This window comes from Carassius carassius, chromosome 23, assembly GCF_963082965.1.
Source record: "Carassius carassius chromosome 23, fCarCar2.1, whole genome shotgun sequence".
Classification (NCBI taxonomy): domain Eukaryota; kingdom Metazoa; phylum Chordata; class Actinopteri; order Cypriniformes; family Cyprinidae; genus Carassius; species Carassius carassius.
The window spans coordinates 16,436,255-16,724,612 of record NC_081777.1 but is presented as its reverse complement, the minus strand read 5'-3'; the positions used below and the strand labels follow the sequence as shown (position 1 = coordinate 16,724,612).

Here is a 288,358-nt window from a genome sequence, read left to right as displayed (position 1 = left end):
TCCAATGGATGGCAAAGTTCCAAGCTTATGTTAAATGATTCAGTGCTTTCAAACATAAAACATGGGGCCGGCATTAATAAAATAAAGCATCGTCTAAATAGCTAAGATGGACTGCATTAAAACTGCAGGAGCACATTGTTGTGCGTTATAGAGCGGAGAAAATCAAGCTGGATGTGGTACAAAGATGGATGTTGATGGTTGATCTGCCTGCAGTTATACTCTTGATCAGCAGGGGGAGCTCGAATGACAGTAAAATGTCTGTATGAGAGCCACATGATGCTGCACAGCAGTGTCATTAAATAGAGACGTAGCAGCATTTGCAATACATTAAATGATCTGCTTCCAACTATGTTTCTTTCAGTCTGGACAGATGAGAGTAGGTTAGATTTTACTGCTGTAATTTTGCCGTCATCCACCTATAGGCTTAATTGAGTGCAACCCTTAATGAGGAGAGCAGAGACTGCTGGCTTAAATGAGTCCATGTTTGTGTTTGTAAAGGAACACTCCTTTAACACTTTCTGTGAAGCTGCACTTCTTGGTTTAAAGGAGTGTGAGTCTGTAATTGCTTTGAAATTTTGTGAGAATTGCTAAGCTGTTTCATCATGCCGACAGGTATTTGGAGAGCTGAAGGCTTTGTAGGGATATAATTAACATGATTTAGGAGAGAAGAACATTTTAAAAACACATTTGGGGAAGCAGCCAGGGGACAATGCTATTGCTCAGTGGTTGCTCCTTCACAGCTAAAGAGATTTAATGGAGTCCTTATTTCTGTTTCATGAAATTTAATTCTCTCTCTATTTTTCAACTTGAGATCAGCTTGAATTTGATGTTGTTGATAGTCTTATATTACTCGGCTTTCTGGAATACTAGATTCAGACTGTTCAATAGTTCTATTCAATTGTGAGATATTTTCTAATATTCACCGTTGTACATTATTCCACTAATATAGTCCACTAAATAAGTGAATAAAAGCCAGTGAGTGAATTCAGACACTGAATGCACCAGAAGTAGTTCGGCGATAAGACCAAAATCTTATATCACGATATGAGTAATTTTATTTTATGTAGTATATATATACACACAGTATCACAGTATCCATTTTCTCAATGGACTATACTATAGAAATGAAACTTAGATATATTTTAGAGTAGTCAATGTGCTGCTTGTATAGCAGTATAGATTTACTATCCTCTGAAAATGACTTAACATATAGCAATTTTTGTCAATATAGCTGGCAACGAAAGTGAATAAACCCTAAGTGAACATGTCAAAACTGTGTCCAAAGTGTCAATATTTTGTGTGAGCACCATTATTATCTTGCACTGCCTTAATCCTCCTGCATGGAATTTACCAGAGCTGCACAGGTTGTTGCTGGGATCCTCTTCCACTGCTGTTCGGCCCAGTTTCTGAAGGAAGGGAATCATGTTCTGCTTCAGAATGGTTGGAATCCATGTTTTCCTCAATGAAGCGCAGCTCCCCAGCACCAACCACTCATGCAGCCACAGCCATCTGACCCAAACAAGTTTATCTTAGTCTCATCAGACCACAGGACATGGTTCAGGACATGGTTGGACAGGATGTCTTCAGCAAACTGTTTGCAGTCTTTCTTAGGAGCCAGCTTCAAAAGAGGCTTCCTTCTGGGACGACGGCCATGCAAACTGACTTGTTGCAGTGTGTGGCCTATGGTCTGAGCACTGACAAGCTAACCTTCCACTTCTGCAACCTCTGCAACCTCTAAAGCAATGCTGGCAGCACTCATGCATCTTTTCTTGAAGCCAGCTTCTGGACCTGATGCACAGCATGAGGACTCAACTTCTTTAATAAACCCTTGCAAGGTCTGTTCCATCTTGGAAAACCTCTGTATGACCCACTGTACTGTAACTCAGTTTAAGTGTGTTATCGATCTTCCTATAGCCTAGGCTATCTTTGTGGTGAACAACAATTCTAATTCTCAAATACTCTAATAGAGATAGAGAGTTATTTTAAAACTAATAGAGAGTTTTTTGCGATGAGGTGCCATGTTGAGCATCCAGTGGTCCGTATGAGAGAATTGTACTCAAAGCACCAAATCTTATCTGCTCTAATACAAGATACACAAATTTGTATGGTCCTGTCAAGCAGATAAAAAACATGAACATGATGAATAGGACATGCGGCTTTGTTGTCACTTAGGGTGTACTCACTTTTGTTGCCAGCTTTATTGACAGTAATTCCTGTATATTAAGATATTTTCAGAGGATAGTAAATCTATACTGCTAAACAAGCAGCACATATACTACTCTAAAATATATCTAAGTTTAATTTCTATAGTATTGTCCCTTGAAAAAATATACTAAAATGGTTGCTGAAATGTGAGGGGTGTACTCACTTTTGTGAGATACTATCTATCTATCAAGGTCTAATGATACCAATATTATTTTTTTTATAATAGATTATCGTGAAGATACAGCACAATCTTTGTATTTACAGTAACAAATTGTCACCTAAAAAATGGTGCTTACCAGCCTTAGCTACAGCACATGCTGTCACTATGTCCTCCATATCCAAAGACCTTCGTATGTTCCGTTAAATTGATATTGGAGCCAGTGCTGACAGGCTCTCTTGGTTCATTAGCCACGTTTCCACTGTCGGGCAAAAAGCGGATGTGCTAGTGCGTGCCAGGGCCAGTCGCGTTTCCACTATCACTTCCGGGGCTTGATCGTGCCTGGTCGGGGCTTCCTCGGGGCCAACAGCCAGAGTTTTTTGGCCCGACGAAAACCTTGTGCCAAAGTGTGCCAGCTGGGGCTAGAGGAGGGGTTATGAAAAAGGGGGAGTTTACCTTACCATAGTAAACATGGTAAACTGTGACCGCTTGAAGAAATCAGACATCAGCTTCTTATTCTCTATCACAATCGTGTATTTATTTAGTAACTTATATTATCTGTCATAAGTCTCAACTCGAGAGTTTAGCTCCACGTAGATGTCATAAAAATATAATAATGGTTTTTGTTCGGGAACTTTAATAAAAATATATAAATTATAATTCTTTCGAAATATATAAGCTACTGTGGCTACAAATAAACAGAAACAGACTCGACTAAATAAGCAGGCTATTTTCATAATGCTTAAGCATTAAAAATAAATAAATAAAATAGAAATACATTTATTTCTGTGTGACTAATTTTGAGTCCTTTACTTATAGTAAAACATTGATGCATTTGAATTAAAATATTTAACAAGGCATGCAAACAAACAGCCGCTTTTATCATGTTCGTTTTGTGATCACACTAGTTCCAGAGACTTATTTCTTATTAGTTTTCTTATAACTTCTCTTTGTTGGTGAAATGGAGGGATTGTATGACGTTGTTTCTGAGAGACATGTACAGGGCGGGTTTTAGTGAAGTGCAGCGGAGCTTCAGGCTCGACTGTGGAAACCCTGCACTATTTTGGCCTCGGTGCTACTGGCCCGAGGCTATTAGCCTCGTCCGGCCCGTTTTAAGCATTGGCTCGCTCTGGCCCGACAGTAGAAAAGTGGCTTTTGTTGACCTGAGGTATGTTTTTATCAGCTCTACTAGTTTTATTACTTGAAAACTAATTATGTTAACCCAACTAATTTAATGTAGAAGAGCTAAATAAATTATGTCAACTAAGTAAATGTAATGATATTTATTTATATTGATTCGTAGGCTCCCCACTGACAGCAAGACACAATACCCATGGATGCAACTAATCATGGGAGACAAAGACGAGCACTCCCCTCTATTTTTTTACACTCACGTCTCTAAACCAAAGAGCAGTTTCTCATTAATAATGACATTTCCGATTGTTCAGATGGTCAGCTGTCAGGGGCCCCCTCAAAACGATAAAATCAATAAAAAGGAAATTGAGTAAGACAGTGGATTAGTAATCTGGCCCCTTGAAAATATGCTGGCCCTCGTCACTATCAAAGTTGCCCACCCCTTTCTAGAGCAAGAGTGGGCAAGTTCAGTCCTAGGGTGCCGCTATCCTGCAGAGTTTAGCTCCAACACTGAAAAAAACCCCTCAACTGCCTAGTATTCATGAAGACATTGATTAGCTTGTTGTTCAAGTGTGTTTGATTAGGGTTGGTGCTAAACTCTGCAGGACAGCATCTCTCTAGAACTGAACCTGTTCTAGAGAGATGTGGGTCACATTTCATGAGCACTTGGTGTCCTGTGATCTTACAATGTCCAGTGTGTGTGTAAGTACGTTAAGTCCACGAGACTGCAAGATCTCATTCTTCATTTTTGCTTTCAGAAGGGTTCCTCTTGATTATCTCCCCAGGTGTTGTTTGCTATCTTGTTAACACAGTCTATATATACCCTTGTGTTTCCTTTGTCAGTTGTTGACGTTCCTGCCCTGTGTGTACCCTGGTTCCTGTTTTCTATTTGTTTTGTTCATTGAATACTCTGTTTCCACCTTTGCTACACAATTTACATTGATTTTTCCAGTCATTAGCAGCCACTGTTTTATGTAGGCTTATATTATGTCTCAGAAAAAGTGAAGATATAGTTAATATTAAACACAGACCTTATTTCAGCCACTTAACAATAAACCCACAGACCTGGAAGACCCATGAAATTATAGTAATTATATTACTATGTCTATGTGGTAAACTGATTGTTGTGTATTGGCATATATGGTTCCATGTTTTTGTTAATTATCCTTAACTATATATAAATCTTTATGATTTGTTTATTTTTCAGACAACATACCAGAGCACCACTGTTTTTTAGCAAGTTTTTAACAGCACAAACAGGAGCAGTAAGGGCCTGTGTCAGTGTTTGGAAACTCCCGTCGGCAGAGGTGGAAAGAGTACAAAAATATTCTACTCAAGTAAAAGTACCATTACATTAATGAAATTTTACTTAAGTACAAGTAAAAGTACCAGTCTAAAAATCTACTCAAGTAAAAGTAAAAAGTAGCTCATTTAAACTTTACTCAGAGTAAAAATTACTTAGTTACATTTTAACAGTGGGAGGGAGTCAAAATGGGACAGGCCAAGGGTGTCAAACTCAGTTCCTGGAGGGCCACAGTCCTGCACAGTTCAGATTTAACCCTAATTAAACACACCTGATCCAGCTAATCTAATCATTTATGTTTATTTGAAAACTACATGATATGTGTGCTGGAGCAGGGTTAGAACTAAACTCTGCAGGGCTATGGCCCTCCAGGAACTGAGTTTGACACCCCTGGGATAGGTCTATTACTCTCAAACTAGTTGTTTTTAATTAAAGGAATCGGTTATTTAGAATAATAAAACATTTGGGCTGTTACCAGGCAAATCAGTATCAACAAACTCATCTTTTAATGCAGAGGAAATGCAGAAGATTCATTGGAAGTGGCATTTAGATGTATTACACTGTTTAGTGCAGGACAAGAATGCATTTAACCTGCAGTTACAAATGCATGAATAATGTTTTGATATACAAGACATAAAATGTTGAATACTCATTTGAAATGATAAGAAATTAATTATTTAAAAAAATCAAAAGATACTTTAAATGTGAAATTAAAATGGCCAGTATGTGTCAGCAAGTCACTGTTAATAAGTGAGTCATTGCGATTGAACCGAATCATTTAAACGATTGATTCATTCAGGAACGAAACACTGTCACGTTGCTCAGAGACGCAAAGCTGTGCTTTGGTGGCTGTGTTTGGAATTATTTTCTGTTGTAGAAATAGAGCTAAAAAGGCAATATGGCGTCTAAAACGCAAGTCTCTTAATTAACTTGTTTACTGAACTGTTATATATATATGTATGTATGTATATATTCATGATGATTTTTGGAGGAAACGATGGCATTCTTTGTGTGATTTTGATTTAATATATGAAATTATATAAATATGTGAATTTTCTGCCCCTATATCTTCAATTTTGTGATCATTCTAAATGCATATTAGGAGACTGAATCACACAGTGAAAGAACGCACTATAAATGCGCGCGCACATCATTAAAACAAAAATAGCACACTCCTCACCACGGTCTTTTTGGCTAATTTGTGCAAAGCCTCTTGCTAAAATGTCAAAGCTTCATTTTAACCACCAATGCAACGATGCAATTACTTAGCTTACCTCTACATTCTTGCGAAGGGTTGATGTCTTGTCGAGATTTTATAAGCTGCTAGTTTGGTCTTCCTAGGCAAGTACAGCTTACACTGCATAATAGAGCATACATATGGCCAGGGGTTCACTTCATTTCCTTCGAGTTCAACTTCAGAATATGACGGGGTTTCGTTTTCAGCGGTGTCTGCACCACTAACGCCTGTTTTGTCCGTCTGCATCTTTCTTGTGATTTTAGCGCCAGTTTGCCCTCCTGCCCATTATGCCGTAGTTTCCAGGGAGCGATTTATTTATTTATTTTTATTTATTTTTTTTACTCAGTAATTAATGTGTTTTAAAATGTAGCGAAGTACAATACTTCAAACAAAATATACTTAAGTAAAAGTAAAATTACAGATTAAAAAAATTACTTTAAAAAGTATTAGTACACAAAAAAGCTACTCAATTACAGTAACGCGAGTAAATGTAATTCGTTACTTTCCACCTCTGCCCGTCGGCCTAATGATCAGAAAGAGTGTGTTTTTGCCCTAGATTTAATCTCACATGCAGGCAATAAACCAAAGAGCAGTTTCTGAGAGAGACAAGCTCTTTGAACATGACAGTGGAAAATCCCAGCAAATATGTCCAACCTACTGCATGCTCTTCCTCATGCCTGGGTCTGACAGCTCCATCATGTCGGCAAATAAAATGACACAAACAGCAATAAGGCCATCATAAATCACACCAGCAGGAACAAGCTGTATATGATCCCAATCTAATGACCACTATTTACATGACATTCCACACTAAAACAGCTGCAATATGAGCAATATTTAGTGCGGAGTGTCATGTAAACAGTCAGGGTGCATCTAACGATGCATTGCAAATGCAAAACTGTGAGTGGTAAAATTGACTGCACACTCCGTGGTACAGCATGGTGATAACAGCCATGTGAAAGGTATAGGGGAAGATAGGGGAAGATGGTTTCTCTTAAGAACAATGTGCATTTACTTTTATTGGAACATATTTAGAATAGGAACATATTAACGTAAATTGTTTAAATTGTAACATATTAGCCTCTTTCACACAGTAATACCAGTAAATTGCCGTAAAATTACCGGAACGAATTTACCAGTAAATTCAAAAATGCGCTGTTCACACAGTCAACGACATTCTGTCTTTTTTCCGGAAAAGCACCATTCACACATCCATTCCAAAATACCAGTAAATTCTGTAACGTCATTAACCTCTAAACAGCTGCGCTCGTATTTTTAAACATGGAGGGTAATACATGGTCAGTATTTCTGTTGATGGTTTCATTTTTGTTTCAAACTTTAGTATTCTTGCAACTGCTTTTGTTACAGAGACATCGTAATAGACGACTGGTTTGAATAATTATAGCCTAACCAATGGCCGACAAAACAGAATCATATTAAAAGATATTTATCTGAAAGGTAAATCTATTCAGTGAATTAAATTCAGGCATATGTATATTTACATGTTTAATTGCCCATATTTCAATTGAAGATCTTGAAGGTATGACATAATAGAGACACTGTGAATTCAGATTGGATAATTTCACTCAATAACCCTATAAAGGTGTTAATGAAAAGGGAAAATGTCTGACATGTTCATCTAATTCATGGAATTACTAAATAATAACCACATTAATTTCAATAAATATTTAATTAAAAATTAATTACATTAATAAATAATTCTGTACTGTACTAATTATGAGCGGGAAATCTTACCCCAAAAGTTTAATTTTATAAAAAAAAATAAATAAAATAAAATGGAATTATAAAGAAAAACAAACAAATGAAAAAAAAAAAAAAAAAAAAAAAAAAAAAAATATATATATATATATATATATATATGTATATATAATTTTTACTCCAAATAATTCAATGCTACGCTGTCCACAAATCCCTCATTAACATATATTCACAAAAAACATTTATATTCAACATAACAGTGTCATAGATCACAATTTCCAGAGACACAAAAGCACAAAGTAAATCAGTTAACTAAAGTTGCCAGCCATGGACAGCATTTTTAATGTTTTTCAACTAAATTTGATGGCCCTAAGAATATTTTCTGCTATGAATATATGAACATATTATGTATCAACATAAAGAACCTAGCCTCTGCTTTAAACACAAACAAACAAACAAACAAACAACAAAAAAACACATTTTATTCTATATTCATGTGTTCATGTTTTATCACCACTTTAATACAGAGAGGTTTAATCAGAAAAGCAACATTGGTACATTATACATTAGTTTAGACTCTTAGCATCTTAATATAGATGAATTAAACCATAATATACTGTACATTTATTTTTTAAATGTAGTTCAAAGTACATAATTACTAAGTTTTATGGTAAGTACACACAATAAATAGTGACACAGAAAAGATGATATTTACCTTATATTTTTGGGATCTTGTGAGTGAGGTAGTGAGGTGACCCAATATATCAGCAATGTGCTCACGTGCTAATTTCTGTTTCCATAGAAACTAGACTTGTTTTTCTTTGATAAATTGTGATAATAAAAGCCTTTTTTCATTGTTGAGGTAAGGGCTCAAAAAGTGTGGGACAGGCACATTTAGTAAAAACTATCAGTAAATAATACAAACTATTTAAGATGCTGTAAATTAATATGCATATTAAACAATGTAATTTAAAATAATGTCAAATTGTAACCCAATTAGCTTATTTTACGTATCTCAACATTGTGAGTTGTGGGACATGAACAAAAAAGTTGTTTGGACCTATAAATGCTTCATAATTTTATATTAAACCACATTAATCATTAATAATATTTTTGTCAAGGTGTGTAATGACACTATGAATATATTTATAAAGCATCATATGGTAAATTTGAACGTAAATCTTAAAAAAATTTTTTTACTGCTAGGACTGCAGTTGCAGAATCACACACACACACACACACACATATATATATGTGTGTGTGTGTGTGCGTGTGTGTGTATAGGCTATATATTATGATTCATGTGTCCAAACCTGTGAAGGGAAACCATTGTTAAGATAAATCACAGCCTTGGCTTCAGTGAAAAAAGCTGGAGATTGCCATGCTTTCATAAGTGTTAGCCAATCTACACTTCAGCTGTGAAATCCGTTCCAAAGTCAGATGTCATGGAATTATCTGAAGGCAAGAAGTGGAACAGGGCTGTCTCAGGCCTTGCCCTTGGACCGTCATGGTCCAGCCATCTGTACGCACCCTCAAGCCGCTATCAGCACTGCCCGCTGGCCTCCTGAAAGCTTCTCCTTCTTTAGTTAGCAGGGGATATCAGGGGTGGGGATGAATATGGCTGGTGACAACTATGTCAGAGCAGTAGAATATGAAACCCCACAGAGAAATGATTAATATTCATGTGAGAGCATATGGCTGTCCTTGGAAGTAGCACAAAAGTTCAAAGTTCTGCCACCCTTCAACACAGAGTTTGCTCAAGCATGATATACGCAGTGAAACAAACGGACCGGTCCTCTGTGGTTGCATATCATTAGATCACGATTCATATTGAAATTCACAGAGTGTCAGCATCGAGAAGGCTGTTTAGGATCTTTCAGCAACTGCGCCCGTTCAGAATAAACAAACTGATTGTACATTCACATCCAATCTGCATTTGCATTTCAGAACTGACAGTATCTAAAATTCGCATATGGCAGACTGAGAAGAAGAAGAAAAAAAATCTTGATGTTTAAATCTTGTACCAAACATCTTTAAAATCACAATATGCTTCATTTGAAGGGTGCACACTTCAAAACAGATTTATATTCAATTAATTACACTTTTCTGGGCCTTGTTGATTAGAAAATAGAAAATAAAATACAGGCATGATGTTTGGAAATGGGAATATCTGTACATAGTTCATAAGCTGTTTAGTATTTCTAATAGCAGGGAGGAAGTACAAATCAACTGTAGAAACAAAAGCCATCTTTATTGTAGTATGACACCTCGCAGATTTCTTTTGGGCCATTGTTGAGCTGCCACCATGTCAGTATCCAAACCAATTAATATATCCGACATTCATAATAGTCACACATTTTTTCAGCATGGTCCTGCTGAGAACTATTCCTAGAGAAAGAAAGGATAAGGATAGAAAAAAAATGAAATAAATAAAACTCTGACTAGCTCTTACTCTCGGTAGGAGATCTGGGGGTTATTTTTCCAGTCCCATAGACTGGCTCAAATCCAGCAGGCCTGTTATCTATTCAAGTCTATTCGTGAATAAGAAATAATGCCATTGGAAATTTGCATGCTTACTCAACCTGAGTTGACATCTCTGGACAAGATGATCATAGAAGTGTGGGTTTAGAATTGCTTCATATTTTATAATTAATAGATCATAATCAGCAATTCACAAATATAATTAAATTCACAATTAAGATGATAAACTATGTTAAGAGTTTCTCAAAAATGAATAAACTTGCTAAAAATAAATAAAATGAGAATATATATTTATTTTGATTTGAAAATAGAAAAACACTATTAGCCCCATACTTAAATGATGTTTACATGAGCAACACTGAATGAATGCTACCCTACTGTTAAATTAACATCATAAGCATCACTATTTGAAAAATCCCTTTAAATGTTAAACTTCATTGTGAATTGGGGACAAAAAATTCTGTTGGCTTACCCTTTAATATTAGAGGGACTGCAGCCAAAGCAAGACCAGAATCTGATAGAAGAATATCACGTCTGCAAGCAAACACCCAAAACACCTTTGCAACTGCAGAGCAACATGTTACAACAACTCAGAACACCTTTGTATTGTCAAGGTGAGTTCTACATTGGCAAGCACCATGTTTTCTTTAGAAAATGTAAAAATCTAGTGGACATAAAAAAGGTCTGAGAAGCTGTTATGAAGTTCTGCCCTCCCTGTAATCGAATTATGATTTTTATATTAAACTTTTGGCTTTAATTAAATTAAAAGACTTCTAAGGAAGATGACAGAAAAGGTAATACAATGCAGAAAAAGTGCTTCAGCACACAATTTTATTTTGAACATCAAGAAGCAAAACAGTATTAAAAAAATATATATATATGAATCTCTGATGGATTTTCTAATCAAGTTTAATACCATAGGCTAGACCTGTAATTTACATGTGCTGCTTCTGTTGTGCTTAATCATGTTTCACATTATATATCATGAAATGTATAGGTTGCAATGTGACCCTGAGGTAAATAAATATAGTACTGTATAGTGTCTAAAAATGAGGAAAAATGAAATTTGTGTAAATATGTTGTGAGGTTAAAGGTATAAGTACATCCAGTACGGAGATGTTGCATGAGGGAAATTTAGTTTTTAAGAAGAATGCTGTTTTTATAAAATGTTGCAAATAAAACATTTGCAGATTATTGAAGAAAACAAATATTAGTTCTGTCATTCTACTTCAAATTTCACATTTAATTCAACACGTTACTTGCAGATTCATATTCTTTGAACTATGTATTTATTTGTGATTTTTATTTATTTTTATTTTTTTCTAAGTTAAAATAGTTTCTATACCATTTTTTTTAGTGTGGGTGTAAATTTACACTATTCTAGTTTTTTGCCAACACTTTATTTTAAGGACCAATTCTCACTATTAACTAGTGGCTTATTAGTGTGCATATTACTAGTATATTGGATAACACTGAAATATTGGAAACAGCATATTACATATATTAGTCGTAATAAAGCATATAATAATGCCTTATTCTGCATGATTATATTTTAGATCTCTTACCCCATACCTAAACTCATCAACTAACCTATTAACTGTTAAAAAGCAGCAAATTAGGGGTTTGTTCAGGGAAAACTCCTAGTTAATAGTGAAAAATGTTCCCTATTATAAAGTGTTTTTTAGTAGGCATGTAGACATTAACAGTGGTTGACCTTTTAAAGCAGATTTAGTTTACAAATAAGTGATAGTCATGTCCTGAATATGAATAGTCGGTAAGGGCCGCTTATGGCCAAATGGGTGCCCTAAGCAGGATTGTATTGTTGTGCCCCCCTTCCTCAAATATGATGATGAAAAAAACACCTACTATAGGGGTGAAAAAATAACTTTAATCAAATAAAAAACTAAATGAATAAATTGTATTATTTTCAAATTACAATTGTAACTCTCGACATTTACCTATGGCTATAACTTTATTATGACTCTAATTTATTTTATAGTCTCAAGCATTAAGAAATCATGCAAAAGGAAATTAAGCAGTTTTACTATGATAAAACCATGGTTTATTTTTGTAAGGGTTGTGATATGCATGTTTTTTGTTGAAGAAATTATAAAGGCTGTGTCATCTATAGCAAAAAGGTGGCCAAAAATGAAAGATTAAGTGACTATTTGAATTAAATGTTTGGTCAGTAGCCTAAACAAGGATTTGATTCTCCTGTAAGTGTAACAGCAGCAATTACATGGCATCTGGCTCCCTTTGTAGGCATTTGTAATAACGTACATAAATTGTTTATTTTTTATTTGCCTACATTATGTATTTTAACAGTTTTATTATTAACCAATCATTATTGCCTCATTGTTTTTTTATATAATGCATTTTAAGTCATTTTAAAGGCTATTGATGGCTTAGCTCTTTTTTATAGCAACAAAAACATAAAAAAAATATTACAGTATATTAATACTTTGTAAATTATAATTTGAAGTAACAAAACCATGGTTAATTTGCAGTTACCATGGCAACAAGAACATAATTTTCAAAGTTTTTGTTAAAGCCATGGGTAATTTTCGTAAAAACAAAAATAATAAAAAAAAAAACGTTCATAGGAATGTGCCTGAAAGTGATAAATGGGCCTATTTTTTACCTAAGTGATTTATAATTTAATTTAATATATATTAAAAATGTATAAGGTGTGCATTGTAGCTGACACCTAAATGAACACATAACACATTCTCCTCAAATGCTATTGAGTTTAAAATTTGCGTTTGAGCCCATGTGGAAAATTAGCATAATTTACATATGATTTACAGTTTATTTTAATAAATATCCAACATTCAATTCAATTGTGCTTTATAGCTGTCACCTAGATGAACAATTACAGTTGGTTTTATGAATGCAAGTCATTCTCCTCAAATGCTACTGACTTTAGAAAAGTGTATACCAATATCGCATGTAACTTTAGAGACGGTCCCTAAATTTGAGACTCTGGAACATCTAACGTCAAGCCAACTTTAAATTTTTTTATTGTTTTACTTTCTTTAGTTTTCTTTTCTCTGCGCCGGATTGCTGATGTCCTTTACCCGGACATATATGTTCATCCATCAATTATGAACATTCAGCCGAAAACATGAGGTGCAAGCGGTCGCGAGCGCGGATGGGAGAATGGCGGAAGTTTTTTTTTTTTTTGAGCAACTGGGATGGTGCCCCCTCTGGAAGTTGGTGCCCTACGCAGACTGCGTACTCTGCGTGTAGGGAGCGACGGCACTGTAGTCGGTACTACAATTCATTTAGAATTTTGGTTCAAGCATGAAAACATGACACTCACTCAAAAATGATTTGCAAATCCGTTCAACAGATTGAATGAAAAGGAGAAGTTTGTGTACAAATCAGACATCGCTATTGTGTCTCAAAGAGCTTGTCAATTTCTTAAGATTCGGGTTTATGGACAAACAAATGTGGAAAGCCCCTGCTTTAAAGTTCTCCTGTGAACAGATTTGAGGCTTTCAAACAGAATCGAAGAGAATTTCGGTACTGGACAGCTGTGAATCCATTAGCACACGAGATGTAGTTGCTCTGCTAAAGTCTAGTCTCAGAGAAGTGCATGCTGCTTTCACACTCTCTTATTTAATGTATGGAAAGTCATGCACAGTATACCAGCGCTTCAATAAATGACTGACACTCACATAATACATGTGGTGGTGGTGTTACCAGGTCATTTCAATATAATGAGCTGTTGTACGCAGCACAGGCTTGTTGTCCAAACACTTTCGGTGCTCATTATAGTTCATCACTTTTATCGTTTGGGGGCCAGAGAATGTCTCAGACCTTGCTATATAACACTCGTCTGTTGTTAACTCATGGGGAAGATCTGAGGATGGGAATACATGTGATGAAAACACATAAAAATCCCCGGTGGGCAATCCTCATATCGAAGCACTTTGCAGTATGCCCTGCTTGAAAACAACATTAGTGGGAAAGCATCATTATGCTCTGACAGCTCAAACCTAACAGAGACAAAACTGACAATTTATCTGAAGCAACTGTCAGTTGTCAGTATTTTATTTCAAAATAGAAATATGCAATACTTGACCTTGAAATTGAAACAGTACTGTTTTCTATCATTGAGCCAGCTTTCGTCTGTGGCTTAGCAGATATGTAAAGCAAATGTGGCTTAGAAAGAGAAATATTATGAAGATTCACCTGGATTTAGGCCTAAATTGTTCCTAATGTTTGCATTTATATTTGTACATTCGGCAGATGCTGGTACTGCATTTGAAGTGCTCACCCAAAAAGGAACACTTTCAGCATTTATTTACCTTCATGTCGCTCCAAACCTGTATGAATTTCTTTCTCATGTGAAAATAAAAGATATTTTGAAAGAACATTTTCTACTATACATTGAATAATATGGACCAAAAAACAAAACAACAACAACAACAACAACAACAACAGTAAAACACTAAACATCTTCTTTCTTCTTTCGTGTAAATAAGAATAAGAAATAATAAGAAAGTCATAGGTTTGCAAAAACCTGAGGGTGAGTAACTGATGTGAAATATTATTACTTTTGGTGAACTTTCCCTCAAAGGCAAGGATTCGAAAACAATTTTTTTAGTCAGCTTTTGACCTAAAACCTCCTGAGATTTCTAGATTTATTTCAGTCATTTATTTTCAGGTTCTTGGTTTTGGTTCTTTGTTTTGATTTATTTCTGTTCTGTCTCCCAGTCATGACTTGATCAGCTACTGTCAGGGGCGTCGGACTGGGGGTAAAACCAGGACCCCAAAGGAAGAGAGGGCCCTTGAAAAGTCTGGAATATATTTTATTTTTTATTTGGGGGCCCATCAGGACTGCCTATGCATAGGGCCCGGTATCTTGTGCAACGCCCCTGGCTACTGTTTCCATTAACCTGATCTGTTAATATCTCATTATAGTTCTTGTTATTTAAGCTTGGTGTTTCTTGGAGTTCTTTGCTCGGGTTTATTGTTTGTGATTTCTCCTTTGTTACCTGGTGTTTTCTGAGTTGGATTATTGAATTAAAATCCCTTGTCTGTGTGCATTGTTTACCTTAACCAAGAATGAAATTTATATAATATTTCAACAACACATTTGCATGTTTACATTCTCAGGTGTTGTTTAAGGGTCACATGACATATATGTAAACATACAATATTAATCTAAATAAAACCCAAGCAGGAAGGTTTTGTGTGTGTGTGTGTCTTTATTGCACAAACTGTAAACATTCATAGTACAGCATGAAATGGATTTAATAACTGGTAAACCCCCTTTGGCAGCAATTACCTCCTGCAGAACAGGCATTCACAGTGGGCAGGAAGAGTTTTGCATCCTTTTTACAAAAGCAATATTCAGCAATATTCTTGGGATGTCTGGTGTGAAACACTCTTTTGAGCTCATGCCAAAGCATCAGGACTGTGACTGGACCTCTCTGAATGATTCTGATTCACTTCTGTGCTTTGGGTTGTTGTCCTGTTGCATCACCGTTCTGCCGAGCTTCAGTTGGCAGACAGATGGCCTTGCATTCTCTCTGGAACATCGTCTCTCTGGGTCGGTGTGAAAGCCAATTGATTTTGTCAGTTTGATAGCGATGTCAAACTGTTCCCAAAGCACAAATGTGTGACATTACGCTGCTGTGGAAAGATTATTACCCGTCACAAGTTTGTTAAGCAGTTAAGTGTTGATTAAGCATAGTGTGTTTGTTGTTAAGACTGATTTATGTAGAAATTCTGGTGAATCCAATGAGTTTTCCTACAAATATATCCATATACCCACCATATGTGAAGTCATTCGAAAGATAAATACAGTACATCTGTTTGTTAAAATCACTGTAAATGTGCCGTTCAGTATGCTCACTTTATATTTGCTGTGAGCAGTATCTACACTGACCTTTTCAAAGTCCATAAAATCATGCAAACAATTTCTGAACACACACATGTGGATGTGAATAACAATTTGCTTCTCACAGACGGTCTCTTCTGCTGCTGTCTGGCCTCTACAAATTAAAAGCTCTAGATGGTTTAAGGTCTTCATTAATGAGCAATGATTGCACACTCGGCTGCTCTGAAATATTTCCTAAATTTTCTAATTTCATATTTTTCTCCCGAAAGGTTACCGCTGACATGTTGACAGTTTAACTGATGTGGCTGTCATTCGTTCCTGAATTATATGACCTTTAACTGCATACACAGCAAAACACTGCATTTCTCTTTTGAATCAAATGAAAATGTTGTCTGAGGTAATCTACTCAATGGGTCCTTACAGAAAACTACCAAAATGGTCCAAAATGTAGCACTAAAACAGGTTTGCAGAAACAACATAAATTCCAGTCGTTTGCCTGAAATACATGATATTTACCAAAAACATAAGAACCAAAAAACCTCAACTAGGCAAACTTAAGTCAATGTACTAATGTAGATCTAATCATATATTAGAGGTGTCACATAAGTAGTTCTTGTTTTCTTCAGAATCAAACTTCTAGGGCCCTATATTAATGATCTAAGCACATTGTCTAAAGCACAGGTGCACTCAGGGCATGTCTGAATCCCCTTTTGGTAGTTTAATGACGGGAAAACAGTCGGCGCACCTGGGTTCATGGTCTAAATGGGTTGTCCCTATTCTCTTAATGAGTAATGGTTGTTTTTTTGGGCGTAACGTGCAATAAGCCAATCAGAGTCTCATCTCCCATTCCCTTTAAGAGCCAGTTGTGCTCGTGCCATGACGGATTTGCTATTTACACAGCAGAATTGTCAAGCGCAAATACAGAGCGTGTCTCCGAGATGAAACGGAGCTGCTCATGCGCCAGCAAATAGGGAGCCTAATTCTGATACATGTGATGACTATCCATTATGACATGTAGGCATATATATATATAGCCTACACAATATTTTTTTTTACATTGTAATCCTTTAATTTTTTGTATTTGGCATGTTTGTTTGCTACTGTGCATCCCTGTGTGTGTAATAAGCAGAGTGTATGTGCACTGTGGACCCGCCTATACTAAAGCGCTCTTTAAAAAACAAAGAAAAAACATTGCGGCAGACTTTAGACTTTGAGTTGGTCTATGGTGCAGTCTATTTTCAGTTCCTCAAAATACCACACCTCGGTTTCAGTCCGGCACAACCCTGAGTGCACAAATGGGTGTAAATGCATTTGCTATTTAAACAACATGGCGCAGGACAGGAAAATGAGAACTGCGTCGGTATGAAACTAGCAAAAACATTTGTGCCGCGCCTTGGTCCGCATTGTCCCGGGTGTATGATAGGGCCCCTACACTGGATATCAAGTGAAAATAAATAAATAAATTAATTAATAATTTCTGTTTTGAATTAATTGGTAAATTAATTATTTAATAATAATAATAACAGCCACTTGTTGCCATCTACTGTTTAAACTACAGTATGTCACCTGTCCAATCAAATTTGATAACCTGAACTAATTGTAGAATAACATTGATGCTGACTTCAAGTAAATTCAGAAACGGCCTACTTCCCATTTCTGAAGTTGTAATTACGAATTTGTCTCGTTCAAGAGCTTTGATGTTGGAAAGATTTGAAATCATGGTGGATGGTGGATGGAATTCATGAGTTCATTCTTGCCTGTTTCTTGGGCAAATCGTATTAAAGCCCAAAGGCCTAGAAAATGTTTAGTCAATATCCAACAGGTTTTGAATAAAATGTAGAATCCAAATTTACTGCGCTATCAAGATATTGAGAGCTGGCTGACAATATTTTGGTCAAATATGTTCTATTTCCGCTGTGTTCAATACAAGCAGGGCAGGTGATGAAAAAAAACTTTACAGTACTACGGCTATGTGTCTCTCCTTCACCATGTTTCAAATTTATGGCCTGTCCAACTCAGAAACTGGGTATCAAAATTATCTCTGACTGTTTTCCAGTTGTAAAAATGACTCTAAATTCTTTACTAGGAAACTCTTATTTATGATAATTCTGAAAGCATTTGAAGGCAGCCTTTGGCTATACATTGTTTTGCTTCAGGAACCAGATTTTATATTGAATATCAAGTGTAGGATATACAAAATACTAAAAACTGGGTTATGATAAAAAACAAAAACAAAAACACCTGTAAAAATAACTGTTATTGTTGTATTTTAAATATATTACATGTGAAATAACAACAATAAAATGAATACTCTGATGTAGATCTCTTTTCTTTTTCTGAAAGCAAAAGGAAAATATTCTCTATTCCTGTCCTGCCAAACAATGGTCATTAATGCATTCAGTCATTAGTGCAATCAGCACAATGAAGCATTCAGAAGGGTGTTCAATGTGTTATCTACTTGCAAATAAATAGTAATCACCCATCCTGAATATTACTATAAAACAGAAAGCACTAAAATCAAGTTCAATCAATCTTTCATAACGTTCAAAAGCTCTTGGCACCCTCATCTAAAGAGAAGCTCTTTTTGCTCTGATGCGGTCGGCCCACAGGCCAGCGGGGCAGATGACAGCGAGAGTGATACGTGCCATCTGCATTGTCCTGCTAACATCTGCATCTCCTTCTTCTGTTTATGAGTTTCTCACAGATGGACATCCATTATGTACGCAGATGAAAGGAAGGGGACAGTGAGGCATGCACAACGGCAGACGGTGCATCTGCATGCCGCATCGCAGAGGGAACAGTGAATGTCAAAACAATTATAAGATCCCATCAACAGAACAATGAACAAATCATGACTGTTTTTTTTTACATCTCTTTAACTGAAGAAATGAAATTTTGGTTTGACACACCATATTTGTTATCTGTTAGATCTCTAATTTACTGACAATTGATGTTAGAATGGCAACATATTGTCATTATGCTCTTTACAAACCCACAAAAGGTGCACACAGGTACAGTCAGTTGACATATAAATGTCTCTCTGCACAGACCAAAATGAGTTGCACGTTTGTAGACTTTGATCAGGGGTCTCACTGAAATACGTCAAGCAGACATCAAAAAGAATCCGTACCTCTTGCTGTGGCAGAGTGGAGATGCAAGCACCATGACTAAACCCCTCAGCAACTTCACAGGGATATGAGCCAGTCAGACTAAACCATCACACCTTCAAGAAGAGTGATGCTATTTATCAAAAGTACAATCAATGCACGGTGCTAGGTAGTAACTGATTACATGTAATCTGGAATATGTTATGTAATTATTATACTACATTTTAAAATACTATTGATCAGATTACAGTTACTTTATCGATTACATAATTACATATTATTCACTCTTCTGTTTCATCGTTTATATTTTCCTTTCTAAATTTAGCCTACTGCTTTTATACATTCAGAAAGTGTTCCAGTTTTGTGGATGTTCACACAAAGACAAGCATAGTCAGGTAATTATAATGACACTAAAAACGGAGAGGCCACGTGGCATTTGTACACAGGATTTACAAAAGTGTATGAAGACTGTTGTAATTGCAGTATTTGCAGCTTAGAAAGGTTTTAACACAATGTCTGCATTGGATGCCACTGTCACTGCATCAGGAAAAAGCTTGTTTGTTTGCTTGTTTGTATTTGACCTCTGCTCAGGCCCACACACAATATCACAATAAACACATTCTTTAAACAGAGAAAATTCATATTTAAGCGATTAATGCATATAGTACACAAAATGTATTAATTTGGTTATCTTATAACATAATTGCATTTATAAATGAATACAAAACACAATTCCAAAACAGGTGACCAAACCTTGAATAGATCTTATTAATTTTTCAGAAACAACAATCATTGGTATAGCAGAAGCCTTTTTCAATATTTATGTTTTTGCTTTAGAGGTAGTTTTGTTTATTTGAGTGTAGCAAGTTGTACGGATAAATCATATAAGACAGTATGTACGCTTATGTCATTGTGATTCTTTTGCTCAGCTGTATATGCGTTCTTAAAATCTAATTTTGGCAGTGATGTGCAACAAGTTTAATTAAGCAAAACGCCTAAGGCCAAGCTCATTTAGTTAGATTTTGCAACAAAAATCTCACACACAATTGTCTTCAAGAGTGGAAAGATAAAGTCTAAAAGAGATTTCACTAAGACCACCAGATTTCACTTAATATGCTTAGGCTACATAATACACATTTTTATCTCTCTGTGGAATATGGTTGGTCTTTTCATGAAATGCATCTCTTGAATTATAAAAGTTTTTGGTATTCTTAGAAGAGAGAAAACACAATTTGAATACAATTTCTCCCTCTCTTGACAAAAAAGAGTCTATTATACTTTTTTGTCTTTTAAACTGGATTTTAAGACAAATATTTCCTCACAAAATTGAGAGGACAAAACAGCATTTTACAGTCTAGATTGATTATAATGATGAAAATTTTGTTTTTACACATTTAATTTTATTGACAACATTAGTTTTAATAGTAAGAAAGAAAAAAAAATCTGCATATTTTTAATAGATAGACAGACAGACAGACAGTAGATAGATAGATAGATAGATAGATAGATAGATAGTTTTTGACAAAGTGCTTGAAATTTAACTTTTCTTCTTCTCCATTATTGTTAGGCGAATGGTAATGAAAAAGATATTAAATGGTGATTTTGAATGGGATGTAATAAGATGTGACAGGTTAATAGGTGGTAATGAGATTTTAATTCTTTTTATAAATAGTCAAGAGTGCATTGGTGAAGAAATTATTTCCTAATTGTGTTCACAAATGATTTGACTTAATATAGTAACCAGTCTTATGACATAATGCAAGCATATGGCCAGCGTGGGCAAAATGGATCTAAAGCTATTCTGCTTCCTATTCATCACAGAAGATGAAACCTCAGCGTTCATATTAAAAACACAACACATGAGCTGCTCCACTATATTCAGCTAAGTAGCTTCTTACCAAAGAAACAAAAAGGAAGGAAAGCTGTTTATTTAATGTGGAGAGCACATCAAGTGTGAAATACTTAGGGCATGTGAAGATAATAGTTTGCTCTGTTAGTTCTATGAGGCCTTTTTTACTCATGATTGAGATGTTTGTGTACATTTAATCTAAAGCTAAAGTGTAGGCCATTTGGCTTTCACAGGGAGTGGATCATTCACAATCTATCAAAATATGAATATCACTTTTGAGGTCTGTTAAATTACACCCTCTACTGTGTGACCATAACATAATTTTTCTCCACTGTTCCAGCTAATCGATGTTCCTTCCAACAATAATTTGATACAATTTGGCTCAAGGGCAACAGTAAAAACATATTACACTGATTAGGTTCAACCAGAGATGTCAGGCGCTGTTCATTTAGATTCATTATTTATCCTAATTGAAAACCTTCAGAGCAGAGACACTGCTAGACACATAGTATTTGGTGTCTGAGTTCAAAGTGCTGGAGGAGGCCTGGTTTCTGTTGTTGAGATTAAGAGTTTCTAAAGGGTCAAGGTTTGCCTGGAGGCGCTGTTACTACACCATCTGGCTGCAAAAGAACATCTTTATCTTTTGGAGGCCATAGTTGTGAATTGTGATGAAATACAACTTTTTTTGCATATAGAAAAAATAGAATAGGAAAAAGAGGCACTTTTAGAAAAATAAGTGGACTTTAATAAAAATACTCTCTTCAAAGAAGTTTCTCACTCTCGCTAATTAAACAAATCATGAATTAATTAATTTACTTACAATGTCAGACACTGCTAATATATTACAGCATAGTTAAAAGGTCTTATATGGTAACTGCTAATCATGTATGTTTAATAGGATTCGGTGGTGGAAATCATTGTGGAAATAACATTTTTAATATTTCTGAAGATGACTGATTTCAGTCTTACAAATGTTAATTTCTAACACAAAATGATACATAATAAAAGTGATATTTACCATAATTTTACACATCTCACTTCTCATCTCAAGCTCTTCATAGGTGCTGTTGCGTCCTTGGTAAACAAGTTCAACTGTGCTACTAAAAAGGCAAACTTATTTGGTGGCTCATGAAAGGAGAAATTAAAACTCTGATATAGTAAAAAAAAAAAAAAAAAAAAAAAAAAAAAAAAAAAACCCTTCTATGATCACCAAGGATGCATTTACTTGATCAAAATACACTAAAACAGTAATATTTTAAAATATGAATAAATGTTAATATTACATATCATTTATTTGTCTATATTTTAAAATGTATTTTATTCCTATGTGGCATGGTCATGTCTTGTTTAGTTTCCAGAGGTGGAAAGTAACGAATTACATTTACTCGCGTTACTGTAATTGAGTAGCTTTTTTGTGTACTAATACTTTTTAAAGTAATTTTTTAAATTTGTAATTTTACTTTTACTTAAGTATATTTTGATTGAAGTATTGTACTTCGCTACATTTTAAAACACATTAATTACTGAGTAAAAAAAAAAAAATCGCTCCCTGGAATCTACGGCAGTAAATAATGGGCAGGAGGGCAAACTGGCGCTAAAATCACAAGAAAGATGCAGACGGTCAAAACAGGCGTTAGTGGTGCAGACACCGCTGAAAACGAAACCCCGTCATATTCTGAAGTTGAACTCAAAGGAAATGAAGTGAACCCCTGGCCATATGTATGCTCTATTATGCAGTGTAAGCTGTACTTGCCTAGGAAGACCAAACTAGCAGCTTATAAAATCTCGACAAGACATCAACCCTTCGCAAGAAGAGGTAAGCTAAATAATTGCATCGTTGCATTGGTGGTTAAAATGAAGCTTTGACATTTTAGCAAGAGGTTTTGCACAAATTAGCCAAAAAGACAGTGGTGAGGAGTGTGCTATTTTTGTTTTAATGATGTGCGCGCGCATTTATAGTGCGTTCTTTCACTGTGTGATTCAGTCTCCTAAAATCCATTTAGAATGATCACAAAATTGAAGATATAGGGGCAGAAAATTCACATATTTATATAATTTCATATATTAAATCAAAATCACACAAAGAATGCCATCTTTTCCTCCAAAAATCATCATGAATATATACATACATATATATAACAGTTCAGTAAACAAGTTAATTAAGAGACTTGCGTTTTAGACATTATATTGCCTTTTTTAGCTCTATTTCTACAACAGAAAATAATTCCAAACACAGCCACCAAAGCACAGTTTTGCGTCTCTGAGCAACGTGACAGTGTTTCGTTCCTGAATGAATCAACCGTTTAAATGATTCGGTTCAATCGCAATGACTCACTTATTAACAGTGACTTGCTGACACATACTGGCCATTTTAATTTCACATTTAAAGTAGGCTATCTTTTGATTTTTTTAAATAATTAATTTCTTATCATTTCAAATGAGTATTCAACATTTTATGTCTTGTATATCAAAACATTATTCATGCATTTGTAACTGCAGGTTAAATGCATTCTTGTCCAGCACTACACAGTGTGATACATCTAAATGCCACTTCCAATGAATCTTCTGCATTTCCTCTGCATTAAAAGATGAGTTTGTTGATACTGATTTCCCTGGCAACAGCCCAAATGTATTATTATTCTAAATAACTGATTCCTTTAATTAAAAACAACTACAACCCGAATTCCGGAAAAGTTGGGACGTTTTTTAAATTTTAATAAAATGAAAACGAAAAGACTTTCAAATCACATGAGCCAATATTTTATTCACAATAGAACATAGATAACATAGCAAATGTTTAAACTGAGAAAGTTTACAATTTTATGCACAAAATGAGCTCATTTCAATTTTGATTTCTGCTACAGGTCTCAAAATAGTTGGGACGGGGCATGTTTACCATGGTGTAGCATCTCCTTTTCTTTTCAAAACAGTTTGAAGACGTCTGGGCATTGAGGCTATGAGTTGCTGGAGTTTTGCTGTTGGAATTTGGTCCCATTCTTGCCTTATATAGATTTCCAGCTGCTGAAGAGTTCGTGGTCGTCTTTGACGTATTTTTCGTTTAATGATGCGCCAAATGTTCTCTATAGGTGAAAGATCTGGACTGCAGGCAGGCCAGGTTAGCACCCGGACTCTTCTACGACGAAGCCATGCTGTTGTTATAGCTGCAGTATGTGGTTTTGCATTGTCCTGCTGAAATAAACAAGGCCTTCCCTGAAATAGACGTTGTTTGGAGGGAAGCATATGTTGCTCTAAAACCTTTATATACCTTTCAGCATTCACAGAGCCTTCCAAAACATGCAAGCTGCCCATACCGTATGCACTTATGCACCCCCATACCATCAGAGATGCTGGCTTTTGAACTGAACGCTGATAACATGCTGGAAGGTCTCCCTCCTCTTTAGCCCGGAGGACACGGCGTCCGTGATTTCCAACAAGAATGTCAAATTTGGACTCGTCTGACCATAAAACACTATTCCACTTTGAAATAGTCCATTTTAAATGAGCCTTGGCCCACAGGACACGACGGCGCTTCTGGACCATGTTCACATATGGCTTCCTTTTTGCATGATAGAGCTTTAGTTGGCATCTGCTGATGGCACGGCGGATTGTGTTTACCGACAGTGGTTTCTGAAAGTATTCCTGGGCCCATTTAGTAATGTCATTGACACAATCATGCCGATGAGTGATGCAGTGTCGTCTGAGAGCCCGAAGACCACGGGCATCCAATAAAGGTCTCCGGCCTTGTCCCTTACGCACAGAGATTTCTCCAGTTTCTCTGAATCTTTTGATGATGTTATGCACTGTAGATGATGAGATTTGCAAAGCCTTTGCAATTTGACGTTGAGGAACATTGTTTTTAAAGTTTTCCACAATTTTTTTACGCAGTCTTTCACAGATTGGAGAGCCTCTGCCCATCTTTACTTCTGAGAGACTCTGCTTCTCTAAGACAAAGCTTTTATAGCTAATCATGTTACAGACCTGATATCAATTAACTTAATTAATCACTAGATGTTCTCTCAGCTGAATCTTTTCAAAACTGCTTGCTTTTTTAGCTATTTGTTGCCCCCGTGCCAACTTTTTTGAGACCTGTAGCAGGCATTAAATTTTAAATGAGCTAATTAAGTGGATAAAAGTGAAAATAAAATTTCTCCGTTTAAACATTTGCTACGTTATCTATGTTCTATTGTGAATAAAATATTGGCTCATGTGATTTGAAATTCCTTTAGTTTTTATTTTATTAAAATTTAAAAAACGTCCCAACTTTTCCGGAATTCGGGTTGTAGTTTGAGATTAATAGACCTATCCCAGGGGTGTCAAACTCAGTTCCTGGAGTGCCGTAGCCCTGCAGAGTTTAGTTCTAACCCTGCACCAGCACACATATCATGTAGTTTTCAAATAAACCTAAATGATTAGATTAGCTGGATCAGGTGTGTTTAATTAGGGTTATATCTAAACTGTGCAGGACTGTGGCCCTCCAGGAACTGAGTTTGACAACCTTGGCCTGTCCCATTTTTGACTCCCTCCCACTGTTAAAATGTAACTACGTAATTTTTACTCTGAGTAAATTTTAAATGAGCTACTTTTTACTTTTACTTGAGTAGATTTTTAGACTGGTACTTTTACTTGTACTTAAGTAAAATTTCATTAATGTAATGGTACTTTTACTTGAGTAGAATATTTTTGTACTCTTTCCACCTCTGTTAGTTTCTTAGTTCTTTGATGAATAGCATTTATATGAAATAGATTAGATTTATTTATTTATTTATATTTTTTTTTACGTAAAAGTCTTCACTATCACATTTAATCAATTTAATCAATGTCTCCAAAAATATTAAGAAAATAAGACCTTACTGACCTCACATTTGGACTAATAGTTGAAAACATGTGCACACATTAAATACATGGTTTATGTTATTTTATTGTTTTTTTAGATTATCATAGTTTTTTTAATCAGAATTTTCTTTATATGTAACACTGATAATCTGGATCTGGGTCAAAGGTAAGACAAAACAAACAAACAAACAAACAAAAAAACAAACAAACAAAAAAACATTTATACAATGTACCTGGTATAGTTATGGTAAAAAGTTTTTAAAACTGTTGCCCTGTGACCTTCACAGCAAAGATTTTTAAGGTTTTAATTGACATGGGTTCCAAATCCTTACCATTGAGATGAACGTGAATGTGCTTTCTCTAGGTATTACTGACCTCCTAGGATTTTGCGCTGTCGTGTGTTTCACAGGATACCTCCATATCCCCCACCCCCCACTGCCTTTTCCACACACAATCTTCTCCTTTTCCTCTTACTCTGAAACACAATCCCACTGCAATGTCTGCCTCAGCTCAGGTCAATGTCACCCCAAACCTGCACACTCAGTGCTCCAGCCCACACGGCTTAGCACAATGACGTTGCACTTTCTATTCTGGGCTGTTACCATGAGCTCCTCATCTGTCTCCAATACAGAGGGCATGGGACACACACAGTCACACAAACACACAATTCATTTCCTGAATGTAAATAGAAGCGACAACTTTGCCCCAAGCTTGTACAAATGTACAAACCATTATATCCTGAGCAGAAGATGAACTCAGCCAGTTCCACCTGTGATGTCCTTGAGGATACTGTTACTATTATCACACATTAACTATTAAAAAAACACAATGCATTTTAATTCAAGTGTTTGTTTGCTCACATAACATAACCTTGAGTAGGGACACTCAAGGTTATGTTATGTGAGCAAACAAACACTTGACTTAAAATGCATTGTGTTTGTTTTTTTTAATAGTTAATGTGTAGCCTATGGCTACATTCCGGTGTTGTGTGCTGGACATAGTCTTCTATTTGCATTTTTTTTAAAGTCTGGTGAACAACAAAGTTCCATTTGATGTTTAAACTCTTATTGGTGTTTTATGCAAAAAAATAAAATAAAATAAAAAATTTCAGTCAATATTTCTGCATTTGACATTGTTAAATTAATAAGTGGGAAGAAGCGATTATATGTAATTGAACCATTCATTCTATTGACGCTTTTATTCATTAAAGGATGAAGTCGTGTAGGGTGGGAGTCATCGGGTCAAATTCTGCACCAGTTGCTGGTGAACGTGTGCGACCTCGGGTAGAATAAAGAAGTGTTGGTGTCCCCCATGTACATTCGGGTTGTTTCATACAACTGTCATGGTCTGCATGTGGGCCAGAGTGTTGGGGACAAAGCCCGCCGTATGGTTGTGGACAGTCTGTTGGATAACCGTGATATTTTATGCTTGCAAGTGACATTTTTAGAAATGCAAGATTTGGATAAATTGAATTCACTTGATGATAACTTTCATGGTGCTGGTGAATCCACAGTAGATCTTGGTATGAATTTAATCAAAGGTAGGATATCTGGGGGTGTAGCCATACTTTGAAAAAAAGTTAGATTGACTGGTTAAGGTAATTCGATGTTAATTGGTCTATTGCAATACAGATTACTTATCAAGATAAAATTTGTATTCTTCTAAATGTGTATACACCTTTTGAATGCCATCATAATGAAGATGAGTGTGATGAGGGGGGCGGGGCCGAGAGCCGTGGGAACAGGAGCGAGTCCCACGGAGGAGATGGAAGGATATAAAACAGGAGCGACGACAGTGACGGAGGAGAGAGGACCGGCCTCGTTCCTGTTCCCACGGCTCTCGGCCCCGCCCCACTCGTCACAATGAGTATTTAAATAGACTAGCTTTTATCGTTTTACTATTTCTAGTGTGTATTTCAATGTCATTGGGGGAGCCTGTCCTCCAACAAAAAACAACCATATAGGTCGTTTGTGCAAGCACCTTATTATGACCTATATTTACGTTTTAAAGTTAAGCGCCCTCTAGCGGGCGTAAAAATAATGACAGTATCGCGTTGCGTCTGTCGTCATGAAATGACGTATAGCGCAATAATCTACCAACTGAGCTACACGAAACGCAAATCAGAGTGCAAATAAAAGAGTACAAAACATTAATATGAAAACGACCTTTTACCAATAGGGGCGCAATTGTAGTATACGCTCTGATGGGTCGTATTTCAGGGATTTGGACAAACGACCTATACGGGCGTATTGGTTGGAGGACAGGTTGCATTGGGGATATGAATGTGGAAATTTCAGATAGAAATTCATTATTTTACAGTCATACTGAGCTGCGTTTCCCAAAAGCTTCGTAAGCCTAAGAAGTTCGTAAAAACGATTGTACGTGTGATTTTATTATTGTGGTCTGTTTCCCAAAATCATTGTAAACTTAAGTTTTTGAGTGCTCTGGAGTAAACGTAAAGCCTTAAGTGCATTGTAAGAAGACAGATTTATACGGTCACCTGCAGGACAATCAGCAGATTACACCTTTAAATTTATTCAAGTGCTTTATTCATATTATTATAGTTAAATTTGTATTTATATTTGAAATGATTAAAAAAGGGCAGATTTTTTACATTATATTATATTATATTATATTATATTATATTATATTATATTATATTATATTATATTATATTATATTATATTATATTATATTATATTATATTATATTATATTATATTCAAGCTTTCTGGAATGCAGTATTAGGTTAACATTTCAATAAACGAGCCATTCTATAAGGTGACATTTCAGCACTTGACAGGTGGATAGCGACTCCTAAGTAGCACTTAAAGCACAGCTACGTGCGACTGTGTCAGGTGCAATAAAGAACGTTTGTAAAATTACTTGTAGAAAACACTCTTAAGCGCTAAGATCAATCATGATCTGGTAACCCGTCCCTGTTGAGTTTTGCCAAGATAATAATCTAATTTTGTCATGTAAAGTGTGTTTGCCTGTTGATAGCTATACCTATGTTAGTGAGGCTTGGAACACAACATCATGGTTGGACCATTGTATTAGTACAGCAGATGCACATGCCTCGCTGAGGGGTATGAGTATCTTATATGATACAGTAACAACTGATCACATACCTGTGTCTATGGTGATAAATTTTAAGTATCTTGTAGCGATGTATAATAATGAAAATAATATCAATGCAGTAAAAAATGGATTGATCACCACTTACAAAGGAGGACACTCTCGGTTACTGATGCCCTGCGACTGGCAAGATCAGCTTCAAAATCCTCAGTACTCATCTTACTGGACCTGTCTGCTGCTTTTGACACCATTAATCACCAGATTCACCTGTCCACCCTCAGAAAGATGGGCATCTCTGGAACCGCACTCCTGTGGGTTAAGTCCTACCTCTCTGATAGATCCTTCAGTGTGTCTTGGAGGGGTTTCTAAGTCACAACAACTTGCTACTGGGGTTCCTCAAGGCTCAGTACTTGGACCACTTCTCTTCTCCATCTACATGACGTCATTAGGATCTGTCATACAGAAGCATGGCTTTTCTTATCACTGCTACGCTGATGACACCCAACTCTACTTCTCATTACAACCAGATGACCCGGCGGTAGCTGCTCGCATTTCAGCCTGTCTGAATGATAATCCTAGCTGGATGAACGACCATCACCTTCAGCTTAACTTTACGAAGACAGAACTCCTGGTGATTCCAGCTAACCCATCTTATACAGCTGGGTTCATCAACCATTACTCCTTCCAGGACAGCCAGAAACCTAGGAGTTGTGATGGATCATCAGTTAAGCTTCACAGACCACATTGCTACAATGACCCGGTCCTGCAGATTTGCCTCATACAACATTAGGAAGATTAGACCCTTCCTGTCAGAGCAAGCCACCTAACTTCTTGTCCAAGCTCTTGTTCTCTCCAGACTGGACTATTGTAATGCTCTCCTCAAAATCACTCTCACGGTCCTTCTCCTGGACTGCGCCCAGCTGGTGGAATGACCTCCCAATCTCAATTCGTACAGAATTCATACTCATCTTCAAGAAACATCTAAAGACTCATCTTTTTCGACAGCACTTAACCAACTAATACTAGCACTTTTCCTTCTTTTCTTGTCTTTACATTTCATTAAAAAAAATAAAAATAAAAAATAAAACCTGGCTATGCGCTCTGTACTAGACTAACTGAGATTTGTCATGGCACTTGTATACTGTTGTTGTTCTCTTGTTGACTTGACTGCTTCTATTGTTCTCATTTGTAAGTCGCTTTGGATAAAAACGTCTGCTAAATGATTAAATGTAAATGTAATGATGTGTAGAAACTGTTCCTGTGTCTGGTCGTTCTGGTGTCCAGAGCTCTGTAGCGTCGACCAGATGGCAACAGTTCAAAGAGGGTCCAGAGTGATTTTGATAGCCCTTTTGCTCACTCTGGATAAGTACAGTTCTTGGAGAGTGGGGAGGGTTGTACCAATGATTCGCTTAGCAGTATGGACTAACCTCTGTAGTCTTCTGAGGTAAGATTTGGTAGCTGAGCAGAACCAGACAGTTATAGAAGTGCAGAGGACGGATTCAATGATTGCGGAGTAGAACTGTTTCAGCAGCTCCTGTGGCAGGTTGAACTTCCTCAGCTGGCGAAGGAAGTACAACCTCTGATGCTCCTTTTGGTGGTGCCCAGGAACCTGAATGACTTCACTGTCATTACAGTGGTGTTCATAATGGTGAGTGCGTGGAGAGAAGGGGGGTTTCTCCTGAAGTCCACGATCATCTTCACAGTTTTGAGCGTGTTGTGCTCCAGGATGTTAAGACTGCACCAGATGGCCAGCTCCTTAACCTCCTGTCTGTAAGCAGTCTCGTCACTCTCCTGAATGAGGCCGATGAGTGTGGTGTCATCTGCAAACTTCAGGAGCTTTACAGAGGTGTCTTTACATGTCCAGTTGTTTGTGTAGGGTGACAAGAGCAGTGGGGAGAGAACAAAGCCCTGAGGAGCTCCAGTGCTGATTGTACGAGTGCTGGATGTGTATTTTCCCAGCCTCACTAGCTGCTGCCTGTCTGTCAGGAAGCTGTTGCTGCACTGATAGATGGAGGTGAACATGGAGAGCTGAGTTAGTTTGGGCAGGAGGAGGTTTGGAATGATCGTGTTAAGGCCAAGCTGAAGTCTAGAAAAAGGATCCTCGCATAAGTCCCAGGTCTGTCTAGATGTTGCGGAACATAATGCAGTCCAATGTTTACTGCATCGTCCACAGACCTGTTTGCTCTGTAGGAAAACTGAAGAGGATCCAGCAAGGGTCCAGTAATGTCCTTCAGGTGGGCCAGCACCAGTTTTTCAAAAGACTTCATGACCACAGACATTAGAACCAGAGGCCTTTAGTCATTTAATCCTGTAATTTTGGGTTTCTTTGGGACGGGGATGATGTTGGACCATTTGAAGCGTGAAGGGACTTCGCACAGCTCCAATGATCTGCGAAAGATCTGTGTGAAGATGGGGGCCAGTGGGTCAGCACAGGATTTCAAACAGGCTGGTGTAACACTGTCTGGGTCTGGTGCTTTTTTCTTTTCTGCTTCCTGAAGACCTGGCGCACCTCATCTTCACTGATTTAAGGTGCAGGTGTGGGGGAGGGGGGCAGGTGTTCAGGGCGGGTGTGGGGTGTCTCCTTCAGACCTTTTCACACTGATTCTAAGTCGCTGGATGAGAACTGAGTCCTTAGTTTTTCAGAATAATTCCTCTTTGCCTTCTCATTTTCCAGTGTGTATTTAGCCTGTTTATACAAGACTTTGTACTCCTTCATTTTAGCATCTTCTTTGGCCTGACGGAGCTGTTTGAGTTTTGCAGTGAACCATGATTTGTCATTGTTGTAAGTTCCTGGTAGGAATGCACATATATTCACAGAAACTGATTCAATTATGGGTTATAGCAGGCAGACCCAAGTAAGGACCTGAGCTTGAGTAAGAAGTCTACAAATGAAAGATATAAGTATTTGTGACGAGTGGGGCGGGGCGGAAAGCCGTGGGAATGGAGCAAGGCCGGTGGAGTGATTGGGAAATGAGCGACACCTGCTCCACTCACCAGTCTCGAGTCCCACGGAGGAGATCGGAAGGATACAAAAGAGGAGCGACGAAAGTGAAGGATGAGAGAGGACCAGGCCTGGGTTTTATTTTGTGTTTGGTTTTTGTTTGTGCCCGACAGTCGTCTGCGAGGGGCTGTCGAGCAGTTTTGTGTTTATTTTATTATTAAAGTTTCATTTTGAATGTCCATCGGTTCCCGCCTCCTTCTTCCCGTGATTATGAAGTTTTTATAGTGTTACAGTATGCTATTCATTTTATCTGTAAAAATAAGAAAACCTTAAGCACTGATTCTATGGCTATGAAGCTGTTAAACCATAATAACATTGATTTTTAATAGATGCAGAGTATCTCTTCCTTGTACCTTAGATGGAGTTTCTGGGGCAGAGAATATTGCGGAATTATGGAGACAGCATTAATGTAGCCTTTTTAATTGTATCCAAAATAAATTATATAATGTGTATGATATTCAAGTTAATGATCCAATATTGATTATGTCACGTGAGGTGGATCATGCTAAAAGTAAATTGCCTCAAAATAAAGCTAGTGGCCCAGATAATATTTCCGCTGAACATCTTAAATATGGAAGTAAGAGGACAGCAGTGCTGGTCTTAAACAGCTTTTAACTATGTGTTTTGATTATGGTCTTGAACATGATATTTTATATAATCCTGATAAGAGTATGGTTATTATTTGCAGAACTAAAGGAGGATAAAAGAATAAAATTTCCAGTTTTCAAGTTCTCTAATAAGAGTTTTACTGTGTGTGTGAAAGTAAAATACCTTAAACATTTTTATCACTGAACGCATGACAGGTGATGAGGATATTGCAAGACAACGCCATATGATGCATATGCAGGCGAATATACTTTTACAACGTTTAGTTTCTGTTCAGATGAGGTGAAGGTGCCACTTTTTAAAGCATACTGTACAACACTTTATACGGCTCATTTGTGGTTCAACTGTAGAACATCTAGTTTACAGAAGCTGCAAGTATCTTATAATAATGCAATGAGAATTTTTCTAAAGAGACTTAGAAGTAATAGTGCAAGTGAAATGTTTTTGAGTGCAAGAGTAATCACTTTTAAAGCACTGTTACGAATCTTATGTATAGAGTTCTGCCGACTAAATGCTTCTAAAAATTATTATTGTGGGTCTATCAAATATAAGGGTTAGTACTACACAGTATCAGCCAAAGCTGTGGAGACATTGGTATTGTTGAATTAATTTTATAGCTCTTTATTGTGTGTGTGTGGTAGATGCTTTGGGTTGTATATGTTTTTTTTTATGTTATATTTATATGTATATTATTTTATTTTTTATTTGGACCTTGAGTCTGTAATAAAAGATTGATTGATTGATTGATTGATTGAAAGGGATAGTTAAGCCCATACTCACCCTCATGTTGTTTCAAATTCGTAAGATCTTCGTTCATCTACAGAACACCAATTAAGATCAGTGTTGGGTATAGTTACTTTGGAAAGTAGTAAGTTAGGTTACAACGTTACCATCAATTAAAAGTAATCAGTTATGATACAGCGTTACCTATTCATAAAAGTAACGCGTTAGAGTACTCATGCGTTACCAAAAATTAAAAGCCGTTTGCAGCGGCTCACACATGACAGACACAGCCCCCGGCCCCTTTAAATGCACCTAGAAGTCGTGACTCCCGACAATGAATAACGTCAGTCATCCGACTAAATTAACACTGCAGGATAACAATAACAGGAAAGACAGTCAGAAATAGGCTATTCCACATGGCGTTTTATTTATTTATTATCACAGAACATATTATTAATCAAAATTCGCACCTACCCAGCCCGGGTAGCCTAGGCTAGGCTACTGTATATTATGAGCACCACAAGATAACTCCTGATTTTTCTTTTACTTTAAATAATGCAGTTATCAAAGTACAAGTATGCTTACTTGTAAACACAACCTTAAACAGGCTTGCAGATTTAAATCCATTTAGAAATGATGAACAACCAGCCAGCCAACGATCTAACAGAAATTAACAGCTGCCTGTCAAACAAAAATGATAACAAACCGAATTAAATCCTTCACCGCCACACAGGCAAATGACAAATCGCTTAGTAGCCGAACTAATTATTATTAAAGTGTCACTCACAGTCACAAGCCTAAATTCGCTTTAACACAGTCCATAAACCAAACGCTGTCCTCTCTGCCATCTTGCCGGGAGTTCGAGAAAAAAAAACCCACACACACACAGGGTCAGGCGCAGGGCACAGACGTATCACAGCCATTGACTTTACGATCACAGAGCTTCGGCTCCGCTGATACATCCGCAGGTGGCACAGTAGACCTATACTGTCTGACAAAAAGCAGGCTGCAGTCGGGATTTTCCTTGCCTTAAAATAACGGATTACTTTTTTTAAAAAGTAACGAAGTTACTGATTACTTACACACGAAACTAACGCGTTAAGTTACACATTTCAGGAAAAAAAGTAATTAAAGTACTCTCTTACTTTGTAACGCATTACCCACAACACTGATTAAGATATATATATATATATATCTTTTTTTATCAAATCTGAGCTCCAAGCTCTCTGACCCTCCCATAGACAGTAAGGATAGTACCAAGATCAAGGTCCATGACATCAGTAGCATGGACATCAGTTTTGTGGTTGGTGTCCAGAATGTTACACTCTATATAAAATGGACAGTTCCCGAGGAGTTACCATGTAAGAACACTGGTATTACAGTGGTGCACCAACTGCAACTCTAGATCCAACTCCTCACACTTTACATATCCCTAAACCTACCCATCTCTACCTCCTGGATCATACTTCACCCCTAAACCTACCCATCTCCACCCCTGGACCAAATGGTTCCAATTACTCTTATACATATTGTTGTTACAAAATGTAGTTAAATATGTCCTGTTACACATTTATACTTACACAAACCACCTTGAGGGTTGTTATATATGTGTAGTTACAGAAATATTACAGCAGAAGATACTATGTACCAAAGTGTACTTAAACTGTGGTTACATACTACATACACATTTAGTTACTAAGTACACAGGTATTAGGGACACTTAATATGAAGTGGGACCGAATTGTTAAATAAAATATTTGTTTTCTTTGCACAAAAAAACTATTCTTGTATAGCTTCATAAAATTACAGTTGAACACCTGATTTTTTTGCACTAATTGGACTATTTTACTGATGTCCTTGCTAAGTTTCTGGACCTTGATCGTAGTAGTAACCTTGATGTCTATGCAGGGTCTGAGAGCTCTTGGATTTTATCAAACATATCTTAATTTTGTCACAGTGTCTGGGTTGTGTTCCCTGGGTTTCCACTAGGTGTCCTCCTTTCTCACGGTGTCTGTCACCTTACCACTTCCTGTTCCCTTATTTGGTCACCTTCCTCCTGAGTAATTGATTGTTCCCCACCTGTCTCCTGTTCCCCATTATCCTTCTGTGTATTTATACCCGGTCTGTCTGAGTCTTTGTCACGGAGTCCTTGTCTTATGTGTGATACATTCCATAGTCTGCTCTTGCCGTGTGTTCTTGTTTTGTTTAATGTTTTTGGATTTTCTGGTTTTGACCCTGCCTGGACTGTTTATGCTTTTTGGATTGCCCTCAATAAACCTTTTTACCTGCACTTGGATCTCTTCCGTGTTCCTTCTATCACCGTACGTGACAAATTTGTATTCTGAAGATCAACAGAGGTCTTACAGGTTTGGAACAAAAAGAGGGTGAGTAATTAATGACAGAATTTTCATTTTTTGGGTGAACTAACCCTAAGGAAAGGAACAAAACAGGTGACCGTTTAAGTGAGTTATTGAATCATTCACTTAATCAATTTGTTTAATATGACGCAATTTACATTTTTCCTTTCTCTTTGGAGTGTTACAAGCTCTTGGTGCATAAAGAAGATCTTTAAAGTTGCAAAGACTCAAATCCAAAGAGATATTCTTTATAAAAGTTAAGAGTCAACCATGCCTACCTAAAGCGGGTTATTCCCACCCCCCCACATCTCTTCGTCATGATGTGGGAAGATTTGCATAACACCACCCAAACATTCATGTGAAGAAAGAAGGAGTAACTTTGATTCTTGCTGTTGCCCCTGCCGCCATGTTGTGGAGATTCTGTGTGTCAAGGCTACCTTGATTTGCCTTCAAATAGAGGACACAACCCTTAACATACTGTGATGCCGTTTCCCGGCACAACCAGACAAAAACAATTAAACTCATTATAAACCAGGCATTTGTTGCATCCAGTTGCATATCACGTTGCGTAAACATAAAACCATGTCTGCATTTGTGAACGGAGAAATTACAAAACAACAAGCGCTACTCTACACTGCTCAAAACTCAAGTTTGAATCATCAGTGGCAAAAATGTACTTACAGGTTGTGAGTCAGAAGCCCAGATTGTCCTTGCAAAGTTGGAATTGCCCCAATTTATAAAAACAGACATCGGAATTGTAGGCTACTCTCCCAAGAAATAGTCCCCATCCTTTGTAAAATTCGCTGCACACATCTGAATATTTGGGTTGAACTGTTCTGGAACAGTGTTGTAAATACAACTTAACCACACGCTTGAGGTATTCGGCCAATCACAATACATTGGATAGCTGGCCAATCAGCGAACACATCGCTTTTCAGAACAATAATCTTTGTAAAAATCGACAAAAGTGTTGTGCAATATAATATGAACTCAATAAGTACACTGCTGTTATTTTTTGATGTATGTACATAGTAATTATGGTCAGGTTGTCTACATGATGGTGCAGCAAATTTAACTGAACTAAATGGATAACTTTTTACTACTTTTTCACATTCACTGTATTTTGCCTATTGTATAATAGGAAATTTTGGGTACAGTCTCAGTTTCTCAAACCATGCTCTCAAAATATTTAAATATAAAAAGGAACGAAAAAAAAAATAAACTGCTATCAATAGTTTTATAATTCTCCATTGTAATCAGCCAATCACAGTGACCTAGATGCACTACCAGGCAAAAAAGAGACCGTTGTCTGTATATGCTAGTATAATTATTGGACAGCTGAAAGTGCTTTACACAATTTTTTTATCTCATATTTTGTAATACTGATTTGTTTTATTTTTGTACTATCAGATATTTTCTCATCCTAAAGCTTTTAAATGTTCTTGCTATAGTCCTGTTATGAGCTTAGGGACACTAGACAAGACAATTCCTTTAAAACCAGACTAAGCATAAATGATCACTCCTCATATGTAATACCCAATAGAGGCAGCTTGAGTCAGAGCTGTGATATTTGGAATTAGGGGACCATTGAGTCACCCATAGCTGGGGAATTACATATTTCCAATCTCTGGAACTATTCAGAGTGCTGTTAATAAGTTGAGACATTATTTAAATTAGAGAATGTGTGTCTATGCATGTGATGGAGCAAGCAAAATAAGAAAACTTTAACAATCTTGTAGACGTTGTATAATTTAAATTTTCATGCAAATAACTTCCTGCTATTCAACTCTATCAGCACAGATTTCAAATATATTCTAGCACAGTGGGTGCAATTATCTGAGATGAATGGTGAATAAAAAAAAATTCCAGCTAGAATTCATTAAGTAAATGTCAATCATTTAGCTGACACAACTGAGCTGTGGACTTGTGGCACATTTTGTCACCACATGACAACGTGGAATAAATGTCACTGATGTGTGCTGCTTATTGCATTGTTCTGTATTATTATTATGTCTTTTATGTGATCATATTATGTGATCATAACGGGCAATCACATCACTCTAATATCATCACTGAAATTCTCTCTCAGTGGGAGGTTGTTTATCAAGCACGATCATTACTATGACTTTGCAAATATGCAGGACTAATCTATCATGTTTTGTTTTCTATTTTCAGTTGTTAAGTGAGTTTAATTTGTATAATTCTCTATTTGAGAATTATATATATATTTTTTACTATTTCTTATTTATATATACTTTTTCCTCCTCTGCTGTTCCAGCTGTAAGACTATCAGGATGGGCTTGATAGGCAGATGGAATTCTGTTTTGCATATATACTAGCAACATCATCATGGTTTTTGTGATGAGAGGGGTGGGGCCGAGAGCCATGGGAATGGAGAATGTATGACACCTGTGGCACTCACCAGTCTCGAGTCCCACTGAGGAGCTCCGGAAGGATAAAAGGTGGAGTGACGACAGTGTTGGAGGAGAGAGGACCAGGCCTGGACTTTATTTTGTGTTTTGGTTCTGTTTGTTCTTTTGATTCTGTTTGGTCCCTCTCCCTCCAACACTGTCTTTACTCCACCTTTTATCCTGCTTAAGCTCCTCCTTGGGACTCGAGACTGATGAATGGCGCAGGTGTCATGCATTAGCATTTACTTCACCGGCCTCGCTCCCTTCCCAAGGCTCTCGGCCCCGCCCCTCTCATCACAGTTTTTTTTACCAGTCTTTAAAAGAATGATTTTCTGTTGTGTGACTACAGGATCTGTCTTACAGTACAGTTGATATAAACCATTTCTTATACTGCAGTTTATTTTAAAGCTGTTTCTCAAGTCTTATTTATCAAAGCAAATTCCTCAAGTGTTCATTATGGACCTTGGTTAGGATATTTAGTGCTATGTGGGTCACAAATTTAGCAATTTCCTGTTTCACAATTTTCTTGTGACTTTGCGATACGCTAATTTATGGGCTTCAGTTGCCACTCAAGACGTCAAGGCCTGTTGTGTAATATTCCATCTGGTAGTAATTAGCATTACATTGTGCAACAGTCCAGCTTAGCTTGCACAATTAAATGGTGGAAAAACGGATCAGTGGACTTCCATTGTTTCATTAAGCAATCTTTCTAATGCACTTTTAATTAATGTCAATAAGCAAAAAATCCTCTAAATGACCAAGTTATCACTAATGTATTTATTACCATAATGCATCCACTAAACAAAGAACTGAAAATAAATCACTCATGGGAATCAATCACACAGAGATATTCTTTTAATTTACTCTAATTTTAAATTGCTTATCAAAAATTATTTTTTTCTTACAGTATAGGTTTGCAAAAATGTCTAAATTCATTTGCATAACAATTTTGATTAATTTAAACAGGTCAAGCACACACACGCATACATTTCTCACACTGAAATAGTAACATTATACTTTATAAGACTTTATAAAAGCACAAAAGGAGTGCTGCATGAGATTTTGTACCTGCAATCCACTGTAGAAAGGATAACTTGCAAATGTCCTGTTTGTCAGTGATGAAGCACTGACATTTTATTTTAATATACATTTTAATTATATAAATACAGCAAAGCCTATTTATATAAATATATCCATAACAGTACCCACCCCCCCCCCCCAACCCAAAAAAATCCCTGGCACTGATGAAAGGCTAGAAAATGCCCTGGTTAATTCAGTCATTTAAAATCTTTTAACATGTCAAAAATCACAATCAATCAAATCAAAATATAAACCGAATACATCTTAACATTTACTTGATTTTCCCTCAGAATATTTTCTTATCCTTGTATCCTAGTCAGTATGTATGGTACAAAGTAACATTGTACGTGTGCCCTGTAAGTGATGTCTGGTTGATGTCACCAAAAAAATCACCATTTTCATCATTATCCTCTTTATCTTCCAGCAGTCATCCTGTTACTTCCCAGACCCTTGCTCTACCCTGTAACTCTGCTGATATAACGCCTTGTTAATGTGTCATTCCAGTACACTGCTGTTATCAGACGTTGGTGCCCAGGAGCTCGAGACAAGAGATGCATGTATAAATCCATCTGAGCAAGGATCCATGTCTGCGGTCATGTTGTTAATGAGCTTTTTGGCTGGACCACCTGGCCCAGGGGAATTCGAGGTCTGTTTTTAGTGAAGCTGAAGGCCAGTGTAGGGAATGAATACATCTACTTGCCTGCATGGTAAATATGGCCATCTATTCTCCTTTACCAACATTGTTTCCCTCAAGACATATTTCACCTTTTCCAGGCCTAATCTATTACCTTAGACACAATAACAGAAGTCTTTCCATTCAAGCTATTTCAAATGGTGAAGCTACATTTATCCACCATCACCTCCCAGCTTAGCCGATAAGCCTCTAATGGCCGCTGGGGTGAATGCAATCACATGAGAGCACCTGCCGCCTCCTGAACATTACCAATCATCTGCTCTTTGTTTACTGGGGCAGATAAGGCTTGAGAACAGTTGGGTACGTGAAGCCCAATTAGGTGTTCACTGCTTCAAACTGGGAGAGACACGTTTCATAATTATTTAGGTTTCAGCAAGGTGGCATAGCAATGCTGGGTAATGAGGCCTATCCATAGAAGACAACAATGCAAGTAAATGACAACGATGTCAACAAGAGGAAATTACAGAACTTGAAGTGAACTCTATATTAGGCAGCAGATTTTCAAGTTCTTTCAATATTATACACTTACATTTTAATGTATGGTGTTATGCGTTTTTTATCAAACCTGTATTTCAACCCAGGCTTATTGGGAAAATGTGCCTGTGGCCACATGTCTGGGTGAGCGTGATTTCACCAAGTACAACATGTTCCTGGATCAATATCCTTGTTGATCCTGGAACAACAATCCAATCAACCAATCAGAATTCAGATATAACCTTTCAGGAAATATCTGTTTTAGGCTTAAAATCAGGGTTAGGTGCTTCTACACTCTTGTTAATCAGCTATAATTTTCCACTGATTTTAGGAATAAATTATGGGTAGGGTTAGGGATTGGGTTAAATCTGTATTTTTAATAATAATGTTGATCCAGGATCAACAAAAGATGTTGATCCAGGAACATGTCATACTTGGCAAAATCACGGCGATCACATATCTGCATGTTTTGTGACACTTTCAAACGGAATTGTTCAGTGAGTTGCACTTAAAATACATTTAGTTTTTGAAACATATGAACAGTTTTACAAAGCTGTAGGTGAAAGCATGTTTTCAAATGAGCTAATGTTTAAAGTATTTCCATGAAATTAAATTTACAACCATGGCATTGCTGGTGCCATGCTCTGCTATTTTAGTGATCAGAATGAAATGTTATAGTGTGGCTAGCTTTTTTCTTTTCTTCTTAAAGAAGAAAATCATAAAAAAAAAAAAAAATTCAACCACTATCTGGGGCTAGTTGTATATATATATACTCTTTATCTAGTTTTATCTAGTCATCATTATATTAATACTATATATTTTGTTTTGCATATTTTTTTCATTGTTCACATTTTTGTTGAAAATCCTGTAATAGGCTGTTTAATGACATGATCCACTGTGACATCCATACAATGTGTCAAAACATTTTATGTTTTTGTACAGTATGTAATCTTTCTCAAAAAGTAGAGCTTGTTGCAGGTCATGGGTTAATTAGTCATGAATCCTGTCCGTGGCCTTCCTTCTGATTGCAACCAGTGGTCGCCTCTTCCATTATATTGACTCCCACACTACACAGACTGTTTTGTGTGACTCCAGACTACATTCTCCATGTTCCATTGCAAAGATTAGACTCAACTGCAGCCAATCACACACACCATATAACACCCACTCAGACTCTTCTCAGAACTATTGTTTAGCAATTATCGCTTTCCTAGTGATGGCTACTTTAGGGAGACAATTCCCTGTCTTCGTTTCAAGTTCTTAGCCCTAGTTTAGTTGCATCTGGGTTTTGCCTAATAGCCTATTTCCTGATCACATGCCTGTCTTGGATATCCTTTTGTCTTGCCATTCCGGACTCTGTTTGCCCCTCGTCTGGACTATAGTCTGTCTGTTTGATTACCCATTTGTCTCAGCCTTTGGATTACATTCACTGTCGATTGACCCATGCCCGTTTACCAGATTACTCTTTGTCTTGTCCTCAGCATACTTGTTTGCCATTGTCAGACCCATGCCTGTTTTTGAACACATCTTTTAATAAAAGTTTTGCATATGGATCTGCACATCTCACTCAGTCACTCCGTAACAATTAGGAAAATTAATTTGATCAAATGTGTACCTTGATAGCGAATGTCACTTTGAATAAACGTGTCTGCCAAATGCATAAATGAAAATAACCTTTTTACTTTTGCTGCGTCATGATTTGCTTTGTATTTTTATTCAAACTGGGCTAGTAATGGCATTGTGACAGCTCACCTCAAATTATGAATTTACGCCATATAACTTTGTATATTATATACCCTTTAAAAGTGAAAACGCTTTCTTAATACAATAGTAATAATAATAAATAAACTATAAAATAAAGACTGATTAGTGATTTAATACATTTAATAATATTTTAGAAGTCCTGTAATGCAAAAAGCAGCATCCAAAATGTTGATGCCATGAAAAATATCTGGTTTCACCAAAATTGGCTGATCATGCAGTGTTTTTTTTTTTTAATCACCATAATCCTAACACAAACATACAAAAAGACAGAAAGGATTTTTGGACCCAGGAATGAAAACATGCTCTAGGACAAAAAAAAAAAAAAAAAGGGGAAACCTCCACAGGCAGCACTCTGTCAACAGTAGGTCCATTTAAGTTGTAAAGAGATGGAAAGCAGCTTGTTAACCTTTATGGATATGAAGTTATATTCCCTTTTACTTGAGGCAGGGTGATAGTTACATCTCATAATCCTAACCTGTTATCAGGAAATTAGGTATGTACGGTAGTAGTATACATATTGTTGTGAAAAAGGTGAGATAAAGCCTTCCTTTTTTCTTTTTGCTTCTTTGTGCGTTGGCCAACTGTCTATTTGCCATCTCTAAATGTCATGCAGAACACAAGGAAAGATATTCAGTATCACCTGCTGCAGATACACATGACAGAATTGATCAATACAAGCCGAAACAGGGCTGGTGTTAGAGCTCAGCACGCTGCCTTTGACAAATGAGCCGAGCTCTGGCAAGCACATGCTGAGCTCAAATACTCAATCTTCCTACTTTTCGATGCCGATTACAGACGAAAGTGACGTTCTTTGAAATGAAGAGAGACAAAAGATGAATGGAATTCTTTTTTTAGGGCCTGGACTTTTTTGTCACCAAAAAGAGATTAAATAAACAAGAAGGCAGATTATTTTTTTTACAAAGCAACATCTGGACCGAGGTGGTTCTCCTCCGCCGGCTGACGCTCTTTTATCTGTATGATGCAGACACGTTTAATGTATTCAAATGCTATAGGCAATACATGTAATGGATTATTCTGGAAAAAGGAAAATGACAAGCACCTCTTCTGTCATTGTTTAAATATTTTTCTACCCTAGATGCTGCATTGCCACTTGTTTATCTGAAGATGGGGCTTGAAGGTTCATCATTGTGAGTGCAATGATATGGAAGCCTAATTTCCCCATCCGCAGCAATCTGCCATGCCACTTTGTAGCGCTGACATGTCAATCCGTCACACAGAGCGGAACATTATCATCCCTGTCATTCAGCACGACTGACAGCCTGTCCCTAATCAAAATAACTTAACAAGACCGACAACTGTGCACACCTTGCATTATACTGTAGCTTTAGTTGTAAACACTGAAATCTGGAAAGATACTAATGTAGGGGAATTAAATCTATTGACCGACAAATCTCAAGAGATGGTTGGTTTTTGCAGTTTGTCTTTTCTTTATCCATCATTAACACTGAATGACTGTTATTTAGGTGCTTTTTAAACATCACGTTTTGTCCCTTTGAGGGTCAGCTGTGAGATTGATCATACAATAAGCGCATGACTGGGAGCGCTGGTCAGAATTCATTCATCACCTCTCTGGTCAAGAGTGAATACAGCATGAATACAGTGCTAATTACTGGAGTTAATTACTATTATTATCACTTTTTGTTTAGAGAGGCATTGTGGGAATGAAGATCTACCTGTTAAGGGGTTTGATGGCAGATAGCATCATTTAACTTTTATTTGCGTGTCATGACATTTGCAGTTGACAATATGTGACCCTGGACCACGAAACCAGTCATAAGTAGCACGTTATATTGATTAGTAATATGCATTGCTAAGAACTTTATTTAGACAACTTAATGTAGAAAATCTATACTTCAACTTGCCATTGTGTGCCAATAAAATTGTGGCTTTTATGCTAAACATTTGACATTTTTAGGGTCTGCTAAAATAATAAAAGTGATGGAATGCATAGGCGCCGATACCGTGGGTGCTCCGGGGCTCGAGCAACCACGGAAAATACTGAGCACCCACGTGTGCCAGTGCCAGACTGCCAGTAGGCTACATTTATTTAAAATTAAACATTGCAGTTGGCGCTAAGAAGCGTCTGCCACACTGTGATTGGTTATGTTGTTGTCAGTGACAGTGACATAACCAGTCGCATGCATGTTCCATATCCTATCCACCAATCACAGCGTTTCTGAAAACGTCCCATCCCCCACTATACAGTGCCGTGCGAGTATGTATTCATTTACTGCTTTCCGTAATCACTAATCATTAATCAGACTAAAATGGACAGATTTGTTATAAAAAAACTGCACTGAAGATTTCGGTTTATTTTCTACATTTTGCTTTGGTTAGATTAGGTTTAGATTAAGGATTGTTTTCTTATATTTTGTTCTTTCCTTTGGCGCCGCTTTCGTTCTTTTCCCATTTTATTGTTTGTTTGTTTACATTTTCACCTTGTACATAGCGCACATTATTATTGTTATTTTACTGGATCTAGTGGCTTTGGCTTTTTGTGAATAAACGTCCAGTATTTTTTCTCTTTCAAAGTTTTGTCTGTCATGTTCTTCCACCTCATTTCATACCCAGCAGTACGTTAATATGTAAATGTTACGGTACATTCCCTAGACTCCTTAAAGTTCGTAACAGGGTTTAAATGGGAACATTTTTCTGCTCAAGTATAGGCCTATATACGGTTTAAAAGAGGAAAAACTAATGGACACAAAAGTAGCCTACTTTTGGACAGAATACGAGTTCTTTGTTAAATACATAAAATAAAAAAAAAATTTTTTAGCCTATATGAATAATGGATTCGAAACCTCAAAGAAAAGCCATGCCACTATCAAAAGAAACCTCGAAACATAAATGAGGTAGACATTCCCAGAAACTCATTATTTTAGTCGCAACAATCGGTTAATGGAAACGCTGTCCTTTCGCAATAGTTTTTTAATCAATATTTACAAAACATTAATTTCCCAAGAAGCTGAACGCATTAGCGGTTACGTGTCAGTTAAACTTTTCATCTCCAATCCTGTTTGTATTTTTGAGAAGTGACGCTGTTGTGTTTGTTTGTATGGACGCTGTCCATTAGCCTAAGGTTCTGAAATGCAATATTGTTTTGAATAGCCTAGTCTATTTTTTTTATTTTTTAAATGGCGTGCGCCCTTGAGCACCCACGGAGAAAACATAAATCGGCGCCTATGATGGAATGTAAATGTTGTGAGGGAACGCTACAGAGTTTTGGGAGTATACAGTATACAAATTTATATAAATTTGCAGAGCAGAAATGTCCTTTAAATAAGAAACATCTAATTTATGTAATTATTACAAATAATACTGCTTCAGTTGCTTTAGATAAAGGTGTACCCTATAAAGGGTGTAAAATCATAATCTGATTTTAATTGTAGAGGATGCAAATCTCACTAAGAAAGATCAAGACAGATACTTTTTTAATATGAGTAAAATACTGTCGAAACATCACCAGCACTACATTTATAGCACATTGAAGAGATTTATACCAGTGAGCTTAAAGTACTTAATATGTCCCATCATCACTGTAGTCATAAATAATGGAGGAAAATGCCAGGAAGCTTGTTTGACATGGCACGTCAGTGACAAGTTCAGAAGGTGTCATGGTTGTGTTTGCAAAACGGGGTATGTGGCAGAATATCTTGCAGGAGCTGAAAAAGATTCATAAAGCAGATTATCCTTTCATGCTACAGGACTGTGATGAATCCCATCCTAAATATAAAGAGTAATATAAAAAGTGACTTTGAATTGCACTTTATCCAAAAATAGACATTTTCTTAGTGTTGTATGCTTTAAAAGTATTATTATGTTTGATGTAGCAAGACGCTGTCAGACGCTGAATATTTAAAGTACATGATTTGTCCTTTTTAAGTTTAGTGTGTGTAAAGAGGTGAGGCATTGCACTAGTTTCAAATTTGAAAATGATTAAATTTGAGAAAAAGCAGAGTTTCAAAAATAGCAGTTTATCTATTTTAGCCTTTAATTTGCGAAACACTGTGTACTGTAGAAGGACGCAACGAGACTCTTGATCATTCAAGAGCCTTTCAACCCTTGCTTCAGTTGTTTTTACTATACTTTATGTAAAGAGTTTAATGTTAAGATTGCAAAGTACTTTTTGTTGGTGATATAAAACGACCAAGCAAAGGCCAAACAAGTATGTCTGTAATCCACATTCAATAAGTAGGAATCATTGCAATTATTTACCAATCCTTGCCTTTCAACAAATCAGATAAATGGACAAATGGGCAAATTAGTCTCTGATGTGTCTGGCTGGTAATTACTGAGAAATAGTATCAATATCTTGGATAGTCGAGACAAATACAAAGATGAGGAAGTTTAAGGATTTTAAGGTGTTGAGACTGTATAAGAAAGAAGAGAAGAAAAAAAAACTATTTGGAAACATTTTGTCAAGAGAAGGCAATTGGCTTAATTATGTTCAATGTACACAGATTTCTTCACTGTGACCAGTTTTTTGCATGCAGTATCATATAATTATGAAAGATGATAACCTAACTTGAAGTTTAATACTTAGCTCAAATCTCCAAGGTAAGCCTGAATATGCTTATGTTCAGCAGGCTTTTATTTGCTTTAAGACTAGTTCTTTCACACTAGAAGGCAAGGGGTTATTTAGAAAGTGATTAGTAGAATTATTTAAAGGTTTAGATACAGGTAAGAGGTCATGTTTCAAGACAGGTTGTGTTTGACTAAATTTAGTTATTGCATTGCATATTGCATATGTTGTATAGGTTTAGAGTACTATGTTTAGAGAGTAAATTAATTTGTATGAGAGAGATTGATTTTAGTCGAATTCTCACCATTCTGAAAAGTAAAAAAAAAAACATTTTGCTGTTGTTTATTAGTATATTTTATACTTTGACTGGCATTTTATGCTGTGTATCTACTGTCCAGATATAATTCTCAAAATAAATGTGTTTCTTTCACTGTCACAGCTACATAGTAGAGGTCAAGGATATTAGGTGTCAGAAGGTTTAGCTGAATCAGTGAAAAAGACATTTTCACTCCTGGTGCGACTTTTCCTTCTTGGTTCCCAAATATTCCCAAACTAATTACTGGAGAGCAGTCTGCAGTGATCCCCCCACACTATCTGCTGTGACAAAGCTTTAGGTTAATCAAGGCTTTTCAAACTAATTATGGGAATTGTCTAGAGGAAAATGTGATTAAACTTGCTTCACATTTCCTATCTGCAATTGCGAGACAAACAAAGTATGACAACGTAAGAGCATTGTCCAGGTGGAATGTAAACTTATAGGCGATGGAAACTTTTGACTTCTATCAGGTCTTTAATGAATGAATAAGTAATAGGGCCATATTTAGTACCGTATTTTGGCATTAAACACTACCGTCAGGAGTTGTAGTGAACAATTAGCAATAAAAAGGCATGGACGTTATTGCATATGCATTTGTATCAGTTTTCTTTCATAGGTAAAATTTATGGGAGGAGAGCATTTAAATAACTTGTGCAATGGTATTTGCACCATTATTTAACACACAAAAAAAGCATGTCTTAACCCTTTGTGCTTGACATGGCTGTGTTTGTGTTCTTTAACTTGCTCATTGTCAGTATCATGTAGAACTTTCCACACCCATCAGCGCTTTTATTGCATTTTCATACTAATCTGGACCTTAATCAGTTAGACAAATGTCTATTAATGACATTAATGAAGTTTATGTTACATTAACATGACTATGCATTTATCAATCATTCATATAATAAACTGGGATTGACAGTTTATCTGCAGGTCACATGATTTCCTTGCATAGTGCTTGTGCACACTGTGTGTACATTGCAGACTGAATAATTAATATACTGTAAAATAAAATAAAAAAATAAAATGCAAAATTAAGTCCAAATGTATATTTCGGAAAATGGATAAGCACAGTATGGTACTATGTAATAAATGCAAATGAGTTTCTAAGCGCATTACACAGGAATAAATATGTCACTGATTAAATGAGGGATATTTTAAGGTCATATCCAGAAGGCATAATTTTCACAGAACAAGATTAACTTATAATGAGTACCGTAGGCATGCAAATGGAAGAAAATCCTATTGAATGCCTTGAATAACACAAGGTGTGAAGAGGATGAATGCATGCCTCTGTGTATCTTGGAATCTAATCAAAACACATCTCGGGACCACAAAAATGTATGTGTAGTGTGTAGTTCTATTTTGTAATTGTTAGTTTTGTTGGGCTTGATTTTGGTTGATGAATTACTGCTTTCCTAAGTGAGATTGAGTGCAGGTATGAAAATGTAATTAATTTGTGCCTAATGATTAAAGTGTCACAATTTATTAGTGCTGATTTATTAAAATACTCAACATTTTGCAGTGTTTATATTTGCACCACTTGGCATCTCTACAGTTAATTCAGGGAAAATTATCTAGAAGTTGTTTTCTTTTATAATTGGCAAGCTCAATTTTATTCAGAATTATTATTATTATTATTATAATTGCATGTATTGAGAACATGCAAGCTGATTCTCAAAACTTAGCTTATAAAGAAATTAACATATCAATGAATTTTAAAATATTGATTGATTCAACGATGCTTGATTTCCACTGTGGCCAGTCCTCAGATCACACAGGCTTTGTATTTGGACCAAACAATCTTTCTTCAGACCTCATTGTTTCCCCCACAATTACCATCGGAATTCTGCTACACATCTCTGAACAGGGAGCAACGAATTAAGTGCTCATTTGGAACAATCTAATGTGCTGACTAGCCAGCTAAACTCATTACTTGCCAAGCACAGTTTTTCAATGGATCAGGAAGCCTCTGACTCTGGCCAAGATGAGAGGAGGGCAGAATTCTTCATTACTCCATTATGGCAATATATGAGATGCTATGCAGAAACAAAGGCTTTACATAATTTCTTTTACAAAATACCAAATAGTATTACTACCAAATGGCACCATCTTTGTGTTATCCTAGATCTTGTATCTTTCTGTTAGTAAAAATATATTCTGTTAAAAATTATTTGATCAGAAACTAAAATTTAACCAAATCATTAAAATGAAAAAATAAATAAAATGTAACTGTTGTTTGGCTTCAGAAGGCTCAGAAAATACTGTAGTTCATGAGTCATATGAGCAATTTTATGATTCTGGTGTTTTTACATTTATCAGACACTTTTATCCAAAGCGACATACAGTGCATTCAGGCTATACATTTATTTATTTTTTAATCAGTATGTATTTGTGTTCCCTGGAAATTGAACCCACAACCTTTTGCGCTGCTGACGCAATGCTCTACCACTAAGCCGCTTGGCAGCTGTAGAAACAAACTGCATGAAGATTCTTCTTTTTTTGTGTTTCATGGAATAAATAACCACACATGAACATGGCATGATGATAAGTAAATCAGGTGAAACATTTCTAGGCAAATTGGCTAATTATGCATAATTGTGTATTTTCTCATATGTGCACTGTACAAAAACAATGCTTTAGACAGAAAGCTCACAATGGATGCTCATCATGGATAAATAAATGATGTCATGGATGATAAACATAGCAAGGACACACTGTATACAGTATGTAGTGAATAGCTTAATAAATGTTTGAAGGAGAAAGTTACAGTCAATCACAAATTGAAGCAGTTTATATTCTTACGTCACAATAAAAATATAAGTAATGTATCTTTTTTACATCTCTCATAATATTCTGTAATTTCTCCTTCACAAATCTGATACGACATTTCACTGAAGGATTATCATGAATACAAACTGATTACCAGCAGAACATGAGAAAAATGAATTGATCTATAAAAGTAATATTTGAGCTCCATGCTGAGATGTTGTTGTGTGAGAGTATGAATGACTTGTAGGCTACTATTCTCATGTTGACATAGAGAGAAACAGTGTGGCAGAGTGACTTATTGCCTCAGGCTCGTCTCAAATGAAAATGTTTTCCACACAGGCAGCGAGGCGACTTCATATCAACCAAGGCTTTGCCTCAAATTCAAGATTTGTGATTGTGTTAAGACATGCTCTTAATACTGAGCCTTGTAATAACTGTAAACATATGTGAATACTCTGCAAATCATTTAGTACATAAAATGCTTTAAAAGACTGTCAATATTTTCATTGGTTGTATTTTCTAGATGGCAGAGGCTCTAGATTCCAGCTAAATAATTTGAACGATATTCCAACACATAACCTTGAGGAAAGATGAAACTACATTTTTTCTTTCTTTCTTTTGCCAGAACATTAGTATGTTTTGGTTAGTGGGGTGCACCTGACAGCCAATCAGCTTTTCTTCAATGATTCATTTCATGGACATCATGAGTAAGTGGCACCTTACTTATGTCACCTTTTTCCAACCCAGGGTCTTTTCCCAACCCTGTTCCTGGAGGCACACTGACTGCACAGTGGATGTCTCCCTGATCTGACCCTTTTATTTCATGTCTTGGAATCTCTACTAACAAGCTGATGCATTGAACTAGATGTGTATGATTTGGAAAACTTTGAAAATGTATGTGCTTCCAGGAACAGTTTGAGAAACTGCTTCAGAAATAGTTGTCCTAATAATTGTCTTAATAACTGAATAACTGAATTCTACAGTAAAGTCTCTCAATTTATTGCAGTTTTGACTTTTTTTTTAATGCTAATCTTCAAGTGAGCTGAATGATCATTTTGCAGCTTTGTACTTAGTTTTGAAACTGAACTTGAAAAAAGTACCACAGCAATTAAAAAGGGTATCTTAATCCTAGTACTTGGATGCAACTGTTTCTGCATGAATATCAAAACAGTTGGACACTAGACATTCATACGTTAGGAATTTTAATTCCTACTTTAGGCCAGATACTATCCCTTAAGAAATTTAAACAGTTGTGTCTCCATTGTGCCGGTCATGAGTCTTTTGAAATGATTTATAACCCACTCGGTTAACACCCTTAAACATTTTTGAAATACCATTCAATACAGAAGAGTTAAGCAGTTAAGGCATTTGTTAATCAGGTAATTGATTTAGTTTAAGCAGTTATCTCTGATATTGTCAAACTGAAATGTTTGGTGTATGGTGGTAGGAAGTGTACTGACTAATAGTGATGCTTGATTGTTCAACCAATCGTTCTGTTAAAGTTTTCAGAGGATTATATAGAAGTTTGAAAAGTGAGATAATATTGGGTACTATGTATGTGCATGTAGGTTTTAAAGGCTGTACAAATAGCATTTATTTCAGTATTTTATCAATAATACTGTTATTATGGGAAAAAGTAATTTATGGCATGCATATGATTTACCATTTCTAAAGATAGACATCAGGGCTAGTTGGCAGAGGTGGAGCTCTAGAACTCAGGTCAAGAAAACAGCTCGACGACTAAGCTCTGGCACTAGAAAACCTAGTAAGGTCTTTTTGAGATTGGGTTTTTTACAGTCCAAGAGCTCTCTCGCTCAGGTTATCCGGATCTTAGGGTGGTCTTGGGCGCTGACTTGGTTTATATCAGTAGCTAGCTATGTTTCCATCCAAAGAGTCAAATTTATTTTGTGTGCAAAACTGGAATATCACATAAAATGTTTGTGAATAAAGCACCGTTTCCATCCAATGAGTGAAAGAGAACAAAATTGTCACTTCATGATAAACAAGCACTATTTATTGCTAAAGTAGGAATAACCTCTAAATATAATCATTTTTATATATGATAAAAAACTTGTCTTAGAGCGATCAGACAAAACACAATAAACGTTGTCATTGCTTTCTGAGGTGAATGACTGCTGTTTGGGAACGCAGCTGTTTAAGACAATTGCTGTTTAAGACAATTACTGTATACAGAAATAGGCCTACTTTGATGACAGACCTTGCTCAGGCATTCCAGAATGATCAAAACAACATTTCAGATGTTGTGCAATGAGACTGGTCCATGGGTTAGTTAAGTTATTCCTTCCCTTCCTTTTTTTAATGCACATTTTTTTAATTATGCACATTTAATGTTTCCATCCAGAATTTTTTATATGCAATATTCCAAAATGCTACTGACTACTGCAAATATCAGTGAAAATGTTTGTATGATTTCTGCATCATTCAACATTCCATTCATTACCTATTTAGTTATATTCATACCATTTAGTCTTTAGCGATTCCATTCCTCTAGTTATAAGACATAAGGCTATACAATAATTTTCTTGGTGATGATTTTTTCTTCTGTAATTCACAAGGTCTTTGCACATCCCTCCTGACTCAAAATATCTATTGACCTATTTTCCTGTGATAAAGATTTCATCTTTTGATAAGCCAGCATTAGACCAGAGGTTTGGATTGATGACATCCATGTCACTATCAGACAGATAATCCCTGCACACCCCGGGTGCAAATTACTTTGGGGTTTGGGGGGTTGTATATCAGGTTGTATATGCTGTGGAAGTCTACTTTTGTAAATATTGTTGTTCCTTTTAGGATCTCAAGGGAGGAAGGAAACACAGGGCCAACTGTCATGGAATTCTGTTGTAGAACTCTTTCAAGTTCAAGGAATAGAATATGTTCAACATGCCTAGGGCCCATCTAAAGTCACAGATCAGTATGATGTGTAATAAGTCCTTTTCCCACTGGCTGACCCTGAGCAGATGGAGAGGACAGAGGCGCAAGGTATGGTAGAGAGCTGGAGCCTGCACTAGAGAAGCCCAGAGATGAATCTGTCTGCCAGTTTTGAGTTAATGACTGCCTCTACATTAAAGGAGAGAGTATTGGTGGTTATCGACAAGACTGTGCTGAGAAAAGAGTGAGTTCTAGGACTATAGGTGACTGAAATCTCCAGCAAGCATCAAGGTCTAAGGGTACAGTTTGGGAGCAGGTGATGTGGTGTGCTGCTGTACATTCATACAAAGGTTCTGGATGTGTTGTTGATATACAGATTGGCTGATATGAGAATAATCTTCTTGCCTGAGTTCTTCTATAGGTCCAGCTGAATAGGATAGCAGGAAGGGTACAAAGCACAGAGTCTGGGGGGACTCACAGTTGCACTAGAGGTAACGATGGAGCTGTTGCACCAATTATTCAAGGGTATCGTCAGTACTCCGTATAGATTAGCCTTTGCTGGGCCCATGTCATTGGTTAAGTCTTCTTTTAACGGATGCAAACCGCATGGAAGGATAATGCTAGGACCCAACTGTGGAGGTGTTATTGCTAGATGTTTACTGGAACACAGGCTGCAAAGTACAGTACTGCAGAAGATGAGGGAAAACCAATACTTCAATGGATACAAGGAAACAATGGAAGATGCAAATTAGCAGAGGAGCACATGGGTAAAGTGCAAGGTGAGTAATGCACACAAAAAAAACTCTCCTAGAAAACACTGAGTAGGGCACAATTTGTGAAGAAAAATGAGAAAGCATCACATTCTCACTAGTCCATGGTTAAACATGACACTGAGCTTGTGACTCATTTATATCTAGTCCATAATAAGCAGAAATGGGTTGCAGGTGTGTCTGATTAGGAGGCAGGCATGAAGAGTTGAATGAGATGGAGAGTCCAGTGGAGCTCTGACAGAATGTTTCTAGAATGGCTCACCATGGTACTTTCCCTCCATTGCATACACAGGAGTGCAATGCAGATCTGTTCCTAGGGATAGAAATTTAGTCTGTTGTGTAAGTCTGCAAAACCAAAAATATTTTTTGACTCCCTTTTTTTCATAACAATGGATCCCATTTTGTGGTGCTTCAAAAGTGAGGGCTTTCAGGACACCCACACAGGACACATACTTGAATTCTCTCACCAGTCAAGTTTAAGAGCTGCACTAGAACTTTGAAAGATAATATATAACTTATAAACAGTTTTAGTATGTTTTACCAGACCTGGAATAGATAAACTTTACTTCAAGAGTGTCCTGATTAAACAGCAGATTCTATAGTTTCATACTTACAGTAGATGGAGGTTTTATTTATTTTTTATTTTTTTAATAAGCCAGTACTGTTTACAATGACATTTAGTCAGTTAGGGCCATTAACTAAAAAGGTTAAATTAGGGCAAGAGTGCAATTCCAAAACAGCGCAAATATGGCACAAATATGAAATTTACAAGTGTAAACATTAGTAAATCAAGTTAAGCTCATTTACATTTTTACTAAAACACTGTAGGAATATTTGCTCTTTGCTCTTTTTCCATCAGGACAGAAAAGAGCTTGTCTAAATAGAAGAAGACATTAAAATGGTGGTTTACAGATATTGAATTAAGTGTGTGTGTGTGTTTTGGCAGTAAACTGACCAATTTGCTATTATTTTCCAAAGACACAATATAACAAGTTAACTGGAGTTTAAAGGACATCAACACTCCAGAACAACACAGATCAGACTTAAGGTTGGAGGATGTCGGTATTGCAATCAGATTTAGAGCAGCAGACTGCAGCAGGATAGATGTTAGCATTCCAATCAGACTCAGAGCAGACTGGACCATGAAGGTCATTAACATCGACCCCAAGCTGGCCAGTGGGGAGGACTTCTGGTTCATTGGTACAAGGATCCTGATGATTCAGTATCTCGTCAGTTAGAATGCCATGCTGAATGATATCAAACGAATGATTCTAGTTTTATATAAATAATAGACTTTCAGTCAATGAACCAGTGTTGATGCCAAATTTTTTTAAAGGATTGGACTTTGGTGAAGTCGGGTGGATCCTCAGTGCCTATTCTCCAACTAAAGTAAATCATTTTACAATTACATTATACAATTACAATTAAACAACATAAATAGACATGCATAGATCTTGAGATAAATCTCATAGATTGGCATTGCATTGTGCTTTGCTAAAGCTATAGGGCATCTAGGATCCGATCATGTTACAATGATTATGTGGTGTTTTACAATGCTTTTCGAAAACATCAGAAAGCTACAAACTGGATTTTAGGTATGTTGGATGAAATTGGCTTGGGAAAATGAGGAAAGAGCAGTCGTGGGCTGTTTTATAGCGGGAGCATATTGGGATTGGATTGATCACAAAAAATTGTGCATGTGTGGACAGAATAGTAATCACTGAGTGCTTGCTGGAGAAGAGGTGACAGTGAAAAAGTGAACAAAATTAAGTGACTAGATGATTAAAAATACTTAATTAATTGGGAAAGACACTTGGTGGCTGTGACAGTTTGCATGCCTGAATGGCTTCATGGCTTTATCAAATCTAGCTAGTGTTCATGAATCATGAGCTTTTTTCACCAGTTAGGATCCTCTCAATGTTTGCACTTAATCAAGTCAGTACTGATGGGTGCTCTCTCTTCTGTTTATCTCCCTTTTAAATCAACCTTTGATCACTCAGATTGTCAGCTTTTGCATTTACCGTTTGCCATAGAATAAAATTGTGCAACTGAAGATCAGCACTCATTCAGGAGGATCTTGTTATACTTTTTTTTATCTTCACATTTTCAAATGTGCAAGCAGTTATTGTTCATGTATCACTCTTACAAATAAAGGTGCTTAAAAGGTTCTTATAAAATGGATAGTTCCAGTCCTTGATTCTGATTGGTTGAGCCACGTTCGAAGCTGTTGTAAATTACACTACAAAGATACACATTTGTTTACTTCTATGTGTTGCTCGGCAACCACTTTGTTGAAACCACAACTGTTTCCGAGGAACTACATTGTTTGTTGAAAGCATACTGTTTTTATTTAATTCATTACACTTTATTTGCTCTGTTTATTCTGTGAAACCTTACTATGTATGTGGAATAAGCATTTTATAAAAGCAATAAGCCCCGTAAAGCTGTGGTTTACAGTGAATTTATAACCCTTTTATTTTCTTAGCTGTTATAAATTCACTGTAAACCACGACTTCTTGGGGCTTATTGCTTTATTCACAACGATGCCATAGAAGAACCATTTTTGATTTCACAAAGAACCATTCAGTCAAAGGTTCTTTAAAGAACCATCTCTTTCTTACCTTTTTATAATCTAAAGAACCTTATTTCACCTTAAATAACCTTTTGTGAAAGGTTCTTCAGATGTTAGAGGTTCTTTATTAAACCATTTAGACAAAAAGGTTTGTTATAATTGAATTGGAGTGTTATAAATGTAAGTGTGATAATTGTATTGTATTATTATTTTCCACATTGTCTCAAGTGTCTTGTCTCAATTTTACTTGCACCCAGACCCCTCATATTATTTTTTTAAATATAACTTTTATTTTTATTTAAATTATTTTTAAGTTTTACAAGAATCCTTACATAAAACAACAACAACAACAAAACATGTTAAATAATTTGATTTAGAAATACTACATCAAAGTTTTTGGTCCTCAGAAGGTAAAAACTGTTATATGACAGCAGGTTTAGTATACATTTTCATTTCACCTACTTACCTTCTATTAATTCTAACAGTGAAATCAACATTTTCCTCAGGTATTTCAGATTGAAGATGTCAGTTTTTCCTTTGAGGCAGGATTGAACCAGTGTATATGTAATTTATGTTCTTTCAGATATCTCCCATTTCTCACTTTCATTCAGAAACATCAAAATCAAATGTTCAATCTTAATCTCCGGAGCAACCTGTAAATGAAGAGAGAGATAGGAAACCAAAAATATGAAAGGTACATTTATTTTTACCACAGTACAAATTAAAATGGATAAGAAATCTTGCTGAAAAAGCTTTCCATCATATACATCAGAAACTCTTTCACAGTGTCTGATTTTGTAATGTTAGTTTTACGATTGCAGAGATGTTCACACTTTTGAATATATTATCTTTTCAACACAGTAACACAGGAGAGGCTATAGGGCTGGTTATCAAATATGGCTGGATATCAAAATCCTCCTAAATTTAAATTTAGTTTTTGTTTTACTTTATATTATTTTTGCTGTTTCATGAATTTTTGTTTATATAAACTGCTATAAATTTTGAAAGTATATCAAATATAGTGTGACAATAATATAAAAAAGCTGTGTGTTAAATGAAAAATGTTGTATGTATACTGTATATTTTTTCTTGGCCATTGCCTGCAGAAATGTTAAATGGCTTTTTTTGCAAGATTTTAAACAATGGGTATGTATAGAAATTGATTTTCAAAAATAAACCACCCTAGGAAATATTTAATGGAGTCAAAAGTGTAACAACAAACCCCATTGTTCTCTGTAAAGAAAATTGAACAATAGTTTCCTTTCTCTCCCTTCTCAGTTGTGGGGCAGTTTGGTGTATTAAATAAGGTCATTTTGCATTAACTGCATCAATGTCTTGACAGCAAGGGACAAAAGTCTTTTGAAAGTCAACAGTGAATAAAAGGATGACAAAGGGTGGGAATGAACTGTCAAAGGAGTGAATTACCATTCATTTTTATCATATGTTAATAAAAATAGAGTATACAGTTATGTGAGTGAAACAATAGTAATAATACTTACAGGAGAAGAGGTGGACTCTATCTTCCCTAACTGTGAAAAAAAAAATCAACATTAAGTGACTAGATGATTAAAAATACTTCATTACTTAAGCAAGTCACTTGGTGACAATGACAGTTTGCATGAATGGCTGGACAGCTTTATCAAATCTAGCTGGTTTTCATGAATCCTGAGCATTTTTCACCAGGCAGGATCCTCTCAGTGTTTGCACTTTATCATGTGAATACTGATGGGTGCTCCCTCTTATGTTTGGCAAATAGTCAACATTCCTCCCTTTTAAATCAACCTCTGTCTATCAGTCTAAATGGCTGGCTAACAGACCTTTGAATGTGGAAATTGAAGAGGGTTGTGTTTTGATTGAACATGTCCATTCGCAATGACAAATAAATGCATCCAAGGACTTATTACTTTTGTTCCCCAGTAAATAATATGTTTTCTGTTGAAAAAGGAGAAGACTAAATATTGAGATTAAAGCCTTGAAATATAAACTGCTTATTCCTCTGCAAACAGGTTAATGTTTTGTGATGCTGTGAAATGGGTGGAGTTTTAGTATTGTGCTGTCGGATAGTTTCAGTTCAATAGTTATTAATATGAGTCAAATACATATATACATACATGCAAACATACATATATACATATATATTTCCGAAATGCACAGCCTTTGAAAAAGCCGGATGTACATCTGAAAAAGCCAGATGGAGTTGTGCCCAAATACACTAAATAATCATTAAAAAAAGGATCATAACCAGCTTTGCCAGCCCCACTCACCACCTTGTGTGCTTTTTTTTTTTGGATTGTTTTTTTTTTTATCTAAACCATACAATGTTGAAAATTTCATTATAATTTTTGTGCAGAAAGTGAGACTCACAGAAATAATAGAACTTATGCCGTTCTAGGAAATACCTATAGACAAAGGCAAGAAATCTAGCTGTCGCTGTTGCTAAATAAAATGCAGATATAAGTCAATACAATAAACAAGTGTGACAATATATGATTTATTTGTGTTTATCAAGCCATCCTGTTTTTTTTATAAGAATAACATATATTTATAATGGAATGTTAATTTACATAGCCTTCTATCACTGTATAGAGTACTATAAAATAGCATAATTTGTGCCTCATTCTCTGATATGTAACCACATCAGAACACAAAAGGAAGTTATTTCAATCTCTCGACTGATGTAATTCAGTGAATCTGGACTAAAAACATTATTAAGTGTTCTCTTAGTTTGACAACAGGTTTCAAAAAAGGTTCACTCTCGTATCACGTAAACTATATAGCATTTTTTTTTTCATACCACATGCAACATATATCGCACTCTACAGCCCTGCATGTTGTCATAATATTGGCATTAAAAGGTGAGCAAGTAAATTTCTCTGTCCCGATGAAGAAACAAACTCATCTTGGATGGCCTGATAAAGAATATATATTAAGCAAATGTTCATTTTTGGTGCACTGTTCCTTTAAGGGTGAATTTAATAATGCCCATTAAATGTCAATATGAAAAGGCTAATTCACATTCACCGTTTAAAAACAGAATACATCCACTGAAATTATAATGGTGCAGTGATTATATTATAATTACAAAGCGATGTATGGATGATGTAAACAAGTGCGCGAATGAAGCCCAATGAATATGGACAGCTGCCACTCATAGTACACCATCAAAAGATGTCTAAGGTAGGGCAAAAAATACTATTTCTAGACCTCAATTGGAAAAATCTCCAGTGATTTGCTCTGGTGTGTTGACCAGAATGCCTATGTGTGATATCACCCCTTGTGACTAAGATAACAGAGGTTTGAGTCAGTTCTTCACTTGAAACTGACAAATTGCTGAAGAATACTCCTTTAGAGCAGGGAAAGAGTGTTTCACTGAACAAACAGCATTCATGGATAAATGAACCTCAATGAATGTTCCTATCTTGTTCTCACATCTAATTATTGGATGGGCACAAAACCTTTCAGTAGATGTATCAAAACAGTGAGTCAAATGGGGCTTTAAATGACTTCATTATTTAGAGAGAACTGTCAGTCTGCAGGCCATATATGTAAACAGCCATCACATACAGTCCTCAGGGTTATCATGAGGGATTAATTGATATTGATAATTCTCTCTCATTCAGTCATTCAAGCGTTCACTGACCTTAGCTTAGAAGATTTATTCACTTCACATGCCTGTGAACTATAACTATAACCGAAAGTAAACCGAACATAAAAACAAAGAACCACAACACAATTAATAACACAGTATAACTGTGAATGTGAAAATGCGTGAAAAAATAAATTCATTAATGATATGCTTTAATTCCTGAAACAAGAAATCCACATAATCTATAAGGATTAACTTTACATAGCCTGGACTAGAAGTTGAAAATGACTGGGATAAACCCTCAATCTATGTATTGATGTCAATTACTCAAGCAAGCACTTACCGTAGCAAACCAGGCTAAATTTACTCATCAGTCTTGGAAAGAGATTGGACTGCAGTATTGACAGATGATCTATGTCTAATGCTATAAATGATCTAGTTGGACTCCCCGAGCTTGTTTGGTTTGGTGCAGCATTGATAGAAGGCCTTAGATAGCCACTTCACCATCCACTGGGAGAATGTGCAGTAAGAGTATTTTTTTATTTATTTATTTTTATTCTGGGCCTGGTTAAATCAGATAAAATATATTTCTCAAGATACTGCAGACCTGAGGCTAAACTAACACAAAGAAACACTTTGCTATCCATTATCAAACAAATTCAACTGTTCTCTAGCATTAGTGTAGGTCAAAGTGGTGTATGTTTTGCTAGCTTTTGCAAATCATGAGAGTAGTTATACTTTCCAACATACTGCTAATGCGATAAAACAAGGTTGTAGAAGGATTATATGTACTGTTGCTTACAAGAATTATGGGTAACACTTTAGAATCCTGTTCCATCATTAATGAATAACTAACAAATGGGTAATGAAATATTAGCATTCTAGTAACTATTGTAAACTAACAGAAACTCTTATTACGAAATTAGTAATAACACAGTAATAGCAGGCAGTTCACTATTAACTACAATTTTTGGTAGCACTTTATTTTACAGTCCTGTTCCTCATGTACATACTATGTACTTATTATAGTAATTACAATAACTATGTAATAACTAGGGGCTAACCTTGAACCTACCCCTAAACCTAACCCTTCCCCATGTAGTTACCTTGTATTTCCAGAACTTTCTTAGCTAAATACACTGTAAGTAGGCTACACTATAAGTACATGTTAGTACACGTACTGTAAAATAAAGTGCAACCCAATTTTTTTCAAACTTTGAAGAGCACTAATAAGAACTTCTATATAAATTTTCATAATTAAAAATGAATACATAATGTATAAGTAATTATTAATGAAGACCATAGTAAATCCTTAGTAATAAAAAACAACTGAAATCTCATGAGTTTTTGTAAGGTTTGGGATAGTACTTCCTTCTGATTGATTTAGTAATATTTTTCTAGTTGGTTACCATGATATGAATGCTTTAAAATCAGTTTCAAATGATCTGTAATTATTTTGGAATGATGTATATTAACACTTGACTACAAAATTGACCTAATTTGCTATCAAAGATTCTTGTAACACTCAAAAACATTATGTTGTAATTTTTTAAAATTGACTGAGTATGTTTACTCAGTTTGAAATGTTAAGTTATACTAAGTGACAAATTAGATATATGAGCTGACTAATTGAATAATGTAAAATACAAGGCAGCATAAACACTTTTAAAGTGTTATTGAACAAGTTTAATTTTGGGATTTAGCTCAATGCAGTCACGAATTACGTATTACGATCAAAATATTTGTTTTATTTATTTAAAATGAGTAAATATACTCATTACTCATTATCATGCAGTTTGATGTATGATGGAAAAGTCTGGATCTGAACCAGTGTAAAGCAGTGTAAAAAAAATTAAATTAAAAAGTTAGTCAAATAAATCATAAAGAATGTGTAAAAGAATGTGACCTTCATAACAAAAAAGAAACATTGAAATCTTCTGGTTTTAATAAAAATCAACCCCATGACGTAAACATGCCTGTAGCTGAAGAAACATCTATTCATTTTACTTATTACTTTTGAAAATTCATTCCCCAATACTGAAGACAGCTCACTTCGACTACAACGTTTGTTTTTTAATATTGCTTTTTCAATAAGGGAGACATGCTCATGTCATCTGTTGTCTCCCTTCACAGATAATCTTCTTTCCTTTTAATAAAGCAGAGACTGAAGTCAATTAAATAGCATTAAATAAATACTGTGCACTAAAGAGCATGTAATTATGAGGCCTATTAGTAACATTCAAACAAACATGATCAGTGCTGTGTGCTTTCGATTTGACATTCCCTGTACGTACAAAAAACCCATTGTAATTGTACACACACAAACACACACACAAAGATACAAATCTTAGCAATGATGCACATAGTTCAAGTGTGCAATTTCAATCAAGATTGCCTACAGACATGAAATGCAACAGGTAACACCATCCATTTGATACCTTGTTACTTCAACTGCACCATGCACTTTGCGTATATTTGCTCTTCTGTTTTATAAAAGTGATGTTTTGTTGTGCTTAACTGTAGCCCTTGTCTAGTAATATCTAATAAAAAAAGCATTTTTTTTAAAAGATCAAGTTTTTTTATTTCTTATTTTTTATTTTAATTGTCTGTCCTTTCTTAAAAATAGAGACCAGATTTCACCAAGATAGAGAATAAATATTTCATAATAATATATAAAACAATATTGTTTCACTGTCTATCTAGTTTCAATAAACATTTTTACAACCATTGTTCATTTGCCTGAGCTGATTCACTGCTGGCCCTGCTGTGTAAAGTTAATAATTTACTAATGAAGCTGAATAATTCCCTTGCCTGCCATTTGTTTAGCCTTTTGCTAGCATTTTACCATGAGGATCACATCTATTATGCATTGCAGGTGCATGCATTATACATAGTCTAATAGGGCACTGAAAACTATAATAAGCCCAACACCTGCAGAGTTCTAATCTGAAGGCAAAACACTGAGTATTCTTTTGGTCGTGTAGTTTTGGAACTAAGCAGCCAGGGTCCAATTTACAAAAAGCCATAAATACATCTTGAATTACTCATGCATGTATTACTCATTTTGAAAATAAGCAGCACATAAACTCTCAGTTCATCACTTTAATTACTGTATACTAATATTCACATGGCTTGTTTACAGTCGTTCATAAAATTGTAAGGCAAACTGAATAACTGACAGTTTTGTTATTAATACACAGATGTAATTGTATTAACCGTAATTGGACATATAAAACATAATATCTCATAATATAACATGAGGTCATACTACTTGATTTTGGCAGATTTTTTCTGTATTCTCATTTATTTGCAACAAGAAACAGCAGGAGTCGTAAAAAATTGGCCACAGTTTCCATGGACCAGATTTAGATTGGATTCAAGAGGTTTCTTCTCAAAGTCAGGAGATTACTGATTGGGCTCAACAGATCAGCTGTTACAGAAATAAACTAACATAATTTGAAAAAGGATGGACAAATGATGAACATTTGATTTGCCCTGATTCCAATAGTTTGAAAAAATTGTATCAGTGGTTTTGTGAAGGAAGCAGTACAAAGCTCCAGCTGTAAAATGTTATGCCATAACAAATTATTGCCATAAATTCTGAGGGTTCATGTCAAATAGCAGTCTCATTACGCATACCACAATGAAAAATCATGACCAGTAATGATCCAATGTTGGCCTTGCTTCAAAAACGGCAGTGCAGATTACATCTAATTTATGATATTAGAGGCATTACGCAAATCATTGATGGATGCACTTATTCATTCTGATCATGTTGACTGTGGGTTTAGTGTCACATTAATATCACTGTCACTGAGAATCACATTGTGTTATGCAGAAGGCAAGCAATCTTTATCACAACACCAATAATAATTGTAATCGCTGTGGTTAATAATTTCATATAGCTAGCTGTCACATTCAGTTTTGGTTTCAGTTTCTTTTTCATGGAATTTTAGTTTTGCATTGTTCCCGTGTTTCCTTTTTCCATGGTTATCATGGTTATCACCAGAGTTAAGTCATTCATATCATGTTTCTTTAGGTTTTGGTTCCCCTTTTGTTAATTAAACTTTACTTGGGCTCTCAACTTTGGCTTACATGCAGTAAATTAACCTTACAATGTTACATGGTTGTTTATTAGTTCTTATTCTGCATGACCATAACAAAAGAGAAACAAAAAGATGGCGAATAATATCTACTACTGTTATAAAGACTATCACTGTGGAATATAATTATACCCTACATTTACTATTTATCAAGAACAATAACTAACATTGAAAACAACATAAAAAGAAATGAAGTTAGGAAAAGTGTTTCCTAGTAGTCACATTAAAGAATGCTTTCATGTGCGCTGCAGTGCTGTTGTTAGTCTCTGTACAGCAAGGGTTTCTAAAGTGCATACAGCATACACTCTTAAAATTAAAGTTTCTGTATTGGGATTGATGGCTTAACAAGCCATGATGCCTTTGAATTGCACAAAATGTTCTTCACGCTAAGAAAAAAAAATGGTTCTCTTATGAAAAGTTGAATGAAAGGTTCTTTAGGGAACCCAAACTGGTTCTACTATGGCATTGCAGTGCCTCCTTTTAAAACATTTCTTTTTTAAGAGAGTACAGCCCAATTTTCTTCAGGGTCAAACCCCTTAAATCCCAGAGCAACATTTTTATTGAGTATGAGGTGTAAACCTCTCTCTTCACTTCTCCTATTGAAGTCAAAATGAATGTTTTAGTCATAATTTTATGCATCTAACCCTGTGTGAACATTTCCATGGTACATAAATCAGCCGTTTTAGCGTATATGTTTGTTTAATGACCTGTGAAGGTGAGGGGAATGCTGATGAGCCATTGTGACCTGAAGGGCAAAGATGGCAGTGGCAGGTGGCTAGGGCTTTGTTGATGACTCAAATAAAGTTATTCAAGCTTTACAAATCTGTTTCAGTCGCTCTTCCTTTGTAGAGTTATAGCTGCAGAGCTTGGAATGCTTCATAGTATAAATCAATAGAAAGCTGGCTCAATCAATAAGCTATTTGGGATTAAATTCTGTCAGTGTCCTCTCTCTGAAGCTGGACTGGCACAGGTTCAATGAGACGGCCAAGAAATGCGTCCTTTCACTAATATTAAATGCTGCAAAGTGTGTTAGCAAATGTACAGTATTTGCGAGAGAGTGTTTGTTCTGTTTTTTTTTTTTGGCTTGCTGATTGGTGTCTTTCATCGATGTCTAAAATGGATGATGTCTTGGCATGTGGTTTAAGTTTTCCAATATCAGTGTATAAATATCTATTTCTAAAGATCTTTAAAAATCTAAGTTAAACCCTGAAAAAAAAAAAAAAAAGAAAAAAAAAGAATCAGACCTAAAACGTGATGGTTTTCACTAGTTGATCTAGCTGGACTTTAAACTGGTTTATTTTTATTATTTATTTTATTTACTATTTTTACAGTTAACAGGACTTGGTAGTGATACAGATTTTGCGGTTCAATTTTAATTCATAAGCTTTCGAGGTTGATTCTGTTCAAAAATGTGATCTTAGCATTAGCATTACATTTTAGCATTAATCAGTTTTGTTTACATATACTTAAGTATTAAAAGTATTTCCTGATTCTATAATTCAGTTTAGGTTGAAATCAGTAATTAATCAAATCAGCTTTTAGACATAATGTGAGTCTTCATGAGCCAAAAATAATAAAAATAACATCTGAAAATGTAGTCAGAAGCAGTAGTTTGACATAATTGTTCACTGGTAGCTAGTTGGTCATATGCAACAGTTCGACAAAACAACAAAGGCAGGATGTTGCTCTGTTTCTTGTTGCATTTTTACAGTTCTTAACCTTAAGGTATTAGCATGTTATAATCAGGATTTGAAAAATTTCTTAACTAATAGATACTTTGACAGTGAAGTCTTATATAGACAGACAAAACAATAATAATAAAAATACTTAAATTTAGAGAATAAACCAACAGTCTTGTCTACAGGTAACTTCTTAATATTATTTGAGTACTCAGACAGCTAAGTTATGTCGACAAAAACAGAGCTTGGCTAGGATCCAACACGTTTGTATTTGAGCTGAATTCTAAAGCCTTTCGGTAAACATATTTGTATTGCTACCTGAAAGAGCATGCTAAAGTGTTATGATAAACACTCTTTAGAATCTATTGGCAAACGCACAGCCTCATTAGCGTCCGATTCATGAGACAAAAGGCTGTATGCACCACGGTTGTCTCTAGAGTTCAGTGGTATAAACACATTACTTTCATTTCTGAATGTATTTCTTACTGTTTGCTTCTGGCATGAAACACCCTTGTTGTTTGTTTTGCACTTGGTGAAAGCAAAAATCCCACATTTTCTCAGTGGAGCCTGTGCTATGATACTTATAAACATATGTGAGAATACATTTAAAAGGGTTTAAATTATATATATATATATATATATATATATATATATATATATATATATATATATATATATATATATATATATATATATATATATGCGTTATATATTTTTAGGGTTTTCATTTTATTTTATTTTATTTTTTGATTTGTTTTGCTCAGCTGTGAAATCAAGTGAATTTGCTACCATTTTGTTTGCTCATCTTTTCATCTGTGCATTGAAGTGCATTGCTAAAAAGATCACAAAAAAGACAACAAATTCAGTTTCTATATAGCACTTAATTTACCACTTAGTCAAGACTGCACAATAGAAAATTGGATCTCTATTGAATTTCACTTCTGATGTAATAGGCCTAAACACAAATCACGGAGTTACAAACCCTCTTAGCACCACATTCAGGCAAAGGTTGGCCCCATTCATTAGATAAAGGTTGCCATAATAAATGAGCATATAATTAGAACTCACAGGCAATCTTTAATGGTGAAAGATCTCTCAATGATATTGACCCCCCATTAAAATAGCTATAACGCTGGCTTTTGCTTGTGATAAAGAGGCATTTTTAGTCACTGTACTTTAATTGCAAAGCAACACATCTCTGCAATAATGTGCCTGCAGTTTCTTTTAAGATTTTTCCATTTTTTTCAAGCCATCTGAGACAAATTACAGAGACCCTTTAGGTGACTTCAAGAGATAGAATCAGCACAATCAATTTCCTCCTGTGCTTACCAAGTAAACACACAGACACACACATACACTGTTTGACTGACAAAAATACTCCTGTAATATGCAAGCAATTTTCTAACTGTTATGATCCTGGTATTCTTCTCTTACTCTCTTTCTCCCTCTTCTGGTCACACTCATTTCTTTCCACGCACACACATCCTCACTCATTATCCCATTCATCCTCAGCTGCTTCCCATCATCTCATCTCTACTCTCTCCCCACACCTGTTTCCTACCTTCTCTGATTAGACTCTCTATTTCTAGGCTTTCCTTTCCTCTGTTCTTTGTCAGATTATTACCGAATGGTACGTACCTGTTACCAGTGTTCTAACCTCTGTCTTGTCGTGTCGTGTCCCGTCTGATAAGTGTACCTGACTAACTGTATTGTTACCTCGCCTCTGCTCTGTCCATCCTCCAGCTACGTGAGTGGTCCACGGTTTGGCGTTCCCGTGCTCAGAGCGAACCCAGCCTCTCTCTCTCTACCTCCAGGGGTTTTCCCGTTGCCAGTCCTGGCCGTGTATTTTCTGTTGCATTACTGCTGAGAGACTTTCTGTTCCCTTTGGTCTGAGACTACCTTCCGTTGGATTTAATACCGAGAAACTTTCTGTTGGATTATCCCGCCTAAGCAGCCACCTGTGTTTTTCCCTGAACTGTGTCTCTTCATTAAAACATTGTCAATTTGCCTTCTGCTTTTGGGTCCTCTCTCTTTAACTGTGACAGAATAATCTGACCAAGAATTGACCCAGGAAAGGAGAGTCCTCTTCAATCTGCGCTTGAACTCCAGGGAGCTATGCTGGGCCGTCATGAGGAGGAGCTGACCGCCGCTCACAATGCCATGGATTCCTTTGCCGCTCGCATGACTGAGATCTCGTAACAGCTTCTCCACTTTCGTCTCGAGTCTTCCCCTTCAAGAGGTCAGGATGTTCCAGAGCCCAGAGTCAAAAACCCGCCGTGTTATTCCGGTGAACCCAAGGAGTGTCGATCATTTCTGACCAAGTGCGAGGCTGTCTTCTCATTACAGTCATCCACGTATGCCAGTGACTGCTCCCGTATCGCCTTCGTCATCTCCCTGCTGTCTGGCCGTGCACGAGAGTGAGGAACAGTGGTGTGGAACTCAGAGGCCGACTGTCTTACTCGTTATACCTTCTTCAAGGAGGAGATGCTGCGGGTCTTTGACCATTCTGCATATGGGGCGGAGGCTTCCCGGCTTCTGTCTACGCTTCGTCAAGGGAGGAGGACAGCAGCAGATTTTTTGGTTGAATTTCATACCTTGTCTGCTTCCTGTGATTGGAATGAGTCAGCTCTGGTAGCCCGTTTTCTCAAAGGGCTTCATGCCGATATTAAAGATGAGATCCTTGCCCGCGAGGTTCCCACTCGTCTGGATCCTCTGATTGACATGGCCATTCGAGTGGAGAGGCGCTTTGAAGTGCACTGCCGCAGCCGCAACATGGAAGGATCTCTTACCTCCTCTTCTACACTCTCTCCTACGCTGTTCCCCATCGCAGATTCCAAGCCCATGCAGTTGGGAGGACTACGAATCTCCACGGCAGAGAGTCAACGCCGCATCATGGCTCGCCTCTGCATGTACTGCGGATCTGCATCTCACCTAGTCTCCACCTGCCCGGTAAAAGCCAAAGCTCACCAGTAGAGAGAGGGTTACTGGTGAGCGCCTCTACCCTAGACCCTCCGTCACGCGCACGCACTACTTTCTCCGCCCTCCTCCGCTGGCCGGGTAATTCCACCTCTTGCACAGCTTTGATTGATTCAGGAGCCGAGGGAAACTTTGTGGATGAGACCTGGGCTCGCGAACAGGGGATTCCCCTCATTGAACGCAAGGACTCCACCCCTGTCCACGCCCTCGATGGTAGTATCCTCTCTAGAGTGCGCTTTGCCACAGCTCCGGTGAGTCTCACCATCTCTGGCAATCATCAAGAGACAATTTCTTTTTATGTTTTTCATTCTCCATATAGCCCTGTGGTTTTAGGACATCCCTGTTTAGTTGAACATAACCCACAGATTAATTGGTCTAGAGGCTTTCATGGAGTTTGTCGTGTCATGCTAAGTGTTTGATGTCTGCTGTTCCCCCTGTCTCTTCTATCTCTGTTTTTCAGGAGGGGCCAGGTGATTTGTATGGGGTTCCGGAGGAGTACCATGATCTGCGAGCGGTCTTTAGTCATTCCAGGGCCACTTCTCTCCCTCCCCATCGACCCTATAACCGTAGTATCGACCTTCTTCTGGGTACCACTCCCCCCCGTGGGAGACTTTACTCTCTCTCTGCCCCCGAGCACGAAGCCCTAGAGAAGTATCTATCTGATTCGCTTAACGCAGGTACCATCGTTTATTCCTCCTCCCCTGCCGGTGCGGGTTTTTTTTTTGTTAAGAAGAAAGATGGTTCATTACGCCCCTGTATAGATTATCGAGGGTTGAATGACATCACGGTCAAGAACCGTTATCCCTGGCCGCTCATGTCATCCGCCTTCGAGATCCTGCGGGGGGCCAAGATCTTTTCGAAATTGGATCTTTGTAATGCTTACCATCTTGTCCGCATAAAGGGGGACGAGTGGAAGACGGCGTTTAACCCTCTGGAGTCGATTAACGCGGATACACGTTAAGAGTCATTTTCTCCTGATAACCCTGAAAAGAACTTAAATTACACTTTCAGTTTTAATCGTACAGATAAGAGCAATACATCAATCGAATCTGTAAAGGGTCTACTTTTTTTGAAAGTGAAAGTGAAGTGACATTCAGCCAAGTATGGTGACCCATACTCAGAATTTGTGCTCTGCATTTAACCCATCCGAAGTGCACACACACAGAGCAGTAAACACACACACACACTGTGAGCACACACCCGGAGCAGTGGGCAGCCATTTATGCTGCGGCGCCCGGGGAGCAGTTGGGGGTTCGATGCCTTGCTCAAGGGCACCTAAGTCGTGGTATTGAAGGTGGAGAGAGAACTGTACATGCACTCCCCCCACCCACAATTCCTGCCGGCCCAGGACTCGAACTCACAACCTTTCGATTGGGAGTCCGACTCTCTAACCATTAGGCCACGACTTCCCTTGGATACAGACATAATAACAACAAAACTTTGTGCACTTATAAAATAAAGATAACAAACAAGGTGTGCTGTTTGCAGCCTTTGTCTGCGCTGATCTTCATTTACAAACACGTCATTAAAATGAACTGTAACTCAGTGAATACTCAACGAAGAGACATGAGAGAGATATCTATAGAAAGCTTGACATGTCTATTTTTAAACTAAACAAGTGCTGCCGAAAACAGATATTCTGTGTTAAAGCAATCCATATGAAAACAACGCGATGTCCGTTTTTCAAGTCTCCCTTCATTATATCTAATGTGACCACTCCCCCACACTGAACGCGCTATTCAGATTCAAACTGAAGCGCGCGGCTTGCATACGCCCACACAGAAGAAAAAGCAGCGAGACTGTTCTTCAAGTTTTTATTTTACTGTTTGCTTCGCGATGAGAGGAATAAGACAGAATTCACCCCAAAAAGATGTGATGTGGTTGAGGATTTGAGAAATGTTTTCCTCAGAAAAAAAAAATGAAGCACGTTATTCAGCAGAGATCATAAACATGAGTAAGTCTCTTTTTATTTATTTATATACTTGTACTAGTTTTCACATAACGTGTAAACATTTTACCACTTAGACTTTTTCCAGACTTTTTCCAAACTATAATTCCTGACTAAATGTATAATCAAGTGAAACATTATGAAGTTTCAATAACAATATACAAAATATACCATTCAAAAGCTTGATGTAAATAATATAAATGTAACAAATAAATGTAACTGTAACAAATGTAACAAAAAATGGTGTTCTTTTAATTTATCCCCCCTAAAAAACCTGAAAAAATATTCTCAGCTCTTTTCAACATTAATAATAATAGTAATAGTAATAATAATAATAATAATAATAATAATAATAATAATAATAATAATAATGATAATAATAATAACAATAAATTTTTTTTGTAGAAAATAAGATTGTTAAAAGGATTTCTGAAGGATTGTGTGACTGGAGTAATGATGCAAAAAATTAGTTTGAAAGTCAGCTTTGATTGTTCCTGATAAACTGTTTAACTGCTCCCCCAAGTGGATATTAAATTATGTTGTGGAATAATTAAACATATTCTAAATAAACTACAAACATAAAATTATATAGATTTATTTTGTCTACACATTCTTTTTTGTAACTCCTTCCTCTCAGTGGCACAGATGACTGAATGGCTCATTATGCAGCTCATTATGCAGGCCTTTGTCTTCTCAGGTGTAAATCACAATGATATTCATGATAGTTGACGCTTACTCGCATATGACTTTTACCAACAAAAAGTGTTTTAGAAAATTTAAATCAATATATTGTTTTCTGTAAGTGAGTAAACAAGATGATTTTCACATAATTTAGAAAGAAAAATTCTAGGCTACAAGCTCCAGTTCTCAAAAATCCCGGGAACCAGTGTTCTTTATGTGTTTTTTTGCCTTATTCAAGTGTTTTAACATTTTTAGTTTTTCACTAACCACGCATAACATTTTTTTCTCAAAAACACAATCATGTACGTACAATAATTTCACATATTATTACAGCCCAGTTTGTGCTGATTACAGTGAGATTAGACTTTACCCATTTAGATATTTATAAGAAACTGAAAAAAGCACAAATGTCAGGGCATGACAAAACTTCTCCAGGCCCCAAAAATACCCTTAGACTCCAGAGGGTTAACACACCCTTGGGGCACTTTGAATATCGCGTCCTTCCTTTCGGTTTAGTCAACGCTCCTGCCGTGTTCCAGGCGTTAATTAACAATGTTCTCAGAGACATGTTGAACATTTTCGTTTTTGTCTATCTTGACGATATTTAAATTTTCTCCCCCTCTCTCCAAGTATATACTCAGCACGTTCGTCAGGTTCTCCAACGTCTTCTCGAAAATCGACTGTTTGTCAAGGCCGAAAAATCTATCTTTCATGCTCAATCCGTCTCCTTTCTGGGCTCTGTAATTTCCACGGAGGGTATTAGCATGGATCTCTCCAACGTCCGTGCGGTCACCGAATGGCCAGTTCCTGATTCGCGCGTCATGCTTCAGCATTTTTTGGGCTTTGCGAATTTTTTTCGTCGGTTTATCCGTAACTTTAGCCTGATCGCCGCTCCGCTTTCAGCTCTCACGTCTGCCAAGGTCCGTTTTTTTTGGACTAGGGAGGCCCAAGCAGCTTTCGATCATCTCAAATGTCTTTTTACTTCCGCGCCTATCTTAAAGACTCCCGATGTTTCCAGATAATTCATTGTAGAGGTAGATGCATCGGAGGTGGGCGTGGGAGCCGTCCTCTCCCAACGCTCATCTTCTGATGAGAAGATTCACCCCTGCGCTTATTTTTCACATCGCCTTTCTCCCGCCGAACGCAATTATGATGTCGGTAATCGCGAGTTATTGGCGATTCGCCTAGCCCTAGGAGAGTGGCGTCACTGGCTTGAAGGCACCCCGGTTCCGTTCATTGTCTGGACAGATCATAGAAATTTAGAATACATTCGTTCCGCTAAAAGACTCAACGCTCGTCAGGCTCATTGGGCTCTTTTCTTTACACGTTTTGATTTTTCCATCTCCTACCGTCCCAGTTCTAAGAACCTCAAGCCAGATGCGCTTTCGCGGAAGTTCGCTTCTCCAGAGGTTGTTCCCACAGGAGAGGAGATCCTTCCTCAGAGTATGGTGGTGGGCGCAGCTGTCTGGGGAATAGAACGGTTAGTCAAACGTTCCCTGGCCCACTCCGTTATTCCTTGTCTTTGTCCAAAGGGCCTTTTGTTCGTTCCCCCTTCCGCTCATCTCGCTGTCCTTCAATCGGGTCACTCCTCCAAATTGTTTGCCCATCCCGGTGTTAGGGGCACCATCACCGCTATCTGCCAAAGATTCTGGTGGCCCTCTCGTGAGCGCGACATACTCCGTTTCATCGCTTCGTGTTCTGTCTGCGCCCAGACTAAGTCAGGTAATTCGCCCCCAGCGGGGTTGCTGCGCCCCCTTCCGGTACCGTCTCGCCCGTGGTCGCCCATCGCCCTGGATTTTATCACGGGGCTCCCTCCCTCTGAGGGGAACACCGTGATACTCACAGTCGTGGACTGTTTTTTTTAAAGCCGCCCGCTTTATTCCCTTACCTAATGACTTGCTAGACGTACTTGGAGAAGGGTCAGATCCGCCTTTTGCAAGACTCGTACCCGTACTCGGCGGGCCGCTAATAGACGTCGTGTCAAAAGCCCCCACTATTCAGTTGGACAGAGGGTTTGGCTATCCACCCTTAATCTTCCTCTTCAATCCTTGTCTCCCAAATTCATTGGGCCGTTCCGTGTCCTTAAGATTCTTAGCCCTGTCTCAGTCAAACTCAAGTTGTCTACCAATCTCCGACACATTCACCCTGTCTTTCACATATCATGTATTAAACCCGTTGTCCGAGCCCCCCCTCGTTCTGTCACCCCTCCCATCTGTGTTGAGGGTGCTCCCACCTATAGGGTTCGTAGGCTTCTTGATGTTTCTTGATGTTCGCCTTTGGGGTCGTGGTCATCAGTTCCTGGTAGATTGGGAGGGATACGGTCCTGAGGAGAGAAGTTGGATTCCATCCCGGGACGTCCTGGACCGCTCGCTGATTGATGACTTCTACCGCTCCCGTCAGTCCTCCTCCGTTGCGCCAGGAGGTGCTCCTTGAGGGGAGGGTACTGTCATGATCCTGGTATTCTTCTCTTACTCTCTTACTCCCTCTTCTGGTCACACTCATTTCTTTCCACGCACACACATCCTCACTCATTATCCCATTCATCCTCAGCTGCTTCCCATCATCTCATCTCTTCTCTCGCCCCACACCTGTTTCCTACCTTCTCAGATTAGACTCTCTATTTCTAGGCTTTCCTTTCCTCTGTTCTTTGTCAGATTATTACCGAATGGTACGTACCTGTTACCAGTGTTCTAACCTCTGTCTTGTCGTGTCGTGTCCGGTCTGATAATTGTACCTGACTAACTGTATTGTTACCTCGCCTCTGCTCTGTCCATCCTCCAGCTACGTGAGTGGTCCACGGTTTGGCGTTCCCGTGCTCAGAGCGAACCCAGCCTCTCTCTCCACCTCCAGGGGTTTTCCCATTGCCGGTCCTGGCCGTGTATTTTCTGTTGCATTACTGCTGAGAGACTTTCGGTTCCCTTTGGTCTGAGACTACCTTCCGTTGGATTTAATACTGAGAAACTTTCTGTTGGATTATCCCGCCTAAGCAGCCACCTGTGTTTTTCCCTGAACTGTGTCTCTCAATTAAAACATTGTCAATTTGCCTTCTGCTTTTGGGCCCTCTCTCTTTAACTGTGACACTAACTATATACTCTTAATTTCATTTACAATCAGCAATATTAAAACCATCAAAGTAGGTCACAGTGGAGCTCTTCACAGTGTCAAGTTTTCTTTTTCACTCTTTAACAGGTTAAGCAGTGCTAAATGGAGGTGGTTAGAGGAGATATGAATACATACATGTTTTATCAAGAAAACAATATGAAATTATGTTAATAAATTATGTCTTTGTAAATGTACCACCTCTCAAATGCCTTATAGTTTATGCTGTTTTTTTCAGAGCATTTCATTTTGAATATCTATATAAAGCAACCAATGTTGGAGACTCATGACTCATGGAGCCCGAACCTACTGTATCTATCTTTACAGCAGAAAATGCCATCTTTTATTCAAAGAGATGCAGAGGACACTTGCTTTCCCCATGTCATTCTCGAGAAACAAACTGGGGTCATTTCTGCAGCTCATCCTACATTATGGGCTCTCTGGAGGTCAGTCGGGAGGCTATAAGAGAGACGCAGGCTTTTATGTGCAGATTTTTCCTGACTTCAGCTTTTATTACAGAGGCTGATGCACTAAGGCTGTCTCGCTTTCATTGTTTCAGTGTGCTTTATGAGCATTTGAGACAATAATTCAATAAACAGAACAGTGCAAAAATAATAACGATTTTTGAAGTAATTATGTACATATGTATTAAAAGAAACAGAACAATAATAAAGAGGACAAGGCAGGTTTTGCTTTTTTTCTGCACATTCACACTTCCCAGTCAATAGAGGTTGTACTATAGACGGTGGTCTCCATGGCAACCAACCCCAATTTTATGACAAGCATGAAAGGCATAATAAAGACTATACATTTTTGTGTAAAGGCTGTCACAATTTGCTTTTTCTTTTTGCAATTGAGATGTGTGGCTTTACGCACGTGGCATTACTTTGACACCTGAATGCCATAGGCAAAACAAAGATTGCAAAAATCTCATTCTGCAGCTAAAGTTATGTGCTAAAGCTATAGCTCTGTGGCTCAAATGAGAAACTGAAGCCAGCAAAGCATGGGAACTTTCGATTATTCTCATGAAATAAATTGCAAATACACAAACACCATGAAAATCACTTGTATTAAATCAGCAGTAAATAAAATATGTTGCAAAGGCGTCTTCTGGCATATCTTCTAGCATATCTTCTCATGTTTAACTAGGCCACTGTTATCAGATAAACATCTTGAACGATAATGACATCTTGGATCTGAAATTGCCTCCCATGAAGTGTAGCCAATTAAACTGAGTGAATATGACTAGTTGAATGTTTTTGGAAAAAAGTGACTTTTATGCAATACATAGAGTGCTTCTGAACATTGCTGTCAGGAAGCCTGTATATTTAAATATGTAGAAAGTAAAGTTGAGGGAAAAATAATGGCCTGTTTAAGAATATTTATTAATCTGTAAAAATGAATTTAGAAGTAATAGGCTATTTTCTGTACTGTTTTAACCACCCCATCAGAACGCTCTGTTTGAATAGGCATGGCGGATTGTAGACTCAGAAATAAATACCCACTGCTTGTGTAAGTTTGACAGTGTACATCCCTCATAGATGGATGCTGCTGTGATTTAGGTTAAAAACGCATAAATACTCATATCAAACAATCTTTTAAACAGACAAAGCAATAGTGATCATACAATAAAAACAGTTTCTCACACTTAAGTTTAAGTTTTTCTGTGTTTAATTTTGCCTTGTTTGAAAATGAATCCACGGTAAAATGAAGGGAACAAAGAACCAAATTCTTATTGACATGAACCTGAACTTCTTTAAAAATAGTTAATCCACTCTTTCCAGAAGGAAGGCAATACAAACACTGTTTTTCCACAGCTTGGCACTGCACAGCATCTTTTTGTAGTTGGATCAGCTTTATTATTTGATTTCTGCATAGTCAACGTGCATTTGCCTCTCTTTTTATATACATTACATGCATGAATCGGTGGGTGTGGCTAAACAGGCAGCGATGTAGAAGCAGTTGTTGATCTTCATCTGCGGAGGTGGTGTTTAGAAGCACTATTACAACATAGGGTCAGCACATTCCACAATGTGAAACTTACAGGATGTTTTATAGTACAACAACATCTTATATGTAAAAAGTTCAAAGCAATTTTGGTTTCTCTGTTCATGACCCCTTTAATTGTATTGATTTTTTTCACCCTAAAAATTTACATTAATTTGAAAAACCCCATTTTAGAAATAATCTGTATCGGTATTGTTTAAATTGTAACAAAAACTATGAGTATTGTATCTACTTAAAGTTGAAATATTCTAATTATTATTGCACTGCAGGCCAACTCTAACCCCACCCCTAAATACCCAAATAAAGCCGAATAATGTGCTTCTTGTGGTAACATTTAAATTAACTGATTTGAATAGTAATAATACAAACATCTAATATTGTAGAATCAATCTGACAGCATTAAATAACATCAAATGCAATTTTAAGGGTCTTATTATCTATGTTGTTACCCGTTTGAATGGTACAGCATAGAACTGCAAAGAAAATCATTCATAAATAAGGGATATGCTTAAAATATCATATTTCATGGAAATCAACACTCAACAGGGTCCTTTTGGCTTGCCTCTGCAGTAATAATTTTAACAAAGAACAAATCAGAAAACTTTTCTAGTCCAAAAGTATAGGCTATTCAGTATTTGTACTAATCACTGATGTAAATAATCTGCATACAGTTCCAATATGTTAATATATTAATATACCCAGGCAGACAATGAAATTTGAAATTCACAACATTCAGAAAAAGAGCAAGACAGTTTCAGTATGAAAGCCTAGTCACTGTACCTGTCAAACTAGCTTTGCTGTAGTATAACAGCATAAGAATTTAACGCAGCTTCAATTCTCTGGTGTGTCTTTTTGGGAATGCAGTACTTACTGTGTTGTTATTCAGGCGTACAGCAGAGAGGACCTCCTTCCATTAGCTGGCAAGGCCTGCATCTCAAATTCTATTAGAGTTACTGAGAGAAAAGGGCTGCTTCAACCACAGTGCTTCATATATTCTACTCCTCCCAAGGCTCTGTGTCCTACATATGCATATCTGTATATAAGTTCAGTTGTATTACCATAGAGCCCCCCACCTGGTATTGCTGGTGCATTCAATACGTTTTACTGCTTAACAATTCATGAGACCGACATTTTCAATGGTATATAACAGAGCAGTGTTAGAATTGAGCTGTATTCAATTCATATCCATTTTATAGTAGATTTTGTTTTTGTCATTATTTTTGCCTAAACATAACAGAGCAATTAAAATGCCCCTGCGAGTGAGGTGCACAAAGTAGGTTAATGCGATTCTGTTTGTGGATTACAATATACCATCTATATGAGCAAATATTGTTGCTTACCAGCAAATAAAAGTCTCCGTGGGAATGTACACTCTAAAATGCACATTCAACAAATGTGAACCTGGACTTTATAGTAAAGCACTGGCTTCCAAGCTCTGAATTTCTATAATTTGAGTGCCCATTATTGTAAATCGATTGCACTGCACAGCATCTTGTTGTAGTTGGATCAGCTTTATTATTTGATTTCTGCATAGTCAACCTGCATTTGCCTCTCTTTTTATATACATTACATGCGTGAATCGGTGGGTGTGGCTAAACAGGCAGCGATGTAGAAGCAGTTGTTGATCTTCATCTGCCGAGGTGGTGTTTAGAAGCACAATTACAACATAGGGTTAGCTCTGAATTTCTATAATTTTAGTGCCCATTATTGTAAATTGATTGCACTGCACAGCATCTTGTTGTAGTTGGATCAGCTTTATTATTTGATTTCTGCATAGTCAACCTGCAGTAGATTGTAAATCTACTTTCATGCCTGTCAAAGGAGTGCAGCAATAACCCAGAATTGATCTCACTGAGATGAAGTCTATTCATCTGCTCAAGTCACTGCCACTCAAGTTGTCTCACTCCTAAGTTTTCCAAAAAAGAAAAAAAGAAATAAAATGAATATGTATATATTGTATAATTTTCTCTCTCTCTCTTTCTCTCTGTGTATCTGAATTGTATTAACAAAAAGATAGACAAGTAATTAGAAATAAATTCCATAAGATAAATACAGTATAATGTAAGTGATAAAGATGGATGTTGTTATGGCAGAATTACAGTATCTATGTAAAGTTAACCTGTTTCTCTTAAACTAATAAGGTGAAAACCCTTATTACAAATAAATGAAAGATCACTTGTTATTAGTCAGCTATATAACATCTAATGCAAAATAAAAAAAAAAAAAATCACTTATTTTCCCAGTCAAAATCCAGATTCATGAGAACTTCATTAATAAATTTGTTAATGTAATAAAATAAAAATATAAAAAAGGCCAAACAAAGTAGTTTCACTTTCACAGTGAAATACACAGCGTCTATACGACATGGGGGCTGTGGCGGCAACAACACTACTACACATGTAGGGGCATGTTAGAACGAGACGTTAAAGGGGGGTGTGGATGAGATTTGGATTTGAGACTTTAGTCTTTGCAACTTTACAGATCTTCTTTATGCACCAAGAGCTTGTAACACTCCAAAGAGAAAGGAAAAATTTAAAATCGCATCATATGACCCCTTTAACTCTTTAGTTGAAGCTCCTTTGGCAGAAGCCTCAAGACTATTTGGGTATGATAAGTACCCCTGGATTAGGAGATTTTCTGCCATTCGTATTTGCAGATCATCTCAAATTCTGTTAGACTGGATGGGGACTGCAGACAGACAGCCATTGTCAGATCTTTCCAGAGATGTTTGATTGGATTAAAGTCAGAGCTCTGGCTGAGCCACTCAAAGACAGTCACAGAGATGTCCCTACTGTTTGCCCCCTTGCATCATCTTGGCTGTGTGCTTAGTGATTGTCCTTTTGGAAGGTGCTGCTATACCCTAACCAGTTCCCCAGTCCCTGCCAAAAACACCCCAACTGCATCATGCTACCACCATATTGCTTCACTGTTCAGATGGTATTGTGCTGATGAGCGGTGCCTGGTTTCCTCCATTAACTCTTTCTTTCTTTCATGGGGACTTTCAGTGTAACAGATATATGCCTCAACACAATCCTGTTTCTGAGCTCTGCAAGAAGTTATTTTGATCTCACTGTTTGATTTTTGCTTTGATGCATGTTATCACAAACCTTTTTTTTGTTGTCATTATGGAGTATGGAATGTTGGTGGATGTGAAAAAAATAAATAATTTAAAGCATTTTAGCACAAATCTACAACATTACAAAATGTGATAAAATACTTTCTATAGGGCAATCACATGCATTTTGGAGAAGGGATGGATAAATAGATAGATAAATGGATGTAATTTTCTCACCTTCATATTTTCCAAATCCCTTTGATTTTCCTCTGTGTATACAAAAGGCAACATGTTGAGTAATTACTTGCCACTCTTGGCATATATTGATAATGAATAGGAATATGGAAGCTGATTAAAAATTAACAATATAAAAATATCAGCATCATAAATGTGGCTTATAGGATTCAAAATATTCAACGCTATCTCACGACCATTTCGTACGTATTTTACGAGGTGGCTTATCACTTATAAAGTGAAAGAAAACCTTAAAGGTTTGGAACGACAAGAAGTAAATGATGATGGGATTTTCATTGTTAACTGAACTATTCCAATTCCAATGGGATTAAACAGTGAGGACATTGTGTGAAAATGTCTCCTGACAACATTCTTCAGGGGATTACTTGCCATGGCAACAAATGGCTGCATATACCACGGGGATATCCCTTCAGCAAGATACATCCGAATTGGTATCATTACGGGAGTTTCCTAACTTGGTGGAATTAGAAGTTTACCCTCAGTGGAACTAGTAGATGCTTCCAAAAATCAGTGGTGTATACAGGAGTTTCCTAGTACGGATACACCTCTTTTCATGCAGTGGCTGCTTATGACTGAAATATCCTTTTCATGGCATTTCTCTGTACTCACCCGAAATATTTTGCAGTCTTTAACTGTAATCTCATAGGACGTGAGAGGACTGTTTCAATATTTCATCCAGCAAGTAACCATGGTGTCTAAAAAGTGATTTTCTAGACACATAGGACACGGTGGAGTCACATATCACATAGACAATGAATAGAGGCAGAAGTTGAGACTTGTGATCAAGGGAATACAATAGCAGACAGATGCTCTCACTGCAAAGTTGCCACTTAATCAATATTCGCTGCTTAGAAAACAACAGCAAACACTGAATGCTGAGCTGCGTTGTGTAGTCGGTCACTAGAGAGTTGGTTGGATATGTAAAAGCAGTCAGTCCGATAGTAGCAGCAGGTCAAGCAGGAACACTGGCAAATATCCCACTGAAAACAGCTCTTAAGCCGACCTGACATTCAATCCTGTTTGGTTATTAGGCTGCTTGGGTTCTGTGCTAGCTCTGCTCTACTGAAATGTCACACGTTGGAGAGGCTTTAAGTTCATCCTCAGAGTGCTCATTTAAGGACTTTGCTTTCCATTAAAGCCCCAATGAGACTGAACCACACTGCTTCTGACCATCTTCAGAAAGAGTGCTGAAAGGTTCTTGAAAGAGTCTGATGTTGTGATCGCACCATGGCTGCTCACAGTCCCTTGTGGTCTTGGGTGCAAGGGTTTGTGATTGAGAGCAGTGCAATAGTGTAATAATGGAGTCTACTATTATCATCGAGCCTAATATGGTTTAAGCGACAGAGCTAAGAGCTTTTTTCTGTTTCTTTTGAGTGAGGGTCTCCATCTCCCTCACAGCATGTCAGACAGCCAGATCCATCTGCCTGCCTGGCATTCTGCTCTGAAAGGACGGAGCCCTTTTTTTTCTCTGGCTCTTTGATTGATGGGATTGTTTGGAGTCGAATTTGTATACTTTGGCTGAGATGTATGATGTGAACAAAGTAGTTTACAGTGGGATATACCTCATTTCTGACATGATAGAGAGAACACAGATGACATTAAGTTGCCAATTTAATTATTTCAGTGTATTTGTGCAAATTATTATAATAAATTTTGCTATTAATATTATATACCATTCTGTGTCATAAATTTTAAACATTTATTACAAACTGGCATCACACAGCAATGGTTTAGTGGTAGTTTCTGTTTTAGTGGTAGTTTATTATCATCACCAAATGGAACTGAATTTTTTTTTTTCAAACTGATTTTCTAAACACAACACTACATACTTGTATATACATCTGTGAGGAGAAGATATTTGAACATCCCAAGAAAATATCAATAGATTTTAATGGCAGTTTGTTCTGTAGCTACGGTGGCTAATCTGTTTGAATTTGTACAGTATACAGTCTGCTTACACATCACTGATTATTAGTTTTAGGGGTGGACCTTTTTTTTTTTTAAATGATCACCTCATAAAAGTTTTTATAATAAATAAATAAATAAAAAATTAATATTTTCTGGGTTACATGAGACTGGGTTGGAAAATACACATAATACAGGCCAGGGCCGGATTGGGACTCATTTTCAGCCCTGGAGTTTCATGCCTTAGACCGGCCCACTTTAGTTCACAACTGACTATATTAAAATAATGTAATTAAAACCTCAGAATATAATTCCCTACAGCCTTGTACTTCATTGTATTTTTAAAAACATCATCATTTCCAATTCAGTGCAAAAACAATAGCCTAAGTTTTGCTTCACAGTGAAGATTTATTAGAACAGTAAATAACAGGATAGTGTAAGAATCTCTTTTCTTTAAGATTTAGTATTCATAAATATCCAAACATTGAAATAAAGAAAAAAAATCTAATAAAAACAAATATATAAAACAAAATAAATTGTGAAGATTAAAATAAAATGTATTGCACTTTCTAACGACAGTATCATCTCAGTTTCATTAATGTGTTGCTGAATCATCAGGTATCTATTAATTATCTCAGGGCATTTTTCATTGAGCAGGGCTCTTCATTACTATTAGTTCTTCTGAATGAAAATCCTACCTGCCCATTCTGGTGTGTTGGGCTCTGGAGCTTGGTAATGTTACTGGGCCTTGCTCTTCACTGTTAGCAGCAAACTGGACTAGAGGCGGCTGCTGTTGAAGAGCTACAAGAAAAAGTTTGATACATGAGCGGTGGTTTGCAAACAACGTTGTTTTGCAATGTTTCTTCTTATTTATTCTGGACTTTTCAGCGCCGCATTTGCGCTTTCTGTTATCCATTTTTATCTCACTTTCCTTTTTTTGAGCAACTTGCAAGGTGACGTGTTGAGGGCGGGGCCAGGGAGTCAACAGATAATCACGTCATCATTATCTTGCAGGCTGCACTCTGCGAGAAAATATTAAATAAAAAATAGTGGGACAGTGCTAAAATAATAAATTAAAAGAGTGGGGCTGCGGTAAAATAATAATAATAATAATAATAATAATATATATATAGTTTTGTTAAGTCTTTACAAACAGCTTCAGGAGAGACATTAATAATAGGGTGTTCATTATAAGGTCATATTTAGTGGCATTCAGGTAAAACTGAACCAATCAGAATTCTCTGCACTTGAGACCTCAATCATTCTTGCTCAGATGTCATTGTTGAGCACACAACAGCCACATTCAGGGCAGTAAATAGTGAAATTTCCATTATGGGGTCATAAATGGCATCTTCTTTCCGTTTTTATCTGTCTTCCTCAATTCATTTGGCACTTCACAGACAAGCCTTTTGTATCTTGCCCACAGTTTTGGTTTATGGATTGCTGTTGATAGACACAAACTGCATCAAACCCTCATATTGTCACCACACAAATAAAAATAATTTTCATTTCTTTTGTTTTGTATTAATCTGGAGCTTGATTTCTTTAATTAGAAAACCCATTTCATCTTTACGCTCGTGTTGGCACATTTATGTTTTTTTTCTTTAAAATCTGCTACAATATGCCAAATTTGTTGATCTGTTTGTAATGCATCCTAGATACTGGCAATGAATAAACAAATTCCCTTGTAACTGAAAAATCTGTCAAAGCAAGCAAATATATTTTTGATCAAATTCTCAAATTCTTCCTCCCCCCACTAATCAAAGCACTTGCCTATCCTCCCTTTCTTTTGAGCTATTTGCATTGTACCATTACAGACAGCCTGCACAGATAAATGTCAATATTCCTTCTCCTGAGAACTGCTGGCTCTGAAGAGGAGAGTCATTTAATAAGAGCAGTTACGAAGGCCTTTGAATAAAAGTGAAAGAATTGTGGTTTTCTTTACTAACGCATTGCACCTTGTGATTAACCCATTCTTGGCTCTGAATCAATATATCCATAAAAAGGATCTTGTGGCCTGGCAGAAAAATTTACATCACAAAATCAGTGAAACTATAGGCGTCTATTTTTAAGTGTGCTTTTAAATACAATATTAATACACTGTTTAATTTAAAATGCATAAATACTGTGTATACATACATGTATGTACATACATGTACATACAGATTATTTTCAGGAAAAGTTTGTGAATAAGGTATAAGTTACCTGCCTATATAGACCAATCTCGAATCTCCCTTTTCTGTCCAAGATACTAGAAAAGGTGGTATCCACACAATTATATTCCTTCTTAGAGAAAAATGGTATATGTGAGGATTTCCAGTCAGGATTTAGACCGTATCATAGTACTGAGACTGCTCTTCTTAGAGTTACAAATGATCTGCTCTTATCATCTGATCGTGGGTGTATCTCTCTATTAGTTTTATTGGATCTTAGTGCTGCGTTTGACACAATTGACCACAACATTCTTTTGCATAGACTTGAATACTTTGTTGGCATCAGTGGAAGTGCATTAGCATGGTTTAAATCGTACTTATATGACCGCCATCAGTTCGTAGCAGTGAATGAAGATGTATCCTATCGATCACAAGTGCAGTATGGAGTACCTCAAGGCTCAGTACTAGGGCCGCTACTCTTCACGCTTTATTTGTTACCCTTGGGAGATATCATCAGGAAACATGGTGTTAGCTTTCACTGTTATGCTGATGATACTCAGCTCTATATTTCTTCGCAGCCTGGTGAAACACACCAATTTGAAAAACTAATGGATTGCATAGTCGATATAAAAAACTGGATGACGAGTAATTTCTTACTGCTAAATTCTGAAAAAACAGAGGTGTTAATTATAGGACCTAAAAACTCTGCTTGTAATAACCTAGAACACTGTCTAAGACTTGATGGTTGCTCTGTCAATTCTTCGTCATCAGTTAGGAACCTAGGTGTGCTACTTGATCGCAATCTTTCCTTAGAAAGCCACGTTTCTAGCATTTGTAAAACTGCATTTTTCCATCTCAAAAATATATCTAAATTACGGCCTATGCTCTCAATGTCAAATGCAGAAATGTTAATCCATGCATTTATGACCTCAAGGTTAGATTATTGTAATGCTTTATTGGGTGGTTGTTCTGCACGCTTAGTAAACAAACTACAGCTAGTCCAAAATGCAGCAGCAAGAGTTCTTACTAGAACCAGGAAGTATGACCATATTAGCCCGGTCCTGTCAACACTGCACTGGCTCCCTATCAAGCATCGCATAGATTTTAAAATATTGCTTATTACTTATAAAGCCCTGAATGGTTTAGCACCTCAGTATTTGAATGAGCTCCTTTTACATTATAATCCTCTACGTCCGCTACGTTCTCAAAACTCAGGCAATTTGATAATACCTAGAATATCAAAATCAACTGCAGCCGGCAGATCCTTTTCCTATTTGGCGCCCAAACTCTGGAATAACCTACCTAATATTGTTCGGGAGGCAGACACACTCTTGCAGTTTAAATCTAGATTAAAGACCCATCTCTTTAACCTGGCATACACATAACATACTAATATGCTTTTATTATCCAAATCCGTTAAAGGATTTTTAGGCTGCATTAATTAGGTAAACCGGAACCGGAAACACTTCCCATAACAACCTATGTACTTGCTACATCATTAGAAGAATGGCATCTACGCTAAAATTTGTCTGTTTCTCTCTTGTTCCGAGGTCACCGTGGCCACCAGATCCAGTCTGTGTCCAGATCAGAGGGTCACTGCAGTCACCCGGATCCAGTACGTATCCAGACCAGATGCTGGATCAGCACCTAGAAAGGACCTCTACATCCCTGAAAGACAGCGGAGACCAGGACAACTAGAGCACCAGATACAGATCCCCTGTAAAGACCTTGTCTCAGAGGAGCACCAGGACAAGACCACAGGAAACAGATGATTCTTCTGCACAATCTGACTTTGCTGCAGCCTGGAATTGAACTACTGGTTTCGTCTGGTCAGAGGAGAACTGGCCCCCAACTGAGCCTGGTTTCTCCCAAGGTTTTTTTCTCCATTCTGTCACCGATGGAGTTTCGGTTCCTTGCCGCTGTCGCCTCTGGCTTGCTTAGTTGGGGACACTTCATCTACAGCGATATCGTTGACTTGATTGCAAATAAATGCACAGACACCATTTAACTGAACAGAGATGACATAACTGAATCCAATGATGAACTGCCTTTAACTATCATTTTTGCATTATTGACACTGTTTTCCTAATGAATGTTGTTCAGTTGCTTTGACGCAATGTATTTTGTTTAAAGCGCTATATAAATAAAGGTGACATTGACATTGACATTGCCTATAGAATAAAGATTCATTTGTTAGCTTCCTACAATGTTTCAGTTCATGGATCCAAATGTGTTTTTGATGTCTGACTCCAATTTGCATTTCTAACCATACAAACAACAACAATGAATAATGTGCTCACCGGGCATGAGAGAATAATTAGATGTTCAAAATGGAAGATAAAACGGGTCAAATGAGGGAAATGTGTAGCTTGAGTTTGTATTTATCATGTGGAAATTCAACGGCTCGCTCAAACATCTGGTATAACATCAAGGTTTTAGTTATAATGTGTAGCTGATTATTACATAAAAATTAAATACGAATTTTAAAAATCCTATATTCTTGCTCATATAAGAAGAATGAACTCTGAAACCTGTTGTTTGTACTCACTACTCACCAAATGAGTTAAAAATGTTTAGAATAAAGCTCCTGTGTTCTTTTCCTCAGATGTAATAAATGTAAACACGCTGATGAAGATGTGCGAGGGAGTTGTGACCTTATGTCAAGCCGTCTTTCTGAAATAAATGGGGGCCTGTTTATTTGTGGAACCCATGGGTAACATACAAGCAGACAAAGCAAGAGCTTCTTAGTAAGAGAAAACAACACAAAATCTAATCTATTGTGCTGTAATGCACCTCCAGACTCACTATTAAGCTCATCAACCACATTTCAGAATCTCATTATGCCCCCAATTTGCCTTCTTGCTGTGCCCTCTGGGAATGATATTCAGCTTTAAAAGCAGCTTAAACAGAAAACTGGCAATAACACAGGTTTGCCAACACACATGTATTGCCATTGGCTTTAAAGAATGTGGACTACCTGATGGTTCTGAGCACATATGTGCAGAATCCTTGTCAATCTTAAGGCCTCACATCTTTCAACAGTTTTTATTAAGTTTTTATTTTATTTTTTTGCACCAAGCTTTTACTTTGTTTATTAGTAGCACTTGTTTGTGTTCATTAAGTAAACACTTTTCCTAGAAGATAAAATTCTTATTATATTAATGGTGTGCTTACCATCTCTTGATCACGCCAGTCACATATGTGAAGCTAAAGCACTTTTTGTAAGTTGATCTGGATAGGAGCCATAGCTGATTGTAGGCCCTATTTGTGAGGGCTTCATGTGTTTCATCTCAGCTCCCATAAATATTAGCCTTCTTAAAATACAAAATTTTGTTAACTCTCTCCATGATTTCCAATGCCAGTATTCCACTGTATCAAAAACTGAAAAATGAAAAAGCCCCCCTAAGCATGATGAGAGTGTATATTTAGTGCCTTAAATGTAAAAATGTTGTTTAAACATTCAAATGGTAATAAGATGGAGTTTTGTGCAATTTTAACTTAACTGTTATACTGCTTAAGCACTACACTATAATCCTAAAAAAAAAACAAAAAAAAACAAATACCATGGAAACAGGAATTGCAGGGAATTTATGGGTAACAATTACCAATTTTCTCTATAAATATCTAATAGACTTGACTATTTTGAAAAATACTTTAAAAAGCTGTTTAGTGAGTTTTTTTTCCTCCCAGGCAATTCAAAGAAAAGATGATGAAAGGTCTGTGGAATCACATATCTAGTAAAGCAGCAGACTTTAGAATAAAACAAAAGTAAAGTCAATTAAATGATTGTGATTACTCACACTAATCCAATGGTATACTCTATGAATTATGATTCACAGAGTAACTTTTCAGGAACTTTTGAGGAACATTGTTTTTAAAGTTTTCCACAATTTTTTACGCAGTCTTTCACAGATTGGAGAGCCTCTGTCCATCTTTACTTCTGAGAGACTCTGCTTCTCTAAGAAAAAGCTTTTACAGCTAATCATGTTACAGACCTGATATCAATTAACTTAATTAATCACTAGATGTTCTCCCAGCTGAATCTTTTCAAAACTGCTTGCTTTTTTAGCCATTTGTTGCCCCCGTGCCAACTTTTTTGAGACCTGTAGCAGGCATTAAATTTTAAATGAGCTAATTAAGTGGATAAAATTGTAAAATTTCTCAGTTTAAACATTTGCTACGTTATCTATGTTCTATTGTGAATAAAATATTGGCTCATGTGATTTGAAATTCCTTTAGTTTTCATTTTATTAAAATTTAAAAAACGTCCCAACTTTTCCGAAATTCGTGTTGTAGTTATGTCATAGTTATTTTCTAGTAGGTAATTAATATAATATATTACAGAATATATTAGTAATTGATTAACTAACTGTTACTTAACACAATCATAAAATTGTATTATATACTGATTAGTTAACACATCTTCCTCAGTAGTTAACAGTAGTGTTCTCTTACGAGAGCTCTCTCGTACTGCATCTTAGCTAAGACGCTACGGGAAAAGTCTCTTTTCACGAAATACTGAAGCAAAAAATTATCCTTAATTTTGTATTTTTGTAAAGCGCATTTGCAGCAGTACACAGCCATAGGCGAGACGCCTCGTTCGCTCATTGGCTTGTTCTGCGGCAACTGCACAGCCTATCGAGCGCAGGCTGATGCAACATCAGACCAATAAGGGCGCCCTTCTTGCCACTTCCCGCCGAAACGGGTGTGGCCCAACCTATAAAAGGAGCTCGAAAAGGCTGACTCACCTGATTTTTCATCTCTTCAGCGAAGCTCACGCATCGCTGGATCACGGAGGAAGCAAGCGCCGTCTGAGAAAGCATATCAGCAGGACGAGCCATTCTGAAGCTGCTGGCATCGCCGCCTTCCACTACCGTTCCTGCTGCGCTATCCCGCGCCTATATCCTTTCAATTCTGTTATATCCAGCTGTTCTTTATGTGTGTGTGTGTTCGCCCTGCGACACACACTCGTAAAAGAGCTCGCGTCTTTTTTAAGATGCCTTCCTGCGGCTCGTCAGAGCCCCACTCAGCGAGGGAGACCGGTACGTCATCTGTGTCTCCTGCCTGGGTGAAGATCACGCAGCGCTCGCGCTCGCTGACGGCGGATGCCCCCCTGCGAGCTGTTGCCATGGTGACTCTGAGGACTCGCCTGGCCTTTTTCTCTGAGCCTGCATTCTCCGCTGCGCTGAGGCGCCGTAAAAGCATCGCTTCCAGCGGATTCCGGAACCGTCTTCAGCTCAACCGAGCTCGCCGGTTCGCCCTGCTTCACTGGCCCCCCCCTGCATCGCTTCTCGGTGGGCAGCGCCCGCTGTTTGCCGACGCGTCGTCCGAGGAAGTCGATCTCAGGGCCGTGTCGGGGGAAGAGGACACGCGTTCTCTGCTAGCTTCGGGCAGTGAGGGCTGGGCGAGCTCCGAGGATCTCGCGCCTTCTGCTCAGAAGCCCAGCAGACGAGCTGACATCGAGAAGGAGCCGGGGCGAATGCACCAGCACCAGCACCAGCACCAGCGGCCCCCCTCTCGTTCCCGGCTGGATGGTATTCTCCTTTCGGATGAGCGTACTTCTCAAAGCCCGCCTCATTTCTTCCTGAGCTTCACGAAGAGGTGGCGAAGGCTTGGAACGCTCCATATTCAGCGCGAACTCGTTCGTCTGTCTCACTAGCATTCTCCACACTGATGATGCTAAAAAAAACAGGAACTACCAGTCACTTCCGCCGGTGGAACAGGCGATAGTGACGCACCTTTGTCCGCCCTCTGCTGGACGGCGGCAAAAGCGGTGTTGCCATCTAAAGCCTGCTGTGTGACGCTGCGGCTGCACTACTCGCGATGGCTGCTTCATCGAAGCGCAGGTGTACGAGTTCCGCTGTGGCCGAGCTCTCACCCAAGTGCGCCGCTGTTTCAGTTCCAGGAATTGTGACTGTCTCAGCGTTTTCTGCAACGCGCAAGCCTGCACAGTTGCCCGCTTGCCTGCACACAAAAGCCGTTATCACAACAGCTTCAGCAACGCAGCTCGAGACCCCCGTTCTCGCTCTACCGGCCGTCGCCTCGCTCCGCGGGGACCGCGGCAGAGGATTACGGTGAGGCCGGGAGCCCCGAAGCCATCCTAGGAGAGCCATCTATGCATGCTGCATGACGCTGCGTCTGCACTACACATGATGGCTGCTTCATCGAAGCGCCGGTGTACGAGTTCCGCTGTGGCCGGGCTCTCACCTAAGAGTTGTTTCAGTTCCAGAGATTGTGACTGTTTCAGCGTCTTTTGCAATGCGCAAGCCTGTACGGTTGCCCGCTTGCCTGCACACAAAAACCGTTATCACGGCTACCCAGATATTTCCCGAAAAAGGTGTAATTTCTGGTGCCCCGGCCACGGCCGATGGTGCTATAAATATAGTGACGATGCCCACTGCTCAGTGCCCATCTCCACATATAAGCACAGCCCTTCACACAGGGCTCGCGCCCATAAAAGCGACTCAAGTCGATCACGCGCACTACATAGTAGACGTACCCACTCCTCAGTGCCCACAATCACTATGTCACACGCGTCATGTGGTTTCTGTAAAAACGAAACCCTTGCACGTTCGTCCGGCCACGGCCGATGGTGCTATAAATGTAGTGACGATGCCCACTCCTCAGTGCCCATCTCCACATGTAAGCACAGCCCTGCACACAGGGCCTGCACCCATAAAAGCGACTCAAGTCGATCACGCACACTGCATAGTAAGCGTGCCCACCCCTCAGTGCCCACAATTACTATGTCACACGCGTCATGGGGTTTCTGTAAAAACAAAACTCGTGCACGCTCGTCCGGCCACGGCCGATGGTGCTATAAATGCAGTGACGATGCCCACTCCTCAGTGCCCATCTCCACATGTAAGCACAGCCCTGCACACAGGGCTCGCGCACATAAGATCGACACAGATCGGTTGAGCTCGCCGCATAGTAAACGTGCCCACTCCCCAGTGCCCACATACACTATGTCACATACGGCGCGTGGCTTCTGTAAAAACAAGGCCCGTGCACATACGCTCTGCACAGACAGACAGTGAGTTGAAAGTGGTAAATGTGCACATATGCAGCCCACAGTTACTCGCAGACATATCGAGTCCCACGGGACCTGCTCAGCCTTCCCACAGTCGGTTAAGCGCCGGGATCAGCGCACTCCACACCTCAAATACGCAGCACACCCGAGCGCCACTGTTGCCCAGTCAACAGAGCGCGCTTCGCATCCAGCCCTTAGCCATTCATGCAGATGCATGGTCAGCACTTCCAGGGGTTTCGGATTGGGTGCTAGGCATTATAAAGAGAGGCTACTCGCTACAGTTTTTTCGACGCCCTCCGCGCTTTTCAGCGCGCGTCGAAACTACGGTCAAACTTCGGGCCGAAATATCAAAACTGTTGAGCAAAGGGGCTGTAGAGCCTGTGTCTCAAGCTCAAAGCGAGGGGGGGCTGTACAGCAGATACTTTCTGGTGCCCAAGAGAGACGGGGGTCTCAGGCCCATACTGGATCTAAGACAGCTGAACAAGGCATTGATGAAACGCAGTTTCAAATGCTTACGACCAGGAAACTCCTCGCGCAGATTCGCAGAGGGGACTGGTTCATGTCAATAGAACTGAGGGACGCGTATTTTTAAATACAGATAGCGTCAAACCACAGGCGATATTTGAGATTCGCCTTCGAGGGCCAGGCATACCAGTTTACAGTCCTCCGTGGCTCCTCGTACGTTTACGAGGTGCATGGATGCAGCGCTCGCTCCTCTCAGACTCAGAGGCATGCGAGTGCTGGATTATTTGGACGACTGGCTGGCTCTGGCCCGATCACGAGCGGAGTTTGTGGACCACAGGGCCGTTTTACTCGATCACCTCGAGAAGCTCGGCCTCAGTGTCAATTGGGCGAAGAGTTCACTGAACCCCAGTCAGACGATTCTGTTTCTGGGTATAGTTCTGAACTCGTGTTCCATGATGGCGCGGCTGTCACCACAGCGCGTGATGGGCATTCAGCGCGCAGCGAGTTCTTTTCAAACACTGTCAGAAGATGCTGGGCCTCATGGCCTCAGCATCTCCGGCTCTGCAGCTGGGCCTGCTCCGCATGCGTCCCCTGCAGTTCTGGCTGAAGACGCGGGTGCCGCGCAGAGCGTGGGCGTCTGGCCGGCGGCATCTCAAGGTCAATTCAGAGCTGTGTCACAGCTCTGGCACCTTGGACAGCGAACGGCTGGTACCGATCAGGTGTAAGCCTGGGGACTTCCCCGAATGTGAAGATGGTGTCGACGGACGCCTCCACTTCGGGATGGGGAGCGCTGCTCGAGGGCAGACCATCCTTTGGCCTATGGTCAGAACGGGAAAAGCTCCATCATATCAACTGTCTGGAAATGCTGGCAGTGGAGAACGTGCTGATGCGCTTTTGTCCCCAAATCAAGGATCACCACGTCTTAGTCCGTTCGGGCAACATGTCTGTGGTGTCCTACATAAATCACCAGTCCTGAAACCTGTACAGGCTAGCGGAACGCCTCCTGGTTTGGGCTCAGCGCAACGTGCATTCGCTGAGGGCAGTGCATGTGCCTGGCCTACAGAATCTGGGTCCAGACAGGCTGTCCAGAGGCAATGTTCCTACGGGCGAATGGTCTCTACACCCTCAAACAGTCCGGCTGTTGTGGGAGATATTTGGCAGGGCGGAGGTGTACCTCTTCGCGTCCCACGAAAACGCTCACTGCCCTGCATTCTTTTCCAAGAACGAAAGCGCGCTGTCACGGGAATGGCCGTGCTGCCAGCTTTATGCTTTCCCTCCCGTCTCCCTCCTTCCGCAGGTGATAGAATGGGTGAGAGAAACGAGATGTTCAATACTGCTTGTAGCACCTCTTTGGATGAACCAACCATGGTTCCCAGATTTGATGCAGTTAGCAGATATCGCCCCGTGGCCGGTACCGTTGAGGGGGGACCTCCTCTCGCAGGCCAGGGGCTCGATTTGGCACCCTCAACCGGAGTTGTGGTCCCTCCATGTGTGGGCGCTCAACGGTTACCCGCTGATCTCGCAGTGGGAGTGCTAAATACCATCACTCAGGCTAGAGCTCCGTCAACACGACGTCTGTATGCCTCGAAGTGGTCGGTGTTCTCCAGCTGGTGCACAGCTCGAGGTTATTCACCCCTTAGTTGTGAGGTGATGGAGGTCCTCTCCTTCCTACAGGAGCTGTTGGATAAGGGCAGAGCCCCATCCACGCTCACAGTTTATGTGGCGGCCATCGCTGCGTTTTCTGAAATGGCGCTCGGTCAGTCAATAGGAAGGAATGATTTAGTCATCCGGTTCCTCAGAGGAGCTAGGAGGCTGAATCCTCCCAGACCTCCGTCAGTCCCTATGTGGGACCTCGCGGCGGTTTTTGGAGGCCTTGAAGGGTCTCCCTTTTGAGCCTATCCAATCGGTTAGCCTTCAGCATCTGTCGTTCAAGACAGTATTCTTGTTGGCTCTCGCTTCGGTGAAGCGTGTGGGTGATTTGCACGCACTCTCGGTGAGCAGTCGTGCTTGGAGTTTGGGCCCAATGACTCAAGGGTCATACTCAAACCTAGGCACGGTTATGTGCCGAAATCCCTCAACACACCGTTTCGGGCTCAGGTTATTGCCCTGTCTGCCCTGCCGGTCTCAGGAGAGGATAGATACTCGAGTCTTTGCCCTGTCAGGGTTTTAAGAGCTTATGTGTCTCGCTCTGCTGCCTTTCGGCAGACGGAGCAGCTGTTTGTCTCGTTCGGTGGACGTTCCAAGGGAATGGCTGTTTCGAGACAGACTCTATCCAGATGGATAGTTGACGCCATAGCGTTAGCTTACGCTTCCAGGGGCCTTCAGTGCCCGTTGGGCGTCAGAGCACACTCCACAAGAGGCGTCGCCTCGTCGTGGGCGTGGTCTACTGGGATCTCCTTGCAGGATATATGTATGGTGGCAGGTTGGGCCTCGCCGTCTACATTTATCAGGTTCTATAACCTGGAGGTTCCCGCCTTGCAAGCAAGGCTGCTGTCGGTATAGTCGAATCAGGGCCCTGAGGGGAATTCTGAGTTCACAAGCGCTATGCGCTGCCGACTGTTATATGGGCAGTATTGCGTAAGACCCGCATTGCCACATTGGTCAGGCCTTGCGTCGGCTGTGTGAGGTCATATTGCCGCATCTACGGATGCTGCTAGATATGGGATGGAGGGCTTTCCCCCTTTCTGTCCTGGACTCTCTGTGAGTCCCTCAGGTGACTGTGCACTGTAAATCCTGGGCGTTGCTTCAGGTTTATTGGTGTGATCCCTGCGCGCACGGCGTTTTACTTTGGGTTCCCGTAGCGTCTTAGCTTAGACGCAGTACGAGAGAGCTCTCGTAAGAGAATGTACTCGGTTATTAAACTTAACCTCGGTTCTCTCTAGAAGAGCGAACGAGTACTGCGTTCTCTGCCGTGCGTACGATTCACTCTGCTTCGCTTCGGCGATGAAATAAATCAGGTGAGTCAGCCTTTTCGAGCTCCTTTTATAGATTGGGCCACACCCGTTTCGGCGGGAAGTGGCAAGAAGGGCGCTTCGCGCCCTTATTGGTCTGATGTTGCATCAGCCTGCGCTCGATAGGCTGTGCAGTTGCCGCAGAACAAGCCAATGAGTGAACGAGCCGTCTTGCCTATGGCTGTGTACTGCTGCAAATGCGCTTTATAAAAATACAAAATTAAAGATAATTTTTTGCTTCAGTATTTCGTGAAAAGAGACTTTTCCCGTAGCGTCTTAGCTAAGACGCAGTACTCGTTCGCTCTTCTAGAGAGAACCAAGGTTACGTTTAGTAACCGAGTACGTTAGTTAGTTATTCAATAATTCCTTATTAGTTATGCAGTAAGTAAGAAACAGTATTCTAAAGTGTTGACAACATGAAAATAAATCTGATCTTTTCACACACTACAGTGAGTCATTCCTAAACTTATCATGGTAATATTGAAATCCAACACAAAGCATAAGCTTTGTTATTTTGCAGTCATCTTAAAGGGGTCCTATTATGCAAATTTGTTTGGGGGTGTAAAAGAACAGGCTCTCATTTGTTCGAACACATTATTACAACACCTTTCTCCCCAGTCTGGTATGAACAGCTTGAATTGTTACTCTATTAAATCAAGACCCACCTTCTGAAATATGAAATGTGCTGTGATCGGTTAGCTGGGCCAGTGTGTGTTGTGATTGGCACCACTTGGCGCCTGGTCAGGAAATGTATAGCTACCTGCTGCGAGCGTCAAAGTAAATATTGCATCGAAATCAAATTAATTTGAGCGCGATTTAAACCTGGATGATGGTAACAACTATAAGTTTGTCTGCCTTGGGAAAGCTAGCATGTCTCCGACATAGTGATAACACTGGTTGCCTTCTCTAGTGCAGCTCAACCAGGTCTCGTCCCATTCATCAATATTTGTGATATCACAAATCCCGGAAAAATATGCTTTGTAGTCCAAATTAGTTATTTGTTTTAGTTTTCACATTTCTTTTTATAACCTGTTAAAATGGCTGAAAATAAAACACTAGAATGTATTTTTTTTTTTATCATTTGCACAATTATGCATCTGCATGCTGTATGTTTAGGATGAAAAAAATTGTGCTGCTACTTCTTATGATACAATGTCACTTTCAAATAGCATCTAAAAAAAAAATATTTCCAGCATATCACTTCTGCATTTCACTATATATTAGGCCAGTTTCTGAAAGAGAGTGATTTACATACTATGCAATGTCATAACTGGGGTCATTTACAGTACCTCACTGTTTGAATATGTAGTCTGACTTCAAACTGAACACAGTGTTCATTTGTTTTTCTCACCACTCACCCCAGATGTTTAACCATATGTGCAACGTCGCTAAAGTACAGCTAAAACCTTTGGATTTCACAGTATTAAACATTTGTCATCCCAATCTGCAACTCTGCTGCAAGAGATTAAAGCTAACGGACAAGCCACCATCTGTCTGCAAAGATCTGAAAAAAATAACAGATTCTAACCTTTTTCAAACAGAGATTAAACATAGATTTCAAAAAACCGTCAGATTATGTGGGATTGTATTTTTTGTCAATGAACATATTCAGTATATATTTGGTACCTGTATAGGACGGTTCCAATAAAATGTATGACCTAACTATCTACAATATCTGTGGTTATCAGGCTTAATTAAACCAAGATTTATCAATATTATCTTTATAATGATTCATTTAGTTTATAAAGTGTGTAGATGCATGTGACATTATGTCTTTATTTGTGTTGAAAGAAGATGAAAGGATGACCAAATCTTTCCAAATAAACAGATAAAGCTTCCATTACTGACTTACGTTAATACATGCAAAATCATACTCTTCATATAAAGATCAGAGACAGTACACACATATGGTTGAATGTATTCCATTTGCTCTTATTAGTTACAAAATCGAGAGAAGTTAAAGCTGACATGAAGGTTAAACAATATAATGTTCTTGTCTCACTGCTGCAGACAAGGATGTAGTCGCAATCTTAATTTCTTCAGAAAACCGATACCAGTGAATGTTAATGTGTTGATTAAATATTAATTGAGAGGCACCATCTGCCTTTCCTCCAGATTAAACAAAGTGTTGTTATAAAACAGGTCTTGAAAACTCCCTGGATGCGAGGCATAAAAGGCGATGGAGTTGTTTTGTCATATTAACTTCCCCAGTTTTAAGATATAAAAGCTAGACATCTCTTTTCACCGTCATGCAACATTGAATATTTTGTTTTATGAAAGATGACTGGCAACACAAAGATGATTGACAGAATACAAACAATTGGTTTTGTTTACTGTTAAGTAGTCTGTGCCGACCAATATGCTTTGATAAATGTGTGAATTCAGTTCTAATAAAACATATCTCAAATCAAGGTAGCTTTTAAATAACCAAGAATGTGTCATGATAGTGTTAAAATAAGTCTTTGTAGTAGATCTGTGTAGATTCTTCTTGGATGCCAACTTTAAAATAATCCATATACTACAGTGCAGCTGTAAGAAATCTTTGAGCTTACCTGATGACTTGAAGCAAACAGAGGTCAGAGACATAAAGCAGATCTTATGCTTTATGAAAGGCTGGCTCGTGGATCAACCTCAGTGAGTTGCATAAAGAAAGGATGTATATGATATTTAGAATCCATTGTCTTTTCTCTCCTTTAAGCCCCTGATACTTTGCCATATCTGCTTAATCAGGAGGTTTTGGTCCAGAATGTTTCAATTGTTGCTCTGTTCCCCTGCATATTCTTCATGCATTTCTGTTGTGTAAGCAAATCTATCAAACTTTGTTTACAAGCTTTGTTTGTTTGTTAAAAATCCTACTACCAGATAAGTTATAAAAAGTAAGCACAACATCCCTTTACCCTCTGGGCAGGTTACTTGTAAATTGTAGTCCATTAATGATTCCATATTACATTACATATTTTAGGTGATTTTAGGTGACTTTCTGGATGTACTGTACATAAGTGTTAGGCAATTTAAGAAAGGAACATTTAAAAAATATTAAAAGAGAAATTAGAAAGAATCAATAAATTATGAATAATTTATTGGTATTGTGTGAATAATATGTAAACATGCAATAAATAAATAAAAAAGTGATCTTATTACAAGTATTTTAAAATGTTACAATCTTATTACAAGTACGTAATTTTGGGAATCTGATTACATAATCCAGACTCCATGAAAACTATACTCAGCTCTGCATATCAACCATGAAGATGGTTAATCTCCACATACTGTACAAAACAATGAGGATGTAGCTCAGCATTAGAAGAGATGCTGTTTTATGGTGAGATATTTTCCCCTCTATCTATTATGCCCCTCAAGAGATAGCATAAAGGACGTGAGGACAGAGTTTACTGGCCCAGAGGACTGGAGGTCAATGGCTCATATGTACCTGCATGCCCTCGCATTACAGTGAAAGATATTTTCATATGCACTAACCCTTTAAAGCTAAAAAGAAATTGAAATCTATGAAATTTATCATAATTTATTTTCATACCACCAATGTAAAATAAATCTTCATATCTGTCTGCAGTATGCATGACATTTTACATTACTTGATCATGTTGCTACTGGTGCATCAGAATTTGATCATATCCAATATTTTGCTTTATAGTGAGAGCAGGTTTTGCAATACTTTTTATATGAATCTGTGTCCTGTGCTTCTCTCCAGGCAAACAAGTTCTCAAGCCATAAACATTATTTCTGCGTCAAAAGATGAGCAGATTCTTTTGTCCTTTAGAAGTGAAGCAAAGGCAAACTTTCTAGTGTCTTTATGACCACTACCTCACCCTCAGCCCATCTGCCTGAATGTTTCTCCACTGACCAGAGTGTTCTGGAGTTGCATCACCCCATATGTGCATGAAAACCTACCTTTCACAGTTCAGTTGGCTGCAGTATAAAACTTCTGTTTCAGCTAGCATGCTTCTGCAATACTAAATGGATGCTTGATCAATTATACTGATGCTGAGAATGCTGATTATCCTCAAAGATCAGTGAAGGATGCTAAATTATCCTATAATTCATGGCCCACATTAAACTGGCTCTTAGGTCCCTCTGTGTAATACAAGTATGGTATGTAGCACCAGTATTATGCTGCAAAGGAGCATATATGGCATAGAATCAATATAAGACGTACATTTCAATTTGGGCATATATCTTTTTTGTCATTCGAATGAAAACAAACTATACACTATATACTGTGTATATGTAACCGGTATGAATAATTCATTGACTTAATTTAATTTGCTTTCCTTAATTTCCTATATTGTATTATTATTATTATTATTATTATTATTATTAATTTATATGCTGTTTATACTGTTATAAATTCTATGTGTTTCATAATAAGAATAGATTAATGAACTTCACAAAATTTGTTCCTCTGTCGTCTGTTGAACCACTACTTATTTCCTCTTATTACAGATTGAGCAAAATAAAGTGCTGAATCTCATAAACATGTGGTCGTGTGGTCTCTGTATGTGTGAGGGTGACCGGTCCAGACATGCTACAGTACATAAAATTGGTGCCGTGACCTGGGTGTACCAAATCTGTAGCAGCCAATTGCTGGGGTTCAACGCAAGAATCACAATGCTTCTTTAATCATCAGATAAAGAAACTTCATTGTTGATGTTTTGGTGGCGGTGTCTGTACATGGAACTGAACTAAGTAACTGAACTTTCACTTCACATTACGTACAAGTTGGACTTTACACTTTGCGCATATTTGACTGTTTTCCATTTTTTTGTTTTCTTCATTTCTGCATTTAGAAGTGTAAAATAACAGGTAAATTAACATAAGTACTTTTTTGTGTGTGTTTTTCATCAACCATCTAGCATTTTTGATATGTCAGAAGGAGGGTGGAACAAAGAATTTGTAAAGCCATACATTGCCAAACAATCTTCCACTCCTGCCAATGTTGGTGGTGACAATTTTACGCAGCAGCTGCGTGACGTCTTTGTGAGCTTGGAAACCAGATTGGTGATTCAATTGTTTTATGGTTGTAAACAAATCAGAATTCTGCATTACCTGATTCTTCTCCATCATTGCAATTTAATTTATTAAATAAAAAATGTAAATATTATTACATTATATAAAATTATATATAAAATAATTATTGCATTGTTATTTAATTATTAGTTCACTATTTTGACTGGCAGTCTTAGTCAAATTATATTTCTTAAGTTAATCTCGAATTTGAATATATATCTGAATTAAAATATGTATATTGTAAACTGTAACAATGTACCAGTTAACACTGGGTTATTGTAGATAACATACACTTTAATTGCATTATAAAAAACTTGTGTGTTAGAAAATGTCCTCCATAGAGGAAACTAACAACATGATGCTGGTCATATTTATTCGTTGTCCATGTGAAAATGCAAAGGCGGCATTTTCAAACTGATCCACTCTGGAACCTGGTTTAAAAAAATATGGTTTTCACTCTCCCAAAATGCCAGATTCGTGTGGACAAAAAGCCTATACGATACAAAATGTATGCGTATACAGTGATATGCGTCTCCATGTGGACGGGGCCTGAGAGAAGAAGACTGAACGAGTTCAGTGTGCTCTTTGGAGCTCTTTGTTTTGGCTGTATGGCGCTTCAGTGGAGGTGGTTTACCACGTAGAGTGGTTTGCACATATAGACTGTTCTACCCCTTGTTTGTGTTGCAGGCCGCCATCTCCCCTGTGTGCTTCAGCACGCTAAAAGAGCTTTCCCCCTAAAAGAGCATTCATGTCTTTTAAAGACAACTTTATGTCTGGCAAACTAAACATTATGTCTTTGTAAAGGCGACGTTGCGTCTTGCTATAGACAACGTATCACCCATGTGTTTCTGAATGTGGTCGTTACCTGGCATCGGGTGATGGTCACAATCGCTGCCTCACATGTCTGGGCATAAAGCATGTTGAGGTGGCGTTCGTGGATGAGTCATGTTCTCATTGTAGGATAATGACAATCGCGAAGTTGCGGGCCAAGCTCTCTTACCTCGAAAGGGGTGGAGCTCAGTTGCCTCTGCCTCGATCTGGTTCTTGTCCTGGCTGCAGGCAGGCGTGGACTACTTCAAATAATAAATGTAATTTTTTTATTATTTTTTTTTCAAAGTAACGACCAAGCGGCCAGCGGCAGACAGTGATACTACTGTTTGTTTGATCAATTTAGCAATTTTCATCATGATGATAAAATCTATAGATATAAAACAGTTCAAGCATATAAAAATGTTTAAACCTAGATAAATGTGTGCTACATCCAATAGTTTGTGCAGGACATGGAGGTGCAAGGCGAAATCACTTTCAAATCATTTTTGCTCATAAAGGTATGAGTAATCATTCGTAACTGCAAAGGGTCTACTTTTATTTGTGTGCAGTCACAATATCAAAAAAAATGTTGTGCTTTTATAAAATAAAGAAAACAAACATGATGTGCTTTCTGCAGTCTCGAAACTCAATGACTACATCCCTCAAAGACATGATAAATATATCTATAGAAAGCTTTAAAATACTAATTAATTAAATAAAACAATTGGAAAACAAAAATTATTCAGTTACATTCACAATCCGTAAAGATGCACTTCTCTCTAAAGGCGTGTCTAATGAGGAGATGATGAGTCAGGATCGGCAACTTCATCCTTGCGACAGTGACTCCGAAAACACTAGTTTTTTAGTAAATAATTTATATATTGTATAATATTTCCCCCGTAATATTTATGGTAATTAATTTTTCTGGTGCTTTGTGGCAAGCTTAAGCTTATTGCATCCATTTGAACGCAGAACTATTCAGCTGCTCTGACGCACGCTTCTGCTACTGCTGGACACTAAACACCGCTGAGCCATACTTGACATCCGCGATAGCACGTGTTTCGTGTTGTTTCCACCAGCGTGGCATTTTTTTCATCACTAATTGACGAATGTCTAAAATAGAAAAATAAAGAGAAGCCTAAAACAGGCCCTAGCCCTGGGCTGAAATGCAGGTCTCTACTCTGCAACCAGTTGAGCTGCCAATGAAATGTGCCAAGCCCTCTACAAGGAGCATACCAGCAGTATCTTTGGCGCTCCAACGACCGGATGTCGATCGCTGCATCGGAGGTTGAGCCAGAGCTTTCTGGAGAGGAAGATTCGGGTGTGCTGCTGGTCTCTGGGCAGAAGCAATGCCTGAGTCAGAACCAGAAATTATGGCTATGATTTCCTAGGCCATAGAGAGGGTAGGGCTCAAGTGGAGCCCTCGAGGTTGGATGACTGGTTTCTCGAGGTAGTTTGCACTGGTTCTCAGCGCCCTGGTTCTCAGGATTCTGGCAGTAAGGTGCATGGGAAGCTTACCAGATTGTGGACGGCAACTGTAGGTATTGTCTGCTTTGTCCAGCGATGCTTATGCGGTCTGTAAAGAAGCTGCCTCCACCTTGGGCTATAGTGTTACTGCAGGTTCTTCAGGATAACAGCAATGAGGTACTTGCACAAGGGTGGTCACAATCCAGAAGTTCTAAAGGAGCTTTGAACTGCAGCTGATCTCATATTCCGAGCAATGAAGGTCACCATGAGTTTTCTGGGTCATGTGATGTCCACATTTGTGGTCCAGGAGTGTCACCTCTGGCTGTTTCTGGTCGACATGAGGGATGAAAGTGACGTGAAAGTGACTTGACATACAGCCAAGTATGGTGTCCCATACTCAGAATTTGTGCTCTGCATTTAACACATCCAAAGTCCACACACACAGCAGTGAACACACACCCGGAGCAGTGGGCAGCCATTTATATTGTGGCGCCTGGGCAGCAGTTGGGGTTTCAGTGCCTTGCTCAAGGGCACCTAAGTCATGGGATTGCCGGCCCAAGACTTAAACCCACAACCTTAGGGTTGGGAGTCAAGCTATCTAACCACTACCACGACTTCCCCTCAATGCCAAGTTCGGTTTCTCAAGGTCCCTGTGTCTCAGACCTGCATCTTCGGCGATGCAGTCAAGAACATGGCCCAGCAGTTCTCGGCTGCACAGGAGCAGACTGAGGCTATCCAACATGTCTGCTGCCTTCTGCCAGCTGCAGCACCCCAGCCTGCTTGCTGCTGAGGGTGGGTCGCACTGAAACAGTTTCAGAGGCTCCTGGAACATATGGCAGCTGCAACAATAGTCACGCTGCTGGGGCTGTTTCATATGGGACTGCTTCAACACTGGCTCCATGGTCAAGTCCCGAAGCTGTCTCCTTCTACCCTTAAAGTCTATGTCGCTGCGATTGCTGCTAACCAAAAGCGTGTGGAAGGTAAGTTGGTAGGTGTTTTCTTAGGGGCGCAAGAAGGTTAAATCGTCCCTGGCCCCCATCTACACCCTCTTAAGCACTAGAGAGAGGTTCCATTTGAGCCTTTGCAGTCAGTTGAGCTAAAGTTTATATCACTGAATACTCTGCTCCTGCTTGCAGTGGCCTCCATCGAGAGGGTAAGGGACCTGCAAGCATTTTTAGTCAACCAATCATGCCTAAGGTTTGGGCTTACTAACTCCCAGGTAATTCTGAGGATCCCAGTACTCCCTTCAGGGATCAGGTGGTGAGTCTACAAGTGCTGCCCCCTGAGAACGAAGACCCAGCCCTAGCTTTGCTTGTCCTGTCAGAGCCTTGAGATGTTACGTAGACCAGACACAAAGCTTCAGGACCTCAGATTAGCTCCTGGTCTGTTACAGAGGCCGGCGGAGGGGATGCCTTCTCTAAGCAGAGGAAGGCCCACTGGATAGTAGATGCCATCACCCTGGCTTATCAGGCACAGGGTGTGTCCAAGAGTGACCGACTGAAAGGGAATGTCTCGGTTAGGTATGTGACCCTCATTACCTGGAGGAGGGAACAGAGATGTCATTTCCAGTAGCCACAGCTGCTGTATCACCACTGAGCGGCCAGGACACCGGCTCGGCTCCTCAGCGAAAACCGGAGTTGCTTTGCTCCTGCAGCCTAGTTATACCTGCGCTGCGATCAGCAGCAGCTGGATGCATGCAAATAAGCATTGGCTCATTTGTTTTACACTCAAAATGTATTGGTCTCGCCAAGAGAGATCCGAATACGGGATGTTCTTATATGCCTGAATAAAAGTTAGAAATCCATGTTTTAGCTCATTGTAACCCTTTTACTTGGTCTGGCGCAGGAAGCTTCTTCAGTAACCATCTCCCTTCATCACATCACATTTCAAAACAAGCAGAATGAACCAGGACAAACAAAGCCATTGCATTTGTACTCCAAATCATTTCTTGTTTGCGGTCGCATAGGACTCTTCATTTATCTGGGCTCTGAGTAATCTCTTCTTCTGTTTTATTTTGCTGCTGCCCTTTGCCCCTCTCCAGCAAGCGCTCTGTATTCAGCAGAGCTGCTTGTCTCCTGGATCATACACTTTGATCTGCAGGAGAGAAAGCAAAAGAGCCTGCTCGCTGAGGGCAAAGTCACACTAACACATTATTTTTCTCAGTGGCGATAAGGAGGCTTTATGCCATTTTGCCCAAAATGCTTTCATTAGCATCACTATTTCCCCCAGCTCCTGTATTCATTTGGCCGCTAGCATCCACTGCCAAGTCTTTATCTTCTCAGGGCATGTGGGAAAAGCTAACTTGTGTGGGGGGATAAAATGCTGCTATATTAGTCCCATTAGCCCTCATTTGACAATTCAAACTTGGTTGCATGCCAAGTTCAGTACTTTCATACTCAGAATAGTGAATGAAACTTGATGTAGAAACATTAACCTATGAATTCATGTTAAAACTGAAAAGAATCAGGTCTTTTTTCACCTCTGCTATGAGCAGAGGGGAATATTTGAATCTGATGTGAGTAATATTACAACAAGATTTACAATTATCAAACCAAACAAAGTGACCTTGCAAGGCTAATCCCATATTTGTGGCTGAAATTACATTGGAGGTAAAGGCAGAGATAGGTTATTCAAAATTAAAAACCGAAGCCCTGTTTGTTTAGAAACCACCATAAGCCTGGCGCAAAAGGTTAAATGGCTGCTTGCTTTTGATTAGCTGAGTAAGATGACCTAAATACAGTGTTGTCTGCAGTCTTATCAGAGACAGGGCAGCTGAAACACTAATAGGCACTTTCCATAAAAATGGCCAAATTAAGGCTTGAAACTCTTAAAAATAAGTAATGATAAGTAATGACAAATGTCATTTTATTAACCCTGTTTCAGCTCTTTACAAGGGTGGGTAAAATTAGTTTATTGCCTTTTTTAAAGGTTCTTTGTGAATTATTGCAAAAGCTATTTTATTTTTATTTATTGTATTTGAAACCATTTTTGGCAACCAATGTGTCAGTTTAATGGTTTATGATATATATATATATATATATATATATATATATATATATATATATATATATATATATATATATATATATATATAAAAGCAAGAGGGTTCGTCATACTCAGCCATTCAGGGATGTTACCATCCATTTTTTTTGAGAGCAAGTGTTTTATGAATCTCGTGTTATATCTGAAGAAAAAAAAAACCATATTTGCAGAATGTGTTAATTAGGGCTGCCCCCTAATGGTTGACTTACCATAAGCTGAAGAGGCTTAGTCGATAAAAAATTTTTATTAGTCGTTTCGTTCTTCAACCTCAAATGATAAGCCCATTGCCATAGTTTCGAATTTTGAATGCTCGATAGAAAATTGTAACATATATTATTTATCATACTTACATGTTGGGATTCAGTGGAGCCAGCTAGTCCAAATAAGCAGAGCCATCTTTCAAGAGCAAGCATTTTGTGAATCCCACGTTGAGCTCCCTGAGATTAGAGTCAGTAAAATGATGGGAACACAAAAAAGACTGGGACTGTACTGCTGTGGTACAGTGAGAGAGAGAGAAAAAATTCACCCTGCTCCTTTGGAAGTGAAAACAAAACTAATTTAATTTCACAGCGTAGGGCACAGCGACTTCTCGACATGATGTTAACCACACAAGCAAGCTACAGTGAGGTCAGGTCAAGTTGTTTGTGGCCAGCCAACATAAATTAAAGGCAGACATTATGCAAATGTGTTACCCCATGACATGTAGCAAACATGGAAGTGGAATTCAAATTACTGATGAGTCGATTTTTTCTTTTCGGAGACAGTAACTTTATTTATCTTGCACTTTTGGGTTTGCAGATCGTTTACGTTCACATACAGCTACATAACACACTCAATTAAAAAGGCAATATTCGGAATAGGGGCACTTAGATTTTTTTGAAGATCAAATCAATTGTAAAATTATTTTAAAGAGTTAGCTCACCTGAGAATGAAAATTCGTCAATCTTCTACTCACCCTCGAAGTATCTTAGGTGTATGTGACTTTCAGAATAATCCAATCAAAGTTATATTAAATATTGTCCTTGCTCTTCCAAGCCTTTCAATGGGAGCTAGTGGATGTTTGTTGTCAACTGTTCAGAAGACCTGAAATAAAGTGCATGCATCTGTAATAAAACGTCCCTCACACGGCTCCGGGGGGTGATTAAGGCCCCCTGTTGCGAATCCATGCATTTTTGTAAGATAATTATCCAGATTTCAAACGTATTAAACACTGTGGTGAACTGAAAGACGTGCAGGTGGATGTTGTCAGCGCTGCGTGGTTAGTGACGAGAGTGGAGAGAGAAAAAAAACTAAACGCTGGTCACGAATTAGAAAGCATAAAATGAGGATTTGTAAAGAAAAACAGAGAATTTCAAAATAAGCCAAGAGGAGACTGTTTTTCTTTTACTAAAGTAATGAAACTTTGTTTCCTTTGCTCTTGCATTTCCCAGAGGCACGCATGTGTGCAACGCATACGTCTTCCATCTTCCACCCGCAAATCTTTCCGTTTCCAGTCAGTAGAAGTGAGGGAAAAAAGTGTTTATTACGTTTGAAATCTGGATATTTATCTTACAAAAAGGCATGATTCGCTACAGGGGGCTTTTATTCAGCCCCCGGAGCCATGTGAGGTATGTTTTATTACAGATGTGTGCACTTAATTTCATGTCTTCTGAACAGTTGACAACAAACACCCGCTTACCCCCATTGAAAATAACTTCGATTGGAATATTCTGAAAGAGAAAAGTCACTTACACTGTACACCTAGGATGCTTCGAGGGTGAGTAGAAGATGGATGAATTTTAATTCTTGGGTGAACTAACCCTTAAATATATATATATATATATATATATATATATATATATATATATATATATATATATATATATATATATATATATATATATATATATTTGCATTTTCCATTATCCTTTTGAATGGGTCTGAATTTAGTTTTTTCTTTGATGCCACAATATTTGTAAATGGGGGAATCACACATTTCTACAATTCATAAAATCTTTTTCACTTTATACAGTGGTTGCATAAGCTTCATCGTATTCAAAATGCCTCGAAATAAGTAATGAATAAATGCTTATTTGATTTTTCTTTTTGCAAGACACTCATGAAAGCACAGTACTGTAAATATAGCCTGCCATCATGTTTGAGCGTACAGTGCAGTTATCTCAGTCTTAATTTATATTGGGAGCAGAGCTGAAGGCTCACCAAAGTATGACAGTTGGAAAGCCTATGTGAGTGACATTGTATAGCTTAAGGACATCAACTCATTAGGCTATTGAAGACAGTTGAAAGAGAGGACTATGGTGCAGACCGACCTATTTTTGTGTTTCAGCACTTGAAGTATGAGCCTGCAGTTAGCCGCATCAGCAGATCTGTCACATTCACTGAGAAAGCACTCTGTCACTAGACAGATCCATGACATTTTCACACGCTAATGAGCCATCAAATCCACAGCTGATAAGTAAGCGTGTGGAAAAGGTGTTTCTGAAGAAATCCCATAGAAGACGATGTAAAATTGAAAAGAAGTTCTCAATGCAGTGATCATGTGTGGGTTGCAATTTGAGATGTTTTGTTTACAGTTTTGTTTATATCACATAAACAATTTAAAAGGATAGTTCACATGAAAAACGTCTCAGGTTACGAATGTAACCATGGTTCCCTGAGAGGGAACGAGACACTGCGTCCTCTGAGGGGACACTATGGGGAACACCTCGTCGTGACCCGTGTCTGAAGCATACTTTGAAAAACGCCAACGTGTTGGCCGGCGACAGCCTCTGACGTCACTACCAGCGCGACTATAAATACGCGCCCGTAGGACCCGTCACTATCTTCTTCGTGAAGCTTGCGTCCGAAGCATGGCAGGGAACTAGAGGACGCAGTGTCTCGTTCCCTCTCAGGGAACCATGGTTACATTCGTAACCTGAGATGTTCCCTTTCAAGGGAACTTCGAACTGCGTCCTCTGAGGGGACACTATGGGGAACAGTATACCCACGCCGCCATGCTGAGGGGAGTGCAGACCAGAATCATGGCAAACACTAAGTACCAACTCTACCGCTTTTCTCTTCACCGGGAGTCGCCCCTGGGACGGTCTGACGGCTGCCTTATGATATTATCCCTTACGGCCAAAGGCCTAAGCTACATACCCAACTTATCCTGTAGGGCCCTGGCCCGAAAATTGAGTCATTTTCTCCTGATAACCCCGAAAAGAACTTAAATTACACTTTCAGTTTTAATCGTACAGATAAGAGCAATACATCAATCGAATCTGTGAAGGGTCTACATTTTTTTGGATACAGACATAACAACAACAAAACTTTGTGCACTTATAAAATAAAGATAACAAACAAGGTGTGCTGTCTGCAGCCTTTGTCTGCGCTGATCTTTATTTACAAACACGTCATTAAAATGAACTGTTTTAAAAGTTCTGTTTTAAAATTCACTCAGTGAATACTCAACGAAAATACATGAGAGAGATATCTATAGAAAGCTTGACATGTCTACTTTTAAACTAAACAAGTGCCGCCGAAAACCGATATTCTGTGATAAAGTAATCCATATGAAAACCATGCGATGTCTGTTTTTCATGTCTCCCTTCATTATATCTAATGTGACCACGCCCCCGCGCTGAACGCGCTATTCAGATTCAAACTGAAGCGCGCGGCTTGAATACGCCCATAACAGAGGAAAAAGCAGCCAGACTGTTCTTTATTTTACTGTTTGCTTCGCGATGAGAGGAATAAGACATAATTCACCCCAAAAAGATGTCATGTGGTTGAGGATTTGAGAAATGGATTTCCTCAGAAAAAAGAATGAAGCACTTTATTCAGCAGAGATCATAAACATGAGTAAGTCTCTTTTTATTTATTTATATACGTGTACTAGTTTTCACATAACGTGTAAACATTTTACTAGTTAGACTGTTTCCAAAGACTTTTTCCAAACTAAAATTCCTGACTAAATATATAATCAAGTGAAACATTATGAAGTTTCAATAACAATATACAATACTATACCATTCAAAAGCTTGATGTAAATAATATAAATGTAACAAATAAATAACTGTAGGCTAACAAATGTAAAAACAATGCTGTTCTTTCATTTTATTCCCCCTAAAAAACCTAAAAAAAAAACTCAGCTCTTTTCAACATTAATAATAATAATAATAATAATGATAATAATAACAACAATAAATGTTTTTTTGTAGAAAATAAGATTGTTAAAAGGATTTCTGAAGGATTGTGTGACTGGAGTATTGATGCCAAAAAATTTGTTTGAAAGTCAGCTTTGATTGTTCCTGATAAACTGTTTATCTGCTCCCCCAAGTGGATATTAAAGTATGTTGTGGGATAATTAAATATATTCTAAATAAACTACAAACATAAAATTATATAGATTTATTTTGTTCTCACATTCTTTCTTGTAACTCCTTCCTCTCAGTGGCACAGATGATTGAATGGCTCATTATGCAGCTCATTATGCGGCCCTTTGTCTTCTCAGGTGTAAATCACAATGATATTCATGATAGTTGACGCCTACTCGCATATGACTTTTACCAACAAAAAGTGTCTTAGAAAATGTAAATCAATATATTGTTTTCTGTAAGTGAGTAAACAAGATGATTTTCACATAATTTAGAAAAAAAAATTCTAGGCTACAAGCTCCAGTTCTCAAAAGTCCCGGGAACCAATGTTCTCTATGTGTTTTTTTTTGCCTTTTTCAAGTGTTTTAACATTTTTAGTTTTTCACTAACCACGCATAAATTTTTTTTTCTCAAAAACACAATCATGTACATACATGCATTTTACATATTATTATAAGCCAGTTTGTGCTGTTTACAGTGAGATTAGACTTTACCCATTCAGATATTTATAAGAAACTGAAAAAAGTACAAATGTCAGGGCATGACAAAACTTCTCCAGGCCCCAAAAATACCCTTAGACTCCAGAGGGTTAAAGGGATACGGCTAAGAGCCTGGCACTTTCCTCTACCAAGTCTTTGCCTGTCACACAGGGGCTACTGCTAGCTTTCGCAAAACCTGCCGAAAGGGCTGTCCCCACAGCACTCTAGTAGCGGCGCCCTGTTCTAGATAGGTATCCGAGGATACCTAGGTGGAGTGGTGCCCAAGATGAATGGGGCTTAAACCAACTCAAGAAAGGGCACGAAGCAGCAGCGCGAAGCCCTTACCATCTAGGGATTTTAGAAAGAACGCAGAGACTAGCGTGCGAACTTACCACAATGTGGATTTCAGAAAGTGCGCAAAGACTCCCGTGCACACTTACCATAACATGGATTTACAAATACTGTTCTAAGGAGGGGTTCTCGTGGAACTCTGTCAGAGCAGCTAGTAGAATAATGGCTGGGAGCAGAGCAATTGGAGGCCTCAGCCCCTGCCTCAGCAGGATGCCTGCTCTCACAGAGCGTCTCAAACAGTATGTGGTACTGGAGTGCTCTGAAGAACCGGGAATCAGTCTCCCAAGAGAGGAAGACTCCGAGCTCCGAGCAGCATCATAGGTGACCCTTTCAGAAAAGGGGAGCGCTGCTGAACTACCCGAGAATTGCCCACACAGCCCCCCCAAGTTGAGGGGGCTTGGGGTGTACAATAAGTACACACCGGTTGGATGAAGCCCAAGGAACACCGGGGCGAATCATCCCAAGAAAGGGAACGAAGCGGAGCGCGTAACCCTTACCATACAGTATTTTAGAAAGTGCGCAGAGTCTTGCGTGCACACTTACCACTTTACGTGGATTTCAGAAAGTGCGCAGAGACTTGCGTGCACACTTACCACTTTACGTGGATTTCAGACAGTGCACAAAGCGTTAATGTGCACACTGACCACCATGTGGATTTGAGAAAGTACACAGGCAAGTGTGTGTACTGAAAGGTTACCTGACAACCACAGTATGTGGGAGCTCACATTCAGAGAGGCCTGTGAAGCCTGCTACCTGATAACCACAATATGTGGGAGTTCACCTACAGAGAGGCCTAGAGAGGCCTACTATCTGTTACCAGATAACCACTTCAGTGGAAACTGAAAGCAATATGGAACTCGACTCCAGGGAGGCCTGGTGAGGCCTACTACCTGACAACCACAAATAGCGGGAGCTCGTTTTTTAGGAAGCGCACAGTATGTGGGAGCTAAATCTCCAGGGAGGCCTGGTGAGGCCTACTACCTGGCAACCACAGTATGTGGGAGCTCGTCTTCAGAGAGACCTGATGAAGCCTACTATCTGAAAACCACAATGTGCTATTTAGTGGAACGCACAATATGTGGGAGCTAAATCTCCAGGGAGGCCTGGTGAGGCCTACTACCTGGCAACCACAGTATGTGGGAGCTCGTCTTCATAGAGACCTGATGAAGCCTACTATCTGAAAACCACAATGTGCTATTCAGTAGAAACGCATAGTATGTGGGAGCTAAATCTCCAGGGAGGCCTGGTGAGGCCTACTACCTGGCAACCACAGTATGTGGGAGCTCGTCTTCAGAGAGATCTGGTGAAGCCTACTACCTGAAAAAGCCACAATATGCTATTCCGTGGAAACGCATAGCCTGTGGGAGCTAAATCTCCAGGGAGGCCTGGTGAGGCCTACTACCTGGCAACCACAGTATGTGGGAGCTCGTCTTCAGAGAGACCTGGTGAAGCCTACTATTTGAAAAAGCCACAACATGCTATTCCGTGGAAACGCATAGTATGTGGGAGCTAAATCTCCAGGGAGGCCTGGTGAGGCCTACTACCTGGCGACCACCGAACGTGGGAGCTCACCTTCAGAGAGACCTGGTGAAGCCTACTATCTTAAAACCACAATATGCTATATAGAGGAGACGCACAGTATGTGGGAGCTAAATCTCCAGGGAGGCCTGGTGAGGCCTACTACCTGGCGACCACCGAACGTGGGAGCTCACCTTCAGAGAGACCTGGTGAAGCCTACTATCTGAAAACCACAATATGCTATAGAGAGGAGACGCACAGTATGTGGGAGCTAAATCTCCAGGGAGGCCTGGTGAGGCCTACTACCTGGCAACCACAGTAAGTGGGAGCTCATCTTCAGAGAGACCTGATGAAGCCTACTATCTGAAAAAACCACAATATGCTCGCCCGTGGAAACGCATAGTATGTGGGAGCTAAATCTCCAGGGAGGCCTGGTGAGGCCTACTACCTGGCAACCACAGAACGTGGGAGCTCACCTTCAGAGAGACCTGGTGAAGCCTACTATCTGAAAGGACCACAATATGCTATTTAGTGGAGACGCACAGTATGTGGGAGCCAAATCTCCAGGGAGGCCTGGTGAGGCCTACTATCTGGCAACCACCGTATGTGGGAGCTCACCATCAGGGAGGCCTGATGAAGCCTACCACCTGATAACCACAATATGTGGGAGTCCACCCAGCCCCTCATGTTGAGGGAAGCGATGCTTGAGGTGCATAACAAATACACACTGGTTGGATGAAGCCCAAGGAACACGGGGGGCGAATCATCCCAAGAAAGGGAACGAGGGAGCGCGTAACCCTTACCATACAGGATTTTAGAAAGTGCGCAGAGTCTTGCGTGCACACTTACCACTTTACGTGGATTTCAGACAGTGCGCAAAGCGTTAACGTGCACACTGACCACTATGTGGCTTTGAGAAAGTACACAGGCAAGCGTGTGTACAGAGAGGTTCCCAAGCATCGCAGAGGCGCTGGATCGCACGGGAGCGGTGAGCTCCAACCCTCTTTTCTAGGCGAGGGGAGCATCACCTGAGGCAGTAAATAGAGAGCTTCTTGCCGTAACCACCACCTCCCCGGATGCGCCAAGCGGCCAGGCGGCCCCTCAGGGTGACCTGGCCGGACATCTATGGAATTCCCTGCAGTGCTGTGCCAATTCCTTGGCCACCTAGCTACTGTAAAGGAAACTCACAGAGATTGTTAGTAGACATATAACCACCAGCAGACCGTCCACCTAACCTCGATCAGGTGGAAAGCTGGTGGCTACAGGGGAATTAGGCAGGGGAGGACAAAAAACAGAGGTTAAAAACAGAGGTTAAAAACATCCGGAGCTACTAGGTCATCCTACCGCTCTGACCCGGGCGAGGACGCTGCCTCGTCCGAATCACGTCCCTTAGACCCTGCTTACCGCTCCGTGACCCGCGGTTCCTCTTGCCCCTGCCCTTAGGCGGGGGAGGAGCGCGAGCCGCAACACTAGCCTTCTGCGCCCCTCTACGACCCTCAGATCGAGATGGGCCAGGACCCTTGAGTTGCTCGGGCTCGGACCTGGACCTTCGTGGAATGAAGGATTTAAAGGCCGCTGAGCGCACCCTTGCCTCCCTGAACTTCCCGACCACCATCTCGACGGAGGTACCAAAAAGCTCAGAAGGCGAGACCGGAGCATCGAGAAGAAACCCCCTTTCTTCCTTCCCGACGTCAGCCAGGTTCACCCACAGATGTCTCTCCGTCACCACCATGGCGCCATAGACCTCCCCATGGCGGAGGCGGCCTGCTTGGTAGCTCGGAGAGAGAGGTCTGTGGTGCGGCGCAGCTCGGCTACCTGGTCAGGTGAAAGGCCCTCACCTGTATCCAGGTCCTTCAGCAGGTCAGCCTGGTAGGCCTGGAGCACCGCCATCGTGTGCAGTGAAGCCACAGCCTGACCAGCTGCCGCGTATGACCTGCCATTTAAGCGGGATGTATCTTGGAGGGGCTTAGATGGCAAAGCGGGAGATTTAAGAGAGGACGTTTGCCCCACAGAGAGATAGCAAGCCTCTCTTCTAAAGGGGGCATCCTCTCATAGCCGTTCTCATGCAAGCCCTCGATATTAGCATAGCTCGTATGCTGAAACCGGTGGATGCGAGAGGAAAACGGCCTCTTCCATTCCTTTTCGACTTCTGCATGTAAGTCAGACAAGAATGGAAGGCTCACCTGGGCTGGAGGGCTATGGTCAGACAAGTACCGCTCAGCAAGGCGACCTCGTGGCGCCACCTTACTGGCACGCTTCCATGGCAAATCTAATTTTGCCGTGGCGCGATCCATAACCTCTAACAGCTCCTCATACGCGGGACAGGAGGATTGAGAAGGCTCAGCCTCAGCTTCTTCACCACTCTCAGACATCTCCTGCTCTTCCTGGGTAGAACCCAGCAGAGCACTAACTTCAGTGTCAGAATGGGTTAATGATACCACAACTGCCTCCCGAAGTTCGCTCTCGTTCGCCGCCGGAGAGTGTGAAAGGGAAGGTCCCTCTCTACACTCCTCAGCGAGATCCATTTGTGATCCCCACGAGCTCATTCTCCTCCTTGCCTCGGCAACGGCGGGACCTGAGCCGCGGGATCCAGATGGCTGTCCCTCTTTCCTCGAAAAGAGAGACAAACGAGAGTGGAGCTTTCTCAGAGAGAAACGCTCGCAGTGCACGCAGACCGCCCCCTCAAGGACATCGCGCGCGTGCTCTTCGTCCAAACAAGAGACGCAAAGAGTGTGTGTGTCATCGGGTGTCAGATAACGCTGACACGGATGCACACACTGTCTAAACGCCTTGCTAGTGGAAGCCATGATGAAAACAGTAATAGATCGCTCTTACCGTTTTGGTCGTTTCTCAGATGCACGCTTCAAACAAAACAGTCAACTGAAGACGAAGAAGATAGTGACGGGTCCTACGGGCGCGTATTTATAGTCGCGCTGGTAGTGACGTCAGAGGCTGTCGCCGGTCAACACGTTGGCGTTTTTCAAAGTATGCTTCAGACACGGGTCACGACGAGGTGTTCCCCATAGTGTCCCCTCAGAGGACGCAGTTCGAAGTTCCCTTGAAAGGGAACATATGGCATCCAAAACCTTCCTGTAGCTTACAGTAAAGTATGGACATCGGAGCCGTCGAAGACGCAGTGGATTACATTTGTTTCTGAATGGAATATGTCACCGATCTATCTAAATACGTCTATATTCGTGCGAATCATTCGGGGTTTAGCTTCACCAACAGAAAAAAGTTAGTATATCTCTCTTTAAGGTCTTTAAATGAATCTTTGCCAATCACCTTGCCTAATAATGTGCTAATTAGCAAGTTTCACTATAAGTGCAGCTAAAGTAAACAGTCTCTCTGAGAGCAGCTCTGAAGAGAGGGGCAGAGCCAGCAGAGCTCATTAACATTTAAAGGAAAATGCTACAAAAGGGCTTGCTCTGAGAAAAGCTGTTTTTGACAGGGTAAAAAAAAAATGTTTTTTACACTACCATTGAGAAATTTTAAGCAAACGATGTTATTGATTTTTTTATTTTCAGATGCCCTAAAGAATCATATCAACTTGTGGAAAATCTGTTGACCCCTTTAAAGTAGATAATTACTAGTAAATCTTGTGATTCTTTCACTGTACAATGCTATTTTTGTATTAGTCAGAGTTAATAGTTTTACAGCACTGCAACAGTAATTTTACATGATTTTATGATAAAAACACAATATTACAATACGTCAGGCAAACATCTGCGGACAGGTGTTTTATATATTTGCATTAAAATGTTTTGTGCATTTTTGTGAAATGCGATTGTGTGAATTTACAGTGTGATTAATAGGCATAGTTCAACCAAAAATATCAATTCTAAACACAATTTAGGCCGGTGGAGTGATTGGAGATGAACGACACCTGTTCGACCCACTGGTCTTGAGTCCCACGGAGGAGATGGAAGGATATAAAACAGGAGCGACGACAGTGAAGGACGAGAGAGGACCAGGCCTGGACTTTATTTTGTGTTTGCTTTTTATTTGTGCGCAACAGTCGTCCGCGAGGGGCTGTTGTGCTGTTTTGTCTTTATTTTGATCATTAAAATATCATTTGATTGTCCGCCGGTTCCCGCCTCCTTCTTCCCGATGATTAGGAAGGTTATATTCGTTACAATTTCAAATGCATATTTCTGTCCCTCAATTGAAAGTCCACACTTCAAAAAGTAATCTAGTGGTTTTCTGAAGATACATTGTGACGCTTTATGTCTTAAGCACATCAAAGATGGTAAACATGGAATTATGCAATGGTCCACATCCATAATACATATTGTTGCATTTTTGTAGTATATTGTAGCACAATATATTGTTACACCACTAGTGATCTACTAACTGCTTTTGGCAGTTTGATGGGACTTTTTTTAATGTACTTAACATAAACCCTTACATTTTCTGTTTATTTTGACAGATCTTATTTTCATTTTATTTTGAGATATTAACATACTAGATGCTTGACATTTGATATCAAGTGATATTCACTTGAAATGTTTCTATTTTGATTTTTATCTCTTGATATGTTTTGTTGATGCCTTTTTTAATGACAGAAATTGGGAAAATATAAATTGTGAACCTTAGCACCTGAAGGTTAAGATTTTATATGTGTACTATTTTGCATACAGTTTTTAAGATAAATGTTTTGAAGAAACATATTAATGAAGTTTGACAATGTTCAGCTACACCTTGATAAATGTAACTGAAAAAAATAGCATTCTGAATGTTCTTATATGTCCATAAATAATTGTAATAAATAATCATAAGGGGTCATATGATGTGGCTAAAAATATCATAATTTTGTGTATTTGGTGTAATGAAATGTGTTTATGTGGTTTAAGGTAAAAAAAAAAAAAAAAAAAAGGTTAAAAAAAAAAAAACTTTTTACAAAGCTCATCGGTCTGAAAAGCAAGGTGTGCTCTGATTGGCCAGCTATCCAGTGTGTTGTAATTGGACGAATGCCTCAAGTGATGGAATTATTACGCCCATCACCATACTGTGATGATGCGTGTCACGGTACGACAATACAAAAACAATAAAACCCCATTACAAACGAGGCATTTGTTGCATCCAGTGGGGACATAAATACGTATTATAATGACTTCCACTGTCTTATTAAGCATTGTGTTGTGTGTCACGCTGCATAAACATAATACCATGTCTGCATTTGTGATCGGAGAAACGACAAACAACAAGTGCTACTATACACTGCTCAAAACTTGAGTTTGAATCATCAGTGGCAAATCCTCAGACGGAGAGGAGTCGGGTGGTGGAGGGATGCTGAAAGACTAGAGAGAATGAAGGTAAGGCTGCTATGATTATTTATAGTGGTTCACTCTCGTGGTGGTTGGATAGATGATGTGATTACTGATGGTGAATTGGCTGCGTTAATTTTCTCGTAGTTTCTTTCGCGCGTGGTTCTCTCTCCAGGTGGTTGGATGGATGGTGCAGTTATTGATAGTGAATTGGCCACATTGAGATAATCAATGTGAGTGCTCCTCCTGAAATTTGTTAATAAAACATCACGTTGTAGGCTACTCTCAAAAGAAACAGTCCTCATCCTCCATAAAATGTATTGCACACATTTGGTTTGAACTGTTCCAGAACAGTTTTGTAAATACAACTTATCCACTGATTTCAAGTTGTGTCCACTTTTGGAAGGCAAAACAAAGTAGCTTCACTTTCACAATGAAACAAAGCGTGGCACAACATGGTGGCCGTGACAACAGCGAGAATTAAAGGTATGCATTCTTTCTTTGCATGAACATTTGGGCGGCGTTATGCAAATCTTCCCACATCGTGATGTAGACGTGGGGGCGTGTTAGAACGAGCCATTTTAGGAGGGCATGGTTGACTCTTAACTTTGATAAAGAATATCTCTTTGGATTTGAGACTTTAGTCTTTGCAACTTTACAGATCTTCTTTATGCACAAAGAGATTGTAACACTCCAAAGAGAAAGGAAAACTTGAAATCTCATTATTTGACCCCTGTAATGTAGTACTGATAACAAACTTAAGTTACATAGTTCAGCTCTTGGAATAAACATGACATTTCAAATAGGATGAAGATAAGGTAGGATAATTCAACAAGATGTGTAGATGCAAACAAATTATTATTATTATTTTTATTTTATTTGTTTCACGTTTATACCACTCAAGATAGCAATAAAAGTTTGTTGGTCTCACTAATGTCATGTTGTCTCAACTTGGATTAATGTTTTACGGCTCTTTTATTTTTATTTTTTGGTATAGACAAAAAAAAAAAAAAAAAAAAGATTAAAGTTGAAATACAAAGTTGTTCAGACATGATTTTTGTCACCCCAAACATTAATACAGGGTTTAAAGAACTTGTGCATACAATGCGCTCTTTACCTAACACAACATCATAAGGCAGCCAGGTTACAAATTATTTTATGCTGAATCAACTCATTTGTTTTTACTGTATACATTTAATTTATTTTCAGGGAAAACAGGCTCAAAAATGACTTATCTTGAATTCTAGAATGCTGTCTAGAATGGAAATTTCATCAGGCTCATTTTAAATTCAAATTGGCTCTAAACATTCATGTTCAAAATTATTCAACCTCCTCTGTGCAGAATCTTTTATTCTTTAAAATCATCAATAAACGCTGTCTGTAAGTGTTTAGAAGCTTCTGTCACCTTTCTACTACAGTCTTGGCCCATTCGTCGCCTGAAAAAGCTTCCAGATCACTGATAATCTTTGGTTTTCACATTGCCACTGCTTTCTTCAAATTCAACCAGATATTTTCAATGAGAATTAAGCCTGGAGACTGAACAGGTCACATTCTATGACAGATCCCTGAACCAAGCAGAAGTAGATTTGGATAGGTACTTTGGGATGACTGTCCTGCAGGAAAGTCCATTGATCATCAGCTTCAGTCTTTGCACCAAAGGCATCATATTTCTTGTCAAAATGGCCTGATACTTCAAAGAATCCATGATGTCCTTCAGACAGTCATGATTTCTACTTCCTGCTACAGTTAAGCAAACATATAACAGGACTGATCCACATCCACATTTGACAATGGAGATGGTGTTCTTTTGCTTATGAGTTTTACCTTATACATACTGCTGATCCATGGGTCCAAAAAGTTACAGTTTGGTCACATCACTCCATAAAAAATTCCTCCAAAGCTCCACAGGTCTACACAAATTAATTTGATCAAGTTCAAGTCTGCCTTTTGTTTTTCCTGAACAAGAGTGGTATTCATCAAGATGTCTCAACATAAAGGCCATACTTGTCTAGTGTTTTTCTTACACACTGCATTGAAATGGTTTTCCTCCTTTCATCGGGTCATCTTGCAAGTCTTTGGCTGTACATTGCAGGTTTTTCTCAGTTGCTCTGATTAAACATTTTATGATATTGTGCTTTTTCTTCAACACCCTCAAAGGTTTTCTGGTACAACACATTTTAAGCTAATGAAAAAGGTTGAGAACTGTGTCTCTAGGAACTTTCAATGTCTCAGAAATCTTCATATAGCCTCAGCCTTTCTAAAATAATACTGTGACGTTACGATGGAGGACAGGAGGCAAATGCAAGTATAGAATGTTTATTAAAGATGAGGAATGATGAGGAGATGCTGGTGGGTGACGCAGGAACCTCGACGGCAGCACAGACAGGTGAGTACGAAGCAGTAGAACTGGAGGACGAACAGACATGAACCACGGAGGACCTCAAACAACGATCTGACAAACAAGAGACGAAAGACAGGACTTAGGCGGATTAATAGGAGAATGAAAGGCGGGATGAATTCTCCTGTACGCTGGAGGAAGTTTGAGGCGGACTGCCACCGGACTAGTGATCTTGGTGACAGTGAACAGGCCAATAAATTTGGGAGCCAACATATTAGAGAGGGAACGGAGAAGAATGTTCTTAGTAGAAAGCTACACTTTTTGACCTACGGCGTATACGGGAGGCCTAGACCGGTGGCGATCGGCTTTAGCCTTGGTGCGCGCCCCCACTTGGAGTAGAGTCTCGCGGGCTCTAGTCCAAGTGTGGTGACACCTCTGGATGAAGGCGTGAACGGAGGGTAATAAAATCTAGTGCGATGTGGGACCAGGGTCTCGAAGGAACCGGCAGCGGTTGAAGTAACCCATCAGGGGGTCGATTGGAAGTCTTACCAGTGGCAAAAACCGAGCAAGCCAAAACTGTGAATGTCGTGAACCATAAGTGGCCACCAGAATCACTACTTGACTAAGAATTTAGTACGGTTAACTCCTGGATGACAAGCCACATTAGAGCAATGCCCCCACTGGATGACGTTGGACCGTAATCCCTCCGGCACAAATAACCGATTCGGTGGGCACCCGGGCGGAGGCGTTACCCCTTCTAAGGCTGTCTTGACCTTCGATTCGATCTCCCATGTGAGTGTGGAGACCACTAATGTCTCAGGAAAAATGCACTCGGGAGTGGACGGGCGTTCGGAACGGTCAAAAATACGTGACAAGGAATCAGGTTTAATATTTTTGGAACCCGGGCGATACGAGAGAGTAAAGTCAAAACGTCTGAAAAAAAGTGCCCACCGAGCCTGCCTGGAGTTCAACCTTTTGGCAGTACTAATATATTATAAATTCTTGTGGTCAGTCCATACTATAAAAGGAACCCCCGACCCTTCTAACCAGTGGCACCATTCCTCCAATGCCATCTTGACTGCCAAAAATTCTCGGTTACCAATATCATAATTTCGTCCGGCAGGGAATAATCGATAAGAGAAAAGCCTCGGCTGTGTCTGACCACCTGAACATAGTTTTGGGGGAGGTCAAGGTGGTCAGAGGTGCGGCTAGTTGGCTGAAGTTGCGAATAAAACGTCGGTAGAAGTTGGCGAACCCCAGAGACCTCTGTAGGGCCTTATGGGAATCTGGACTTTGCCACTCTACCACAGCCTTAACTTTCTCGGGATCCATGCGTATTCCCTCAGTCGACACGATATACCCAAGATACAGAACCGACTGTGCATGAAACTCCCATTTCTCCGCCTTGACAAAAAGCCCATTCTCTAGCAATCTCTGAAGCACTCGCCGAACGTGCTGCACGTGTTCCTGGAGAGAAGAGGAAAAAATCTATATGTCATCCAGGTAGACATATATGAATTGATCAATCATATCTCACAGCACGTCGTTGACGAATGCCTGGAAGACCACTGGGGAGTTGGAGAGCCCAAAGGGCATGACCAAGTATTCAAAGTGCCCCCTGGGGGTGTTAAAAGCGGTCTTCCATTCATCCCCCTCCCTGATGCGGACCAAATGATAAGCATTACGTAAGTCCAATTTTGTGAAAATCGACGCTCCCTGCAACCTCTCGAAGGCTGAAGACATTAACGGCAAAGGATAAGTATTCTTTACCGTGATGTTGTTCAGTCCCCGGTAATCAATGCAAGGTCTCAGCGATCCGTCTTTCTTCCCCACAAAAAAAGAACCCCGCCCCCGCAGGAGAAGAGGAAGGGCGGATGAACTTCGAAGCTAGAGAATCAGAAATATATTTCTCCATAGCCTCCCTTTCAGGAACAGAAAGTGAATATAATTTGCCTTTAGGTGGAGACTTACCTGACAGTAAATCTATGGCACAGTCATAGGGACGATGCGGAGGAAGAAAAGCAGCACGAGACTTACTGAACACTTCCTTCAGGTGGAGGTACTCTGCGGGCACAAAACAAATCCACTGCCTCCCCCTGAAACACAGACATAGAAACAGACGGACAGGGAGACACTAGACAAGACTCATGACACTTGTTATTCCAAGCCAGAATAGAATTGGATTGCCAGTCTATCTTGGGGTTGTGTAGGAGGAGCCAGGGGTGACCGAGGACTATGGGTGCTAGGGGAGAGTCAAGGATGTGGAAGGAGATGGTTTCAGAGTGGTTGCCTGATGTGATGAGGGTGATGTCTTCAGTAATCCTAGGTTGACCGAACAGGAACAAGACACGAAGCAGTAGAACTGGAGGACAAACAGACATGAACCACGCAGAACCTCAAATAACGATCTGACAAACAAGAGACGAAAGACAGGGCATTAAGTAGGCTGGTGGAATGAGCTGCTGATCAGCGGCAACACCCACATGAAACAATCAACATGACGTAACATGAGACGAGCAGGAGACGGTGCATTCATGAACCGTGACGAATACAATATTTATTCACTTTAGCTTTTGTGAGATCTCTGTTGACATTTTTGCTACTCAACTTCAACACATGCATGGGCTAACTAGGTATGTGTAACAGCTGAAGCTAATTCTGTTTTTAATACAGTTTCTAAAGGCTTAATTGTGTTTTGTTTTATTCCCCACCATGCAAATAAGTGGTTTAAAAACAGCAATGTTGAATAGGGGTTGAATAATTATGGCATAGCAGTATTATTAAAAATCTCATAATTCAAAAATATCACATAATATATTGACAATATCACTTTTAATATGCCAGTGCACTGTTATAGACGCCATTTTTATTTTATCCTGGATCTTCAGAAAAGCTTGTATTTGTAAAGTACTGCAGTCTCTGAGGAGTTGAGTAATTTTGATTGCAACTGTGTATATATATATATATATATATATATATATATATATATATATATATATATATATATATGTGTGTGTGTGTGTGTGTGTGTGTGTGTGTCCCTCCCCAAACATCCTGTTTTTATCAGTAAAATTCCAACACATGACTGAAAAATGCGGTTATATGTGGTCTCTAAAGGTAAAGATGAGAGCACCCATAGGGTTTAGCTGGCAGGGCTTGGTATGGGCTGGGAAATTGTTTGCTGAGGGGGAAAATGACGGTCAGTTTCCCGCTGTCAAGCTGTCGGGAAGGAGAGCAGCAAAAACACACCCAGGCCAGAACTCATGATGGCACCAGCAGAGAGAACAGAATGGAGAGAGAAACACAGATACACAGAGCAAAAGAGAGAGATGAAGAGAGGTGGGACGCAGACTAAAAATATTGATGAAACACATCGTCACTGTGGTAATAGCTGGCTCATTGGAGATTTTCTCATAGGGTGTGTATTACAGTTTTTTGGGTGTATGCTATACTTAAATGTGAATTGATAATTTTGTGAGTGTAATAGCCAATTGGGTGGCTACATGTTGGCATTCTCTTACATCTGCATTGCCTAACATAAGCTTCCATGAAGAAATCCATATTGACTGACACACAAGGCCTCTTGTTCATTTCCACTTTAATGACCAGTGGGACTATTGCTGCAATGCATCAGGAGCTGTGCGGTTTACAGGTCTGAATGAGGTTAAAAGCCAAAAAAGAAGCTAATGGAAATAAAAAAATAAGTATGATTGGTGTCCAAGCTGCTGACCTAATGAAGTCTAGTCTCAGTCGGGCCTCTGACATGATTGATTGAAGTAATTTCCCTCCTTTAGGAGTGGATGTGGAGAAACAAGTGTCCTGGAGCAAAATTCATGAGCCACCGTAGTGAAATCTGACAGCACGTCATTTCTTCAGATGGCCGATTCTTCAACCCACTGGTGAAACAAAAGTGAATGTGACGTGATATATCCCCTAAAGTAAGTCTTTCATAAATACCCATTAGAGGAAAAAAAATAGTCATATGCTTTTTCTCACAGGCGTTATTTTACAGAGTAAATGAAATACTTAAGTCAAAATTTACCAACCTTTCTCCCAAATTCTCACCTATGATCATCACCTCTGATTGCAGAAAATAAAAAGATAACATCTCTATATAACATCTAAGAATATATGTTTTCTTCTGCATTCTGTCTTTTCATAAAAAAAATAAAAACAATAATAAATAAAATAAAAATTTGGGACACATGAGGAAAGCAGTAATTTTCCAGAATGTTCCTGCTGTCATTCAGATTTGCAATGCTTTCCAATATCTTTTTTGTACAGCTTTGTCTTTCTGGACAAGTCATTTCAAAAAGCTTGCCAATTTAGCAAACCTGTCATTCATTTTCGAAATTAGATAATGTCTCAGCTGGCCAGTCTGAACTTTAGCCTTTTGTTTGTATGTAATAAATAAATAAATAAATATAAAAACTGTGATTTAGTGCATTGACAAGTGTAGAGTGAAGGAATATTAAATATTTAATATCGACTGAGAACTGTAACACATCACAACGGAATGCAAAAATTCGCAGCGAAATATACAATTATTATTTTTGATTTATTTATTTTTTACAAAATGTTGGTCAGTCAAAGTGTGTTAACGTGTTAATAAATGTAGAATTTTAAAATAAAGTTTCATCATTTAATATGCCTTACACAGTCTTTCTGTACTCGGGGGTTAGTTAGGCAACAAACAGTGCATGCATATTTCACTCCAAATCATAAATCACCCAATGAACTGGCTACATGACCATGACTTCTGCCTTTCCATATGCTTACCTTCTGCTTTGAAGCAAATTATATTTTGTCTAAATAAAATATTTTATGTATGCCATGTACATTCATCGTCATATGGCTTAGGTGTTTTGTGTAGATGAAGTCTGAATATGAATCATAATTATCAAGTAAAAAAACATATAGGGCAGAAAGAATAATCAGCCAGCCAGAAATGTACATTGATTGGTCTGGAACATATTCCTATTCAAAGGTCAATTTTAAAGATCTTTTCTCAGAGAAAGTATAGCACCATGATATTGTCAAGATCCATCTATTTTATGGTTAAATACCTCCATTTTTCGTATGCTGTCCACAGGTTTTTTTACAGTGCCAAACTTAGGAACATTCATCAGAGATGTGTATATATATATATATATATATATATATATATATATATATATATATATATATATATATATATATATATATATATATATTAGTGCTGTCAAACGATTAATCATGATGTAACAACTATTTAAACAATAATTTATTTATTTTGAAATTTATTTTATTTTAATTAATTTATTATTTTGTATGTGATTAATCACAATTAATTGTTTGACAGCACTATGTATAAGTGCATCTCAATAAATTATAATGTCGTGGAAAATATCATTTATTTCCATAATTCAACTCAAATTGTGAAACTCGTGTATTAAATTAAGTCAATGCACACAGACTGAAGTTTAAGTCTTTAGTTCTTTTAATTGATGATTTTGGCTCACATTTAAGAAAAACCCACCAATTCTCAACAAATTAGAATACTTCATAAGACCAATAAAAAAATAAAAAAATAAAATAAAATAAATACATTTTTAGTGAATTGTTGGCCTTCTGGAAAGTATGTTCATTTATTGTACATGTACTCAATACTTGGTAGGGTCTGTTGCTTTAATTACTGCCTCAATTCGGCATGGCATGGAGGTGATCAGTTTGTGGCACTGCTGAGGTGGTATGCAAGCCCAGGTTTCTTTGACAGTGGCCTTCAGCTCATCTACATTTTTTGGTCTCTTGTTTCTCATTTTCCTCTTGACAATACCCCATAGATTCTCTATGGGCTTCAGGTCTGGTGAGTTTGCTGGTCAACACCAGGGTAATTTAACCAACTTTTGGTGCTTTTGCCAGTGTGGGCAGGTGCCAAATCCTGCTGGAAAATGAAATCAGCATCTTCTAAAAGCTGGTCAGCAGAAGGAAGCATGAAGTGTTCCAAAATTTCTTGGTAAACTGGTGCAGTGACTGGTTTTCAAAAAACACAATGGACCAACACCAGCAGATGACATTGCACCCCAAATCATCACAGACTGTGGAAACTTAACACTGGACTTCAAGCAACTTGGACTATAAGCTTCTTGACCCTTCCTCCAGACTCTAGGACCCTGGTTTCCAAATGAAATACAAAACTTGCTCTCATCTGAAAAGAGGACTTTGGACCATTGGTCAACATTTGATTTGACCATTGATGCCTTGACCCCAGCCTCAGATCATTCCTTGTGAAGTTCATTCAAATTCTTGAATCGATTTTGCTTGACAATCTTCATAAGGCTGTGCATCTCTCGGTTGGTTGTGCATCTTTTTCTTCCACAATTTTTTCTTCCACTCAACTTTCTGTTAACATTCTTGGATACAGCATTCTGTGAACAGCCAGCTTCTTTGGCAATGAATGTTTGTGGCTCCTTGTGAAGGGTGTCAATGATTGTCTCGTGGACAACTGTCAGATCAGCAGTCTTCTCCATAATTGTGAAGCCTAGTGAACCAAACTGAGAAACCATTTTGAAGGCTCAGTAAACCTTTGCAGGTGTTTTGAGTTGATTGGCATGTCACCATATTCTAATTTATTGAGAATTTGTGGGTTTTTGTTAAATGTGAGCCAAAATCACCATAAATAAAAGAACCAGAGACTTAAACTACTTCAATGTGCACTGAATTTATTTAAAACACAAGTTTCACAATTTGAGTTGAACTACTGAAATAAATGAACTTTTCCACAACATTCTAATTTATCGAAATGCACCTGCACATACACACACACACACACACACACACACACACACACACACACACATCATTCTTCACCCATTACTAATATATATATATATATATATATATATTAGTAATGGGTGAAGAATCACACGACAGTGAGGAATACCATAAAGGCCCTGGAGGGTGGTTTTATTGTTTACAACTCGTGAAATGGAAGTGCAGGAGTGTTCGTTGGCTGATGTGCTGGTAGTTGCGGTGTCCCAAGTGTGGTGTGTCCATGCGTGGGGTGCTGATCAGTCACGGGCTTATTGCAAGGAACAACCAAAAGATAAAATATGCGTCCAGTCTTCTTGAGTGAACACTCACTTGTGTGTAGGTGGCAGCGGCTTATTAGCCTGAATAATATTTCAGTTCGCTTCTATACTCAGTCTGAGATAGCGACCTATCTCCCAGTTTCCCTCCGGTTCCAAAACAGCCAGTCAATCAACAAACAGAGGGCAGGCTGAGAGCCATGACATAGACGCTAAGCACCGAATTTAGGATTGTAGTTTAGGTTAGGGAAATCGAAAACGACAGCGGACATGGAGACACGGGATGCTATTCGCTCTGTTGCGAAGAATATTCCTGGCATTTGCCAAATGAAGCCCGAACAAGAAAAGTGTTTGTTTCACATTTTAAATGGAGGTGAATTTGTGGCCCTACTCCCGAGTACCAACAGGTTTTGGGAAAAGTTAAATTTATCAACTGTTACAGATCGTTAGCAAGAAACTCGGGAAGCCAAAGTCCGGCAAGGTGATAATTGTGATTATGAACTGCCATGTTCACTACATTATTTCACTCGATGGTTTTGTTTTCACAGCATTCCTGTGTTTACAGTGGAAGCTCGAGGCGGCAAATAACACACGTCATAACCAAATGTTATGTGATTGGCTTACGGGTAACCAGTGATTTTAAACTTCAGACAAGCCTGTGGTAATGTTATGATTACTGGGGTAGAACGGTGTCTAAAATGTCATTGTAGAGTGACGTAGAGCTACATGGAGGAAAATTAAAGTGGCAGTAGAGATGCAATAAATACACTTAAAAGCAGCACACATTTAGATGTATTCCTGAGTAGAACAATGTCCAAAAGTCATTATAGAGTGTCGCAGAGTAACATGAAGGAATATTAAAAAAAGAGGCAGTGCAAGTACAATGAAAGTAAACATAAGAGCAGCATGTATTCCGTTTTTTTTTTTTTTTTTTTTTTTTTTTTTGATGGAGGACAGCTGATTGTTAAGTAGTCTGATGGCTTGAAGATAGAAGCTGTTCTTCAGTCTGGTTGTGCGTGATCGGATGGATCGGATGCGTCTGCCAGATGGCAGTGTGGCAAACAGGTGATGAGCAGGGTGAGTGCGGTCCTTGATGATGCTGCGAGCCTTTCTCAAGCAGAGAGTCTGATAGATGTCCTGTAAGGCTGGGAGTTTATGTCCAATGATGAGCTCTGCTGTTCTCACTACTCGCTGAAGAGCTTTGCGGTCCAAAGAAGAGCAGTTGCCGTACCATACAGTGATGGAGCTGGTCAGAATGCTCTCAATAGTGCAGTGGTAGAAGTTTGACATGATGTTAGAAGAGATGCCAAACCTCTTCAGTTTCCACAGGAAGTAGAGACGCTGAAGGGCTGTTCTTACTATGGTCTCTGAGTGAAGGCTCCAGGAGACCGCGCGGGTACAGGTGGGGGAAACTGAGCCAGGACCGCTGGGTTCTGCTTCAGGGGAACCGAACGAAATCGAGACACTGATTCTCTCGGAGCGTGATAACTTTCCTCTGGAGCAGTCTCAGGATGAGACACTAAAACAGGTCCGTGCCATCGATGGCCAGTCACTCCAACCTGCCCTCCCGCTCTCCTATCCATATTTTGCCATTTTAAAAGACCGGTTGTATCAAGTGACCCAAGACGCTCGGACAAAAGTGAATACAACCCAGTTGTTAATTCCAAAGGGCCGCAGGGAAATGCATTTCTATGCGGCTCATTCTAATCCTATGGCGGGCCATTTGGGACAGGCCGCAACACTAAATCGTCTCATGACCCGTTTCTTTTGGCCGGGCATTCCTGACAACGTGCGCAGGTGGTGCACGTCTTGTCCGGAATGTCAGTTGGTGAACCCACCGGCCGCCCCAAAGGTGCCTTTGCGCCCTCTTCCCTTAATGCAGGTCCCCTTCGAAAGAATTGGAATGGACCTCATCGGGCCATTAGAGCGGTCGGCACGAGGACATCACTTTGCATTAGTCATAGTTGATTATGCAACACGATATCCTGAAGCGGTGGCCCTCCGCAACACTTCCGCTAAAAGTGTATGCCCTGTTTCGTCTTATCTCCTGGGTGGGGGTTCCAAAAGAAATCCTCACCGATCAAGGCACGGCGTTTATGTCACATACGCTACGCGAACTGTACGGGTTGTTGGGCATTAAATCGATTCGAACTAGCATCTATCACCCACAAACCGACGGCTTGGTCGAACGATTTAATCGCACTCTTAAATCCATGATCCGTAAGTTCGTTCAAGAAGACGCCAAAAATTGGGATAGGTGGCTAGAGCCCTTGTTATTCGCTGTGCGAGAGGTCCCACAAGCCTCCACGGGGTTTTCCCCCTTCGAGCTTCTCTATGGGCGCCAGCCCCGGGGGGTGCTCGACGTACTGAGAGAAACTTGGGAGGAGGGACCCTCTCAGGGCAAAAACTAAATTCAATACGTGCTGAACTTGAGAACAAAACTCCACACATTGGGGCGGCTATCAATGGAGAATTTGTTACAAGCCCAGGACCGCCAGAGCCAGCTGTATAACAGGGGAACTAGGTTACGCAAATTTGCACTGGGAGAGTAAGTATTTGTATTACTCCCAACGTCCAGCTCTAAATTAATGGCTAAGTGGCAGGGAGGTCGCACGACAAGTCGGAGATCTCGATTATGAGGTAATACGGTCCGATAGGAACGGGGCCCGTCAAATTTACCACCTCAACCTCCTTAAAAAATGGAATGAGGCAGAATCAGTGATATTGGCAACGGTGATTGGGGGGGAGGATGATCTCGGTCCAGAGGCGAATATCAAACCACAATCCCTCGCCCTGGCTCCAGGTGGAGATCACCTCTCGCCGTCCCAACTCACTGATTTAACGAAATTACAGGCAGAGTTTGCCGACGTTTTCTCGCCCCTACCGGGCCGTACTAACCTGATTCAGCACCATATCGAGACCGAGCCGGGCGTGGTAGTTCGCAGCCGGCCGTATCGCTTACCTGAGCACAAGAAAAAAGTAGTTCAGGCTGAATTAGGTGCTATGCTTGACATGGGGGTAATAGAAGAATCCAACAGTAACTGGGCGAGCCCGATAGTTTTAGTTCCGAAAACGGACGGCTCCGTCCGGTTCTGTGTGGATTATCGCAAGGTGAATGCTGTGTGGAAATTCGACGCGTATCCAATGCCGCGGGTTGACGAGTTGCTTGATCGGCTAGGCACGGCTCGCTTTTATTCGACATTGGACTTAACAAAGGGCTATTGGCAGATCCCCTTGTCTCCCTTATCCAAAGAAAAAACAGCTTTCACAACTCCGTTTGGTTTACACCAATTTGTTACCCTTCCGTTTGGCTTGTTCGGGGCACCTACTACCTTTCAGCGCCTCATGGATAAGATTCTGCGGCCCCATGCTGCATATGCGGCTGACTACCTGGATGATATCATTATATTCAGTAATGATTGGCAGCGGCATATGCAGCATCTGAGGGCTGTCCTGAGGTCGCTGAGGGGAGCAGGGCTCACGGCCAACCCAAAGAAGTGTGCGATTGGGCGTGTGGAGATAAGGTATCTGGGCTTCCACTTGGGGCATGGACGTGCGTCCCCAAATTGATAAGACAGCCGCTATTGCGACCAAAAAGGAGGTAAGGCAGTTCTTGGGGCTGGCGGGATATTATAGACGGTTTGTTCCTAATTATTCGGACCTCACCAGCCCTTTGACTGACCTTATTAAAAAGGAGGGGCCAGATACGGTCCAGTGGACGGAGCCGTGTCAGCAGGCCTTTACCCAGGTCAAGGCGGCTCTATGTGGCGGGCCGTTGTTACACTCTCCTGATTTTCTGTTGCAGACAGACACTTCGGACAGGGGGCTGGGGGCAGTCCTGTCCCAGGAGATAGAGGGGGAGGAACGGCCAGTGCTGTACATTAGCCGGAAGCTCTCAAAGAGAGAGGCTAAGTACAGCACCATAGAGAAAGAGTGCCTTGCCATCAGGTGGGCCGCTATTATCTCCTGGGACGGGAATTCACCCTCTGTTCGGACCACGCTCCGCTGCAGTGGCTCCACCGCATGAAGGATACCAACGCGCGGATCACTCGTTGGTATCTAGCTCTTCAGCCTTTTAAGTTCAAGGTGGTCCACAGGCCGGGTGTTCAGATGGCGGTGGCCGACTTCCTCTCCAGAACTGGGGGGGGGCTGCAGGCCGGAAGGTATGTGGCAGGGGGGGCGTGGTTTAGCGAAGTCTGCAGCGGGAGAGAGAATCAGGAGACGAGCGGTAAGTGAGTGGTTTGGGCAGAAATTATCATCACCTGTTTCTTGTTCCAGTAATTGGCGTGGGGAGAGTATAAAACGCCAGGGGAGATGGAAGCAAGTGAGAGAGAGACGGACTGCTGACGCGAAGCCGGAAACGGAAACCGGAAGGAGTAAATCGAAAGTGCTGTGACAACGTGTCAGAATAGAAGTCACCATTTGGTGTTTGCAAAGTTTGAGTTATTTTCTGTTTAATAAATACGTCAGCAGTCCAGCCAACCCCTTTGTCCTCTTCCTTGCCCACACAAACTTACTACACTGTATGTTGTCTCCTGCTGCATCTTGAAACATCTGCCAATTTGTTGATTCAAAGCAGTCCTGCAGTGTGGAGATGGCCTCTTCACTCCATTTGTAAACTGTTTTAGTAACCGTTTTTTCCTGTTTGAGGCATTTTCTGTAGGCTGGTAACAGCAGTATGCTAATGTGGTCACCTTTGCCGAATGCTGAATTCTAAATTCCATTGACTCCCATTCATTTTTGCGTCACTTTGACAGCGAATAACTTTACATCTGAGTAAAAATAGGCTAACGATTACGTCATAACCTGCGACTCTATCACACAGTAGAGAAAACGTGGAGGCATGAAGTCAAGGGAGAAGCCCATAGAGAGTCCATAAAAGCAACGGGACAAAATTGTTCAAAAACGTCTGCAAGATTCGGTGAGTGATTCAAATTTCTCTTGGCACAGCGATTAGAAGACATACAATTGTCAGACAGGTTGCTCACGTGACATCTTCGTCATCAAGCTCAGTTTGAGTCTGCACAGTATGCTTGACCTCCAGGAAGTGCGTGTTTCTAATTAACTTAATTGTCTCTGTTGAATCCAATGGGGTCGCTGTGTCCATTTCTTTTACTGTCTATGGTATGGACAGGAGGAGAAGCTCGCAGGCAATCTTTTACAGTCTATGAGGCTATTGGGGGGATGTGGAGGCATAAAGCCAAGGGAGATAATTAATCAGAATACTTACCAAAATGTGCTCCTGTTCACGCTCGCCTTCTCTGCAAGATTCGGTGGGTGATTCAGATTTTCTCTTGGCAAAGCGATTAGAAGACTTACAATTGTCAGACAGGTTGCTCACGTGATAGCTACGTCATCAAGCTCAGTTTGAGTCTGCGCAGTACACTCGACCCCCAGGAAGTGCGTGCTTCTAATTGACTTCACTTGTCTCCGTTGAATCCAATGGGGTCGCTGTGTCCATTTCTTTTACTGTCTATGCTTGATTGCTGCCGGCCGCGACCGATCAGCTCGTGATGAGATTCCCGGGTGTTCCTTGTGTGTTTTCAGGGCGACACTGATGAGGCTTCAGGACACGCGTCACTATCATGAAACCATCATGAGTCAGACATCAAAGGTAAAAGAGTTATTGTTCATCCTCCAGGCATATTTCCTCTACAGCTGCTAATAAAAAAAATATTTTTAAAGCAAAAAAAAAAAAAACAACAACAAAAAAACAACAACAAATGAGTCACTTTTAATGAAGATTGAGAATATAGATGAACCAGACTGAGAATCTAACATTATTATCAATAGCATACAAATCATCATATTGCAGTACTGGCTACTTGTCCAGGGTGATTTATGTCCCAAAAATGTGCTTGTTATTTAACAATCATGTTTGGGCTTGACAGATTTTAGCTCAAACATCAGATTTCTCAGGAGGAAGACAGCAGGGACGAGGAGCCTACACACGGTCAGCAAACTGGTGGTAGTGGGGGGGTGAAGATTGTATGCAAACACTGGCACATGGAAACAACAAATGGCAGTTTGTTAGAGGATCTTTAAAACAAAGGCTGCATTATGATTGGATAAGAGTAAATGAATAGGTCCCTCTTTATATTAGGTGTCCTTAACTACTTACATTTAAATTGATATTTGATACAATGCACTTATTGCATACATACATGCTTTTACATTGTACATTAAAAAAACTGCATTTAATTACATCTGTAATTAATTTCAGTAATTACATTTAGATAATTAAACTGTTGACCAATCCCTTATACCTAAACCCATGATAAAACCTACCCACACCACCAAACCTGTCCCTATCCTTACCCATATCCCACCTTGCACAATATGAACACAATAAGTACATTATACTTATTTTTTGATGTAAGTATATAGTATTTAAGGTCACCTAATATAAAGTGGAACCAATGAATACACTACCACAACTATATTTTATATCATGCAATTTTCAAATGCTTACTACACACACACAGAAAAACAAACAAACAAACAAGAAAATGTATACCTGTCAGGACAATGTTTAAAACCACAAAGCCTTGAATAAGCATTGAAAACAAATGACAAGTTTCACCTCTGTCTCTGTTTCTCCAGGTCTCTAAATGCAATTAAAAATGAATATGTCAGACTGTGAAATCATATATCAGCTCCTGTATGTTACCATGCTACAAACATTTTTCTAATCAAATACTTCTAGTTGTCAGGATTATGAACCCGTCTGTGTGTGTTTTTGCTCCCTGTGACCCAGTTTCTTCCTCATGTTGATTGTTAATTTGATCCCAGGTGTGTCTCGTTCCTCCCTTATTATCCTGAGTTTAAAAGCCCTAGTCCATTTATTTTATGTTTTGTCAGTTTTGAACATCCTTCCATGTGTTTCTGTGTCTCCTACGTTCCCGTTGTGATTAGATTATTAAAAGACTGTGATGTTGAAGAACTCTTCGTTCCCTCATTCCATGCTCTTCACAAGTGAATTGTGACACTAGTTCTTGTTAAATTCCAGTATTAAAATCTAAACTTATACTGAACTCAAATATACAGTACTGCATATACACTGAAATAGAACACCAAAGTTTTTAAAGGCCAAGAATGGTTAAAATATACCAATAAACTAAATGAATGTAGCTGAAAAATGGAACATCACTCACTGTGAGTTAAGGAGAAATGTAAATTTCTTCAAAGCCAATCGTTGCTTTTTAAAAGTTTGTAAGTAATTGTAATTGTAAATTATATACAGCAAGTATGTTCAAATGCACAAGGGCAATATCTTATATTATGCATTTAAAGGAGTAGTTCACCCAAAAAAGGAAATTTGCTGAAAGTTTATTAATGATTAGGCCATTCAGAAGAAATTTGTATCTTAAAACCATTGAAATTCTGGCTAAAATGAGTCCTCTATCTATAATACTTCTTCAAAAAAGTTGTCTTGTCTGAATCAGGAAAAAAAAACTGATGAAAAACTGTTTACAAGTACAAATGTTTTAAACATGTTTACACATTGTTTTATGTGGATTACTTGTGGATTATTGTGATGTTTTTATTAGCTGTTTATTAGCTCAATCTTATGGCACCCATTTTCTGCAAAGAATCTCATCTACGTCTTAGATGGCCTGATGGTGAATACATTACAACAAATTTTCATTTGGAGAACTACAGGTACATCTCAATAAATTAGAATGTCATGGAAAAGTTCATTTATTTCAGTAGTTCAACCCAAATTGTGAAACTTGTGTATTAAATTCAGTGCACACAGACTGAAGTTTAAGTCTTTGGTTCTTTTAATTGTAATGATTTTGGCTCATATTTAACAAAAACCCACCAATTCACTATCTCAACAAATTAGAATACTTCATAATTAGACTACTTTCCAATAATAAAAAAAAGTGAATTTTTGGCCTTCTGTAAAGTATGTTCATGTACTCATACTTGGTAGGGGCTCCTTTTGCTTTAATCACTGCTTCAATTCGGCGTGGCATGGAGGTGATCAGTTTGTGGCACTGCTGAGGTCGTATGGAAGCCCAGGTTTCTTTGACAGTGGCCTTCAGCTCATATGCATTTTTTTATCTCTTGTTTCTCATCTTCCTCTTGACAATAGCCCATAGATTCTCTGTGGGGCTCAGATCTAGTGAGTTTGCTGGCCAGTCGAGCACACAAACACCATGATCATTTAACCAACTTTTGGTGCTTTTGGCAGTGTGGGCAGGTGTCAAATCCTGCTAGAAAATGAAATCAGCATCTTCAAAAAGCTGGTCAGCAGAAGGAAGCATGAAGTGCTCCAAATTTCTTGGTAAACTGGTTCAGTGACTTTGGTTTTCAAAAAACACAATGGACCAACATCAGCAGATGACATTGCACCCCAAATCATCACAGACTGTGGAAACTTAACACTGGATTTCAAGCAACTTGAGCTATGAGCTTCTCCACCCTTCCTCCAGACTCTAGGACCTTTGTTTCTAAATTAAATACAAAACTTGCTCTCATCTGAAAAGAGGACTTTGGACCACTGGGCAACAGTCTAGTTCTTCTCTTTAGGCCATGTAAGACGCCTCTGACGTTGTCTGTGGTTCAGCAAAGAAAAAAAAAAAGGTGTCAATGATTGTCTTGTGGACAACTGTCAGATCAGCAGTCTTTCCCATGACTGTGTAGCCTAGTTAACTAAACTGAGAGGGCTTTTACACTGGGCTCGTTTGCTGTGGTCCGAGCCCGAGCGCGATTGTTCCCGGCGCCGCCTGCAGCGTTGGTCTGCTTTCACACTCAATAGTTGTATCAAACCCAAGTGCATTTGCAGTCACCTTACGTCATCGCAAATGCACACGAAAAACGCAGGGAGAACAACGCGACTGAGCATAGTTGTAATTTTTTTGTTATTTTGGTGCTATTATGCACAGTATAATAATTAATTTTAATTATTTAATTGTAATTAATTTTATTTGGACTTTTAGGTATGTATGGAATCAACCTCGTCTCTCTTGTGTGTTGAGGAAACAATGATATCGACAGTGTTACGCATGCGCGGGATACTTTACTTCCTGAACAAGTGTGCACCCGAGTCCGTGTTGCTTGCACATTTATGCGAACCGCGGCAACCGAACCGAGACCACCTTCTCCAGGGTTCGGTACCCCAGTGCGCACCAGGGTCCGATGACAGCGTTCACATAAGTGATTTTTCATCCGAACCATGCCCCGTTCCGCACTAATCTGCCAGTGTGAAAGCCCCCTGAGAGACCATTTTGAAGGCTCAGGAAAACTTTACAGGTGTTTTGAGTTGATTAGCTGATTGGCATGTCACCATATTCTAATTTGTTGAGATTGTGAATTGGTGGGTTTTTGTTAAATGTCAAAGCCAAAATCATCACATTTAAAAGAACCAAAGACTTAAACTGCTTTAGTCTGTGTGCATTGAATTTATGTAATACACAAGCTTCACTATTTGAGTTGAATTACCGGAATAAATGAACTTTTCCACAACATTCTAATTTGAGATGCACCTGTAATCTTTTAAGAAGTTAAAATAAAATGTGAAACTTTGCTGCAGCTGTAATGTGTGGGTGGTGTGAGAATCTCTGAATGGTTTGTAATTACTGAGTTTAATTACTGATTCGTAATAATTTTTTTGTAGATACTTTTTAGCGAAACAGGGCAGTAGAAGCTTTTCTTAGTGATTTAAAAAAAAAAAGTCTTTATTATGCCTCATTTAAGGCATTTTCTACTTTACAGATCATTCTGAAGGGTTCTCTTATCAACTTTTTCTCACCTTTGTTCCACTGAGCTGAACATAAGATCCCAGTGGCTGGTCTATTGCTTCCCTTCTCTGAATTAAGATGTTGTTATTGTTGTTTACACCAAACTGTCACTAATTTTGTCCTTGCCATTCATTTCATACTTCTGGATTATAATTTTAGTGTCTCTATTCTGACAATCTAATGATAATCAGCACTTGAGAGTGTCGTGGGTGATCGTCATTAGTGTAATAGGCAATTCAAATGATTTTTGGTTAGATTGAATCCTCTCTCTCCATTTCACTTTTAATGTTTCTCTCTTTATCTCTTCCTTTGCCTTTTTCACATGACTTAAATGAAAGAAGCAAGGTTAGATAGCAGACAGCAGATAAGATGTGCCTTTGTTTGTTTACAATGAAATAAGATTAAACACACACACACACACACACACATATTTTTTTTTTGTGAAAAATGGGGACATCCCATAGGCGTAATGGTTTTTATACTGTAGAAACGGTATATTCTATCGCCCTTCACCAACCCTACACCTAACCCTAACCCTCACAGGAAACTTTACTTAGTCAAAAAAAACTTATTCTGTATGATTTATAAGCGTTTTGAAAAATGTAGACATGGGTTATGTCCTCATAAGTCACCCTCTCCTATTAAGACCTGTGTCATACCCATGTCATTATACAGAGTTGTGTCCTGAAATGCCACAAAAACAAGAGCACACACACACACACACACACACACAGATGATCACATTATGGACCACTGTAAACAATCTATATTGTGTGTTTTTTAATGTCTGCATGTCTGATCATTATGTAATTTCACATTATTTTCACATAAAAATTCAGAATGCTTCTTTATTCTTCTTACAATATTCTATTTATTGAATCTTGTAATGTATACTGTGCATAATACACTAGAAGTAGACGATGACCTCAGAATGTTTTGCACAGCAGTAAGCTTTGCTCAGTCTCTTAATACTGTGACTTTTTTAGTTGTTTTACTTACATAATGTTTCTGACTGAAATTGTTGTTTGTGAGCCAAATAAATGGTTGTGCGAAATATATATTTACAATTGGGGAGTTGGGAGTGTGTGTTTTTGCTCAGTTGGTTCTATAGTAATCCGATATCATCAAACTTATTAAAACAGAGAGAAATAGAGTAAAACTGTTCTCTTCAGATTTCGGACTATTCTAAACCACAGAAGGTGTCAGCCTTTTGTTTTCTTTAATCTGAATTGTCTGGATTAAAATGCCAGTGTCTGACAAATATGAAATGAAACTTTCAGACATGCTTCTGTTTTCTGAATTCCTGTTCTAGGGGTTTTGTTTTGATTAAACGATACCCAAGAACCTTAAAGCAGTAACAGCTGTCATCACTGACATTTTCAGCTCCTTCTCTATGATTACAATGTCAGGTTTGTCTGCCATTGTTTCCTGTGTAGATATTGAGGTCTCGCAGGATCAGTTTTCACCAGATGTGAAGGTTCCTATTTGGAGTTTTCAGTTCAAAATCATTGTTTTAAACAGAGGGTCTACATGAAGTTCAATTTGTAAATTGTCTTATTAATATATACATGAATTGCTATTTCAATATGCAGTTCAAAAGTATGTTTTTGTGTGTCTGGGTGTGTGTGTGTGTGTGTGTGTGTGTTTTGTATAAGTCGTTTATGCTCACCAAAGCTGCAATTATTTGAAACAGTAGAAATTTTAATATTGAGAAATATTACAATTGAACAATAATATTGACATTCTCGTACCAGATACCCCAGAACTATTACCTCGCCACATGGCCATTGTTTTGTGGGTTAAAGGAGGTTCTACAGGTTATTAGATAGGTGGTCATAATGTAGTGGCTCATTTGAGTATTTTACAATGTAATAATTTCCAGCAGCCATTAATCCAGTCACATATATCATGATGCACATGCAAACACACAGACTTGGTTAGACACACACAGAGTACATTTATTTCTGCAGTGCTGAATGCAGAACATTAATAAATCATTGTTTATAGTCTTCATTCAGTCTTTGTTTGCTGCATCATTTTGCACTAGTGTTGTCATGTTTGTTGTTCTCTTTGATGCAGAGTGCATGTCTTCCCATAATGATTTGGGATGTGATTTTAAGTGTCACCATCATTGTATTTTGCTTGTGGAATATTATAGGATTAGTTTACTTTCAAATGAAATTTTCCTGATAATTTACTCACCCCCATGTCATCCGAGATTTTATGAGAGGTTTACGTCTTTCTTTCTTTAGTCTAAAATAAATTAAGGTTTTTGATGAAAACATTCCAGGATTCTCCTTATAGTGGACTTCAATGGCTACCAAATGGTTGAAGTTCAAAATTACAGTTTCAGTGCAGCTTCAAAGGGCTCTATGTGATACCAGACGAGGAAATAGGGTCTTATCTAGTGAAACGATCGGTTATTGAAAAAAAATTAAAATGTTATATGCTTTATAAACAGAAATGCTCACCTTGCACTGCTCTGCGATGCACGTCCACAAATTCATGTAAAACGTAATCATGTTGAAAAGGTCGTGACCATCATGTAGGTGGAAGATCAATCATTCAATAATTTAATCAATCAATCAATCAAACAAACAATTAAACGCTGTTAAGTTTCCTCTCCTCATTATTTTGAGAGTAAAAAGAAACACACAAAAAAAAACAGATGCTACTTACATAATCACACATTTTTTTTTATGTTGCCAGACAGGAGTTTCCATGTTGGTTGGTTCTTCATCTTCTTCTAAACTAACCCCGCCCCCACCAGAATCCCTCTCAAATATATTTTAAATTCCTTATATTTCTACTTATTCTCTCAAGCTCTTCTGCTTCTTTTGTGTATTTCTTCAGTCTGGGTTCCAGCACTTTTAGCCTTTGTTCAGCAGCCTCAGTGCTTCATGTGTACCCCATTGTTTTTTTTTTGTTTTTTTTTTTTTTTTTTTCAGTAAAAGTTGGCCTTCAACTTTGGTCCTTTATACCAGACTGTTGACATTCTTCCTCCAGAGGACTCAAATCTTTTGAAGCTTTAAATCTATAGCCAAACATCTAATGCTGAGGATTTGTTTATTTGTTTATTTTGTTAAATTTTGTGTTTCGAATAATAATTTATGAGGTTTGCCCAGAAGTTTGCAATACATGAAAAATCTATTGCATATTATTGATGCATGTTAATTGCATGTACGTGTTAAAATAATGCATGTTGTTGATCATCTTATGAACAATTCATCCATGCATGCGTTTGTTTCTACTTCCTTTACATTGTAACTTTGAGGATGAGAATCATAAGGAATTGAATTATTCTGGTTATGACACTAATTCCAGCTAATGGAATTCCAGCATTTACTGATTCTTTTTCAGGAATGCACTAATATTAAAATTCTGGTTGATACAGATAAGATGTTTATTTTCATGTTATGGCCAAGAAGTGATGAATGGAGTATTAAAATAATATATTATTTAAAACTAAAATCAACCATTTTGAATACTACAGTTGAATTTAGGCATCCCAACATTGTAATTTATGAAATGTACACTATGAAAAATGGCCATTGATTTTGAAATATGCTGAAAATGATAACATGGTAAATGTGCAGCTGTGTATCTAGTGACTCTCTTAATGCTTATATTATTTCCATTTAGACAGCTCCAGCTCACTTGCTACAAAAACACAAAACCACTTCATAAATGTATTTCACAAGTTATTTCACATGCTAGTGTCTGTCACTCATCTCCTTGAGCAGTGTTAGATTATGAAGATCTATGAAAAGAACATTGTCCCTTTAATAATGAGAAGGCCTAAGCCCAGGGCCAAAGACACTGCCAAACCATCACATGAGCTCTTAGCGTCTCTCTTACCCATCTATTCATCATCCCAATACCTCATAATCATCATAAACTGACTCCTCCATCTCTCATTCTTGACACAAGGGCAATTCTGATAGACCTTGAAACCTGTCAACAACTGACTACTTTTTAACTTTGAGTGTTCTTATGTACATGTGTGTTGTTTGCTTTCGCTTATCTATCAGCTAAGAACACCTTAGCAAACCCAGCAACACCTTAGCAATGCAACACCTTGGTCCCATCTAGGAACTGTGTAGTGAACACTAGGAGCACCTTAGCAATCGTACAACTGCTTAGCTAGGGTGCTTCCAAAATACATAAAGCCAGATGAATGTTTTTGGGCTTTTTTGAATGTTTGGGCTAGGCTTTAACAATCCAGCAGGTTTGAATTTCATTTATGGCTACAAAATGAAGTCATTTGTTTTGGTTAACATCCTACAAGGATTTGAGCGTTCCAGCAGTGTGATCAAACATGAGCAGGCTTAGAAAAGGTTTGTGTATTGATGCTCTGTGCTGTGGATGTAACTCAGTCCCCAGCTCCTGCTGTAATCAATGTACTGCTACTATAAAAAGAGGGGTTGCACTTTATTTTACAGTACGTGTACTAACATGTATTTATAGTGTACTTACAGTGTATTTATCTAAGAAAGTTCTGGTAACACAAGGTAACTACATGGGGTAGGGTTAGGTTTAGGGGTAGGTTCAGGGTTAGTACCTATTTATTACATAGTTATAGTAATTACTATAATAAGTACATAGTATGTACATGAGGAACAGGACTGTAAAATAAAGTGCTACCAAAAGAGGAACAAAATACAAGAATTAGCAACAGATCACTGGTCTTACCTTTGCTACCCCTGTTCCCTTGTAGGACTGTTACCGCATTTAATGTTACAGCAATAGACAAAACATTATTAAAATTACTTTTACTGTGCAATCTTAAAATCTGATCCATTCATCTCAATCCAAAATGTAGGTAAGGGCTCATCCACATGAAGCCAAGAGCTTTCCCTATCCAAGAAATCCGCAAACACAGTGTCATCTCAAGAAATATTCGTGTACACGTGAAATCACTGAAACCGACTCAAAACGATGTTGTTTGTATACATGCCAGACCAGTATGTGGTGCTACAATTCTGCCACAGATACACTAAAAACAGAAAAGAAGACTAGGAGCATGAGCATAAAAGCGTACCTTGCAATACGTGTGGTGAAGACATCATAATTTCACAAAATATACAGACTGGCTGTACACACGAAAATGCAAGGCTGTCGTTTTCAAATTTATCCACTCTGGGACCTGGTCTCAGAAAAGTTGCGTTGCAAGTTTTTTTCAAATACAGCTAAACACGTTTGTATGGGCTCTAAGTTTGTTTCTTAATCAGAACAGATTTGGAGAAATTTGGCATTACATCACTAGCTCACAGATCCTCTGCACTGAATGGGTGCTGTCAGAATGAGTGTCCAAACAGCTGATAAAAATATCACAATAATCCGGAACTAAGACACCAGTATATCAGTTCCCTTTCAGTCAGTCACTCTCGACATCACGTTGATGACCAATTTGTCATCAATGACATAATGTCTCCGTTCTCTCCTTCAGGGAATGAGGGTAACATATGTAACCAAGACGTTATCCTTGTAAAGTGAAAAGTTGCTTGTTTGCTTGTTGTTGTTGTTGATTTTTTTTTTTTTGAACTAAAATGATTCCTCTATCCACAATATTTCTTTCTTCAATGAAAAGTTGTCTTGTCTGAAGGAAAGAGTTGTCTTTTCACTTCTGGAGGCCAGTGATGATGTAAAGTTTAATGCCATGATGATGGATTTATTTCACACAACTTTTCACTTCACAAGGATAATTGATGGATTGGATTTTTACTTATGGATTATTGTGATGTTTTTATCAGCTGTTTGGACTCTCATTCTCACGGCACCCATTTAAAAATCTGTTTAAATGAAGAAACAAACTCATCTTTGGGTGAAATATCCCTTTAAATTTCAGTCATTCTGACTTATGTGCCTTTACACTTTGTTATAAAAACATTACATTGAGTATTATCCTTCCCAGTGCAGATTTGGTCATATAGTTGACCCAGGGCACCAATGTTCGGCGCAGAGCACTGCCCCGGGCACAGCTGTCACAGATGCATGCTCCGTTTCCCATGGTTGGATCTCTCATCTAAATGCTTTCTGTTACAATTAAATCACAATATAGAATAGTAAAATAAAAAATTGAATAAAACTCTATACGACACAGTCTGCTGAGAAACGGATGACGTTTTGATGTTTATTTAAAAAGTTGTCAAATGAGTCTCTTGCATTTACATATAAATCATGATACATTATTATACATAATTACTCAACATAATGTTGAGAGATTTTCATATCTGATGTTCAGCTTCACTTTTATTTTTCACAACTGATTTACAATGACGTTTGTGGCTCAATTTAATGCCCACAGATTCTGACTCACACTGGGAAGGTCAGAAAGGCACAACAGTGTCACCCTCAAAATACTGCATAACGCCCTTCAGCTGAATCTAACATGCTACTGCTGGATTCAAGCGCATGCTTCAGTGGCTTTTCATCTTTCCCACTAACATCATCTCCTGATTGTTAGTGCTTCTGTCTGTTCTCCATCAGAAACTTCTAAATAGCATAAAAAAGTGTACTGAGAAAACTTTAAGTCACAGTAAAAACAAGAAAGGGCTAAGCTTAATATAGCATTTAATAATAAAATGCAAATTATTAAATTAAAGGTCATCCATTTAAATTATTTAAATATTACAGAATAATATATATTAATAAAAGGCAAAAAGAGCTAACCATGTATACCTGTGCACCATTCAGAAGTAAATATAATATTGCTTAATAATTTGCTGTCTCGTCTGAATCAGGAGAAAAATATGCACAGATCAAGCACTTTTAACAAGCAATATCAGTTTTAAACAAATATGTTGGTGGATTTTGTGAGAGGACAAACCAGGGATGAGGTTTATTACTTAATATTTATTTATAAATCATCAGACGTGCCTTTAAAATGCCTTAATGAGACTTTAATTAATATAAAAGAAAATTAAATTCCAATTTCCATTATGTAAATGTTAAGTTTAAAATTATGCAATGTAATGAAAATGCAAAGAAATTAACACAAGCACTGTATTTGTGGTGTTTATTAAAATACATTATTTAAATTTAATTTACAATTTTAAAATGAAGGTTCATTTATTCATTTAATTTTACTTTTAATGTTTTATTAAAATATTGATATATTCAAACAAATGAATGAAAAAAATAATAATTCACATAAAATACATACATAATTGTTTCTTTAACAATCCAACACAGACTGCACTATATCTCTTTTTCTGTCATTCCAATTAATATTCATCAAGTTGTGGGACATGGACAATTCAATTCAAATTCGTCTTATTTGTACGTTTTGACTGTTTTCTAAGTGCTCACTGGTTCCCTCTCTACAGCTGACTGACCTCAGTGCCTGTTGACAATCATCCTCTGTGTCACACTTGAATAATTTCTCGTCTTCTGGGTGAGGCTGCACAAACACTGACTTGTCTTATGCTCTCATGCTGTCAGCGGGTGGTACACCACAAACTAATGTTTATTTAAAATGTCTCGCCATCATATTACTCCAAGAGCTCTGAATGTTCTCTCACCACTGGGCTGATCCATCACTTAAAGAGGAGTTTGCACACCCCTGCCTGTACATATCCAGATGGCATCGACCCTGTATGGCCCAGGCTTTTGTATTCCATTGCATAACCGACAGATCTTTTCTGCATATAAAATGTGTCAGGAAGTATATAATTAATGTTAATGGCTGATTGAAAAGTGGGTTTGTTAAATCATCCGCTTATTACAATTAACTGGCATGAATGTATTGACATAAAATCAAATGCATTTCTGACATAAATCCCTTGTGTTTTCATACCATCAGCTGTAAAACAGAATGGTTGATCTCCCCACTAAATGATTAATTACTTGAAGCTTGAACGACTTTGCCTATACATTATTCATCAGTATAAATCAGTTGTTTCCAACACAATAGAAAGGACTTTGTCAGATGCATATTTGATCACGTGCTCCAGATTGCACAGAGATCCATTTGCTCAATGTACATGTGCTGATGCCATTGGCCGCATGTCCGAATGTTTAATATTCCCACACGATTCCAAAATGTTGCTAGGCTTTTTGGAAGTGAACCCAGATGGAAAAGTCCTACAGAAAATTGGTTCTCAAGTGAGGATGTGAAGACAGGCTATAATAAAATAATATTTGAAAGAGACATATACAGTAAGAACTGTCAACAAATATAGAAACTAGATACATTTTCTGAAGAAAATGTGAAAATTATTTAAAATAATTATTTCTGAAGAAAATGTGACAGATACTATTTTGTCTCAAATTAAATATAGCCTAGCCTCGTGTCTCTATGATATTCTGGTACTGGGATATGGCTGGATTGTGCCGTTACATGGTTGCTAGGGTGTTTTAAATGGTTTGCTAAGGTGTTTCTAGGCAGTTGTTAATGTATTCTTGATGGCTGGGGTCAAAAGAACCAAAATACCCCATGTCTCTTTCAGACACTCATCTCGAGATACAGTATGCTTTGAGCCCTGCTCCTTTTTAAGACAAATTTGTGGGATTTATTAGCTTGTTTTTTACCTTCCAGGAAAACGATCACTTTGTGGAAAAGTCTGACAATCTAGAAAATGCAAGCTGCACACTTTTACCTACATGCATTTAGCAGACTTTTTTTTTTCCAAAGTGATTTACATTGCATTCAAGATTTGCACATTATCAGTTCATGAATTCCCTGGCAATCAATCCCTTGACCTTGCCAATGCTAGCATCATGCTCTAAATACCTTTGAAATATTATACATATTTGTATCCTTTTTTTTCTTTTTTTTTTTTTTTTGGAGGATTCCTTTTCATATTACCGGTAATATGCAGAAATTTTGCCTGGAAGAAGAATAAATATATCAGATAATATTGATGACTGCTTCATGATTTAAAGGGATGTTGATGTTGTTTCAAAAACTTTCTTTCTGCTGCGAAACACAAAATAAGATATTTTAAAGAAATGTTTATGTCTTTAGCCATATAATGAAAGCCAATGATTCAAAACAACACTTGACTCCACTGACCCCACTTTGTATAGAGAAAAGAATTTAAAATAAACAATAAATAAATAAATAAATAGAATCTTGCTTACTCTTTATAATAAGTACACAGTGTAGTACTTGCAAATCATTTGCAAAGTATTAGTTTATAGTTAATTCATGAAATTTATCAACTGATTATACTGAATTTGAAACCAATGAGATAATCAGTAAGATTATTTTCTGTACTTCTCAAAAAAAAAAAAAAAAAACTCATTCTGTATGATTTATAAGCGTCTTGAAAAAAAGGGGGACATGGGTTATGTCCTCATAAATCACCCTCTCCTTGTAATACCTGTGTCATTATACACAGTTGTGTCCTGATATGTCACAAAAACATGCCCACACACATACACACACACACACACACACACATATATATATATATATATATATTAGATCAGTGTAATTTTAAACCATAGTCTGTGGTTAATGGTCCATGAAAGCATTAAAATATAATTCCTTTTATATACATTTATCCCTACTTAAATGTACCAGGAACACTTGCTATTATACAATTAATGTCTAATAAATTTAGTTTTCAAGCACATAATTAATAGCAATTTAGTATTTTTTATGAAACTATAAGGTGAGAACTTTTACTTCTAATAACCATAACAACTCCTTTTGTTGTAACAAATGATAACAAACAATAACTCTTTAAAATAGAGCTTATTAAACAATAATAATTTGTTAATTAAAGTGACAGTACATAATTGTAATGACTGGGTGAAGGAGTGGCAGAAAGCAAATGCGAGATTAATGATATTTAATGAAGACAATGATAGAGACAGTACTTGACACACAAACAATGCTGGGAGGAATGCACAGTCCAAGATGGTGGTGATGAGTGACGAATCCGGAAGGCGGAGGTGGGTAGGCAGCTGGAAAGGGTGACACAGGAACTGCGGGGAAGCAAGCCGAAGGTAAGTGGTGTTGCTTGGTGGTGGGTTGCGTAGAGTGGATGGGGTTCCGGGGAGAGATGGACATCCAATGCAGAAACACACAAGAAAGCAAAGCATAGGTCATAAACATGAAACAACGCTCTCACGAACACAAGACCCTAGACAAGCCAATATATAGGGATGAGTAATGAGTGACAGCTGATGCTGATGACAATTAATGGAGACGCCCACAAACTAATCAGTGCTGATGCGTAACACACAGACTTCACCCACAAAGTGCAAAACCCAGAGATCACAGTTTACCAACCGTGACAGTACCCCCCCTAAGAACGCCTCCTGGAGTTCCCAGAAGGGCCTACCTGCTGATTGTAATCATCAATAAGGGAGTGATCCAGTATGTCACTAGCAGGTACCCAACTCCTCTCCTCCGGAACGTAACCTTCCCAGTCCACCAAGTACTGGAATCCTCGTCCCCTCCGTCTCCGGCATCACCAAATATTCAAAGTGCCCTCTAGGGATGTTAAAGGTGGTTTTCCATTCATCCCCCTTCCTGATGCCGACGAAATGATAAGCGTTACGTAAATCCAATTTTGTAAATACAGATGCTCCCTGTAACCTCTCGAAAGCTGAAGACATCAACGGTAACGGACAGGTGTTCTTTAGTGTGTGGTGTGGGGCGGCAGTGGCTCAGTGGTCCATGTAGGTTGTCTACAAACCGGAAGGTTGGTGGTTCAATCCCCGGCTCCACCTGACCAAGTGTTGAGGTGTCGTTGAGCAAGACACCTTACCCCAGTACCCAAGTACTCTGCGGGCACATTTGATAACACCATGGTCTCTTTCTGAAAGACAGAAACAGGCACAACAGGACAAGCAGAAACCAGACAAGACTCATGACAACTTTCACTCCACAAGGTGACTGTGTTGGAACCCCAATCCACCCGTGGATTATGTTTGATTAACCAGGGGTGACCTAAAACAATGGGAGCTACAGGGGAGTCCATGAGGTAAAAGCATATGGTTTCACTGTGGTTGCCTGAGGTGAGCAGAGTTATGGGTTCAGTGTAGTGGGTGACGTGTGGCAGTTCCTGGCCATTGAGTCTGGTGACATGGATGGGATGAGACACAGGAAGGACTGGAAGGTTCAAGTGACGTGCAAGGAGAGAGTCAATGAAATTACCTTCGGCCCCAGAGTCCAGAAGGGCGTGACAGTCGTGAGTGTGGTTCTCCCACCGCAGTTTCACTGGAAGGAGAGTCGATGATGTGGTTCAGGACTTCTCGGCGGAGATCCCACCCGATAGTAGCCTCAAACTTACTACCGGGCTGGCTCTTTTTACCGGGCAGGAATGGATGGAATGCTCCGAGCCACCTCAATATAAACATAGTCCTTGGGACCTCCGCCGCTCTCTCTCCCTCCGGGAAAGCCGAGCTCTACCCACCTGCATGGGTTCGTGATCGTCGACGGGACCGACCATGTTCTCTTGACTTGAGATGCCCCTTTCCAGAGAGACGTAATGACGTGTAGGACTGACTTGTCTACCCGAGCGTCCACCCGGAGTGCCAGGTCGATTAGGCCGTTGAACGTTGGGGGCAGCTCGAGGAGGTAGATCTCCTTCTGAACACAGTCGGCCAGCCCATGCAGGAATCGATCCCACTGCGCCGCCTCGTTCCACTGGCACGTGGCCGCCAGGGTGCGAAACTGAATGGAATAGTCCGCCACCGATGATTCTCCTTGTTTGAGGTCCGAGAGCTGGTGAGCGGCCTCCCTGCCGGCCGCGACTCGATCGAACACCCGTTTCATCTCTTCGGAGAGGGCGTGGAACGAGGCGCAACACGGATGTTGATTCTCCCACACCGCCGTCCCCCATAAGGCGGCCCTGCCAGAGAGTAGGGTAGGAGCAAACGCAACCTTGGACTCCTCTGTCGCAAAGGTGCGGGGCTGCAATGCAAAATGCATGGAACATTTGTTAAGGAAAGTCTTGCAAAAGTTTGGCTCACCGGAGTAACTCTCTGGCGCCGGAAGTGGTCCTGGGAGGTCTCCCAGGGGACGGGCGGCGCAGGCGGTGCGGTGGGAGAAAGCAAAGCATAGGTCATAAACATGAAACAATGCTCTCACGAACCCAAGACGCTAGACAAGCCAATATATAGGGATGAGTAATGAGTTACAGCTGTTGCTGATGACAATTAACGGAGACGCCCACAAACTAATCAGTGCTGACGCGTAACACACAGACTTCACCCACAAAGTGCAAAACACAGAGATCAGGGTTTACCAACCGTGACAATAATGTATTAATTTTTAAACTATGAATTAACAATAAACAAATAGTTTGTGAATTATTTATAAGCACTTTCCTATTGTATACTTATTATACTTTTACCAGTATCTTCTTTTGTGTTCCACACGGAAAAGAAAGTGAAACAAGTCTGGAATTACATGAGGGTGAATAAATAATGTAAATCTCTTTAAACAGTGGTGCATGTTTCAAATATGTGTGCACTTCACTATTAATTCTAAGAACAGCAGTGACATACAAAATCTTCATGTATAAATTAGAGCACAGCAAAATGTCCCCTGTTTTGTTTTATGTACAATGACAGGAAGACATGTCTAACAACAAACATATATGCACTCATGCACAGAACCACTTAATTTGTCCACTAAGCCTATTTTTCCCCTCTTTCCCACCCTCACAATCGCTCTCTCTCTCCCTCCTTCCCTCACAGCTCACCCTGCTCTGAGCCATAATGGTACATGCCATTAGTGAGCACATCTTGAGCAAGGAGGGGGTCTCTGCCTCGCTGAAGAGGCTACGTTAGAGCCACATAAACACATTCACAGATGTGTCTCCATGCGTTCTGACAGCCCAACTGAGCCAAAATCGACACACTGAATGAAGACAGAGAAATCAGAGGGAGAGACGGAGAACAACCACCAAGCAAATTATCACACCATTACTGCAGGGTCTTGCCGACATCCCTCTCTCTCGGATTGTGAGCTTGAATGAGAGCACGTCTGACAGGGAAGAGAGGAAAACGGGGGAGATCTCCCGGCAGGTCCGTCCCCAATTACAGCCCATGTTTCCAGTTTGATCCAGAAGCCACAGCACAAACAAATACAGGGATGCTCTGACCAAAAACAAATAAAAGAAGAGGAGAACAAGAAATCAAGAGAGACACACAAAGACAAAGAGGGAGAGATGAAGGGATTTTTTTAAATGAATGAAGCATGCAGCAGCATGTGGTGGAAATAACTGCATCAACGTAAGGTAAGACAAACCTTCTTTGTGTAATCTGTCATAGAGCACAACACAAAAAGGCACAAAATATTCTGTGCTGATGAGCAACAACAGAAGCTGAGACTGCTGTTTCTATCTCACGACTGAGAGAGACGGCTGCGTGGATGAGCCCTTGAGAATAAGCCATGCATATGTTAAGATGTACACGGAGATGAGCTTGTGGCAGAGACCTGAGGCAAGCCTGAAGAAAAGATTCATTCGTAATCCGTACAGAGCTCAAAGAGCACCGTGGTGTCAGCTAGAAATACTCAGTCACCAGCTGGGAGCCTTGGGAAACAGTCATGCTTGTGTATATATTCATGAGTCAATTCTCAGTATAGATCGGTCTTGCTTCTGTTGGATCTCTTGATAATAATGTACATAGATTAGACTTAAAATATAGGAATTTTAACACTGCAACTCACCACTTTTAGGATATTTAGTCCAGGCCGTCTATGGTTAATTTTATATTCAGCTGCAACTAGACAAACTAAGTGTCAATTTAATATCCATGTCTTAGTTGCGATGCAATGATAACCACACACGTATCATAACAAAGAAGTGTCAACACTAATGCCAGTTCACTGCTGCGGCCATGCAGCAGCTAATCTACATCTGGGTATTAGTGTTCAGTCATTAACGGCTTAGTTTAGGGCCCCTCCCCCCTCCTGACCCAGTGTCAAAACAACCCTGCATGCCGAAAATCAACCCCGGGAACAATGCACGGCCGGTGCTTAGCAAAAGCGGGATGCTAATTAGATGGAGAAAGCTTCAACAAAAATCAGTGCCATCAACGCTCTCTTTTATTGTGTAAAACCCAACTCTGCCAGCTGCTGAAGCAATAACAACCATAGCTAAATATGTAAATCATTACATAAGAGCAGGAACGGTGCCGCTCCAGGGCAGGAATATGAAGCCATTAGTAGCAATATCAACGGAAAGTACATCTCTATGAAGATGCATCTTGGATGGAGTTCCACATTAAGAAACAGATTTGGCAACTCTTATACTGGAAAGTCTACCTTAAATGAGCCTGTTGCGCCATCAAAGAGATTAGCAACTGTGATATGAAGTGGGGAATATATAAAGGGAAGTAATATCATAATATATCTGTGACGAGTGGGGCGGGGCCGAGGGACATGGGAGCGAGGCCGGGGGAGTGATTGGAGATGAACTACACCTGTTCGTCCCACCGGTCGAGAGAGGACCAGGCCTGGGCTTCTCTCGTCCTTCACTGTCGTCGCTCCAGTTTTATATCCTTCCATCTCCTCCATGGGCCTCGAGACCGGTGGGACGAACAGGTGTAGTTCATCTCCAATCACTCCCCCGGCCTCGCTCCCATGTCCCTCGGCCCCGCCCCACTCGTCACAATATCGTATTTGTCACGTATCTTAGTTGCAAAATTTTGAGCAAAATTCTCACAGAAAGTAATGAAGTCCTGTCCTTTATAATTATAGACATCATAGTTAACATGAAACGGCATTCGCAACCCATTTCACTTGCCTAATAAGATGTATTCCCTAGTGAAACAGGATTTTCAATGGGAGAAATGGGGCACAACTTGATTTTATTGAACTGGGAATTGATTGGATCATAAAAAGCAGGCGCTCTGTTCTACACCAGATTGGATACAGACCTGAATGTGAGATTGCTGTTATTATTGAGAACTTCTTCCATCCACTGGTACCTACTTTCGGATGAATCTTGGTGCATCATAATTCTTTTTCAAGTTTTTTTTTTATTTTATTTTTTTATCTATAGCGAGTATAGATTATTTTCACAATCAGTATTAAAATAACACTTACCAGCATTTAATTACTATTGCCAATCATTTCTATATCAGTTAATGTAGTCAGTCTAAAACACTGTAAAAACCTAAAACAGTAGCCTTAAAATAGTGTCTATACAAAATAACATAATATAATATAATATAAGCAAAATCACACAGCTAAGCTCATATGCAAGAGAAAACACATGTTAAAAATATTATTATATAATTATAGTAAAATACATGATATGTAATAAACTATACAGTACTACCAGATGAACTTTGCTGTTATGCTGTCTCTCTCATGGGAGCTCTCAAACCACTCAAACATTTTAAGCCAGCACTCTGCTTTGTGGAATCAGTAGATAGCACTGATGGCTTGTATTTCACCTTCAGCAATATTAAATACCCACAAACAAAACATGCATACTATACATTCAACACAGTAATCTATAAAACCCCTAAATGAGCAACCATAACTCCCGTGATCAAAGAGCACTCGAATAGCAAAGGGACAAAGAATACAAGCCAACAATATCATTTTACTCCTCAGACAAATCAGTGCGGCTGCAAGGAATTCAAAAGCAGATTTCAAACATAAAATAAAAAGTCCTGTGGGTGAAATTCAGAGTTTCTGTTGAAAACAGTTCTGACGTAGGCATTTGAAAGCACACTAAGCTGGAGCTGCTTGCTGTAGGTGCTCTTGCCCTCCCTCACACACACTCATGTGCACTTTCAAACAAGTTCACACACTCAACCTCTTGCTTACATTTGTTCATGTAGTAGACAAACACTCTAATTCAAATCGCAAGTGTTATGTCCCATTTTGCTCAGGAAAACCCACATAAAAAACCTGTTTTCACATGTGTTACACAGGCAAGGTTAGTTTGCTGAGGGACTCTAAGCTCTTGAAAGACTGTAAAGCGATTCACAATGCCATCTGAATCTCCATGCCACGAATATTAACCAGCACAATTGTTCCCTGAGTGACGCTACCATGGCTGCATTATTCATTCATCCCGACTCTGCCACAAAGACTTATACACACCGCTATGGCCAGCTCTGCTCTGTACCAGCTCATGGTGCCCGAAGTGGAACACTAACACACATAGCTCTCTCTCAATGGATGGCTAATGAACAGCTGAGAAACAGAATAAGGAAGAATGAAGAGAGGAAAAAGGCAGGAAAACTGATTGGCAGGCCTCAGGCTGGGCTGTTATTCTGCCTTCTTGAATTCAGCACTGCGGGGCTTTGAGCTTGTTTTTGGCTGCCATCTCTGGCCCACTTTAGTCGTGCAGTCATAGACACACACTCAAACACACTCCCATTACTGAACCATATCACCCCCAGGGACAGCAGCTGTTACCCCCGGAAGAGCCCGGCTCATAGTAGCAGAAGAGCTAAGAAGCTAAAGTGAGAATGCCAGGCCATATTTCCTTAGCGGGGTCTCAAGTGGCCACCCACCCTCCATGTGCCAAACAACTTCATCCATTCATGCTGTATATAGCTCACCTTTTTCTAAATGATGTTAAGCAGCTGTACAGTAATCGTATTATGGAAGGTAATGATTGAAGAGAACAACCATCATAAGATGACTGACTATATATATATATAAGATGATTATATATATATATTTTTTTTTATTTTTATTTTTTTGAAAAAACTATCCATTAGAATGTAAATTTATTCAATTAATCCACTTATATCCTCGCTATATAAAGTTTTGACGTGTTACCTTGGTAACATTTCATTACTTATTGACAGGATTAATATTAAATATGCAATAAATAAATAAATAATGCTTTATCGCAAAGTTATTACCAACTCATACCCTATGAACAGTTCTTCTGCTAATTATGCAGTCAGCTAATTCTGTGTATCTTCAGTAGGAAAAATTTATCTGAACCATGTTTACCAGAATAGATCAAATTAGTCACGAGTGATTCATACGGGTCATGTTCTTGCATTAAAAATAAATAAATAATAATAATAAAAAAACCTTTCAACACTAAAAGTAATTTAATTAGAATCCTGAAGACACAGGTAATGCAACAACACAAGATTTCCGTGTTATGTGTAAAACAAAACCGAGAGAGAGAGAGAGAGAGAGAGAGAGAGAGAGAAGACGTAATCCTTGAATGTTCCCTGCATGAACTGTCTCCAAAATGAGTGATTTCACTAAGTGGAGAGAATTTTCAGAGCACAAATCCTGTCTATTCTTACTCGCTTAATACTGAAAAGTCTGAACCATACCATATAAATGTCTATAAAGACACTGTGTACTTTACAGCGTTCTTGATGAGAATGCAAAATGAGCACCAAGAGCCATGAGGGGAAATAAGCAAATGACCTTTAAAAACAATAAAGTCTCCCTTTAGTAAATCTAATTCTGCTAAGTATATGTCCTCCGTGTGCGTCCTCTAGAACAGCAGTAATACATAGAGCCCCCTCCCCACCTGTGCTGTTCCGTCTGGCAGCAGCCCCCAGTCCCTCAGCAGCAGCTGCTGCTGTGCTCTCGATACGAGCACAATGAAATATCTGAGACCAATCAGATTTTTCTAATCCTGCAGATTCTCTACATAGTGACCATGGCCATTTCATCTCTGGACTCTGGAAGAGCATTCATATTTAATTTGAGTCTTCATTCATATCCTTCTTACTGTATGAAACAGGATTGACACAGAAAAGCACCTGGCCTTAATGATTTGGCTGCTGTTTGAGAAATTCAGTTTTGCTGAATACATAATTAAGTCACATTGTCGTTTGACCTCTTGCATTTAATGACTTGTACTATGTGTAATTATGTTTCATTAATAGTAGTAATGATATTATAGTTAATAAATAATACACAAATTAAAACATATTTTAAATGAAATATTTTCTCATTATCGTTGTCAGATTTACTTATTATGACTTATTCTTATTATTCAATCCAATTCATTTGATTAATCATGGTCTTACTAGTGCCACAGTAATTCTTGCTAATCAACATGTTATAGTATCTCCTCTCTGTGTAACTGAATATATGACAATGCAACAAACCTGCCTTTTAAAAATATTCATAATTGTGCAGCAGAACCACTTGAACTGCAGAAAAGGGTTTTGTGTTTTTCATCGGGTTGCTTTTTGTAGTAGTTTCTGTAATGACCTGCTAGTTAAAGTAGTTACAGATAGCCTCTTTAAAGCTCTTGTGTGCTGTCGAGCATGCTGTTAGGAATTACTGCTCTTCTTTTGTATAATAATCTGGTCAGAACCTTGCAGATCACATCAGCGTCATCTGGCAGGCTGGGTAGTATCTGATGCGACACTATGCTGCTTTCAGCTGCCTCTGGATTTTGTTTTCACTGAGCAGGATTTGTGACCTGTAACGGACCTTGCATGTATCTGACAGATAAACTAGACAGTATTTAGTATGTTAACGATTTAACAAGATATTAAACCAGAGTTTAAACCCTGCTTCATTAATAAGATGACACTACACTCTTGTCTTGGGCTTTAATTAACAGTAAAAAAATGGATTTAGTCAACCTCAGCCTCCTTCGCTTTGAATTAGATCGTGCTCTTTTCACTGAATTTATTTAATACACAAGTTTCACAATTTGAGTTGAATTACTGAAATAAATGAACGTTTACACGACATTCCAATTTATTAAGATGCACCTGTATACATACATATATATATATATATATATATATATATATATATATATATATATATATATATGTATGTGTGTAACGAGGAGTTCGGATCCATGTGCAGCATTTATTAAACTGAATGTTCAGACAGGCAGAGATCAGGATTGGCGTCAGGTGTGTCAGGGATAACCAGAATCGTAACCAGAAACAAGCAGAGATCGGGACAGGTAGCGGAGAATCAGAGTCGGAATACACAGTCCAAAGGTCAAAAACAGGAATAACAAACACAGGGAAAAATGCTCAGAAATGTCAGACTGGCTAAACAAGACTTCGCAGTGAGTGAGAGTGATTGTGCTGCTTTTATGTGTGTGTAAATGAGGTGCAGGTGTGGCAAGGAAATTGGCTAATGAATGAGGTGCAGGTGTGGCAAGGTGATTGTTATGCAGTGACTCATGGAGAATGTAGTTCGGGTGTGGTGCAACAGTATGAGAGGTGCTAGTGTCCAAGTGACATCTGGTGGTTAATGGGTGGAATGGTCCTGAGTGGAATGGTCCTGAGTATAATACATATATATATATATAATACACGGTGGTTTTCAGCTGAAATTAACATTATAGAGGGAGTAAATCTTAAATTCTTTACAACTTTTATTTCTTTTCATACAAAATATTATTATAGAGGCCGCTTATTGATTAAAAAAATACTTATTTTCAAATTGCAATAAAAAAGGTCCAACCCTTGTACATTTTAAGCAACCCTTAAATGCCATGTTTGTTTCTGCAAATGTGTTTTTATTTTATGCTTGCTTTTGTCAGTTTAGCGTAGGTGATTATTTTCAAATCCAAAACAGTTAAGCTTTTAACACCCATCACTAGACTGGATTTCATTTCCGAACTTTGGCCATACATACAACACCCAAACTAACAACCCTTATGAAAGGAAAATATATTTACCAATATATTTCTTAAAAATATTGTGATATATTGTAATATATTATTTTCCCTATTTATTTTCTAATATATTATATATTTGAATACATTGAATAATATATTGATGATACATATATTACATAATGTATTGCAAAATATACAAATGATTGCCGCTTTCAATATATTGCAATATATTGTAAAAAATAAATATTAAATCCCATATATAAGAATATATGCCTAATATATATTATTAATAAATATATATTTTTGTTTCATAAGGGAAAACCAGATTAATTTTATTTTGTTTTGGATAAAACTGTGTTTTAGTGCAACTCTCTTAACCTTTCTCTAACTTTGCCACAGGCCAAGGAGCCTGGTTGGTAATTTTACTACAGTACACACGTACGGAATTCAGCACTTAACTGTTTTTAATAATGATAAAGATAAAGACTTAAATGATGACACATTGCAATTTCAGCATTAAAGTTAAATGGAATTTAATTCAATATGAACAATGGCAAAGTTTGAGTGAGCCAGTTCAAATATAGAAAAATAGATATTGTGCAGGCCCAAATGGGTTATGCATCATAGTGATCATGGTAAAATTTACAACATTAATTATGTGTACAGACATCCTTATGAGCTAGAGGGCTCGCAGTAGCTTACACATTCACTTTGAGCTGATCAGAGCCAAACTCGCCATCATTTTTCTCTGAAAGTCCAGTGAATCTCTGAAACTGGGAGACATGCCACTGGCCACTTTCATTTACCTTTCAAATGGCAATTTAATATGCTACTAAGATGTATTCACAGAGGACTATTCTCTACCTTGGCTTGGCGTTTCACACACTGCCCTGAGAGATTATGTGTGTTTTTTTACATGGCTCTTTGGAATATTTGATCTTGACTGGTCAGTAGCGGGATTCTGCAGTCAGATATTTTGGTATGATGATGCTGAGCTGATGCTGAGCTGTTAAATTGCATTTACATTTAAAGTATGGCAAAATTTTACAGGTGAAATCCAGTCATTTCAATAGGAATTCTCACAAGGGCTAAAATGTTCCCACACTGATTTCACTCATTTTCAAGTTGGTCATTCAAATTAGCTACATTAGCTATGTTTCCATCCAAAGTTGCAAATTTAACTTGTGTGCAAAATTGAAATATTGCATAGAACATTTGCGAATAAAACACTGTTTCCATCCAGAGAGGTGAAAAGCACAAAATCATCACTTCCTGATAAACTGGCACCAAATATCACAAAGAAAAAGGTCATTTGCCCAACAGGAAGTACTTTATATTGAATTTCCTGTACTATTTTTGAGCAGTTTTTTACTCATACTTTGACAAATTCCTCCTCCAGTTGTAATCTGATCATCTTCAAATTTGGTGAGGGTAATCATAAAGTACTTGTGACATTAAAATTGTTATGGAATCTAATGCATTCTCATCCCAAGGCGTCATATACTGACCCTTTTGACATTTCGTCAACATCCTACGCATATGGCACCCTCTAGCGTCAATATGAGACACAGATTATGGGTTAGGGTTAGGGTTAGACCGCTAGGAGGCGCCTTCTGGCACATATTTATCTGCATCTAATATTGACGCTAGAGGGTGCCATGTGCGTAGGATGTTGACAAAATGTCAAAAGGGTCAGTATATGACGCTTTGGGATGAGAACGGTCTGTGGAATCCTAGGAACATATTTAAAAGTGTCAACAAGTGTTAAATAGGTTAGCGACATGCTAGAAACATACAAAAAATGCTAATAACACTTAGCTAAGTGCTATTAATGCAGTGAAACGTACTCAGTTACTAACGTAACCTCTGTTCCCTGAGATACGGGAAGGAGTACTGCATCTGCTAGATGCATATGGGAAAAAGGATTTTTTCTCCTGAACTGAAGCCTTTTTTCCATTCACTCTGTGAAACTGCACGGCCATTGGTTCGTGCATTGTGTTAAAAATTAAGCACTGAACCCCGGCAAAGTCGTGCTGCTACATAGCATGACTAGCAATGCAGTACTCATTCCCGTATCTCAGGGAACCAAGGTTACGTTAGTAACCGAGTAAGTTCCCTTTTGAAGTTCCCCGCCATGCTAATGTAGTAGAACTACTAAAAGTATCAAACTTCCATAAGCAAGTAATGCCCATAGAGATGTTAACTACAAATCAAGGCTAAGACGGGCTGAGCTTCCTGAGGTCAAATCTGGCCTGCTTAATCAATACAGAGTACTCCTGTAACTTCAACACACAGGGGTTGAGAGCAAACAGGTAAACTAATGCCAGAGAGTTTGAGCGTGATATGGCCAAGGACTCTCTGCCAGATCTGTTTACACAGAGCATGTCTCTTCAAGCGGAAAGGACCCTGGCCTGCAATGCCGGGACTTCCATGTTAAAAAACCTTGCGAATGTGGACATTCAGCCAGCCGACTCAAAAATATCCACAATGGACACATAACTGGATCATGCCCAAGATGAGGCGATGACTCTAGAAGAATGGGCCCGTACTCCAATGGGGGAATTGTAGGCCCAAAGAAGAGTACACTAGCGAAATTGGAGTCTACTATCCATCTAGAGAGTCTTTGTCTGATTGACCGGAAGCCCTTTGGTGCAGTTACCGAAGTTGACAAAGGGTTGTTCCGACTGCCTATAAGGGGCGGAACGCATAATATAAATTCTCAGAGCTCTGACTGGGGCAGAGCAGAGATAACTGTCTGTCCTCTTCAGTGCAAGGAATTGCGGAGAGCATAATTACCTGTGCTCTGAAAGGAGTGAAGTCCATCTTAGGTACGTAACCGTGCCTTGGTTTCAGGACGACTTTAGTGTCGTTAGGCCTGAATTCCAGGCAGGCAGGGCTAATGGAGAGCGCCTGCTGGCAGTGCTAAAAGCAGAGCAGTTTTCAGTGATTGCAACCAAATGTAAGTAGACTGTAAATTTCGCACATATAAATTACTTTAAACATATTCCTCCTATATTTACCACTTTAAAAGCATTTTGCCTGCTGTTCGCCGTTTTCCTATGGCCATCATGGAGGTGAGCCTGGGTGCAAGGGCCCATTTCATCGCTGTATGGTGGGAGGAGCAATGACACACAGTGGGTGTGGCAATGGCCTCGGGGAGACATTTATTAATGGAGAATAAAAATGGATTAAGTGTCCAAAGGGAAATGGTGTTCAAAATAAACAGGGGATCTTATGTCTTTGTTGTGTTGCGGGGTTCTTGAAGGTGGGGCAGTGTTCGGGAAGCAAGGGTCCAGGTAAGGGGTCCGGTGGCCGCACGTACTCCCCTCTTGGTTTGGGGTGTGAGGGGCAACAGCTTCTTCTGAGCGGCTACGTCCTCCTTGGCCCACGGTGCTTCCCGGGGATAAACGATCCGGTATCCTGGCCCATCAGTCATATAATGGGTGCAGTTCTCAACCGGACTGAGTGCCTGGCAGCTCACAGCTCTGGCAGTGTAGGAAACAATCTACGCACCCTTCCTGTATCCAAGAGGAAACCAGCATGCATGCACGGGGAAGAGACCGGTCTCCCGAAGGGAGATGCGCTCGGCATTTAAACAGCCGCGGTAATGAGCCTTCATTCGGTTCAGGTGCGCCTCATCACACGCCGCCAGACCTGGATGATTCTGCGCCCCTCCTCTCTCACACACTCACTCCTGTTGGGAGCCTGGCAAAGGGTGGCGATTAAGGGATGGGGTGATGATGATAATTAGGGAGGGGGAGGCAGCAAACTCATCATAGCTGCTTGCTTAATGTATTTTTGTTCACCTGCTGTTTGGGAACGTAGTTGTGAAAGACAGTTTTGGGAGATAATTATACCAAACCACTTTAATGACAGACTTTGGCTCAGGCATTTCAGAATGCCCAAAACAACATTTAAGCTTGGTCTGCTGGCTAGCCCAGTTATGTCTCATTCATGCAGTTGCATGACCTTTTTGATGCGCATCAATTAATTTATTTGGTAAATGTATTTAAATTGCATTTTTTTTATTTATGTGCATCTTGTTTTTTTCCATTAAGTATTTTTATGCAATATCCAATTTGCATAAAAATAGGTGGCTGGAAACATAGCTATTGCTACACTATTGACAATGGACGATGAACCCTTTATTTTTATTTTTTTGCCAGCAAAATTTCACAGAAATTTCCAGACTGATCTTACAGGAAAATGTAACTAGTTAACAAGAGGCTGATTTCATATGAATGTACAATGTGAATTTTATGAAAATGTATGATTTTTTGAAAACGTTTTTTTTTTAAATTATTATTATTAATTAAACAAAAAGGACATGAGCCGATCATACAAAAATGTTTAATATTATTAATTCATGCAAATTGGCTAACAATTCACCAATTTTTTTTCCATATTTCAGGCCAAAACAGGCTGATATAGACTATCTATATCTTGGTGCATATCTTGGTAAATAAAATCTGTTATTTTGTCTGCCTCCAATCTGCATAAATGAAATCAAATCAAATAAATTTAATTTAAATAAATTTAAATCACCACATTAATCATCAACAATTACAATACAGGCATATCTATCTATCTATCTATCTATCTATCTATCTATCTATCTATCTATCTATCTATCTATCTATCTAGCTTTGTAAAAGAGTGTCACCACCAAGATGTTCACTGACCTGGAAAGCATAGCAACAGTTACTATGTGTCTCTGCTTTGTAATGTCAGCAAAGATGATGAGAACAATAGGGTGGCAGGAGGTTTATAAAATCTTTATACATTGCAGACCAAGCTATGCGTCAACAAAATATGCTGGTATGTTTTGTCTATTTTCCATTATTGTGCAGGTTAAACAAAAACTACAGCTTCAGAACAACTTAGTCTCCACAGCTGGCTATCGTTTTTACCTACAAAAAGTGAGATGCTCCTTTTCATCTTTAATTTGTTCACTCCACTTGGCATCTTCCATCTGACTTTTACTGGTGTCTAGTGTCCAGTCTCTCAGTGCTGAGATGCAGGGCACATGTGATTTTGAAATGGCTATTGGAGCTTAATGAATGTCTGAGAAATCCCATTAAGGTCCATCAGTTGCAGAAATTATGTTTACAAAAGAGGATTGAGCAGCTGGTGGTAATTTTTCTCCCGAGAAGTGAGCCACCATTTCTGGAATAATGAAGGGATTTAGAAACCATGTGCAGTGATTCAACAAACATATTTTTATGCGTCGAATCACACAATAATTTTTGATCACATGAGAACATGGCATTCTGTTGGGTAAATAGTTTGTATAAAGTTTGCCAAGACCACAGGATGGTCTTACAAAATGATTTGAAAGAATTTGTTGACTGAAAGGCTTCATGTGGTTTAATGACGAGGGGTGTGTGGGCTCTTACGCTGTTAAAATTGTTCCATAAATGCTAAATGAGATCGATTCCAATCCAAACCAATCAATTTTTCCACAGTGAAAACATGTCAGTAGGAATTCTGAGGTAAAAGCGGCTGGTTTATTGACTGCCTCTTGCTGTACTAAACGAATCCCCCTACGTCTTTGTCAACATACTGTGCTGTTATTGACATGCTAATGTTCAGTGTTAAAGACAGAGAGCGTTTGAGTTAGCATGGGGATACCGTGCACATCTTGTACTGGTCCGATGCATTTTACACCAATGCAGTCATTCTAAATGAGCTACAAAACCCAATTCTGACTAGAGGGAATTACAAAACAGGGACCCATCACTTCTATCAACAAAGAGAATGGCTGATTTTCTTTTGCTCCCACCACAGTATATCTAGAGTCTTTGTATTAAGGGAGAAAAAGCTTGTGAGGCTTGAAAACACAATTTGTTTCTTAGTCCTCCTCCTATCGTGAGCCTACTGCGATACTCGTATAGGTAATGAGTCTGCTGTGCCAACTATTTGCATAGCCAATTAAACCTCCCTGCCTTCAATAGGGGCACTTTAAGAGGATAATCAGGGCAGCATGGTAGGCTGAGACAGGAAGCATGACTCATTTTAGACTATTGGGTGACTGAGAGTCAAACAGTAGCTTGGATTTTGGATTAAGACGTTAGAAATATTTTTCCGCTGTTACCAAAGAGGGGTGGGGGTCAAACTGTAAAAAATATTTTATTTTTTCAATAATGCAGAGGATGCAAGGACATCTTAGCATTCATAATCATATGAGTCAGTGTCAGAATCATCTAAACAATTGCACATGATCAGATTAATCAAGAGAAGAAGGAAATAAGATGACCAGAGTTTGTTCTTATTCAACATGCCAGACAGTATGTAGCATGAAATTGTGGATTTCATTTAGTGTAGAATCAATAAACGTACAAATGGCTTCATATCAGGTTAGATTATTTAGGTTATTACAGTCATTATGACTGATGTTGGTCATTTGACCCATAGCCGCATTAGCAAATTATTTAAGAGCTATTTGACTCTGGAGAGTTCTTAGTCTTAAAAGCGATCTGCCATATATATATATATATATATATATATATATATATATATATATGGAACACGTATTGGCTTGTTAACGAAGCTTTTATAACATAGATTTTAATGATTTCCCCATGTCTTCTTTGCTGCTTTTAACCTGTGTTGCTGCAGATGAATATTCATGAACTGATTTTTTTTCTCAGTTGTATGTTCTGATGATATATAAGAGCGTTTCTTCAGCACATTAATGTCCCAGGGAATGTTTTTAGATAAAACTTTTTAGATAAAAACATTTTTATTTTTATGCTGTTAAACATAAAACGCAATTTGTGAACATTTCCATCTCTTCACAAATCTTGTTTTATGTTCAACATATAATTTTTTTTGTATTGTGTTTTTTTTCTTACTTTAAAAGTCTGGATCTGGGACAAGAGTAAAACAATAAAGTATAAAATTGTTTTATTTTGAGTAAACACACTACTTGTCAAAAGGTTAGAATGATTATGATTTGTATGTTTCTATCTAAACAGTAATACATTTTTTTCTTATTATTAATTTATTATATGTATATAATTTTTATATATATATATATATATATATATATATATATATATATATATATATATTGTTACGTTTATGAACTTTCTGTTTCCTTATTTGGTCATCTTCCTTTTCTTGTTTTGTTAATTGATTGATCCCCACTAGTTCCTCCTCGTCCGTGATTGTATTGTAACCTGAATGTGATTGTATGTGAAGTTATCTGTGAATGTCTATGTTAATGCTGAATGTAATGTAGTATATTGTCTGTATTCTCCTTCTTCCTTTAGTAAACTCCTCATCTGATCCCGATCCTCCTCGAGCACTTTTATCCTTTCGTTTAGCATACATACACACCCATAATTGTAACAGAATCACGAACCTAACAGTATAGTTTATTTAGCGGCGTTTTTTTCTTTCTTTTGGTTTTTTATTTTTCCTCCCTCTCCCGGAATGGCCATCCCAGCAGTCCGTCTCCTGTGCCTGGAGCAACTGGACCGTTCGCTGGAGGACCATACCAGGGACTTTTTAGATCTGGCGTGCCTTACCCACTTCCCCGACTGCTCGCTCTCAAACTTCTTCTACACCGGCCTGAGCGAGCGGTGTAAGGCACGCCTACCAGAAAACGGTCCCCGAGAGTATTTTGCCGCTTTCGTGGAGTGGGTGCTGGAGAAAAATGGATCTTCATGAACCATCAGCACCGCCGAAGAGGATATCTCCAGCCTCACTCCCGACCCAGAGCCCACTGCAGCCGCAGAGCCCGAGCCAATGCAGGACCTCGAGAGCGCGACTGACCAGGTGTGTGAGCCGGCAACACCGTGCATCGTGGGAGTCTTAGTGGAGATCGAGGGCGTGGAGGAACGCCCTGCCCAACTTTCATGACTGAGGGTGAGCTGTTTTCGGTCTAGGGAAAGGATATGGAGCAACTTATGGATCTTATGGACTGGTCTATGGAGGTAATCCCTGAATTTTCTGTTTCTCCGCTGGTTCCGTCCAGCCCTGTTCCAACTGTATACCCTCTCAGTCTCCCACTCCCACCTCCTCCAGTCAGTTCCTCTGCTCCATTTCCGCTGGTTCTGCCCAGCCCTGTTTTTTTTTTTCTCCGCTGGTTCCGCCCAGCCCTGAGCTTTCTGTTTCTCCGCTGGTTCTGTCCAGCCCTAAAATTTCTGTTTCTCCGCTGGTTCCATCCAGTCCTGAATTCTCTTTCTCCGCTGGTTCCGCCCAACCCTGATTTTTCTGTTCCTCCGCTGATTCTGCCCAGCCCTGAGTTTTCTGTTCCTCCGCTGGTTCCGCCCAGCCCTGAGTTTTCTGTTCCTCCGCTGGTTCCGCCCAGCCCTGAGTTTTCTGTTCCTCCGCTGGTTCCGCCCAGCCCTGAGTTTTCTGTTTTTCCACTGGTTCTGCCCAGCTCTGAACTTCCTGTGTCTCCGCTGGTTCCGCCCAGCTCTGAATTTCCTGTGTCTCCGCTGGTTCCGCCCAGCTCTGAATTTCCTGTGTCTCCGCTGGTTCCGCCCAGCTCTGAATTTCCTGTGTCTCCTGTGTTCCCTCCCAGCCTCCCTCTCCCACCTCCTCCTAGACCTGCCAGTCCCTCTGCTCCACTTCCGCTGGTTCCGTCCAGCCCTGATCCTCCTGTGTTTCCTCCCATCCTTTCTCTCTCTCCTCCTCCTCCTAGACCAGCCAGTTCCTCGACGTCATCTCTGCTGGTGCCAGTCAGTCCCGCAGCTCACCCTCAGTCCGCGCCATCTGGGCGCGATGGTTCGCCGCTGGACTGCCAGTTTCCAGCTCCGCCTTGGCGTGTTAAGGCCCTGTCTCCGTCTCCAGCCTCCGAGCCCTGGACTCCTCCTTGGTCCTTCGACCCAGCGGCTCCGCCTTGGCTCTTAGCTCCCTCGTCTCCACCGTGGCCTGGCATCCCACCTGCTCCACCGGGCTCCCTCGTCCCTCCGGCTCCACCTTGGTCAGTCGTCGACCATCCGCCGCCTTGGGACTCCATTCCTCTGGTTTCACCTCGTCACTCCGTCCCTCCGGCTCTATCAGGCTCCTCCTTCCCTCTGGTTCCACCTTCATCCTCAGTCACTCCGGCTCCACAGCGGTCTTCCAGGATCCCACCTCCGCCTTGGTCGCCTGAGCCTTCTGCTCCACCTAGGCCCTCCGGATCCTCGACTTCACCCAGGCTCTGCGGCTGCGCTGCTCCATCTTGGGCTCCTCACCCACCGGTGCAGTCTCCGCCTGTCGGCCCCCTGGTGTCGTCGGCTCATTCACCATCATGGCTCCTCCCGCCGTCGACTCCACCATGGATCTCCGTCCTGGCTGGTCTCTGGAGGACCATCTGGCTCCTCCGGCTCCGGGCTCCTCCCTGGCTCCTCCCTCCATCCACTCCGCCCTGGTCCCTACCTCCATGCTCCCTCTTCACCTGCTCCTTGCCTGCTCCTCGCCCGCCTCCAGAACCCCCACCCTCCCTCTGCTGGTATTCCTCTTGCGGTGCAAGGACGCACCGTTCCGGGAGGGGGCGAACTTCTACGTTTATGAACTTTCTGTTTCCTTATTTGGTCATCTTCCTTTTCTTGTTTTGTTAATTGATTGATCCCCACCTGTCTCCAGTTCCCTCATCACCTGTGTGCTTAAATACCCTGTCTGTTTATTTCCTCCTCGTCCGTGATTGTATTGTAACCTGAATGTGATTGTATGTGAAGTTATCTGTGAATGTCTATGTTAATGCTGAATGTAATGTAGTATATTGTCTGTATTCTCCTTCTTCCTTTAGTAAACTCCTCATCTGATCCCGATCCTCCTCGAGCACTTTTATCCTTTCGTTTAGCATACATACACACCCATAATTGTAACATATATATATTATATACCCACACACAGTGGTAGGAATTTTTGAAAAAAATCTTGTGTGATGCATGTCAATATTTATTAAAATAAAGCGCCTGTAATTTATATATAAAAAAATACATACATACAGTATATGTCCAAATAGGTTCCAATTTATCTGTATTTACTTGGTCAAATTCAATAAAAAAAAAATTGTTATTTGTCTGGTTACGAGAAAGTAATAGTGTGAAATAAAAGTAGTTTTATGTTTCAACCTTGATTCTACCCCTAAAAGGTGGCCTTGTGATATTTCAGAGTTGCATTAAATCTCGAAAACCATGGCTATTTTATAACTGACCTTCACCTTTTCAGACAAAGATGTTTTATCCTTTAGATAAGCACTGGTGCAATGGACATTACTGCTGTGTATAGTGTGGAACAGGCAGCCATTAGGCAGTGTGTAATTGATTAGTGTGGCCGTTTCTCTCTGTGCACCAGGGGTGAATCATCACCTCTGAACGCTAGACAGACATGTGAAAGAAAAGACTAATAGTGCAAGGGATACATTCTCATTTACAATCATTTACACCACTCAGTGCTACTGTGCTAAATAAATTTTTTTGGTGATTTTAAACACGTGAGAAAGCCAATGCTGCTAATAGTTATTCAGCATCGTGCAATGACAGGGCAAATTTTTCAGATTTCAGATTTTTCAGAAAATTCCGATTGGCGTTCACACACACACAGAGTCGTCCTCATCAACCTAACTCAGTGAGAGAGACTGTCAAAACAATGGCCAATTAAAAGGCTCCATCTGTACTATACAGGCAATTCGTTTGAGAAAGTGTAACATGGCGTTCAGAAGGCCATATGTAATCTTAATGCTGAGTATCACGTTCAGTGCATGCGCAGCTTTAGTGCAGATGAACAGACTAAATTTGTATCCTGCAGATTAGGACCGATATCATGCTTGTGAGATAAAAATGTGTGCTTATGATTTCCTCTGGCTTTCTGTAATTTTGCACATGGTTGAACCAGTTGGTACGAAATCGATTGCAGATTGTAAGAAAACACATTTACAATATGTTTCAAAGAGAAGAAATATGTGAAACATGATGATTTACAAAGCACAGCTGGATCATTCTCTAAATATGGTGGCAAACATCCCTTGACTTTGTGGTCAAAAGACTTCTAATTAATGAAACTGTAAAAAGAAAAAGATCTATCTATCTATCTATCTATCTATCTATCTATCTATCTATCTATCTACTTGCTTATTTATCATTTAGTTTTTGAAGCATTAGTGTGTCTAGTAAGTCTGCAATAATTAATTAATTAAAGTTAATTAATTATAAAACTATTCATAAACACATACTTTTTTATACCTTTATGTCGTTACTGATTTTTAAAACTATTATTTAGTATACTTCCAAGGTAACAGTTTAGAGGAAAAAGAGTTTGTTTAAATGTGCATTAACATTTCAATTTTTGTTGTGTTTTTGTTTTTGAAAAATATACTATTATTATTATTATATATATTTTTTATTTTTTTCATTAATTTTTTGATTAACAACAATGTCCAACTTTCAGTAAAGACCCTCAGTTTTTCACTTCTGAAATTAATAAAAATATATGTTTTTATTTTATTTTATTTTATTTTATTTTATTTTATTTTATTTTATTTTATTTTATTTTATTTTATTTTATTTTATTTTATTTTATTTTATTTTTGAGGATGACTGAGTTTATGGTCATGGTGATGTTTTTTTCTTAAAAGACCAGGAATCTCACAAGCCCTCTATAACATGAACAATAACTGTATGTTTTCCACAGAAAGCTGGCAATATTAAAATGTTTCAAGTGGTGCTTCTCCAGTACAATCAGAAATACTTACCCAAACAATCTTATGTGTTTGGATAGTTTCAAACAAAGTATGCAGTTTTCTCGGTTTTTAATCAAGTTACTGCCAAAAATGTTACACAATATCACACTAATATTATATCCCAGCCTACGTAAGAATAATATCCATTCAGTTCTACCACTTAATAAGCCCACTTATTCAGCTCATCAGAGGAACAGTAACCAAGCGGGCTGAAGTTTAGTGAACGGTCAGTTCTTTGTTTCTAATTAATTAGCTAACTTGCTCTTCCGGCCTACTGAATTTAAACATGCAATCTGAACAAAGACATCTGAAATATTATTGAGAAGGTCCATCAGACTGAAGACAGCATGAAGCCAGCACAATAAAAGCTCAAGTCAAGCCAATTCACAACAGTCCTTCTGGGGCCCGGGGTCCTATGAGATTTTGATCCGGGAGTGCTCTGCCTGCCAATGCCAGCTCTGACGAGATCCCAGGCAAGGGCGAGCAGGACACACCGAGCCGAGTCGAGACCTTGGCACAGCGCGGCTGACTGGCAATACTGATTTGTTCCTACTGTTTCCACAGCAACGGCCATGCGTGGTTTGTCGTGCTGAACACACACAGGATGGGAGGAAACAGACATCATACTGTATTTGTACCAGTTCACCTCCATGTTGAGCAGCTACACGGCATGAGCTAAAGCTAACTATGTCCTTATTGCGATCAAATGGAAACCAGTCACAAAATCAGTGCTGTTGTGCTTCAGTAAAACAAGTTCTTTTTTATTGCTGTCACTTGTTGCTGCTTTTTTCCTTCAGCCTACGGGAATTATTTGCTCATTACTTTGTCTGGATCTCTTTATTCTCAATGTAAAATGTGCCTAAATTGCTCTTCGAGTCTCCTGCTGTGTGGTTTCTGGTGCGAATTGAGCCAGCCAAGCCAGATGCTTTGCAGAGTATCGCTGCGTCTCCTGAGACTGTGAGTCTGCAGCGGAGCTTTTAATCAAAAACCTGCATGTCAGTGAGAGCCGAGGAAACAGATCTTCCTCTTCATCAACATGTCCCCCTGATTTTCATTAGACACTATCTAGATATATTTATTGCAGTCTCCTTCATGAAAAGTCTCAAAGCCAGCTGTTTTAATGAGGCAAGAGAAAGGAGCAAGAGCCCTTGAATAATACAAACAGAAAATTAAAAATTTTAGGCTGGCCTAGAATTTATTATTATTATTTAAAAATGAACATAAATTAGACATTTAAAATTAAGGTTACACTTTATTTTAAGGTGTCTTTCTTACAGTAATTATACATTTAAGTACTGCGTAATATTAATCGACTACATTATGGTTAGGGTTTGTCTTAGGGTTACTTGCATCTAATTATGCATAATGAATTGCTATTATAATACTAAGCAATACTAAAGCACCTTAAAATAAAGTGTAACCCAGATTAAGGCGAGACACTGCAGGTGAATAGGGCAAAAAAAATAACTAATAGTTATCACCTTATGTACAGAGTTGATTGAATACATTGATTATTGCAAACATTTTTTGTATTCCAAGTTTTCAAAAATGTTATGTTTAAATATGCAAATGAGGCATTATTTAATGAAATATGTGCTAATTTGCATAAATGTCTAGTACAAAAATCTGAACACTAAATGAAGTCAGTTTCAAATTTTTTGTTTAATTTTTTTGACATATTAGAGTTAAATGTTTTTACAGAGGGAATTCTGGTTATCTTTTTTTGTCACTCCATAATTCAGAAAATACTTTGAACAGCCAGAAAACAATATATTTTCACAATTTTGGGGGGAATAAAATGTTGTATATAATCAAGGAAAATATATATGAACGAATCCCTTGGTAAAAATCTTCATAATATAGACAGGAATAAAAATGTCAAGTTTGGTGTGTGTAAGTGCTACTGAAGTGGAGATTTATGGCTCAGTGTTGAAGAAAAAACTTATTTTGAGAAAACGGCCTTTAAAAATATGTATTGTAATTGAAATCTATTGACACAAACAGATAAAGTGCTATAAAAGAAATACTTAACAGTGTCTTTTGGATGTTTTCCTTCCACTAGTTTGAAAAAGCATTTTATGAAAAACCAAAAAGCCCAAAATCTCAAAATTGACAGGTGCTTGAAAAAACAGTGTTTTTGCCTGCAGTGTCTCACCTTAATATAATTTTTCATTTGTCATCATTGTGAACATTTGGTGGATACAGATTTGAATCTGGCCTGTATCCAAAGATAAAGGTGTTGGTTAGATATCTAGTAGCATAATAAAAATATGTTTATTTATTTATTTATTTACTTATTTAGTTTCACCTAATAAATAAAAAATAAATCAAATATATTTTCATCTTACAGTACTATTTCTTGGCCATTAATGAAATATAAAGTTTGCTTACTAAATTTGTATTTATTCATTCAAATACAAAAACTATAAATTTATATTTATTTGCACACACACACAAAAATACATGATATATAAAAAATAAAAATAAAAACTATGCAAAATAGAAGCAATGTAACTAATGGTCTTACACTGTTACACAGTGCTGTATATATATTTACAGCACTACATCTAATAAAGCAAAAGGCAGATTATATTTTCCTTACAAAATGCCAAATATAGTTATGCAGTGAGAAGCTGAAGTAGTAATCAACCAATAAAAGCCACAGTAGTTCTGAATGAATGCATGGCTAATTGTTACTAATTTATTATTGCTCTCTCTCTCTCTCTCTCTCTCTCTCTCTCTCTCTCTCTCTCTCTCTCTCTCTCTCTCTCTCTCTCTCTCTCTCTCTCTCTCTCTCTCTCTCTCTCTCTCTCTCTCTCTCTCTCTCTCTCTCTCTCTCTCTCTCTCTCTCTCTCTCTCTCTCTCTCTCTCTCTCTCTCTCTCTCTCTCTCTCTCTCTCTCTCTCTCATGGTGTCAAACACGATCAATAACACCTCCCTCTTACTTATTGCTCAATCACTTTCCAAGTGAAATCACACCAAGAAGCTGAAAAACAGAATTAAATAACCATTTAAATCAGATTTCAGATAAAGCAGTTGCACCAATGCAGAAATTAACCACACTGTTGCAGAAAGTTCAGGAATTAACATTCTCCACTGTGATAACTGAAAACCATTCAATTCTACTGCACTCCACTACACTTATACTAAATAAAAAAAAAGTAAAAACCTGTCTATCGGGGTGGTATCCTTTTAAAAAATACTATATATCTTTTAGGTACTACATTTTAGGTATAATGTGTACATTTAAGGTACTAATATGCACACTTTTGGGGTAAAAAGGATCAAAAGTGTTCCCTCAAGTAACAGCTTTTGTACATAGTATATATATATATATATATATTAATATTATTATTTTTTTTTTTTTATTTTTTTTTTTTTTTTTAGATATCTCAATACTGATACCATTTACTGGCTATTTATTTTCTAGCTGTATCTATGATGACGTTACACATTTGGGGAAAGGATGTTTGGAATATAGTAAACACCAGTGGGTTTCATCTTGTCATCCAAATCGACAGGAGCACCATTAGTGGGATATTTCTTGTGTGGATAAGCCTGTGAAGGTCCATTTACCACCTTCTGTCTGTACTTGGCCAAACCATCCTGAGTGTCCTGGCATGCAGGCTTTATCCCCATTTACCATGTAAGCAGATTCAGGCATTACAACAGACTAGCTGTGGATGTACAGCCTGTGAGACCTGCTAAATATAACTGCTGGAGAGAGTTTTACAGGGTTTTCTGTCTATGTTTGGGTGCAGGAGGAGCTTAGAAAGAGGTTAGCAGTGTGTGTTATCCAGATAGCAGGAGGCTGAACCCAGAGTTAAGAGGCATAAAAGCTGCTGAAATTAATAAGTAGAGATGATCCGAACGAGAGTGACAGGAAAATGACAAATCTGATAAGACTTTCTGTTTGGGTGACATTAGCACAGCCATGGGCAATTTGTTTGCCATTAGCATCTATCAGACAAAGGGCTGTACCCGTGTTATATTCATTTTCACCTGCAGATGCACAGTGTTCTTGTAGAGGTAACACATTCAATTTCTTCAATGACAAACATGTTAGACTGATGACACATTAACCATATGCTTCGTAAAATCCTGTGTGCGCCTGAGAAAAAGCATTAGTGCTTAACTTTGTGACAAATTGTTGACACAAACCTTTAACTTTAATACATTTTTAAAGATTAGTTCACTTCCAGAATAAAAATGTCCTGGTAATTTACTCATCCCCATGTCATCCAAGATGTTCACGTCTTTCTTTCTTCAGTCAAAAAGAAAGGTTTTTGAGAAAAAATATTCCAGGATTTTTCTCCATATAGTGGACTTTAATGGCGGCCAATGTGTTGAAGGTCCAAATTGCAGTTTCAGTGCAGCTTCAAAGGGCTCTACAGAATCCCAGCCGAAGAATAAAGGTTTTATCTCGGTCGTTCATTTTCAAAATTTGTATTTTATAAAATATATATATTTTAACCACAAATACCAGTTCTTGCACTAGCTCGACTTTACACATTACTTAATCTTGTTGGAAAGGCCACTTATGATGTAGTTGGAAGTACAGACCCAGTGTTTACAAAGTGAATTACAAAGTCTAACACCCTTTATGTTGTAGAGCATAACAATGTTGAAAAATTTTAAAGTTGAAGAAGAAAATTGCCCTACCCTATGTTTTTAAACCAAAGTACTCAGACAAAGAGCTAACCATGTGTGACTTTCCCAACGTAATTACATCGCAGGGCTAGTGCAAGCATTTGTGTTTAAAAAGTATATACATTTGTATTTTATTATTATTATTATTATTATTATTTAGAAAATCACCAATTGTTTAGCTAGATAAGACACTGGGATCATGTAGAGCCCTTTGAAACTGCATTGAAACTCCAACTTGGACCTTCAGCTCATTGGCTCCCATTGAAGACCACTATATGGAGAAAAATCCTGGAATGTTTCCCTAAAAGTTCTATATTTCTTTTCGACTGAAGAAAGTAATACATTAACATCTTGGATGACATGGGGGTGAGTAAATTCTCTTTTATTCTTGAAGTGAACAAGTCTTTTAACATTTTAGGCATTGATGACATTTTATTTGAGGAAACTTTGAGGCCATTTTATTTCTATGAATCATATTTAGAATCATACCAAGTGATAATGCCAGATGCTTTTAAACTCGATGAGATATTATGCTTCTCAAGATTGCCTGACAAAATTGAGACATACTGAACTGAGCTGATATATCATCATAAAAAACACATCATACATTTCCAGATCCAGGTCTCCACATCATGCCTCTCTCTCTCAAAAAAAATAAAATAAATAAAAAATAAAATAAAAACCGTAAAAACAGTAAAAATGAGCCTTTACACTCTAAGAAAATATACTTTAAGAGTGGGTGTTTGCATCGGAAAATGCATCAGCTCATCCATCTGGACTTCAGATTGGGTGAATCATGACACATATGACATACTGGATTCTTTTTCTCAGAACCAAAATAATGATTTCTAGTATGTGAATGGGCAGAAGTCGTTGTATGCGTTTGACACTGACATCACAAAGGCCTACTGTAAATTTCCCCGTTCTTTCCTGTCATCCAGTTTTGGCAAAAAAAAATCCATTACCAGTGGTGTGCAACAAAGATCGGTTCTCTTTCGTGTTATTACAGGTCATTTTCTTTTCACCTTGCAGAAAGAAGATTCATTTAGAAACATATTGGGAAAATGGAAATGACCTTGAAGTTAAATGCATCAGGGTTGGTGTTCAGGTTACAGGCTAAGACAATAAATAATAAAAAAAGGAGGGTGTGATGGAGAATTGGAAAGCAGAGGGAGACAAAAGGCTTTCTTTGATGTGTTGTTTTTTGGCTTGAAAGGGGCCCAGTAATGTAGATGAAGAGTCTATAGAGCACCTCCGCCTGTGTCTTCTGCCTGTGGAGGAGGGATCATTGGCTAATGGCTTGTTAGATTGCAGTGCCATGTCAAGCCTGTGGATATAGACACAGATGACAGCAGAGCCCCATTTCTGCAAAGGACAGAGATGTGTTATCTTCAGTAATGCTTTAGGTCATCTAATATTATTCCCCTTTATTCTTTCTCTTAAACTAAACCAAGAGAAAAACATTATATAGATAAACAGATATAGCTCATGATTTTGTCTCTTAAAGATTGCTTTTAGCTGGAAAATGTAATAACAAACTAGAGAATATATATATATATATATATATATATTCTCACTATAATTTAATCTGTGATTTCATGAATTTATTTTCTGTAGTATAATTTTATTTGCATTGCAGGATTTCTGGATTATTAAGGACCCCAAAAAAAAAAAAAATTGCAGATGGTGACCCTTCAGTTTGGTCCTTTTGCACTGCATACTGTATATCTCCCATAATTATATGGGGAGCAACTTTAAATAATTTTCTAGAATACACATTAATAATTACAGGAAAAAATCATATATAATTTATAATATATTATATAAAAATATAATATTCAAATACTAATTCAAATACCATATGAACCTAACATAATCTGATTACTTTTAACAATTTTTGAATTTAAATAAAGTCTAATAAGTAACAGACAACAGTGGCAATGTTTCAAAGCAATAAATTATTGTTATTATTATTTTCTAAGGGATTTGTGCATGTAATGCTGCTGCCAACATGCCAGTAAAGTATATAAATTTAAAGACTATTATTCAAACATTTTCATGTCTTTCAAAATAATAATAAATAATATTTAATTATATCTAAAATAATAAATTGTAAATTTCCAAATTATATTTAAATAAATTTATTTATTTATGTATTTATTTATGTTTTGTTTTATGTTAACATTTTTCGATTATATAAATTTAGCCTTTGGGATCATGAGATACCTTTTTTTCTAAAATAAAAACTAGTGTGTGTGTGTGTGTGTGTGTATATATATATATATATATATATATATATATATATATATATATATATATATATATATATTCTCAGAAAATTTAGAATTACTACCAGGATTACAACAACAACAACAACAATAATAATAATAATAGAAAAATTGTGCTAGTAATCTTAATTTGAGCAATTTTTGCAAAACCCTTGTTTATTTATTTATCTAATTTTATTTAAGTTTTTTAACAGGGTCATCTTGTGAGATTTTATTATAAAATACTATTACAAGAACTGTACTCCATTACTCCCCACGCCTGCTTACATTCTCTAATGTAACCTCTAGACAGCTGCAGTTTAACCTCTTATTTTGATTTCTTGGTTAAAGTACAGAGAACCTTTGCGATTAAAGATTTAAAGTGACCGGTCGTAGGGCGACGCCGAATGAGAATCTTTAACCGCAATATGTGCAGCCACAGAGCCTGCTCCATTTATGCCCTCCATACTAGTTCATAAACCGAGCCACCCTTAGCCCTGAAATGCTGTCTGGGGCTGCGTACGGCATGACAAATAGCTTACCCTGCTTTTAGCTCAGTTCAATAAGGCCCAAATTGCCACTTACACGAATTTGCTGAGAGTATGGCAGATGCGGCTGAGACAGACTGTGCAGCCTTGTGTCGAAGCAATCTGGGTCTCACATTTCAAGCAGGTAAACGTAGCGATGGAGCTAATTTTCTAGACAGCTGTGAATAAAATAGAGTTTTCAGTAGATACCTTTATTAAATCGGGGGGGGGGGGGGGGGGGGGCTGCTGTCTGTCTCACTGTCAGTAGATGCCAGCGGTTAGAAAGAGATATCTGAAAATATCCTCGGCTGTCTCTATTTCTCATGTTCTTAAGTCAGGAGACAAAAGAAGTGTCCAGCCATGAGCTGTATTTAACTAATAGCAGAAAGATCTCCATGCAAGTTTATGTTTCAAGATACTGTCCATCATCAATTCAAATGAGAGGGCAGCTGACGCAAGCTTTGTTGGGGTTAATTTACAATTAAATTAACGAGACAGTAATCATTGGAAAACACCCTTGCAAGTACAGTGCAACATTTCAGCTTTAAAAAAATGTCTATAAATAAAATTGATTTTCATAGATGCTGTAAGCAATTCAAAGACTGCAATATGAAAGAAAAAGACATAAACAAACCAGAAGATATCTTTAAGCAAGCCGGGGCACCTTGATCAATCAATATTCTGACTGATTTTAGCTATTCACATGGCTGCTTGATTTTTGTGATGTTACAGCTCTATCTGTGACCAAAACTCATTTCTCTGTTTGTCTTCGCACTGCTGTGTATATTTTACAGCCAGTGATTTGCGATTGGTGTTTGGTCGGGTGTTTGCATATGTTATTGATTTTCTCCTAAGTGCTCAGGGTGCTGAAAGGAATAAATAATATGTGCAAAATTATTGCCTCCATGGTAAGTTCCCTGGTGTGCTTTTTTAATCACGCTGTGTTGATTGTAGCCTGAATTCACCAAAGCCAGCAAGACTGCAGTAGGATTACAGGATCTTTGAGGCGTTGACAGTGTGAAGGCCTGTTTCATTTGCTTGTGAAAAAGTAAACATGAATTCACATTCTGTGAAAATCTGTCAGGCCCTCACAGCCTCCCCCTCACACCCTTGAATCCATGTCAATGCAGATAAAATATAAGGTGCTACCTTCCTGCATTCGCAGCTAGGCTACTGCATCTCCACGATGTTCTCTCGAATCTAACAAGATTCTGCAGAAAAATGTCTGTATGCTGAACCTTGCATACTGTCGGTTTTTCTGTCTCGTGCTGTAGGACGAATTAACTATTGCCATCCAACTTTTGCCATATACGGTTGATAGTGAATGTAATGTTGTTATATTACATATAATTTTAAAATTTTAGATTTGGTTTAAGGAAACCAAAATAAAAGTGTAATGACATTAAATAACATTTAAGAAAAAAATATATTAGAAAAATAAATGTTTACATATAAAATAAGATTTAAAAATAGACTACCTATCTATCTATATATATATATATATATACAGGGTGTGATTTGCCAGGGGGGATGCGTGGGATTTCCCCCTTTCTGGTCAACGTATCCCTGTCTCTGCTTAATTATTTTTTATCCCCGGTGGGGATAAATTTATCCCCTCCTCAAAGTGATCAGTGCTACTACACTAGTGGCGAGACGGATCACAAAACTTATCACGGATCCGTGGTTTGATTAAAGTAAATTTTATTTTAAAATGCGCTACTTTGGCTGGCTCTGATATAGCTGCCGCGCAGCCTCTCTGTATCTGCAGACTTGCTCAATGTCCCGCCCACGGCGCTATCTGATTGGTAACACCTCACGAGTAATAGCCTATCAACACTTGCGAGACGGTTGAAGCCGGTCCGCTGGGCAGTGGAGTTGCTAACTTGGCGACTTTGTCGCTAGATTTAGCGACTTTTTTCCAAAAAAGCGACTAGCGACAAATCTAGCAACTTTTTGTACAATCACTATTTGGTCTCTGAGACTCTCTGGTGCTGCCGCACGAGCGCGAGGTCTCTCTTTCTCAGCGCGAGCCTCTCTCTCTGCTTATGCTGTGTTCAGCAAGCGCAAAGAGGAGCAGCACTTTCAGTAAAAAAAAAAGATTCTGTTGCTTCTAACTCTATTTTACATAGTATAGCCGATATCAGTCACAGTCTTAATGGACCGCGTTTCAGTCATTATAATATTCATTCCGTTCTCTGACAACAGAAACATTAAAATACGGTAATAAAAACATTTTTATTGATAATTAAATTAAATGGCTAAATTAAACTGCAGTATGTTTGCATAGGGAGGCAATACAATGCGACACACTTACGTCATAAATGTGCTAATTAGCGCATGACATCATCTAATTCATGTTCTCATGATTTATTTTTATGAATCATAATTCAAAACATGCCCCCCTCTGTTTTTTTTTTTCACAAAATCGCACCGTGTATATATAGTTAGATAGATAGATAGATAGATAGATAGATAGATAGATAGATAGATAGATAGATAGATAGATAGATAGATAGATAGATAGATAGATAGATAGATAGATAGATAGATAGATATGGATATGGATATGGATATAGATAGAATAATCAGATATTTAGAAGGTATAAAAAGTTCAATAATATATTTATAAATAATATGCTTTATGCTCCAAAAGGGTGAAATACCAACCATTATTATATCATATTTATAATTATAATTATTAATAATAATAATAATAATAATAATAATAATAATAATAATAATAATAATAATAATAAATTGTATTATTATAAAACGCATGTGATCAATAAGAAAATAATGCAAAATAGAAGTATATTTACAGATATTTGCACCTTACTGTAAAAAGACAATGTTTTTTATATTGATTGTTGACATGAATAAAACATTCATCTTTTTAGACTTTCAAGCTGGATACATGTTGGATCAGTCTGTGTTCAGTGAAGGCAATATGTGTGCAAGGGTCCCTGAGAGGGATGTTTAAAAAAAAAAAAAAATCATGCTGTGGGTGGCCTTGTCTGAGCTGATAATGAGAGTCTGATTGAAAAAAGCTCCTCTAAGCAAAAATGTTCTAAAAATGTCATCTAAAGGTGAATCATGTGTGAAGTTTGGAATGATAAAACACCTTCTTCTATCCCAGCATGTGGAGACAACTACAAGTTCACCATTCTTGTTTCAATACCTATTTGGCGCATTTAATGTCTCTGTAATGGAGATAAATACTTTTTATCCACGTAATCTACCAGCAGGAGCTAACTGCAAAGCTAACCAAATTAGTCTTTAGCTAACAGGACTTTCTGTTCAGATCATGAAATCTCAAATTGTAGCCTGCATCTGAAATAAAATTAGTAACTGTAATAGAGAATTATTTTGTGAACAATCAAAACATTATTCTGCTGTATATAATATGAATGTGTGTACTGTGAAACTAATCCAGATATGCGTAGCTCTAGGTGGTCTTTTGCTAGCTAGAATGGTATGCTAACAGATAGCTAGCTCTCAGAAAATGAATATCCAAACCTTGACCTGAATCTTGCTTCATTCATATTTTTGTACTTCTTTTAGGTGGTGTGAAAATGATGCCCTGTTTTTTGTTGGAAAAAGCATTGCAGTCCTTCATGCAGTCAAACAGCATGGTGAAGACCTGAAGTAAAATCCGAATAAAGAAAGTCAGTCGGTGGTTGAGAGTACATCTGTAAAATAAACATGTGGGAGAATATACATGAATGCGTGATCACTGAAAGAGAGAGAACGATCGCCTTTAGCAGAGTAATACAACCTAGTTAACATGACTGAAATGCTAAATCTGAAGGACTCAGTAACATCTCTCAGGAGAGAAAAGTGTTTTAATTTCAATCTTCAGAACATGAAGTGCCCTGACAGATGGGTGTCTCTTGTAAAGATCAGAGCCATACTTTCTTAGGATGGGAGAGTATAATACACAAAGCAGCGACTCACACAATGCATGGTGCTCGTTTCAAACGTATACAATTAAGCAAGTACCCAATGGCACAAAACCGAAACCTTCTCAGCTGTCAGAAACTCTTCTCCGCAGACTGCAGAAGTGAAACATCACAGAGGCGAGAAGAAAAGAACAAAGTGACAGGGACCGTCTTATTTCCTAGGGTTCTTGAGGGAGCAGATGCAGGCAATCTCATTTAGTGTTAAACATGAGACGAAATGTGCCTCCTCCTCTCTCGCTCACTTTCACTCTCTCTTTATCTCTCTCGCACACACACACTTGTTTGTGTCTGATCATGTGGGCTTTGCATTAGTTGTAGAGAGCTGCCACTCATCCAATGGCTACGGAGAGAAAAAAAAACCCTCGGTCGACGGTAATTTCGGCAAAAAGCTTGGCAGCGCAGTGGAGGACAGTGGCTGAATGCGATTGGCCCCCAGATGCCTCTTTTGGAAGATGGTCAGATAGGGAGCTTGAAATTTTGAGAGAGCGAGAAGGAATGAGTGGGGTTGGAAAGAAACTGAATTGCCACAGGTGTGATTTTGGAGTTGGATCAAATTCGGAACCTTTGGGTGCATATTAAGCCAAAATTAATGTTGTGAATAAGTCAAACTAATGATTTGTTTCTTGGTTTTTCTGGATCGGCTTTTGGAAATCAGTATGTGGAGATTGTATCCCATCTCACAAGACAAATACAAAAACATACATACATTACTACTCTGGTTGAGACACAAGAGACCTAGTGAAATGCTTTTCATTTCCAGCATATTATTAAGGCCATAATCAACTTGGTATCACGGCCCTCCCCTCGTCCCCATGTGGTTGTAATTACACTGACATGCAGACAGTGGCAGGCAAAGTGATTTTCGCTCCCTGCAGAACGAACACCAACTCTTTAACCATCCAGTCAGGTCGCTCAGGGAGCCACACACAATTTCCATCCTCATTCAATTCAATTGCTGTGGGGCATGCTAATGGGATTGCATTGTTTGCTCGACTGCTTTAGTAGTACTTCTTATTTGCAGTATGTAACCTTATAACCACAGTGCATACATGCATAAGGTCATGTCATGTTACCTGAAGTGGTCACATTTTCAGTATTATGGATTACTAGAATATGGATTTAATTCATAACTGGAATAATTCATATATGGAATAATTTTGTTCTTCAGTGGTCTTAGTATCTTTGTATAATTTCTTTACATTAACTAAAAAGCTACTGAGGTAACTTACAATAAACAAAGTTCAGCTAAATTTATAAACTGTGATATACAGTATATAAAAGAATGTTATTATAAACCAGGCTTGTAATGATACCTCATTTTTAACAGTATGGTATTTTTTGTTAAATAAATAAATAGGTGTAATAAAATGTATTTGCTAAAGTTTAGTTAAATGTACAGAATTTGATATAAAATGATTTATTGTTTAAAGGAAAATGTATATAGTTGTTTCATGCAAACATCATACAAATAATTTTATACAAGTGTACTGATACTTATGCATGAAATTGGTGTAAAGTTGGTGTAAAAATTTAAATGGATCTATATAAAATTATAAACATTTATATGAATGATAATATAAAACTTAAGTTCATTAATTTGGTGCAGTATATATATATATATATATGGTATTATAGGTTATTACATGCTTATAATGCAACTTCAGTTTTATGCTATATGAAATATGGTGTAACTGCTCCATCTTTCTGGCCACCAGAGGGTCCTTGGCCTCTAATAGCACGAGTCAACCCCCACCATGATTCTACTAGACAATATTCAGCCGTGTAGCATTATAGAGTGTCAAGTTAGTACACAAGAGACACCTTTCATTCCATTTGTGGAATATCTAGAGCATGTTCAGTAGGAGAGAGGTGAGTGTAGGTGTTCATGGGTAGGTGGAATAACGGCCCATATCTATTTTTCTGCGCTGAGTTTGTTTGTATGTGCAAATCCAGGCTATTTTAGAAGTTTACATAAACTATGAAGTTTGTTATAAGTGATAGATGCAGCAAACACAACTCAAGCAAGATATATATGTGTTCCCTAACTGTGTAAAAGTATTTTCTAAACCATAACTTTTCCACTGGTTTCTTTGCAATTGCCCCTCATATTTTTTTTTTATCTGGGCAGGGCACTGGCACATACATTTTTGGGATCATCGGAGATTGGACTCAGGTGATGGCCAGTGTATTCGGTATTCAGGCAGTGTAGTGCCCGGGGCAAAATACAAGGAGAGAGGCAGGGTAAACATAGCTGCTATAAGCAACTTCAACCTGAGCTTTAAATTGAACCCATGCTCCACTTTTCCTGGGATTAATTGAATTCTTGCTGCCATTAAAGTGACTGGGAGAGCTGAGTGACAACTACTGCAGATGAAAAAGGCATGCGCTGAAAACGTCTGGGCTCTTTCTGTCCGTTGTGCTGACTATGACGATATCTCTCTTTAAGGTGCGCTTCTTAGTAATGAAGAGCAGCAGCTGACTGTGAAGGCTGTTACTTTAAATAGCTCCTTAAAAGCTGCTAGACACTATCATCATCCAAACAATACAAAACTGTAAGATAGAATGTATATGAAAGAAAAATCTGTAACACTTTAGCATAGGGACCATTTCTCACTAACTAGTTGCTTATTAGCATGCCTATTAACATATTGGCTGTTTATTAGTACTCATAAAGCACATATTTTGCATGACCATAAACGTAACAACTACCTTAAAAAGCAGCAGTTTGTTGAGGCAAAAGACATAGTTAATGGTGAGAATTAGACCTTAAAATAAAGTCTGACCGAAAAATAGCACCTGAGATGTCTTACTTGTCTTACTTTTCTCCTGAGCAGTGCTGGAGATCAAATGGAGACTTTCTCAGATGTTTCTCCTTGGAAAAGATTCCAGTAATCTAATACGCTTTACATCAAGGCTATTATAATAAAAATAAAATCATAAAAAGGCATATAAGACAAAACACACAAAATTACTAAACCTTCAATTAAAATGAAAACAGAACATATAAAAAATCTAATCTAATTCAAAATGTATAGTATAATACAAATTTTATTCCTCGCTTTTATACTTTTTTTTTAGGTATCTGCTTGTACAGACTATATGTAATATGTGTACTGTATATAACATTTGCTTGACCTTTAGCAAAAAGGTCATACTTCTTCAGTCTTGAGGCAGTATTTTCTAAATACTGTGTAGGCTTAAATCAGACTGTCCTTCTAAAAGCCCTTGAGAAGGTTTTGGTGATTTTCTGCTTTTCATGTCCACCTTTATTACCTGGCTAACCTCCCGCATGGATAAGCATATCTGTTTACACAAGACGAATGCAACCGTTCTATTCCACTGGCTTAAAGTGAACCATTCCTGTGGAAACCCATGTACCAGACGAGTGAGTGCAGTTCAGTCACAGGTGTGCCAGAATTCATAGCCTGACCAAGGATACTGCTTATATCCAGATATGGCTGTTATCAGCATGCTTGCAGCCGGCAAGCTTTAGTAGACCTCTCTCTTTTTCTCCACATGACGTTTCAAAGGGGGTTTTCCTTCTAAGGAAGCAAAGAGAAAGTTTCAGCTTTGGGCTGAGGGATTTAACCCTAAACGGGTTCCCTGGCTGTGGGTCGAGTCATATGCTGGGGTTAAGAACACATGACAGTGTGTCACTTTAGCATTTGTATTACTAGTCAGACCTCTTGAATCTAGCAGTGAAGCTATCTGATTCTTGCAGTTTGGACACATGCGTCCTTTTGATTTCCACCGTAACTGTGTTGAGTATTGAAAATCTCCTCAGGTGGAACTCAACAACATGTATTCCATCACACATCTACAATGTTTCCATTTCATACAGTGCATAAGGTGAAAGCTCCTCGACCTCTGAGCAATCAAATGCCATTTCTAAACAAAATATACTTCTGTGAGCAGCTGGAGTGGCTGAGAGTCCTCTTGGTAGTTGTCCACTTCATTCCACTGTTCCATAGCTTTGTGAAAAATAGAAAATAGTAACATGACTACTGGTTTAGATTTAGTGTTGTATCCAGTCGCTCCCAACAGCTGGAAGACACAAAGATGTTTCTTATTTCCACCAGTGTGGAACAAAGTGGCAACATGTTGAAACTAGTTTAAACCGGTCCTATTCAACAAATGTGAATGTGCTTCTTGCTTTTAAAGTGAATAAGTGTCAAGTGTCATCGTTTTACATTTATTTAGCACAAACTACACAATTACTGTACATCCAAAAACATGCAGTATTTAATGATGAGCATCAGTTATTATTCACAGTTTCACAACTTCAGAAATGCTAATGATGGGGAGAAAATGCAGCAAATAAGGCATGATAAGCCTGCCTTTGAAACTATTTTAAACATAAGTTCTCATTACTGTATAGTTCTTATACTGTACAGGACGTTTCTCTGACATTATTGCTTGTACACAACTGACATTGTACCACACAGATTATTTAATCTCAAATCTTCAGCTTTCATTTTTATAATATAATATAATATAATATAATATAATATAATATAATATAATATAATATAATATAATATAATATAATATAATATAATATAATATAATATACATTTAAATTTACATTACATTTAGTCATTTAGCAGACGCTTTTATCCAAAGTGACTTACAAATGAGGACAATGGAAGCAATCAAAATCAACAAAAGAGCAATGATATATAAGTGCTATAACAAGTCTCAGTTAGCTTAAACGTACTACACGTAGCAAGGGCTTTTAAACAATATAATAAATAAAAAGAAAACAGATAGAATAGAAAATGAATAGAGCAAGCTAGTGTTAGCTTTTTTTTTTTTTTTGATTTTGTTTATTGTATAATAAATTAAAAGAAAACAGAATACAAAAAGATTAGAAAGCTAGTTAGTTTTTTTTAAAGAATAGAATTAGAATAGTGAGTGTTAAAGTTAGAGGGTCAAATAAAGATGGAAGAGATGGGTTTTAAGCCGATTCTTGAAGATGGCTAAGGACTCAGCTGCTCGGATTGAGTTGGGCAGGTCATTCCACCAGGAGGGAACAGTTAATTTAAAAGTCCGTAAAAGTGACTTTGTGCTTCTTTGGGATGGCACAATCAAGCGACGTTCACTTGCAGAACGCAAGCTTCTAGAGGGCACATAAGTCTGAAGTAACAAATTTAGTTAAAGGAGTGCAGAGCCAGTGGTAGTTTTGTAGGCAAACATCAATGCCTTGAATTTTATGCGAGCAGCTATTGGAAGCCAGTGCAAATTGATAAACAGAGGTGTGACGTGTATTCTTTTTGGCTCATTAAAAATTAATCTTGCTGCCGCGTTCTGGGTTAATTGTAAAGGTTTGATAGAACTGGCTGGAAGACCTGCCAAGAGGGCATTGCAATAGTCCAGCCTGGACTGAACAAGAGCTTGAACAAGGAGTTGTGCAGCATGTTCCGAAAGAAAGGCCCTGATCTTCTTGATGTTGATTCAAGCAAATAAACGAATGAATGAATGTTTTTACTGACACTTTAGATCAATTTAAGTCTTTGTTAAAAATGAAATAGAAATTGTTAAAATGTGCTAAAAAATATATACTTTATAATTTTTTATTATTTATATTAAAACATATTTAAAAAAGTATCAAATGTTGGCGCCGATAGCCTTGTGGGAAGTGCGTCAACAGCGACCCAAGTTTGATTCCCATCTCAAGATCCTTTGCTGATCCTGCTCCCCTCTCTCTACCAAATACTTTGCTGTCATGTCTCCACTGTCCTCTCAAAATAAAAAAGTCCCATAAATGTAACTTTAAAAAAATAGCATCAAATTATATTTCAAATATTTCTATATCAGACTGAGTAATAGTTACAAAGCTTCAAATATGAGTGTAAGGTTTCTTAGCTGTTTCACAGGTCAGTTTTTCCTATAGTCACTTCCAAAACTTTATAGAGACAAGTATGGAACTTGGCCAGAAGTGAATTATTGATGACTGCAGAATAAAGAGGCATTTACTTCATGTGGGTTTGCCTGAATTAATCATAACATGAGACTAAGATGGGTGTTGAATTCTCTTTCAGTACAAAACCTACCATTTTTTCCTGTAAATGACAGATGTCTTCTAGCACACGTGGACCCAGCCATTATTAACAGCATCACTTTACCACACACATCAAACATTTAGCAGACGCTCTATTGTCTGTAGTGTGTTCTTGCATTTTCCGCCTACAGGCGCAACATGCAATTTGACATCAGCATTCCCAACGTGTTTGTTGACAGAAATGTTTGAAGGAACCATCGCCAGAGATAATTGACTCACGATTTGTAAATGTAATAGAACTTGATACCAGACTGGATCACTGCAGTGTTTAACTGCAACATTTCAAATATTTATTCAAAATTACACTATGAATTTACTCTGACATACATTCAAATCTTTTTTTCTACCAAGAGTTTTGAACAGAGGGTATTAGTGATTTGATTTTGTCCCCAAAGTATCCTTGCCCACAGATTCCCTACATACTAGCTATAGGTATAGTTTCCATGGAGACAAGCACTGACTGTATAAGGCCTGTACATTTCCGATATGCAGATTTGTGCAGTGGTCCGAGAGCAATAGAGCATCATTGAGATATTAAGGTTGACATTTCTAACTGACAAACACAATGTCAAGCTCCTTTCCCACCGGATTTATGGTGCGGTTGATGTGGTAAGTAGCGTTGACTGCAGGGTGGAGTGGGGGCTGTATGAATACACTGCAACAGAAAGCAATGGATTGTTGATTCATCCCCCGTGTCTGTGGGCTTGCACACTTGATCAATACTAATCCCCTCATCTGTCACAGGTCACATCCAGTCAAACATCTCTCACTGTCAGCACATGAGACTCTGAGGACACTGGTTTAACAGTCTTCTGGGATCAGCTGCTAAGAATGCAGTACTCTTGTTATGTAACTCTAAAAATACATAACATATGCCATGTTTTTTTACATTTAACAAGTCAACATAAAAACTGCATGATTCATGTAACATTTTCTTTATGAACTATGTAGTTAAAGAAGTGCATCACCTCAGTGTTTCCACTGAAATCAAATTAAAATAACATTATTGAAAATGTGCCTCATCTTTCATCTTTTGGGATGCATACAGTAACACATAATATGCAACGCAGTTTACCTCTGATTTGCCTTCATGAGTACATCGCAATATTGAATACACTATCTGAACAAATAAAACTGACTTCATCACCTGCAAACATCTGATTTGAATTACAAATCATTCTTGGTGTAGTGTGAACACACCACTTACAGTCCACGTTTATATTTATCCATATTTCCCACCATAAATTAACTCTAGTAATGAATGACGCCTACTCCAACCGTGCCCTCCCCTCATCCCCTTGGTTCTCAATGCCTGCCTTTGTCCGAGGATAGGAATGAACCATTCTCTCTCACAGATGACCCCTCTTGTCTCTACAGCCGCCTGCTGAGGACGTGACAGCCCACGTGGTCTGGATGCCAGCAGCTGCCTCTCACAGCCCCTGATGTCCCCAGGCAATCTGAGAAACACATCCTCATCCTCCGTTTCCACGCTCTCGACCCCCCTGGTACGCAAGGATTATTGAGTCTCTGGATTACTGAAGTGTCCGCTTTGGCCGCGGGAGAAAGGGCACACTATTACTTGTGAGTATCCTCAGCTGCTCTGAGCCTCAGTTCTGCCTTTGCAATTACAGTCATTATGGGCTTTTGTGCTTACTTGGCGGAAAAGAAAACGCAGGGAAGACTTTATTTGAGCAAATGAAATGCTTCATCAAACATTACTGGCCATTACTTTAATTATCGGCATAACAGAATGAAATGAACGAAAACAGATCTTTCTTGCCTTGAGTTCTTATATCTATAATGAGCTCGAGACTAAATTGAAACTGGCTATACGTGATGTGAAGGGACTGGGGCATTGCCAGCAATGTCATGCTACTGTTTTGGCCACAAAATGCCTAGAGCGAGACTCGGGCATGTTAGAGATTCGGTTAAGTCTATGTATGTGAGTGCATAGTTTGTCAAACTACTGCAGTAAATAATTTAAACAAATGTACAAGGTTGTGTGAAGTTTCAGCGTTTGCTAGGGTTTCCAGCTCTCTCAAGATTTCCAGTTTCAGTGTGAGAATGGGTTTAGAAACTCAATAGATTCAGGTAGAGACCACACATCATTTGATTTCAACAATCTGTGAGGCCTGCTATTACCTGAGAGTATTTGCCTGGGTCTAGGGGCGAGTAAAACATGGTTGAAGGTGAAAGTCGCAGATGTTTTCGAATCCATAATAAATTCATGCAATCTGAGATGTGGAAAGAGGGAGAGCCAGAGAGGCTACATGGATGATTTTTCTGTATGTGAATGAGGGCTGCCTGAATCAGAAATCGACAGGAGTGACGAAACCAGTTCACGTCTGATTGGATGAAGAGAAATTTGTACTACAAAAAAATACACTAAAAACACAGGCCCAGCTTTGAAAGAAAAAGACAAGCTGTTCTTTCATGCCAGTTCCACTTTTTCAGTTCCAAAAATAAGACAATATAACCGGAATTCATATTTCCGGTCTTAATGGATGTTCCTGGTTACACTGTGTGCAATTTATAAGAGTATTTTATTTCAAATAATAATAAATGTGTGAAATAACCTCAAAATTCAATAATTTTTGCTTTTGATTATTATCTGTTGCTGCATTTAACTAATTATCTTCCTCTGCTAAACATTACATTTTTTATTAAACTAATAAAAATTCCACAATTTAATATTAAATATCTAGATAATAGTATGATGTAATTTTTACTATTAAAGACAATATAAGAAATATAAGTATGTTTTGTACGGAAGCCCATTTCCATCTAAAAGTGAATAATAAAAAGGTAATTATGAGATAAAGATTAAAGCAAGAAATAAAATCACAATGGTAAGAAAAGAGAGAAATTCTTGCGATTTAACTCTCAGGTGAAAATGGTCTTCCATATTTTTGTGTAATTCAAACCACAATAATGCCATGGTTGCCAAGGCCATAATGGAATCCTCCAAAATGATGTGAAAATGTCTCAGCATCTGTCTTTGGTGATGCAGGACAGACGTCACAAAAAGACACAGCCCTTTGGTAAACACTTGAAAAGCAGAAATTGCAACAATCCTGAACTCAAAGTAAATTAGTCACCTTTTCTAAAAGTACAGATGGCTAATCAGCAGTCTCAGTTCAATCCGGGAGTCCAGCTGTCATGTATCTCCTGTCTGCTTGTGGACATCTACTCAGAATCTGAACACTGCTAAATGAGTGCCAGAGTCTTGCAGCTTTAGATAAGGCAGCACAATGCCTGTCACAAACACACACCAACATACTGAAGTGAACAAACACGGTCTGAGAGCACCAGGAGGCTGTGGATGTGAGGAATTGAACGGAAAGATGTCCTTTGCAGCACAGCAGTGTTTCAGTGGCACATCCTGCTCCTGCAGAGAGAGTGTGGTTCAAGAGAGACCCGGGCTGATCAGCAGTTCTTGGACTTAATTAACACCAGAGGTCTAGCAGCTGTTGTGCCTCCCCCTACCTTTGCACTCTGTACCACCCACATCTTATAAGGGTTAACATGTTTGAGAGCACATAACAACCATAAGCACAATAAACAGAGGGCATATAGTAGATATTTTCCAGATACCTTTTAGCAGATATGTACAGTATTTACAGAAATTACTTTGAAATTGCTCGGCTAATTAGGATCAACCTACCTTCTAAGTAACTATCTATAATTACACTGATACACAGATTTTGTTTGCTTTTTGGATGCAAATACACAATTAACCTTCTTGGTGAGTATTTAAAATTGAGTTAGATTAAATTACAGCTACAAAACTCACTGAAAGGTCCTTATGATTGTCATTACAAGTCTATTAGAAACTGCTTAAAATCAGTTAGCAGTATTCTAATATAGAGTATGCAGTAGACAGTAGACAGTAGACAGACAGACAGATAGATAGACGGACGGACGGACGGACGGACAGGCAGACAGACAGACAGACAGATAGATAGATAGATGACAGTACATTAAAACTGTATAAAATAGATTTGCTGTCAGTTTAGCTCCATCAGCACAGCACAATTGGACGGACATGTGCCCATATTTTGATATCTATCTGTCCATCTGTCTTCTTGAAAGCAAATATGGGTTATCACCCCATGGTTTTATCAGTTTTAGGCAGATGTGAGCAGACCTAGGAAGCCTAGCAACCCCGACACATGGATAATTTATATTTCTTGGGGAAGACACTTAAGCCCATCCATTTCCATGCTCAGAGCAGTATGTTAAGAGAAGAAACTAGCTTGTTTTCCAGAAGGCTTCTGTATTATAGACACAACAAAGCGTTTGATTTGACACCCATGCGCCTAAGCAGCCTTGTGTGTAAAAATCCTCTAACAATTTGGAACTAATTCATTTCTTAATGCTTTCTGTGGAGCCTTAAAGTTTTACAAAGAATAAAAATATCTGCTTTTCTCTCTCAGCCACGATTAAGGGTGGCACACATCCACAAAACATTCCATTGTAAACCCAGAACAAGATCTACGTATTAATAGGCTGCTCTTTATCTGCTCATTAAGAAATCAATAGGATACGTCCACATTTGAAACAGGATGTAACCTTTGCGCCTGAGACTGATCTGATATCATCAGAAAATCCTCATATCTTGCATCTGTTCAATTATAGCTGCTGAGATACTACAAAGAGTCTACTTACAGCTGTGTGGGAGCGTGACTGATTCGTTTGCATTTGAGTTGAACTCATAATTAAATCCATGAATGTCCGATACAGAGGCTGAGACAAACCCATGGCATTGTGGCTTGTTTATGTGACATGATTTTAGCATTTGTATGGCTGCGAGTAATGCAAGCAAATGAGCCAAAGCATGTGTGGTAAATCCACACTAAACCTTATTCTCTTTTCCATGTGTTTCTTTCTGCTCTTTGGAGTAATCCCATCATTGTAGAGCATTTCCAGTGTGGAGCATTTACTGCGAGTACTTCCATATGCCGTTTACATGCTCCTAGCCTTTTTGCACACAGCTGCTAAGCTATGCAAATAGCAACACAAATTCAACATGCCTTATATGCATAGAAATTATTGCATGATAAATATGTGTGAAGTGAAATGGGCGTTTTTAATGGGGAAAGGGAAGATGAGGACATGAAAGACATTGCCTAGTACATAATAAAATAGGTAATGCTTAAGCATGATGTTCCATCGTTAACAAATAACTGCACAGGAACAAATGAGCACACAATATTAACATAGTAACTAATCTTAAAAACCAAGAACCTCTGATTAATGAATTAGTAAGTAACACCCCTCTGCTGAATGTGGTATTTCAATATTATCTATTCGTTACTAATCCCACCCCCAACAGGAACAACTATTATAGTTTCCACCCCCTGATCCCTAAACCTACTTTCTCCGCCCCCTGGATGGATCTTGTGTACTGCAGTGAGGGGCTACTGGATTAATGGCGGGACTGGTTTCTCCCAATTTGTAAAGATGGACCAAATTCAGCTCCGATTTCTAGAAAATACTCTTATTGAGCCCTAATGAGGTCATGAAGCACATTTACAATGTGTTGTCAAGGAATGCTAATTAACATTTCTTTTAATTAGGGAAATGGAGACTCTCCAAAAATCTATGGGAAAAACAACTCTAGTGGAGAACTTATATTACAGTATGATGAGCCTCAGGGAGGACCTGAGGGAGGAGAAGAACCTTCACTGCTGAAAAATATAAATCCAGATTCCCACAATCCTCTGTGGGAATTTGCAAGATGGATGCCCAACTTTTTAGCAGTTGGAAGCCCTGAGGCAGTACACAATAGTGGTCCTCCCTAATGTGATATGGTAGTTCTATTTTCCAATAACAGCAAAAAATGACAAAAACACATGTTGGTGTTGTTTTATAAGTTGTATAATGCCCACAATAATGCACAGTGTATAGCGTGCAAGATTTATGAACGTGTAAAATAGCCTTTAACTTCAAAATACTGTGGTCATTTACTCACCATCAAATGATGACATTTAGTTTTGGCAGACTATACTTTAACTAAATATTAACCGGTCTCTGTATTATATAATATCCCTGTAGCTGTCTACAAAGTCGGAAGCAGTAACGTTAATTCACAAGTGAGCTTAAGGAGTTTATATTGGAACTTCGAAAAAATGGAACACAGCAAAGTCAAGGATCAATTTTAATCTCACACAGCGCAAGAGCAATCAATCTTTTCAATTCAATCTGTCCCTCGGCTCTTGGGAATGAATTCAACTCAGTTTCGTGTATTTTATCCTGTTCCCAAATCAAACAGTCTTAAACGACAGCATTACAAGTGAGAGAAGAATTAACCTTTTTGCCTTTGTGGGTGGCTGTGTAGATCAGTGGTATAAGAACTACAGTCATATGAATAGCAGACTAAACTGAGTCCTTGAAGAGTGGCCATTACTTGTCATAATGAGTGTGCTTTGCTGGACTTAAGCTGTTCTGTTCTACAAGACCTTCTAGGCAGATTTACACTGTATGCTCATGCAAGCATCCATCTCGTCTCAGCCCGGACAGATACTGTACATCATCACTAGCTTTACTCAGAAGAGGAGACACTGTATCCTTAAGAATAAACATGAACACATTAAAGAGAAGAATCAGAATAGTAGAAATATATTTCTGGAGCACAATTATGTAGATAAGATTAGATTGATAATTAGATAGATAAACAAAGAACTATCTATACAACTTATTTGTGTACACTAGTATTTGATGTGGGGAGTCAAAGGGTCCTCTTACAGCCTTCGGAAATACACCAGAAACTAATTTAAGACCTTTGAGTGAATATAAACCTCATTACAACAACCTTCATGGCATCTTTGACCTCCACAATTCGATTAAGTCCACTTAATACATTGCTTTACGCAATAGCTGAATTCCCACTCACTTCCACTCAATCTACAGTATTAGAGTTTGGTTTGAGCTTGTGCTTTCCAGTGCTTTTATAGTTCAATGGTTTGGTCAGAGGTTATGTCTCCCCTTGACTGTTAATGATATAACCACCAGAATTGATGCTGTTTGTTCTTTTCCACATGTATTCAAATAAATATAATAAAGACATAATCTGTAACTCAAAAATAAGGCTGGGAATCAGCACCGATTTCCTGATTCTGATTCATAGGATTTTAATTCAAATTCAGTTGGTTCCTGAGTCACTTAAAAGTATCAGCTCATAAGAGTATTATCGGCACGTCGATAAGAAAGAGAACTCTGATCGGATATTCAGCTTAGAGAATGACTGCACAAGAAAAAAACGGAACTAACGAAAGCAAACCAATGACGGAGTGGAGAGTGAATGGAGAGACACCTGTTGACATTCTGTCCATTTCTTTCTTTATCCACAAGAAGAAGAACAAGGGCTTACAATGCCTGTGCCATATTGTAACTTAAGTTCAAACTGCATGATTTTCAAAGTCGTCGGATCACCGGTTTAATAATTCACAATAATTCACACCAATTTGCCTCTGATTTCAGGCATTTGTCGGCGATTTTGTAAAACTTGTCGGTGAGTAAAAATCGGGGCTAAAATCATGCAGTGTGAACTCGGCATTAGCAGATGCTGCTTGCTTTGTAGCTCTTCCAGTTTCCCTGTTTGAATGCTGAATACAGACTACTGCCACCTACTGGTATGAGAGAGTTATGTGCTCTCACATAATCGCAGACTGTAGTTATTTGGCTTCAGTTTGGTGTGTCCCTACTCATTCAGGCAATCTTCTAACTTATAATAATAATATTAATAATAATAATAATAATAATAATAATAAATAAAACATTAATTTAAAAAATAACAACAGGACCTAAACTATACAACTGAGTGTTCTTTCAGCAGAACGAAGTAGCATGGAGGACAGGAAGCACTGTACAAATACACTCTCACGCAGAATAAAAATATAAGAATAGCTATCAGGATCATTAAAATGATGACCACAACCACTTGGAGAAAATGTACTCAGCCTTAACCAACAAAGAAAACCTATTAATGTGAAACAGTCTACTGAATAAGCTTTTAAATGTCTCTTTGATTATTTTAGTTGAATTGCATTATTAGTACTATGCAATGTTTTCCCTGCTGTCCTCAATCCTTTCAGAACAGACCTGTCCGTTTATTTATTTATATCACACTGCTGTTTCTTCTCTGCGCCTGTTTCTGTCTCACTCAGGCTTTGTATCCAGTCTCTTATCTTCACTCTCTGCTTGTTCAAGTGCCATGATGACACTGGTAGTACAGCTACAGTGGGTTAAGAAGCCAGCCAGGTGTCAGGTTTCTCTGCAAAATCACTCCTTGTGCTCTGAATCACTGACACCGCACCTCTGCTGCTGCTGATACCAAACATCCCCACATGTCAGCAGTTCTTTCCTTCTGTCATATTAATCTGCCCTCGAGTACATTAAAATGTGACTTTGGAGTAAGCACTCAGTGTATGCTGTCTATAACATGCCAGAAAATGTTAGATGAGACCAGAAATCCTATCAGCTCAGAAGGAATGTCTGCTGTATTACATTTCCTTGTTCAAGAACATAACCTCTACTGCACAGAGAATAACCTGAGAATGTAGAGCACATCCTGTATTGACAAAGCCATTTTTGATTTGTCATGCCCTGAGGATATATTAGGTTATTTTGAAATATCCAAGCACGTTCAAGTTAAAATTGGGAAAATGACAAATGATTAATTTATACAATATTTAATCTTTATGAAAGAGACACTAAATCATTCACTTAATCGATTTGTTCAAAAACGCTGATTCATTCAGTAATGAAAGTAGGTATGGCTGCATCCAAAATCGTATACTGTACTTTTTTTGTATATATACTTACTTAGTTTGTATGTGGATGTGATGAAAGTAATCCAGACCTATTTCATTTGTCAGGTTGTCATTGTCATGTGATTTCCAACGTTAGTTGTGTTGCTTCTCTGCCGTTCATTAATCATTTTATTAATACTGTGAATTTTGACATACCCCATCAGATACATTTTTTTGCCTACTAGATGGTATAGGAAAATGTGCATAAATGCAGTCTAAGATTCTTTGAATCATTCACTCCAATCAGTTGGTTCAAAAGCATTGATTTATTTAGTAACAAAAGTGTCTGTCTTTATAAATGAGTCATTGAATCGCTCACCCAACTAATTTTTCAAAAACAGGGTTATTGTTATTATGTTTGTTACATTATGAGTTATTGCATCAATCATTCATTCTGGAACAGTGATCTGGCTTGCGTAAATAGTGTGTTAAGTATATTTGTTTAGTATGTCCTCCATCTGTTGTGTGCAGTGCTTTCCAGCAGACATATTTCAAAGAAATCATATCGTAAGTAACACAATGACAGTTTTACTTCCATATTTACTTCTAGGATGTGATGGCCGGTTTTTATGGGATGTAATGATGTGGAAATTAATGCACTGAGCTCTGGTCAAATGGATCTGCAGTCCCTGGTGGGAGCAATGCTGGCATGCCTCCATCAGAGAACGTCTTTGTTCTTCGTATCTATAGTACATATGCAGCAGTGCAAAATAATGTCCAAGAGTATAAAGCAGGGTTTTTATGACGCTTTGGCAGGATGCTTCACTTTGAAAGGGCTATTCTGAAGCCATAAGCCAGTAAACAAGGTCTCCTTCCATTAATCTCACAGATCCTTTATGTAGTGGTTGTTTTCTGGCATCCATACACACAGAAAGGAATAGCACCATAGCCATGCATATCCATTTAGAGAATGTCTCCATTCATGAGCATATTTTGTCATACATACAAATTTCTGTTCTCTAGTAGTGTTGTCACAAATGTTTTAGTGAGTTCAACAGAGATGGTACTAATGGTTGTACACTTTAATTACCTTGATGTATAAGAGAGGCATCAACATAAATCAGCGTATTACTGTGGCTTACAGTGGCAAACCTAAGGTTCAGAGCATGTGACAGCAAGCTAAAGGACAGAATCCCTCACATCATCAGTCTGAGTAATTATGCAATTAAGAGAGCAACAGAGTTGTATTGATGTTTGCACAGAAAATTGCATAGGGCACCATTTTGTGTGTTGCAGTGTAAATTATTTTAATTGGTGCGGTAAGGTCTCACAGTTCCTGTGGTTGATACTGACAAACGGATAATGTCAGGAAATGTGGTCCTGCCTCTCCTTATCATGCGAAATGAATTTGTTATTTAACCATGTGTCAGAAACGTTGGTTTATTACTGTGCCACAACATAATCTGTAAAATTTTAATTTGTTTATTCAGCAAGAAAGCATTTAATTGATCAAAAGTAATATTAAATACATGTAACAAAATATACAGGATCTATTTGAAATAAATCCTGTTTTCTATTCATAAAAGAATTACAGTTTCCACAAAAATCAGCACATAAGCAGCACAACTGAGCACTGAAGGTTGGATGTCAGATAATTCCACCCTAGACTAAAAACAAAAACTGTGTTTGGTTACTCAGTGTAACACTATATGTAACTATAATAATAACACAGTCTGATCCTAAGTACGCCGTTCTTGGAAAGAATATAAAGCAATGCATAATTTTTTATTCCACAATACAGTTTTTCTCAGTTGCTTTGGTACATTTCTCAAATCATCCTTGAGATTTGCAAAACAGTAAGTGCATTTCTCAAAACAACTCATACAAATAGCAAAACACCATGGATTACCTGCAAAAGCCAGTCTCTTGCTCAAAGTCCTTAGTTCATCTCTCAAAAATAAATATCTGTGTCAATGAACATGTCAGTGCCATCAGAATGACAAGTCCTTGTGTCATAGTTTACGGATAAGACAGTCAAATTTATTTAGTCATGTTGTCAATATAACAGTGTACTCTGGAGCGATGTTCTGATGTAAACCATGGCAACATTTTGGATGACAGTTACTGTATTGAACAGTATGCCATATGCTTATGTATGCCATATATCCATTTCAAAAGTACAAATTTACACATTACTGTATTGATTGAAATAGACTGGATAGAATTCCCAGTTACACTTTTTCTAGTGGTTTGACACAAAAAATAAAAAAAAACCTTTACAATGCCATTGTGATATAGAAAAGGAAAAAGAAATATGGCACAAAGAGGAAAATAAGTCAATTTTCAGAATTTGTAACTCTTGTGTTGTCCTCTGTCTATACAGTATAAGCTTCCAACTGAAGATTCATGAGATGAACCTTTGAGCTATTTCAGAGAAATGGTTTATCATTGGTTTATCATCTACATTCTCTTCATTAGTCAAGATTCACTTGCACAATTCATGCCAAATTGACAAATAAACTAATAATAATGTGTAAAATAAAAATAAAAAATGCTAGGCAGTTTATGACAACTACAGTAGATGAACCATTTTGCATTTAATGACTTAAATGATGAACTAGAGACTAGATGTTTTGAGGGGTAAGACTATTGCACATAAAACTATATAATAAGTTTTGAGTAACATGACATTAGCAACTGATAATGTAGGAAACTGCAGATAAATGTGCATAATCAATTGCATGAATGTACTGGTTTTGTGATGTCTATAAATGACTAGATGATGTGGAGGTTGTACAAGTTTTGAGAATTTCATTTCTGATTTGAGGCGGCAGTGGCTCAGTGGTCCATGTAGGTTGTCTACAAACCGGAAGGTTGGTGGTTCAATCCCCGGCTCCACCTGACCAAGTGTCGAGGTGTCCTTGAGCAAGACACCTAACCCCAGCTGCTCCCGACGAGCTGGATGGCGCCTTGAATGGCTGACACCGCAGTCGGTGTGTGAATGAGTGTGTGAATGGGTGAATGTGAGGCAAATTGTAAAGCGCTTTGGATAGTCATGTGGTCTGTTGAAAGCGCTATATAAATGCAGTCCATTTACCAAATGCACCAAAGTGACTAAGAATAGCAGAGAATAGACCTTGTATTAGACATGTAATTGACCTTCAGAATGTGGGAACCTCCTGCCCAGCTTTCAAAGGTCATGTAACTTATCTTGGATGATAAGAGATCCATAATACAGTTCTAGAGAAAAGAAGTGTAGAGTTCTCTAATGACTTTCACCATTACAAAAAAAAAAAATGCTTTCCTGTTAACTTATACAGTATATTCCTGTTAAACTTTAAATTTACCATGAAGCATTCTAAAACTAGAAGCTTCAGAAAGGATATTTATTTCTGGGTGAACTATTCCTTCAGTTTACTATGTATTAATGGATGGTGCTAACAGAAATTATGTTACACCTGGCCTAGTTTCAGACAGGAACATACACCAATCCACTCACTCCTTATTAAAACCCACACCAATTAGTTTCCATCTGGGGGGTAAAAAGCTCAGAAAAAAAAACTTTTCAACCCCAGGTGATTTCCCTATGGTTTAATTAGCAAAGATCAAATTCATATTTCGAAATTTCTTTTTCCAGCATGTGCATGTATATTATTGGATGCTGTGACTCAGAAAAGTCCCAAGAGTGAGAATTCCTCAACATCTACCTCATTAGACGGCCTCCACTATCTGCTTTCTCCCAGTCTGATTAACTTTTGAGTTAGCAGCTAAAAATGCTGTGATCAGTGAACTGAAGATCAATGCTGGAAGGCTATTATCCAGCATCCACACAACAGCTCCGTTCAGCTGAAAGTCTCTTATTAGGAAGAAATGTATGGGGTTGTGCTTCAATGACCCTTAACCATGATAAATGAAAGACATTGCATTAGGATATTAACATGGTCATACAGACAGCCCAACCCATAAAGTATGAGGCACATCTGTATTTGCTAATGAAAACATAACAAGGTTCATGTTTGTCTGAGTCCTCAAAGGTTAAGATACAGCATGTCTATTGATATTGTGAATATAGAATCAGGGCCAATGTCTACTATAATGAAAAGCCTGTGTAATGCGATATTACTGTACATACTTTAGTACTTTCAGTTTAACAGCAGTAAATCAATAGTAAATGGTAAACTATATTTCATTATTTCTAAATGACTGCTTTATTGAAGCCTCTGAAAATGGAACAAAGAAACGAAATTCAATAAAAAATGGGAACATGAGACAAGTTGCACATTTGACTTTGATCTGCATTTTGGACCACACAAGCTTTCCAGAAGTCTCATGTGAAAAGCAAGCAGATTTAAACAGGGATTTATATTATTAAAAGTCTAACTAGCAGAGAGAAAAAGATAGTCTGCTATATGGAAACAAATCATTTTTTTCATTCTGTTTCCCCCCCTTTCTTTCTTTTTTCTTTTAAACAGTGTTGTCTGGAAGACAGTTTCTTGTTCTGTCAGAAAATTTTTTTCTACATATTTAAAAGGGTAAATAAACACAATTAATATGTTTCAGAGGCTGCATAAATATCTCAGATCAACACAAGAGCATCGTAACTAATCAACATCAGTCTGGGCACCAATTTCAGTTGCTGTCTGGCTTCAGCCTGAATTTTGTAGCTGGCCTTTCTGATTACAATCTGCAAACTGAAAATAAATGGAATGGTGGAAGGAGGACAGGTCAGTGCTGGTTTTCAGTGTGACATGGCCAGCCTGAGGCTAGCCTTTGAATCTCTCGTCAGTGCTGAGCTAGTACACTGAAGACAGGACTCTCATCATCAATCACATCTCTGTGCAAATGGCTTAGACCTACTTCACTTACCCTTACTGAAAAAATACTCCTCTCTAAATCAAAGTGGGAATAGCATTTCCTCCATCTCCTTCTGGCTGATTAGGTTATTTAACAACACTGAGTGGAGAAAGGATAGAGCTGATGCATACAAATACAGAGATGTAAATCTGTGTACATAGCGCTGACTAAGGGCCATGATGCAGCTGTTCAGGATTTATGATTAAATGTTTAAGAACTTCATTGACAACTTGTAGAAACAGACAGACAGACAGACAGACAGATAGATGATAGATAGACAGACAGACAGACAGATAGATAGATAGATAGATAGATAGATAGATAGATAGATAGATAGATAGATAGATAGATAGATAGATAGATAGATAGATAGATAGATAGATAGATAGATAGATAGATGGACAGAGAGATAGATCTGTGCTGAGATCATCAGGTAAATGGGCGTTGTGAATATCAATAATGACCTGTCAGGCCACCTTTCTTAGCAGCGTTCTAAGTCATTACTGGGACACGTACAAAGCGGGGGGCAGCGGTCAGGAAATTAGTGAATATATAAGCAGGGCCAGAAAATGAGCTGGATGGGGTTTTAATATGATGTGCTGTATTCCGTGCTCTCAGGTCTGGAATTGCATTCCAATTAGCTCGTTCAGAAGAGGTGCAGCAGAAATCTCAGCATTCACGAAAAGATGCTTTATCAATTCCATCTTTCATTACTGAGATTAAAAATACACGGACCATGTTACTCCAAACCCTTTTAAAAGTGATGGACACTGCTCTAGCTTTTCTTCTTACAAACTTAGTGGAAGGTTGACTGAGGTGAGTGACTCTTGATTTCTACCCCATTACAAAAAAGTATCCTAAAAATTGTAACACCCAGGACATTATTTGAACATTATTTACAGCATGACATGTAAGATTTCAAATAAATAAAAAATAACAAATGAAATTTCCTTATCCTTTCCTTTTTCAAAACAAATATTTTACTGTTAAATATTTATACCCAAATTTGCTGCTAGCATATTGGCTGTTTATTAGTACTTATAAAGCACATATTAATTTCTTATTCTGCACAACCATATTTTAGATTCTTTAATCGTACCCCACTTAACAACTACCTTACAAAATATTAATAAGCAGCAAATTAAGAGTTTATTTAAAAGCTGTAGTTAATAGTGAGAATCAAACTGAAGTGTAATTTATTACTGTAAATGCAACAGGCTAAAGTAATTGTTACGTTATGTATTTTATTTAAGGATTATGCTGTTGTATGTCGGACTCCGAAACAGTAACACAGCTGCAAAGCTAAACCCTATAAAATGAACAGAAAAAAATCAGCCCTTCTGATATTAAGTTTTTCCTCCTGAGGATGACAATAAACATGGTTCAGATTAAAGGGATAGTTCCCTCAAAAAAATAAAAAATTCTGTCATAATTTACTCAACCTCATGTCGTTACAAACATTCTTTCCTTCTTCTGCAGAAAAATACAAAAGAAGATATTTTTGCAGAATATTGGTGACCAAACAGTTTTGATTGCCATTTATTTACTAATTCACACATTCACTTGAGAGAGAGAGAGACAGAGAGAGATTTCTCACAATATTTAATGATGGCGAGTAATTGATGACAGTTTCATTTTTTAAATATGTTATTTGAAATTTTCATTTGCGGACTATCCCTTCAAGTTTGTTCCCTCTTCATGGAAAGTGCCTTTTGCTTAACTTCATTTGATCAGTATATAGCTATTCAGGATTTACATGTCCTTGACCTTAACCCTGAATTAAAAATTCAACATACACACAGAGTGCGGTTGGTCTGTGTGTGAAGAGATTGCCTGCATGTGTGATTGCAAGGGAGCAGCATTATTTTAGTAAAATGGGCCTATTATATTGTCTAAGGGTCTTGTGCCACACAGCCGCCTGAGAGATGAAGACTCAGCAACTTGCATTTTGAGACACTTTAATATTGAATCCGTACACTTGATAAATCTATCTGTCAACAGAGGATGGACTACAGTGAGGTGAACTGGCTGATGTGCTGTTAGTATAATAAAAAGTGAATGTAAACTGATTAAACATATATATTGCCTGACAGTCACAGCGAAGAACAATATAATTACAGATCAATGACGTCTGAAATGACATTCAAATGCCTATGTACTCTATTGTTTATCAAGTTTCGTTTCTGATTCTGTTGTTAGATTTACCTTTATTGCACTGGAAAACACGATTCTGATTGGTCAACTATGGCATTCTTCTATCATTACTTCTACATAATTATGCTAAACTGTATATAAGATTGTAGTCCCTGGCAACTATTCTCTAGTACTGTCTCATATCACTCCATGGTCTCCTTTAACTCACATAATAAATTAATATCACTCATATTTAATGTATATTTATTTATTCATTTGCCAAGCAGTCATGTAACAAGTGGGATTATATACAGTCAGCCATCAATTACTGCAAAATAAACCCTTTTCTGATGATATGAAGACGTTTGATATTTTTATTTTATTGATTGTATTATTTTTACTAAAAACTTAAATAAAAACATGCTTGAACATTTTAGGTATACTGTTGTTTTTCAACCACATGCACTCCTAACCCTATATTTCTGCTTAATATAATAATAATAATATTAATAATAAAGACAGGGGCCATGCTGCTCTCAACAAAATCAACTCTCTCTCCTCTTCAATTTTTCTGCCTCCAGAGAAGCTAAAAATACTCTGTCGCTACTGCAAGTCAAGGCAGTCAACCAGCATTTGTGCTACAGCCTACACACACAGACAGGCTTGGTTCAGGGCACAGCATCATCATACCCAGCTTTCATATGTGTGTCTGGACGGGTTTCAGTGATAATAGTTTCATAACAGAATTATTATTCTCTTAGGAAGAGGTTTGGCACAAAGGCCACCTGACAGCTAATTCATCTGTTCTTGCAAATATTACCCACTGAGATTAAAGGAGAGTGCGAGCAAACAAATGCTGCTCCAAATGCAAAATGATTCATTTATCAGTGCTGGATTGCTTTACTAGGTATTAATATTGTGATTTGGGACCACAAAACATTTATCAATGTAACGGTTGGACAGGAGGTGGAAGAAAGACAACAAAATAATGGTCTCATCAACTATATCTTGTGGTTGTCTTTTCAGAAATGAACAGACAGAATCTGCAGATTGTGCATCAAAGAGGTCTGTTTTTGTGTGTGTGTTTTAGGAACTTTGGACCGCAGCATGGGATGCTCTGGGAACCAACAGTGTGGTGGATGACCTCCAGCATGTGGCCGTCACAGCTGGACCTCACAGACGTGGCCATACACCTTTGTAACTAAGGGTGAGAAGTTAACAATAATAATGTTTATTTTATTATACAATTTCTGTCGTCTTTATTTTCTGGTAAGTGAAGCATTAAATAATAATAATAACAATAATTATTATTATCATGCTTCACATGCAAAAAGGGTTAGGGAAGGGAACATATTGTAAACAAACAGGCCAAAAATAAAGTCAACGGATGTACAATGAATGAATTTATGAAACTATGTAAAGATTAAATAAAATGAAAAACTAAATTACTAAATTGAACCCCTTAACCAGCACCCCCATAAAGCTCTTGAACCGGTTGTTTTCCAAAACCTCAGAATTAGCTAGTATGGGAACAGACTATGTGAAGCTCACAGAGACTCAAAAGTGACTGTGTTTCCTAAATTTAACTGATTTAAAATAAAGGAATAAGTGTTTTCTGCTTTAATAAATTGCTAATAACACATAAAAAGACGCTTGTTCATCGCCACCTACTGGCACAGGCCTAAATCTACCTAAATCTAGACATTGAAAGCTTAATTGGTATTACAGTATTTACAAACTATAGGCTATATGGTACTTCAAATATCAAAAGAGCTCTATACAAAAGTTAACTAAGCAGACTTAAAAATAATAATAAAATATGGAAAACCCAGGTTGGAGCGTATGCTTTTTCAGCGAGTATTCATCATAAAACAACTGCCAGACATGACATCTTCGCGAATATGCGTATTCATGAAAATATGATGTATGAACGTGCATCGATGCAATCGTCTTTACCTTGATTACAATCGTCTTCCATCATAACTGCTAGTGATTTACAGATCAGTGTAATTCTAGCGAGAATAAATGATGACTTTGTTTTTGCTCTTGATGGATATTTTCTGTTAAGACCTCCTGTGGTTGACACACAGTGATTTCTGAGATTTGCTTCTGAGCTCAGCAGTAATAAGATATGACCAAACAGTGACTAATTTGATTTTATTAATGCTGCCCCGCTGCAGTCCATTACGCACAGCGCTGTGTGTTAGTGGTCTAACAGCGCTCGTCAATGTCAAAATGATTGAGATGGCCAATCAAATCAAATCAAATCAAAGAAAGGCGGGCTTTACCGTTTACAGAAACCGAACTTGAAGTCTTCATTCGTAACGGTGAAGGTAATATGTAAATATTAAACGTTTAATATTTTAAATTTTACACTATTAATATTAAATGACCGATAGTAATATCAAATTTAGCTAACTACTTCACTGTGTGTGTGTGTGTGTGTGTGTATGTGCTTTTAAACATTCGAACATCGAAAAAAATATAGGCTAATATTGTAACGTTACTGTAAATTAAGAATTTCTTACGACGACTTATTTATTTGTTCTTTAGTTTTAGTTTAATCATGGCCACGAGTCGTTCCCTCGTTTTAACTGTGGCCACACTAACGTTACTAATTCGTTCCATCATTTAAATTAAATTAAAATTAATAAAATTAAGGTATTAATTCTTAATTTGTTGCCACAATAAACAGTTATATTTTCTGCTGGGCTCCGGTAGTAATTGTACAGCACAATAAATTTACATGAATGTGTGCATATTGTGAATTAATTAATTCACATTAATTAATTTAGATGTCTTTAGAAAACGATTTATAAACAAAAGTGGGCGAGTTGCTATCATCAGACCCAAACCAGGACATGGTAAAACTTGTTGCTGTCACTAAAATTGTTGTGCTGTCATCATAAAAATATTATTTACTTTACAATAAATTCTAGTTAAACAATCTTAATTTATTTAATCCTCTCTTTTGGAGAATGAACCCATATTCAGTCCATCTATAATTTGTTTAATGTCAAGTCTTTGAATTACTTTATCTGTGATATTTCTGTAATATTTGGCCAGGTTATTTTTTGAGGAAACAATAAAAAAGAGACCTGAGGTCCTTCTTGGGTCACTAAACAAATTTACCAGAGATATGAGACAGGCAGCATAATGGTTTATAATTTTTGACTTGACCACATGGAGCTGAAATCTAATAAAAATGTATGATAGTCATTTTGATCAGATAGTACATTAATTCCCTGACTCTTATGAGGTTCCCATATACCTTTCCATTTGTACAGTCTCTCTCTTTGTGTCTGACTCTCTTCATTTCCCTCTCTCAGGTAATGACCAGGCATAGAACCAACCCTGGAGATGCCGAAGAGAAGAGATATTCTTGCCATCGTGTTGATCGTGTTACCATGGACCCTTCTCATCACTGTGTGGCACCAAAGTGCAATTGCCCCCCTGCTGGCCATCCGAAAGGGTACCAGTTTCTCTTATACATATAACATGTAGCCAATGAAAATACAGCAAGTCTATTCATTTGTGCTAATTTGAATAAGGTCACGTTCAAATTAGTTTATTATTATTATTATTATTTATTTGTTTTTGTTATTCTTACTGTAAAAATGATCTTTACAAGAGCATTATACAAGATTTATTTTCTTGCCACTTGAATACAAATTTGTTTTCTTTACAAATGTCCACACAACTGTGAGTTTACCAAGTATACTTTATCTTTCAGCACACTGTGCTTTCATTTCATGTTATATAAAAATAACAATTCATGTTAATTAATAAAAATCCCACTTTCTTTCACATGGGTTTCAGCTCATGTGCCTCGCTTTCCACAGACTCCAATGAAATTACACAATAGCTTCTCATTTATTCAACTGCAGAAGATTTCTCCAATAAAACCACCCTCTGAGGAGCATTTCTGGTTGCTTTAAGTCAGAACGACCAGTTTGCATGTCTATAGCTATTTTAGCACTTACATTAAAACACTTATGTAAGTGGATGAATCACATACACAAGCTGTACACATAACCTGTTATTTATGGGGCATTTGGGCCAATCTAATGGCTTCACAACAATCTATCAGTCACTGACCACGTCAAGCTCAACCTCCAGGGAAATACAACACCCAGCATTTGAAGATCTCAGACTGTCTTTGAAGATCTATACATCCATATATATATTTGCATGTCCATACCACCAGCTTATGGAGATTTACAGATGTGTATTCATAAACATTGTCATGAAGCAATTAACGTGAGTTTGTATGATGCCTAGGAGGCAGTGAACATCTGGACTGCTAATGGAGTGTGCTAATCTAATGGTGCTAAAATGTCTGAAGTGAGAGCAGGGCACTAATTGAGAAGTGATAAAGATCTGATATGTGAGATGCCATCATGATTTCTGCCCTTAATGAGCTATCAGCAGGAATGTGCTGGAACTGCCCACACCATCATTTTGTGAAAATATTCTGAAAAAAAAGAAAAGAAAAAGAAAAAAGAAATTTGGTAACACTAATTATTTCAGCAATATTGTTCCAGCTTGCTCATTTAAGAGATTTAACAGAATAGTTCAGCCAAAAAATTAAATACATTCTTTCTTCCATGGAACAAAAAACATTATACAAATAAATAAAATAAGACATTTAAAAATATGTACTGATCACTGTGTCCTAAAAAGCTCTGAACTGAACTAAAGTCAAATGAAATTTTGAAGCAGAAAATCAGAAAATTTGCCAATCAGGCACTAAATTTGTCACTAAATTTTAAATCTAAAGTTTTCCAGTCTTCTAAAGCCATCTGATACTGCTGCTTATCCGAGAGCTCTGTGGATCACTATACAGATGCCAAAAGCACACTACAGAATATTTATTGCAGTGAGGCCTGTAAGCTCATTACTTTCACTGAGAAACCTTTGCAGTCAATAGACTGACATTAAAGGTATGGGAATTTAGCTCCATCTCCAATTAAGCACACCTCAACCAGTAATTTAAAGTCTTAAAGGATTACTAGAAACTAGCAGGTGTGTTAGTGCAGATTGGAGCTAAACTCTGCACGACGTTGGCCCTCCAGGAGCAGGATTGGACACACCAGCCTAATCAAACTCCTACCTCTAGCCACTTACACACCTGCAAATTTGAGTGTGGTGGTGTCTTTATATAGATGTACTGTATCTCTGAAGAGAACAGTCTGTCTTCAGAAAAGTTTTGATTGCGTTTTCTTTTTCACCTATAATGCCCCAAAATGCAGCACTGCTTCAAGTACAGGTGCAACTGGGGTAACTGCTGTATCTCTGTTTATTCATAACAGGATATGCATCATTTGAAACAATTAAAAAATAAACTATTTAGTACGATGCCATAGCCCAGGGCTCTTCAATCCATGTTCAGAATTAATGTGCAGAATTTAGCTTCAACATTCTCCAATACACCTGCCTGGGTGTTTCAAGCAGTTGCAAAGACCTTGATTAGCCTGTGCTTAATTAGTGTTGGAGTTCAATTCTGCAGGATTTCGAACTTCATTGGTGTTCTCTGCCATAGACACTGGAATTCACTTTGTACAGTAGTTCTATTCCACAATCAGAATTTTCCAAAACAATATCTACTGCTGATTACACAGTATTTTTTTTTTCAAATTAATTTGAAGAGTTTAAGACACATTTTAATGAGTATTATTATAGTTGATCTCCCCTGTTTCTCACACCCATCACTACCCTTTTCCATTGGCCCAGAGTTTGCAGGTGCTGTATGAATATAAAACTTGTAGCAAGCAGATTTAAGTACAGTCTTAATAATTTATTTTTAAAATCCAATATATGATGCTGATATACAGGTCCTTCTAAAAAAGAATAGCATATTGTGATAAAGTTCATTATTTTCCATAATGTAATGATAAAAATTAAACTTTCATATATTTTAGATTCATTGCACACCAACTGAAATATTTCAGGTCTTTTATTGTTTTAATACTGATGATTTTGGCATACAGCTCATGAATACCCAAAATTCCTATCTCAAAAAATTTGCATATCATGAAAAGGTTCTCTAAACAAGCTATTAACCTAATCATCTGAATCAACTAATTAACTCTAAACACCTGCAAAAGATTCCTGAGGCTTTTAAAAACTCCCAGCCTGGTTCATTACTCAAAACCGCAATCATGGGTAAGACTGCTGACCATAAGGCCATCATTGACACCCTCAAGCAAGAGGGTAAGACACAGAAAGAAATTTCTGAACGAACAGGCTGTTCCCAGAGTGCTGTATCAAGGCACCTCAGTGGGAAGTCTGTGGGAAGGAAAAAGTGTGGCAAAAAACGCTGCACAACAAGAAGAGGTGACCAGACCCTGAGGAAGATTGTGGAGAAGGACCGATTCCAGACCTTGTGGGGACCTGCGGAAGCAGTGGACTGAGTCTGGAGTAGAAACATCCAGAGCCACCATGCACAGGCGTGTGCAGGAAATGGGCTACAGGTGCCGCATTCCCCAGGTCAAGCCACTTTTGAAACAGAAACAGCTGCAGAAGCGCCTGACCTGGGCTACAGAGAACTAGCACTGGACTTTTGGACAAATTTTGCATGTCATTCGGAAATCAAGGTGCCAGAGTCTGGAGGAAGACTGGGGAGAAGGAAATACCAAAATACCTGAAGTCCAGTGTCAAGTACCCACAGTCAGTGATGGTCTGGGGTGCCATGTCAGCTGCTGGTGTTGGTCCACTGTGTTTTATCAAGGGCAGGGTCAATGCAGCTAGCTATCAGGAGATTTTGGAGCACTTCATGCTTCCATCTGCTGAAAAGCTTTATGGAGATGAAGATTTCATTTTTCAGCACGACCTGGCACCTGCTCACAGTGCCAAAACCACTGGTAAATGGTTTACTGACCATGGTATTACTGTGCTCAATTGGCCTGCCAACTCTCCTGACCTGAACCCCATAGAGAATCTGTGGGATATTGTGAAGAGAAAGTTGAGAGACGCAAGACCCAACACTCTGGATGAGCTTAAGGCCGCTATCGAAGCATCCTGGGCCTTCATAACACCTCAGCAGTGCCACAGGCTGATTGCCTCCATGCCACGCCGCATTGAAGCAGTCATTTCTGCAAAAGGATTCCCGACCAAGTATTGAGTGCATAACCGAACATAATTATTTGAAGGTTGACTTTTTTTGTATTAAAAACACTTTTCTTTTATTGGTCGGATGAAATATGCTAATTTTTGGAGACAGGCATTTTGGGTTTTCATGAGCTGTATGCCAAAATCATCAGTATTAAAACAATAAAAGACCTGAAATATTTCAGTTGGTGTGCAATGAATCTAAAATATATGAAAGTTTAATTTTTATCATTACATTATGGAAAATAATGAACTTTATCACAATAATTTTAATAATTTTTTCTAATTTTTTGAGAAGGACCTGTATAGCCTTGTGGAAAAACACTAACAAAAAAGGGCAGTCCAAAAGAGTACTGGCTCAGGGTCCTTTTTCCAATCATGGCCTCCTTCTCTCCTCCTATTTGTTCTGTCCATTAATAAATTTTTTATTTAAAAAGCATTATTGTAATTATATCGGACCACTCAGGATGTATTCCAAGTCTTTCAAGGCCAAACAATTGCCTTATGTGAGAAATACCCAAATCTGATCAGCATGCCCATCCACTATAATCCTCAAATCCTGGGAAGCATTGCCATCTGAAGAAACATTACCACAGCTTAGATGCCAAATACTATTCCCATGAAAACAGTGAGTCATATTGACATTACTGATGCTATTGTTAGCACTGTTAACTTATATGCTGCATTTTGATACTTTTTTTATTGTATAATTATGCCAAAATATTCTCCAAAATATCTCCTTTTGTGCTTCAAGGAAGAAAGAAAGTCATACAGGTTTATAAAAGACATAAGAATTTTAATTTTTATCTGAACTATGTCGTTAAGAATTCAAGAGCAGATCATGCAGAACCTGTGCTTTATGGGTTTGAATCAGTGCCTTCCACCCCTGTGGAGTAACTGTTTTATGATCTCATGGCTCCTGCTCTCACCCTCTCCAGTCTGTCACCATCTAGTAAAAGAGATCTTAATCATACCAGAGCGTCTAACCATCCACTGGCAACGGCTAGCAGGTATTCCTCTAAGGTTTGTGGCATGCATCAGACATAAAGAGAGCAGCCCTGGGGTGTGCTAATGTCTTAATTCTCTTTCTCTGTCTGGCAGATGATGGGACGGAGACTAGGCACGAGACAGGCCCAGCCACGGACTCGAAGGAATACTGCTCACAGGACAAGGACATAGTGGAGGTGGTCCGTACAGAATACGTCTACACAAGACCTCCGCCCTGGTCTGACGTGTTGCCCACCATCCACGTCATCACTCCGACATACAGCCGCCCTGTGCAGAAGGCCGAGCTAACTCGATTGGCTAACACCTTCCTCCATGTTCCCAACCTGCACTGGATTCTGGTGGAGGACTCTCAGAGGAGAACTCCTCTAGTCACGAGGCTTCTGAGGGAAACGGGACTGAACTACACACACCTGAATGTGGAGACCCCAAGGAACTACAAGCTGCGAGGGGACACGAGAGATCCCAGGATTCCACGTGGCACCATGCAGAGGAACCTGGCTCTAAGGTGGCTACGGGAGACCTTCAACTCCAACAGCAGCCAGACAGGAATCGTCTACTTTGCAGATGATGATAATACATACAGCTTGGAGCTGTTTGAGGAGGTGAGTTAAGACAGGGGTAATAATCATCTCCAAGCTTTGCTTGAGTGCTTCAACTGCATGATCATTTGACTTAGTGTATTATATTCCCATAACTCTCCTTCTGTGAAATATTCATTTAATTCCATAACCATTATATGCATAGTTCACCCAAGAATTAACATTTTGTCACCATTTACTCACCCTCGGGTTTTCCTGTGGACAACCAAAGTAGTTATTATGAAGGGTGTTTCAGCTGCATATGAAGAATGTCAATGGGACTCCAAACTTTCAAGCTCTAAAAAAGACATTAAGACATTTGGGTAACCATTTCTTGGATCTTATTATGCTATAGGTACATAAATACCTGTCAGGACTTTTTTCACATGAAACACCTTTCAAATCCTCTGAATTTTGGGACGCTGCTCTGGAAAGAAAAATCATTGATGGTGGGTGGTGAAAAATGATCAGGCACATACTTCTGAAACACTGGCAACAAAAGACAAAAGACTATAATTAGGGTGGAACAAAAGCTGCCATTTCTGTTGATATATGTGGGTTGTACATTTTAAAAGATTAATATTCATACTTAACATACTTTCAGTAGCATGGTACTTTCCATGGACACTGTAAAATGCAGATTTTACAACTCAGTTGACTTTTAAATCAGGCCTGGCCTTTGATAATATGCGTATAGTAATAATGTATAACATTTGTTTACATTAATCACTGTTGATCTGTAGAGTCATATATTTCATTACATTTGAACTTTCTTATACATTTTCATGTGGAAGAGACCAACTTCCTAATTTCGTTTGTCATGTCAGATCCCCTATGCTCTGTGGACTTTGTTGAAAATACTTGTTCTAAATATTAAATCTAGAGTTTATAATTCATATATAATGTATTTAAATAGCAACCTTCCCAAGGTAAACAAGTTTCAACCCCACTCTGGGCTTTCATGTTCCTATCTAACTAAGAAGAGCCGTAGCTGTGTGCGTCCTGAAATCAGTGACCCACAATGAAAAAACATCTCACGAAGAGACGGTAATCCCTTTTACTTCCTGAAATGAAGATATAGTAACAGTTCATGAATAATGCATTTGGCCTTGTTAAAAACAACCATTCCTGCCAGGGTGAATTAATTATTAAGCTCTTATTAAAAATGCTTAGGCAGGCACTCTGAATGACAGGGTTTATTTACAGATGCTGTGTATTTTTTACCCCCATTCTCCTGGTTTACTTTTCCACTATTGACTCACTGGAAGTGCTTTGAGCTCAAGGGACACAGGCCACTTTTCTCTCTCCTCTGTGACTACTTTGACTTGACAGAATCATTTTAACATATCCAATTCTGAATAATGAGTCATCTGCATGTACGTCTAGGTCAGGCCTCCTCCCAAAAATGTGGATATGAAAAAAAAATCTACTGTACAAAAATAAAACAAAACATACCCCACAGTATAAAAAGCATAGTGTGGGGTAACTGCCGAAAACCCAGGAAAATGTCACACTATAGAAGACTACATTGCTGTGATTGGCTGATTACTCTGGTAATGCAATACCGGCCACTTCTGATGCTTGCAAATGGTTAAAAAATTGGCATAAGTCAAACTGATGGCAAGACTACTTCATTACAGACTGACCACTCAGAAATGAATTGGACTGGAATATTTGCTCAAATAAAAAGGAAAAAAAAGAAAATCTATCTTGTTTGACAGATCGTGTAGTGCCCCATTGCAACCCTAACACCCAGTAGTGTGTTTAGGCACCATGCAATTGCGTGAGGCCCCGGTGGAAATTGAGAACAGGTATTTTTTTGGACCGGTGTGTAATTGGGTCAATACCGGACTACCCTTAAGCTTCAGGACAAACAATACTGTTATTGATACTTGCGTTGTTTTATCTCTGTATTCTTCTGTTAATGGTGAATTAGAAGCTGTTCTCATAAACCGATCTCAAGCTGATGATGCGTCTGCCATCAGAGCTTTGGCATGACATGCAGCGGCACCATCTCAATCTCTGTCTGGTGCGGGTAAAATAATTATAAAGCTAAAGGTGAGGTACAATGCATATTTCTTTATTAAATAACTTACAAAATAATTAGAAAACTTTCTGTTAGTGAATCTCTGCAAGCTCTCTGTCTTTCACTCTCAAAATGTGCAAATGGCTTCATATCACCAAATCACGACTGCACTATAAGCTTCACACTGCACGGTTGACACAGGAATTGTTACAGTTTACATGCATCATCACTAAAGTTTATAATTTGCATTGCTTTTTAAGTTGCCAGTATTTAAACCATTCAGCACTCACGATCAAACATTTAATTACATATTTTTGATAAGAAAAAAAAAGTAAAAAAATTCCCCACTCCACCACTCAAATTAAAAAACAATCCTCCCTCCCACAAGAGTCACCTAAGAGCAAAATTCACTCCATTTTCAAAAATTAAATTCAGGCCCTGAATGAACGTTTCTTAAAATCCTGATTAGAGTGTCACTATAATTCTGCATGTTAAAAAGAAGCCTTCTTTATCATGTAGATAAAAACAGATAAAACAGAGGAACACTTTAAAGAAGTCACACTTGCTCCCTAAGTCAATATGTACATTTTTTTAAATAAAAATGGCTAGAGTTGCCAGAATTATCTATTACATTCTGTTGTGCTACTATGCTATGTGTTATGTTCAAATATGTGGTGCTATGGTATGCTGAGGAAATCTTGCTCTCTCTCTATCTCTTTCTCTCCCTCTTTAAAGGGCCTTTTTATTTTAAAAGTGTACTTTATGTGCCTTTTTCTGTTTGCTTGGAGGCATCTGTAAACTGTAGAAATACAATAATTAGAAATTTTCAACATTTTTTGCAATGTTTACATTTCGGCTAACACCTGAAAACACATGCTAATATCTGACCATGCACCAAAAAACCAGTCGTGTATCTGTAGCAATAGCCGACAATACATTGTATGGGTTAAAATTATTGATTTTTCTTTTCTCTCCTTAGGATATTAAGTAAAGATCATGTTACATGAAGATATTTTGTAAACTTATTATCATTAATATATCCAAACGTATTTTTTATTAGTAATATGTATTGCTTTACTTTTGTTGAAAGTAAAATGTAAATGGTGTTCCATAACCTGGAAACCATGTAAATATCAGAAAACAAAAATTCTAAGATTAACTGCTTCTGAAGTTATAAGTCCACTACATACCACCATCTATAGGTTCTCTCATTTTCTTCAGTTCAGAATTCAGCGTGAAGCACTTTAAATGAGGCAAAAAGCAGAAAACAGCCGTTCATTATGTTAAACTAGGGCAGCCTAGCTTCAGCAGCCCTCCCCAATGACAGCTAGTTTAAAAAAGATTAATGTCATCCTGAATCTGCAACGAGCATGCATCCTTTTCAACACTTTCCCATTTCCAGTTGTTTTTGTTTTTTCACCAACAGGTACAGAAAATCTATCTATCTTTCTTTAATGAAAAATGGCAGTGGCACAATATAATATTAGTCTCTGCGGAAGTAATTGGATTGAGAGTGACATTTTGGCCAGGACTGTTCACTTAAAGCCTGATATGGTGAGGAAGGGTCACAATCAATTACTTGAGCTACATTTGGATCACTGTGGATAGCCAGTAACAGTTCAGTCAGCAAAACCATCCTTTAAATTTAGAAACGTAAACAATTTGTTTATTTATTTTTACAAACACATTGTGAGCGAGTGAGAAAGAGGCACAGTGTTCCTTTCCATCTTCAGTCCTTTTGTGGTTCTTTGTAAAAGCTTCCCTTGGATACAGTGGGCGATGCATTATGGGTATAAAGACAACTGCTTCACTCTCCCGTTCTAGCCTTCACTATTCATTATGCAGTCTTCTTTTATGATGTGGACCACTTGCATTGGGCGGCACACAAAGCATTTGGATGTAGCAGTGTGAGTGTTTGAAGCAGGAAGATTAAAGCCAAATCTGTTCACCTCCCGTGACCTGCTCAGGATGAATCCTGCTGTTAAAATCTATTTGTTTGTATGTCTGAGTCACTACACTGTCCAAAACATGATCCTAAGGTGTCCAATCAGGCCTGTGTTGTCTCTATAGTGTGAAGGTGTGAAAGCACACTACAAACTGCAGGTGAACTGACAAGAACATGATGAAAGTTTTGTGCCATGTTTGTACAGCAGGGCTAAAAGCCCCATGAGTAAAAGACCTTCTTTTTTTTTTCAGTCCAAAACACAAACTTTAAGCAGAATTCACTACAGCAACTTTCCTAAACAATTGTGCTTGTGTCCCTAACTACACTTTGTGTGTGTGTGTGTGAATTTCTTGCATGCAATGACAAAAGATTATATTTCCGGTAATTTGTTTAAAAAACTTCACGACTGGTAGCACATTTAAAACTACCTTTCACGGCTTTGTCGCGGTCACCTATAAAAATCGTACAAAGTTCACCTTTAATGTTTTGAAAGAAGTTTCAAAACACCCTTTCACTTTTGTTCACCAAGATTGCAGTTTTGATCAAAAACTTTAAACTTATGAAATACTAAAAAATACTCTTTCTTTTCTGTAGATGCGATCAACTCGTAAAGTATCAGTGTGGCCTGTAGCGTTTGTTGGAGGTTTACGATACGAGTCTCCAAAGGTCAATGCAGCAGGAAAAGTATATGGATGGAAAACCGTATTCGACCCTCACCGGCCCTTTGCCATCGACATGGCAGGGTTTGCCATCAACCTGCGGCTCATTCTGTTTAAGCCTCAAGCCTACTTCAAGTTACGAGGGGTGAAGGGAGGCTACCAGGAGAGCAGCCTGCTAAGAGAGCTGGTCACTCTCAGTGACCTGGAACCCAAAGCGGCCAACTGCACTAAGGTGAGGAAACATTGCTTTGACTATGCCATTAATGACTCAACCTTATTTTGTACCAAACCCATGTGCAGTTTTTCTAGAAAAAGATAAAAATGCACTTTTGAATTTTTTTTTTTTTTACACATTTGATATCATTCGCTAAGCAAGCTAACAAGAAAGACCCCCCCCCCCCCCCCCCAATAACTTCTCCTCTCTTCTGATTACATGGTTACTAGCATGAGGGCGGGACAACCTTTCACTCACATGAGATCACAGCAATAGCAAATAAAGCAATCAATTACGAATCAAGTCCCACCCTACATTTTTCTTTTTCAAGGTGCTGTTTCACTAAGATATATGTGACCTCGTCTGTGAAAACCCAGATGTTTTTATTTTCATTAGCTGTTTCCTACTTTAAATTATCCTACTGTACCTAATGTAAAGAACATTTTGTAATAATAGAACCTTGATGTCTTTATTATTGATGATGTTTTTGTCCAAAAAGCATAAAAACATTGAAACAAATGGGGGGAACCACCAGAGCTTGATTAAAGCAACAATTAACAAGTCAATTCACTGAAACTATTTGTATAACTTTATTATTAAAATGAAATCAGTAATGTGTTAATATATAAATTAATATATAACATGTTAGTAGATAATCTCATTCATGTCTTTCTGGACTTTTGTGCAATGTCTGGAGAAGGCTAAATTCAGGACAGAATACAAAAAAAGATAAATAAGAAAAACAAGTATTGAACAATCAAACGTAAATATATTTATTACAAATAAATGTATTATTGTTAAAGCTATAAAAATTGTTCAGTCGAGAGCAGCGAGTGATTCCCTCATTTATTGTTTGATTTATATTAATGACAAAAGAGGCAGCAGGTTTATAGTCTTTTATAGCAGAATTTCTATACTTCTCTGTGTTGACCTTGATCATCACTCTTTTGTGTGTTAAACACAATCTACTACATATAAACAACTTCATTTTAATGAAAAATAACAAATGGAAAAATATATCATAATCTCTGACAAAGATACTATTATAAACTAGGTTAGTAAATCATTCAGCAGCAAAAGATACTCTAGATTCTAGAAAAATCACGGGTGCACAATAATTTTATAAAATCTAGTGAAATATTTTATTTACAAATAAAAGTGAATAAGTCTAAAATCTGGTAAAATGTACACATTGATCTTTGTATTGTTGTAAAATACATTAACGTAAAACAAGTATATACATTTATATAGAAACATAAAAAAAAGTTTCTTTTAAATGTATAGCACAGTAATATGGGCAGCAACATATCATAGATGGAAAAAACAAAAAAAAAAACTATTAATAATCTTTGCGCAGAAAGTATTATACTAATAAAGGCCCCAATGCGACCCAGAGCGCTTATGCACATCCTGTGGGCAGAATGATGAGCTTGAAACAACACGGAGTCACAGTGTGCAGGCTGCACAGCCCTCCGAGTCCACAGAGAAAAGTTAGTACAACACAGTCAGTGTACTGTTTGAGTAAATGAATTAAATGACATTGGTTAATTTCGACTCAGAGAGAGAATCAGCAGCCTCAAAAAGTGATTAATATATGTAATTTGTGGATTAATGCTTACTGGAGATGTGACTATTTCAAATGATTCAGTCCGATTAGGTGAACTGGTTCAACAGGTTCACTAAGAAGAACCGGTTAAATTTGTGAACCGGACATCACTAGTAAAAAAGGGAAGAGATATTGATACGTAGTGTATTAAATGTGTGAGTTAGTTTAATGAGCCTTATCTTTGAACAGTTTTAAACCTCAGTTACTGTGCACTCTTGAAGAGAGTTTCATTGTTTTGACTGTAGTAACCGAATGCAAAATGCAGTTTGATTGCTGAATGGAGGATGACAGACACCCGCAGCGGAAAGAAGAGTTTACTGTATGTGAACTTTAATTTAATGACTTCAATATTAATCTGTAACTCACATGGAACTATGTAACAGCTTCAGAACACTTGAAATATGGCCACGAAAATGTTTTGGTGCTTTATAATGTTTTGTGCCTTTCGTGGAGCCCAAGAATAACACTGAATAGTATACGTACAATATCGGATTTGGATTGGTCTCGTCTGGCCAATACCCGATTCGAAGAAAATGCCAGTATTGGAGCTGATACCAATCTCGAGTATCGGATCGATGCATCCCTAGTTACGTATTAGGGCTGCTTGATTATCAAAATCATAATCATGATTATTTTGGTTAATATTGTAATCACGAATATTTAACACGATTATGAGGGGGCCATATGACCTAAACTTTATATGAGTGATTTATTTAAAGATAGTGATACATATCAAATATGTATTTCCTGTAAATAAGGTTGCTATGACATATACATTGTAGAGACCAGTGGAATTTAAACAAACAAAAAGTCCTCAAAATTATTAAAAAAATAATTAATCTGTCAGTAATAAAAAAAGCAAAGGACAAATACAATTAAATAAAAAGATACAAATTAAACAAGCTGTGCTTATTTTTAATGTAAGTCTCAAGCAGTATGATTATTTCATTTATTCACTGTACTATTTATTACTCATGTCTCATTTCAGTTTAAGTTTGGCTTTAGTTTTGTATTCATTTCGGTTTATATGAAAAGGTTCATGTAAGCGTGGTACAGCCTACTACAGAAATGAATAATCAAATGTAAAATAAAACATAACCCGCTGTCACTTGAAGATCTGCATGGATCCAAATTACTGTTATGCGTGTATTTTCATTCTCAACTCTACGTTAATTTATTACATGACCGAGGAAGGTTACATGAATAATCACCAAGCGCAGCATTTTGACACATTTTTGCATGTTTTTGACCGATTAGGCTCGCACCTTTAGATAAGAGATGACTTAACATGTCCTTGTTCTGTTCTGTCTTTGAGCGCATATCTCTTCCTGAGGAGCAGCGCAAGTTTTCTTTCACGTTTTTAAAAACATGAATAAATATACTTAGATAAATCAAGCATGTCCCATTTTGCAAATGTCACATTATGTGATTTTACTGATTTGCATGGGAAATTGGACTATTATTGTGGAACGAAAGTGCAGCGCTGCATAAGAGGGCGGAATTGGGCACAATAATAATTTTATTTCGCTTATTGGATTTTCATAATCGTAGGAGGCCAAAATCTATTAATTGCACAGCCCTATTACATATGTAACCCTAGTTCCCTTAAAAGGGGGAACGGAGACGTCACGTCGTGAATGACCAATGGAGTTAATTGATATTAACTAAAGTTCAGGAGCAGGGCCACGCCTCAAACAATCACCTGACTTCTAAATCCTCCTTATATACCGGGCCACGTCACACCGCACTGCTAGTCTCGTTCTCTCGAAGAACAGATGTAACATTACTCGCCTGGTCTGAATGGCGCTCTGTTCGATTCAATGTCGCTGGCGACACTCGACGATCACCTCTCATCATTCCGATCACAGTCTCTTTCAGAGTGGTTGCGTTCGATCGCGCACATTCTGGGCCACGAGCGTCTAACTCACAGGCTCACATCCCAGGCGGATTCTGAGCCGTTCCCGGCCTCCTTGCTCTCCGTAAGTGAGATCCGCGGGCCGAGTTCGCCATTATCATTTGCGTGGTGGCCGCAGAAACTGAATTCTCGTTCCCGTTGCGGCGGCTTCGCTCACGCTTCTTCAGCGCTCTCATTGCAAGTCTTCTAGAATCCAGAGCCGAGGACAACTGAACCACGGGTCGTCTTCAACACGCACTTAAATCCTAGGTATCCAATTAAATCGTGCAGATAACAGTTATTTCAACTATATTCAGTATCAATAAAACTTCTGTCATGACAAACTTTGAGTCCTCAGCACTTCTGGCAACTCCACTCTCCGTCACACGTGATGTCACGAGAATTCTCCTCCACAGCATCAAACCGCAGTGACGTTTTTCGTAATTCCACCTGCATTCACTCAACCTGATCTCTCGTCTCTATGCTCACAGTTTGTTCATACAATTCCACTCACAAACATCCTTTCATCCCAACATCCATTCCTATACCCTTCTTTCCAGCTGATTACAGCAATACGGCTCACAGCCCAAAGACACACAGGCTGGTCAAATTGAACAGTCTAAATCTTTCCCCCTTGACTCGTATGTATTAAAGACTTGTGCATGGATTGATTTTACATATTAACTGATTTTGACATGAAATATAGCCACATACGTTGGTATGGCTTAATAAGTAAATAAACAAACAATCAGCAATACGGCTCCATGTTTTCTAATAATTCTCTACAGCTACTTCAAACTAAAGGAGTGACACGCCTTGGATATTCTCTAGTTTTCGCCCATGCAGACCAGCCGGTCTCCCTTCAACCTCCAATTCTATTTTCAAATCTTCTTTTCATTCTCTTCCTCCCAACCTCCCTCCCTCCCTGCATCTTGCAAAACACCCCACTCACAAACATCCTTTCATCCCAACATCCTTTTTTTTCACCCAAACTTCGGCTGTTTACAGGGATATGGCCCTGTGTTTCTAATTATCTTTAACAAATCTGACATCCACCATGTCATAATGTTGTTACTTCTGCTCAAATAGCATTATTAAACCACAGCCAAAACAGCCACCACCACGGTGGTACCTCAGCGGTCGAGCCTGCAGTCAACAACAGCACCACCACGGCAGCGCCTCAGGTGAAAGATCATACAGCTTCAACAGCACCACCAGCAGCGCCTCAAGTGAAAGATCATACAGCTACAACAGCACCACCAGCAGCGCCTCAGGTGAAAGATCATACAGCTTCAACAGCACCGCCAGCAGCACCTCAGTTGAAACAATCACACAGCTACAACAGCACCGCCAGCAGTGCCTCAGGTGAAAGATCATCCAGCTACAACAGCACCGCCACCAGCGCCTCAGGCGAAAAGATCATTCAGCTACAACAGCAACGCCAGCAGCGCCTCAGGTGAAACGATCATTCAGATACAACAGCACCGCCAGCAGCGCCTCAGGCGAAACGATCATTCAGCTACAACAGCACCGCCATCAGCGCCTCAGGCAAAACGATCATACAGCTACAACAGCACCGCCAGCAGCGCCTCAGGTGAAAGGATCATACAGCTACAACAGCAGCGCCTCAGGTGAAAGGATCATACAGCTACAACAGCACCGCCTCAGGTGAAACGATCATTCAGCTACAGCAGCACCACCACAGCAGAGCCTCAGGCGAACGATCAAACAGTTAACAACCGCACCACCAAAAGTAGAAGAGCCCGCAGCCTATCGCACCACCACAGCAGCACCTCAAGTGGATGAGCCTGCAGCTAACAACAGCACTGTTATCCTATTCAGGCTAGATCAGTCAGTGTGAGCGTGCAGTCCTAAGTGCATGTTTAAGACTGCTGACTGTTTCTATAGCAACCGGGAAGCTTCTAATGGCAGCTGCAGTGACGCGCTGACTTACTGTTTGGCTCTTTCATTCGCACTATTGAGCATTGCATGTTCTATAGTGTGTGCTCACACAGACCAGCCGGTCTCCTTCAACTTCAATTCTATTTCCAAACCTCTTTCCGTTCTCCCCCTCCGTCCCTGCAACACACCCCACTCACAAACATCCTTTCATCCCAACATCCCTTCTTCCACCCTTCCTTCAGCCTATTCTACCCTCTCTTTACCTCTCAATCGCAATCTCTCTACCTCCTCCCCCCTCCTATATTCTCTTATCCTCAAACACCCTCCCCCTCTCAAAGACATCCTTTCATCCCAACATCCCTTCTTCCACCCTTCCTCTCTCCCTACCTTCCCTACCTCCTCTCCCCTCCTATGTCCTCTCATCCCAACATCCCTTCTTCCACCCTTCCTCTCTCCCTACCTTCCCCTACCTCCTCCCACCTCCTATATCCTCTCATCCTCAACCCCTCCCCCACTCAAAGACATCATTTCATCCCATCATCCTTTCTTCCACCCTTCCTTCAGCCACTGTCAGGGCCACCTCTCGTTTACAGGCACCTTCACACCTGCGCATTCTGTGACAGATACCACTAAATGCCAAGTCTTGCCTATCTATCATGAATCCAGTGAGGCTTCTGGGATGGTGCCGTTAATTCATCGTGAGCCTCATTCATTTGCAGAAGCAGCCCTAGGATGACGGCCTATCTCCCGAAGCTACAAAGGATTCTTACTAATAATCACAGTCTACTTACGTTCTACACCTCCTCAAAGACTTCTGATAGTCGCACCTTCATCTGCACTTCCATAATGAGGATATCCACACTAATCTACATCTCTCATCCGGCTGCATCCAACTGTATACGGATGCAACACCCTAAATAGACTTCAGCAGTTAATATGGTGGCTGCCGGGTTGATTCTGAACAGCCTCCGGAATTCAGTTCATACAATCCACAGTCAAGAGCAGTCTCCACAGCATTATGAAACGTATCCCATAGTCATAACATAACATCCTCGGGGGTTTGGATAGTCCGAATCAAAGCAAATCATCTCTCGCCGGTCATACCACTGATCCCCACGTGCATTTAAACCTACTTGAGGGATTAACTATTCCTATGAATAACCACTGGCTGCGATTACCCAGCTTCTTTCATTCCAACACATTCGTACTTCTAAAGGCTTACGAAAACAAGAACCTGCGTTAACCATCTAATGCCTGAACTAATCAGCCTCTGCATCCTCTCCGTATGAACAGGCATTCTGAGCTCACGCATAACTCAGCTCTTCCCAACTTTGGGGGTCCTCATTGTCTGGCCTAAATATATGCTAGAGACGGTACCCCCACCCTGAGTCTCCCTGAGCCATCAATTCAAGATGCCCTGACCAACCTGACCATCATCCCATTCCCTCGACCCCTTCATCCTCTTTCTACTCTTCCCCAGTTTCATAGCTTGATTGTGGCGTGGTCCTAGCTAGTGAAATGGAGTTAATTGATATTAACTAAAGTTCGGGAGCAGGGCCACGCCTCAAACAATCACCTGACTTCTAAAACCTCCGTATATACCAGGCTACGTCACACCGCACTGTTAGTCTCATTCTCTCGAACCCACCCTTCCCTCCCTTTCTCATCCATACAGCCAACCTTATCCCACATTATATTTCTATGAGGTTGTATCAGGGGGTCCTCATTGTCTGGCCTAAATATATGCTATAGACGGTACCCCCACCCTGAGGCGTCCTTGAGCCATCAATCCAAGATGCCCTGACCAACCTGACCATCATCCCATTCCCTCGACCCTTCATCCTCTTTCTACTCTTCCCCAGTTTCATAGCTTGTTTGTGGCGTGGTCCTAGCTAGTGAATTGGGATCTCGCTTCGAGAGACCAATTCGAGTGTAAACTAAACAAGCCAATGGACATTGGCGTGTGATGATTGCATCCAGCTGCCGCTGATCACAGTGTGAGCATAAAAAGGCAGCCAGTGCAATGCACTCTAACCGTTAGGCCACAACTGCCCCTGAGAAGAGAGTCTGTCAGGGAAACACAGGCTCTGAGTCTATACCATGGGCTTTACACATATGGGATCCACATAGGTCTCTACATATGGAACCCAGCCCTCCGAGTGAGGGCCTGGCACCAGAAGTTCTGCCACATCTGGCTGCCAAAGGGATGGAGGAGCTCAACAGGGTCTACAGTACAGACTCTCTGGAGCAATTTTAGCAAGCTAAACTGAGGCCTCTCAGAACTTCTACCCATTTGAGATGAGAACACAGGATTATACCAGCTCCACACGAAGGCTATGGAATCTAGTGGTCGTGTTGGGAGTCGCTCATCCCGCAGTTCTACAAATATCTGTCAGCGAGTCGCCACAAGACTAACCCAGGAGGATGCAACATTTCTAGTAGAGTGAGGTCACAACCTGACTGGGCAGGACACATGCTGTGCCTGATAAGCCAGGGTGATGATATACACTATCCAGTGGTCCATCCTCTGCTTAGAGATAGCCTTCCCCTTCTGTCTGCCTCCGTAACATACAAAGAGGTGGTCTGAGATCCTAAAGCTTTGTGTCCGGTCTACGCATTTCAAGGCTCGGACAGGACAAAGCAAAGCTAGGGCTGTGTCTGCCTCCTCCGGGGGCAGCGTTTGAGGGATAAGTGTGTACATTGGGCGCATAGCCAGGCCAGGGCCTCAGGATTACCTGGGAGTCAGCCGGCCAAATCTCTAAGCATGAATTGTCGACCAAAAATTGTGTCGGTCCCCTACCTTCTTGATGGAGGCCAGTGCAAGCAGGAGCAAAGTTTTCATTGATAGAAACTTCAGGTCAACTGACTGCATAGGCTCAAATTGGCCCTGCTGTAGTGTTTTGAGGACCAGAGACAGGACCTTCTAGCCCCCCAAGGAACCTGATGACCAGATCAAGCTTCCCTACCGACTTCCCCTCCACGGGGTCATGGTTAGTAGCAATCGCAGTGACATAGACTTCCAGGGTGGAGAGAGACAACCTACTCTCCAACCCTTGCTGCACAAAGGAAAGTGTGATCCTGATCAGGCATCTCTGGGGGTCTTCTTGATGAGAAGAACACCACTCTACGAAAAGGTTCCACTTTAAGGCGTAAGCATGTCTTGTAGATGGTAGCCAGGGAGGAGCTGTCACAAGGAGCATTAGTTTGGGCAACCAAGTGCGAGTGGGACAATATGGCGCCACAAGCAGGAACTGCTCCTCACCCACTCTGACCTTGCACAGCGCCTGTGCAAAAAGGCTCACTAGAGGAAATGCATACTTGCCCAGGCCCGCGGCCAGCTGTGTGCAAGTGCGTCCATGCATCCAGTAAAACAACTGGCAGTGAGAGGTTTCTGGAGAGGGAAACAGACCTACCTATGCGGCTCCGAAAAGTCTCCTAATCAGCTGGACCATCTGGGGATGGAGTCTTCATTCTCCTGGGAACATAGCTCATGACAGCTCGTCAGCTGCACGTTTGAGCAAACCCAGAATATGAATGTAACAAAGTGACCTCAGAAATTTTTTGATAAGCTTAGACCACCTTGTCAGTTGATGTACACAACGGTTGCTGTGTTGTCCATTCGGTCCAGCATGTGTTTGCTTCATAAGCGTCCTTTGAGACAGTTCAAGGCAAGGCGCACTGCTAAAAGCTCTGTGCCAGTGCAGTTGGGGTCCTGTCTCACCCCCGACTCTACATGCCCATTGTACGTGGCCCCCAGCCAGTGGCGGAGGCATCCGTGTAAGTCATCGAGATAGTTGAGGATGCGAACACCTTGCTCTCTGAGGGGAACAAGAGCCCCCTCTGCGACTTTCGTGAAGACATGGGGAGACAGGGACAGCCCTAAGGGCAAAACTTCATACTGATATGCACGTCCTTTGAACGCAAATCACAGTAAAGTATCTACACATGAAAGTATGCATCCTTTAGGTCAATCGCTGCAATCTCAGGTACAGATGCACCCGAAGATGTGTTTCTGCTCCAACATTTGCACTGTAACCAGTGAAGGGCCAAGATCGGTCATAACCCACTGTTATCGCTTGGCTCCGAAGCGAAAAGCTTGTATGCATTGCACCGGCTGCCTTTTTATTCTCAAGCTGTGTTCAGTGGCAGATGGATGCAATCATCGCATGCCAATGTCCATTGGCTCGTTTAGTTTAAACTTGAAGTAGATTGGTCTCTCGAAGCGAGTTCCCAATTTGTTGGTCACAACATGACTCATAGTGACCGACTAAAAGGTAACTGAAACAACAGATGCAAGTAATTTGCTTCTGAAGGGCATACAAAACTTGTTTGTTCTAGATTATGCAACTTGCTGGGTTTTCACAGGCGAGGTCACAATAGGGAAGAAAAGACCATCACAACTTCTGTTTCAAGTCAACTTTAAGAATCATTTGTCACAATGGTTGCATTGAGGATGAATTTGAGCTGGATCTAGTTGCAGCAGTAAAATTCTTATTAACAATAACTCAAATTAGCCATCACTCAGGAGAGAGATCAAGACACAGGAACAGAATACCCACTTGAAACTGACATAAAAACAGAACTTGGAACTCATTAAACTAAACCAAAAACAGAACATAAACCTGGTATCAGTTTTATACATAGATATTTCATCTTAAATATGTTTCATCATATACAATCAAAGACTAAGGCAATTGCATTATATCTCTGCTAATCAGAGGTCTGTAATCTGGGTCTTTATTGTGTTTAAACTGGTTTTGAGGATGGCATTGCTCAAGATCTTTCTGCATGTGCCCACAGGCTAGAACCTGCCTTTGTAAAGAAAGGCTGTAAAGGAAAGCTTGTGTGGAAAGACCTTATATGAATATGAATATGACATCACTCATTTAGAATACTCCAAATTAATAAATATTACAATGAGGTTAAGAATAATTTTTTTGTTGTGAAGGCAGCTGAAAATTTTCCGTGAGAAGTTTTTGAGTGCACACAAATACTGTACGAAATAATCTACACTCGTGTACCACCCCCCAGGGGGCATTCAGAGAGCATCGTGGGGCACTGGAAGTACCAATTTTTAAAAGGGGGGCACTGAGGTGTTCTTGGGGGCCATCAGTGAAAATATTTTCAATTAAATACAATTTAAATAGGATTAACAAATCAGATTTGATCATTTTACAAACGTCCCAATTTTTCTAGAATTAGGGATTTATTTAGATTACTTTCAATTATTTGTAAGCTAACTTTGAAATCACAAAATTTAAGAAATAGTATAGTAGGGTTTACATTTCTTCAATTTGCATGTGTAAATGTGGTATTTACCCACCAGTATGTCAGAAAAAAAAGGGAATTCAATGCATTCTCAAAAAAAAAGTTATTTTCTATAACTACCGTATTTTTCGGACTATAAGTCGCTCCTGAATATAAGTCGCATCAGTCCAAAAATACGTCATGATGAGGAAAAAAACATATATAAGTCGCACTGGACTATAAGTCGCATTCATTTAGAACCAAGAACTAAGAGAAAACATTACTGTCTACAGCCGCGAGAGGGCGCTATATGCGTTCAGTGTAGACTACAGGAGCACTGAGCAGCATCTCTGGCAGTATAGAGCGCCCTCTCGCGGCTGTAGACGGTAATGTTTTCTGTTGGTTCATTTCTCTCGGTTCATGTCAAATTAATTTTGATAAATAAGTCGCACCTGACTATAAGTCGCAGGACCAGCCAAACTATGAAAAAAGTGTGACTTATAGTCCGGAAAATACGGTAATTAGGGAAAGTGTTCAAATGTTCCAGGAATGGAAGAACAAACTAAAATCTCTTCTGTAAAAATGTCCCAGTGGATATATTCTAAAGAGGAATTTTTATTTTGTCTTTTAAAATTTGGGGCAACAAGGTATATCAGCATCTCAACAACACTGAAGCTATAGCTATGAAAATCATCAACATGCTCAACACAACTTTGTAAATGAATGTTATCACACTTATTTTAAAATAATTTACTGCAAAAAAGTACTTTACTGCCCTTTTGATTAATTCAATGATACCATACATTTGAATTACTGCAAATATAACAACATTCGTCATTATAAACACAAAATAATAATCAACTTTAATATTCACTGAGGACAATTAGATTACGTTACATTTAATGGGGATGGTGAGGGACCTCGATAATTGGTAGGGGGCTGCTGACCCAAAAAAAGGTTGAGAACCACTGATCTACACAGTTATTATTGAATGAACCCAATGTTTTTCTAAAAGTCTTGAGCATTCAGAAATATACTAGGCTAGATAAAAAATAATCTTTTATGTATGTGTGAACTATTTCATATATAAATCAAAATCTCTCTCCTCCTAAAATACACCTAAGGACAACTGTAAAACAAAAAAAAACACTACGTTTCACAGTCTCACTCTCTTAGTACTAGCTCTTTTTTTTTTTTTTTTTGCAATTTTGGGACAATTTGTTTTGCCACTTCTCACATTACTGACTTGCCAAAATGAATCACTTCTGTTGTAGCGTTCATCATTAGTCACTTTGAAAAAAAGCCTTATACTTGTAAATGCATTTTATAATGACACAAAAACCTGTGTGTGCATATGAGACTGTGTGCAATAGAAAAAAAGATACTGGCTAATTGATGTTTTAATTGGTGATTTGTGAAGGGACTGACTTATTGAGGCATTAATTGATGTTACTAAACTTAAGGATGCCTTATTTAAAATGAGACTTAACCAGGATTTAAATATTTAGAGGCAGACAAATGAGAACCAATTCCTGGACTCGCTGTCTGTTTACCCCAAAAAATAGAACAGGTGCACAAATACACCTGCATACGCGTCGCATCTTGTTTCTGGAAAAGATGAGATTCCATGAACTGCATTCCACTGGAGCAACTCAACAAACGCACCATTATTTCAAGTGGGGCTTTTAACCTCCGGAAGCAACTCAAGTGGAAGTGGGGCCTCCAGACCCTTTTCAACACTATTCGAAATTATTCATGAGGCAATGAGCAAATGACAGTGGTTTCTGAAAGACAGCAACAAGGTAAATGGAAAAGAAAAGATGAGTCAGTGTTTCTACCTCTGGACGTTAACATCAACTTCCAGGAAGTGTAATGAGGCAGATTATATTTTTGGAACTGATTGCTTTATATTAATGGCATAAATAGGTAAAGTAAAAAAAATAGCACACATTGTCTCTTTATCTATCTGCCATGCCAAGAGACACATTTAGACTAACACACACAATATCTATAGCTGATTTCAGTACTTCAGATCTGTACCCAGAGAGATGTTCTGATAGAGATGCTCTACACTCCAAGACGATCACCATGCTAAATTTGGAGATGTACTATGTATGGTACACTGTTGCTAAGGAGAAACTTTATATCTGTGAGTGTTTTGAGCACTCCCGTGTAGGAGGCGGCTAACAGTATTCATGTTGGTTTCATATTGTTTAAATTTATTATGATTTTGAATTATTATATATAGAATTTCTGTACACTTTATTGGGTACACATTGATAGTACCAGGCTGGACCCTCTTTTGCCTTCAGAACTGCCTTAATTCTTTGTGGCATAGATTTTAACAAGGTGCTGGAAACATTACTTATATGTATTGACTAGGGTTATGGTACAGAAACCAGGGTTCCAATATGGCATCGGTACCTATGGAACCAGTATGCACCGAACCGAAACAGAATGCAGATTTCGGTGCCTCTTAAATGCCTGAGAGATTGACTGAAATATTTGTCCTGGTTCTCCGAAATTTAGCCTACACAAGAAGCATGGGCGTTGCTAGGCATTTTTAGCGGGGCTATAGCATTAGCCAAAACTGAACTTAAATTCGCGATCGCCTCAGAGTCAGTTCACTTAAATTTCATATGAAAACGGGCAGCAGACCTGTCTCCTTATAAGACCTGTCTTATTATAAAAATTTATGGCAAAATGAATGTTTGGAAATGTAAACTGATATTTCTACTGACACATTACAGCGAAATATATAAATAACTGGCTTAAAACCTATTTTTTGGGGTGAAAATACTAATGTGCCTAAGACTTTTGCACAGTACTGTACTTTACAAACGACATTGTTGCTACTTTATAAAGAATTACCATACAGTCATTCACAGAACTGATTAAAGACGGTGACAGACAGCACTCATTTTAACTAAATATCAGAGCGATTGACAGAGATACAGTAGAAACATTATGTGTGGTTTTGTATTAAATAAAGACCCAGATCAGAAATACATTTATTAGACTTAGCGTAAGGGAAGCTTGGCAAATGAGAGCATCCAAGGAGTGTGGGAAAACTATGGATTTATTTGAAATATTTTGTAATGTTCTTTAATGTTATCCATTGTTTTTAGTGGCTCTTTTTTATATATATATAAGTATCGGTTCTGGCACCGTTTAGGCACCAGTACCGTTTCAAAAGTATCGAAATGGCACCGGTATCGTAAAAAAAAAATCGATACTCAACCCTAATATTGACATGACAGCATCACACAGTTGCTGCCGATTTTTTGGCTGCACATCCAGGATCTGAATCTCCCATTCCACTGCATCCAAAAGGTGCTCTTTTTCATGTTGTTAACACCAAATTCTGACCCTACCATCTAAATGTTGCAGTAGAAATTGAGGCTCATCAGACCAGGCAACCTTTTTATATTTTTCTAATTTAAGTGTGCCTGTACAAATTGTAGCCTCAGTTTCCTGTCTTTGCTGACAGGACTGGCACCTGGTATGGGCATCTGCTGCAGTAGCCCAAACTGTGTTTTAATACAGAAATGAAAACATGCTCATAGAAGGAATATAAAAAGCAATTTCAGTGTAGTTTGAAATAAATATACATAAATAGATCCAGACTATGATTGACCTAGCTTTATACAGCTTATCATCACAAAATCAAATTCTCCTCTTTCCATAAACCATAATGTTTGGTTTTTTAATTACAGATTCTTGTGTGGCACACACGGACAGAAAAACCTGTACTGGTGAACGAAGGCAAGAAAGGCTTTACGGACCCAAACGTGGAGATCTGACATCTGCTTCCGTGTTGGTAATGAAAAAGCAATCTGTTCAGACTTAATCATCTCGGTTTCACTGAGCAAATATGGGGTCATTGAAGGACATGAACCATGCATTTAAAATGCATCTGGCCATGCTAAGTGACAGAAATGTGGCTCTATACAGATGTACCACTGAACGTTCCTTTTACTTTGTGTTGCAGGGATGCTTCCAGAAGGACCCAAAAGAGGATGGCAGGGAGATATTACCTACTACCACATCTTTGAACAGTTTGGATGCTTTTTCCTGTTAACCACAACTAAACAAGCTCAACAATATGGACCTATTATTCAAAAGCACAGATTAGTCTTTTTAAGGCAATATAGTCAGTATTTTGCAAGAACAAAACCAGAGGGCACTAGACGGAAAGAAAAATGTGATGTATATTTATGAGAGAACATCTGAGAACTGATAAAACTGCTCACTTCCACGATTTTATAAACTCTGCATTAAGAAGAGACCAAAAAAAAAAAAAAAGGTTTGCAACAGTCTCAAAGGCTGACCAAGAGCGAACGGTCATCCATTTATGAACGTCGATGTTCCTTCACGTCTAATGGACTGATACTTAAACATAAAGAAGGGAATGTCTTCTTTTTTATTTACATAATGTGTATTTAAAGTTTCTGTTTTTGTCGTTTACATTACTGTCTTGCTAGCACAGCACTACTGATATTTTGCCTCAGTTCAAATTCAGCGTCACTTTGCTGTTTTAAACCAGCTCTATCATATACCAGGGCTAGCTGCCAGACTGGATTTAGCGATTACAAAGTTGTAACACAGTTCTCCTGACTAAGACCTAAATGATATGAATAGCACTTGAATTTGTTCCTGTGTGTCCATTGTCCCTGTTAGGACATGCGTTGTAAATATAACTTAAAGATGAACAATCGGAGACTTTAAAATAAAGTGATCTAGCATTCAAAAGAACAAGCAATGTAACTACTGTATTTGTACTTCAGTTTAAAGTAAGAATCCATAGTTTACTATTACAACATCCATAAGATTTCACCCGTTCACAGTGGTCTTACCAAAGGAGATGGAGCTGATGGTAGGGTTTCACAATGTTAGTTTTCAGCATTAATTGGGCTATCCTCCGAGAGCAGACCAGAGTCTGCCTCAGTAAATATTCAGATTTATTTATATGTCAAACCGTAGCTTTGGGCTTTGCAGAGGGGATCTGTCATGAAGACATGTTGCTGTACTAATGAAGCTATACTGTAATACTAACACTTGGGAATCTAGAGTGAACAAAATGTCTGCTCGCAAAAAGAGATGCTATTTTCTTTTATCAAAAGCTGTGACCATGTGAATATTCAAGGCACATCACTGGCATTGCAAATGCAAAAAATCTTAACCTGTCCTGATATGACGATAAATCTTGCCTGATTAGCATTAGACTACATTTGTGTTATCTCTTTAAGCCGCCTTTTCAGAAAAGTATACTAGGTTTTCATGCATATGCAAAGATATGCTAAAACTAAAGTATACATTGGGTATACTATTGTACATACATAAAGTATACAATAAATTCTGTAATTTATTACTCACCTTCATGTCATTCCAAACCTGTCTTGACCTCTGTTTATCTTCGGAAGACAAATTAAGATACAGTACTATTCATGAAATCTGAGAACATTCTGACCCTGCATAGACAGCAACGCAACTACCACATTCAAGGCCCAGAAAGTTAGTAAGGACATGTGACATCAGTGGTTCAACCTTAATTTTATGAAGCTACTAGAATACATTTTGTGCACAAAGCAAACAAAGATAATAGCTTTAACACGAATCAAAGACTGACACGGAAAAGAAGTGGACTGGAATAAAGTTGTTTTTGTTTTCTTTGCGCACAAAAAGTATTCTCGTAGCTTCATAAAATTACGGTTGGACCACTGATGTCTCATGAACTATTTTAACGAAGTCCTTACTACCTTTCTGGGCCTTGAATGTGGTAGTTGCAGTGCTGTCTATGGAGGGTCAGAAAGCTCTCGGATTTCATAAAAAACATCTTAATTTGTGTTCCGAAGATGAAGGTCTTACAGGTTTGGATCGACTTTAGAGTGAGTAATTACAATAACAGGATTTTAAGCCCAGAGACACAGCAACAATAGACAAGTGCTTGTGTGAGGAAATTAATAAATTAAATTAATAAATTAGGCATGACTAATCTCATTTAAATGAGTACAAAGACATTTATTGGTCATAAGTTCTGAAAAGAAATGGTGCAGACACTAGACAAGGATGAAAAATTGTGTGCATGTCTGGAATACATTTTGAAAGTGTTTGTATCAAAAACTAAGTATTATGTTGGGCTTTGGACTGGCTTAAAAGAAGCTTAGTTTTAAAAGAAGCAACACTGTATTGTATCACTCTGCAGCACCTATAATCACCATACTGTAAACACGTGTATCATAAAAAGTACACACACTTCTTAACTGAGCACAAAAAGGAAAGAAAGCAAGCCCTTCAGCAATTTCATGTTTCATCTTTACGGGTAGATCTGGGGTTTTGCTGCATTACTTGTAGTTATTCATAAACATGGTCAAGCACAAATAGTCCGTATGTCTGACCTTAGAACATTATTTGAAGAACAGAAGTTTTCCTCTGCCATTTAAAATCCTTGCTTCATTTGGTGTCACTGAAAGATTTGACAGGGGTTAGTAATTGTGGTACTGTCACTTTAACAACCCATAATTAGCTCATCAATCAGTTATGAGGCTTAGGGTGCACAGCACATGTTTAATGGGATAAAACTTTTCAAACTTTGAGGACACAACCTCCTCCTTCTGGCATGTGATGGATTATGGCTGTAGGACGTTTCAGAAAAAGCGACTCCTCATTCCTTTGTCATTTCTGAAGTTTGTGTGAAGTCTTCAGTGAGCGCACACATAATAACACACAGCTCCACGCTCTTATCTACGGCTAGCAAAGTACCACATCCCTACTGAGTTTCAAAAGCCTCTTGAGCTCACGGAGAGCAGCCAGACAATACACACACAGACTAATGAAGGACGGGACTGTCATTAATGAAATACAGCTCTTTTTTTTTTTTTTTGCTTTTTGTTCTGAACTCACATCTTTTATTGTGCAATTAGCAAGCTCAATCCATTAAAAGATGAAAACAGTTGAAAAAAGGGGGTATATAATATAATATATAAAATAAAAAACTGTCTGAAATGCAACCATCTTTCTGGAGACTCTTGCAATGGCTTTACTTTGATTCACACCTGTGTTGGCAGCATTTCATTAGTCTGTGGTTTATAGGGGTCAACTTCTCTGCAAGGTTTGTTTTCTTTTCATGCTCTGTATACCACATCCATCCTTTTTTTTTCACATTCACCTCCAAAGCACTCGAGTGCATGTATACTAACACTGCAAGACAATTACCATGGCACATGTTAGCTGCTTAAACGGTGATGCTGAGATGAAATTGTTTGCTTTAGAAACAGAAGACGATGGCTGAGGCAAAGCATAAAGATGACATATGAACATAAGAAAAAATTGCCTTCTAGCCTGTTTCTTTTTCACAGCTGCGTCTGTTTTGTGTCAGATGCTGCCACAAACTCCCCACTTAATGTATTGTTGAAGAAAAACAACTGTTGTACGAGGTTTATGTATTTATTCTATATTGATATATTTATGTATTTATTTAAATTACAGAGTCTTTTCTCATGAAGCTGAATTTACGCTCTAATATTAAACGCCTATGGTCTGTTTCTTTCTTATTTCATGAAACACTGGCTGAGCTCAGAAACAGCACAGGCCCATTGTTGTTTTTCTCATATTGCTACTGAACTTGGACTTGATTGATGGACTAACAAAACAGGCAGCTCATTAAAAAGCTGTTGACGAAACCGACGTAGGGTATGACCTGCGAACTCGAGTCTCAGTAATCAAGGACATCTCTCCTGATTTCAAATCGGATTCCAAGCCACATTAGCACCGTTGTATACCCATCCAAAATCATGCCAGGCTGTTTGCTCATCTTTTTTTGTAAAAGTGATCAGATTTTCCATATTGCCCACTGATTGCATTTGCTGAAATTAGTATGTTTGCTCGAAAACACCCACCGTCATCTTCTCTCTTACTTGCAAGACGAAACACTTCTGCATGTTGCTCTTGTAAATGTTCTTCTTTTTGTTCCACTGATCATCTCAGAATGAAAGAGAATAAAAAATGTCAGAAAATAATAAATGTGTTAGGAAAAAAGAAATGTGTTTTGAGTTATTGGATGTGTATTTGTGTTTTTTTGTTGTAGCCTACATGGGCATGTCATATGAACATCTTCTTAAGGCAAGACACTATACAAGCAAACCATTGTTTTTTCATGCACTGGATAATATTGAGATTTTATTACACTTTATCTATTTGCACCTGTAAATTTCTTAATGGCTTTCTCAATATGAGTTATTTCTCCTGCACTGAGCCAGAATTCTCTACTTCAATATCACACATACCAAACATTTGTTTAATTAGATTATTATTATTTGTATTTTTGTATTGGTCTAATGTGAATAATTAAATTATGTTTAAATAATAAAAAGATATCTATTAAGTCATTTTTATCTTATTAACCAGTGTCATCGTGCCTTAAGTAAGAAAATGTTTATCTGGAATGATTTTTAAATATTTCAAAGATGTGCATTTCAGGTTGGTATAGCCTTCAGTCATTCTGTTAAATTAAAATTCAAAAACATTTTAGATCAACTGTGATGTTTTCTTTGGAGATACATTTTTTCTTCTATAATTTCATTTCATAACAAGCCAACATTTCTCAATGAAGAAAGCAGATTATTTGTAATTACGTGCTATATCACAGAGTCATGCGGAGTATCTAAAAGCTGGACTGGAGCATCATGTATGTTGAGAGAGAAGCAAAGTTCCAAATCAAAATCGATGCATGCTGCAACAGGCTATGTTGACTCCATTTGTTCCACTCCAGGTACTTCATTTTATCATTTGCAAGAGAAAACCGTTTCAAGCTATCATCTGAGCAAGAGAAAACACAAACAGCCGCTCTGCAAATCACTCAGTATTGATTCTGTTTGCAAGAAAAAATAATTCCCTTGCTCTGTTTGCACTCAACATTTCACATTACAGTTTGGAAAGCAGCTCAGGCCAATCAAGTTTGAAGACTGGAAATGTTTCATAATACATTAATTTATAAAGTAAATGGGTTATGCCTGGTATCCAGTAACATTTTGGCTTCATAAATTTTGGAAAAGAATGTACGTTTTTCCTATTTTTAGCATTCTTTCAAAATAGTGACGTTTAACTATAAGGAATACATATTGGTCAAGCTCAGGGACTCAAAAAATAATAATTATGGGCAGTTTGTTCTGTAAGTATTCCACCCTGTTAGGGACATATACATACCGTACTTATCACAAAATAAATGTAAATGTTCAACAATAATGAGCTTTTCTTGGATTGTATGTCACTTATGCCATAGTAGTAGTTTTTTATTATTATTATTCTTTACAAAATTACAAAACAATTATTGATGAATAGTATATGTCTTTATTATTAAGAACAGGTACTTTTTTTTGCCATTTTTGCCAAGACGATGGTCAATTAAAAAAAATGCTCAAAAACATATATACAGTTAGCTGTTAATGCTCCTCACCTCACAAAATAACTAAAAAGTATGGCAAACATTTAATGTGCTGTTAAATTATTATTTAAAAGACCAGTGTTGACAGGTTCTAACAGTGGAAGAGCTTTCCATTATTGTTCTGCATGATATGCCATCTGTAATGTGTGGAAATGCAAATATTATATTGTTTCAAAACAATTAAAAAGAAAAAAAAACATATTTCCTTTGGGGGAGGGTCACAAAAAAAACAGCTTTGTGGTGTAAAGAAACTTTAAAGAACCATCTTTTTTAAGAGTGTAGGTAATATAGGGAAATAAAGTTATAATACAAATACTTTATAGTCTTACCTGCATAAATTATAAATTAAATGTAGACTTATCCATATTATAGCTACAGTTATTTCTGTTACCTTTTTAACAGTATTAAATATTTTTATATTTCCTTGATTTCCCTAGTGGGTGGTCTTATTTCTTCCTCCAAGCTCGGGTTCTCAAGAGACCTGGGAGCATAAGGGTTCTGCCCAGTATTATATATATATATATTCTGTTACTATTTGATATTCTGTTAGAATTCCCACCCTGTTAGTGTTAGCACACATTCAAATAGGAAAATTAGCCGGAGCTCTTTTAGAGATCAACATTTAGCTCGCTAACCTTTTTTTATTTTTTTATACCAGACAAACATTCTCTATAACATAGCCTAACAGGGTGGAACTTTAAGAGTGTGGCAATCAGGATAACATTTAAAAACAAGCAAAATCAGTAGTAGCTTGTGAGAGTTAATGCTTGCTTCAGTTTGTACAGTTGAATTCCAGAGGGAAAAATAAACAATATTTGGAAGGCGAGAAACTATACACTAACAGTGTGGAAGATTACTTTAAGGACATAGTAAATAAAAATAAATAAATAAATCAAATAACTATAGGTTTGCATGTTTTATATGTATGAGTAGATGCAGTTTAGTCTATATTATAATTTAAAAATTTTTTTTGAGGTTTTTATCATTCATGATCGTTCATTCATTATATTTCTTGTGTAAGTTGATTACTTTGCACTGAGGACATTATAAAGTTGAATGCATATATCAATAAAAAAATACAAAATAGTATTTTTAATGTCTATTATCTCTGTTTAAGTGATGAAGAAGACCTAAATATATAATTGAAGCCTTTTCTTTTAAATATGTGACTCATTTAGTGAAAAATATATGAGTAAATCATAGAGACACGGACCCCCACAGGGGGACCAGGGGGGACGGTCAGACTTGATTTTAGTGTGTATTATAGTCTTACTCATACAACTGCCTGCTGTTGCTTTTGTTTGCTTTTAGATGAAAAGCTGCCCATAACCTCTGTTTTCTTCGTAATAATAGCATAACGAAATAGATTTATAATAGAAATAGACAATCCAGTGCATTTTCTTCTTTGGAAAGCGTCAAATGATTTTACATCACAGGAGCCGTCCTCACATCCAGGCTGTAAAACAAAAGTGCTCTGTGAGGACCATCCTGCCGCAGCACAAATATCGACCATAGAAGATCAACTAAGGAAGGCTTGCGATGAAGCCACTGCCCTCATGAAATGAGCTTGAATTCCTAAGGGTAAAGCTAACCCGCCCGCCTCATAGGCTAAGTATGTAAAATCCATGCATGAAGTTGAAATAGACAGAGCTTATAAATACCCAACTCTCTTGAGGGAGGATAAAGCTAACAGTAAATCTTTCTTTAGAGTCAGGATTTTTTTTTTATTTGTATTTTATTTATTTTTTGACAGTTTCCAAGGGCTCAAACGAATGTCCTGATAATCCTCATAATACAAAGGATAGATCCCATGATCGAATTCGCACAGGGTGGAAAGACTGCAGCCGTCGCAAACCCTGCATAAATCGAGACCAGGGGATGAAGGTCCACTGAGACGCCATCTACGTACACGTGGTTAGCTGATATGGCTGCCACGTACACTTTAAGAGTGGCTGGTGTTACTCTCTTTGAAAAATGGTCTTGAAGAAACTCCAGTACTGAAGCGACAGGGCAGTAAGCTGGATCCATATTACGAAATCTACACCAGGTAGTAAACAGTTTTCATTTGAAGGCATATAAACATCTCGTAGAAACTGCCTTAGAATTAATCATAGTCTTGGTGGCCTCTACTGAAAGACCGGGAAATATTAACTCACTACACTCAAAGACCAAGCCCACAGCTTCCATAGATCTAGCCTTGGGTGCCAGATCATTCCCCGTGCTTGCGACAGCAAGTCCTGTCTGAGGGGAATCTCCCACGGAGACTGAACAGACTGAACAGTTCCGCAAACCATGGCTGAGTGGGCCACCACAGAGCTATCAACAATAGTTGTTCCACTCTGTCAAACCGTATTCTGAAAAACACCGCTGGAATTAGCCGAATTGGAGGAAAAAGCATACAAAGTGGTTCTGGGCCATTTGTGGCTAGAGCGTCCAGTCCCAGGGGCGATGGGGGGATAGGGAGCAACATAGCGGGCAATGCACAGTTGGGCTCGACACCGATCAGTCCACTTCCGCCTCTCCAAACACTCGCCATATATAGGTCACCGTTTGGGGGTGTAACCTAATCCTCCTTGGTGATTCAAATACAACACAACCACTGTGTTGTCCATCCTGACTAACACATGAGGGCCATTCAGCAGTCTTGAAAAATATCGGAGAGCTAGAAGACCGGAAGCAGCTCCAATCTGTTTATGTGCAAACCTCGCTGTGCCTCTGTCCAAGCCCTGTGGGCATCCTTGACAAACAGCCCCAACCTGTCAATGACACGTCTGTCGTGACAGTCTTGTGGCAAGAACAGACCCCTAATCGAACTGTTTATCGAAGAAATTTGGCCGACATCCAAGTCTTTATCGTCTGAACACATCTCTGTGTCACCGAAATCGTTTGATGTGGATAACAACGGGATGAAATCCTTTGGCTTTTCATCCGCCACTGAAATGGACGTATGTGAAGTAAACCTAAACGGATTACAGGGGATGTTGGCACTGAGTCTGAGGCACAAACTCACTGTCACTGTGAGGCCTGCTCTGAAATGGCGAGGGCATGACATGAAAGACTGAATGCGTGTGGGAGACAATCGTGTCCTCATCGTGTGAGAGTCCAGATCTATCCCAAAAAAGGTTATCCACTTGGAGGGGATTAAAAAACTCTTTAGAGAATCTTTAGAGACCAACTTGAAGAAAAGGAAAATGAAGCTGAGCGCATAACCCTTAACATACACGATTTCAGAAAGTGCGCAGAATCTTGTGCACACTTACCACTTACGCGGACTTTAGAAAGTGCGCAAAGTGCTAGCGTGCACACTTACCAATTCCGTGGATTTAAGAAAATACACAGAGCTTAGTGTGTGTTCTTTAATGCGTAAACCAAGGCTGCTAGGATGATTCAGCACGAGATCTCGATGAGAGCATGCTTGAGTCTGTGATTGTGCTAATACCAGCCAATCATCTAGGTAATTTAGCACACGGATGACCTGGAGCCGCAATGGGGCCTGAACTGCGTCCATGCATTTCGTGAAAGTCCATGGAGCCAGGGCTAAACTGAAGGGAAGAACATGGAATTGATAAGCTTTGCCCTCTAAAGCGAATCTGAGGAACTTCCTGTGTCTCTTGATGATCTGAATATGAAAGTATGCATCGTTCAGATCGATCATGACAAACGAATCGTTTGGTTGAATCTGAGACAGAATAGATTTTACCATCAACATACTGAATTTGCTCGTAAATCCAATATCAGTCGTAAACGCCATGTGTTTTTTTTTTGCACAACAAAATATTGGCTGTAAAAACATGACTCCATCTGAGAGGAGTGTACTTCTTCTATAGCCCCTTTTCTCAGTAGAGATGACATCTCTTGTCGCAGCACTGCGGTTTCTTCTAAACTCACTATCGTGGGAAGAATACCACGGTGAGGAGGCGGCCCTTTTCGAAACTGAATGGGGTACCCGTAAAAAACTGTGCGTAACACCCATTGCGGAATGTAGGGCAAGCCTTCCCATGCAGCCCGAAAAAGCTTTAATGGTCTTAAGACCACTGCCTGCGGCTGTGGTGTCTCCACATGCATTAGAATGTCCGAGCATGGAAAGCTTGGGGTGTCCGTAAATACAGGAAATGCATTTGTCAAGGTAGCTGTGTTTCATTGTATATAATCCTGAAGCGTGTTTACAGCAGGATTTATTCCAACAGGATGCACATCGGGCCCCGCTGCTAGCAAGAAAGCGGCAGCTTTGTGGGCCGTCATAAAACGGGCTGTCTTTGCCAAACCCTTGGGCCGTTGCGCGAACTTTGAAGGGCTGAAGTGCGCAGAGTGTCTGAGGGAGCACTCGGAGTGGTAGACGAGATTTCCTGACGAGATTAGACGTGACCCGAAATGCCTTCGAAGGAAGGAGGGGGCAGACTTCCAGGCCAAAGCAGAGTTCAGCGCAAGATATTCGGCAAGAGTGTCGTCCACTGGCGACATCGTTGTATAACTGCGGCCCACCATGTCAGCAGTAGAGGCAAAATCTGCGGCGTTAGTGATGTCTCAGGACCTCAAAACCTCTTGGTGGAGGACCAGGAAGAAGGGCTGCGACTTACGGGGCTGGGCAGAAGCACGACTAGTTAAAAAACAGTCGTCAAGCTTAGATAGGGATAGGGATTGGGCCTGGGCCGCGTCCACTTCCCAATCCAAGCTCACTGTAGGAAGGGGAGGTGCATTTCTCCTGTCCGCTCAGAGGGAGAGAACCGCATGTGTCGGCCAGGACATCCTCTGAGTCCAAAGCCGCGGAGGGCAAAACATTGTTTGTTAAAAGCAATTTTGCTGATTTATCGCACTCGAGTGGGGGGAGAGCGAGCGAAGTGGAAAAAACTCCAGTGCAGCACTGTCCTCATAGTCCAGGCCGCACACATTGCCCGAAGCCACCACCCCGTGCGGCGCCTCGGCAATTGCAGAAGCATTACGGCGGGGGTTGGACACGAGGGCAACCTAGAGAAAATTTCTACTCACGAGCGCAGAACTTAGCCACAGGCTATCACAGTGAGAACATTTAGAGAGGCTGCTAAGCGTACCTCTCATGAGTGTTCCCCCTGTGATAAAACTCTTACATGGCTCCTTACCTTTCGTTGACTCATCGCGTCCGCAAAGTGGAGTTGAACACTGCTCATATAATTGTTGCTGAGAACATGAGATGCTTTTCATTGGTCACAGAAAATTTGCTTTCCTGGAGGAAATTAAATCTGAGCGAAATAGCGCGGCATGCAGGTATACTATGCTTACGCATATGTAAGGCGGCGCCAATCGCTATTTGGCCAATATGATTGGCGGTATGGTACAAGGCTTCAGACATTCTTCATACCAAAGGGTTTTCCCATACTGTGGTGTCCCCACTATGAAAGGGAACCCTTATACCCCTTAACCCTTATTAAAATGTTTCATTGTGTAGTCAAGGTCATTGTATTTTTTTTACTTTGTCAGATCGTGATGAATGACTGACAGTTTTTAATAAATGTAAAGGTAGCACTCTTTCCATGCTGTATACGATGATATATACAGAATTTAAATAAATATTTTATTCTTCATGCATGACAAGCGGCCACCCACGACACAGAGAAAGCTAAAAACTACACTATATAGAAGATAATCATTTCAGAAGCACTGCAACCGATCTCTTCCAAACGCCGGATTTAGGTAGGAAGATGGTTATCATTTGTATTGGCTGCCACGCCAAATTATGCACACCAGCTTGCTTTTCTGTTTAATTTAACAGCGTTTTTGTGAACTTATATATAATTTATTAAGAAATTATTGTAACACTTTACAATAAGGTTTGATTAGGTAATGTTGATTAATGTATTAAAGTGTATTAATGTGTTAATGATTGTAAAGTACTACCTTAATAATGTATTTCGAGCGTTCACTTGTGAAATATTAATAGTAGTTAATAGTAACTAAAACCACAGAAAAAGAAAAATATGCATTATCTAACAAAACTAATGTGTTCCCCCAGGAAATGCAAAAAAAATAAATAAATAAACAGACAAAAAGAAAACATCATCATGTCCCTTTAGGGGCTGTTTTAAACAAAACCAGTAGCAATACAATCGCCATAAGTGGGGGAACATGTGACATGAGTGGAATTTTAATATGTTATTGCTAGAAGAAAACATATATATTTGATACATAATATATTTGAAAGAGCCACTGAAACTACATGCTTCTGAACACCACAGAAAATGTGATGGCCCATGAAAATATTCACAAGATCTGTTGCATCACACAACACCACATGACAGTGTGCGAGGATATGACCCGATTCAGCTAAATTTTCAAACATTTACATTAAATAGAGATGATATTTGTTATCTTTCATATACAATTTTAGGGTTACATTAGCTTCACTGTTAGAAGACGATGAAATGTATCTGACCCCTTCAAAAGGTCAGTGATTACTTGAGTGATTCAGCGATTCGTTGATTCAGTTCAACCATACTAAGCAAAAATGACACATTTGTTTGATTGTCGTTATTGCTGAAGTGTTGAACTTTATCCTGCGTCATAGTCTTCATGCGGTTTGTTTGCGTTCGCCTGGCGCCCTCTACTGTACAGACATGATTTTACATTTCCTTCGGCCATTTTTTTCACCTTTAGTGTGAAAGGACTTTAGGTTTGTAAAATAACTTTTTTTTATATTAAAAACAACCCACGCAAGCTCTTCCCAGATCTAAAGAGTATCGCAAAAGTAATGTAACGAATTACTTTCCATAAAAAGTTAGTTTTTAGGTAACGCAACACTGGTCACATATTCCTTTAGAAATCATACGAATATGCTGATTAGGTGTTCAAAGAAAAAGATAATTATTATGCTGCTTAATCTTTAAAACGAGTCAGAAATATTCATTAAAAAAATCACTTTTCACTGACCTACATTATTAGTCTGCATATCGCTTCAGTCGCCAGCAGTTATTACGTACTGAAACCCACTGCGATCTCCATAAAACAGGCCTCAAGACTATACAACATTTTATTATGGTCTACGTTCAGTAAGCATGTCACTATATCAGTGATTACATTTTGTGAGCATCTTTTATTGTTTAAAATACAATTTGCAAACCCCTAAAGCTAATCCGAAAGAAATCTCAAACACAACAATCATGTCATCTAACAGTTGAGTCAGTCTCACACAGAAAGTTTGTTCAGTTCATTATTACCTATCAGAAAATCACAGCTAACAGAATGTCATTACTAACAATATCATCTGTGAGGGGAAATTAACAGGACACAAACCATTTATTATTACAGTAACAGTATGTTGTATATATACTTATTAATAGCTTCGTTTGGAGTGGAAAGTCTGAGGGTAATAAAACACACAAATGACAGCATCACAATCTCATCACCTGTATGAGTATTAGCGTTGTTTGTGGAGAAATGAGAAACCAATGCTAAACATTTACAGTGACTTGAAAACCCATATTCTAAAGATACTGAATGAAGAACACTTAATGTTCTTCATAGATTACCAAGAAAAATAAAATCAGGTGAATCACTCAAGATTTTCATGCTTTAAATAAAGAAATTCCAGTGAATGGATTGATAGCACAATGCTAATGTAATGATTCAGGATTTATGGGCTCTTAGAACAATGAGAACATTTGCTACATTAGACCAGAATAGAAGACCTTCAACTGATTTCCACAACTCCTTCTTTTACATCATTTTCAAGGCACGAAATGACAGCACGGATGCTTCTAGTGGCAAACATGGAGGATAACAACACATCTTTCACTATTTGTGCGTTCTAACACAATAAAAATGGAGAAACGGCAAAGAAAAATGATTCAAACAAACTGACATGTGCAAGGAACTTCCCAGTTGTGTCCACGGCTCATGGATTATTTCTCATAGAGATCAAGTGGGTAATGCTCTTTATACTGCTGGACGTGCCGCCACATGGCGTCTCTCTGCTTGACTAAAGGAGGAATCATCTCATCGTAGACGTCAGTGAACAGCAGCTCGGGGTTGGGTTTCAGACGTTTCTCTGCTTTTTCGAAAGCCTCCATGACGAGTTTTCGTGACTGCTTCCTCCAGGCCCGCTCCTCGTCCTCGGCCCACCAGCCTCGGGCGGTCATGTAGTGTCGCAGGCGAGAGATGGGGTGGTCCTGCTTGTCCCAGTAGTTCACCTCGTCGACGGAGCGATATGCAGAGCTGTCGTCACTAGTGCTGTGATGACCAATCCTGGAGTGGGAAGAGGAAATGAAGGCTATGTTGGTTTCAAAACACTAGTGGGTGCAGGGAAATGTTAGTCGATGTTCTGTAAATGTTTGGCTGAAAGGTGAAGCTAGCAGAAACCACCACTCTGGCTAACAGAACATCTCATGTTTTACACTTTAGGGTAAAGATGTGCATGAAATGAGCGAAAATCAGTTTTAGAGTTCTGTCTTCAGCAAATCATAATAACAACTTGTCAAAAAATAAGATCTCTAATTGAATTAGCTTTTATTTTTCATTTTTCTCAATCTACTTTTTATTCAATATTCTAATCATTGCGCAAGATGGGTGTTTAAACTTGAACTAAGTTGAAACTAAAAAAAAGCTGACTTTGATCTCTGCACTAGTTCCTCACGTCGATGCTTTGTAGCACGTAAAGGACCACAAACGACGCAGTCAATGTTGCCTGAAAAATTACTAAACAAGGTCAGTGAAAACATTCCCCACTTTGTATTTCATTATCTGGATGAACTACTGACTGTGACTCTTAACAGACTTGATGTTTCCTGCCTGGTTGGAAAAACATGATGGCAGATATAAATCAACTACTGTGTTGGACCTTTGAGTCTGAAATAAAACAACACACACACACACACACACTGAAATAAAACAACACACACACACACACACACACACACTGAAATAAAACAACACACACAGTATTAAGATTCAAGGATAAGTAAACTTCTGAACAAGGTCATTTTTTATAAATTCCGTTATTAATTTTTCTTGTGGAGTATACACAAACATATGATATGTGAAAAAGCTTATTCAGGATAGTACAAAAACTCTCTTATTTTGCTAAAACTATTATCATAGGGGCATATTCTGCAAGGGGTATGTAAACTTATAAGCACAACTGTATGTGTGTGTATATATAGGTCAGTCACAAAAACACATATACTTATTGGTCAGTAACAATATTTCAAGGACTGTTGTGTCTGAGTACAACAATGGGTTCTAAAAATAAAAGGTGAGCGATAAACAATGAAAATGTAATATTCCCATAATTATTCATGTGGTAAAAATATGTGTATTATGCAGTACAACTGTACATTATACCTTACCTTTCTGTCTTGTTCATTTTGGCTCAATACTTCTTGCTAGTAACCGTTTGATAATTAAGAAAAATTAAGACAATACTTTCATTCAGCAAGGATTGCTTAAATTGATCAAAAGTGACAGTAAAGACATTTATATTGTTCCAAAATATTTATACTTCAAATGACTGCTATTTAACTATCTATTCTTCAAAAAATACTGAAAAAATATAACACGGGTTTCAACAAAACCATTTAGCAACGCAACTATTTTGAATTGTTCTTAAGCCCCAAATCAGCATATTAGAATGATTTCTGACTGATTGTTGAAATTATGTCTTGGTTAGTTCCTTATATAATATATCCTTAAACAATGGCCAAATATTAATACAGCAGTAATAACATAAATAGGAGGATCAAATTTACAATCAAATGGACAAACAGAATCCAAACCTTAAAGAGAAAACTATAAACTGCTTAAACTGCCTGGATTCAAAACAATCCACTGCAAAGAAAATGCCGTTTCAGTGAGAGAAACTTGCATCAAACCTAAGCAATAGCCAATTTCAAGCAATAAGCAAGCTCTCCCCCATGTTTCATAAAAGCCTACACTGCAAAATATTGTTGATAAATAGGTTTACAGTGCATCTCATAGCGTTTTCTGCTGAGTTTGCCACCCTACACAGTTAAAATAGACCATACCCCAAATGGCACCCCTGTGGTCTCCTCCAGGTCTGCACTGTGCCACATATGCTGTTTATAGGTAACAGAATGCTGTGGATGTTGTACTTCATAGTTTAATTCATATGGTTTACCTGTAGGTCATGGCTTCAATGAGGAAGGGCTGGTTTTCAGCCACCGCTCTGCGTCGAGCCTCCTTCGTGGCATTGTACACTGCGAAAACATCATTTCCATCTACACGTATCGACATCAGTCCATATCCTGGACCTCGAGCAGCTGTGCACAAAAAAGGAAGGGAAAAAAAGCATAAGATAAAGGAAACACAGAGACTCACATTGGAGTCTGTGATGGACACACATACTTACCAATACCATCTCCTCTGTACTGCTCATTGGTCGGTGTGGAGATAGCATAACCGTTGTTGCGGCAGAAGAATATGAGAGGACACTCGAGGGTGGCAGAAAAATTAAATCCAGCATGTGCGTCTCCCTCACTGGCGGCCCCCTCTCCGAAATAACAGATGACCACACGGTTTGAGTTCTCCCTCTTCACTGCGTACGCTGCCCCGGCCGCTACAGCAGGTGTGACAGATCAAAGTCATTCTGTTTTTACTTCTTTTCTTACACAAAGAAATTAATATTTTTATTCAGCACAGATATATTAAATGAATCAAAAAGTGACACATCTATATAAAACAAATGCTGTTCTTTTTAACATTTAACTGGGTTTTAGATCAAATAAATGGAGTCTTGGTGAGCATTAAGACTTTCTTCAAAAACACACACACACAAATAGACCACAAACTTTTGAACGGTAAGTGTAAAATATTCATGATGACTGTTCTGTGTAATAGACATGCTCACTTCTCACCTTGGGGGATCTGAGTGGCAAGTGGTGAGGAGATGGTTACAAAATTGAGGTCTTTGGAGCCGTAGTGAACTGGCATTTGTCTACCCTTGCCAAGGTCATCAGCGTTGGCATAGCATTGCGCCATAAACAGATCCAAAGGGAAGCCTCTGTACATCAATACACCTATAAAAATTCAGAAAATATACCTTTATATTTGATCAAATATTAATAAATACATTTATAAATGTATAAAATATATGAACATTTATAAATGCATAAATATAATGTATACTATAAATATTTTTTTTTTGTCAAATATCAATAAATAAAAATTATTTAATCAAACATCAATGCATTGTAATTTAAACTGCAATCTTTTTCTTAAATCTTATGTCCCGATACGAGTCATTTTGTTATAATGATTTTTGCTTTAAATAAGGTCTCTATGATATCAAAAATAAATTAATTCCATGGATATTTCACAATTCTTGTCAACAGTTTCATAAAAAAAAACATTAAAAAAAAAACAAAAAAAAAATTGAAAAAAAACAAAAAAAAAACCTCAAGCTTACTGAAGACAAACAGGTAAACAGTCAGCAATTAAATAAGAACTGCATATTTTTCACATTAAGTCAAGAGCAGTCTTTTGGTGATTAGACAGAAAATCTGTTGTTCCTGATTAACATGAATGACAGACTGCTGTCACTTTAAGAGCTGCCTGAGAACAATATACTGTTACACATATATCTTCTTTCTCTGAGGACCTAAATTACTGTGTTTACGAGGACACTTGTGTGCATTTTGACACATTCAAGTGTTTGTATTTTAAACCTTTCAAGGCCTAGAAAGCAGCAAAAACATTATCTTCGAGTTTTCTATCGGAAGTTCTCTTTTGCTACTGATTGCATTTCAATGGCTTACATTACTTATTTAGTGATTTAGTCATTTAGCAGACGCTTTTATCCAAAGCAACAAATGAGAACAATGGAAGCAATCAAAATCAACAAAAGAACAATGATTTAATTGTATGATAAATAAAAAGAAAACAGGTAGATATAGTACAAAAATATTAGAAAAGCTAATTTTTATTAGCTTATTTGATCTTTTTAAAATATTAAAAAGCTAAAATATTAGAAAAGCCCAAAAATGAAAATTCTATCATCGTTTACTCACCCTCAAGTTGTTCCAAACCTGTATTAGTTTCTTTGTTCTGCTGAACACAAAGGAAGATATTTGGAAGAATGACAGAATCAAACAGATCTTGGTCCCCATTGACTTCCATAGTAGGAAAAATATATACTATGGTAGTCAATGGGGACCGAGATCTGTTTGGTTACAAACATTCTTCCAAATATCTTCCTTTGTGTTCAGCAGAACAAAGAAACTAATACAGGTTTGGAACAACTTGAGGGTGAGTAAACGATGATAGAATTTTCATTTTTGGGTGAACTATCCCTTTAATTTTTTATTTTTTTTAAACAAAACAAGCTAGCAATCACTTTTTTTAAAATGCAATGCTTAAAACCGTATGCAAACGATAGGTTTTCGTGAACATGTAGCACAGCAATGTCACAAGAGCGTGTAACCACGACAGAAATAATAGTTGAAAATCTCTACAGGTTAACACATTTCTACCTGTTAATTGTGTCTACCGGTACATCTCCCACCCCTGAGCAGCATATTACACACGAGACGACCGTGTGTGTTTACTCCCTAAACGACTCAAAATAATCTTTCACACTGCCTCATTTAGTTCGGTTGAATCGTACCAGAGTTCATTTCCTCCTTTGGTGTGGTTCGTTTGGGCAGGTGTGAAAGCAGCAATCGCACTGGAGTGCGCACCAAAGGTGGACCAAACAAGCGTACTGAGACCTGCTTGAAGAGGTGGTCTCGGTATGCTTTCAAACGAACTCTGGAGCGGTCCGTTTGTGTTCAGAACGTGATCCGACCTCGAACAGACCCAATTGCAAAAAGTACTGATCATTTTTGGACTAAACCAGCTGCCGTAGTCAGCTGCACTGTGCATTATGGGATGAGGAAGTGTTTGTTGACAGTTTACACTTTAGCATTGCAGCTCATGGACAAACTTGGAGTAGTGAGGAGGTGCAGATCCTCATAGAAATTTGGTCAGATGACCATGAGCATGTCAGAGTTAAGAAGAATTAATGCATGCCTCCGCTTGAAGTTACGAGCGTGCCATTTGCAGTGCACTAGACTGATTGCTGAAGACCTCGTGGCGCAATGGTAGCGTGTCTGACTCCAGATCAGAAGGTTGCGTGTTCAAATCATGTCGGGGTCAAGCCATCTCCTCTTGGGGGAAGTCGTGGCCTAATGGTTAGAGAGTCGGACTCCCAATCGAAAGGTTGTGAGTTCGAGTCCCGGGCTGGCAGGAATTGTGGGTGGGGGGAGTGCATGTACAGTTCCCTCTCCACCTTCAATACCACGACTTAGGTGCCCTTGAGCAAGGCATCGAACCCCCAACTGCTCCCCGGGCGCCGCAGCATAAATGGCTGCCCACTGCTCCAGGTGTGTGCTCACAGTGTGTGTGTGTGTTCACTGCTCTGTGTGTGTGCATTTCGGATGGGTTAAATGCAGAGCACAAATTCTGAGTATGGGTCACCATACTTGGCTGAATGTCACGTTCACTCACTCACTTTCACTCACTTCACTCACTTGTTTTCAAGCCGCATCTGCACTTCATTATAGAAATGTATTGTTTGCATATTGTGTACAAACAATCTTATAGATTATGGCCAGGGACAAAACCAGCCCGCGCAGTCGTCTCTCCATAGTTGTGTTGTCTCCGTGTTGTTTGCTGGCTTTTCCTCTTATGTTGGAATATTCCCACACATAAATTCTGACCAATCGGAAAGCAGTTTAGGAAATACATCATGGCCAATGAGTGATGTGGATGTTGTCATGTGACTGCATTTTGGTTCGTTTCAACTGGTTCGGACCAAAGCAATCAGTGTGGTGTGAAAAGGAACCAAAAAGCTGAAAAATGCTACAATGTATAATTGTTTGCCCTTGGTTCGGACCAAATGAACCAAACTAGAGATGTGAAAGCTCCCTACAAAGTTAACATAACAATGGACTACATTGTGCTGATCAAGAGTGCTTCTTTTCCCCATTTTCTTCAAAACTGCTGCATCGTAAGTGTGCTCAGGCCTGGAATGTTAAAGTGCAGTGCGAGTGAGAGGGAGGTCAATCGTGCCTGAGCAAGTAACAAGGCTAACGTGTCCAGTGTGTGTGTGCACACTTATAATAACAAAACTGGGAGAGCCACTATTGTGACTCCAGCTTGTAAACATGCTCACCAGCTTCTCGGTATTGGCCGAAGACCAAATCAGTAGGTTCAAGAGCCGCAGCGCTTCCAATGTGTGTGCCTTCCTCACCATAATTGGTCATGTAAAAAGATATACGGCCCTTGAACACAAAAGCATACCAAACTTAAGCATAATAAACTCTTTTTATTAATTTTATATTTGAATAAACACCACACTGATATCCACTGCACCTCTCACCTGCCTCTGAGACTCGTAAAGAATCCGATCCATTGTGTTGAGTAATGTCATCTTCTGATAGAAATTCAAAACCATCTCTTTTGGAAGCTGAAACAGACAAGAAACACTGTCTAAATGCTAAAATTGCAGATGCTATTTAGTAACCTGCTACCAGCTCCACACATTATCTTAGACTCCACACCTTAGGATCCTCAGACGGATTGATGATCTGGCCCTGTCTGTCCATCACCCTATACACAGGGATTCCTGAGATCACATTGGGCTGGATAAATTCCAGGTGATCAATAAACTCTGCCGAGGCCCCGGGAAACTGCGGCTTCTCCGCTGAAGAGTCAAACGGCTGCTGGCGAAGAGCTCCCTGAAGACAGAGACAGAGGATCAGGGAGTGACATACACAAGCAGCGGAGAAGCAGTTCATGAGATCTGATCACGTACTTTACCATTCAGACCAAAAACTGCTCAATAATTCCCTCATAAACCAAGGTTATTAATCAATTGAAATTAACATCATAGAAAAACATATTCGTTACTTGAAATAATAATGAAATAAAATAAAAACATAAAGTAAACTTCAAATTTAATTTCAGCTAGCTGACAAGGCCACGTTTCTTATTTGAATTTGTACTTAAATTAAAGTATATTAATTCAAAACTATTTAGACATTAAACAAATAATAATATAAAAATGACAAAACTAAATTATAAAAACTTTTTTAAAACTAAAACTATAAAAATTAATAATTTTATAAATAATAACTGTATTATTTAAAAAAAACAGTTACACACACACACAGAGAAACTTTACACTAGACTTTTAATAGCCAATTCCTGACCAGCTAGTTTTACTATCTAGTGATGAGATTTTTTATTTTGTCTTTGTTTTGGTTTAAATGTAATAGGGGTCATCTTGTGATTTTGATGCAGAAATATAAACAAAAAGCAAGGAGAGAAAATATAGATACTTTAAAAAGAGGCACTAAAATAAATAAGGCTAAATACAATGTAAGACTGAATACTGAGAAAAACTGCAAAGCATGCATATTAAAAAAAGCCTTTAAAATACAAGTGCCTTAGAACTTGTTAGTAGCATGGTTTGCGTATTTATGCACATCTTTATATCAGCTGGTAGATTTAGGATCCCAGCGAATACACTCGCACATATTTTTGCAAGATTATCTCATGCTGGGAAGATAAAAAGTGAATATATTTCAATGGCACTAGGCTGCAGGGTTAAGCATTGAGTTTTCCCTCATACACACCCCACAGAACCAGCCAATCGGCTCTCAGTGTACAACAACAGCCTTGTGAAGGTTGAACAGTCCATTACCCATAATAATACACAGAGATCTGATCAATAGTTGTGATAGTTGTTAGATTAAAACAATTACCAGATGGTTAGATCACATAATTAGACAAATCGAACGCAATTGTGAACTGATTCTAGGTCAGATGAGGAATGCCTATAAATAAGCATTAGAAACACTCACGGATTTAACATTATTTTAAGACTAACATCGTGATTTTCATCAAGGTGGTTTACTATTGGTATCTATTTCATACAGTCCAAATGAACGTTACACCAATGTTTTGAGGTTCGCGCAGCTTTTTGCTAATCACAGAAGTCCGTTCGCGGAGAACTTGCAAATGTCATACAGGTCAAACTTACATTAAGGCGGAATGCTCTTTGTTGGAGAAACGTTGTTGCTTTTAACGTAGTATTTTGACGAATTGCGTGAAGCCCGATCCCGTATAATTTCGTTAAACCTCTAGCAGCCGCCATCTTTACGTCAAGTGCGTGTCTTGCATCTGTTCCTGGCTCTGATGACGCCTGTGAAGCCCTTTCTTTTACTGTCTATGGTGAAACCCCACGCTGTGCGCCCCCTGCTGGACAATAGCATACAACCAACACAAACATTCAGCCCATTTTTACGTTTGTGTCTGGGAAATGTCTCATTTTAATTGCATATTAAATTTATTAAATATAAATTCCTCTGTATAACTACAATTTAGTTGCAGATATATTTTAATTATACCGGTCAAGGGTTTCTGGCAACGTGGTCGTTGCGAAAGTTTACCACTAGAGGGCGAACGTATAATGTTGTCATAATGGTGCGTTCAAAACAATGAGGAATAAATGAGCGCGACGAGAGGATTGTGTGTGTGCGCATGATGATCATGATGGAGTTAGATCGAAGTTGTTCGAATGTAAGAGAATATGGAAATGAGCAGAGTTTGTTATCCAAACCTGACGGGTCTTCCACATTTGTTCAAGGTATTTGTATTAGTTTGTAATTGTCTTTGTAAACTTTGTAAATTGTGTTTGTAAATCTGTATTGTTCTGAATTTGTACATTTATCATCAGGTGATACTAGTATCCTGGCAGGAGTTTACGGACCAGCTGAAGTGAAAGTCAGCAAGGAAATATATAATCGAGCTACTGTAGAGGTTCTTATCCAGCCAAAAATGGGGCTTCCAGGAAGGTTTTATTTTTATTATTTTATTAATTTGCAGCCTATGGTGTGCATATTCATAATTAATGACATGGGTCAAAAACGAAAATGCCTTTACAATTATAAAAACTATAAACGTTTAATACAGCTTTTTAAATTTACATTTAAAGGGTTAGTTCGCCCAATTTGCAAAATGATGTCATTAATAACTTACCCTCATGTTGTTCCAAACCCATAAGACCTCCATTTATTTTTGGAACACAGTTTAAGATATTTTAGATTTAGTCCGAGAGCTCTCAGTCCCTCCATTGAAGCTGGGTGTACAGTTAGAATTTTTTGAAGCATCGAAAATACATTTTGGTCCAAAAATAGCAAAAACTACGACTTTATTCAGCATTGTCTTCTCTTCCGTGTCTGTTGTAAGACAGTTCAAAACAAAGCAGTTTGTCATATCCGGTTCGCGAATGAATCATTCGAGGTAACCGGATCTTTATGAACCAGTTCACCAAATCAAACTGAATCGTTTTAAACGGTCGCGTCTCCAATACGCATTAATCCACAAATGACTTAAGATGTTAACGTTTTTAATGTGGCTGACACTCCCTCTGAGTTAAAACAAACCAATATCCGGGAGTAATTCATGTACTCAAACAGTACACTGACTGAACTGCTGTGAAAAGAGAATTGAAGATGAACACCGAGCCGAGCCAGATAATGACTCGTTCACGAGTCAAGAACCGTTCTGTCAGACGTGTCCGATTCGTGAACCGAGGAGCTGATGATACTGCGCATGTGTGATTCAGCGTGAAGCAGACTGACACACAGAGCGTCTGAACCGAACTGATTCTTTTGGTGATTGATTCTGAACTGACTCTGTGCTAATGTTATGAGCCCAGGTAAACCGAAGGCTTGCAATCATCGCCAACGACGCCATTACGTCGAGCGCAAAAGAACCGGTGAACCGTTTTCTTCAACCGGTTTATTGAATCGAACTGTCCGAAAGAACTGCTGGTGATCCGAAAACTGATGCAACCGGTTCTTAACTCGTGTGTATTAAATAAATTCAATGCACACAGACTGAAGTAGCTTAATTCTTTGGTTCTTTTAATTGTGATGATTTTGGAACACATTTAACAAAAACCCACCAATACACTATCTCAACAAATTAGAATATGGTGACATGCCAATCAGCTAATCAACTTAAAACACCTCCAAAGGTTTTCCGAGTCTTCAAAATGGTCTATTTCTACTATTCTACAATCATTGACACCCTTCACAAGGAGGGTAAGCCACAAACATTCAATGCCTAGGAAGCTGGCTGTTCACAGAGTGCTGTTTCCAAGCATGTTACCAGAAAGTTGAGTGGAAGGAAAAAGTGTGGAAGAAAAAGACGCACAACCAGTCGAGAGAACCGCAGCCTCATGAGGATTGTCAAGCAAAATCGATTCAAGAATTTGAGTGAACTTTACAAGGAATAGACTGAGGCTGGGGTCAATGCATCAAGAGCCACCACACACAGACGTGTCAAGGAATTTGGCTACAGTTCTCGTATTCCTCTTGTTAAGCCACTCCTGAACCACAGACAATGTCAGAGGCATCTTACCTGGGCTAAGGTGAAGAAGAACTGGAGTGTTGCCCAGTGGTCCAAAGTTTTCAGATGAGAGCAAGTTTTGTATTTCATTTGGAAACCAAGGTCCTAGAGTTGCTTGAAGTCCAGTGTTAAGTGTCCACAGTCTGTGATGATTTGGGGTGCAATGTCATCTGCTGGTGTTTGTTCCATTGTGTTTTTTTTGAAAACCAAAGTCACTGCACCAGTTTACCAAATAAGTTTTGGAGCACTTCATGCTTCCTTCTGCTGACCAGCTTTTTGAAGATGCTGATTTGATTTTCCAGCAGGATTGGGCACCTGCCCACACTGCCAAAAGCACCAAAAGTTGGTTAAATGATCATGGTGTTGACCAGCAAACTCACCAGACCCGAACCCCGTAGAGAATCTATGGGTATTGTCAAGAGGAAAATGAGAAACAAGAGACCAAAAAATGCAGATGAGCTGAAGTCCACTGTCAAACAAACCTGGGCTTGCATACCACCTCAGCAGTGCCACAAACTGATCACCTCCATACCACGCCAAATTGAGGCAGTAATTAAAGCAAGTATTGAATACATGTACAATAAATGAACATACTTTTTGGAAGGCCAACAATTCACTAAAAACATTTTTTTATTGGTCTTATGAAGTATTCTAATTTTTTGAGATTTTTGTTAAATGTGAGCCAAAATAATAACATTTAAAAGAACCAAAGACTTAAACTACTTCAGTCTATGTGCATTGAATTTATTCATTCATTATTAAGTAACACAATTTGAGTTAAATTATTGAAATAAATGAACTTTTCCACGATATTCTAATTAATTCAGATGCACCTGTATTTGTATTCGCATTGTGTGCAACGCGTTTACCTAAAAAAAAAAAATTTCAGGTTTTAAAAATGTGAATTAAATCGTAAAGAAAAAATTTAATTACTAATATTCATGTCAGGTGTTTAATAATACTAATAATAATATTAATAATAATAATAATTGTATTTTCATTTCGGTACATTATTCATACACTCTTCCGGTCACCAGACTTCTATCAGTGTTCTTCGTTTCGGCCTGCACTGCCAGTTCTCACCATTAGATGTCAGTCTCGTACAGACTCAAACTCTCTTCATTTTGTTGTTTCGTTAGGAGTCCGTGAGCGCGCGAGAGAGCAGTGCGCGCGCGAGACGTGCGAGGCTGCGCTTCAGTTGACGCTTCATCCTCGCTCCTCTGTCACAGTCATCCTGCAGGTCGTCCACGATGATGGCTCTGTATCCTCAACACCAGCAAAACATGTCTAATGTCTCTTAAATTAAGAAAAGGGCATATGTAAAACGTCTGGTAAAGTCAAAATGCAAGTGTGATGAGAATATTAATCTGAACAATTGCAACATTTATATTGTTCAAAGTTAGCTTTGGGTTCAGCAAGGTTTATATATATATATATATATATATATATATAGAGAGAGAGAGAGAGAGAGAGAGAGAGAGAGAGAGAAATTAATACTTTTTGTCATGGATGGACAAAAGTGACAGTAAATACTTTTTATTTTAAATAAATGCTATTCTTTTTAACAGTCTATTCAAGAATCTTTAAAATGTGTGAAGTGTCCCTCTTTACACAAAAACATTCAACTACACAACTGTTTTCAACATTGGCAATAATAAGAAATGTTTCTTGAGCAGCAAATCAGCATATTACAATGATTTCTGAAGGATCAAATGACACTGAAGACTGAAGTAATGGCTGCTGAAATTTCAGCTTTACGGTCACAGGAATGAATTACATTTTAAATTTATTAAATTAAATTAAATGTATGCATTTAGCAGACACTTTTATCCAAAGCTACTTACAGTGCATTCAGGCTATCAATTTTTACCTATCATGTGTTTAATACATTTTAAAATGTATTAAAATAGAAAATAGTTTATATGATAATATATTTACAATATTACTGCATTTACTGTATTTTTGGTTAAATAAATGCAACCTTGGTGAGATTAAGATAACTTTTTCATAAAAAAAAAAAAACATACCCCAAATTTCCACTTTACTGTTGATTTTTTTATTTTTTTCTGTCCCATTTTCTTGCATTCTCACTGTATCTCCCTACAGTTTGGATCCTTACTAACTTTCAGCTGCTGTCATGCTGCCTAAATGCCACCTGTATGGCGTTTTTTTTTTCTTTTCAGGAAAGTCGAGCGTTGTTAACATTTGCTATTGATAGTGTTGAGCATAATGTTTTGATGTCATCAACCAAAGGTTCTTTTTCAGTCCAGGAGGTGGGATCGGATGCACATTTCATTCTTGTGTGTGAGATTCATTGCTCTGTTTGTGGATATGATACATAGGAACTTGTGTTTCATAACCTGAAGGGCAATGGCATAAATGTTTTCTTCCTACACAGCAGCAGCTGTGCATCGCAATCAGTCAAAAGGCTTCTGAACAATTTTCCAGTTTTATAGGGAATCTGTCAAACGGCGGTATTCTAAGATAAAATAAAACACCCTTGTTGGGATTTTTACTTTGAGTTTGCATAATTTCCTTACTATATATGTGTGTGGGTCTATATAATTTTAGTGCCTAAAATTAACACTCGCCAAGCGCCAAATGCAAGTAATAATCAGCATTGGCGCATCAGCATTAGCAGTTCAGTCAGTGTACTGATTGAGTACATGAATTACTCAGGGATATTGGTTTGTTTTAACTCAGAGGGAGTGTCAGCCACATTAAACAAATTAACAGCTTAAGTCATTTGTGGATTAATGCGTATTGGAGACGCAAACCGTTTAAAACGATTCAGTTTGATTTGGTGAACTGGTTCAAAAAGATCCGGTTACATCGAATGATTCATTCGTGAACCGGATATGGTAACCTGCTTTGTTTTGAACGGTCTTACAACAGAAACGGAAGTGAAGACAATGCTGAATAAAGTTGTAGTTTTTGCTAGTTTTGGACCAAAATGTATTTTCGATGCTTCAAAAAATTCGAACTGACCCTCTGATGTCACATGGACTACTTTGATGATGTTTTTCTTACCTTTCTGGACATGGACAGTATACCGTACACACAGCTTCAATGGAAGGACTGAGAGCTCTCGGACTAAATCTAAAATATCTTAAACTGTGTTTCAAAAATAAAACGGAGGTCTTACGGGTTTGGAACGACATGAGGGTGAGTTATTGACATAATTTTGCAAATTGGGCGAACTAACCCTTTAAGTGATTGATAGTTGTTCATGTCTATCCCATAAAAGTGATTGAGATTTCCATTAGACTGTGTGAGCTGGGTCAGTGAGAAAATTCCATAGTATATATGCATTCTTATTAGTTGCTGTTCACCGCAGTTGTGCTTGATTCGCCATTTAGTTCCTCTAAAGATGTGTATTGTAATGAGTATCATTAAAACACATAGGCTCTTTCCACAACATCAATGCAAGTGCAAGTATTATGAAGGCAAAACCAAATTAAATGTTCAGTCAAGTGCATTTATTTGTTCATAACAGTTACCTGCAAAATGTACACATTTGCACAAGATTAATGTAGAGGAGGAATAAAATAATGACAGGCGAGGATTTCTCTGGTCTGTAGTCCTGTGTTGAGACGCGACCGCATCACTATAACCTGTGCACTGGAGGACTGTTTGTGATGCTCTTCTGTCATCCCACACAGGCAATGATAGCTCACTGGAGGGGGCTATGCTATCACTCCTCTCCTCTGCTCTATGGGGCAGCTTGCTGCAGAAGTAATACATCATTTCCTACCATGATGTGACCCAATTTCTAACTGCGGGGAGCGCGAAGGGCACCTGCCAAGGCAGTTTATGCTGACCGCTGTTTTGTGGTTTAATCTTTTGGAACAGGGCACATTTCAACCTGTAAATCACACATGGTTTTCTGATTGAAGTATTGTGCACTTGACATCTGAATATAAACTTTATCTGTAATGGGACAGTGTAGCATTCAAATGTTTGGGGTCGGTAAGATGTTTTAATATTGTGAAATATTATCACAGTTAAAAATAAATATTATCTATTTGGATATATTAAAATATCATTTATTTCTTTAAAGGCCTTAATGGTCTTTAATCCAGTCTTCAGTGTTAGGCGATCCTTCAGAAATCATACTAATATGATAACATATTAGACATATTTCTAATTACATTTTAAAATGTTACAAATAGTTTTGTGAAAACAACTACATTTTTTATGAATAGAAAGAACAACATTTACTTGAAATGTCTTTACTGTCACTTTTGATCAATTTAACATCTCCTTGTTGAAGAAAAATATTAATTTCTTTAAAAAAACTGAACACAAACATTTGAATGATAGTGTATTTCCAGATATGTCTGTTGTATGGACTTTTAACAGTTCACCAGTCAAATTAATGAACAGAACATTTGCAAAGTAAGTTTGTGAACACAAATATACTGCAAAAAAAAAAAAATGAAGTGCCGATAATTGTACATAAATGCAGATGGATTTGAAGGCAAGACTATGCAATGTACGTATTGTGTTTCATATCCGAGACACTTCCAACTAAAGCACTTAAGTAAAAGAGTAGGCCTAAAGGGATTTAAGTATAGAGTGCTACAACAAAATAGAGTTCCCAGTGGTAGAAATGTCACTGACTACAGTTTTAGCTTTTATCCTAGTGGATTCTGTAAGTTAATAACTGCCCAGGCAGGCAAATACCCTTTATTTCACATTTACAAATCATACATACTATATGTTCAGTACTTCAGAATGAATATAAATTACAAACTTGTCATTTAAAGATGTTTACATACCTTCAAACGCAATGCTTTTGGGCAAAACTGAATGTATATTTAAAGGGAACAATGTTTTTAGAGGTTTAATACCATTTTCTTTTCCTCCTATGTATAATGTTAATACATTGGTGTTTAAAATTTGCGTTGTGTACAGGGGTAACCTCTGAATTTCTGCTTTTCATAAGTGTCACCTATACTGTCAGAGAGTTGAATTAGAATTTGAATTCAGCCTGTTGGTCGTTTTTGTTGTGAACAGTTATAGTTAAAGGTGCTGTATGTAGGATTGACACCGAGTGGTTGAACTAGGTATTGCAGTCCAAATTTAAAATATTGGAAAGGGTTTTTTATTTCACCCTGCCCCTCTACTCCTCAGACTTGACTTGCACACAGGTTGCCAGATTGAAGACACAAACATGAATGAGCACACTTGACAATTAATTCAATAAAATATGCTGTATTTTCAAATGCCGAAATACAATTGGGTAAACTGGCAGTGGGCGGATTTCACAAACCAAAACAAAAACCAACATTCCAGCCAGTAATGCAAATTTTCAAAGGAGAATAACTGACTGTAGCATTATTTTTCAGATAAACAAGTATGTCAACTTAGCATGTTTCTTAAATATCTGCAAACATATTATGGTATTTTTATGCATTAGTAGAGTCAAAAATGTACATACAGCACCTTAAATTACATAACTTATTCATTTTGATTCATCCTTTTTCTTAAAAAATGGTTTAAGGGCTAAAATAAGGTTTATCATTTAATATGTATATTTGTACTGTAAATAAAAGGAAAAAATGTAAAATAAATAAATAATAAAATTTGGTGGTCTGATTCCTGATTCACCACCTTTTATAAAGGTTAAATCATATGAAGTGTTTCCATACAGTAATGTTGGTACAGTAGGTGGAAAATGGAGGGTCTACATTTATCAAGCTATAGAGTCCTGCAGGAGAAGCTTCTCATAAAGGCATGACTCAGTGAAAGCTGCTGAGTATGTGTGTGTGTTTCCCTCATCGCATTGAACTTTTGCCTCTGCATACTTATGCATCCACATATTTGCAGAATCTGCCTTACCTTGTACATGTTTTCTATTTGAAGATTTCCAACTGAGTTCTAAATCATTTACTGTGGTGTTTTCCATTTGGAGAGTGAATCAATGACCAGCTTTAGAGCTCAAATAGGAAATGACCCAGTTGTCTTGAGTCATGTGTCTTGGAGGGCACGTCCTGCTGTTTTACAGCCAAGTCCGTTGTGATCTCCTGATATCGCAGTCTTTTTCTAGTTCCCTTCTAACAAACCCTTAGGGCTCAACCACTCCCTCCCCTGCCAACTTAGACAAAAGCGCTAAGACAGAGCGCAGGTCTCTCTTTCTGAAGTGGGAGTCATATTTTTTACTTTCCAAATGTAGTGTTTTGCATTTTTTTATCTAATATGACAGCTGTGAACTTGCAGAAAATGTTACAAAGGTGGCGTCTCTGCCAAATCAATGTACTTATTACAGGTGTAGATGAATGTGCGGATGCAAGGAGCAGTGGATTGTGTAATTGGGAACCAGGGAAATGCATTTCTGGAAGAATTGAGAGAAGATACTGATACAGCAGTCTTTAAGGTGGTTTCCCGGACAGATAGGAGATCAGGGCAGCGATGGCGCAGATGTATGTGATGATGCCGAACACGATTGAAAGAACAGAGAGCCACAGAGTCTGCCGAGAAGCCGCACTGGCACCCTGGAAATCTCCTTGTGCTGATGCTTTGTTCGTCTGGAGTGGAGAGAAGAGAAGGTAAACAGTTGCATTAATCATAGTGAAGATGTATGTCCATCAGCTCTCTCACGGTTGTTTACTGTATGACTGCAGTGATTAGCTTTTGCGTAGGATCGGTCAAAGGCCTGCATATTTTCCGTCCTTACGCTATCTTTTTTATTCGTTTCTCTTCTCCATTCAACTTGGATCCCCTCATTTTAGACAACACCTCATGCTCTATTGGAAATCAATCACCAGAGGCCTCTCATTATGACACTAATTAAAGTCTGAATGAAATCCATTGATCAGAGTCTTGTCAGCTATGTGGGCTGAACGTCTGCAGTGCCTCCTCCACTAAAAACAGTCTTGAATAGAATATTAAAAGTTGCTTTAGGTTGTTAAATAATCCCAAAACACATGAAAAAAACACCTTGTGTAAAGGTGGCCAATCAGATTACAGCTTTCCAGATTTAAAAGAAGCTTTTGTTTTGAGTTTGTGTTTGATATACATCAACAAAGGGTTCATCTGAGGATGAGACAAAGACAAAGCTTAATAATACAATAATACAATGCCATGTGACTGGAAAGTAGTGCATTATGTTACTTTTTTAATGCTTTACCAACAATCTACATTTGGTTGATATTTTTTGTCAAAATGTATTTAAACAGACTAGATGTTATGTTATAATTGGGCAGTACGGAGCACTGCTACAGTCTTCAATATAATGGACTTCTAAATATATGATTTATGGGTTGATTTATGGCTTTTTCTTGTCTTCTCTATTAGTTGGCACTCCAATCTGCAATGTATCATCCGCCATTTTCATAATATTTCACTGAAGGAGATGAATGACATCAGAATTCTTTATGCTCACAAACATGCAAGGTTATGAGTAGGATAATGATAATAGTAATAGATAATAGTCAGTCAGATTGGAGGAGTCTATTGAGAGATCAGCACAAGTATTTGAGTGTCGCATATGACTCCTAATGGGAATATAAACATTATTTAAAAAAACTAGAATATGACCGTGATTGGCAGGGGTGCCTATAGATCTACAGCTGTACGCACTGTGTGTTTTCCATACAAATATCTCAGCTGCCATTATGCATGTGTCCTGTATTTCTGACGACTGAACGAGCAATGCCAACAATTTGTGAATGAATAATTCTTTTCAGTCAGTTTTCTCTTTTCAGTGAATTAGCAGAATGTGTTTGCAAAACATATGAAATACATTATTTCTATACTGTTAATTTGTTCTTAAGAGTCTCACGGGAGCCTTATGAAAGTGTGTAGGCCGATAGCTACATAAATGCTAGGCATACCAGAGAAAAAGACAGAGAGAGCCCAAGAGAATGAAAATTATTTTTTTCCCCTTACCTTTTGGGAAAGATAGAACGCAGCAATGCCCAGAGGCCAGAAACAACAGAGCATGGAGAAGAAAGCCAGGCCCAGGTAATCTTGAGGGATCATGATGGGAAAGTTGCTTTCACTGTCTGTATCACTGAAGTCATCACTGGAGGAGTCCTGCAGTACATTTCACAGTCATCAGCACCAGGGAGGTTACATAATGTTACATAATGTCAATGGAAATGATTTACTGGTCAGAAATTATGTTTGTTATGGGATAAAACTTTTATTAATTTATTATTTATAGCATGTTGTATTCTGTTCCTCACAGGATCATGTGAAATAGAGTTTCAGAGGTATGACTCGTCTAAAAGTGTAGGTTATATAAATAGCTTTTGTAACATGTGAACTTCAAATGTATATAGGTTTTATCCAACAAAGGCAATGACTTGCATTTACTTTTGCTGTTCTGTATAAATGTATCTGTTGCAGATTTTTCTGGTTCCTGTAAGATAATGTGACTGAATGAGGTTATGCCAAATGTGTGCTAGTTGTGCTGCCTACAGGCAAATTCTGACTCATGTTTAAAAAAAGAGCTGTTTTCAATCTCTCTTTCTCTAGGACTGTGTCTGACAACTCTGCTTATTTCTCTCTCTCTACAACCATAGTGTTCACATCCTCAAGATGTGTGTCATGTGCTTTTTACTTCATTGACTTCTTCTCTACACAAAAAGGATTCATGGTGTAAGAAGTATATGGGAAAGGGAACGGTTAGCCATTGCATTGTTGTTTTGGTCACTGACAGGTGTCTAAGCTTTCCACTAGACTCCGATTTTTCAGCAGTAAAAAGCACGACACAACTACAGTAACTCAACTACGTGCTACCTTTTTCAACACGGAGCAGTGTGGCTTGACAAAATGCTATATTGCTGTATTTTTCATCACAATTTATTGCATTGCAGCCATACAGCCGGATATGAGCAGAGGGAATCGTTAAACATGCTCTGGCCTCACTTCCATATGTAACATTAAGTCTGATGCCTTTCAGTATATAATCAAATCACTGGTTAAATGAATGATTCACTGATTCATTTTAACCCCAGTTTAAAGGTTTTGTGCCTGAATAGTGCACTCTTAGACTGAATTTTGTTAGCTCTGACCTGTAGTTAACTTATTTAACAATTAACTAGTAATCAATTTAACTAGATTACTTACAAATTGTAATCGTCACTGATTCCTAATTCCTAACAACGGAAACTGTAGTCAGTAATTTAATCTATTCTGACTAATAATCTGTCATTTTTATTACATAGATATGAATAGAAAATATTGCACTGTTTTGAAAAATACAAAGAGGATAAATTAAACACTGCATTACATGAACAAGCATTCATAAACATGAAAACACCAAGAACTAGGTTTGACATTTTGTCAGGTCTTCTAGAATTAATAATTAATGAAGGTCACAGGATATGTCAGTTATAGTTCCGAAACGCATAAAAAGTCTCAAATGTTATCAAAAAAGTAAGTGCATTTTGTACACATTTTTGAAGCTATGAAACTAATTCACAAAACAAAGTATTATGTGTATTATCAAAGAGTATAGAATACCCAAGACGTGTCACTCGTATATATTATGCATTGCTCACGGGAGGAACGAGGAGATTTCACAAAACGAGTCTTTAATAACCCAACAGGGAGACACAGAACACAAGGAAGACATTCAAGAGCCGACAAGGAAACATGAGGCAGACTACACATTTAGACTTTGGTATTATGCTAATTAATTTCCCATGTCTGATGCATTTATAACAAATTTTAAATATAGAAAAATAGTTTATGGCGAATCAATCAATTATGAACAATTTACCACCATTTTCAATTGTTAAAAAGAAACCAATCTGATTATGAGAATTTTAAAATAGAATGTAATTACAAATACTTCATTTCTAGAATCCGATTATGTAATCAGTGCTACCCAGCACTTTTTGGAACCTGACAAGCCACAGTAGCTATCTTTAACAGTGCTCAGGCTCCTGTCAAATCGACTTTATGGTCACAAATGAATGTCTGAGATCTCACGGGGGGATTTTAAATTATACGTAAACCTCACAGCCATCTGAAAATGATATAAAGGCCATAAATATTTAAAAGAGTAGCCTTGCAATCATGTTACCATGTCCCACATCACTTTTAAGCACGTTCTGGTATTTAAATAGAATAATATTTTATTAATGCTGTGTCATAGTAGAGCAGGTCCTCATAAAACACTGCAGTCGCTCGCTCCGGTCTTGCCGATCTCACAGTCGTCTCTCCTCTTTGTTAGCACTGCCTCTGCTCAGAACAGGTTTTTAAATATTTCAATGGCAGCAGTTTTACACTTGACCTCCTGATGAAAAGCACTGATGGCATGACAGCATGTGTAATCAGTGCTGACAGAGAGAACCTCCAGTGCTCTTTTAAAGGGACTGAGTGTTTGTGCTATGTGACATGCTGCTTTTCAGAGGACTGCTTTTGTGCTCTGACGCAGAATGCTAAGTGTTTGAGTAGGCTATGTTTTGTTTGAGCTGCATGTGGTGGTGCAAAGTAAATCGTGTCCGATTTTTTGGCGGACATAAATGGTCTGATACTTTGATGTGTTCTTGGCTGTCACATGCAGGTAAAGAAATGGCTTTTTTAAGCCATCGCTCAAAATGATTAGAGGGTAAGTCGAATCTGTTATCTAAATCTTTGCTTTTTTGGCCTAGATCTTGTTTGCTGGTGTATGAAATAGAAGTTGGCATGGAGCTCATCAGCATCGTGGCATTATTATTCACACGCCAGAGGACACAGAGCTTTCAATAATCATGCTGGGTTTGAAGGCCAGTGTCTGTGCTCAACATCCCCCCTGCTATTCATGCCTTTTGATTTTTCAATTTAAAAGCTCATTCACCTATCAGTGACTGTACTGCATTTGAATTTGTGCTGCAATATCCAGAGCATTAGAGGAGATGCAGGGCTTAACAGCTAGGTGAGTTTCTATTTTTCCAATGCAGGAAGCTATGAGGATTTGGACTGTGAATGAACAACTGCGATGCCAGTAAACAGAGAGTGACTTGGCACAAACTCAGTTCCCTTTTTCTTTTCAGAGTTCAAATGCAACAACAAAGGAATGAAGGGTAACAAGACAATAAATCAAGCAGCCATTGCCACCACTGCTGGAATTTTGGCAAGGCCAAATCCAGATAAAAACAACAGGCTGAAAGTGTATTTGTACTGTTGATACACTAGTGTTCAAAAGTCTGGGGGTTTTCAAAGAGGTCTCATGCACACTAATGCAGCATTTATTTCATTAAAATAGAGTAAAAACGGCACTACTGTGAAATATTAGAATTTAAATATAAATAATTTAATATTTATAAGTAATTTATTTATCTAAAGTTAAAACTGAATTTTCAACAGCCAGTACTCCACTATTCACTGACACGTGATCCTTCAGCACTATTAATAATGTTAATAATATATTAATTGAACACATGATTTTAATTTATATGTTATACTTGTATATCTTGTGTGGAAACATAATTCTTTGATGAACAAAAAAAGTGATTTTTTTTTTTAATTTGAAATATAAAATATTTTTGTATCAATATAAGTCTTTCATTTAATTTTTGATGAATTTAATGTGTCCTTGCTAAAATCAAGCTTTTAAATATAGTGTGTGTGTGTTTGTGTGTGTGTGTGTGTGTCTATCTAGATAGATAGATAAAAAAAAAAATTTAAGCCATGGTATTTCCTTATATGTATCCAACTTTTCCTATGGGTCTGGCTTCCGGTCTCATCTGTGTCCATCCAGCTTTTTTTAGCTGAACAAAACAGTTAGCTTTGCTGCTTGATATTTGAAGTTGGTGTGTCTTATCATATTATTTTAATGTATTATCTTAATTATGAACACATTGGTTTGTAGTGCAAACAGTTTACCATTTACTGCACGTTGTTATTCTCCTCATTATTTACCAATAGCGGCCAATGGACCAGACGTCTCACCCATAGGCTTACTTACGCGTTGAAGAAAAAGGTGGATAAATTATAAATTGTATTGTTTTACCCATATCTCAATATTTCTTTCAAAATTCATTTAAACTGATCAACAGAGTAAAATGAGCATAAACCATTTCAATATTTATTTTTGTATGTGTTTTAACACAGGGTCAAAATTGTCTGTACTTGAAGAAACGCAATGTATTTAATTCTGGAGGAAAAATCTTACCTCAAAGTCTGGCAAAAGGTCATCCCTATCTTCTATGCTGTAGGAGACACTATGGACATCTCTTGTTTCTGCCAGTAACTTCCTTTCCAATGGTGAACCAGGGCCGATGTCCACAAAAGTGGTTTCCAGATACTCCTTACTGTGGATGCCCAGGGAGTCAGCAGCAGCCCAAATGGTAGTGGGAGGATAAAAAGTCTCTAGAGTGCTAGACAATGAACATGGATCCAGTAGCTGCTGCTGCTGAATGTCTGTAGACCTGCAATAATTCCTCCAGTCCAGAGGGGACAGTCTTTTGTCCTCCTCATTTCTCATCAACATGCTTTTAAACAGTCCATTGCCACTGGTGCCTGTTCCACTTGAGTTTTGGGGGCTGCTGTCACCCAGCAATGGATGTTCTAGCTCATCCAGATTCTCCATTTTCCAAGATCTGGATCTGACATCAACTAATGCTTTCTGGCTGATATGGCCAACAATTTTACTTTTATGTATATTTCATTTATAGGATAGCAGTAACAACAATTTAAATAAATTTTTGGTTGAGTTCACACAGATACAAGCATTAACTAATGTGTTCCTCCATCTCCTCCCAAGCTGACACCGTGATTTTAGTCCATGTGTTTAAATGCACAAAATTCTTGAATGTTCAATTTTCTTCACATGTCAGAAGCTATTCGTTCCTTTGCTTGATGACTGAATGCAAGATCTATGTAGCACGTTGTTCACATTTGGATATATCTCATGCCATAAATATGCTAATGTGCTTCATTTTGCACCAAAAAAGATGGAAGAAGTCACTTCTGATGATGGAAAACCATGATTAGCAACAGAATGTAGACAGGTTGTGATAAAATAGTGAAGATATTAAGCGTGAACCTCCCTTCTGCTCTCACTCATTCAGACGAAATGTTTTGAACAGAATTCTGTAGTAGGAGACTTTTATCTAAATATGTAATATGTAGTGGAATAAAAATAGCTGCGATTTAGACAGTCCAAAGCTGAATATTCTCTGAAGTGCCAAAAGCTTTGAAGGAGGTGTCAGCGTAAGCGTAAAAAAAGAACATTGACATTTGGTTTAAGGACTTATCAGCTTTATCAGCAATGCATATGTATATATAAATATATCGTTTTAGTCATCCAGTCATTTTTTTAGAGAAATAGACTTCAGACGTCCACAAAAATAGTATCCTCTGAAGTGTGGCTTCTGGTCAGCAAGTGCTCAAGAAAGCCATTCCGTTTATAGCCAAGGAGAAATGTCTATTTTTTATTACGGCTATTGATTTATAGCACTAGCTGAGATCAGAAAGCTCTTGTGGGGACCTGTATTTTTAATGCGCCACACTCTCCCAGCCTTATGAAGTCTCTCAGAGTCGTGTCCGGCACCTCTCACCTCTCTTGGTGGTACTTGGACAGTGCTGCCAAAAGAAGAGAACAAAGTCAGAAAGAGCGTTTAGCTACAGTGCACACAGAGCGGCTCTTGGTAAGTGATCCCCAAGTGTCTCTATTTTATAAGGCCGGTCTGCTATAATGCTTGAGTGGAAGGATGGTATGTGCCAAGGAACGGACACTAGTGAACTCACACATCTGCCTCTGAACACTTCTAAGCGGTCTATTCTAGGAGCACGTCTGTCTCAAAGGCAAAGAGCATCAGTGAGAGGGCAGAAGGCTCATTGGTTTGGAATTATGGTCAAGCAGCCCAAGTTCTCTTTAAAAATGGTTCAAGAGCACACCCTCTGGATGCATTTCACGTCAACTAGTCCACTTACTGGCTCTGCATACAAATCCCTGTGGCCCTCACCTAAAAACTCCCAAACAGCCTTGGTAGCAGCGTGTGAATCTATCGGAGAGAAATTGAGTTCCAGCAGAGGTCAGCAGCTCTAGGCGGTGTATTCATAAAATATTTCCAATGTAAACACCTGGACGAATGCCTAGTTATATAAGATAGTCAGTGTGAAATGGAGCTTATGATGTGGTGACGTCCTCCCTCTGTGATATGCCCTTCAGCTTGTTTATTCTGTCAGTCAGAATCATTTGTCATCAGGATGAACAGTAAACCCTGCTTACTTTGATTTGATTGGCCATCTCAGTCATTTTGACATTAACAAGCGCTGTTAGACTGCTGAGGCAGATCAGCCTAAAAATGTAACTTTTTGACATCCTAACAACAAACAGACCATTGTATAATACAGCAGCAAAGCAGAGGAAGAAATTCTAATAATGGGGGGTGGTGGGGGGTGCAGTTTGGCTGCCATGCCTGCCATGCCTGCCACATATTTGCACCTTTTTTTCTTTCAGAATGTTAACTTGACATTAACACAGTGTAATTACATTTTATAGCTGTAAAAATCACTTGACATATCCTATATTATGACATACGAAAATATGGAGCTTATAAAGCAAAAAACAAAACACCTATATATATATATATATATATATACACTCACCTAAAGGATTATTAGGAACACCATACTAATACTGTGTTTGACCCCCTTTCACCAAGAACTGCTTTAATTCTACGTGGCATTGATTCAACAAGGTGCTGAAAGCATTCTTTAGAAATGTTGGCCCATATTGACAGGATAGCATCTTGCATTCTACCATCTGAATGTTTCAACAGAAATCGAGACTCATCAGACCAGGCAACATTTTTCCAGTCTTCAACTGTCCAATTTTGGTGTGCTCGTGCAAATAGTAGCCTCTTTTTCCTATTTGTAGTGGAGATGAGTGTTACCCGGTGGGGTCTTCTGCTGTTGTAGCCCATCTGCCTCAAGGCTGTGCGTGTTGTGGCTTCACAAATGCTTTGCTGCATACCTCGGTTGTAACGAGTGGTTATTTCAGTCAAAGTTGCTCTTTTAAAAGTCGGCCCATTCTCCTCTGATCTCTAGCATCAACAAGACATTTTCGCACACAGGACTACCCGCATACTGGTTGTTTTTCCCTTTTCACACCATTCTTTGTAAACCCTAGAAATGGTTGTGCGTGAGAATCCCAGTAACTGAGCAGATTGTGAAATACTCAGACCAGCCCGTCTGGCACCAACAACCATGCCACGCTCAAAATTGCTTAAATCACCTTTCTTTCCCATTCTGACATTCAGTTTGGAGTTCAGTTTGGAGATTGTCTTGACCAGGACCACACCCCTAAACGCATTGAAGCAACTGCCATGTGATTGGTTGATTAGATAATTGTATTAATGAGAAATTGAACAGGTGTTCCTAATAATCCTTTAGGTGAGTGTGTATATATATATATACAGTGCTTTAAGTGGGCCGGTACCGCCACTTCCAAATATAGCTCTTGAGAGTACCGCCACCTCTCCGTGCGCCCAGAACGTGCTTTTAGCGTACAGGTACGCTCATTTGGACATCTGTTTTCATAGAGGTTTTAATCCTTTTACCTGCGCTGCCGCTTTTCAGAGCACCCTTCACAATGCACGTCCCACCGAGAAAAAGCGCATGCTTCGCTTTTGCTCGGTAAAAATACAAATACAGTGAACAACACTTAATATGCTCTCCTGGCTTCAGACTCTGAGTACTAAAAGAACACTAAAAGAACATAGAAACAGAGCAGGCACTCCTGCACCTGCTCATTACGGGCTGAGCGGTCACAGGAGCGGGCTTTATAAGCAGCGTCGACGAGCACAGAGGTGAGAGATGTCTCCAGAAGACTCAGCTAACAGTTCTCTGTGTTTCCCCTCCAGACAGCAGCGTGTGACCGCCAGCCCACTAAGGACAGGGACCCACACAGCACTGCGCACCAAAGGAGGAAGAGAAGGCTGAGCACTAAGCACTGGAAACCCCTCACGTTGGCTATTTTTCCCTACACCACCTTAATAAAATCCACCCTTCGGGGAACTTACCTTGATCTTCGTGTCGTGTGTTTCTTCACCCCGTCACAATATATATATATATATATATATATATATATATATATATATATATATATATATATATAGTTCAAATACATATAAATATCAGACACTCTATACCTCCCAATAATATGTCTTTGTAATACATGATTGTTATTTTATCAAAATCAGGTAATAGTTATATGCCTTAGAAATTTGAGCATCAAATATGATCAGTAGGCTTTTATAGCGTCAAGATTGTAAATATGTAAGAAGGATTTTTAATAATCATTTGGTGTGTGGAAAAAAATGGGTAAATGGGCCAGATAAATGAGTTTAAGGTTCAAAATGAATCAGATGATCATAAAAGAAACAATTATTCCTTAAAATGACTATCACCTTTACATGTCCTGTGGGAAGGGGCCTTTTTGAAGAACTTTAGTTACTCACTTGAGCTTAGAATGGCCTCATGAGTAGAATCACCTTACTGCAGTTACCTTAAATGGTGGAAAAAAGTGCAGTTTAACAGTAGAGTAGAGTTTAGAGTTTCCAATTCTATGACATTAAACTTGATGTATGCCTTTATTTAATCAGTCATTATTGGCTGAAGAGTTTCAGTCAGTGGGTGCTAAAGAGAACAACTTGGTCTGTCACATTTCCCAGGGGCCCCTCTGTCAGTCAGTCAGCCCCTGAAAAACCAGGATGACAGTCTCAGAACGATAGGCATCTGGTGCAGGTGAGCGTCTGTCTCTCATTGCTAACCTTGTGCTGTTTTTGATCAGTCCTCTACATGCCTGTCCGCACAAGTCTAGCACTCCTGAAATCATCTCTGTCAATCGCATTATGTAGCTGCTAGAGATTACCCGAGACACAGCTGATTATTTTCTAATTTACTATGTAAATTGATTTGGTTTAGGATGCACGTCGCATCCTTTAAACTGATTCATTACTCATTACTAAAAGTGTTAATGAAAACTTTGAAAAAAGGATTCAGCGTACTTAATATTAATAATATGCAAGAATACTACATTAGAAAAAAAAAAAAAAAACGTTTTAATATAAATTTAGATTTTAACGATTTCCTCAAGGCAATCATTTCCCCTCTGCAGAGTGTGTGAGTGAGTATAATATAAATATGCAGTAAAGTGATAGTTCACCCAAAATCTGTGAACATTTAGCAGAGTTTAGCAGAATGCTTGAGTCCTTTGCCATATAATGAAAGTTAATTGTTGCTATATCTATAAAGCAAGATTTTTAGTCAGGGCAGACCCTGGCCAATTTCCTGCCCAATGCAAGATTTTGCCTGGTGCCCCTTGCCTCACATTAACATTAGTGAATGTATTAACTAACTTGAACTAACAATGAACGATACATTTGTAACATTATTTATTTTAAATTGTTTTCAGTGAAACTATAAAAATATATGTGCTGCCTAAGTCACATTATAAATGTAACACAAACAGCAAGAATAATTGCATCTGGTATTCCTGCACAAAACTGCATTCATTTGAACACTTCTCTATATCATACAGTACGCTTTTATTGTAATATTATAAAATCATATTACTGAAGTAGTATTGGTAATAAAAAAAAGTAAAATTAAAAAAAAACATTTGCTCATTTTGGTGTCCTTAGGTATCGTAGATCCAATTTAGAAATGTAGCATTTTTTTTAAACCAAAAACACAAGTTAAGGACTGCAGCTTTAAGTATACCAGTTTTAGCATACCTAAAGTACAATTGCAGTGTATTTTTATTCGATACATAAATATGTAAATATATTTGTAGTATACTGTACTTAGCATGAAATAAATGTATTTCAAACAAGTTTTTTTTTTTTTCACTAGGGTAAACATTTGACATATATTCCTTCATAATGCAATGAATGACAGACTTTGTTAGTGCTTTTGTCAGTTGTTTGACAGATCTTATGCTTATAGCAGGAATGCAGTTTTGAAAATAAAGCTGACAAAAAGAGATGATGAAGTGATTCATACAGTTGCCCACTCATTAGGTCATTATGAGTTTATGTGGGAGGCAAAACAGATCAGTTCAGGTTAAAGGTTTTGACACTGTTTTCTGTTTTGTATTTGTATTTGAACTGGCAAAGGAATATTTCAAACTATTTTCAATCAAAAATAGTCTATGCCTACTGTTTTATAGTCATACCCAGCTGCTTTACCTCAAATATAAAAGTATAAAAGGAAATCTGATTTCAGCAGCACATAGAGTGGTATGATAAAGAGAGAAATGGACACTATAGTGGTGCACTTAGATCAATAAAGTAGAAGTAAAATCAAATTGCATCTGATTTTGTACACTTTCCATTACCGCACAGAGCATCATGAAGATATATGGAGCACAGTATGGGACTGTTCCAGTCGAGTGCAGATCTGCCAACATAATGGTGGTCTGGATAGTGGCAGCGAGTGCTGAAGCCTGCATTACTCTGCTTCATATTGCTTTGCTGTGCTCTCCTGTCTTTCTCCTCCTATACTCTGGTCGTGCAGACAGAAAGCCAGGGTGATAATTCAGGAGCAGATCCTTGCTCTCCCTGACATCAACATTATGGCAGTGCACCTCTAAACACATTGGACCACCAGGAGAACAGGCAGCATGGAGAAGGCCACAAATATCAGGAAATAAAAGATGGACAGACCTACACCCACACACATTCACATTGTTTATAGTTCTTAAAGGGACAGTTCACACAAAAATGAGCATTATGTCATCATTTACTCACACTCATGTCATTCTTGTATGGCTTTATTTAATTTTATTTATTTTTATTTTTCATGTGGAAAGGAGAATTTAAAGTTGGTCTTTTGTTTGTTTTCTTCTAATGTGACGTGCATCTGAATGTAACTGATTATTCTAAAAGAAAAAAAATACAGTAAAAACAGTAATATTGTGACAATACAGCAACATTCTATTTGAATATATTTTAAATGTAATGTGTTCCCGTGATGAAAAAAAAATGGAAACCATAACCCTTAAATAAGTACTTCCCTCAAAATTTGTTTTCAGCATTAATAAAAAAAAAAAAAAAAATGTTTCATTAATCACCATATTAGAATGATTTCTGAATGATCATGTGACAAGGAAATGATGCTGAAAATTCAGCTTTGTCTTCACAGGAATAGATTACATTTTAAAATATATTCAAATAGAAAACAGGTCCTTTTAAATTGTTTAATTTTTAAATTAAAAATTGTTTAAGGTGTTCCTAAAATTGTTTAAATTGTAAAAATTGTTTAATATTTAAATTATATTTCACAATAATACAGTTTATTTTGTGTTTTTGTCAAATGCAGCCCTGTTAAACATAAGAAACTTCTTTCAAAAAGATTAATGGAATGCAAAATTATTTCAGTAAAATTTCTGAATTATTTAAAATATTTGTCTGGTAGTTCACATGGATGTCCAATTTATTATCAAATCCTTCTTTTAAATCAGATCTGTTCAGTGAATCAGTTCACAATGCAAATAATGTGAAAGTGTATATTTCATATATCGCACAATAGTCAAATGGACCACTTTTATTAAGCGTTTATGGTACTTTTGTAAGCTTGAAAGTTCCAGTCCCTATTTGTTGTCATTATATGGAAAATAGGAACCAGCACATTTCATCACCTTGGAATTATAAGGTTCTATCTGCATTCTGAGTAGTTTTGAGATATTGAGCTTCAAAGTTTTTGCATTCCATTCGACTAGAAAAAAACCTTATTGTTTTAAATAAAAATCCCATAATGTATACAAGATGAAAAAAATCTATCACATAATGTAAATAAGTTGTCACAGTATAACAATTTGGGAATTAGTCAATTTTGACAAAAATGTCAGATAGAACCTTATAATTCCAAGGGGACAATTGTTCAAAATATCTCTTTTTGTGTTCCACAAAAGAAGAAAAATTTCAGACGAGGATGACTAAATGATGGCATTATTTAAATTTCAGGGTGAACTATCCCTTTAAGCCACAATGGCTTGCTTCCAGAGGAGATGCACTCAGCTTTATTGCTAACCCCCAACCCCATCCAGTCACCATAAAAGGACTGCTGTCAGCTGCATTATAAGCCTGCCTCCCTTTCTGATTTCTGCCTCACACATAAAACACTCGGAGACTGAGCTCTACGAGGACAGCACAGCAAATCAGCACCAGCACTTTTACAGAGAACCCTTCTCTCTCTTTTGCTCTGTTTCTTACTTTTTTTCAGTGTTTTTTTTTCTGGCTACTTTCTCTTCTTTTTGCACTGTTTACTACTGACCTCTGTCTTTTATTTGATCCCTTTAACCTGTTCAGCATTATTTCAGCTTAACCGACAAACTCAGGGTCCCTTTATAAATGTGCTTTCAAATCCAAAAAAAAAAAAAAAAAAAACAGGGAGCATGTAATTTAACAATGTGTGTATGTACATTTGGTATTATTAACACTGGGTTCTTAAAAAGAAAATAGGTTTTATTGTACCATTTTAAGTAATTTCTTAATTTCTAGCATCACGCATACAGTAAGTAAACAAACAAACAAATAAACGAATTAACTAATGAATAAATGTTTCTAGACAAGTGTTTTTTAATACGCCCCCAGCTGCCATTGGTCAAACAAAGTTTTACTTTTACCCCTAGCTCATTCCATTGGTTGAGCCAATATTGCTGTTTGTAGGCCAAACAAAGCAATGTATAGACAGTGTTTTCATTTTTTAACATGGACAATTAAATTAAGCTTGCTATTTTCATACTTTAGAAAATGTAATTTATTCGTGTGATGGCAAAGCTAAATTTTCATAAGAGAAACTACTCCAGTCTTCAGTGTCACACGATCATTCAGAAATTATGTTGAAAACAGTTGCTTAATATTTTTTGTAGAAAACGGAATAACTTTTTTTCAGGATTTTTTTTATAAAGTTTGAATAACAGCATTTATTTGAGATATAAATCTTTGTAATAAATCTTCTGTACATTTAAAAAATCAATACTATAATCTGTCATTATTTGCATTTTCCCAATTAAGTTCAGATAGGAAACTCACTGTTAAGGGGAAAACATATTTGTTATTTTTATTGATTTCTGTGTCTTAATCTTTGAGAATGGGAAACAGAAGAGGATACAAGCCAGACTCAGTAAATGGAAGCAGGAAGAAGCAGCTACTGTAAGTGCCAATGAACAGGCTGATGGACGACAGATATTGCACTGATAGCACAAGAGAGATAGCATTCTGAGTGGAAAGGCAATATCAAGCATACTCACCCTTCAATATGCCAACCATGACTGGAACAAAGCATGATAGAGAACAGCTGCGTTTTGCTAATTAAACCACAAATTAACTCTAAGTCTTTAGGATTGCATCTATATGAAAACATATTTCATGTAGTTCTGAAGATTAATGAGCCTAAGTCTTCATTCGTCATTTCTGTGCTGTACATCTCTGTTGATATACTATAAGTGAGCCTTGATAATTCCAGCACAATAATTCCTTAAGCCCAACAGTGTCACATTATACTCAGGATAGAAAGATACATAATTCCTCCCTAAGTGACATTATAATGGAAAAAGGAATTCAGTATGGCTGAGGGAGGGGTGCTTTTACATTCCCAGCATTCTGTGCGTGTGTTTGGAAATGAGCTCATTTATCAGTCATCTTTCAAGTCTGATTGTTCCTACCTTCTCTCTCTCTCTCTCTCTCTCTCTCTCAATCTCACTGTTCTCGCTGTAACCAGGGTTACAAAACAGTACTATGTCTCTACCATGGTATATACTGCAGATGTAAGATGCAAGAGGCTGTTAACAGAACGCGTTTTGCATTCCACCTGCTTTTCTACCGTGTTTCTATGTAAACGTGCTAGACAAATGTCGAGGTCAGTTGTGGTCATGCTTTATTTTTCCATTCCACTGTATATAATAAGTAAATGTAATATTACAAAATGTCAAACCTTTGTTTTAGTCAACAGATATTTTAAATAATAAATTTAAAACATTTAAAAATATGTAACAACTTGCCACTTATATATATATATATATATATATATATATATATAAGAAAAGAAAGAAAGAATGAATAGAGGATAAAAAAAATATTAAATAACTTTATTAAACATAGGGGTGTATATATGCTCAGGTCACGATATGGTAAGTATCTCGATAGTGGGTTCACGGTACGATCCGTATCATGATATTTTGAATAAAATGTAAAAAATTAAGGTAAAATTCAAATAGATTTATTTCGAAAACATAAAAATATTTTTTTAAACTTTTTGTTGTGCATACAAGATCACATTTCAAGGTTTGATTAAAACCTTCTGTATTCAAATTAACAACTGAATACGTCTGTCTGTCACTGATTTTTTTTTTTTTCATTTAACATGAACAGAATTAGGAAACATAAGACAGAACTTCTTAAAGGCAGGGTAGGTAAAAAATGTATAAAAAACTTTTTTTCCAAATTTGTTTAAACTTTATTTATATATCAATACATAATTAAAATGTAAGTACTCTGAAAAAGAAAGTATAAAAATCGAGTGTCTGTAGACCTCTCACAACTGTTTTAAAGACAGCTCATTATTTCCATTCACTCCACCCCCTCCCTTCTGGGCTGGATTATTTATCGTGTCTACTACGGCTCGCTAAGTAATGTTATGTTAGCTATATTACGCAGCTACATGTGCTAATGACACATGCTTCATGAAAAAAAAAAAAAAAAAATATGTATGATCAAAATACAAAAAGCCAGATTTACCTGGAAAGCCACGCCGATATTAACTCACGTTTTATTTCTTTGTTTATCCAAAGACTTTTTGTTCATTGCCTTTTCTTGTACTGTTACTGTCTTCCTTTTTTTGCCTGGTTGCCATGGTTGCGAGAGAGTGACAGTCGCCTAAGCCAATCCTATTTTTCGTCCCGAATGGAAATAATGAGCTGTGTTTAATACAGATTAAACGGTCAAGAGTCACTCGATTTTTATACTCTTTTTATCAGAGTACTTACATTTTAATTATGCATTGATATATATAGAAAGTTGAAACAAATTTGGAAGAAAGTTGTTTATAAATTTATTACCTACCCTGCCTTTAAAGCACTAAAAAAAAAAAAAAAAAATTGTGGGTTCCTTTTCAGGAACTCGAGCTGTGTCTAGCGCTTTGGGGGGAACGTCCCTGACGAGACCGACTCTGAATATCGTGTGCAATCCGTCCATCGGAAAGGCGTGACGTCACGGGCGGGGTGACGTAGTGACCAGGAAGCTATAAAAGCACATGCCGTGCAGCTGGCCTCAGCTTCGCGTCTGTCAGCAAGCGCTCTGTGTGTGCATGTCAAAAGTCTGTCCCATTGGTCCTATTTATTGTTGTCTGTCCCTTAGCCATTAAAAAATCGCTAAAACAGCTCAATATGCCAAAAGTGAAGCAAAAGACCAAACATTTAAAGGGCGATTCCAAGCCACGTTATAGATTGTTTGTTCCTCCCTGCCCTCGCTACATTACGAGCGGGGATACACACAGTCTGTGCGTGGCTTGCGTGAGATCGAAGCACGCTGAGTCGGCTCTCGAGGGGGCCGACTGTCCGCATTGCGAGTGATTGCCAATGTGGACGCTTCGATCCCGGAGGGCTCTCTTCGAGGAGGGAGCCTTCAACAGCATTCCTCGCGGGGCTGGCCCCGCTTCTGCCAAGGCAGAGCGGCTGCTGCACTCGTGGGGTTCGCAGGTGGATCTGTCAGAGGGAATGGAGATGGGCCAGTCCTTATCTCCTTCCTCATCTGCCAGATCCGGCGCCCAAACCCTGGGTTCGGAAGCACGCTCGTCGGTTTCTTCCCCCCAGGGTGAGGAATCAGCTCTTCACCTCTCTTCCCCCGAGGAGGTCGATGTGGAGACTGTTGCTGGGGATTTGCCACCCCTGTCGCCCCAGTATGAGGAGCTTTTGGAGGTGGTTACGCGAGCAGTAGATAAATAAAAAATCGAATGGCCTGCTGAAAAACAAACTGAGCCGCAGAGAAGCAAACTAGATGAACGCTTTCTGCGGCCGAGGCAACCACCTCCACGTCGGAGCCTTCCATATTTTCCCGATCTCCACGATGAGTTATCGAGATCGTGGAACCATCCATATTCAACCCGCCTCTTCTGCCCCGATTCACTATATTATGGCAACGTGATGGGGCTGGGAGAGCGGGGTTATAGAGCGATGCCACGGGTCGAACAGACGCTCATGGGCTATCTGTCGCCTGGCTCGGCGTCGTCTCTAAAGGCTCCGACATTGCCCACTAAGCCTCTTCGAGTTACATCATCGCTAATGGGCAAAGGTTATGTGGCAGCAGGTCAGGCTGGGGCTTGCCTTCATACTATGGCAGTCCTTCAAGCTTATCAAGCTGACCTGCTGAGAGATATCGATGAGGGAGAGGGGATTAAGTCTGAAGATGTAGAAGAACTTAGAAAGACCGCTGATCTCTCCCTCCGCGCCACTAAAGAGACCGCTCGCGCAATTGGGCGGACTATGGCAGCCTTAGTGGCCGCGGAGAGGCATTTGTGGCTGACCCTGTCAGAGAGAAAGAGACAGGGTCTGCCTCCTGGACGCCCGCTTCAAGCCTCGGGCCTGTTTGGCGACACAGTCAACACTGTCGTCGACAGGTTCCACGAGGCACGCAAACAGCCGGCGGTGTTCCAGAGTTTCCTCCCTCGTCGCTCTCGTGGTGCATCTGGGCAGGAGATGACCACGCCACATACCGGCTCCTCATACCTGGAAGCGCAGAAACAGAGCGAGGGCCCCAGCGACGCTCTGAGTCAGGGGCTTCTAGGGCTAAAACCGATTTAAGATCTGTCATTGAAGCCCGGAAGTCCTCGACGAAAAGATCCTGACGCCAGGATCCAGAGGGTAGCCCCTGCTGGGGTAGAGCGCGGTCCACCTCATTATACGGTGCCCGCCTCACCTCAGTGCCCTCAGGAGGTCGGTCTGCCAACCCTGCCAGAGTTTCAGGGTGCAGCGGCCTCCAGCGAGCGCTACTCCCAGTTATTTCCGCCCGTGAGCGCAGCGGAGCTGGGATGCTCGCCGCCCCTTCGGGGGCCTCTTACACCAGAGGTCAGTCTTGAGAGACTGATTCCCTTAGTAGATTATTTAGCAGCGTGGAAGCTACTGCCAAATGTATCTCAGTGGGTCCTGCGTACAATAGAAAGAGGCTATTGCATTCAGTTCGGTCATCCACCACCGAAGTTCAACGGGGTTACACCGACTGTGGTCGGCCCCCAGCAGGCACTGGTTATGGAACAAGAAGTGAATACCCTATTAAGGAAGGAGGCCATCAAGGTGGTCCCTCCTCTAGACAGGGAATCCGGATTTTACAGCCGGTATTTCATAGTTCCAAAGAAGGATGGGGGGTTGCGTCCGATCTTAGACTTACGTCACCTGAACCGCTCAGTTATGCCACTGAAGTTCAAAATGCTCACTGTCAACCAGGTTGTAGCTCAAATCAGATCCGAGGACTGGTTTGTCACAATAGATCTCAAAGACGCATACTTCCACATATCCATCCTTCCACAACACAGGAGGTTTCTGAGGTTCGCTTTCAGGGGCAAAGCTTATCAATATCGAGTACTTCCCTTTGGCCTCGCACTCTCACCCCGCACGTTCACGAAATGTGTAGATGCGGCTCTGGTATCCCTCCATATGCAGGGCATCCGCATTCTAAATTAAATCGACGATTGGTTGATCCTAGCTCAATCAGAGCAGATGGCAGTTCGACATCTAGATGTCGTTCTCGCACACATGGGGGAGCTGGGTTTGAGACTAAACGCCAAGAAGAGTGTACTTTCTCCAGTTCAGAGAACCACCTATCTAGGCGTAGTGTGGAATTCGACCACGATGCAGGCACGTTTGTCTCCTGCTCGGATCGAGTTGATCCTCACATCAGTCGAGAGAGTCAAAGAAGGCCAGTCACTTCCAGAGATTGTTAGGGCTGATGGCAGCTGCGTCCAACGTGATACCTTTTGGCCTGCTGCACATGAGACCCCAGTGGTGGATTAGTCCAAGGGCTTTTCCCCGAGGGGAAATCCACTTCGAGTTATCAAGGTCACGCGGCGATGCCTTCGTGCCTTAGACATGTGGAAGAAACCTTGGTTCTTGAATCAAGGCACGGTGCTGGGAGCTCCTTGTCGCCGTGTAACGCTAGTGACAGACGCGTCCCTCACCGGTTGGGGTGCGGTCATGAGTGGCCACCCTGCCCGCGGTCTGTGGAGTGGTCGCCATCTGACATGGCACATCAATTGCCTAGAGATGCTAGCAGTCTATCGAGCATATAAATATTTCCTCTCAGACCTGAGAGGTCACCATGTGTTGGTGCGCACCGACAACACATCAGTGATCTCTTATATCAATCACCAGGGGGGTCTGCGTTCACGCCCCTTGTACAAGCTGGCACACCAGATCCTTCTGTGGTCCCAGGGCAAACTCCTCTCGATCAGAGCAGTGTATATTCCTGGGAGATTGAATGTGGGAGCAGACATACTGTCGAGGCAGGGGCCGAGGCCCGGGGGAATGGATGCTTCACCCCGAGGTGGTGAAGCAGATATGGAGAGTATTTGGCACAGCCCAGGTGGACCTCTTTGCGACTCAGGAGACATCGCAATGTCCCCTCTGGTTCTCTCTAGTTCATCCAGCTCCTCTGGGACTGGACGCTATGGTACAGACCTGGCCGAGGCTTCGTCTGTACGCTTTTCCCCCTATCGCTCTGCTCCCGGGAGTTCTGGCGAGAGTACGCAAGGACGGGGTCCGTCTGTTATTAGTAGCCCCGTTCTGGCCAGGCCGAGTATGGTTCTCAGATCTAGTCTCGCTCCTCAACGGCTCTCCGTGGGAGATACCGATCAGGACAGACCTACTCTCACAGGCGCAGGGCACGATAATTCACCCTCGCCCGGAGTTGTGGAAGCTGTGGGTGTGGCCCCTGAGGGGGCACAACTGTTAGCAGCTGGTCTCTCAACCGAGGTTGTTGAGACCCTACTCCAATCCAGAGCTCCCTCTACGAGGAAACTGTACGCCCTGAAGTGGAAACTCTTCACTTCATGGTGCAGAGACCGCCAACTTGACCCAGCAAACTGCCCAGTTGGTACAGTTCTGGAGTTTTTACAAGCCAGGCTCTCTGCGGGGTTATCCCACTCCACCTTAAAGGTGTACGTGGTGGCCATAGCTGCTTTCCATGTCCCTTTCAATGATCAGTCAGTGGGTAGACACCCCCTAGTTACACGTTTCCTCCGAGGTGCGCTAAGGCTGAGACCTCCTGTACGGTCCCGTAATCCCCCCTGGGATTTGGTTGTGGTTCTAGAGGCTCTTTGCAAAGCTCCATTCGAGCCAATTCAAGACATCTCAGACAGACATCTGACCATTAAAACTGCCCTGTTACTGGCATACACCTCTCTAAAGAGAGTTGGAGATCTCCAGGCCCTTTCGGTGGCCCCTACCTACCTAGACTTTGCCCCTGGTATGGCCAAAGCATTCTTATACCCTCGAGCGGGTTATGTTCCCAAAGTTCCCTCTGTTAAACCACAACCTATCGTACTGCAGGCCTTCTGTCCTCCTCCCTTTCGGGAGCCAGACCAAGAGAAGCTAAATTGTATGTGTCCAGTGCGAGCACTGGACGCATACGTCCACAGAGCTGCCCTGTGGAGAAAATCCGACCAATTTCTTGTTTGCTACAGTCCTTCTAACAAGGGTTCTCCTGCCACCAAGCAGAACCTTAGTCGTTGGATAGTCGAGGCTATCAACGTCTCTTATGAGTCCTCTGGTCTTCCCCCTCCTTTGGGGGCCAAGGCTCACTCTACTCGGGGTATGGCGGCCTCTAAGGCCTTCTCAGCAGGTGTGTCCCTCTTGGACATCTGCAATGCTGCGGGGTGGTCCACGCCCTCTACATTTGTCAGATTCTACAATCTTGATATGCGAGCCACTCCGGGCTCTTCTGTTCTCTCGCCTTAGCTGTGCTCTTCGGATACACACTAGGCAGGGATTTGGAAGTCTGGCAGTGTGGGCACATCGTTCCCCAAAGCGCTAGACGCAGCTCGAGTTCCTGAAAAGGAACGCCTCAAGGTTACGTATGTAACCCTAGTTCCTTGAAGGAACGAGACGCTGCGTCGCAAAGCCATACTCCCGGCACCCTTGCCGGTGCTTGCTTCCCTACTCGAAGCTGAGGCCAGCTGCACGGCACGTGCTTTTATAGCTTCCTGGTCGCTACGTCACCCCGCCCGTGACGTCACGCCTTTCCGATGGACGGATTGCACACAATATTCAGAGTCGGTCTCGTCAGGGACGTTCCCCCCAAAGCGCTAGACGCAGCGTCTCGTTCCTTCAAGGAACTAGGGTTACATACGTAACCTTGAGGCGTTTTAAGTTACCTGCAGTTTTTCTTTTACAAAAAAACCCAGCATATCTGCATTTTCAGGCAAAAGCTATGATCTTTGAGCATTCACAATATCCCCTGCCATAGAAAAAAAAACATGTTCACTGGGAACAGAAGTTGCTGGAACTGTTAGGTCAGCTTTGGAACGAGAGAAATGAAGAGGGTATGTTTGAGCGTTTTCTTTCCCCCATTTCAGTGGACAGCTAGTGAGGGGAATAGAAGTGTCTTTGTGCACACGTCAGTCTCTACTAGTTTAATAAACGTAATGTGATGCATATTTGTCATAAATGAAACCAGTATTTTTAATAAATATTGCATTTAAGCTGAAATGTTTACGTTTTAATGTCCAAAAACCACTGGGTTACCATGGTACCATATCCAAAATCCTGGTGATACCATGGTACTTTTTGTCAGTGGCTTTTTGCTGTCCTTTCACTCCGTCTCGTCCTCCATTCTTTTCCCTGTCATTTCCTCTTCTCTCCCCCTGACACTCTCTGTCTCTCATTCTCTCCCTTGAGTTGGCAAGAGCAGTCAGTGTTTCAGAGGAGCCATTTGCACATATCTTAGCTGGGTGATTTCTCTCATCCCTCAGGCCCCGCTGTGCCCCACAACAGCTGTGCCTGAGAGAGGGAGACAGACATTGAGCATACAGACGCTGTAGGGGCATTTCCCTTCCACAGACTGATGTGTGTTTCAGACTTTATATGTTTGTCTATGAGCCATGAACTCTCTGCATCTATGTGTATGACTCTTTCTCATTATCCGTAATCTGTTTATAATGGGACACCTCATTATTCTTGCTGATCCACTTGGGTGCAGAAAAGGGCGCCAGGACTTGACAGATCTATACTTGTGACAATAAAGCATGAGAGAAAATCAGAGCCAATTGGACTGAATGTCTTCTGTTTGAGTTGGATTTCCGGTTGCATGTCTGAAATCTTTGTGCACATTGCTCTAGTTTCTGTGGTGTCCAAACGATGAGAAATGCTGCTTTCGCAGGCAGTATCCGGGGGTTGAAAGCATCAAGGCATGTCCGAAGGAAATCTTTGCATAACATTCTGTTGACTGATGACTTCATAAGGTTGGTTGAATGCAACATAGATATCCTTTGCTGCCTATGATATCTCGCAAACCTGGCATGACTGAACAAACATTAATAAAAATGACTTTCGGTGGAACGGTTGAAAAAATAAGTCTGTAATATATAATGTCTATTTTTATATCTAGTCTTCTACTAAAGTCCCGTTCACACAAAGAATGATAACTATAAAAAAAACTGTAAAGATAAAGATATTAGCATACATACCAGCGCACGATATCGTCTGTTTATTAAGTGCATGCTCATCCACTGCTTTAAATTCTCGAGCTTGTTATAGCAGGATGGATTCTGATTGAGTGTCGATGTTTTATTATCGTCCATTAGAGCGAAAAAATCATTCTGGAAGTGATTTTAATGATATCATTTCCCTGTCCCTTTATCGTTATAGTTGTAGTGTGGACTCTGCTGTTCTTTAATATTGAGAAAGATTTTTTGAACTATATCTTTATTGTTATCTTTATAGTTATCGTGCTTGGTGTGAACGGGCCTTAAAGGGTTAGTTCACCCAATAATCAAAATTATGTAATTAATAACTCACCCTCATGTCGTTCCAAACCCGTAAGACCTCCGTTTATCTTCGGAACACAGTTTGAGATATTTTAGATTTAGTCCGAGAGCTTTCTGAATTTTGATAATTGGGTGAACTAACCCTTTAAGGCTGCGTGATTTGGGGGAAAAAATCAAATTGCAACATTTCTGATAATTAAAGTGCACCCAAAAATTCTGTCATGAATTATTCACCCTTATGTCGTTCCAAACCCGTAAGGCCTCCGTTCATTTTCAGAACACAAATTAAGATATCTTTGATGAATTCTGAGCGCTCTCTCACCCACCAATAGACAGCAATGTAATTAAAACGATCAAGGTCCAGAAGCGTAGTAAGGACATTGTTAAAATAATCCATGTGACATCAGTGGTTCAACCCTAAGTTTACAAAGCTACGAGATTACTTTTTGAATGCAAAGAAAAAAAAAACACATCTTTATTCAACAATTCGTCTTTTCCGCATCACCCTTATGCCATTTTGGAGAGTATCACATACGTAAACAACGTATGCTGTTCTGTGTCAGCTGCGCCACACGTGTTTCGTTCAGATCAAAGTGTTAACAATGTAGAAAATGACACAGAACAGCAAGTTATTTATGTTCAGCGGATGACATGGAGGAGACGAGTAATTCATGACAGAATTTTAATTTTTGGGTGAACTATCCCATAAAAAAGCTCCACATTTTTTATGCTTGTTTATAAAACTGCACAATTTGGGAATAAATAAAAAAATTCACTAACTAAATTAAAAATACAAAATAATAGCCATATTTCTTATGTTTTTTAAATATTTCTATTTATTGTTATTATTAATATTATTATTAAATACTAAATTTCTATTTTATAGTGAAATATATATTTTAGTATTATATATAATTAATATAAAATTTAGAATTTCAGAAAAATATAATGATTAAAAATAATTGTATTGTAGCAATACATTTACAATACTAATATTTAATATACAACCCGAATTCCGGAAAAGTTGGGAAGTTTTTTAAATTTTAATAAAATGAAAACTAAAGGAATTTCAAATCACATGAGCCAATATTTTATTCACAATAGAACATAGATAACGTAGCAAATGTTTAAACTGAGAAATTTTACACTTTTATCCACTTAATTAGCTCATTTAAAATTTAATGCCTGCTACAGGTCTCAAAAAAGTTGGCACGGGGGCAACAAATGGCTAAAAAAGCAAGCAGTTTTGAAAAGATTCAGCTGGGAGAACATCTAGTGATTAATTAAGTTAATTGATATCAGGTCTGTAACATGATTAGCTATAAAAGCTTTGTCTTAGAGAAGCAGAGTCTCTCAGAAGTAAAGATGGGCAGAGGCTCTCCAATCTGTTAAAGACTGCGTAAAAAAATTGTGGAAAACTTTAAAAACAATGTTCCTCAACGTCAAATTGCAAAGGCTTTGCAAATCTCATCATCTACAGTGCATAACATCATCAAAAGATTCAGAGAAACTGGAGAAATCTCTGTGCGTAAGGGACAGTAGTCCTCCGGGCTAAAGAGGAGGGAGACCTTCCAGCATGTTATCAGCGTTCAGTTCAAAAGCCAGCATCTCTGATGGTATGGGGGTGCATAAGTGCATACGGTATGGGTAGCTTGCATGTTTTGGAAGGCTCTGTGAATGCTGAAAGGTATATAAAGGTTTTAGAGCAACATATGCCTCCCTCCAAACAACGTCTATTTCAGGGAAGGCCTTGTTTATTTCAGCAGGACAATGCAAAACCACATACTGCAGCTATAACAACAGCATGGCTTCGTCGTAGAAGAGTCCGGGTGCTAACCTGGCCTGCCTGCAGTCCAGATCTTTCACCTATAGAGAACATTTGGCGCATCATTAAACGAAAAATACGTCAAAGACGACCACGAACTCTTCAGCAGCTGGAAATCTATATAAGGCAAGAATGGGACCAAATTCCAACAGCAAAACTCCAGCAACTCATAGCCTCAATGCCCAGACGTCTTCAAACTGTTTTGAAAAGAAAAGGAGATGCTACACCATGGTAAACATGCCCCGTCCCAACTATTTTGAGACCTGTAGCAGAAATCAAAATTGAAATGAGCTCATTTTGTGCATAAAATTGTAAACTTTCTCAGTTTAAACATTAGCTATGTTATCTATGTTCTATTGTGAATAAAATATTGGCTCATGTGATTTGAAAGTCTTTTAGTTTTCATTTTATTAAAATTTAAAAAACGTCCCAACTTTTCCGGAATTCGGGTTGTAATACAGATTATAATATAATATAATATAATATAATATAATATAATATAATATAATATAATATATTAACTGAGATGGCTACAAGACACGAGAGCTATGCATAGGGAGCAAAATCTGATCAATCAGATCTGCTGATGTATTGTCCTCTTATGACACTTTCAGCTGTATGTGCACGTTGAGTACACAGTGAGGTGTATGTACTGTACTACACAAGCAGCTTTCTACTGCTAGAGGGCATTTAATAAATTAAAAGGCTTATGATGGTGCATCAAGGAACCAAACAAGCCTCCAGGATTATTTTGCTGATGCTAGAGTTGGATGTGGTAGGGGAACATATTTCAGAACTAGCTTAGGTTCCCACTGCTCATGTAAGTGACACATTTATTTTAGTTGGATATTAACAGGTTATAGCATTCACACTGCCCTCATAACACTGGCAGTAGAAGCGTAGCAGTAAGTACAGTTCCATTCTAAGCTTATTTTGTCACATGCAGTACGCTACATAAATATTGTATTTTTGTGTTGAACATGCACCATAAACTTATCAATCAACAAAATGTTTTGTGATGTTGGCCTTGATAAAAAAAATTATAAAAGTAACGTAACTGAATATAGGCCTATATCATTTTGTGGGATGTAAACAATAACAATCTAACACAACGGTCCTAACCACTGATCTGTATTTACGGTATTCTCTATTATACAGTCAAACTAAAAATGATTCAGACACCAGATAAAATTTCTCTATATATATATATAAATATATATATTTTTTTTCCTAGTGTGTGCAGGATACTATAGTTCATTAATGTGAGGATAGCAAAGTTAAACTATGAAATACCCAAAAAATTCTTCATACAGTGGATTACCAGTAAAAATGTTGTGACCAAAATTTATTTACTTTGAGTTCTTGTCATATTTTATCAGTATTTTCTTAACTATAGCGGGGGGGGCAGTGATAATGTGAGAAATGTTGAAGATGTCTGAACAAATTTTGGTTTGACTTTAGATCAGCGCTCCTAACGCATTTCCAGTTTTACACTTTTACATTCTATAACTTTTGAAAATCCAAAAAGGTCCATATTTTGATAAAAACATGTTATGACAGCAGTGTTTAACAACTGAAGCGCCTCCTGTAACTGTTTTGAAATTGTTTGACGTGAAGCAGGAAATGTTTAGGTTCAATATCATCCCTAGTAAAAAGGTAATATATTTCAGATAAATTGATTTTATACTAAGTATGGTTCAAATATCACTCAGGACTTACTGATTTAAAAAAATATAATTCAACTTTATTTGGAGTACTATTTGTGTACAATGCACATTTGTATAATGTCACTGTTGATGAGGATTGCTTGTAATTGTTCCAGCACAATCAAATATACTTCAGCATATCATTAGTTAGGCTTCAGCACTGCTTCCTCACAATTATATTGCATTAAGTACAAAATCAGTTGTTCCAATTTTGCAGACTTCGAGTATACTATTTTAGAATACTAAAAGTGCAATTGCAGTGTGTTTTTATTATGTACATAAATATGTAAATCAAGTATCTGTAGTATACTTAATATGAAATAAATGTATTTCAAATACACATGAAATGAAAGAGCTCTCAGTGGCCTGACCTCTTACTGGCCTTCTCCTCCATCATCTGAGTCAGAGACCACAACACACACACACACACACACACACACACACGCATGAAGAGAGCGCCCATCCCACTGACACCCATTACATGCAATATTTAACACTTCAAATATTCTAAAAACAGCTTCTTTGCACTTCATAATGCCAATACAACAGACACAATGAGACAGCTTGTCTGTGAGACGTTCTGCGTTGCTGGGAACAAATTTAATAGAATGAGAATTCCTCTCACATGTCGCACATAATCACCGGCTAATTGTTTATTACTCAAATTAAGTAAAAGGTTATCTCACCAGTATGCGGCAGGCAGGGGAATATGGCAGCACACTGCCTGTTACAACACAGAGTGCTGATAAACGGCTGGAGCTGTAGTGTGTGTGTGTGTGTGTGTGTGTGTGTGTGTGTGTGTGCACAGGACAGTTCAGATTAGTAGTGAGATTCGTCAATCAGAGGCCATGCACAGAGATTTTAAGGATAATAAAGCACAAGACCGTATGTCATGAAATCATCTCCTTTTTATTGTAATCTGGGAGTATGATTTGTAGACTGAATTTAATAGTTTGTGTATGGGGTGAGAAGCAAATTGAATAGAGGGTGTCGTTTTTTCTTGCTTTTTAATAAAAGTGAAAAACGTTTTGAGTAACTGTCTCAATGCATTTTAAACATGGAAATTCATTTATTGCTGCAATCTCTTGGGAGCATCTACTACATGAATCACTACAGAGGCAACAGTGGATTGCAGATACAGTGAATAACTATGGAAATGTCTCTCTCTAATTGGAACTGCAGCTGTTCTTCTAAACAATAGCAGAAAGTGTGTCCTTGACCAAACCAGCACATTTCCTGCGGAGCCACAACGTCCTTGTGTCAGTGAAGTCAGTGACACAATAACAATGGGCAAAGCTTGTGTGTGTTATGATTGCCAGAAATATCATTACATACAGTACCATGCAAGAGACACAGAAGATTTTGGCGTCACTATTTGTGATTGAATTTGTTTGACACAAGCACCAGCTGTGTATGGAAATCAAAAGGATTGTTTGAAATCTTGTTGTGCGTTTTAAGCAGCAAGAGAACAGGTCAGAGGTCCGAAAAACAGCATCTGCTTATCCACGATGTGAAATGAAATATTATACGTCCGAAGAGGAATGCAGATAAAGATAGTATTTACACCCAGACCACCCATAAAGAAACTGCATGGCATGAATACAATGGACAATACTGGTGCAGCAAGTAAATATCTGTGTACGTTCATTTAAAATTGGACATATTTACAAGTTGAAAATATGCAATATGTACAATTTTAATATATATATATATATATATATATATATATATATATATATATATATATATATATATATATATATATATATAAATATATATATATAGTAATGTTTTAAATATTATTTGTTATGTAATTAATACATATACTACTTATCTAAAAAAAATTATGTTTAAATATTATTTAAATATGAAAAACATTTATTTTTAAAATATATTATTATATATTATTATTATTTAAAGATATATGCCTTAAAATCAGTTTTTCTCTCAAAAGATAAAAGCAAAACTTACCTCTTCCTTGGATCCTGAACTCTTGCGATGTTGTCCGTGTGTGGGTGCGTGTCCAGTGGGACTGGAGCAACTGAGTGGACCAAAATAGATGAATCCAGTGGCCCAGTTTGAACTTCAGCAATACTTCAGCACCAAGACATATTCTCCATTTGTGTACACGAGCATCTCTGACGAGAGATTGAGAAAGAGAGAGAGAGATGGGATGGTGTTCCAGTAAAAGAGTTCAGAGAAAAGAGTTCTTCTCTCCCAAGTTGAGTGCTGTTGTAAAGCGAGCGTGTAAAGACACACTGCAGTACACAGTGCTCCTAATGCTTACACTTTATTCTCTCTTTCTGCTTGTCTCTCAGTAGTTGCTCTTTTAATCCTGTTTATGCTGGGTATTTATACCACCAATGCTCTTCTAAGTCCCCTTGGTGAGACTTTCAAACTACAGCAGTGAAGCGGATCCTTGCATCTTCCTCTCCTCTTCTCTCTCCACATCTCTCTTTCTCTCCTCCACTGTCTTTATGCGCTCCACTCCTACCCCCCACTTTCCCCCCTTGCTTTTCATTAGAGCATCAGTGTACCGCAGGGTCCTAGAGCCTGGTGATGTTTGGTGACATGTTTGTGTGTACAGTGTATTTCTGCTATTGGAAACACATCAGTATGAGACAAGTGTGCTCTCTCTCTCTCTCGCACTACCTTTCTTGATCTTTTTTTTGGTTGTCTTGTCAAGCATTGTTCCTGGTCAAAACATGGCCACAGAGTGGAGTGAGAGAGATCTTGTCCACATGTGTCAGTCCAAAATATATAGAGAGAATATAAGTAATACAAAAAGAAAAACACAGTTTAAAGTCAACATGAAATGATATACTTCAACAGTGTGCCGTAGTTATGAATAATGCATGGTATTCAATGAGATGAAACATACGCCCTATTCGCACGGGATTAGTATTACTTGGTGACCTCCAGTCATTTGTAATACTTGCGGAGGTTGTCTGTGATCTTAATCCCATGCGAATCAGTCATGTCTGTAATTTGTAAAGTAGAAATTCCCCCGCAAAAGACCTAACATTAGCATATTTAGCCAAACACCAAGGTTCTGTGATAATATTAGTCCTGTGCGAATTGTCATCTCTTTGATTTGGCCAGCATTTGGTGGGTCGTATATCCTTTTTCGTGATTTTTGTTTCCTGATTTTTTTCACTTGACTGTTGAACTGTAACCTTCTGTTTGTGAGTTTGTTTCTGTTCATATCAAGTC

At 38.6% G+C, this 288,358-nt stretch overlaps 4 protein-coding genes and 1 non-coding gene across 6 annotated transcripts; 3 read left to right on the top strand and 2 right to left on the bottom strand.

Moving 5' to 3' along the window:
* Nucleotides 1-148,018: 148,018 nt before the first annotated feature.
* b3gat1a (beta-1,3-glucuronyltransferase 1 (glucuronosyltransferase P) a) lies at nt 148,019-228,627 on the top strand. 2 transcript variants are annotated; one of them, XM_059506306.1, is made up of 9 exons: nt 148,019-148,494; nt 185,318-185,521; nt 200,771-200,887; nt 203,010-203,152; nt 207,729-207,800; nt 207,892-208,400; nt 212,942-213,238; nt 227,586-227,689; nt 227,861-228,627. In XM_059506306.1, exons 4-8 carry the CDS (start codon nt 203,041-203,043, stop codon nt 227,670-227,672), a joined length of 1,077 nt encoding a protein of 358 aa, XP_059362289.1. In that variant the 5' UTR covers nt 148,019-148,494; nt 185,318-185,521; nt 200,771-200,887; nt 203,010-203,040; the 3' UTR covers nt 227,673-227,689; nt 227,861-228,627. The 2 variants fall into 2 exon arrangements, with proteins under 2 accessions (XP_059362289.1, XP_059362290.1); XM_059506307.1 differs by lacking the exon at nt 207,729-207,800 and having other exon boundaries at nt 148,021-148,494.
* Nucleotides 228,628-240,354: 11,727 nt separating this feature from the next.
* bckdha (branched chain keto acid dehydrogenase E1 subunit alpha) lies at nt 240,355-249,474 on the bottom strand. Its single transcript, XM_059506304.1, has 8 exons — nt 249,318-249,474; nt 247,834-248,010; nt 247,653-247,739; nt 247,446-247,554; nt 244,150-244,311; nt 243,645-243,851; nt 243,414-243,555; nt 240,355-241,525 (listed from the first exon to the last, which is right to left on the bottom strand). The coding sequence occupies exons 1-8, from the start codon at nt 249,429-249,431 to the stop codon at nt 241,183-241,185; spliced, it is 1,341 nt and encodes a 446-aa protein (XP_059362287.1). The 5' UTR covers nt 249,432-249,474; the 3' UTR covers nt 240,355-241,182.
* Nucleotides 246,356-246,427, top strand: trnaw-cca (transfer RNA tryptophan (anticodon CCA)). Its single transcript has one exon. It is a non-coding gene; the product is annotated as a tRNA-Trp (tRNA).
* A 272-nt stretch (nt 249,475-249,746) lies between the features above and the next one.
* On the top strand, nt 249,747-254,213 carry exosc5 (exosome component 5). The gene is made up of 5 exons (XM_059506305.1): nt 249,747-249,923; nt 250,014-250,129; nt 252,834-252,953; nt 253,822-253,965; nt 254,091-254,213. The coding sequence occupies exons 1-5, from the start codon at nt 249,818-249,820 to the stop codon at nt 254,178-254,180; spliced, it is 576 nt and encodes a 191-aa protein (XP_059362288.1). The 5' UTR covers nt 249,747-249,817; the 3' UTR covers nt 254,181-254,213.
* Nucleotides 254,214-257,325: 3,112 nt separating this feature from the next.
* LOC132101379 (synapse differentiation-inducing gene protein 1-like) lies at nt 257,326-287,618 on the bottom strand. The gene is made up of 4 exons (XM_059506303.1): nt 287,117-287,618; nt 263,805-265,216; nt 259,586-259,732; nt 257,326-258,222 (listed from the first exon to the last, which is right to left on the bottom strand). The coding sequence occupies exons 2-4, from the start codon at nt 264,219-264,221 to the stop codon at nt 258,067-258,069; spliced, it is 720 nt and encodes a 239-aa protein (XP_059362286.1). The 5' UTR covers nt 264,222-265,216; nt 287,117-287,618; the 3' UTR covers nt 257,326-258,066.
* Nucleotides 287,619-288,358: the final 740 nt, after the last annotated feature.

Excerpts from the sequence above, each read along its gene's own strand:
- b3gat1a (XM_059506306.1), top strand. The coding sequence starts at position 203,041 with ATGCCGAAGAGAAGAGATATTCTTGCCATCGTGTTGATCGTGTTACCA. Across the intron at positions 207,801-207,891 it reads CCACTGGCAACGGCTAGCAG|ATGATGGGACGGAGACTAGG; the intron begins GTATTCCTCTAA and ends TCTGTCTGGCAG. Across the intron at positions 213,239-227,585 it reads AAGCGGCCAACTGCACTAAG|ATTCTTGTGTGGCACACACG; the intron begins GTGAGGAAACAT and ends TTTTAATTACAG.
- bckdha (XM_059506304.1), bottom strand. The coding sequence starts at position 249,431 with ATGGCGGCTGCTAGAGGTTTAACGAAATTATACGGGATCGGGCTTCAC. Across the intron at positions 247,740-247,833 it reads ATCCGTCTGAGGATCCTAAG|CTTCCAAAAGAGATGGTTTT; the intron begins GTGTGGAGTCTA and ends TGTCTGTTTCAG. Across the intron at positions 241,526-243,413 it reads ATTGAAGCCATGACCTACAG|GATTGGTCATCACAGCACTA; the intron begins GTAAACCATATG and ends TTCCCACTCCAG.
- LOC132101379 (XM_059506303.1), bottom strand. The coding sequence starts at position 264,221 with ATGGAGAATCTGGATGAGCTAGAACATCCATTGCTGGGTGACAGCAGC. Across the intron at positions 259,733-263,804 it reads ACCTTTTGCCAGACTTTGAG|GACTCCTCCAGTGATGACTT; the intron begins GTAAGATTTTTC and ends AATGTACTGCAG. Across the intron at positions 258,223-259,585 it reads CGTTCTATCTTTCCCAAAAG|ACGAACAAAGCATCAGCACA; the intron begins GTAAGGGGAAAA and ends TCTCCACTCCAG.
- exosc5 (XM_059506305.1), top strand. The coding sequence starts at position 249,818 with ATGATGATCATGATGGAGTTAGATCGAAGTTGTTCGAATGTAAGAGAA. Across the intron at positions 250,130-252,833 it reads CAAAAATGGGGCTTCCAGGA|GTCCGTGAGCGCGCGAGAGA; the intron begins AGGTTTTATTTT and ends GTTTCGTTAGGA. Across the intron at positions 253,966-254,090 it reads GTTCTTTTTCAGTCCAGGAG|CAGCAGCTGTGCATCGCAAT; the intron begins GTGGGATCGGAT and ends CTTCCTACACAG.